The sequence below is a fragment of the Microcebus murinus genome, chromosome 11 (genome assembly GCF_040939455.1).
Source record: "Microcebus murinus isolate Inina chromosome 11, M.murinus_Inina_mat1.0, whole genome shotgun sequence".
Classification (NCBI taxonomy): Eukaryota; Metazoa; Chordata; class Mammalia; order Primates; family Cheirogaleidae; genus Microcebus; species Microcebus murinus.
This window is the reverse complement of record NC_134114.1, coordinates 18,537,899-18,826,256: the sequence shown is the minus strand read 5'-3', so window position 1 is coordinate 18,826,256 and position 288,358 is coordinate 18,537,899. Positions and strand designations below refer to the sequence as shown.

The 288,358-nt window shown below is 33.0% G+C and overlaps 1 protein-coding gene and 1 non-coding gene across 2 annotated transcripts; one reads left to right on the top strand and one right to left on the bottom strand.

Annotated features, from left to right (window-relative positions):
- The first annotated feature begins 91,821 nt into the window (after positions 1 to 91,821).
- CDH10 (cadherin 10) lies at positions 91,822 to 250,310 on the top strand. The gene is made up of 12 exons (XM_012765179.3): positions 91,822 to 92,184; positions 146,480 to 146,834; positions 201,355 to 201,649; positions 203,186 to 203,305; positions 203,740 to 203,907; positions 226,260 to 226,447; positions 227,950 to 228,203; positions 231,588 to 231,724; positions 237,436 to 237,557; positions 242,914 to 243,022; positions 243,979 to 244,230; positions 248,035 to 250,310. Exons 2-12 carry the CDS (start codon positions 146,604 to 146,606, stop codon positions 248,523 to 248,525), a joined length of 2,367 nt encoding a protein of 788 aa, XP_012620633.1. The 5' UTR covers positions 91,822 to 92,184; positions 146,480 to 146,603; the 3' UTR covers positions 248,526 to 250,310.
- Positions 250,311 to 275,143: 24,833 nt separating this feature from the next.
- LOC142874223 (small nucleolar RNA U13) lies at positions 275,144 to 275,247 on the bottom strand. Its single transcript, XR_012922036.1, has one exon. It is a non-coding gene; the product is annotated as a small nucleolar RNA U13 (small nucleolar RNA).
- Between the last annotated feature and the right edge of the window lie 13,111 nt (positions 275,248 to 288,358).

The following is a 288,358-nucleotide window of genomic DNA, read 5'->3' as shown; positions in this document are numbered from 1 at the left end:
GAATGAAGGCATGCTAATTTAAAATATTTCTATGGAATATAAATGCAATTAAATGGATATCATATTTTAAAAATGATAATATCAATATGAACATGTTTAATAAGATTCCACCATGTCATCTAGTATATTGCTGGTTATTAAAAAATAGAATCATAAATGAAGTAGGTTATTATTTCCACTGTTCATTTATATTATATTATATATTATAGACAAGATCTGTCTCTGTTGCTCAGGCTTCAGTGCAGTGGTTGGAGTGATCATAGCTCACTGCAACCTCCAAATCCTGGGCTCAAGCAATCCTCTCACCTTAGCTTCTAGAGTAGCTAGAACTATAGATATGAGCCACCACACCTGGCCCATTAAGTACTTATTGTTTAAGGTATAATTTCCTTTATCTAATAGATATATCTTAATTTTATTATCTAGTTAATTTTTTTGGTTGGTGGATGTCTAAAAATTAAAAAGGTAAATAACCATCATTGCCATGGAATCAAGGCAGTAACATTTCCCTTTTACTACATACAACTTATGTTTCTGGTAGAATCCTGAACAAATAGTATTCTAAAGTGGATTGTGATCATATATTTCTTAGAGGAACTGGCTTAGCTAAAAACTCCTACAGAAGGCTAAGCTTTGCAGAGAAATCAGGTCAATTAACTGTTAGGAAACTATTGAACACCATAGCTTTCTGCAACAGTTGGAAGCTCAAAAAACATATTTAACAATTATATCATTGTTTTTCTATATATTAATGTGACAATGGTAAAACTTATATTAAATATTATCCATTTTATGCCCAATATTTCTCTTTCATACACCTTATTTAGCAGTGGTTATAGTAAAAAAGAATGCTGTTTCCCCATGGGCTAAAAATAATAGCACATAACTCCATATTTCAAAAAGCACACATGGCAATCATTTAACTATACTGATTTGTGTTTGGGTCATATTTTATTCCCCATGATGTCAGTATACTTTAAAATTCAGCAAATTTTTATACAAAATATACTTAAAATTACTTCACATTTCAGTGAAATTCACTCGGCTTTAGGCTAAATATAGAAACATAATAGTCTACTACACTCATGTCAAAGCTGGTTAAGGGGAGAAATAGAAAAGGTAATCCATCCAGTCCAAATCTCTGGGGAAATATAACATGCATGGAACAGTATATCCCTCCTGGCTCACTGATGTTATTATTTCATTTATTTATTTATTTTTTTACTGAAACTGTTTTATAAATTACCCTAGAAAAGAATAACAGTTTCAAATGACTTGAGCCTTATTTGTAAATTTATTAAATTTAGGATAGAGCTACAGAGAAGTTCAAGGTTTTCTGACTAACCCTAGAGTCTTTTCTATTGGAAATTATGTTTTTTATGTCTTTTCTGTTGAAAATTCTTAAATATTATATAAATATGTTTTTTATGTTGTGACATAATATAAATAATAGTTCAAGGTTATATATGTGTGTATGTATATATAGCTAGTGGTTGTAAAATAGGTGCTAGAGGGTAATTTCAGCTAAAATAATGTCTTGTTTAAAAGAAAAACACCCAAGGCATGATAAGGAAAATTTTACTGTTTTAAGAGCTGGAAAATAGTCCCTTTGGAGTGTGTTCCTTCCTATATTCTGAACACTATAATTCTGGCCCTCCTGACTCTATTTAACTTCCAGAAATTTTATCTAAAAATCTAATTTAGCTCTCATTTTTAAATTGTGAAATTACTCCGAAGTTTGAAGCATGACAAGCTGAATACAAATCTGTGCTCCTCATCTACTAATAGTGGGACATTGGTAAATTATTTTAGCCTCCTCTTCCTCATTTTTATTATGTGTATAATAGTAAATGCAGTTCACAGAATTATTTAAGAATTAGTAAGAGTATCTGAAAGCTCTTAGGATCACCTGGCTCAGACTGTACAGTAAGTAAAATGATGCTAACTGTACTTATTTCTGTTTCTTTTCAAAATTATAGTATGCGTTTTCAGCCATCTTTAAGATATCTTCATCTAGTTACCTCACTGGTAATGCACACTTAACAAGGACAAAATTAAATAAAAAATAAAACAAAATTCACCTCTCATCATAAACTATAATGTCACAAGCACACTCTCATTCACCCATGTTTGAAACAAAGTTATCTCTTTCTTTTCTCTTTCTATAGTATACATTATGAATTATATCCTCTGAATTTCCCTACCCCAGCATCCCTTTCAAAGATTCCTTAATGCTAGATGCCTCTCCTGGACTTCTGCCTCTGAGACTTACAGTCTTCAAACTATTCATGCTGGATCTGGTTATTTCTACTTCATAAGATTAAACTGACCTTCCTAAAGTATATACCTTGTCACATTATGCCTCTAGCCAGGAATTTTCAATGGTACTCCAAAGCAAAACAAACTCTAAATTTCCTATTCTATTACTCAATACCAACCCACACCAGATGCCAGTGCTATGTACGTCTTCTCATCCTCACTGTCATAGTCAGTTCAAGCTGCTATATCGTAATACCTTAGACTGGGTATCTAAAACAACAAATTTTTATTTCGTATATTCCTGATGGCTAGGAATCCAAACATCAAAGTGCCAGCAGATCTGTATTTTTTAAGCACAGTCTTCCTGATTTGTAGAAGGCTTTCTTCTCCTTGTATCTTCAAATGGCAGATAGAGTAAGCTTTAACTTCTTTCTCTTCTGGTAAGGGCACTAATCTCATAATGTGGGCTCTACCCTCATGACTTCATCTTAACCAAATTACCTCTCAAACACCCCATCTTTTAAAGCAATCTCACTGGGGTTGGAGGTAAACATAGGAGTTTTGAGAGGACACAAACACATAGTTTATAACCTTCACATCCTCAAGAACTACTTGCTATTTCCTATACTCTATCTTTTCCAATCTTATGCCATTTTTTGTAATTTTCCAATAATTTCCTTTGTATATAGCAGAATGTCAGCTATTTATATTGAATAAAGGAAAAGATTAAGATATATAAGAACAGGATGTCAAATAAAAGAAAATTCTGGGAAAAAAAGTTTAGAAAGAGTACTGGTTTCCTCAGGCTGCTATAACAAGTAAAACAAACTGGGTGGCTTAAAACAACAGAAATTTATTCTTGAGATTATATGCCCAAAATCAAGGTTCCAGTTGAGTTCTTCCTTCTATCCTAGTTTCTGGTGGTTATCAGACTTTGGTTATCAGACTTTATTAGCTTTCTTTGGCTTGTAGATGATGCATCATTCCATTCTCTTCATTCATTGTTGTCACTTGGCCATCTTCTCTATGTGAGTCTGGGTGTGCACGTGACATTCTCCTTTGTCTTTCTTTCCTTTTCTTATAAGGACATTAGTCATATTAGATTAAGGCCCACTTTACTCTCATATGACCCCATCACAACTTTATTAATTATATCTGCAACAACCTTATTTCCAAACTAGGTTACATTCTGAGGTCCTATGGCTTAGCACTTTAACATATCCTTTTAGAAAATATGATTCAACCCATACTAAAAATGTAATAAAAATATCATGGATGCCAGACTTTCTTAGTAGGTTTCTTACTTCGTGAGTTGGTTTCTTTCCATGTGGGTTGATTTCTAACTCCCACTATTTACAGAGCTCTGTGATGTTCAGCAATTACTCAATTTATTTGCACTGCAATTTCCTCATCTGTAATACAGAAATAATAATTGTTCTCATCGCAAGGAATTCTTTTTGAGGATTAAAGGGTCTTAACGTGCATAAACTATTTAAAACAGTAGCTGCCACATAGTCATCAATGCATGTGAATTTTTATTATTGCAGACAGCTCTGAGCTAATAGCCTCAAGTGTGGGAGTTGAGGAATGGACTTCTCCTTTTAATCCTCATAACCACGTACACCACTAATGTTATCTTACTTCTTTGACTTCTTCTTTTCTTGATCTTTTCTAGTTTTCAGTCTTTTTCTATTATGTAAAATAGCTGCAAAGATGTCTACGGGATATCTTAACTAAAGATATGATTAAGGCACCAAATCTTATCTGCCTGAGGCAAATAAAACCATCTTGGAGGAAATGATTTGCTGCTTTACTCCTCTTGATGAGAGTGCTCCAGAATGAACACCAGTGCCCCAGCTCTTCTCCATCAACATCCCTCACCTTCAAAATCACTTCCAGTTCTGTGTCTTTATACATTATCTATATCACAATTAACTCTATTTAAAAAGAAAAGAAAACTTCAAACTGGTACATAAAACTAGTTACCTCCAGGACTTCTTTACATAATTGTTTAATAGCTTATTAAAACTTAACAGTCAAATTCATAATAAGTGAAAAAAATTATGTTACAACAACTTTTATAACAATACAGAGAAAAAATGATTTTAATATTTTGCAGGTTCTTGTTGCCCATTCCTCCACTCTATCCAAATTTTAGCCACCAATGTTCTCTAATGCCTGATTTTTGGGAAAGATAGTTCAAAATTTGTAATTATAATTTTTTTAAAAATTTCTAAAATTTGTATCTGTGATAATTCTTGTGTATACATCCAGGACATTAAAAAAGAAAGGCTATTCTTAGAACAAACAGAATAATAATTCACAATGATGATCCTCCATAGACAAAGAAACCTTCTTTTAGTTCAAAATGAAAATCTTTTGCAAATTAAATTCCATAAATGTTCAATAAATTCTAAACATCTCTAATATATATTTATTCTAAGGAAAAACTTTGAGGGGAAAAGTCATATTCGATGGAGATTTGCATTAGTTAGCAATACATAGAATATTATACAATTTTTCATTACCAGATGGAAAATGCTAATGTAAAGGGCATATGTAAATCCCAGTAGTTTAGAACCTAAAAACATCTCTAAAAATCATCTATAATAATTCCATTTTTTACTGTAAAGTACTAGTTTAAATTTTACTTTTTATAATGTATTTAAATTTCCATGTTTTATCTTATAATTTATATGGTGGAATATTTCTGGTTTACATATAAAGCTCACTTTTCTATGACTGTCTTCATTATATCACATTAACATATTTGTAGGAAAACACCTTATTACATGGCAAAAGTGATACGATCTTGAAGTGAAACAACCATGATGACTTCTATTTGACTCCCGCATACTAAGGTGTTCTATAGTATTTGAACAATGCCTGTAGTATAGATAACCCTTCAGAAAGAAGCTTGTCTAACCTCTCCAGTGATCATGAGTCCTGACAAGAAAGTATGAAGATGTACGTGACCAGCTGCATATGTTTCATCCTAACAGCTTGCCACATAAAAAATACTTTCTGGAGGGTGCAGGCAGGGATCCACTGTCTTGGGCCTCCAAAGACATTGTTCCTGTTCATAAGTCCCTATTAAACATTTCCTTCTGAAAAACTGGATTTTTCAGCCTCTGTCTTCCAACTCTTAGCTTCCTCAACCTTTGGGTGTGTAGATGTACATATATATACCTGCTCACCATGGAATAATTTTCAATATTGATTTGAATGAAATATATTGTGACTTATGTAGTCATTTCATATATAAAATATTATTTTAATAGTTCAAAAATAAGACACTGGTAAGCAGTGCTTTTGAGATATATCTGATTGATCATCAAATTGATCCACAAAGACTTTATGATCATATATGCCTCTATTTATGGACACAATCTAAGTTATTGATAAGTCTTGATCAATATTTACATTTATTAAATTTACTTACACCAGTAACACTTCTACACTGGCCTAAGAGATTATCATAAAATTAATGCAAAATTAGTAATTAGGATGATGGCACTTCAGATGGGAGTTCCCATCCTTCTCATTAGACAGCAAATTTAATAAAACTCCTCTTTACTTCTCCTCAAAAAAATGTAAAATTAGGGGTGATATTTAAAAGGTTGTGTTGAACTATGAAACAAGTGTTTCTTTACGTTAAAACCTCAAATTGGCTTTAATTGAAATTGGTAGCATAATTTGTTTTACATTTTCTTGTTCCAGCTATATGTATTTACGAAAATAACATTAAGTATTTTCCAGGGAATATATGCAGTATCTTTAATGATTCAAAATGTGCCAGACAAAATATATTCTATTTATGTAAAATAATATGTACTAGCTGTGGTCACTGGTTCAAAAGAAGTAAAAACTGAAATAGGAAACCCAGTTCTTTGTTGTCGTTGTTGATAAATCTTAATGCCTATTCTGCAGAAATTTTTGAATAGGTTCTGATAGTATATAAAGTTGAAATAGACTCTACACTCTTAGGATATACTCTATAACTGCAGTTCTCAACCCCTAGGCCAAGGACCAGTACCTGTTCATAGCCTGATGTGGACCGGGCCACACAGCAAGAGGTGAGTGACAAGGGAGTGAGGCTTCATCTGTGTTTACAGCCCCTCCTCATTGCTTGTATCACCTCCTGAGCTACATCTCCTGTCAGATCAGCAGGAGCATTAGATTCTGCATTGTGGTGAATTGTATAGTTATTTCATTATATATATTGCAATGTGATAATAGTAGAAATAAAGTGCACAAAATGTAATGAGCTTAAATCATCCCAAAACCATCCTCCTTCCCCCCATCCAGTCCATAGAAATTTTGTCTTCCATGAAACCAGTCCCTGGTGCCAAAAGGTTGGAGATTGCTACTCTAGAAAATAAAATTAGGCTTAAATGTAAGTCATTATTTAACATAATATTAAATATAAGGTTAACAAGAAAGAACAAAAGTTATTATGTGGTTTTAGAAGATCTTCCAGCTGGGTAAATCAGTAAATATTTTGACCTTGGGCTTCCACAACATAAAATAGACAAGCGGAGTTACTCAAGTAGTGAATGGTGAACAGTTTAATTAGTTTTTAGTTGACAACAAAATAAAACAGAGATTATGTAGCAAGAAATAAGATTAGATAAGATTGGAAAAGTCAGCATGGGGACACATAATTCCGAGTTTCACATAAAAAATTAAAGTAATTTCATTTGATATGTAATGAAGCCGCCTTAAAAGATTTTATGCAAAAAGTAACATGATTTGGGTAGCTTTAAGAAAATTAATCTAGCACCATTGTGCCATCTGGATTGGAACAGGAAGTGAAAAGTCTATTGAAGTTTAATGCAATAGTCCGGGGAAGAGGCAATGAATTTACAGATAGCTGAAATGGAGCAATGGCTACAGGGGTGGAGAAAAAGAAAAGAACACAATGAGTATAAAATTATTGCTAAAAGACATAAGAAATAGAGAAAACAAGAATGATTAAGAGAGTAATGACTCCATTCTAGAAATGTTGTGAAGACATGCCATAAAAACACCCAGATCCAGCTGCTTAGCAGCTATCTGGAAATACTGAACTACAATCAAGTAAGTGTCTAACATCTATACCTTTTTGTTACAACTTTCCTTTTGTGAATTTCCAGATCAGAATTTTGCAAAGTGAAATTTTTGACCACCTACATCAGAGTTCTCTGAGATATTAATTAAAATGTAGATTTCAAAATCATTCTCTAAGCTACTTAATCAAAACATGAATTTAAATTCACTAACCTTATAACTTTATTGTATTTTTTTGTACCCTGCCTTATTATTGAATTATAAACATTAATTTGGGGCTAAAATACAATTCAAATAAGTATTAAATAATAATGAACAGTAAATAATAATAATAGAGGCATATTTTTGATCATTTTTGTTTAGCCTTGATGCTTCAAAAGTAGAACTTTACTTTAGGTTAATGAGTTACAGTAATCTATTGAGCCACATAATACTTAAATTAATTTTAAACAACAATGCAATACTATGGATTAATACATACAAGGATAGCATTTTTATCAGAAATTGCTTCCTTGTATTCAGTGCTATAAACAGCCACTTTTGTATTTTAAAGCATAAGTAATACAGATAATTCGCTTTTATTATTATCTGTTCAAATACTCATTTTGGCATATATTTTACACATTTTTATGAATTTATTCTCTGTTTTGATCAAATTATAAATTCACATTATTTTATATTTCTATTATACATGGTTTTAAATTATGTAGAGCCATCAAAATGGTTGTGAAACTTTTCAGCATATTAAACAAAATAGTTCTAATGAAATTTTCTTTTTTTGAATTGAGAAGCATTTATATATAAAAAAATACAGGCAAAAGTTCTTGCAGAGTTATATTTCTTCCCAGATTAATTTCTCAACAATTTACATGTAGTTTTAGATAAATAATGTAAGTAAAGGAATTTGGAGAAATTTAATTACCTGTATTTATGATCTAACATTTGTATCTTTACAGGCCTTAAAGAGCGGACAGTTTTCTAAAAGGCAATCAGTAATTTCTTTATCAAAATTAATATTAATCTTTTTACAGAAAGCTAGAATAGAAGACCAGGTTCCATGTAAACAGATACAGAAGACAAGGCTGAACCTATTGCAATTATAAATCATTTCTGGGTAGCTAGAGGCTTTTTTTTTTTTTTAATAGCATTCGGGAAGTGGTTGACTAAGGACAAGGTCATAGAGATCTAATAACATTACCAGAGGATGTTCAGATAAGTGTAGTTCAACAGAGCACACCACAAGGCCTAGAGACTTATTTTACTGAGAAGAATAGAGGATTGTGCTGAGTTTTAGTAATGATGGAATAAAGAGCAACTTGAAGGGATTTAAGAGCAACTTGTAGGGTTGTTTTTTTTTTTAAAGAGAAAATGAGCTATACCAGAGTGAATGTAGGCAGAATCAGAAAGATAATGAATCTGGAAAGATGTTTGCCATATGGAGATAAAAACATGACATTTACCTAAAAGTGGAATTTATATACCAATCTAGATCTAGATCTGGACTGGATTGAATCATACAAATTTAAATCTTTTTAAGAATAAAAAAAATGATTTGGACCTAATGTTTTCAAATTTAGCTAAGAAAAACCTCCTTAAAATATATCTTTAAAAGAAATAGAACATTGACGTCCTTATGACAAAAGTTATTTAGTTATTTTACATCAGAATAAAGAATCATCTATGAAGAAATAATTTGCTATTCATTTTAAAATATTCTTTTCTTATTAAATATATTTTAAACAGCTACCACTTTCAATGAAAATTTGCAAGTCTTTTCTGATGAAATTCCACTTTTTCTTAGTTAAAATTATGATGGGATACAAAACTAGATTACAGCTCAAGAAATTTAAGAAATTAACAATGTCAGGCAGTTAGAGGAATATGTACTAATGTTAAGGATGATGAAAAAGAATTAAGAAAAAATATACTCTGTGTCTTGAATATTGCTAATCATTCAACCAAAGCACACACCATGTGATAAAAGAGAAACTCACTCATGACTTAGAGCCCTGATATTAAAACTAATCAGAACAATGCTTGGTCATCTTTCTACTTGCAACAGTGTGTTTTTGCTTCTTCCAGGAAAAAGCCCTCTTTCTCTAGCAGGTGGACACCTCAGTGGTAAGTTTATACTGTGAGTTAAAAGCTATACATGGCAGTGCATGTTTGGAGTTGAGGTTTCATATGTATTTTACAGTATTACCAAATGTGATAGTGGAAGAGGAAAGAGTCACTTTAGGAGAGAAGACATGGTCTAAATGAATAACTCCTCTAAACTGAATTCTTGTCTATAAGTTTATCTGAATGCTTTCCAGCTATAGATCTTAACACATGAGTTGACTTTCATGCAAATTTATGTAAAACATAGTCAATGTCTATTCACACACACTTTCTAGTGACAAACATAGAGTGTGTTTAGATCTCATTTTGCTCAAGGATGAAAAATGAAAGAAACAAAAGCTATAAAATATGAAACTAAAAAAAACTGTAAAATAGTAAGTGAACATGATTTGGAACACTTAGAAAAATAATTGTTTAAAAGATCTTCAGTAACAGAGAAAAAAGATGGCAGGAAAGTATTTAATATCCTCAGGTGATTACGAGAAAATATGGCCTCACAATTCCCATCAAAATCTCATTGGCTTAATCTCTATCCAGGATAATATAAGAGATGCTAGATCACCATTATTGTTTGTTTGTTTTGTTTTGTGGCCCTGGCTTGTGTGAGGCAAATGGATTTCATGTAACCAAAATGTTTGTGCCCCATAATATCCTGAATTAAAATAAATAAATAAAATTTCAGTGGCATTTTTTTCAGGAACAGAAAAATTCATATGGGATTTCAAGGGATGCTGTTTAGCTAAAGCCATTTTGAAAAGAACAAAGGGACTCACACTTCCTCATTTCAAAACATGCTACAAACTTATAGTAACCAAAACAGACCAATGAAATAGAATAAAGAGCCCAGAAATAAAACCTAGCATATATGGTCAAAAGATCTTTCACAAGTATGCTACAATTCAACAGAACGGATACTCTCTTCAACAAATGGTGTTGAGAAAACAATATATCCAAATGCAAGAGAATGAATTTGGACTCCTACACCATACAAAAATGAACTCACAATGGATTAAACCCTTAAATGTAAAACCTGAAACTATAAAAACTCCTAAAGGAAAGCATAGAGAAAAAGTTTAATTACATTAGACTTGGAAGTGATTTCTTGGATATGACAACAAAAGCACAGAAAACAAAAGCAAAATAAACAAATGGAACTACATCAAACTTAAAATCTTTTGTGCATCAAAGGATATAATCAACAGAATGAAAAACAACTTAAGGAATGGGAGAAAATATTTGCAAATCATATAGGCGATAAGTTATTAATATCCATAATCTATGAAGAACTACTACAACTCAACAACAAAAAATCAAATAACCCAATTAAAAAAATGGTCAAAGGATTTAAAGGAATATTTCTCCAAAGATAATAAATATGCAATGGCCAAGCATATGAAAAAATGTTCAATGTAACTAATAATCAGAAAAATGCAAATGAAAACCACAATGGAATACCCCCTACATCCAACCTAAACACAGGAAATTAAAAGCGATAAACAAACACAGAAATAATTATTAGCTGGAATATAGATAAAACACAACCCTTGCACACTGTTACTTGGTTTGTAAAATGGTGCAATCAATATAGCAAACAGTATGAGAATTCCTTAAAAATTAAAAATAGAACTACTGTATTATTCAATAATCCCCACTTCTGAGTATATATCCAAAAGTGTTAGAAGCAGGATCTCAAAGAGATATTTGCAAAAGCATGTTCAAGGCAACACTGTTCACAATTGCCAAGAGGCAAAAGCAATCCAAAAGTCCATCAACTGATGTATAGAAAAATAAATGTGATTACACATATGATGGGCTATTATTCACTTTAAAAAGGAAGGAACTTCTGTCATATGCTACAACATGAAGGAACCTAGAGGAAATTATTCCAAGTGAAACAAGCCAATGGAAAAAAAAGACAAATACTGTATGAGTCCACTTATGTGAGGTCAGATTCTAAAGTAGTAAAATTCACAGAAACAGAAAGTAGAATGGTGGTTACCAGTGGCTTGGGAGAGGGAAAAAGAAAAAATTTTAATGCATATAGAGGTGGTTTAGATTTGCAAGATGAAAAACTTCTAGAGATATGTTTCAAAACGAATATACTTAATATTATGAATTGTGAATATACTTAATATTAAATGGGTAAAATGACAGTTTTTATGTTGTGTGTTTTTTAACACAATAAAAAGAAAGGGAAAGAAAACATGTCTTCACTGAAGAGGCAAAAGACCACAAGGAACCAACAGATAACAATCTGTGTAAAATAGCATTTGATTAAAGATAATTAGATGTAAGAAACATTAACAACACACCTAAAAATATAAAAATAAAAACAAATCCACATTAGAAGAAGTAAATGCAGGATTTGTGTCATTGAAAACAGTATCAAATTTAGAAAAAGAAAGAGGCCTTCTTAGAATACAGATTAAAAAAAAAGAGGGAGAGATTTTCAAGACTAAATATAAAATAAGAAAATAGAAGACAGCAGTTAAAGAGCTAGCCTTCAGAAAACCAGTATTAATTTAGAAAAAAATGGAAAGAGGGAAAAATAGAACCAAAGTATGAAGTTTTCAAGAAATGCTTTCCTGTGACAAAGACAGCACATGTAAATTGAAAGAGGGGAATTCATTCCAGAAAATAAGAGCAAGAGGGTCATAGCTTAGAAATAGCTAAAAATTATTCTGATAATAATAGAATTTTTAAACTCTTTAGGAAACATGAAAATAAATAAAAATGTGGGGTCTCAAACATATCCTTTCAGGCTGTACTGGGTATGTAGACTGAAAAGTATATTTCAAGAATTGTATGCCTGCCCAGGTTGCTCTCCTATGTAAATGTTATATAGAAGCCTTCACAAACATGCAATTGTTCAGTGAATGTTTCAGTCACATAGCTCTTCTTGCAAAATATATCTTGAGTGTTTGAAATAGCCCTTGAATTTTAGAATCTACCAAATTTTGAACTTCTTTCCATACATCATCCTGACCATAATTTAAATCTCGTTGCTTTCAGTACAGTGTAATTTGCAGAACTCTTAAAGATTTGTCAGCCATTTTTCCATAGGCTTCATATATTATCAAGTTCAAGGCCAGGAAATGGACAGATGCCTCTGTCCCTGCCTCTGAAGGAGGGACTGTCCAACCATCAAACAGTATTGACCCAAGGACTTGGCTTTGCTTACTTGGAAAAGAAGGGCACCAGAAAAAGGAGTTTGTCTCTGAGCTATAGTCAAGCCTTAGAAAGGCATATTATGAAACTATTTCCGAATAAGGCCTGCAGGGTGGGGATGGGAAAGTGGAAGGAAGGTTGTTCTGACATCTTTTCCGTCTTCCTCCAGAGTTATTCTATAGTAGCATTCTATCCCAATCTCTCATAAAAAGGCACAAAAGGTGGTGTCTTTTTCTTTTATGGAAGTATAAAAAATGCTAGTATGATTTTAACATAAAGGAGGATTATAAAAGGAGATTTGCAGTCATAGCATAGCCTTACTCTCATTACAGAACAGAGGCTTATATTTTGATAACAGCCCAGAGACCTTTTATATCTGGCTTAAGACAAATAGACACTGATTTAATCTGATTCTCTATTCTGCTTTCTGTGAGAAGGTGGTAAAAAATGATAATTATTTAGTGTTGTCAAGAAATCCCAACTCCAGTTTGGGATTTTTTTTTTCTCTTGAGGGGTTCTATCAATGAGAGAATCACATAAAATGAAAGAATAACTAATGAAAAAGGCATAGTATAAATAAAAAAGCAGTGAAGAGTGAAGTTATTTAACTAGAGAAGTCTAAATACTCAAGAGTTTTAAACAGGTTTATTAAGGCATCATCTATATACCATAAAAATCCATTTAACTGGGCCTGGTGAGGTGGCTCATGCATGTAATCCTAGCACTCTGGGAGGCCAAGGCGAGTGGATCAGGAGTTCGAGACCGGTCTGAACAAGAGCAAGACCCTGTCTCTACTAAAAATAGAAAGAAATTATCTGGAAAACTAAAAATACATATAGAAAAAAATTAACCAGGCGTGGTGGCACATGCCTGTATTCCCAGCTACTTGGGAAGTTGAAGCAGAAGGATCACTTGAGCCCAGGAGTTTGAGGTTACTGTGAGCTAGGCTGATACCACGGCACTCTAGCCTGGACAACAGAGTGAGAGTCTGTCTCAAAAAAGAAAAAGAAAAGAAAAAAATCCATTTAACTGTACTATCAATGAATTTTAGTAAATTTACAAAGTTGTGCAACTATTACCATACTCCAGGTGTAGAACAGTTGCCTCGCACTGAAAACATCCTTCATGCCCGTTTCAATCATTGCCTATTTCCACATCCAGCCCTGGGAAACCAAGAATTACTTCTCTTACTGTACATGTTTGCCTTTTTTGGAAAAAAAAAATCTATTCCAAAAATAAATGCAATTATTTTTAGATAAATATTGTAGACACATGCCAACTGAGCCTCATTACCCTGACTCTATCACCCAAAATTCCAAATACCTGAGCCTTCCTGACTAGCAGTCCTGCCTATGTTTCCAAGAAACAACACAATAACAAAACAGTTTACAAACATACTAACTTACCATTGCAAGAGCCTAGCCTCATCAGTTGTTGCTTAGAATATTCTTACTGCCAGCACTATGCTACAAAGAACTGAAATTTTTATGTCTCCAACATTCCTGTGATAATTATCAGATCTGTGAGTAGTACCACTAAAACCTCTGATAGGCACTTATTTTTCCTGCAAATGTTCATTATTCATTTAAGTCTGCTTTTTTGTCATTCATTAATTTTGGTCTTGCTCACAATCACAAGGCATCACCATAACAGAAATTCTGCATGGAGTGGAATCACACAATAAGGGGTTAAAATCTCGTTTCTTATGGACACATATTCTAAATGGCAAGTGCACACCTTCATAAGTGAATAGCCATTTATGGCCCACAGCAATAACTGTACACACTGGTTATAATTCTGACACCTCATTTTAGCCACCCCGATATCAGGCATTGTAATAAATCTTGTAAAAGTAATCTTCCTCCCCAAAGTCCTATCTTCTCTGGTGAGCGAGCATCTAGACCTACATTCACTGCTTCAGAACATGTTGGGAACTAGTGAGCAGGTCTCATGCCAGGTTCTAGTTTTTAATCCTGTCCTGTCTTCTCACATTGCCATAAAGTCAAATTTGTGTATTTTAATTCATACAATAAATGCCAAGGAATTTTATTTATACTTCCTTAGAAAGAGAGAGGCATATCATCTGTGTCCTGGCTTAAATGGACCCCATATTTATTAAATTTAAATAAATTAGTTGATGAAGAGGTTGTAGTGATTCAAAAGCCACCTACAAGAGCCCTGGTGAGTCAAACAAGAAATTGTTACATTTTTCATATATGAGAAAGAGTACCCCCCAAAAATGTTAATATTTTTCTGTTCTGTCAGAAGGTGATGAAATATACAAGCTGTTATTCTAGAAACTCAGTGTTACCTGAGAGTTCAGTGACAGAATGACACAGTTAGAAAGGGATCTATGTAGAACATTCTCTGCTTCTTTCTCTATCTTGTTTTTTCTTTTCTTTAGTTAAGTTGTAAGTCATCAGATTCTGAACTCTCATGAAATAAATATCAACTGGAAAGTCAAAATTGATGTTGAGAACATCTGGTACCAGCATGACTAGTTGTTTTGAGGCCATTGAGAGTTCAAACGAATTAAAATTTGAAATATTTTCTCCTTTATTCTGGATTCTAAACAAAAAAAAAAAAGAATTAAGCTAATGGGATTAGCAATAGTGGATTTTTTTTCTAATCATGCTTTTTAATATGTCATCCTGTAATAATTTCCCTCATTGCTGTAACATATAATTCTTCCTTAAGAGAAAAATCACAGTAGGAGAGAGGCAACAAGATTTAAGGAAAATATGTGGACTTTAGAATCAGATGTAGACTAGATTTCCAGTCCTGTGCTTGCTATACCTTTGAACTTTCAAATAAAAATTAACAAAAAAGAAATCCCAATAGCTGTTATTAAATATCTATCATATTTATTTATTTATTTATTTTTATTTCAGCATATTATGGGGGTACAAATGTTTAGGTTACATATATTGCCTTTGCCCCACCTGAGTCAGAGCTTCAAGCATGTTCGTCCCCCAGATAGTGCGCACCACACCCTTTAGGTGTGAATATACTCATCCCCTCTTCCCTTTCCCACCTGCCCGACACCCAGTGAATGTTACTACTATATGTGCACTTAAGTGTTGGTCAGTTAAGTCAGTTAATACCAACTTGATGGTTAGTATATGTGGTGCTTGTTTTTTCCATTCTTGTGATACTTCACTTGCTAGAACTGGCTCCAGCTTTACCCAGGATAATACAAGAGGTATTATCTTTGTGCTAGATCACCACTGTTTTTTGTGGTTGAGTAGAACTCCATGATATACATATACCACATTTTATTAGTCCACTCATGTATTGATGGGCGCTGAGGTTGTTTCCTCATCTTTTCAATTGTGAATTGTGCTGCTATAAACATTCTAGTGCAGATGTCTTTTTTATAGAATGACTTTTGTTCCTTTGGGTAGATGCCCAGTAATGGCATTGCTGGATCAAATGGTAGTTCTACTTGTAGTTCTTTGAGGTATCTCCATATTACATTCCACAGGGGTTGTACTAGTTTGCAGTACCACCAGAAGTGTTATGTAAATATCTACTTTATGCCATGAGGAGTTCATTCATTGGTCTTAATCTTTAAAATAATTTTATAATGTAGGTGGTCCATACTCATTTCCTCACCTGAAAACCAAAGTTACCTTAAATGCTAGAGATGCATTTGGACCTAAATCGATGTGACTCCAAAATGCATTTTACTTTCATTTTAGCATTATTTTGGTAAATTTAGATTTCAGTGAAGATTTGCATAACAAAGTGCACAAACCATAAATGTACAGTTCAATGAATTTTACATAGTGATCACATTTGTATGCTCAAAACTCAAAAATAATAAACAGAAAATTATTAGCATCCCATAAAATTCCCTTCCGGCCACTATCTTTACCAAAGGAATCAATACCCTAACTTTAAAAGCACAAACTAGTTTTCTCTGTTTTAATATGCGTCATACAAATGGAATCACACAGCATACAATTATTTGCCTTCTTTAGTGTAAGATTATGTTTGTGAGAGCCATCTCTCTTGCTAGATATAATTATAGTTTGATCATTGTCATTACTGTATAATATCTCATTATATGAACCTAAGCAGGTTTTGTGTGTATCCTGTAGTTATGTTCACTTTTGAATACTATAATTAAGACAATGAACATTTTGTGCATGAATTTTGGTGAATATTAGTACATATTTCTGTTAGAATATTTGGTGACTGTTAGAAGATATTTCTGTTAGAATAGAATAGTGGATTGAAAAGTATACAGATTTTCAACTTAAATGTTAATGCCAAAAAAAATGTTTCTAAAGTGTTGGTTTTTTTTTTTTTTTTTTGGCATGCATTTTAGTTTTGGCTTTTTATCTTACCATGTTCTAGTTTCCCCATGTTCCTTCTGCCAAGATATTTTACCTATCTGTATACTAATTTTCCCATCTAAAAGTGAGAATAGCCCTTTGAGCACGGGTGTGAGAAAACAATACTGTATCATATTGAGAATCATCCATATTTGGACAATTGGAAATATTTGCCCATGTGGATTTCTCCTTTGTTTTTCATAAAACATCAAATATTTCAAATGGTCTATCTGTTGCTATTAACTCTAATGCCTCAAAAGGTCATGCACTTAATATGTTTAGGTATTATTGCATTCTAAGAAAAAATTTTAAATGTAAAATGTGTATGAAAAATATCTTAGTTGTATCATATTAAGAACATGTCAGCATGATACTAAAATAGTAAATACACCATTTAAAATCTAGGGAACCACTTTTAAATAGCATTACATTATAGCTACTGGCTCAGAGTGTTAAACAAAACACAGTCTTTGCTTTTACTAAGCTTAGAGTCTGTCTTTACATTATAGGCTTGTTGATAATTACCAAATCATTTTTTCCTTGTCTTTTAATTTGCTCTGAGATAATGCTCTGTTCTAGAACTATCAGTAAATTAATTGAAATAAGTGTGTGTAACCCTTAGACTTAAAGATAATTATTTTAGTGTGGAGAATAAATATAAATACAATGGGTTTAGAAAGCTGATAATTTTACTTAACTCAATAAATATATTTTAATTGATCAACTAACTGAGAACTCAGATTGATTACACAAAATGTATTAAAACATGAGCCTCTCTCATTAAGAATTTCATATATTATCCCAGAATTAAAAAGCTGCATTGTGGGTATGCATGTCATTGAGATTCATACTTAACCAAAGTTATATTGTTTGTTTGTTTTATGATGGCTGGTCTAATGTTTTTAAGTGTAAATGAAAAAGTTACTGACCTTGTGATTTAATAGCATTTTAAAGCTCCTTAAACAATGAAACAAATCATAGAATGTTCCATTTTCAGAAGGTACTTCTTAATGTTAAGTACAAAAAACAATATTGTATGGTCTTTCTCTGCAAAATAAAAAAAAATGGTTATTGATAGAAAAGCTTTTAAATTGTTTTAGTCAAATTCAAAAGGATTTAAAAAGTAAAACATGAACTAAGAAGAATTTACCAGAATATTGAGCTCTCCTTGATATTCACAGAAATCAACACAGTGTCCATTAGTGCGGAATAAAAGACATAAAACAATTCAATGTAAAAAAAAAAAAAAAACACCCTGCATTAATGGAACATTAAAGTTATGATTTAAACCCACAAAAGTCAGGAAATTCAGAATTAGATCCCCCAAGGTAACCTTAACTGTGACCTCGTGTGCATGTACACTGTTTAGAAAATTGAGAATTTTGCCTTCCTGATCACATATCATTATGAAGAACAATTTTAAACCAGAAAAATAGGTACTACATTTTCTTATAACCATTGTATAAGTTTAAAATTTTATACCTACTATCAATCTTATATGACTTTCTGAGCTAATTATGGAATAAGAAGGAATTTCTAAAATATACTATAGAAAGCTGTAGAAGCTACAGCATAATGCATATATATCTGAAACATGTAAATTTGGTCTTTCTGTTAAATGTTGCCAAAAGTGCCTGCCATATACAAAAACAAATTTGTATTGCAAAATGGCAGTGAGGGACATTGTTAAAATTGAATAACATGCAAAAAAGACTGGTCATAGAAATAATTCAACTGAGAATCAAGAGTATCATGTTTCATGTTATGAATCTACAGCTTCCTAGAGATGATATTTTATCTCTACAACCATGACTTCTTCATTTGCAAAGTGAGGGTATTGAGGTAAGTGACATCTTAGTTTTTCTAACTTCAATAATAGTATAATTCTTGTGACTTCATAGAAATTTATATTCTAGAGCATAATCGTAAAACTGATATCATATTATGCCTTAAGTAACTTGTATCAGAGAAGTGTAGTGAGAAATGGATGGTCAGCCAAGACAGAAAGTGATATTTATAAGCCGGTGGGCTTTTCTTAGGTCTGATCAGCCTGACCTCTCTTTTGGAGCTTTCAGTCAAAAAATGTTAACTCACCCATCCAAAAATTAGCCCAATCTCTGTGACTGGGGTTAGGGTAGATGGCTTTTAGAAAATTGGAAAACAATCAATTTAGGGCCTCCTGAAATGTATTTCTCAGTACTGTGGATGTCAGAACAAGCAAGGCAGTGGAGAAAGGTATTAGTATAGGAAAGCAATATCAGTGTCACTGTGGTATACAACTCTTTCAAGCAAAGTCACTAAAACCAGTTTCAAGACTGGTTCAGTTTTAATTCACTTTATTATTAGAATTAGCCTGATGTCCAATCAGAAGCCCATTATTCAAACAATAAATGTCAAAAAGCAAGTAACAAAACTAAAAAAATCCATGACTTTAAGTTCTATTTAGATCAAAAGAAGCAATTGTGCTTTGTTTTTAATTGCATGTGTTTAAACCTTTTGTTGAGGGCAAAAATACAATAGTTTCAAATAATGTAGAATAACACAGAGCAACACAAGAATTCTGTCTCTGGGCAATTTGAGTCTAATAACTATCTGTAAAGTTGAAACTTTGTGCCCAAGAACTATTTTCATCCAAGAGTATAACGTAATCTTTGGGAAAACCACAGTGTCTCTGTATTTTATGTGGTAGATCAGGAATTGATCACTCAGAATCCTAGAGAAAGAGGCTTATATGGCTCATTTACATGAAGAAATCTGATTTATTTGACTCATGGATTAATATACTTTAAAGAAAATAAAATTTAAATGTTATCATAATGTTACTTTTGAAAATCCAAGAAACTTTTTTGTTACAGGTGTCACAGATTTAACTTTTCACAATTTTTTAGTAGTTTTTTGTATGCCATTGGATAAATTGGGAGAATAGCAACAATGCCTATGATATACCCTTTTATTATTAAAAACAATGAATTCAGAAAAAAAATCCTTTAGATAAAAAAGCATCCCTCAGCTATTTTCACATTTGTATTTTATATTGCAAATATTGTCAATAGGGACATGTATTTTGTGGTTGAAATAGTAATGACCAAATCATCCTATAGTCCACTTTTTAATGGAAGTTTAAATCACTGTATTTATATGTTGCAATTTTTTTTTCATGATTGTTTTAAAGGCAACTTAACCTGATACCAAGTTAATGCTCTATAATTTACTTAATTTCCTCATTGTAAGACACTTTAGCTATTACAGCATGTACCCCAGGGAAAAACCATGTGCATATTGCTTTTTTTCTTTTCTTGACAAATTTCCAACATGAAATATTTATAACTTAATACATAGAGTGACATTGTAACTAGTTGAAGGTGAAGAAAGGCGTGTTTAAAAATTAGACTGCAATCTTAACAGAAGTGACTGTCAATGATAAATTGTCTACTGAAGTACAGGGACAGAAATCCTGTCTCCTAATGGCATGCAGAACTTTAAAAGTAGACTCCTGTAGACATATGCATCTATTCAGCATCCCAAACCAGTTGTTGCTGAAAGAGTAATAGATTTTTTTTTAGATTTAAACATCCATTCAGAGTCACAAAATACTTTTAAGTACCTATTAAAGCATTTTTATCACCTTAACTTTCAAATTAAAATATTAGGGTACAAACTCTGCTATACTCACACTGAAACAAAAATCTGGATGCTACAAATTTTAGCAGGATAAGCACTGATATTTTTAGTGTGAGTACTCTGCTTTGTGTAGGTAACAGAATTATTTAGGGGATATTGTTTCATTATGCAAAACAAGAATTCTTACACTGAAATATCACTGCAATTGAGGCTAATACCATTTTAACGAATATCCTTCCACTAGCTTGAATGTTTGTAGTACTTTCCTTTTCTTTCATAACAGAAATACATTTCTCTATGGAGTAGTATATTGCTTCATTAACTTCTTTCCTCCCAATCACTTCTCGTCTCCTATGGTCTGGTTGCTGGCCCAAACACTTGACTGAAGCCTCTGTGACAATAACAATAACCTGTGTGTGATAAAATCAAATGAGCATTTTCCAGTCTCTATTTTATTTGACCTCCTGCCACATTTGATATTTTTGATCACTTGCTCCAGGATTTTTTTTTTCCTTTTTTTTCCATGTAAAAGTCTCTCTTCTGTGTCCCATAACTTTGCTGTCATACACACACACACACACACACACACACACACACAGATGTATCTCCAGGATCTCCCCCATATTCTCTTCTCATTGCACATTTTGCATGCTGAATGCTTATTCATTTTCATTACTTAAAAATTACTTCCTATACTTCAGGGGTCCTCAAACTATGGCCCGCAGGCCACATGAGGATGTTTTTGCCCGTTTGTTTTTTTACTTCAAAATAAGATATGTGCAGTGTGCATAGGAATTTGTTCATAGTTTTTTTTAAACTATAGTCCAGCCCTCCAATGGTCTGAGGAACAGTGTTTAAAAAGTTTGAGGACCCCTGCACATCAATTCCATAGTTTAGATGTACTGTCCAAACCTATGGAGAGTAACAGATATGTCACAAAACTTATTTTCTCTCTACATTAATAGTTTGATCTTTTTTACAACTAAACTTACTGTCTCATCCCAAGACTTGCTGGTTTTATTTCAGTATTTGTTTTGATGAAAGACACCATCATGTACTTAATCAGCCAGAATCATGTCATCTTTACCACCACCATCTTTCTCTCACTTTATACATCTGATTGTTTATTGTACACCAACTAAATATCTCTGTAATCCATTTAATTCATATCATGACCTCTGCTCTTCCTACATAACATCTTCTTTCCTAAACTATTAAAATATTCTCCTAATTCATATCATGATATTTGTCTTTTAATCTTATCTTCTATCAAGTTTCCTCCCCAGGTTCTATGAAGAGGATTTTATAAAACACATTGGATCAAGTTACTACACTGTTTAACCCATTGAACTTTAAGCTCCTGCAGAAACAGTCCATACTCAACAGCATTCATGCGTATTTCCATTCAGCTACCCCTTCATTCATACATCTATTCATTCAGCTCTGTCTCAGCAGTGAGGATATGGATCTCCTGGTCTCATGGAGTTTATAGGGAAAGAGAGAAGATTTAGGTTTCGGGAATAAGGACACACAGGAGGAACTCATAAACAGAGGACCCAGCAATGCTTCTGGGTTAGCCAAAGGCTTGGTGATCAACTGTAAAAAAGTTGCATATGAATTTCCAAGTTGAAATGAGGGAATGGAGGCAGTGAGTCATTCACAGCGTGAGGATTGTGCCAAAGAGTGGGAACAGCTTTCACAAGGCTCTGAGGCAAAAGAGAATATATACCTTTACAAAACCTGTTGTGAAAGAGGGAGAAAAATGTAGAGGGAAAATAGATATGGATAGAATTTAGGAGGAATATTGGGATAAGAGCTTTCTGGACTCTACTGTCACAGTAAAAAAAGTGACATGTCTGCATTTGCATGTTAAGAGATATAGGCAACAACCCAACAAATAAACAAAACATAAACTCTCTGGCTGCAGAATATAATTACAAGGAACTTCATGACTAAGCTCCTGCTTACAGGCCCCTCCTCACATCATCTTTTTCCTCTCACCCCAGTGGCTCTACTCCTTCACGTAGAAAACACCCACCAAAGTCGACTGCACTTTTATAACGTCTGTCTGTTCTTTTGTGCCTCCAGATCTATGCAGTTGCTTTTCCTAGTTCTTAACATGTGCTTCTCTTTTCTCAAACCCTCAAAAATCTTCATCCACTAAATCCAGTTCTAGAAGGTCCCCTGACCCTCTTTGACTGCACCCTCCTCTGTGCTTTTATGTGCCATATGAACACACCTATTTGAAAATATGCATACCTGCTTTTTGAGATCCTCTTCCTATACTTGAATTACATACTTGAAATCATGGCATGAATGTTTAACTCTTTATTAACTGTACCTAGCCCAGTGCCTGGCAATTGATGAAAGAAATGAAGGAAGACAGGGAGGGAAGAATGGAGAGAATGAGATAGAGATAGGAAGAAAGAGAGAGAGGGAGGGAGGGAGGAAAAGAAATTTATCTGATCAGTATATGTTATTTTTCTACTACTTCATTACAAGGGCAAAATGCTGAAATGGGAAAAAGACTTCCTATGAAATAAGCAATCTTCTCTACAAAAGCCCTGACAGATGGTCATGCAGACTTTGCTTGAACATTCAGTGACTTGTGGCTCATATTTTCTAAACTAAATCATGTTTAAAATGTTGAATTTTTAGAGCTGATGTTTGCCTTATAACTTTTATTCATTGAACCTAGTTGTTTTCCCTGAGGATATGTGAAATTAATGAAAGAAAGTGTCTCTAGGTATATTATGTTATGTTATTCAATGCACTTCTCTGGACAGTTACTATTTGATAATACCAGGCATAAAATATAATATCGATTAAACTACAGTGTGTATGAAACATAAGATGAAAGCCATATTTGAAACTTATGCTATCAGATCATTCTATTCAGTACCTGCTCTTATTGGAGTCATTTACGTTTGTGCTTACATGTTGAAGACTTTGACCTGAAATTTGCTAACATTCTTTTTAATATTACTCATTTCCTGAGCTTTGTTGATTTTAATATCCCCATAGATAATCTTTCTAGTACCCTAGACATTATATCCTCTACTTTAATGAAATGTCCCCTAAATGTCTCCATGTACACCATGCATGGTCATATCTGACACCTTGTTGTTATTGATAACTGACAGTCATCTACAATCTCAAACTCAGTAATTTCATTTTCAGAGTTACCTTCCCCTTTTATTTCTGTAGGACTCTGACTTCACAAATTTATATGATTCCAAAGGGACAAACAATCCATTGATCTTACCACTTTTTTTTTTTTTTTTTTTTTTTTGAGACAGAGTCTCGCTTTGTTGCCCAGGCTAGAGTGAGTGCCGTGGCGTCAGCCTAGCTCACAGCAACCTCAAACTCCTGGGCTCAAGTGATCCTTCTGTCTCAGCCTCCCAAGTAGCTGGGACTACAGGCATGAGCCACCATGCCCGGCTAATTTTTTCTATATATATTAGTTGGCCAATTAGTTTCTTTCTATTTATAGTAGAGACGGGGTCTTGCTCTTGCTCAGGCTGGTTTCGAACTCCTGACCTCGAGCAATCCGCCCGCCTCGGCCTCCCAGAGAGCTAGGATTACAGGCGTGAGCCACCGCGCCCGGCCTGATCTTACCACTTTTTACTGTCATTCACATGTATCATGTCCTCAAATTCACTCTGCCAAATTTTAAATATTATCATTTCCTAATATATTTGTCAACTTACTTCCTCACTTGGTTGTAGTCTGAGGAACAACGTCAATCATGGTGAAATGTCTTACGTTTTTCTATACAACTGTGCAGCTGGATGTTTAAATCCCTGGCCACTATCATTGGATCATCTTTTAATTTCATATTTTTCTTTCCTGTTATTTTGCAAATTGCTATTTGCAAATTCAACTCTTTCCTCAAATCCTACACCTATACCAAGAGCCCTCATTTTCACATGATACCTTCTTTCCAATTTAATTGAGAAAAAGAGAAGAAATCTAAACAGAACTTCTAGGTTCTCCCATTACCACATATCCAAGCCTACCTGCATCTTTGCTTATTTCAGTAAATGTCAAATCCAACTGTATTTTTTCCAGTAGCCTAAGACAAAATCTTGAAGTCAGCCAGGATTTCATTCTGTTTTAATACCTATATCCAATCCATTCATAAGCATTAGAAAATTAGAACAGATCTTAGCATTAGAACAGATCAAGAATCTATTAACTTCCAATTCTACAGCTACCACACTGGACTACACTATGGAAAAAAAAACAAAAAACAGACGCCAAAATGATTGTGATACTGGTCTCCTAACTGGTTTCTCTTTGTATATTCTTGTCTACCATTCTACATGGTATTTTCTCAGAAGCCAAAGTGATACTTTTAAAATATTTTTGATTATGTCATTTGTCTGCTTATCTTACTGAGTAAAAGCCAACTTGATTACAGTGCTTCTTGAACAATGAGGAAAGGGAACATTTAAAAGAAAATGTAAGTGTCCAATCTATGATGTACTAATATTTTATAAAATACACAAAAATAAATTACTAAAAATAAAATTTAAAGTATTTATGCAGGCCAATTATAAGTAAATTCTATATATATAACAATATTTATTTTACAAAACTTTATTAAAAATTCTAAATGCTTACTTTCAATATCTTTACTTATCTACAGTGGTGGCAATTTGAAGAGTAACATGAAACCCTACCTTGAATGGTCTACACAGCATTGTAGGGTGTAGTCCACAACTGGCTTACTCATCTTATCTCCTATCACTTTTCCCTTCAACATTTATTCACCAGCCACATCAGCCTCATGACTTTGCTTTAAATGAAACAAGCATACTCCTTTTAGGGCCTTTTGTATTTGTCCTCTGCCTAAACTATTTTTCCAGATTTCCACACTCAATATTTTCATAATATAATATTACACATAGAAACATTTATTGAGGCAGTATTTTCCCCCAAAATGGTGTTTCTGTTATTACCATGTTTCCTGTGCTTACATCACTCAATTTCTTTTCCAGTTTTGTTAAAATTTCACTCCTTACCTAGTCACATTTTTTCCCCCACAAGAAAGGAGGGATATTGATATGTTTATTTTCAACATATTTGTAAGCACTGCTGGGCCATGAACAATGAGAGAAGCATTGGCAAAGCTCAATTGGAGATCTTGGTCAAATGATAATAGTTTCACTCATCATTATATCACTCTTGTTTGCACACTAGTCTTGCAAATCCATAGTTCAGCAAAACAAAATAACTTCAAAGTCCAAATTTCATGGCTGCTGGCAAAGAATTCATAGATTTAACATATGTAATTTCAGTTTTTTTGCCAGGGGCCCTAATTAGAATATCAACTCTCATTCTATACGCTCCATAACTTTTAAGATTTTTGGGGGGTCACATTCTAAATATATTTTTAAAGATCATTCTTTTCAATGATAACCAACATATATTGTCAGTACACTGGTAGAATTTATAAGAGGATCATCAATTTTAAGATTCATTGTTCAAAATAATATGATTATCTGCAAATAAATCTGTAATTCATCAGGACTTTGGTTATTTATAATGATTCATAGATAGATAGGTTTTAATTGGTGATTAAAAAGATGGGAGCCATTACTAGAAGAACTGACTGATATATCTTTATTTTATAATGAAACATAAGATAGTACTGTTCTTCACATTGTATGAGGAGACGTTGAAAAAAATTTATGATGCTGTATAATAATTCATACGTTTTTCTTTTTCTTCAATATGTAACCATTTTATTTTTGTCAAACCTCTTAAAAGCTTGATTTCATCTCATCATACTTATTTCTTTATTTCTTTCTGTCCTGGCCTACTTCCTTAAAGATTTCCCGTATTCTATCTGGAAACTCTACTTCCTTTCTCTGAAACTGGAGCATATGGAGTTATTTATTTTAAGACTACTATTTCTTATCGATCTGTGTGATCATTCTCTTTTATTGCTCACAACATTTTTTTACAATATCAGGCAGGAAGGAAAGCAGAGATAGTGTTGATTGAAGGTCATTTTATTGGTTTCATCTGCATCTATACTTCCTGGGTCTTAAAATGAACAATCTCTCTTTGAGTCCTTATGAAAACAGCATTTGTAAATCACCACCCGAAATTATCTCTTTTATGTCTATTTGTCAAGAAATGTATATTAGAGAAGAATTCTTATAAGTACATTTTTACATTGGTATATTATCTGCTTTATTCAACAAAATAGTAAAATACATCTAGTTATCTATACCTAGCTAGCTAAAATTTTATTATTTTCTCTTATAAAAATGTGTTATCTTCTTTTTGTTTGTTTTTGGCTCTTTTAGATATCTCCAAATTACTTTCCACAGGTGTTGTATTAATTTGCAGTCCCACCAGCAGTGTAAAAGTGTTCCAATCTCTCCACATCCATGCCAGCATTTGTTGTTTTGGTACTTTTTGATAAAGGTCATTCTCACTGGAATTAGGTGATATCTCATTGTAGTTTTGATTTGCATTTCCCTAATGATTAGAGATGTTGAGCACTTTTTTATATGTTTCCTGGCCATTATTCTGTCTTCTGTTTCTGTTCATGTCCTTTGTCCATTTATTATTGGGGTTGTTTGAATTTTTCTTGTTAATTTTCTTAAGTTATATTTAGATTCTAGTTATTAGCCCTTTGTTGGATGTGTAACATGCAAGTATTTGCTCCCATTCTGTAGGATGTCTGTTCACTCTCATGGTAATTTCCTCGGCTGTGCAGAAGCTTTTTAATTTGATCAGATCTCATTTATTTATTTTTGTTCTTGCTATGATTGTTTTGAGGGTCTTCTTCATAAATTCTTTGCCTGGGCTGATGTCTATAAGAGTTTTCCCAACATTTTCTTCTACAAGTCTTAAGGTTTCATGCCTTAAGTTTAAGTCTGTTATCCATCACAAATTAATTTTTGTGAAAGGTGAGAGGTGGGGATCCAGTTTCCGTGCCATTTGATCCAGCAATCTCACTACTAGGCATCTACCCAAAGGAAAAAGAGACATTCTATAATAAAGACATATGCACTCGAATGTTTGTGGCAACACAATGCACAACTGCAAAGATGTGGATGTGGAAACAACCCAAGTGCCCATCAATACATGAGTGGATTAATAAAATGTGGCATATGTACACCATGGAATACTGCTCAACTACAAAAATTAATGGTGAACTAGCACCTCTTATATTATCCTGGCTAGAGCTGCAACCCATCCTTTGAAATGAGGTATTAAGAATGGAAAAACAAGCACCACATGTACTAACCATCAAATTGGTACTAATTGATCAACACTAAGGTGCTCACATGGTAGTAATAGTCACTGGGTGCCAGTCAGGTGGGAGGGGTGGTGGTGGGGGTTGGTAAACTCACAACTAATGGATGTGGAGCACACTGTATGGGGGAAGGGCACATTTGTAGCCCTGGCTAGGGTGAAGCAAAGGCATTATATGTAACCAAAATGTTTTTCCCCCATAATATTCTGAAATAAAAAAATAAAAAATACAAATACAAAAAATGAAAAAAAAAGTGTTATCTTCAAATAAAGATCAGTAATTCACCAATCTTTCTCTTAGTTATATGCATTAAGCAGCAATTCTCATGGATTCTCTGAATATTCTTGCTTCATGCTCTCTATAGCTAAAAGATAAGATGCACTAAGATATATAAGACATTTCATTATAAAAACTGACTTTTTTTCTTCCAATGAAGCTCCCTAGGATGTTAATAGTAGCTAATTTCTAAATATTTTATTAAACTGTTTCACTCAGTGTTTAAAGATTAGTTGCTTTCTGTTTTACCATTTATACTTTTGAAGATGTTTGAACACTATTGAAGATATTAAAATGTAAATTTTTAAAATATGTACCTTTAATTAACCAAGTTTATCTTCTGAATATATCCAACAAGACTTAAATAATATTATTTAATGATTCAATAGATTTTATTCAAAATTTATTGACTAAAATCAAAATTTATTGGCTAAATAGCCATTCCAAAGTGCTATCCTTGTCCTCAAATAGTCCTCAAATGCAATGAGTAAAGAAATATGATCAAACAAGCATTTAAAGCAGTGAAATACCACAAAGATAAAGTAATACAAGATAACTGTTCAATACAAGGAAAGAATGGAGCTTTAAGGAGCAGCAGCGTCAATGCTCAAATATGCCTATTATATGGAGTGTGAGTGGATTGGGAATACAAGAGTAATGAGAGATGAAGAAATAAAGAGACATTATTCCATTATAATTTCTAGTGTTATTCTAGGCTTTAGAATGTTATTTTACAAACAGTAGGTCATTACTGGATGTTTTCTAATGGGGACATGACATAATTTTATGCACATTTTAAAGAGTAATCACAAGTATAATGTGAAGAATATATTATAACAAACTAGCCTGGATGAAAAGGCAACTTCAGCAAAAAGAACATTGCAATGAAGAAAAAGCCATATTTAAAGACAATGTGAAGTATGGTGGTGCCAGTGTAAATGAAGAGAAAGATATTTATATGATACAAAGAGTATTAAGTTTTAAAAAATAATTTAATAATATATTTAATTAACTTTTATTATATGTAAAATATTACATACGTATTATGTTTACACTTTAAATTAGGAGAAATCTACTAATAATGCAAAGGGCTAGGAAACGTCTTTAGATATCTTAGAGCATTATCATATTTCAAGGGGAAAAATTAAAAATTTACACATAAACAAAATAAATTCATTTAACCTGAAGGATCATTTACTGTTGTGATTCTAACTTCCTTCACTAACATGTTATCAAATGCTCAAATTTGATATTAGCAAATGTATCTAGTGAAAACTCAAATTCCACTTCTAGCAATGACAGTATGATTGGTGCCAGCCAGGAAAGTGTTTTTTAGACAATGGACACAAGGAGTGTCACCCTTCACAGAAGAGAAAAAATCAAGCTGAAGTCCTTATGTTCTCCATATTTCTACAAGGGAGCACTTCCCAGAATAGGGCACAAAGAAGAAGAAACAAAGTAGAGCATAGTGTTTATACTGATGTGTAAAGGCAGAGTTTAGAGCTCAGAGAATTGAAATGGTAGAAATTTTCAAGGTAGAACCCCAGAGAGTAAAATGAGGAAGAATACACACAGATGTGGACACCAGATGTTTACATACACATAAGCTTTTGCCTAAAGCTGATATGTGATTTTATGGGATGAAACTTTATGGGGCTAACAGAGAGAGACTGCTTCTTGGGCTGCAAGCTCAATAGAGATATCAAAGATCATACTGTGCTGGGAGAATTTGGAATACTGGCCAGGGAGAAATTAATTTGTACCACAGTAAAGCCATGTATTAGAGTAAACACTATGCTCTAAACCAAAGGCCAGACTCTCAGAATAAGGGCAAAACAGAAATAGCATTTTAAGACAAATAATAAAATTAAGCTTGGCGAAAAAATAATTCACCAGTAATTTAACTCTTTGCCAGAACAAAACTTAAGATATACCACACGATCCAGATACCTTCCAAAATGACATCAATAATGTCTGGCATAAATTTGAAAAAAAATGTGTAAAACATATGAACAAGCAGTAAATAGTGATAATTAATATTAAAAACGGATCATGAGATGATCTAGATGTTAAAATGAACAGATAAAGCCTTTAAAAGGCTATTGTGAGTATGTTCTAGTACATTATATCAATAAAAAGATTTGATGATTAACGAAAAGGATTGTTTGGACAGAGCAATTGGACCAATAAAAATGAACCAAATAAATATTTCAGAATTGAAGATTAAAATGTAGAACATGAAAAATTGACTAGATGAGCACAAAAAGAAATTCAAGACTACAGAAGGAAAAAAAGGTAAGTAAACTTAAAGACAGATTCATAGAAATAATTTACTATGAAGAATAATCATAAAAACAACATGTATGTAAACAGTGAACAATTTCTCATTTTGGACTATATCAAACATTATAAGTATAATTGTATTCTCAGAAGTTGAATTGAGCAGAGAAAATTTTTTAAAATTATCTGGATATTTCACAATATTTTGAAAAATGTAAACCTACATGTCCAAAAGTTTGGCTAATGCTAAGAATAAAGAAATTTTTAAAAGTATACTTTGGTATGTAAAAGCATGTAGGAAACCAACTGCACAGACCGAAGAAAAGGCAACCAAGGAATAAGCCATATTAAATACAAGAGAATAATAAAATTGATAGTTGCTTCATTTTCATTAGAAATATTAATTTATTCTTTTCATTTTTCTCAAAAACAGAGTAGAAAAAGGGCAGACAGAAATGGAATAACATCTTTAAAGTAGAAAAAGCAAAAAAAAAAAAGTTAACAGCTTGGTCATTATTGGTATATAGAAATATTTTGTAACCTGAGACTTTACTGAATTCATTTATCAAACCTAGGAGCCTTTTAGAGGATTCTTCAGACTTTTCCAGGTAAAAGATTATATTATTAGAAAATAGAGATTTTCAATTCCCCTTTTCCAATTTGCAGTTCATTTCTTTCTTTTGCTTAATTGCTCTGGCTAGGGCTTCTAGTATTATGTTGAATAGAATTAGTGAAAGTGGGCATCTTTATCTTATTCCAGATCTTAGGGGGAATGCTATCAACCTTTCTGTTCAACATGATGTTGGTTGTAGGTTTTTCATATACAGCTTTTATTATTTTGTGATATGTTCTTATATGTTTAGTTTGTTGGGTTTTTTTTTTTCACCAAGAAAGGATGCTGGATTTTATGGAGTAATTTTTCTGCATTTGTTTAGATGATCATAACTTTTTAAAAAAAATTCTATTTATGTGGTGAATTGCCTTTATTGACTTTCATATGTTGAACCATCCTTGCATACCTGTCATAAAACCCACTTGGTAGTGTGGTGTATTATATTTTTGATGTGCTGTTGAATTTGTTTTACTAGTATGTTGTTGAGAATTTTTACATCTATGTTTAACAGGAATATTGGTCTGTAGTTTTTCTCTTTTGTTCTGTCCTTTCCTGGCTTCGGTATCATAGTGATGCCGGCTTCATAGAATGAGTTAGAGAGGATTTTCTTTCTCAATCTTTTGCAAAAGATACAGTAAGAGTTGCACCAGTTCTTTTTTGTACATCTGGTAGAATTCTGCTGAGAATCCCTCTGGTCCTGGGCTTTTTTGTGTTGAAAGATTTTTTATTCTTAATTCAGTTTTACTACTCATTATTGGTCTGTTCAGAATATCTATTTCTTCCTGATTCAAGCTTGGGAGGTTGCACAATTCCAGGAATTTATCCATTTTCTCTAGATTTTCTAGTTAGTGGGCATAGAGATGTTCATAGTAGGCTTAGATGATCTTTTGTATTTCTGTGTTATCAATTGTAATGTCTCCTAGATTTTATAACTAATTGAGATTATTTGAATCCCCTCTTTTCTTTTCTTGGTATCTGAATTTTGTATACTTTTTCAAAAAACTAACTTTTCATTATATTTGCTCTTTGTATTCTTAGACAGTTTTCTATTTTGTTTAGTTCTGCTTTGATCTTTGTTATTTCTTTTTTCTACCATCTTTGGGTTTGGTTTGCTCTTCTTTTTTCTTAACTATTAAAGTATAATATTAGTTGCTAATCAGTGATCTTTCTGTCTTTTTGATATAGATATTTAGTGCGATAAACATCCCTCATAGCACTGCTTTTTCTGTATCCCAGAGGTTTTGATAACTTGTGTTACTGTTTTAATTCATTTCACAAAATTTAATTTCCACTTGATTTCATTGTTGACTTAAGGATTATTCAGGAACATGTTGTTTAATCCCCATGTATATGTACAGTTTAGAGAGTTCCTCTTGGAACTGATTTCTACTTTCATTCTGCTGTGGTCTGTGAAGATACTTGATATGATTTCAATATTATAAAAATGTATTGATACTTGCTATGTGGCCTAGAATATGGTCTGTCTTGGAAAATATTACATGTGCAGATTTAAAAAAATGTATATTGTACAGTTTTGGGTATTTGTTTAGGTCCATTTGTTCTAGAGACCAGTTTAAGTCCAGTCTTTGTTGACTTTCTGCCTTTATGATCTGCCTAGCATTGTCAGTGGAATGCTGAAATCCCCCATATAATTATATCATTTTTTCTCTATTTTTAATATCTAATAGTATTTGTTTTATGAATCCAGGTGCTTCAGTGGTAGGTGCAAATATATTAGAGATTATTATATCTTTTTATTGAATTGATCCCTTAATAATTATATAATGGGCTCTTTTGTCACTTTTTACTGTTGCTGATTTAGAGTTTATTTTATCTAAGTATAGCCATTCCTGCTTGCTTTTGATTTCCATCTGTGTGAATATTTTTCCACCCTTTATCTTGAATCTATAAAAAAATCTTTACCAGCTAACTTAATCTCTTAAAGATAGCAGATATTTGGATCCTGATTCTTTTAAATCCATTCTAGCAATCTGTGTCATTTAAATGATGGGCATTTAGCCCATCGACATTCAAAGTTAATATTGATATGTGAGGTTCGATTCTTATAATCATCTTGTCATCTAATTACTTTGTATTCTCAATTTTGACATTGTTTTTAGAGGACCTGAGAGTCTTATACTTTCATGTGTTTTTATGATAGTGAGTATTGACCTTTTCTTTTCATGTTTAGAATTCCCTTGAGCATTTCTTATAGGTCCAGTGTAGTGGTGACAAATTCCCTTAGCATTCGCTTGTCTGGGAAAGAGTTTATTTCACCTTCCTTTAAGAAGCTAGGTTTTGTGGTATAAAAAAATCCATGGTTGACATTTCTTTCCTTTGAGAATATTGAAAATAGGACTGCAATCTCTCTCTCCTGGCTTGTAAGATGTATGCTAAGAAGTTTGCTGTTAGTCTTATGGGCTTTCATTTATTGGTTATTAGATGTTTTTGTTTCATTGCTTTTAATTTTTTTTCCTTCACTCTGAGTTTAGGTAGTCTAAAGAATATATGCCTGGACAAAGACCTTCTTGCAATATATCCCCTTGGTGTTCACTGACCCTCTTTTATCTTGATTTCTAAATCTTTCATAAGACCAGGGAAGTTGTCCCCAATTATTCCCTCAGATAGGTTTTCCACACATTTCACTTTTTCTTCTCCCTCAGTAATATCCATGAATCATAGGTTTGGATATTTTACATAATTCTATATTTCTCTAAGAATTTGTTTATTTTTATAATTTTTTTGTTTACTTTTTTCTTACTGGGTTAAGAAGACCTGTCTTTGAGTTGAAGTTCTTTCTTCTGTTTGGTCTATTATGTTATTTGAGCTTTCAACTGTATTTTGTAATTCCATCAATGTGCCTTTCATTCCCAGAAATTCCATTTGATCTTTTGGGTTTTTGTTTTTTAATATCTATCTTTTTTAGTGAACTTTTCATTCCTGTCCTGAATTTTTTTTTTTTTTTTTTGGTTACTTTGTGTTGGTTTTCAATTTTCTCTTGGATCTCCTTGAGCTTACTTATAGTCCATAGTTTTGAAGTCTTTATCTATCATTTCAGAATTTTCTTTTTTATTGGAATCCATTGCTAGAAAGCTAATGTGATCCTTTGGGGGTATCAATACAGTCTTTTTTTTTCATACTGCCAGAGTTCTTTCACTAGTTCCTTTTCATCGGGAGAAGCTATCACATCTCAAGACTTTTCTTGGATAAAACATTTTTGTGTGTGTTACTTTATTTTATTTTATTTTTCCCTATTTATGTTGAGATTATAGTGTATGTTGTGCTTTGTTTTTTGGCTTTGATCTGGGCTGCTTTCAGGGGGCCAAAGCTCTTTGTTTATAGATGGCCTTTATGCAGTGACTTTCTCAGATGTTGATTGTAGTAGGTATGTACTGGGTATATGAGTAGGCTTGCTATCTTCTGCAGGTCTGGAATTTTGGAAGTTTCAGAAAATTATTTCATTTCCTGGCAATATGCCCTTCTGACAGCAATATTAAATTAGGATTGTGCATTTTAACCTCCAGAGCCAGTTGGTGGCACTTACAAGTAAGAGAAGACTGTCACAGAAGCCATTGGGTATGTTTTTGAAATTTGTTTACTATGATGGCCTCCCTATTGTGTCAAGTAATGTACTAGTCTGTGGCAGGAAAGTGATACACTTCCTTATCACACACTCCTGTCCTGAGGCTCATGATTCTCAGTTCAGCCAAACACTTTCATCTATCTCCAGGCCACAGTGTTGCTGAGAGCCACAGAAACACCTGTCCCAAAACTCTCCACCTAAATGATTTCAAGGCAGAACCTCTTCCCTCAGCCCAAATCAGGTGGTTTACAGCTCACCTGTTTTTCTCTGGAGAAAATGCTACTGTAGCTCCATGTAGAGAGGGAATTTCTCCGCCATTCAGCTTGTGCAGGTGAGTACTAACTGTGGTGTTTCTGGCAGTTTGGGTCATTCAGACCACAGAGACCTGAGGGAGTATTCAGGTTCCAGTGGTAGTGGACTAGATTATGTAACTTCCAATCCTTAGGGCCCTGTATAGGATGCTTGAGAGCTGAGGAAACCAGACTGAGACTTTGCTGACAAACTTTTCCTCAGGTCCCTCTGGGTTCAGGAACTGGCTGGGAGAGGAAGGGAAGAGTTGATCCCCTGGTCACCATCAGAAAGCTCAAGCAGAGGAAGGGTCAGTGTAATGTGGGTCTGCCTCCAGGGAAAGCAGGCATTTCTCAGAAGGATTATCAAAGACAAGCAGCTGTGGGGCCCACAGAATGTAATTTGGGACACATAGGATGTAGACCTCTAGGTGCTGGGCTCCCGGAAGAGTGATGCTGAGCTGCAATTGGAATGCTCAGATGGGACTGCCACCAGGAAGGCCATTGCCCTCTCAGTGGAGGCAGGGAGCTGAGAGGCATATAAGCTGCTAGCACCCAAGACCCTCAGGTGCAGCAGCAGTCTCTGTCTTTGGGGTTCTCAAAGGTGCCCACCTTCCCCTCTGTCTTATCAGCCTGCTGGCAGTGGTAGTAGTTGTGATAGCAGCAGTGGCAGCTCAAACCTCTGGGGGCTGAGCTGCTAGAACTGCTGCATGCTGCAGCTGGAATGTTCAGGTGTCCAAGGTGGAGTTTTACCAGACTTGCCACCGGGAGAGCAGCTTACTCTTGATAGAGAAAGGCAACTGTGGAGTGCTGACTCCTCACTCCACTGTCCCTCAGTGATGACAGTGGTTTCAATCCTTAGGGTACACAAAAGTCCCCAGCCTCCCCACTGTCTCAGTGGTGCTGCAGCTGCAGCAGTGGTGGTTACAGTGGTGGCACCTGAGCAGGACAGAGATCTCTGGTGACTGGGCTCTCAGAATGGCTCAAGGCTTAAAAGGGACCTCATGCAAGTTTAAGAAATGCTTCTGAGCACTCTCCTGATAGCATCTTGCATCAGTTTGGGGGTCAGCAGAGATCTAAGGAGTCTTCCATACGTAGGATTTTAAATGTCCTTGCCTGGCAGGAGAGAGGAACCCCAGGGATCTCTTACTTGAACTTTGTCCATGTTGGAGAGCCTCTCCCATCTTTCCTCCAATTCTAGACAAGCAAAGTGTCTCACTTCCCTCTCCTCTGCTTTCCCAAATCCTGTCATTTCTCTGTTGAATTCCAGGATTCTCTCTTAGACTATCTATTCAATGCATGAATATCTCACTATTTTTGATTCTTTTACGTGGGAGATGCACACAGTAGATACATCAATTCTGTCATCTTGAACTAGAATCATGAAAATCTTAATGCCAATATATTTGTAACTTAGTAGTCAAGCATTCCTTGACTACATAAAATTGACACCGAGCAAGAGTAACTCAGAGTGGTCTCATATCAATTAAAAATTGAATTCATAATAAAATACTTTCCTTCAGAGGAGAGAATCTATAGTTTTCTACAGATCACTGTTGGTGAATTCTTTTAACATTTAGAGAAAAAGTTCTACGAAAATATTTTAAGATAATAAAGGAGGAAGGAATACTTTCAAACTAATCTTAGAAAGACAGTATTACTCTGATACCCAAGACCAAACAACATTAAAAGGAAAAAAAACTCAGATATATTTTGGGAAAAGATGCATTATATAGACAAATACAGTTGGCTATTATAGGAAAATAATTGAATTGAGGAGATGAAATAACGTAGATGTAGATAAAAGCAATTCAATAAAAGTTAAGAGTGACCTTGCACAGATTGTATGAAGAGAAGACATAGCTCTGATTAGAAGTCTAAAAAGATTTAGAAAAATGATAAAATTGAAATAGCTGATATAAATAAATGCCAAGGTGGAAAAGGAAAATGTGAAGAGAAGTCTGGGCAACAAGTACTCTCATCTTACAAAGTCTGAAGTCAAAAGAAATTATTTGATAGAAGAGAGTATAATGGTGGTTACCAGAGGATGGGGCTGGTTGGGGTGGCAGGGGTGAAGAGTTGGGTAGCAGTGTAGAGGTTGGATGGGGAAAGGGGAGATGTTGGTTCAAGGTATGAAGTTTCAATTAGAGAAGAAGAATAATTTCAAGTGACCTATTGCACAGCATTATCACTATAGTTAATAATTTTTTAAATATTTTAAAATTTATAAAGATAAGATTTTAAATGTTCTCACCACAAAGAAATGATAAATATGTGAGCTGATGGGTATGTTAATTGGCATGACAATCATTCCACAATATATACATGTATCATAAGATCACATCATACCTCATAAATATATGCAATTATTATTTTATTTTAAAATTAAATTAAATTTAAAAATAGAACCTTCAATTTTAAGGAGAACTGGGAATAATATTCTATTTGTTAATATATTGGATAAAAGAAAGTGCCAAATAAGAAGTAATGCCTAAAATTAAGTTGAGTGATTAAGACATCTATAAGAATTAAAGACAAACTGTTAGGCCAGGCATAGTGGCTCATGCCTGTAATCTTAGCACTCTGGGAGGCTGAAGCAGGAAGATTGCTTGAGGCCAGGAGTTTGAGATCAGCCTGGGCAACATAGTGAGACCCTGTGTCTATATGAAAATAGAAAAATTAGCTGGACATGGTAGTACACGCTTGTAGTCCCAGTTACTTGGGAGACTGAGGCAAGAGGATTTCTTGAGCCCAGGAGTTTGAGGGTACAGTGAGCTATGATGATGCTACTGCATTCTAGCCCAGGTGACAAAGCAAGACTCTATCTCGAAAAACAAAACAAAACAAAACAAAAAACCCCACAAACTGTTGAATATTTTTGCCCATAAGGAGTTTTGTGCATTGGAAGAAAAAGAACATTGAAATTATTTTTAAGCCATTTTAGTATAGGTGCCTTTTTAAATAAAAATATACACATATTATTTTAAAATTAAGGAAAATGGTGAAACAGGATTTTAGTAAAACTGAAAAAAATGCTAGATGATACTGAAACCAGGAGATATGCCTACTGATAAGCTAACCAATCAATCATTAAAGGAGCACCTGTCTATTATTTTCTAGGTTTTGTATAAAAAGTGAAAGAGCGTACAAAAATTATATACTGAATAATACTTATTGATGAAGCTTGCAACCTTCCACAGCAAGACCTATGTGTTCACACATATGCATATCTGCACAAACTATGTAAAATTTGAATGTATTTTCTGATCTCTAAGAGTATATTGCTTTGAATGCAATCTGATATGTTGTAATAGTTACATTGATTTTCTCGGTGTAGAAAAGAAAACTCCAAAAGCTTTCTGTTGAATAGCTGAGTATGTTTAAATTATGTATTCTAATATGAATGTACATTTAAAATATTTGAATGTAAACATTTAAATTATTAGTCTAAGTGATAGTTTGTAAATATCCTGAAAATATTCGTTTCATCGAGTCTCCAAATCCTCAAATAAAATGCATTTTGATTATGCTCCTCTTTTTTTCCAGTTTTGCTGAAGTGTATCAATACACAGAGTGGCTGTTCTATTTTGACAAGGATTTTTGTCCATTTTGGTCAGACCAATGTTTTTCATCATTTATTTTATTTTTCAAGGCAATTGTCTCAGTTATGACTCCAGCAGATGCTTTGCAAGTCTCATGGAACCTCCCACACCCAGCAACTACTTGCAAAAGAGATACATAAAAAAGTGAAAAAGCAATCAAACCTTAAACAAAGGCTAAAATGTTTTAAGCTACCCAAGATATAAATCAAATACAAAAATATAGGAGAGTATTTCTCTTTATTAAAAAAAATAAAGTGGCTCCATTTTATCTATTATGTTGTTTTTTAGATAATTTTCCTGGTTGTTATTGTTTTGGTTTAAATGAAAAGCATTTTAAGACAATAAGGATTATGTTTTTTCAACCCCTGTTTATCATGTGACTATCAGATCTGTACAGCATCAATACTTTCTGGAGAAACTCCAAGACTGATTTTTCATGCCAGTTCACATCATGAATCTATTTCCATTCAGAGCCATCCTATAGACTCAGGGTCATATTTTAATATGGCTCCATGATCTCTTCATGATCTTCTTATCTGTTTTTCATGCTCTTTCTTGCTTTAAACCTTTTGCATATGTTTTTCACTCTGTCCAAAAGAATCCCTACTCCTAACTCTAGCTTCTCAAGTGAGCTGGGCCAAACCCTAAAATTTGATCTGGGATAGAGATTAAGATGAATGTTGGTCAGCTTCAGCTGAAATTCTTTTATGTGTGTTTTATCAATTAAATAACCAACTAAATGTCCAACTGATACAGGGAACAAAGATACAAAATAGGAGAATAGCATCCTGGGCTCTTTCTTTCACTAAGGAAAGACCCAGGCATTTGGTGGTTAAGACAATTTAAGCAAACAAAAAGAGGATTTGGTTTTGATGAAAAGCCCAGATGACTTTTATATGATACGTTTAAACAAATCATTTGTTTGCTTCCACAGAGAGCTATGTTGAATGTCTTATCAGATCTAATTCAGTGTGCCTTGTAAAAATTAATTAACTGCCCACTTCCCTTGTTGTACTCCAAACTTAATGAACAGGGGTTGGGGGTGCCTACTTTGTTCTATATCACAGTGCTTAGCAGTGGCAGGCACTCAATAAATATTTGTTTATATGTCCTACATATTCCTCATGTATCTATTATGCATCAAGTTGTTATTGGGAAATGAGCAGAGAGTAAGGGAAGCACTGTCTTGTTGAAATATTTTCCTTCATAATTTAAAAGAAGAAAAAATAACATCAAGATGATAACAACTGATCACACAGGAACAAGAATTAAAACCCAAACCAACAAAACATTGGACTTCTCATCTACAATAATGGAAGACGGAAGACAATGGAAGAGCATCTATAGACTATTGAGAATTTAAGACTATAATCCAACCATCTCCAAGCAAAATGCCAACTGTGTCAGGGAAAAGAAAGGCATTTTGGGGGAACAACTAAAGTTAAAAGAATACAGCTTTTAGGTACCTATTGGAAGAAAACCTCAATTAAAAGCTCTTAATCATAATAAAGCATATTTGAGTTAAAAATTTGTATTTCAGAAGGAAATAAAAAAGAAAAAGGGAAGAAGTGGTGATCCATGAGTCTCAAAATCCATGTAGCTAACTGTAAATGTTAATAGACAAATGTATAATATAAGTGGAAGGCAAGATTATTATAACAGAACAAGCACACAGTAAAGAAAAACTAGTGATAATCTTGGAATTAAAATATAATAAATTATGCCAGCATAAGCCAAGAAGTTGAAGAATGGGCTCTAGGATGTGAATGGGATTGTTAAAGCTAAATCTCTCTAAAGAAATGATTTAATTTTGTGTCATTGCCGCCAGTCATTTTTGCTCCCATTATTCATGCATCTTTTTCATTGCCTAGTATGTGAACAGAGTATTCTTGACAGAGACAATAAGACTAAATAGTAGGCACAACCTTTGCTACTGAGAGTTTGTCAGGTAATTGTGGGAAAAACAAATTTTTAAACAGAGAATGGAAAAATACTCAGGAAGCTGTGAAATTTAGAAATGACTTTATGCATGCACAAGGGAGACTGGGAAGACAGATGTTTTTTGGAAAGGAATCAGTATAAATGGGGAAGGGACAGTAATGTGTTAATGGGATTGAGTTTATTGTTTTAGGTTAAGTCTTAGTTCTGCTGTTTGCTGGAAGCGTGGCCGTCAGAGAAGCACTACCAGCTGCCACCACAGACTCCTGAAGCAACTGTGGAATAGCAAATAGCTAGATTGTCCCTGCAAAAGTGCCAGTTTGCTTCTCTTTCCCCAAGCTCCCCAACATGCATGCATGTGCGCATTCACATGTGCACACACACAAACACAAACACACACATACACAGAGCATTACTACACTCTTTTAAGTTTGATGGATGTTAATGTTCCTTTTTCTTACTATATGTCAGTCAAATATATATGTGCATGAGAAAAAGATAATCCTCTCCTTAGACAGATAATATGAACCCATTTCTGTATCTGATAAAGAATTTAGATCTGAGAGCCCTGCTGCAAGCACAGCCCTTGGAATACAAGGATAATTAAGCAGTTTTCAAATCCAATAGGAAAGAGTGGGAGCAAATATACCCCAGCTGGCACGTGTAACTGGGAACTGGCATCTGTGGCTTATAATTCCAGCCCTCATAGTGTAGGGGAAATGCACATGCGTACTCTATTAGGTCTATTTTCAATTGATCATTGTCTCTTTTCAGTTGTTTCATTTAGAAACCTTGTAATTAACCTTCACCCAGAGGTTTCATTTGCTGAAATGGATGGTATATTTTTGGCTGTGTTGTTTGAAGAGTAGAATGAGATCAATATAGTCAATAAGATTAAAATAGAATGTATTCAAATTGTTCAATGCAATCGGACACATTTGACATATCTTAGCATATTAAAGATGAGTTTGAGGAAATAAGTTAATTTCAATTTATAATAATAATGAAAGAGCAAACAAAATGAAAAACAAGCTACACAAGGGAAAAAATCCTGCAGAGCTTTCTTTTTTCTCACTAAATTGAGGTGACAACTGTGCTGGGATTTCTAGTCCCCTTGTTATCACTACTATCACTATCATTGGGTCACCTTGTCATACATCACATTAGTTACACACATTTCTGTAGAAACTGCAATAATCAGTACACATCCAGATCGGTTTCAATGTCATCTCTCCAAAATGTCTATTGACAAAATGGAAGCAATTCAATGTATTAGCCAAGATTAGAATCTTCAGAGTTCTATCAGTAGGAGGGGAAAAAGACATACTCAATGCTTCTAAAGAAACAAATTTTATTTTTCCATTTTTAAGTGTGCTTTAGACTTAAGCAATAACAATAAAAGTGATTAATAATAACTAATATAATGCAACTGATACACATTAACCACATCTTCTGTCCACATACACAATGGAGCTAGAGTTGGAAGAAGCAGGTCAACAATTTTGCCTATGCATGAAACAAGATGCCAACTGATTCATTACACCTGTGGCCATTTTACCACTACAGACGCATGTTGGTAAGGTCAAAGTCACTTATCTGTTGCTCCTAGTCTCCCCTTTCTCTATTACTTGGGAAAAAGGTGGAGTCAGAAATAGCAAATGAATTTCATGAACCAATGTCTTGTCAATTCAGGAATTTTACAAAATATATTTTGTCATTTGGTAGCATCAGAGATGTTGCAAGGGAGAGAGAAAAAAGGTAACATAAACAAGAAAAAGAAAACAATGTATGAATAGAATAGTTCTGGATATGATTGCAGATAACCAGCTTCAAAGGAAGGAGAAATTTCCACACAAAGCATCTTATGTCTTTTAAAAAATTATATCATTTTTCCTAATTTATGAAATAACTCTACAGAAACATAAGAAAACAAAGAAAGAAAAAAATACTGAATTTACTCATATTTTTCCTGCTATTAGAATGAACTGGTTTTGTGTTATTAATAAACCCAAACAGCTTTTACTAGTATCACTCCCATGTCACAATGTGTTGACACATTATGTATTTTCTAACACATTTGGAATGTTAGGTTTCCCTAGTGAATCTCAGTATCTCAGAGGATGAAAACAAAATCTGAACACTGTCAGAAACATCCAACTGTGTTCTAATTTAGAGACTCAATGTACTACCCAATTGCCCTGAGATGTTCATTATATGATAAGAAATAAACTTTTTTTGTTATTACCTATTTAATTATTTAACTTTCCTGTTTGGCATACTGCTATTATGTGTGTCATTTCTGTTGTTCCCTAGGTCACATAACCAAAATAAATTAGTTGAGAACAAAAAACTTTTAAAAATAGAGAAATTACAAAGAAAAATATTAGATTATGTTGTAAAGTGTTATATTATTGCTATGTAATTTCCTCAAATATTGTCTCTGTGTGTATACCTATATATAGAAAATGAATAAATATATGTATATATAAAATCATTAAATATTCTTTGAAAACTTGATTGTCAATAGCTACATTCTAGGTAGTATTTGTATTTGACATTCCTTTGGTGTTCAGATATTTAAATCATTTCTATCTATTTGCATTCATGGTTGCTAAGTACATTTATGAACACAAAATTTTATCTCCATTTCTTATCATTTCCTTAGTAGAGTTTCCTACAAATGAAATAACATGATCTAAAAGACTGCTTATTTTAGTTATCTATATAGTAGCCCCTCAGTATCCATGGGGATTGGTTCCAGGACCCCTCACAAACACCAAAATCCATGTGTGCTCAAGTCCCTTATAGTAATATAAATAAAATGCCATGGTATTTGCATATAACCCAGACACATCCTCCTGTAACTTTAAATCATCTCTAGATTACATATAATACCTTTTACAATGTGATTCAATGTAAATAGTTATTACACTATATATTTTATTTGTATTTTTATTTATTTATTTATTTTCAAATATTTCTGATTAGTGGTTGGTTGAATCTATGGATACGGAACTCATGAATGTAGAACCCAGGGATACAGAGGGATTACTGTACTCTCATTTTGCTGTAGAGAAAGATGGAAAGACAATATGCCAAGGTGGAAAGAGCACAAGTGTGCAAGAATTTAGTATTTCATACCCAATTGTTTTATTAGCTGCTCTGTCAACTTTGGAATTTCACTTAAACTATATGAGCTTTGGTTTCCTTTGCATGAGCTGACTAAGATAATGGGTAAAGCTTAATATAAAATTTATATTACAAATAGTCAATTTAACAAGTACTACTTGTAAGTAGTTATCTTTCATTTATTTATGATGCTTTGTGGGTTACGTTCACCTATTTATTTCATTGCATTGTTTTCTGTTCTGATCCATTTGTTCTGCTATAATAAAATATCACAGACTGGGTAATTTATGAAGAACAGATATTTATAAACAGCAGTAATTTATTTACTCACAGTTCTACAGGTATCATTTAGAGATGTCTAAAATCAAGACACAGGCAGGTTTGATGTCTGGTAAGTACCTAGTCTCCATGTCCAAGAAAGTTTGAATGCTGTTCCTCACATGGCAGAACAGAAGGGAGAGAATTCCCTCCTGCAGACCCTTTTAATAGTGGCATGAATTCATTCATGAAAGTGGAGTATTCATGTCTCAAATACGATCCAAAAGGCCCCCCCTCCCAATGTGGTTGCATTGGGAATATTGGCAGTTAACTTTCCAACACATAAAATTTGAGGAACATGTACACATCATGGCCATTTCTTATAACATTTCAAAAGTGCCACCTTATTTCGATTCTATTACTTGTAGATTTTTATATTAAATAAGACAGCATTCACAAGTTATTCTTTTACAAAGCATTTCAGTTGCTACTCACACTCATTTCATTTTTCCCATAAGTATTTGGAAATTTATATGTAGATATGTATGAAAACATAGGTAATGTTTTAATTACGATGTCAGTAATTATATCTTTCCTTTTGAGATGGTGATATTTTTGTTACTTTTGATGATTTGGGGAAAAACATTTAAGATTTTTATTGGTAGAATTTATATATTTTTAAAATGCCCATAAATCTTCAAAATATAAATATAATATGACTTATACAGCAAACTCATAGACAGCATCATACCAAATGGAAAAAAGCTCAAAGCATTCTTCCTAAGAACTGGAACAAGACAAGGATGCCCACTTTTACCACTCATATTAATACAGTTCTGGGATCTTAGCCATAGCATACAGACGAGAAAGAAATAAAAGGCTTCCAAATTGAAAAAGGGAAAATACAATTATTTTTTTGTTGATGATATGATGTTATACCTAGAAAATCCTAAAGACTCCTCCAAAAGACTCACAGATTTGGTAAATTAATTTAATAAGCTTTCAGGATAAAAAACTAATCTACAAAAATCAGTAGCATTTCTGTACATAAATAGCAATCAGTCCAAGAACAAAAACAAGAAGTAAATCTCATTTAAAATAGCTACAAAAAACAAACAAACAAACAAAAAACCTAGGAATCTATTTAGCCAAAGAGGTGAAAGAGATCTCTAAAAGAAAAAAATATAAAATATTGATGAAAAAAAATTGTAAAAGACATAAATAAATGGAAATACATTCCATGTTCCTGGATCAGAAGAATCAATATCATTTAAATGACCATACTGTCCAAAGAATTCTGCAAATTCAATGCAACCCCTATCAAAATATCAAAGTCATTTTTCACAAAATTAGAGAAAAAATCCTAAAATTCATGTAAACCAAAAAAGATCCTGAATAGCCAAAGTAATATTAAGCAACAAAACAAACCTGGAAGTACCATGTTACCTGACTTCAAATTATGCAACAAGGCTACAGTAAGCAAAGCAGGCATAGGACTGCTATAAGAACAGACACATAGATCAAAGGAATAGAATAGAGAACACAGAAATGAAGCCACACACTTACAGCCAACTGATCTTTGCAAAGTCAACAAAAACATGCACTAGAGAAAGGACAACCTATTCAATAAATGGTGCTGGGAAAATTGAATTGGATAGACAGAAGGATGATACTGGACCCTTATCATTCACCATATACAAAATTAGCTACAGATGGATTAAAGATGTAAATGTAAGACCTGAAACTACAAAAATTCTAGAAGAAAACTTAGCAAAAACTCTTTTGGGCTGGTCTAGGAAAAGAATTCATGAATAAGACCTCAAAAGCAAATGCAACAAAACCAAAAATAGACAAATGGGACTTGATTAAACTAAAAAGCATCTGCACATCAAAAAAAAAAAAATAGTCAACAGAAGGAACCAACAATCTGCAGAAAGGGAGAAAATATTTGCAAACGATGCATCCGGCAAGGAACTAATACCCAAAATGTACGAGGAACTCAGCAACAACAACAAAATCTACCATTAAAACATAGAGAAAGGACATGAATAGAACTTTTTCAAAAGACGACATGCAAATGGTCAACAAGCATATGAAAAAATGCTCAACATCACCCAACACCAGGGAAATGCAAATTAAAACCACAGTGAGACATCATCCTATATCAGTCAGAATGGCTATTAAGTTTCAAAAAATAACAGATGTTGGCAAGGATGTGGAGAAAAAGGAATACTTATCAGTGTTGGTGGGAATGTAAATTAGTACAACCTCTATGGAAAACAGAATGTAGGTTTATCAAAGAGCTAAAAATAGATCTACCGTTCTATCTAGCAATCCCACTATGGATATCTACCCTGAGGAAAAGAAATCATTATATATAATGTGGATTCATGTTTATCACACCACTATTCACAGTAGCAAAGACATTGAATTAACCTAAATGTCCATTAAAGGACAATTAGATAAAGAAAATGTATGTATTAAACACACACACATACACACACACATCATGGAATACTACTCAGCCATAAAATGAGCAAAACCATGTCTTTTGATCAACAGAGTTGGGACAGGAGGCCATTATCTTAAGTTAAATCCCTCAGAAACAGTTACATATCAAATATTCTCACTTATAAGTGGGAGTTAAATAATGTGTATACATGAACATAAAATGTGGAGTAACAAACATTGGAGACTCATAAAGATAGGATGTTGAGAGAGTGATGAGAGAGGAGAAATTACTTAATGGGTACAAATTCAGGTGATGGTTATACTAAATGCTCAGACTTCACCACTATGCAATATATCCATGTATGAAAACTACACTTGCACCCCCTAAATTTATAAAAATTAATATAATATAATACAGCTAAACTTACTGATTACTGGTTATCTGATTATCATATAATTCTCAATTTGAAGAACATTTTTATAACTTATTGTAAAAATTAGATGCAGAGAAAAAAACGGAGTAATTTGTATCTTTCAACCTGTAATGTAGAAGAACCTATTGGATAATATTTGTAGCACACAAGAATGAATGCCCTAGATGTTTTCTATCCAACTAGGAAGATTAGTAACTCATTTAATTAGCTTAGGCAGAAATTGAAAAAGTAGGAATAAAAATTTAAATTTAGTTACTTCTGGATAAAGAGGCATGTACAAGTTTTGGGAAAATATCAAGGCAATTTTTCACAAAATTAGAGAAAAAAAATCCTAAAATTCATGTAAACCGAAAAAGATCCTGAATAGCCAAAGTAATTTTAAGCAAAAAAACAATCCTGGAAATATTATCTATTATTTGGCAAAGAAAAAACATTTTTTTTCTGAGCTTTCTTGATATCACTGAAAACAATTATTTTAGCAATCTCAAAATCTCTAAATAAATATTATTTATCAATTTTTTTAGGAAGAACTTAAGAGTTCTACCTTAGATATAGATGTTTTTAAGGTTTTTCTTGGATCATGTCACCTATGTGTTTAAAAACATAATCAATAGATAAGACTTGTGATTCAATTAGTGCTAATTTCTAGCTGAGTGCTAATTTCTAGCTGAGAAAATATAAAAAGCAATTATCTACGTAATGTCACCAGTTTAATATATGATAATATTTAATCAGAAGAGAGTATTTTACTCAACACTCAGGAAACATTTAATATTAATGAATGCATCTTCAAATATACTTAGTACTTTACATATTCAACTTCCTTATGTTATCTCAAATATATACTATATAACAAATAAAAACAGTGATCATGTCATTAACTATAAATGAAATAGGTTAAACAGGAGGTGAGGTAAATTTTTTTCTAGCAATATAATATACATATTGTTCTATTTATATAATAAAAATTTAACATTTTATTTATATATTTTCATGGTTTAGTAAAAACTTAAGCCTATTTAACCCTGTATATAACAATGTATTCTAGCAAATCAGTGATCACTCAACCAGAATAAATTAAATATGTTAGACGAACATAATTGAACATACTCCAAAGCTTTCTTTTCATTTTCATTTTCTTCTTTGCATTATGAATATGAATTTTTAGAGAAATATTCAGTTCCCTATATAATGATTTGCCAAATGGAATGATCATTCTCTATGAATCTTAATATTAAGAAACATTATAACAATAACCAAAATCATAGTTCACTGAATTTCTAGGATTACTGTTTGTAAAATCAATATATGAATAATGTTATTAGGTTGCTCAAGATAAGATTAATAGAAGAAAAAATGTACACTTTCTATAAAAATTCTACAGAATACAATGTTCTTCTTAGATATAAAGCTTAGTTCTTATGGATTTCAGAAGTAGCTTTATTCTTTTTTTTTCTTTAGGCTGGCCCTCCCTGCAGAAGAGAACTGGCCCCTTGCAGATGGAGGACCAGCCGGATTTCAGAACTAGCTTTATTCATACCTACAGTGAGTGGCAGAATTTGAACTATACAATAAATTTCACTGGATTATACAATCCACATGACTTTCAATCAAAATGATACTTTGTTTTCAGTACAATTCCCAAATGCAAACACATACACACACACATATCATAATTGCAATTTATAGCCTGAGATTTAAAAAAGAACTTGCTGTATTTATCTGTAAGGTAACCATTTCCATAATCTATAATCAAGACATAAGCGTATATCAGTGCATTGGTTTGAGGTTTCAAGCCTCCTGATCTCCTGCAGGCAGACAACAGAGATCAGATGAAAGGCTCCCTCTATAAAAAAAGTAAACAATTCCATTTAAAGGACAAAAACAAAACAGGGCCCCCTACTCTAAAACAGGCAGCCAGGGTGAGAACCACTTGCTGAGAAGAGAATGGAAAAGCTGCTGCAAGCTTATCACTCTCTGAGACTATGAATTATTTGGGGGAGTTGGGAAAGGTAGAGACTGAAACAAACCGTCAGGATGGCTTGATGACTAGATCTACAAATTTCTACTATCACCGAGTTACAAAGTCCTCACACTGCTTTTGCATTGATAGAAACTGTGGTTGGTTGAAATCTTTGCCAAAACTTCTAGACACATAGAGTAAAACAGAAAGAAATAGAGAGATGCAAAAGGGAAAATTAATTTATCTCCAAAATAAAACCCAACACATTTTTAAAAACATGGATGAGTATGCCATGATCAAAGTAGATACATTTTACTTTCAATTAAATTAAAATTAGAGAATAAAGAGGGATGGCACAAAATTTGAATAAAGAGGGATGGCACAAAATTAAACTATGATTTTAATTTTCAAAAATAAATGAATGAGGCCAGGCACGGTGGCTCACGCCTGTAATCCTAGCACTCTGGGAGGCCGAGGTGGGCAGATTGCTCGAGATCAAGAGTTCGAAACCAGCCTGAGCAAGAGTGAGCCCCCATCTCTACTATAAATAGAAAGAAATTAATTGGCCAACTAATATATATAGAAAAAATTAGCCAGGTATGGTGGTGCATGCCTGTAGTCCCAGCTACTCGGGAGGCTGAAACAGGATTGCTTGAGCCCAGGAGTTTGAGGTTGCTGTGAGTTGGCTGACGCCATGGCACTCACTCTAGCCTGGGCAACAAAGCAAGAATCTGTCTCAAAAAATAAAAAAATAAAAATAAATAATAAATAAATGTCAGGTAAATATACTATTGACAAAATAATATTATAAAACACAAGCATGTGGCCGGGAACAGTGGCTCATGCCTATAATCCTAGCACTCTGGGAAGCTGAGGCAGGAGGATCATTCAAGGTCAAGAGTTCAAAACTAGCCTGACCAAGAATGAGACCACGTCTCTACTAAAAATAGAAAAAAATTAATTGGCTAACTAAAACTATATAGAAAAAAATTAGCTGGGCATGGTGGCACATGCCTGTAGTCCCAGCTACTCAGGAGGCTGAGGCAGAAGGTTTGCTTGAGCCCAGGAGTTTGAGGTTGCTGTGAACTAAGCTGATGCCACAGCACTGTAGTCTAGGCAACAGAGTAAGACTCTGTCTCAAAAAAAAAAAAAAAAAAAAAACAAACAAAAAAACATGCATGAAGCTATTAAAGATATAAGTGCACATACAGTATATGCAGATGATCTCTGACTTATGATGGTTCAATTTAGGGTTTTTGACTTTACGATGGTGTAAAACCCACATGCATTCAGTAGAAACCATACTTCCAGTACCCATGTAATCATTTTATTCCATTTTTCCTTTTATTATTGTCAGTTTCCACATAATAATTACACATACTTATATTTCGATACATATATTTAGTGTGTACTGATCAAATCAAGGTAATTAAGCATATCCATCATCTCAAACATTTATCATTTCTTTATGTTGGGAATATTCAAAGTCTGCTCTTCTATGCAATAAATCACCCTACTATGCTATAGAACACTAGAATTTATTCCTCCTACCTATTGGTAATTTTATATTTCTTAATGAATCTCTTAACTATCCTTTCTCTCCTTTTCCCTTCCCAGTCTCCAGTAATCACTATTCTACTCTCTACTTCCATGGCATCAACTATTTTAGCTTGCATATATGAGTAAGAACGTGCATTTATTAATATATTTTTGTGCCTGGCTTATTTTACTTAATATAACATACTCAAAGTTTATCTATTTTGCTGCAAATGACAAGGCTTTCTTTTCATGGCTGAATAGCATTCCATTTTGTATATATACCACATTTTCATTATCCATTTATCTGTAGATGAACACAGGTTGATTTCATATCTTGGCTATTGTGAATAGTGTGGCAATAAACATGGAAGTGCAGATATCTCTTTAACACACTGATTTCTTTTCTTTTGGATATATATACTGTAGTGAAATTGCTGAATCATATGGTAGATCTACATTGTTTTGAGGAATCTCTAACTTCTCCATAGTAACTGTGTTAATTTACATTCTACCAACAATATATAAGAGTTTCCCTTTCTCCACATTTTTTTTTTGTCTTTTTAGATTATAGACATTCTAACTGGGGTGTGGTGATATCTCATTGTAGTTTTAATTTGCATCCCCCTGATGATTAGCTATGTTGAACATTTTTTCATGTACCTGTTGATCATTTGTATGTCTTCTTTTGAGAAATGTCTATTCAGCCTATATACCCACTTTTTAAAATCATATTTCAATCTTTCTTGTTGAATTTTTTAATTCCCTGTGTCATATTCTGGATATTAATTCTTTGTCAGATGAAGAGTTTGCAAAAAATTTCATCTGCCGGGTTGTCTCTTTACTCTTTCAACCATTCTGTTTTTCATTTTCAGTGTAATATTCAATAAATTACTTAAGACATTCAACACTTTATTATAAAATAGGCTTTTGTGTTAGTTGATTTTGCCCAGCTATAGACCATGTTAAGTGTTCTGATCTTGGTTGAGGTACACTATGCTAAGCTATAATGTTTGGTAGGTTAGGTATTTAGGCATATTCAATGTATTTTTTATTTATATTTTCAACTTACAAGGGGTTTATCAGGACATAACCCCAGTGTAAGTCCAGGAGCATCTGTATATGTATATGAAGTGAATTCAGAAACATGAAGATGTTATCTCTGTGTATGTGTGTGTGTTTAAAAGAAAATTGAGAGCTTTAAGATAAATATAATAAGAATTTAGAAGACTGAATAGTGAGAATAGCAATAATTTATCAAAAATGACTACAAAATTCTAGAATTAAGAAAATATGAGCCCTCAAATTGAAGGAACACTCTAAATCACTCTAATACATTCATCTTCTGAGAGCCCTAGTTTGAGTCAATGAGAAAAGCTTAATATTATTATTGCAGAAATATCAAAATAGTGAGAAGCAAACCTGTTCCAACTTTAAATCCTTTTCTGTAACACAGATGTAGATCATGTAAGATATTTTTAAAATCACAATCAGTACTACATTGCAACCTATTTTGCTATCTGCTTGAAGAAGGGAATTCCATCTCCCACATTCAGAACAAAGAGGTTCTGAATACATTAAACATTACAATTCAATTTGTCAGAGACCATTGCATCTGAATACAGTTATCCTTAGATAGTGAACCTGAGACTATTAGTGGCCCTGCCAGTTGAAATTTATCCTGTTCAAGGAAGAGGAAAATGTAGTTTGGGAAAAAGAAAATGTTAGATCTGAAAGAAAAGATATGCTCATTGTAATTTGTCAAGCCACACACTTCACGTATCTAAATTACTCTTTTTTAGACTTTAACAATTTAAGCATATTACAAAACTTCGATTACTATTTAGGGCCATTGGAGGGATATTTATAAAGACAGCAGTAACAAACTAAGAGTACATAATGCCCATGTGGCTGGAAGGAGTTAATATAACTTCCAGAGGAAATTAACTTCACAGAAGACTGTATTTAAGGATTTAAGAGCTTCTGATTTTCCTTTCTTTGTAAGGACCCAAATATCCAATTAATGTTGCCATTCCCCTAATAGCTACTTCAGACTATGTTGTTTTGGGCAAGGTAGGAAATAGGAAGGAAAATAGCAAATAAATAATGAAGTGACAGTCTTAAACATTTTGACTCAGACATTTATTATGCATCTTATTTCTCCCCCTTGTTTGCATGGATATATCCCCTTTCAGGATATATATTTTGGATGCTGAAATTAAATTGAAGAAAAATTTTAAAGTAGAAACAATTGTAAGATCATCTATTAGACTTGTAACCAGTTACATTCAAGTGTTGGCTGGGGAACTCAATGGGAAAAGAAAGGAAAATTTTTGAGAAACCCACAGCTATGTTCTTTCTGATGTTTAAATTGCTGACAGAACCAAAAATATACCTGGGAACATCACTTAGTACAGCTGGCAAAGGCAAGGGAACAGATATTTAAGTGGCAAACAGTAGAAGGTCACACACTAGTGATTATACACACATATGCTGGAAACCAACGGGATGTCAAGGGGAAAGATAAAGTTCAGCTAAGATAATACAACAAAGAATCTGTACACAAGCATATCCTTTAGTCTCAGATTATCAAGGCAACATATTTATCTGTCTCTGTCTTTAATTGGTCTGTCCTCACTGGCAGTGAAATAGAATGCCAAAAAGTGGCATTTCCCCTGATGTGATGCTATTTGCAACACACAAGGGTCACATTACACTTACACTGTATACTTTTAACTTCATCTCTGTCATAGAGGGAAATTTTCTGTATATGCATGCTATTTACATAATCATTATGCTATTTTAAATATGTAAGTTTTCAGCCTTTTTAGTTAAACTTTGGAGGGCAGTAACTCCATGTTCTTCCCTATAAGTTAATCAAATTCACAAATGAAAAGATACAGACAGTAAAGAGCAGAAGCAGGCAGAGTGAGAGCTGAGAAAAGAGTAGAAAGGTTATGCCGATGATTTCCAGTGTGGGGACACAGTGTAAATTCCGAAGAAAACGCGCTCAACAGTCAATATTGTGCTAGCAAGTGACATTTTGATAGACATGTCAAGAGCATGAGTTACTTGTTCTTTGCATAGAGAGTCTCATATGCTCAAATCTTTTTATACTTTGAATATTACATTCAGCATCTCATTATTTATGCAGCTTTGCAAAGCCATGACATAAAACGGAATTATTTTAAACTAACAGGACCATTATTGTCTTCTGGGATCAACAGTCTACATTTTATCACTGAGCAAAACCCTACTCATGTGAAGTCAATGGAAGGATCAGCAAGGCAGGAGCTCCTGAAGGATTCCTGGCCCCTTTTGCCCATGACACATAGGTTTCCACGACAGAACTAACTCTCGAAGTCAACCCGTTTCTCCAGTGAATGTTCTCTTTGCTGCTGTGGATCATTTATTGGATCAGCAGAGAAAGATCTAGGACAAGTCTCTGCTGAGACTGTTGCTATTGTTACTGTTCTACACGGAAACATAAGAGCTCCATTGACAATCTGGGAATAGCCCAGCTGGTAGCCCCTAAGTAAGCTCTATTTCTGAATTAAATGCATTATTAACTTTAGTACTTTTGAACATCAGCTGGATTACAAATTTTTAGTGAACCCACTTGAGCTTCTTAGTAAGTTCAGGATTAGGCTTCTCACTGAAGCTTTTATATTTTCTCATGCTTCTTGGATTTGGATTATGTTTCATCCTTTTTGTTGTCATTGTTTTTCTATGTCCTTATTTTCCAAAACCAAACTCCAACTCATTTTAAGCTATCAAAATGAGTTTTTACAATAAGTGAATTTTAGTGATATGCCAGGGATTACTGATGTGTTAGTGAAAAACAGTATCCTTTGTTATTCCTTTCCAACAGATAATAGGCGTACATTTTAAGCCTGTGCTGTTTAATGAACTGACATCATTTTAATGGCAAAGATATTGATTTAATTTATTTGTAGTAGGACATATTTCTGGATGCTAATCCACACAATACTAGTCTATCTTCCTCCCATCCCAGGCTAGATTATGTTGTATTCACTAATATATATTCAACTAACCACAAAAGATTACTGATTTCAATTATTTGCCAACTAAAATGTTGCAATTGTGCACAAACTATGTCTGAAACAAAGGCTGCAGACAAGCAGTTGAATATTTTTTAGAAACAAGCTTGTTGATCCCTTCAATTAGTTGTCTTATTCATTAATTCATTTAATTTTTTTAAATGCATCTTTTACATATGAGGTGGTAAGTGTATAAGTTAGTGAAAAAATCCAAATCTTTTACCTCCAGAGCCTTACAATCAATTGGAGGTAAGAGTAGGGTTAGAAAATAAAGGCAGAGCCAGAAATATCAAAAGGAAATTTCAATACAGTATGGCAATTTTAGTGTTCCTAACTCAATTCATATCTCATAATCCACATTCCACTAGTTCAAAATTGCCTTTTTATAGGAGTACACACAAAAACTTTTTGATAGCTACCCTATTAAGTGGGTCAGAAAGCTTAGAATGACCTTTTCTCTGTATTTTCTACAAATAATCAAATCATTAACTACAGTCAAGTCAGACTCCTAAATACCTCTTTAATCTAGGTTTCTTTTTCTCCAGCACTTTCACAATAGTTCAAGAGCCCTAAATCTAGGCACTAGTTGCCTAGCAGAAACAGTGCCTCCACATTCACCACTAAATGTCCACTATGAATAATTCTATGAATAAGGAAAGAGGTAATACCAACTATCTGCCTCTGAATTATCAAACCAGAGCAGGGATTAGTCATAAGAAGATGGTCTCAACTAATAGATTGTTTACTGACTCCTCTAGGACCAAAGATTCAGATAGACCAATCTCATTGATTTTTTTTTGTTGTTGTTGTTCCAAAGAGAATCAGAACAATATATTTAGGACTTGCAATATCATACTAATTGCAGGAGCTCAAGTTTCTGAAAGCCAGAGCAAAACAACCATCTCAGTGCTTATGCCTAAAAAGGTGATTATATCAGAAACCAGAACTCACTTCCACAAATTCCTTCTAAAACCTAACCATATAAATTTAAATTTAATTATGTAGGTGAAGTTGGTAAATCATAATGTTTTCCTATCCAATTCATGAAGAATAATATTGTGTTATCCCTGATTTATTTTACATTTTAAATTAAGATATTCTCAATACAAACATACCTTCCAGACCACAAAATAAAGTGAGCCAAATGAATTCTGTGGTTTCTCAGAACATATAAAAGTTATATTTACATTATACTGTACTTTATTAGTTTATGAGCACTATACTTCAATAGTATTGTGTCTAAAAAACAATGTGCATACCTTCATTTCAGAATGCTTTATTGCATAAAATGGTACCAATCATCTGAACCTTCAATGAGTTATAATCTTTTTGCTGGTAGAGGATCTTGCCTCAGTGTTGATGATTGCGTACTGATCAGGGTGGTGGTGGCTGAATGTTGGGGTAGCTGTGGCAATTTCTTAAAATACACCTAAAACTGAAGTTTGCCACATTGATTGATTCTTCCTTTCACAAAAGATTTTTCTGTGGTATGCAATACTGTTTGATAATGTTTTACCCACAGTAAAATTTTTTTCAGGTTTGGATGGTATCAATGCTCTTTAACTCTGCAGTTACTTTATCAACTAAGTTTATGTAATATTCTAAATATTCTGTTGTCATTCCAACAATGTTCACAGTGTCTTCACCAGGAATAGATTCCATCTTAAACAACTTTCTTTGCTCATGTATAAGAAGCTCTTGATTCATTCAAATTTTATGATGAGTTTGCAGGAATGCCTTCACATCTTCAGTCCCCACATCTAATTCTACTTCTCTTGCTATCGCTGCCACGTCTGCAGTTACTTCCTCCACTAAAGTCTCGAACTCTCCAAAGTCATCCATGAGGTCTGGAATCAACTTCTTCTGAGCTCTTGTTAATGTTGATATTTTGACGTCTTCCCATGCATTATGAATGTTATCAATAATATCTAGAATGGTTAATCCTTTCCAGATTGTTCTCAATTTACTTTTCCCAGATTCATCAAAGTCAAAATTACTTCTTGATTCAAGCTGCAAAATAACATGGTGTTGGTAGGCATGAAAACAACATTAATCTCTTTGTGCCTCTCTATCAGAGTCTTGTAGGACTAGGTGCATTGTCAATGGGCAGTAATATTTTGAAATGAATCTTTTTATTTCCTGAGCAGTAGGTATCAACAACGGGCTTATAATATGCAATAAACAGATGTGCTATTATCCAGGCTTAGTTGTTCTATTTATACAGCAAAAGCAGAGTAGATTTAGCATAATTTTTAAGTTCCCTAGGATTTTCAGAATAGTGAATGAACATTGGCTTCAATTTAAAGTCATCAGCTCCATTAGTCCCAACAAAGGAGTCAGCTTGTCAATTGAATCTTTGAAGTCAAGTATTTACTTCCCCTCTCCAGCCATGAAAGTTCTAGATGGCATCTTCTTCTAAGAGAAGGCTGTTTCATCTACATTGAAAATCTGTTGCATAATGTTGCTGCCTTCGTCATTTATCTAGCTAGAAATTCTGGATAACTTGCTGTCGCTTCTACATCTTCACTTATTACTTCATTTTACACTTTAAGATTATGGAGAAGGCTTTTTTTCCTTAAACCTTATGAACCAACTTCTGCTAGCTTCCAACTTTTCTTCTACGGCTTCCTCACCTATCTCATCCTTCCTGGAACCAAAGAGAGTTAGGGCCTTGTTCTATCAGCAATAAGACTGTTTTCCTTTCTTATCATTTGTGTGTTTACTGGAATAGCACTTTAAATTTTCTTTAATTTACAACTTGGCTAACTTCTTGGCTCAATAGACCTAGCTTTTTGACCTATCTCAGTTTTTGACATGCTTTTCACACTAAGCTGAATCATTTCTAGCTGTTGATTGAAAGAGAAATGTGCAACTCTTCCTTTCACTTCACCACTTAGAGGACATTGTAGGGTTATCAACTGGCCTAATTTCAATATTAGTGTGTATCAGGAAATAGGGAGGGCCAAGGAGAGAGAGAGAGAACCACCAGTCACTGGAGCAGCCAGAACACACACAGTGTTTATTAAGTTCACTGTCTTATATGGCTAAGAACTGTGGGCCCCCAGGCCTCAAAACTAGTACAATAATGACAACAATGTTTACTGATCAAAGATCACTATAACAGATAAAATAATAATGAAAAAGTTTGAAATACAGTAACAATTATCAAAATGAGACACAGAGACATGAAATGAGCATATGCTGTTACAAAAATGACACTGATAGACTAGTTTAGCAGAGTTGCCAAAAAACTTCAATTTGTAAGAAAACGCAGTATCAGAGAAGTGCAATAAAGCAAAGTGCAATAAAATGAAATATGCCTGTAATTAAGCTTAAGTTCATTAAAATAGAGCTTCTAGGAGGGCAGAGGATTTTTCGGTTTTATTTACTTTCACATGCTAGAAAAATATCAGGCACTAATAGGTACTCCATAAGTGTGTGTCAAGTGAACAAATACAGCTAGATATGTTTCTGTTTTTCTTTAGTGAGAGACAGATAATAGCATTCTAAAGAAAACTCTTTTGCATGGATCTCCACTTTTTAAAATTTTTCTCCCTTTGCCTCAAAATGAGAAAATTAAGAAGACTGCTTTAGGAAACATAGGGTAAAATTACCAACTCTCTGAATTTATAAAATCCAGAATGCTTAAGGACTCTTTTAGCTGTCAGTAACAGAAATCCAACCAAACATTTAATAAGAAACTAAATTATTGTTTCATAGAGCTGACAATACCCAATCATATATTCTTCAGTTATGGCTGAATAGATGTCCTGTTATATCCTCAGGGATCTCTCTCGGTTCTCTCTCTCTCTCTCTCTCTCTCTCTCTCTCTCTCTCTCTCTCTCTCTCTCTCTCTCTCTCTTACACAGTTTTATTTTTCTTTTCACTGACATTATTCTCAGGCAGATACCTGCATATGAAATCAAGATGCTCAGTGGCATCTCCAAACTTCATGCCATTTGTTGGGGGCTGATTCTGGTGTTATACCTTATACTAATCATTCACTATAGTCTGCAATGTACCTGTGCTGCCTGACGCAGCAGTAGTCAGCATTTTCTTCAGACACGGTTGCTGTCCTGTGACTTGATAAGAAGCCTGAGTTGTTGCACTTAAGCAAATGCTCCCAACTCCCACATGGAGGGCCCCCGTGGTGGGAGTCTGGAGGCCATGAGAACAAGAACAAGAAGAACTCTCCCAAGAACTGGCCCCCGATTGATGGTTGGTAGTCAATGACTGGTAAGACTCCCCATGGAGGGGGGCGACCTAAAACAGGCACAACCGTAGGGGCCAGAGATGAGCCACTGCCTGGGATTGAGACTAATCCCAGGTCTCACTTCAAAGTCTCACTTCAAGTGGCTGCATTGTTTTATGTTGCCTATCTCAGCCTTGGCTTTTGAGCTCTGTCCGGCATCTTAACTTTAGTAACCGCTTTGAGGTCTGAGACAATGGGAAATTGTTTCTCTTTTGAAACAACTCTGGAATTGGCTGATATTGCTGATATACTCAGATGCTCATGTACAAGGAACTAACCTTGGGTGTGGGGGGTATAAAAATAAAGTGACCAGTGCATTGGTCACTCGAGTCATTGTCATGTCCATGTGTGTCTGTGTCGTTATTTTATGCTCTGTGTCATCCCCCATCCTGTAATCTAGCCACGACACCATTACAGCTTGACTTTCCAAAACAAGAGAATGTATGTTTCCTGCTACATCATTCTGGCAAATGTTCGAAGGAGAAATAAGATAGTCTTTAATATCATTGAAGTGTACATCCCTGAACAAACCACTGTACTGCCAAGCCTGTGTTTCCTGCTGATCTTTGGGCTAAAGGCCAAAAGTTGGGGTAAGGTTAACTCCACCAATGAGCTGAGTGGACAAAAAACATTGTCAACAAACTATAGCCCACAAAACACTGCAAAATCTCATTCCTACTTTCTCCTCTGGTCACATTGCACATCAATCTCTTTCCAGTTCCTCATCTTCTATGTTCCAAACAGATTGGCTTTATTTTTTTCCTCAATGTATCAAAGCTCCTTCACTCCTGAAAGGTTTTGCACATGTTGTTCCTTCTATCTGTGTTCCTTTTTTCTCCCTCTTCATCTGGACTAGCTCATATTTCTTTAGAAGCCCTCAGATTAGTGATAACTTCTTCATGGAAGCCATCGGTGATTTCCTAGGTTCAAGAAAAATTCATTGAACATCAGAGAACAATTGTTTTCTGTTAGAAAATATATATGCCTCTTTTCAGAACTTATCATTATTATAATTACTTTCTAAATATTGTTGACTTTTAATGTATTTACCAGCAGGAGAACAGTGTTCTAGGCTGTTGTCTTCCTCAGCGTTGCTCCAACATGTGACACATTGTTGGCACAAAGTAGGCACTAAAAATATTCATTAATGAGTTTAATGAGAGAATGGATTTATTAAATATTTATTAATTGACTAGTCTACGACAGAATGACTTTTGCAGTAAAAGACCAGGTAGTAAATATTTTAGACTTTGCAGCAAAGTACAGTTTCTGTGGCATATTCTTCTTTGTATATTATTTATTTGTTTGTCTGTCTGTTTGCTTTTGTATGCTCATTAAGGTTACTGGCTAGATTTGGCCCGTGGGTCATAATTTGCTGACATATGCATTAGTGTCTCGGTAGTTATGATGATTTCTCTGCCTGCATAATTATAGTGAAACACTAACTCCAACTCTTCTACATTTTGCTTTGCTTTTGTTTCGGAGGACTTAACTCTACTTTATGTAAACTACTTCTGTTCTCAGCACTCAATTCGGGATGGTGTTGTTGTATTCCCTCTAAAACCTATTTGTTACTGAATTTTTCTCTCTATAAAATGCCTGTACATTTCCTCTAATCTCCTGCTGCCTGTGCCACACTGTGCCTTTTCCATTCTTTAGCCAAGTGCACCTGCTGCCCTGCCTTCTTATGACTGTTTCAAATTTTTATGCTGTATCATCATCCCTTCTGTTTTCTGCAGTGAATAGTGTAATATTTCAATAGAAGGAGAAATGTTTATTTTAAATAAACTGAGTAAAACAGACATTCTTAGGTTCTGACACCGGGAAAATAGCATGCCATCTGCCCTCCATAAGGCGCTCTTTGCCTGAGGGACATAACTGTATCACCCAGGTAAGCTCTTACTAATGTGGAAATTGCACTGCAACCTACAAATCGTGGTTGTCATTCCAGACCTTCTGTCCTTTGCTGCCCTCGGTTCTATAGTTCATTTTTAATCCATCTTTTTTCTATTGTATATACTCTGACATCTTTTCCCCTGGAATGCAACAACCAGCAGTCTTGTGAATGGAAAACTTAGAACATTTTATCTATTATTTTCTTGTTCTTTTAGTTTCTTAGTATAAATTATAGGATCTATTTTTTAAAGAAAAAACCTGCACATATCAAGTGCTGGTATTACATAATTAGAGGGTAATAAGGAAAACCTAAAATATATTCATATAAAGGTGTTTCAAATGCCATTGTTGTAAATGCATACAAATGTTACATCTTCAAAACTTAAAACTAAAAAGAAATCTGTCATCACTTCACTCAAAAAAGAATCAAGTAAACTGTGGCAAAAAATAAATTATATCTCAATATTTACCACAGATGTTTATAAATAACACATGGTTAATAGCCCTTCATCAAACGTGACAAATGTTATATTAAGATAAATTTTGCATACAATAAAACATAGGCATCTTAATTTGATGAGCTTCTCTGAATATAGACACCCATGTAAGGCTAACACAATTAAGATAAAATATATTTCTATTCCTCTAAAAAGTTCCCTAATGCCCTCTTCCAATCAGTCTCCATACCCTCATAAGTAAACTCTATTCTTATTTTTATTTCCACAGATTAGTTTTGCTTTTCCTGAATTTTTTATAAATAGAATCATAGACTATGCATTCTTTTGTTTCTGGCTTTTATTATTCAACATGTTTGACATTCATCTATGTTTTTCATTTTTTCAGAGATTCATTCCTTTTCATTGCAGAAGATTGTCCCATTGTGTAAATAATGGGTAAGAAATATATCCCAATTCATTCATTCATTGCCCTTGAGGGCAGAGTAACTACATAAATTATTTGAATGCTTTGTCCCTGGAGATTTGTCTCTTCTATCTCATTATTTGTTGATTCAATAATTTATTTTCATCACTATGGACCTATGGACATATATTTTATAATTTGGATTATAATATAACAATATTTTATTATATTTTATTGTTCTAAATATTCTAGCTGTGGCAATTGGGAATTCTTTCAGTTGGCTCCCATGTTCCTTTGACATACTCCCTCATTTATTTTGTGTTTGTGTCTGTGTGTTTATGACTTATTTATTTATTTATAAATGAATAGGTTTTATTTTTAGAGCAGTTTTAGCTTTGCAGAAAAATTGAGCAGAAAGTACAGAGAGTTCCCATATTTCTTTTATACCAGCCTACACAATCTCCCTATGATTATTATCTTGCATTAGTGTGATATATTTGTTACCATTGATAAACAAATATTGACACATTATTATTAATTAAAGCCTATAGTTTTCATTAGGATTCGCTCATTATGCTGTACAGTTCTATGGATTTTGACAAATGCATAATGTTATGTATCCACCATTACAATTTCATACAGAATAGATTCACTGCCCAAAACATCCTCTCTGTTCCACCTATTTATCCCTCCCTTACCCACCTGGAAACCCTGGAAACTACTGATCCATTCTCCCCTGAAGGATGTTTTGGTTGCTCGTTATTTGGGGAAATTATGGTTGCTGTATACACTTTCAATGATTGCCATATAAGATTTTTATGTGGGCTTTTGTGTGGATATAAATCTTGAACTGATCTTGGTAAATACCTAGAACAATGATTGCTGGATCATATGTTAAGCTTGTGTTTAGCTTTGTAAGAAACTAAATTTTCTTCCAAAGTGGCTGTGCCATTATGCATTCCAACTAGCAATGAATGAAAATTCCTGTTGTTCCACATCTTTGCCAGCATTTGATGTTGTATTTTGGACTTTAGCCATTCTAACAGATGCATAGTAGTATAATACTTTATTGTTGCTTTAATTTTCAGTTTCCTAGTGGCATACTATGCTGAGTGTGTATACATACACACATACACACATAGATAAATGATAGATAGATAGATAGATAGATAGATAGATAGATAGATAGATAGATAGTATATTAGCACTTCCTAACATTCTAGCACTACAGAATGCTCCAGGTTCATTTTATATGTTTTCTGCCTCAGTTCTAGGGTCAGCCATTTCTCTAATGATCCCTGGTGCCTTTTATTGGAGAATGATATTAGAAATCAAGATCTTGGTACTAGACATGCTTGTTATTACTGGGATGTCATTGCTTATAAGCCATCTCAGTTAACAGAGTCAATAAATTTATGTGTGCCTGCTAACCTTTGTAGAGAATCATATCTATAAATATTTCTATATGCAACATTCTATATTATGTTAGACATAAGTGCATACTGATGTCTTCAACTCTATTCCATTATGAAATGGGTCATTCTAAGCCCCTCCCTTTGTTTAAGTTAAACTTCCCATTTCAATGTGAAACTATATACAGTATATATGCAAATGTATACTGTATATTGTTTGTTCAATTACAGTATATATGCATAAGAGTATCAGAATTATTAACCCTTACCCCCATGGGAAATGACTTTATTAACTAGAGTAAAATGCTTATGTACAGTTCCTTTTGCCTTTAGTCTTACAAACTCTACTTATTTTCAAAGTTATAAGTCAGCACTTTTTTCCTTTCTTTTTAGTAAGGTTGTTTCACATATTTGCAACAAAATTAGATTTTTTGATAACATTTAAGATTTCATTCTCAAATCTCCTGAAATTCTAAAGGATTTTTAAAAAAATTTTCATACATAAATGTTTTACTCTTTGTGTCATAAAATTCTATGGGTTTTAATAAATGCATAGTGTCCTGTACCCAAAATTACAGTATTATAGAGAATAGTTTCATCACTCTAAAAAAATCCCCTGTGCTTCACCTTTTCCTCTGGACTTACTCCAAACTCTTAGCAACCATTGTTCTTTTTACTGTCTCTATAATCTTGCCTTTTCCAGAATGTCATATAATTGCAATCATAAAGGCTACAATGTAACTTTTGCAGACTGACTTCTTTCACTTATCATTAGACTTTCCAGATTTATCCAAGTCTTTTTGTGACTTGATAGCTCATTTCATATTGCTCTATAATTTTCCTTTTTATGGATGTATCAGAGTTTGTGAGAAGAACATGTATACTGCCATTGTGGGATGGAATATTCTATAAATGTCAATTAAATCCAGTTGTTTCAATGTGCTATTTAAGTTAACTATATCCTTACTGATATTACGTCTACTTGATTTCTCAGTTACTGATACAGGCTTGTTGAAGTTTCTGATTATGATAGTGAGTTTCTTTACTTCTACATCAGTCCAATAAATATTGGTTCCTGTATTTAAATGCCCTGCTCTTAACTGCATAAATGTTTAGGGTTGCTACATCATCTTAGAGAATTAAACCCTTTATAATTATGTAAATATCTCATGTTAGTATTGAAATCTTTTTTAGTCAGAAATCTGTTTTGTCTCGAATTAATGTAGCTACAGTAGCTTTTCCAAATTAGACTTAGCATGGTATATCTTTCTCTATTCTTTTGCATTAATTTGTCCTTGTATTTTAAATGATGTATATGTTAACAACAAATGGTTGAATCTTTTTATTTTTTGTTCACTTTGACAATCTGTGTGTTTTAATTAATGTTCCTAGACAATTGACATTTAAAACAATACTGACATAATTGCACTAACTACCATGTTGTAGCTGTATTATATTCATTATGATTGTTCTTTGTTTTCCCTCCTACTTTTATACCTTATTTGGTTTTACATGAACATTTTATATAAATCCATTTATCTCCTCTTTTTGCATTACAATTGTATTTTTTTTTTTTATGTTTCTAAAAATTTTTTTTCTTTTTTTTTTTTCTTCCTTTTTTTATTTTGGCATATTATGGGGGTACAGATTTTAAGGTTTCAATAAATGCCCATTCCCCCCCCCAAAAGTCTGAGTCTCCATCATGACTATCCCCCAGATGGTGCACATCTCACTCATTATGTATGTATATACCCGCCCCCCTCCCCCCTCCCACCTGCCCAATACCCTATTACTGTAGCACCTATGTGTCCACTTAGGTGCTACTCAGTTAATACCAGTTTGCTGGAGAATATATCTGGTGCTTGTTTTTCCATTCTTGGGATACTTCACTTAGTAGTATGGGTTCCAGCTCTAACCAGGAAAAACATATAGTGGTTGCTCTAAAGTTTCCAATATACATTTTTAATGAACCTAAGCCTACCTTCCAAAAGCACTGCACTACCTCACAGGTAGGTACCTTGAGCAAAGTATTCCCAAGATTCCAAAGATTAGTGAAAGCTCTTCAAGGAAAAAGAAAAATATATTAATCAGAAACTCAATATTCATAAAGAAAGAGCATCAGGGAATGAATAAATAAAGGTAAAATGAAATCTTTTATTTTTCCTATTTTTAATTCATTTGGAAGATAAATATTTATTAAAATAATAAAAGTCACAAAGTGTTAGGTGATTATAGCATATGCTTGCTTGTATAGTTTTTGATGAGAAGTCCAAGTCCTTCCTCCAATCCCTATGATATTGGCACCATTCATTTCGTCCTATAGATCCAAGTTTCTCTTTTGTGCAATTTCACCTATATTCTGAAGAATACCCATTAAAATTGTAGTGGAGGAATTTTCTAATATTCTTGACCTTTCTTTTACTTTAAATGCCTTACTTTGTCTACATATATCATGAATATATTCACTGGATATTTAATTCTTGGATGATTGTTTTCTTTTGTTCTATTGCATATCGATTATACTTATTTCTGATAAAAAGGCTGTGTTTCTTGTCATTTTCTCCTCTATGTAAATTGCCTTTCTCTTTAGCCAGTTTAAATTTATGTTTTTAGCTTTGGTTTTTAGCAGTTTATTCATAAGGGCCTTTTTCATTCTACATGAATTTTGCTGAGCTTCTTGAATTTCTAATATAACATTTTCACCAAATTTGCAAGATTTTCTGTAATTATTTTTCAATTTTTTTTTTCCTTTGTGTGTTCTTTCTCTACTTCGAAGCACTTGTTGGCTTTCTATCTCTTGGTCTGTGGCTATTTTCAGCTTTTAGAGACACTTCTTTGTTCCTGGAAGCCCTTCTTTGTTCCTGGAACTTCTTTGTTCCTGGAAGCCTCTAGTCCTTCCACATGGCTTCTCTATCTTGAAAGCCATCACTGGCACATCAAATCCTTGTGCTCCAAATCAGTCTGCTACCATCCAAGAAGGCTATCTACTTCTAAAGAGCTAATTTGCTTAGATTAGGCCCACCTAGATAATCTTACTTTGATTAACTCAAAATCAAATTATTAGTATATTAGTCAAGGTTATATATATAAAAAAAAAACAGAACTAGTAGGATGTTTATGCAGATAAAGAGATTTGTTATAAGGAACTAGCTTGTGTGATTACGGAGGCTAGCAAGTCCAACTTTGCAGTATGGGCCAGAAGGCTAGAAATCCAGTAGAGCTGGGAGCACATTTCCTATCTAAAGGCTAGGTGGACTAGAGACCCAGGAGAGCCTATGGTGTATTTTCAGCCTGCAGGCCAGCAGGCTGGGGACCCAGGAGAACTGATGTCCCCAATGAAGTCTGAAGGCTGTGTGATGAAGAATTCCCCCTTGCTTTGGGAGGCCTGTCATTTTATTCTATGCAAGCTTTCAACTGATTCGATGAGGCCTACCCACATTATGGTGGGAGATCTGCTTATTCAAAGTTAATCAATTTAAATATTAGTATCATCCAAAACACCTTGTAATATGACACATAAAATTAACCTCCACAGGTATAAACCTTAGTTATATCTGCTAAATCTCTTTTGCAATATTATATAACATAATCCTTGTAAGCTATCTCTTCACATTATAGTCCCCAGAATTAGCACAGTAAATATTGATGGGCCATTTTAGGATTCTGCCTACCACATGTTTTAAAGTTCTTGTCTATTAATTCTAACATCTATGTCATCTCAATTTCAATTTATAGTCATCTCAGTTTCAATTTATAGTGACTGCTTTTTCTCTTGTTTTCTTATAACATTTTTTGTTACTTCAGTCTACTTATGTTTTACTATAAACTGGATAGTATATATGGTACATTGTAGACTCTGAATTCTGTTACCCTCTTCATAAATGTTCATTGTTGTTCCCCTATGAAATTATGAATGTCAAATTTATGGAAGTATGGTGTTGTGCTTTTTTTTTCTTGCGACTCCTTTAATCCTGCAATGTAGTCATAATTTTGTATTTACCACATCTCTTCTAATGTTTTGGGAGTGAAACTTCATACTTTGTCTCTCCCACACTCATCTTTTAGCTTTCTTTTGATTGCTGTCTGATGGATTCTTTAAATGTCTTTTTGATGTGTGCAGGCAAGAGTTCACTCAAGGATTTAGGGGCTTGTAACAAGTTTGGGAATTATCTCCCATGGGCGGCTGTCTTCTTTATAGGATTTCCTTCTTTAATTTTCATCCACTCTGGTAGCCCAGAACTCTATCTTTTAAGATCCTAAATTAATAAGATGACATCTTTCTGCTTGAGTTCTAGCCAACATATGCTTCATGTACTGGGGATTTCAATCATGTTAAAACATAATAAGAATGCAGTTCACCTCTATGCTTCCCTTTTTTTTCAAGACTTGCATTTACTCAAATTTTTATCTGATTTTTTTTTATTCCAGTGCTTTCCTTCCAGTGATTTTCTAATTCCTTACTTCAAATAGTTGAGGTGAATTTATGTTTTTGTTGATTTAATTTTACTTGTTGACCAGAGCTTATAATTTCTCTGAGAGGATTTTTCTGATACCAGCTGATACCAAACTGTGTTGCTTTTACCAAAACAGAACCTCTTGTTGACATTTTATTTAAGATGCTAACAAATATTTAGATGATATAAGTAATAATAATTTTATTGTAGTTTTCCCCCAAATTTGAAGATTTAATTTAAATTTATTTAATTGTATACGCAAATTATGCTTACAAGTTTCATATGTTTACATATATGCATATGTATATATACATAACACATGCACCCCTACACATATATGCATTTTTAGTAGACACGGAATTTCTTATAACTATATCATAAGGAGGCATTTCATACCTTTTAAGTTGTACTATGCAAAATAAGTACAATTGGTCCTCACCCAAACATGTATCCTAAACTAACCAAATTGTTTATTCCTTTAAGATCTAATTCAATTTTGATCTTCCAAATAAAGAATTCTTCAATGACAGTTAACACTCCCTGATATTTAAAACATGGTTTAGCACTACTTTTCATACCGACTTGGCTTCTCACTTTTTGAGTCATATACATTACTCATGCCATCTCAAACTGAGAGCAAAATTCTTTAAGATAAGTATGAAGTTTAAGGCTGTTTTTTAAATACTTCATAGTGGAAATGAAAGAGCTTAAGACCTATATTCAAATAGATATAAGTTGCAGTTCTAACCTAATGCTTGGCTACATGACTCTGACACATTTTCTAAATTTTCTGGCCTCAGTTTTTCCCTCTGAAAAATGTAATTGAGCATGTTCTGTAGCTTGAAAGGTGGTCTATGTATGTTATTATTTTCTCTAGGATTATATCTTAATTTTGTAATCATACTGTGTTTTCAAAAATCTTTGCTAATTATGTATCCATACTAATTAAAAATGAAAAATTTAAAAAATGTTTGCTAATTGAGAAATAATTTTATTCTCTTATTTTTTGCAATGAGCTATCAGTATTAAAAGTGAATTAGACCTGCTTCTGTTTATTGCAACACCTTCAACAATGAAATTTTAACACTTATGTGTTGCTAATCCTAAATGATGCAAGTTGAATATTGCTACTCAAAACCTTGAAACCATAAGTGTTTCAAATTTTCATTTCTTTGGAATTTAGAATATTTGCATATATAATGAAATATCTTGAGGGTGGGACCCACGTCAAACATTACATTTATTTATGTTTCATATATACCTTATATACATGGCCTAAAGGTAATTTTACTTTTTCTTTGGGGATGCCATATTGTATACCTTTGTTTTGACTGTGATAAGTCATATTAGGTCAGGTGTGTAATTTTCCACATTCCACAATTATTATGTGGAAATTTTCCAATTTCCACAATTATCATGTCAGAGCTCAGAAAGTGTCTGACCTTGGAGCATTTTGGATTTCAGATATCCAGATAAGGGATGCACAATCTGTATAACACTGATACCAATAATGAAGATTACATAGATATTTTAAAGATATCAAATTGGATATAGCATGGTGGCTAAAGAATTTCAATGTGAAATGAGTAGTCTGGTGAGAAACATAATTTATAAAATTTTAAATTTGATTTGTAGTGATACTAAGCTTTATTAGTTGTGATTTGCCTCAACCATCTGAATGAAATGCCTGTCTTTTAATAAATAGAAGAATTAGCATTTGAGAATTTAGAAATTTTCCCTTAGGGAAAAATAAAAGCCAGATAAGTATTTTTTTTCCAAAAAAAATAATTATTATAAAAACTTTTAAAATTGTGAATTCTTAACTAACTGCAATAATTAGATTATGATGAAAGATAAATGGGCTGGTACTTTATTTAGCTTACTGTAATAAATAAGCTTATGTACCATACATTCTCTCTGTAGACACTGACTTTCCCAGCATCTGAAAAGTGTGAAATAATTTGTACAAACACCATATTAAATTCATCGTATGATTTAGATGAGAAGTTGAAAACATTTATTTGATTTAGATAAGTTGTCATCATATATATATCCTATATTTGACCATGGTTCTCTCTTTAGTGCAGCCATCTTCTCATTATTTAGGTGAAAACAAATCTGAGAAAATTCATTGGCCATATCTTAATGATATGGAAAGAAAAAAAATCAGGGATTTTTAATATACATCATTGTGATTATTTAAATGCGATGGTGATATTACATTTTTCAAATTAGTGTACATTTAATTCTATGGAATTGTTATCAAACAGGGATTTGTAAGAGTTCAGAATATAACTAAATGAAAACTTCATGTAGATACTCTCAGTTTTGATCAATGCATTTTTTTTTTCAGTTGAGACACAGAGCAGGTGACGCCAGTGCCACATGCGCATGCCATTGGCACTCACGGTTCTTTTTTTTTTTCTTTAAGCATATTATGGGGGTACAAATTTTAAGGTTTCAATAAATGCCCTTTCTCCCCTCCCCCCACAAATCTGAGTTTCCAGCAAGACCATCCCCCAGATGGTGCACATCTCACTCATTATGTATGTATATGCCCACCCCTGTCCCCCCTCTCCCCTCCCCAATACCCTATTACTGTAGTACCTATGTGACCACTTAGGTGCTACTCAGTTAATACCAGTTTGCTAGTGAGTACATGAGGTGCTTGTTTTTCCATTCTTGGGATACTTCACTTAGTAGTATGGGTTCCAGCTCTAACCAGGAAAATACAAGATGTGCTATATCACTGTTGTTTCTTAGAGCTGAATAGTACTCCATGGTATACATATACCACATTTTATTAATCCATTCTTGGATTAATGGGCACTTGGGCTGCTTCCACAGCCTTGCAATTATGAATTGTGCTGCTATAAACAATCAACGCATTTTTAATTGCTGTAAAACATGTTGAGATAATTGATGGAGTTAGACAGGTTTTAATTTGAAGTTGTTAAATAAAGAAACTTTTGCTTTATTTTCTTTTTAATTCCAAGGGGGAAAAATATGTTTTGTTACTGAGTATGAAAAATTGACTGTATTTTGTTCTTGTGGCCCTACTTTTTTTTCCCTTCTCTAAACTCATGTTTCCACTGATTTTCTAAGGAGATGATGATGAGAATGATAAACATATTTTCTTCACGTATTTGAGGAATGTCACATAATATTACGCTACAGGTGGGAAACTTAATGTAAATAAAATGTCATTTTCCCTTTTGTTGTTGTTGTATGGACAGAAGATTACTAAAGTTACATTTGAAAAAGAAGAGATTTTTTAAAAATATTGCTGATATTAACAGAAGAAAAGAAGGAATGTTATAATCATTTAAAACTCATTATCCATATGCTGAATTTTTAATCTCCAGGACTGTAATACAGGTCATTTTCATGTTTCATATATGGTGAAAATGGACTTACATACTTACCTTTCATTTCAAGTAATGACTTTGTTCTTGAGCATAAATTAAGGCATATAATTCTTAAAACATAGCCATGAAGCAGGAACTACTATTTTTATTTTTTTTTTTTAATCTATTTCACAGATGAGGAAAATGGGATGCAGGGAGCATAAGTGACTTTTCTAGCATTTCACAACTAGTTGATGGCAAAGCCTATATTAGGAGTCTGGAATTTTGGCTGCAGGTTCCATTCTTTTATCCACTTCACTATTCTTCTAATAATTAGTGGGCCTTTCATAGAAAAAACTCTAAAAATGTACAGGTTGCTAAACATGAACAGCCAAGAAGCTGAACTCTGAAATCGCCACAATGTGTGTGGTGTGTTGAAAAACATCCTATTTTCCTGCTCCATTAGGCTCTAAGAGACTCCTTAGCTGCTGAAGTGATCAAAGGAAAGTCAAGAGTTATTTGACTCTTTTTGAGGGTATATGTATGCCTAAAACTGCTAGTTTACATACATGTAGATATATACATGAATAAATTTTTTAAAAAACCTGGAAGTGGCCCAAGTTAAGATGAAAAACATACAAATATAGCTTATAAGGAAAAAGAAACGGAGAATATATTAGCAATAAACTCAGCTAAGGGATTAAAAAGATATTTTTGGGTGGAGGTGGGTTGAGGAAGTAATGAAGGCATATGAGGGTAGCTATAGAGAATTAGAGCAGTTCATGGAAAGGAAGAAAAAAAGCAAATTAAGGATAGAGTTGTTGATAAATTATTTTGGTTCCTATAAAAGCACTCTCATTTTGAACTGCTTGGGGACTACACACACACACCCAAACACACACACATTCACATGTTGAGAGCCAAATATGGTTGTGTTTGCTTGCAAAAATACTATATTTCTGCTTTAAGACAACACTTGAGCATACATCTTAGCATTTTGCTCAATAGAAATTCATTCTACATGACATTAAGGGCCAACAATGATTTGAGAGAACATGTTGTTTGGTATACTGCAGATGGAATTGTCAGAGCATTTCCCACCCAAAATCCCACTAGACATGTATTAATACTTCAGACCAGCTCAGCCTAGAGAGCCTTCCCCCAGAGAGGTTTAAATGGGCCTCTTTCCCCACTATTTTTTTTAGGCAGAGCAATTTAACTCATGTGCAACCTTTTTGGTCCTATGCCTTAGTTGAACCACTAGATTGGATGCTTCTTTGAGCTCTTTTATAACGACAATCATCAAATATAATTAGTTACCTCTCTGAAAGCAAGCACATTACAAACTTTTAAAAAATATTATGTGGTCATATTAATATGTAATTATAAATTTAATACATAAGTAAAGATATATAAATTAGTTTTCAAAGAAATGCATATGTATATAGTATTTAATTTTATATATTTAATTTAATTTTATATATTTTAAGGCTCTTCCCTTGAGAACTCTGAGAAATGTTTTTATGGTTATATATCCTTTGATTAAATCTTTGATTTTATTGAAATGAAATGCTTAACATTTCAAATAGATCTATATATTCATTGTAAAATGAAACCTAAAGCCTCCTTAAATACTAACAGTAACTCATTTTCAATAGATTAAAACTATATTTGATTTACTGATAGCTAATGTTCATATAGTCATTTTAAAATCAGAAATAAGATAATTATTTATGTATGTGAATATATGTTTTCAAATATAATAGTTTTTATTTTCAAGGCTTTTGAAATGAAAATATTTTAAAGTAAGCCAAAATAATAGAAAAGTTTTACCATATTTCATTGAACCAGCTGATTTTCAGGACCATTGGGTAATATTAGCAAATGCATTATGAGAGCAATACTATTTTGTAGTAATAAGGACAGTTACCTACGTCATTCCCAGAAAACTTTTAAAAATTTCAAATATGTTTTCACATTGCTGCAATTTAAAGTATTAAGACTGTCTATTGAAAGTAGTGCTAAAAGAGATGGCGTGATTTCCCTCTCCATTTTATAGATGAGAAAATGGAGGTAGAGAGAGTTTAAATCACTTGCACAATGTTACTCAGGCACTGAATGACAGCACAATAATGCTACTACAGGAATAAAGGTAAAATATCTCATCATATTTTACATTACAGAATGTATGCATTCACCACCATTATATTACTATCATTGTCACCAATATGAGGAAGAAAAAAAGGGATGAAAAATAACATACAGAATTCCATCATTTTAACTCAGTAAATATACTGAAATTAATATATTACATTTGAAACATTATATTTCAGTTCAGATATCATTTAAGCACCAAAGAGACATATACATATTTTATTTAGAATATACTTTTCTAAATGAAGCTATGACTATTTCTCTGGCTAGACCCAATCAGTGTCTACATGCATAACCCAGGACTAAAATCTAAATGGAATTTGTCCAAAAGCTGTCAAATATATTATTTAGCATTTAAAAAATGAATTGACTGCATTTTTAAAAAAATTTCAAGCAAGTTATTTTGTTGTTACAGCAACAAAAAGCAAACTTTCTATATTTTAAAGCAGCAAAACATGGCTTTATATTGCATAATATTTTATACAGACTGTGTTATTTTCTATAGTCTCTTCATTCTTCTAAAAATGTCATTGAATGAGTGAGTGATTATTTGGCAGTTTTACATTTAGAATTGACCAGTAATGAAAATGTAAATGTGAGGGAAAAATATAAGATATTGTCAGATGGTGATCAATTTATAGCAGAATTTTGCCATGTAGCGTTCTATAATTGAAACAATATTTAAAAGAAATTATCTTAGAAGAAATTCTTCCTGAAGGCATGCATATGGAGCATTATTCAAACTGCTGGTGTTTGAATTTTATTTAAAACAAGTTCTTTTAAAAATTTTATTAATATTAACCCTTAAAAACAATAAGCAATATTTTTGTTATGATAATAGCATTAAATAGACAAAACATCTGGTAATAACTGTAACTCAATATGGCTGTGGTATAAGAATATGTCACTGAAAAAGTGTTTCATGTAAGTCTCTTTAATTCTTTTTTTTTTTTTTTTTTTTTTTTGAGACAGAGTCTCACTTTGTTGTCCAGGCTAGAGTGAGTGCCGTGGCGTCAGCCTAGCTCACAGCAACCTCAAACTCCTGGGCTTGAGTGATCCTTCTGCCTCAGCCTCCCGAGTAGCTGGGACTACAGGCATGTGCCACTATGCCCGGCTAATTTTTTATATATATATATCAGTTGGCCAATTAATTTCTTTCTGTTTATAGTAGAGACGGGGTCTTGCTCTTGCTCAGGCTGGTTTTGAACTCCTGACCTTGAGCAATCCGCCCGCCTCGGCCTCCCAAGAGCTAGGATTACAGGCGTGAGCCACAGCGCCCGGCCAGTCTCTTTAATTCTTAACTCCATGTAGATCTTTAAAATGAAAACATAGGCAAAACAAACAAACAAAAACAAATTACCCCTAAGCCTCTAAAGCTTGAGCTAATAATCTCCCACAGGCATTCATTACAACTCCTGATCTTATTCAGTACCATACATTAGAAACTTCCAGAACTTAGATTTGCGGGAAAGGAAGGGAGGCCTGTCATGGTTTCTTAGGGAAGCCATGAAAGGAAAGGAACTAGAATAAAAAGCCCTCTGCTGCTTTCCAGTTTACAGATGAAAAATAAAAGCCACTGGCCTCCTAAATTTTCATTCTCTTTGTTGCTGTTTGTGTGTTTGCTTTTGGAAAAAATATATACATTTTACCTTAAGTTAAAACTCTGTATTATTTTAGCTTCTTTATGGACTTATTATTCTGTGCTCTACTGTGCTTTTTTTAGATAAGGAGATAAAAATTTCTTTGGGGAATTGAAACATATACTAGATGAAAAATAATCATATTTTAGAACTCTATTTCAGGGAAAAGCATTCATGATGAAAGTTTCTTTCTAATCTACATTGACCCATGAGCCTTAACCTTTGTCAAATAAGTTACAGCTTACAAGGTCTCAATAATTCTGCATTGCACATAGAAACTGGTTTCTCACTTGATGAGGTCACGGTAATTCAAGACAAAATAGCTGAGGTCATTGGTTTATTTTCCACTGTACCCTTAATTCCATCCATCAGCCATAGTTTCATACCCTAACTTTGGAAAGTGATTTCAAAAATGTAAATATTTGTTTTCTTAAATTTGGGAATGGGGTAAGAGAGTATAAATGAAAATGTGGAAATAGATCACCAATCCCTTATTAAAAAAAAAAAAAAAAAGATAAAGCTGCAACATCTACATAGAGAGCTGATGAGTATTAGCCCAGGGGCACTACATAAACATGCATTATATGCACGCCAAGGTGGTCTCAAAGATTGAATCCTCTACTTTAAACATGCAACTCCAGTTAGAAAGTACCTTAGATCCCAAAGGACATGGGATTCAGCGTGCTTCTAATGCTCTGACAGCATGTACAAGAATAAATTCCATTCTACCTGGGCCTCCAAAATGAGAGGCCCAGTAGTAATAATAGAAATAGTAAATGAGAAAATAATTTTAATAACAAGTAAAAATTATTTTGATTTTGATTATATATTTTTTGGATTATTAACAAGGTTTTATAAATTCTTAAAAAAATTAATATTCTTTCTTATCTGGGCATCTGAGCTTTCTGCAGGCTAATTTGTGTTCCCACAAGATACATTGTGTTAATACTGACCTTTGATGTTGAATAATGAAAGAATAAATGAATAATAAATGAATAAATGAATGTGTAAATAGCTAGCTTTTTGACAGATCCCAAATTTGCTAAATACTGGCATTTTGATATTGAGCAAAGAGTGCTGTTTTTCTAACTCAGTTACTCAACCTCAAATAATGATTTTGGAGAAATTTACTCCCAAATTTCCACCCAGATCTAAGATACGATATATAATGAGTTAGTTAACAATCCATATGTTACAAACATCACATAATCTATTCACAGACTAAAAGTTAAAGATTATCAGGCAAGATCAAAAAATATTGTTGAATACCATAATGAGTTCTTTCTCAAATGCTTTTTATAGGATATCAGAAAAAATTTGTTGAGTTAAAGTGATAGGCAAATACTAAGATACAAAAACAGGTGATTTAACTTGTATCTAAAATGCCTTATAACAAATGTATGGAAGTTAGGGCATGATAATGCATGCTTATAATCTTGGCACTTTGGGAGGCACAGGTAGAATAGAACACTGAGGCCAGGAGTTCAAGAACAGCTTGGAAACATAGCAAGACACTGCCTTGGGAAGCTGAGGCAAAAGGATCACTTGAGCCCAGGGGTTCAAAGCTGCAGTGAGCTATGATTGCACCATTGCACTACAGCCTACACCATAGAGTGAGATCCTATCTCTAAAAATAAAAAAAAAAGAAAACAACAAACATATGGAATAAACTAAAATTAGTAACTTTCTGATTTAGTTTGGTGAGAAAACAATAAGACCTGTATAGAACTAAATTATTATATTAAGTAAAACTTGGGAAGTAAAACTAAACATTTCTGTTTTGACATCTCTAAATTTTATGTACTAGGGAAAGAAAAAACAATCCTGTTGATTAATGATGATCTAACAAGGATAACATTGTGGTCTCCCTTGCATAGCTATCAGTCATCACACATTAATTTTTAAAAACAATGAGGTTAACAGAAACTATTCTCTATCAGTAAATTTTTAGGTGATGTCAGTAAATTAATAGAATAGCAATTTAATGCTGTTATTATCAAAATTTAAATTTTATAGAATATCCACTTTTTATTATGAAACAGAATGAGGTATATTTTTGGTTTAAATGACATTTTATGCTTAGACAATTAGCAAACACATTATATTATATTATTAATTCATTAACTAGGTCAAGACTCAGCTGGTACTAAGATTTATTATTAATCTATTTAATAGTGAATACAAAATTATTTTTTCCATTCATGTGGCACTCTATACACCATGTGCTTAGAAGAATTTACCTAGATATGTTTACCTATGTGACAGAATCAAAGGTCAGTATTAACACAATGAATCTTGTAGGAACACAAATTAGCCTGCAGAAAGCTCACATGCCCAATAAGAAAGAATATTAATTTTTAAGAATTTATAAATCCTCATTAATACTTTAGATATTTGTCAATAATCCAAAAAATTTATAATCAAAATAATTTTTTCTTGCTATTAAAATCATTTTCTCAGTAAATGATTTAATGAAAGTTTATACCGATCAATAAATGTTTAAAAATACTGCTTTTCTATAAAAAAATGTGAGAAATACACATTTAAGTTACATTAATTATTATTTTACACACAATTTCAAGGTTTACATCTATGTTTAGATACTTCATATGGGTTTGGAGATAGCTTATTATTCAGATTTACTTTTACTTTATTTTCACATTTACTTTTTACTGAAAAGTAAATTCAGATTTACTTCTGCATTTCAACAAGATTGGCAATTGATGTAAATGTTTTGATTAAACACAAATCACCTTGATTTTATTCTGATTAACTTAATTTTAATTTAATATAAAGTATACAAACTTAGGTCTCCTCAGTCTTAGTTCAGTGTTTTTCTAATGTATAAGGCTGATGTTTTCTAATTAATGAAAACAATAGTAGTTTATTTAATGTTTGAAAACTAGCACCTAACAGGCCAAAATTTCTCATTCCCACATAACATTACCTAGGAACCAAATGACATTGCTAAGAAAATCAAAGAGCAGCATTTTCCAATCTCAATGAATTTACATATACCTTAAAATATCATTCTTATTTAGATTTTCAAATTAGGTTTTAGCTAAAAAACATTGACTGAAACTACTCAACTGAAAAACCTATAGTTTGCAAGGTGGTTAGGAAGACAGCTACGCAGAAAGCACCGAAGATATGAACTTCTGAGTGAGCAGCACAGCAGTGATGATTCAAGCATGAAAATACAAATGGTCTCTTCTAAAATAGTATTGTGAAATGTTTGAATTAATGAAAACAATAATAGTCACATGTATTGTTGAAGTTAGAGTAAAAAACAGATAAGTTCACTGTATGAGAGGTATGCAAATGTAAGAAATGTTTTAAAAACACAAAACAAACATTTACAAATATTTCCCCCATATCTATTCCTTCCATAGTTCTCATCTCAGCGGGGCAACTTTATTGTGTAGTTGGGACCACCTTCTTCTGTTTTCCCTAACACTAATATCTAAACCATTAGCAAATCCTTTTACATGAAGCTTCAAAATATACCTAAATCTAACTTTTTTTCGTCTTTTCCAAACCTCCATGAGCTTCCTACCTCATTCAGAATAAAATGTCATGATGTATCAGGGCCCAGCATGTCTGGGTCTTTGATGGCAGTATTCACCTCATTGCCTCATTCTTTTTCCCTGATTTACTGATTTTCAGCCATTATGTTCTCCTTGCTATTATTCCTCACACAACTAAGCATGACTCAGGACATTTGCACTTTCTGCTCTCTCTGCCCAGAGAGGTCTTCCCAAGTTTTTCCGATGCAGAGGACTGTCCTTGTCACTTCATTCAATCTGCTCAGCCATCACCTCATCAAGGACTCTTTCCCTGACCATGTTATGTAAAAGGGCACATATTTATCAGTCTCTCTTGATCCCTTGTATTAGTTTTCTATTGCTGTTTTTTTTTTCTATTGCTATTTTTTTAAACAGAAATTTATGACCAGGGATAGTAGATTCATTTTTTAAATCAGGAAATATTATCCAAGTAATTTATGATTTTATTTGAACATAAGAGCAGAATTAAAACAGGTGTAGTAAAATCATGTATGTCATGTTTTCATTGCAGCAATCTGTCTGCAAACCACCATGTCTCCCACAAGGAAAGATAGGTTAAGTAAAGAAAAAAGAAAAAAAAATCTTGTAATGAAAGTTTGTAACCAGATGAAATTTATATTTTTTTATAAAAACAAAAAATTGCAATGGCACATTAGCTTAAATATGGATTTCCACCTCCCTCCCCCAAAAGTTTCCAAAGTGTGTATGGGAAAAGGGGCTGGAGAAAATAAATGAAATCTAAACATTTCATATTAAGAGTATCACACATCAATGTCTTCTATTGAGTAATTGAAAAGTGTTAACACTCATTAAGATAATTATCAATTAAATGCATTCCCTTCTGTGTGCTCACAAATATATACTGATTTTTATCATTTAACTTTTGTCTCAGTAAAATTTTTGAGGGATTGCACATAAGCAATGTCTAAGGGTTTTTGGTTTTTTTCCTACTGACTTGGTTTAAAAATAGGCACATGCAATCTTGCCTGTACTATAGACATTAAGCATAAAGGTGAATACAAAGAATAAAGGATGGTAATTATTATTATAAAGATTTGCAAAGCTCTATCAATTATTACCTGCCATTCACTTCCCTTTATATCATATAGCCATTTTTATGTGTGACTATATATTTTACTGAAGCTAAATATATCCACATACTACATATGATTCATATGGCTCTATCAATACTGTTGAAACAATAAAGATTTCAGTTGTCTGATCTGTATGTGGTTACATTACTAATTTCATTATTTTGCCAATGGTTTCTATTCATTTATAATTGTCTTCTTTAAGAAAAATTAGAAAAAGGAAAATTAATTAAATGATAGATTACACTTATTATAGACACAAAGACAGAAGAACTTAGTGTATGTGAGGCTTTTGGATCAATGGTGGGATAGTGAATCATAAATTCCTATTTAGTACAGTCTGCCTTATTCTCCATCCTGGTTTCATGGGGGGGAGCAGCCCGCTACAGTGGTAATAACTTCCTGTAGCAAGCAAGGACCAGAAGCCTCTGTTGACAGGGGCAGTCTTGGAGGTTTGGTGATTTTGGGCCTCCAGTTCAAACTCACTTGTGTCTCACTATTTTCTAGGCCCCTGAGGCTCCTCCCCAATTCAGCTCTTCTCTGTTTGCCTCTCTTTCCTTCCAACCCTAGTGCAAGATGTAAGGAGCCCAAAACATTCAAATTGATTAATGTTAGAATGAACATGAACTTACTAAAAATGGCTACATAATGTCAAGTATATCTGGAAAGCTTACAAAGGGAGACATAAGTAAGAGAGAAGAGCAGCTCAGGACAGAGATAAAGGAATTCTTTCTGTTAAATGAAAAAAATAATAGTAATAGCATTTAAGCACACTTTTAAAGCCATAACACTCTGAATATCATGTCTATACAAACACATTTAAAAGTTTGTGGCATATGTATACCATGGAGTACTATACAGCCACAAAAATGGTGAACTAATACCTCTTGTATTGACCTGGATGAAGCTGGAGACCATTCTTCTAAGTGAAGTATCACAAGAATGGAAAAAAAAAGACCACATGTACTCACCATTAAGTTGGAACTAATCAATCAATATTTATGTGCACATATGAAAGTAACAGTCATCAGAAATCAAGCAGGTGGGAGGGGAGAGAAGATGGGCAAATTCACACCTAATGGGTACAATGCACCCTATCTGGGGGATGGGCACAATTATAATTTTGACTTAAATGGTACAAAAGCAATTTATGTAACCAAAATGTTTGTACCCCCATAATATTCTGAAATAAAAAAAGAAATAAAAAAGGTTTACAATTATTGTTGCATTTGACATGAGCTAACATTGAAAGACACTGATAGTTTTGAATCTTAAATCTATCCTGCTGTTTGGAATCCTGTTTATCACTAGCCATTTTGTTAAATGATGTTCTTCTCTTGCTTTTATTAAATATTGTTTTTTTTAATTTAGAGAAATAAAATTATACTGCACTAGAATGATGATAAATAACAAAAAGCAACTGACAAAAAGAGCACAATTTAAAAAATTATCCTCTTAGAGCAGTATTTATGGAAGCTTTCACAAATGATCATCCTCATGCTTTGATTTACTTTACTTTTTAAATCTTAATTTAATATTTCAAACTAGGCAATAATTAAACTGTAAGTAGTTTTAACAAATCACTTAAATTTTTCTTTTGATTATGTATTTTTTCTAAAAACTTTTAATCCATTTGCTTTAATTGAGTTAGGATAAGAAATGGAATGTGTTAAGCAACTATACTTAGCTTGAGATCTTGTATCTACTTGAATAGTTACTGTATCAATTAAATGAAATCTATTAAAGATAGATCTTTATCTAAAAATAAAACACTTCTAAATCAGAGAGCATTTATTTTGGTTTTTAACTGTAGTATGAATCAGATTATGTTAAAAATATCTAAATACTTGATTAATCTTGGTGACGTTTCAGCCAAAAAGCATTATGGTACAGGGACTATGATATAAAAAAAGATAGGTCTCTACTAAAAATTAAGAAAAATGGCATAGTTTTATGTATAAATAAACTGTTCCAACACAGATTTTTTCCCCTATGATTTTCTAAAATATGGTCTGATATCAAAGAATTAACAAATTATTCAATAGTTGTTTTGCTTTTTTTTATAAATTTTATTTTGCTAGTGCTGAACAGTGGCTGAAAAGCTGGTAAATATTAAAATAGTTTCACGGGGGCTATATGGATATAACTTTAGGCACATTGTAATACTTGAAGTCTGTTTTGCTCCATCCCAATGACCTACAACATGAGTGAAATGTTTTTAGAGCAACTAAAAAGGTATGTATATGCATAATATTTCTGACAAATTGAGTATCTATCTATTGTGGTAGTAAAGATATTTGCTGTAATGGAACTTCTTGGCTATATAAGTGTTAGGAGGATAGGATTTAAGTGTAACCAGGCAACACACAAGTTATTTCTTCTAAAGTCACTGGGGTAAAGGGCATTATACCATGTTTCCAATTTTACCCTAAGCCCCTTTCCAGCCCCAACTTCTACTTTCCCTCCAGTTAGGTCAAGATCTTTGTAAGCTGCAAAAAAATCAAGTGCTCTTTTTCAGAGCACTTATCATCAGGCATAATAATATAATCATACATGTGATTAAATAATTATTATATTCTGCTAGTGTGTAAACTCCTCGAGGTTGAGAACTGAGTAAGTAAGCCTTTGAGTACCATTACATCCCCAGTGCTAAGCAAAAAATATCTAGCATATTGTAGCTGCTCAATAAATAAGTGGAGAATAAATAAATGAATAAATAAAACAATGAAATTTTACCCCCTACTGATTTCAAGGAGGCCTTATGATAATGCCTTGACACTAGAGATCAAATGATACAGAGAGCCAGGCCCAGCTATTAATATGAGGTAAGAACATTTAATTGTCTTGTTTACTAATAACAGATTTATCAGTGTTGTTTGTCTGTTAAATGTCAACATTGATTACTGTTCAAACACTCATCTGTGAAGGGCCTTTTTAGTCCATGGGGCCATGGTACTGCATCAGCATTCTCAGCCAGTGAACAAGCAGATCAGCTACAAAATTGTGTGTCCCAATGTCAAATGAAAAAGGGGAGCCCATTTTAAAAAAATTAAGAAACTCAAGAATGAAACATCAGTCCATTAAGTAAGAGGGGGCCCTTCTGAACAGGAGGCCCTGTGCAACTACATAGCATGCAAGAATGCACACCCACAGAGCCAACCCTGTCAATAAAGATGACATTTTTGGTTTCCTTTAGTTTTAGAATTTGATTTTATGAAACTCCTCCTCTCCTCCTGTTTCCTTGTTTCATTCCCACTTCCTCTTTCTCTTCCTAATGTAAGACTAAGGATTACACAGGGTAAGTATTGTCACAGGAGGCACTGGGGAAAGGGCAGACATTTGTATGCAAAGCAAGCTACCATCATCAATGGAGAATATAAGAAAGGAGTAAAGGGCCCCTCCTTCTGATCTGTTCTCTTGGCAACTCTGGTGGGACTTTGTATTATCAGCATGCTGCTGGGATGGAACATCTGGGCCCAGGAGTTTTCACTGCCATCTTTCCCCTAGGATGCTGAATGCTGTAATGAAAACCAAAGCTGACATTCATCAAAGTTGCAATACTCTATTTGGAAACCCTGGGAGTAACTACCTCTGCATTCATCACACACTTGGCAAAATTCCTGCCTTTCTTCCCCTTCATTTACTTTTGCCTCTCTCATTAGATGGTTAAATTCTTATTTAGCCAGGATCATGATTATAGCTCTCCCCCACAATCTCATAAATAGCATAATGTTTTGCAGTGATTCTCCATATGATATATATGTGTGAAAAATAATAAGTGATTGCATAAACAAATCTCTCCTTTATAAACAGTAAATTTTAATTTAGTGTTTCTTTCTTTCATAGATTGTCTTACATCAAATGTTGTAGGGAAATGTGAACTAAAAAAAAGTCCTAAACCCCCAACTGAATGAATGGACCTCCCCTCTTATCCATAGGGACTCTGGAAAAAGCCTAAAGCTGAATTGTCAGCCATGAGGAAAAGGGAGGTTAGAAACACCTAGTTATTTCCTGTCCCTTTTGGAGTTATTCTTTGTAACAATAAGATACAAAAACCATTAATGGGCCTAAGGCCATGTAAGACAAAGGTTAAACTATACCTGCAGGTAATCAATTTACCTAACAAATCACTTGAGTCTTAGTATATGTCTGCTGGCTCCTCTCTGATTAACAGACTTCCTTATCTTAACTTAAAATGTTTCACCCCTGTAGACAAAGCTTCATTTCTTTAACCAGTTATTTAATCAGTGAATAATAATAACCTGTAGTCCCCCGCTTCAACATGTCCCATCTTTTTAGGCTAGACTATATGTTTATTTATGTATTTATTTATGTATAATTCCTGTCTCCATAAAATGTGTAAAACCAAACTGTAACCCACCCAGGGTAAAAACATTTGCTCTAGGCTTCTTGGATGTGGCTCTTCCAGCCATGGTCACACATATTTGGCTCAGACTAAATCCCTTTAAATTATTTTAAAGAATTTGGGTTCTTTTCCATTGACAGCAAGGGTTCTCAAATTTTAGTTCTCAGAATCCCCTTGAGACTTTTGAAAACACAGAATGCTGACCACTCTTCTGGCTTCTGATTTAATAGGTCTGAGATAAAATATGAAAATTTTCATTTATAACAAGTTCCCAGGTGAGGCTAACACTGCTGGTTCCTGGAGTACATTGCAAGAACCATTTGTTCAGTTCATAAAATTAGTTCTACAAGTAGAATACAAGTCACCTTCAGAATTTTCCTAAGAAATGGGGTGCTGTAGTGGGTTATAGGTGAGTTTCCCAACAGATACATTGAGGTAAGATTAACAACTCACCACAAATGAGAAGGGTGGAGATTCACTGCCTAGAGCAGAAAATCTTGAGTGTCCTTTCACTAAGTTTGCATATGCTTAGTGGGATATTTCTGCCTGAGGTCTGGGTAAGAGTAAAGGAGCTATTACAGTCTTTTAGAGGGGAGAAAAAAACAGAGGAAAAGTTAGAAAGGGTGAAAAAGAGATTAGCATATGTATAGACCTTTGAAAAACAAAGTCTTATCTCAGCCTCTTCCTTACCATTTGAATAGTAAAATGAGAAGAACAGAGACTTAAGAAGCTTAAAGAGCAAAGATCTCTGAGTAGGGGAGAAGATCTTAATATTTGTGGCCGGGCGAGGTGGCTCACCGCTTGTAATCCTAGCACTCTGGGAGGCCGAGGCGGATTGCTTCAGGTCAGGAGTTTGAAACCAGCCTGAACAAGAGCGAGACCCCGACTCTACTATAAATAGAAATAAATTAATTGGCCAACTAATATATATAGAAAAAATTAGCCGGGCATGGTGGCGCATGCCTATAGTTCCAGCCACTCAGGAGGCTGAGACAGGAGGATTCCTTGAGCCCAGGAGTTTGAGGTTGCTGTGAGCTAGGCTGATGCCATGGCACTCACTCTAGCCTGGGCAACAAAGTGAGACTCTGTCTCAAAAAACAACAACAACAACAAAAAATCTTAATATTTGTAATTGGTTTTTAGTGGTGTAAAATTATGAAAAGAAATGAACTTGTTTGGTACCTTTCTGCCAAGTCAAAGTGAATTGAGAGTTATGATTGTATTGATTGTATTAGCTTGTTAAATATATTAGTAGGCATATTATATATTAATAAAATATAATATAATATGTAATAATATAATGTCAGCATATTATATTATATTTTATAAGTATATTAAGTATAAAAATATACTTTTTAGTATATTTAATATACTATGATATTATGATAAGCTGAATTAATAGATATGTTGCAAGTTTCTTGTCTAGTATTCTCACTGTTGGCCCTTTTGCCTTATGGAACCTACAGCCTCTCCAGCCACGCACTGCCATAGTGGTCACCAGGGTTGTGGAGCCTTGACAGAAGTGGTGGCTTTATCCTGATGTTCAGCCCATGTCGGGGGCAATTCCTGAGGGAAGGAAGGCTCAAATGTAAAACATTCATGATCTGGGTGTGTGAGATACAGTCATGAGAGGAGAGGGAGACACACCTGCTAGTAAGGCAGCTAGAACCTGCACTGTATAAAATGGGCTGGGGAGTGGGGTGGATTCCACCCAGCAATAACATTCATAGACCAATTCAACTACATGAATTATAGCTCCGCTAACATTTCTAAAACAAACATCATCTCTAGTCGGAGACTAATATGGCATATAATATGAATCATCACTGTATTAGCTTACTGCTTTACAATTGATCGAAGTTTATTTATATATTTTCCTTGGATCTATAAATATAATTTTGCAAGATAATTTTCTATATATCTCTCATGTTTCTGTATTAGATCCATTTTTTTCCAGAACTATCTTTTAAGGACATTGACATAAAACAGTCTCAGGTGACATAGTGTCCCCACCAGAGTTGAAAGAAGGTTTGCATATTATGTAATAAAATAAAGAAAAACTCTCTCTTTGGAACAAAGTTCAGGCAGTTTTGCTCACATTATTAAAAAAAAATAAAAAATAAATCCTAGTTCTCTAAACTTAGGCTCCTTCAGCTAAGATGCAAACCTACTTTATGTGCAATACTTACTTGAGCTCATCTCTGGGGTGTTGCCCTTATGGGCCAAGGGGGCACAAAGAAAGTTAAAACAAACAACATAATCACACCACTTCTTGTGCCCTTTGTCTGCTTCAGGAGTCTCCCATCTTGTGTCAGCATGATGAAACTAGCAAGCTAATTTGTTTGCTTATATGTAGGTCAGAATCTCACACAATTAACAGTTCTTGACAACTAATAAGAAAAGGAAAGGAGAAGGAAGAATAAAATGATATTTTAAGAGAGAAGTGAGAAAAGAAAAGAACGTTATCTGAGGAATATAAGTTCTTTTAATTATCAGGCCCACAGAGACATTAAAATGAGACCACAGTCACGTCCTACTTTCCCCTTGGAGCTATGTATTCATCTTTTGAAACTGCTTGCTATTGCTGCTTGTAACTATAAATTAACCTAGAAACACCACACTGGGACACTGTAACCCACACCCCTTAGTTTAACAATGCATAGCCAATCACTAATCAATGTTATTCCCATAAACCAATGAGAATTCCCCACAAACAACTTAGTATCAGCCCACATCCTGTTCTGCATTTTTGCCTTTAAAATTCCACCTGTAACTGCTGTTAATCAGAGTGAATATCCAGGTAACTCAAATCTATGCTGCCAGGTTGCCATCCTCAACCTTGGCCCAAATAGACTTATATTAATTTTGCCTTAGCTTCTTTCTTTTAGATCGACTTATTAAATAAAAATAATAGTTGTGGTTTGGTCTTTTATAATAGTTATTTAATTTACTTAAAAATATTGTATTTTATTAAGAAACTTTTAAGAATTCTTAAAGTGTCTTGTCAGAATGATGATATTGATTAAAACACTGCTTTAGCACTCAGACATAGTCTCTGCATTAAAATAAAATATAAAAATAAAAGATTATATTTATGTTCATTAAATGTAATCACAAACACATTAAAGTTATGATTTATTGTTCCTCACTACTTTTTATTTCAAAGATTTTTCTTTTATTCATTTTCTTAAGCATTAAGTTAAATCACAACCAGACAATGTAAAATTTATCCCTGATTATGAGCACTTCACCAATGTTTCAAAATTTAAACTAGACCACTAGTCTTATTTAGCTATGGATGGAAGCAGTTTAAGCAAAAATTTAGTTTTCAATCAACATGAGAATTATTCAATCTATTTTTATCTGTTTTGTTTTGAAAATAGAATTCAATTTACTTATAGATTTTTTTCATATATAACAATTTTTTTTTTTTTACATTAAAATAGTAGGGAAAAGATCAAGGATTTTGATTCAGGTTTGATCTAAGAAAGTGTAGGAGTAAAAAAAGTTTTTTGTTTCCCCTCTGAAAGTTTGAGTCAGCTGCAATGAACTGACAATAGACAAATCAACAGGAGAAAGGCATAAAAAGGAATTAACTTGTGTAAGCATGGGAGCCATATAAAATATGAGAGTCAAAGAAGTGCCAGATGGTTGAGGCTAAACTAGCTTAGAGAAGAGGGAGATAGGGGATGCAGGTAATTGTGAGGGGTAGTAAAGGATTTTCAGGGAAATTAAATGCACCCAAAGAACAGATAATGGTCTAGGACAAAGTTTTTCTGAGCTTTGAGGGAGGTGGTGGGAAAGCCAGGGGCAGAAATTCACCATGCACTAAGGTTGTCCTATTATGCAGATAAGTTCTTCCAGGGAACTTCCAGGGAAAGCACTTGGTGGTGGAGGTAGACACAAGAGAAAGCTAGGAAGTCGTTGGTTCTAAGGCAGTTTCTAAGGTCTTCCAATTTCCTTTAATTCAAAAGTCTTCATCATGCCAAAGCACCACACTTTGGGGTACTGTTCTCTGGAACCCCCAAAAGTCAAGAAAGTATGCATGCAAAGTACACACAGCATGGTGGCTTATAAAGAAAAGGGGTCAAAGGACAAAAATGAATTTAAGATCATGTTTTTTAATTCAATCTCGATTAATTTTAAAAATAATTAAATTTTAAAAACATCACTATTTGGCACTTTGTTTTTTCCTTGGTTCTATTCTCCTCTCCACTTCAACGTTACAGGACTTAACACACTGACTGCCACACTAGAAAAAAAATTTTTTTTGCCTTGGGGTCATGGTGTTTTGTTACAAAAACAGAATAAAAATTTCAAAAACAAAACAATCCTTTCTAATTTAATTATAAATTTAATGAAAAATGGAATTCATTGACTTCTGTTCATTTAATCCACGTTTTTAGAATTAATTTGCCAATATTAATTGGAACAAGAAGAACTTCAACAAGTAAGATTTTCATGAACCAACTGCAGGGTTTTTCCCAGGTTTTGCTTCATGAGGCTCAAAACTAGCCTGAGTTAAATACAACTCACATGGCGGTTAATGTGTTAAACATTGAGATACAGTTAAATAGTAAAGCATCAGTAACAGATTAGTTGTGGATAACAGAAACCACTCTATTTTAAGCAAATAATAATTTATAATAATTTTGAATTGTATGTAATTTACAACATAAATATAAAGAGAGGGACTAGGTGAGAAAAAGAGTACCTCCAGCCTTAAAAATCACACATCTATTGCTGTGATTCAAACAGCTGCCACAGTAATGGTGACTGCAAAACCATGCTTCCTCAGCTATTATCCAGTGTAGCCAAATCAGTGCCTTGCATCTTGCCTTTCTCCTTATTTAACTCTATTTCTAATTAAGCATGATCAGGCCATCTGAAAAACTGAATATGAATCACTCCCCACTCCCACCCTGAACATAAGCTGTAAGAGGAATGAAATTTTTAATTTTCCAAGCCCCTGCAGCCCTGTATAGCAGACTAGAAGTTTAGCAAAAAGATGGTCAAACAAACTATGATGAATTATTTTTCTGGCAACATATCTATGGAAGGTGAAGCAATGTAGACATTCTCTACTCTTATCTCATAAGCATAGAAAAAAAACTAGGTTTGATCAACTTCCTAATAAAAAGTAGAAATTGATATCTCTCATAATGTTCAAAGGAATCCAAGAAATGGTGGGTGAGAAGCTATTGTTTTAAAATAAGTACATAGCCCTTTAGCAGGTGATACCTTAAGCAGTTATTCTCATTGTTTAGCAATAGCATGACAACTTTGATTGATTTTAATCAAATTGGGTCTTTTACATCAAAAAGAGGTTAGCCTTTATAGGGACCCATTATAATAATAAAAATGATAGAATGCTATTCAATGTTCTTAGATTTTTATGATTGTAATGCAGCATTTTCTGTACAATTTCCCATTTAGTTTTATAAGTTGTACATAAAAATATACTTTAAAAAGTTTTCATCAATTTTTATTTGCTTATAATGGACATATGGTCTCCTCATATTTTTGGTGAGGTACTGACCCATTCATCCCATTCACAGACAGTTTATTGTCCATTTTACATTTCACTCATTCATTTCACATCTCATGCACTACCATTTCCTGATGTTGGTGACTGCAAGGAAGCTTCATCTAATTAACAGGACTAGTTCAGATAAGATTTGCAGGGAAAGCTCAAAAGAAATAGAATAACTTGCAGAATCCCAAGTTAACCCATTTATAGAGTGAAATAAAGAAGGAATTTAAAAATGATATTCTTTAATAAAACAAAACCCATTGTCAGAGGTTTAAATTTTTAGCCAATGTCCTGTTTATTCTTTATTTTAATTTTGATTACTAAGGCTTACATTCTATAGGATGGCATATGATCTCAGATATAGTCTCTTTTACAAGGTTGGCATTAAGGTAAATGTAATGAGTTTTGATACATTCATTGTTCAAATTCTGTTTCTCTCCCTCTTATATCTATATATGCATCTCCAGAACTTTGGAATAAATGGATGTTTTGGTTATCACTTATTAAATATATTGCCTGATCATGAAACAGAAAATGCAATAACTGGTAATACAATTGTTTTATATGCCAAAGTTTTAAGATATTAAAATTATGTTGTATGGTTATCATTCACTAACACTATGACAAAGTTTTTATTTAAAACAAGAATAAAATTTTACTTTTCACTAAAAAAATACACTATGTAAAATATACTACTATATGATACACGGATATAATAGGCACTGTTGCTATTTGTACCCAATTCTGTCACCTCCCTCTCTAATAGCACCAACGACTTTAGCGGAGCAAATAGTTGTTGGGAGTAAATATTATATCTCCTAGATATCCTAGCAACAATTTGGGACCAAGTGTCTCATTTTCAGCGACTGAGATTATAAAAGTGATGTGTACATCTTTGGGGTCACATCTTTCAGTGGAAGAGAGCAACTGTTTCTTATTTATTTTATTCCTATTTCTAGAAAGTAGATGTGGGGTGGTCTTTCTTGGATCATACAAGTGAATTCAACTTCTTAAAAATGTTGAGCATCAAGACAGCAGGAAGCTGAGTTTCTGATGACTACATGGGGCAGAGAAATAATGTAAGAGAAAAATAAACTTCTAGTTTGTTAAGAAATTTTTATTTTGGGAATACATCATTGCAACACGTATTCTAATTAATAAAATACCATTTTACCTCGTATCTCAGCCTTTCATTATTTTTTCAACTGGACCCATCTAAATATAATCCAAAAATTCCTCACATTATATAGCCATTTATTTTTAAATTAGCAACAAATACATAATACTAGTTAATCTAATAAGAGAACAACCTGTGTTTTGTGTTTCTGTGTGTATACTAAAGCTGCTGCATAATTGAATACTATGTATTTCTCTTGACAGCCAATTTTAATGTGTCAACAACAGTATTATATTGAATACTTACATATATACTGTGTTAACATAAATACACACATTACACACACAAAAAATGGAATATTTACTTTCACCTGACTCTGAAATTAAGGCACTTTGTTGGGAGGGAGAAAACAACAACAGCAACAACAAAAACCTCTGGGCAAATGATCTAGAGTTAACTCAGAATTATAGCTTTTTTATTACAAAACTTCAGAAAGGTCTTTAGATTTTCCAGATCTTAATGCCGTCATCTATAAAATTAAGAGTTTCCAAAGTCCCTTCTGCTCTAAATTTGGATGAGTGGAAATATTTGGTATCTTTAAATATAAAACTGGTTGGTAACATTGGCCATAATAGCCTTGTGGTACACTAAAACTTTTTGAAAATAATAAAATTTAGAATCTTCCTGCCCCCCCCCCATTGAATTCCTTTCTGTTTTATTATGCCAATTGTATAAGGGCTATAGTGATTGTTAGAATGATCAAACAGATACTGAGTAGGCAGTATTACATCCCAGAAACAATACTAAACTGGGAGTAGGAATCTAGCATTATAGTTTTAACCTGATCTCTAGTTAGCTCTGTGACCTTCAGTAAACCATTTAACACTCTGAGCATTGCTATCTTCAGGGCAAAAGAAAAAAAAATCACAGCTGGAGAAAATAATCTTCATAATTTCTTCTCTAGCTTTAAAATTAGTTTTATAATTAGTTTTAATAGTATTATATGTATACAAGTTATTTATGGATAGCACTTATAAAGAATCTACATACAGCCAGAAAAATGTAAAGATGTTAATTATTTTGTGGAGTTATACTGACATCCTTTGGTAAGGTTTGGTGGATTGCAATTTGATGTAGAGAGATAAGTAGGGAGATAGTTAGATGGTTGATAAGTAGCTAGAACCATCCAAATGTATTCAACATCTGTCCACACACTTATTTGGGCATAAAACTATATATATATATTTATAACAACAATAACAAAAAAGTTAAAAAGAAAAAAAAAGGAGATTGTGTCAAGTTCAAGGTCTAAATATTTTAATAATATTAATTATGTATTTCAATTATTAATAAAATATTTTATCTGTAAAGCATTAAAATGGAAAGCCTTCTAAATTAAGCAGACGAGACCGACTCCCGGACATTCCAAAATGATGAGCAAGGTATGTTCTCCCATGACAGTAAGCGACAAAACATGATATTTCGAGCATCGTGAAGAGAAAGTTCGCTGAAAGCAAAATATAAACATTTAAAACTGCAACAGAAATCACTCTGGTAACGTATCAGATCTGATTGCAATTTGACTTGGCACTCCGTGAACACTTGGATTTCGGTAGTCTGGTGTAAGGATGGTGCAGGAATACATATGTCAGAAGAAGTATCTGTTTAAAAAAAAATTGCAAGAAGCAGTCCTGTTTCTGAGATTGTATTACGGACTCAGGCGGATTAGATTGGGTTGATTACCTTAGCCTTGAAACAGAGAGTCTTTCTGCCCTGCGGGGGAGGGGACGCCTTTCATGCAAAGCCCTCCTCTCAGATGCGCCCTCCCCTCGCATTCACTTGCAAATCGCTGTGTGCTCGCAGAAGCCAGCACTTCCCCAGTCTCTAACCTTCCCATGGCGAGTGCTGCAGCTCTATCAGCAGAACCTTTCTCTCCGTGTGAGGAAGGGCTTTTTTCCCCCTTTGCTGTTTTTTTTTTTTTTCCTTCTTTTTTTTTTTTTTTCCTCCCCTTAATCAGAAGCACTGAATGAAAGCCAATCAGAGAGAGAGCTCGCCCCCGTTTTCTTCGGTTCCCTGCCGTCCAGAGTTAAAAGTGATGCTGAGGGAAAGCTTGAGTTAGATTGAACTAGAATCAGTGATAGAAAATAACAGCGGAAAACAAACAAAAAAGGGACATAGTGACAATTTCTCCTGGGTTATTTTGACTGGAACCAACTTCCATTATCCAGAAGCTGATAAAAAAAAAAGGTAGGAAGACTTCACCTCTCTTCTTTTAACTCCCTTAAGGTCTTGTATTTTTTTTTTCCCTCTGGGGGCAGAAATGTTTATTTTTAAGTTGTATGTAGCAATTATTTTAAAATAATTTTCTTTCATACATAGACAAATAAGCATACAACTCTATATGTTAGATTCTGGAAACAACTGCTTTGAATATCTAGGTATGTAATGTAAAGCTGGATAAATTATATATTTTGCTCAACAGTAGGTCATGATATTAGAGTTTGTGAATTCAATCACTATGAACAAATGATAAAAATATATTATGGAGTGTAATTGTTCATGTTCATACTTGTTCATCTTTATTTTGAAAATCGGTGAAGAGATAACATCGTTTCTGGGAACTCTAACATCATCTAACATTAGTTTGCATTCCATATGAATGGATTCACTCTGCACTTATTCTTAGTCGTAGTTCATTGTACCTTCAATATAAAGAGCAATGACAGCCAGAAGACAGAATGCTTGAAACTGTCAATGGTCACTAAGCATCTACATAAATACAATAGATTGACATTTATCAGGAATAGAATAGGCATCATTTCTGTTTTCACATCTTATATCTGAGTCAGAAGTATTAGGGGTGGGAGATAAAGAAGGGGAGATTAAATCCATGTAGTCAGCAGTTGCACCATTTATTGTCTCTGCTGCAATAAAATCCATATTTTATGTGGTGTTAAATTAATGCAGCATATTGCAAGTCTAAATGCGTGTCCCCAACAAGTAACTATTGATTGCACTGTAAGTATGGGCAAAAGCAGTAGTCTGAAAGTGGTTTTATGCTGCTACAATAAAAACCTGCTATCTCCTTATCATTAAAAAAGGGGAGTTTACAGGTACAAAGACAAATACCGTTTTAAAACTGATGTATCATCTTTTGCTTTCATTGTACAGATTTCTTTCCTATAACTGTGGTCCTTCATTCCAGTAAAAGCATCTATTATCCAAAACTGCACATCCATTACTTCTCAGCTCTTTGGAGATGTATTATTTTTTCTTCTCTCTCTTTTTTTTTTTTTCTTGAAGGATCTATATTATAATAAAAATAATCTGTCCCTCTGACGCCAACAACTGTTATACTTCAATGCATATGTTAGTAGACTTTCTTCCTCCACACCATCCCCCTCTCTATCTTTCTTTAAACCATAGCTACAAGAGCTTCTCTGTGGTGAATAACACTTGGCAAGAGTGTGCTCATTTTTTAGGTCTGGTATGGTGAGGATTTTTAATTAGTAGAACTTTCATGAAAACATTATGTCATTGACAGAGCTGTATGTTCATTTTTAGTTAAAGTGATGAAGGGGGGGAAAACGGAAGAGGTTATGTCCTACAGAAATAGGTAAATGATAAGTTGCATAGATAACGTGCTCCCCCAGTGTAGTAAATGTGGCACATATGTATTCAATGTGCAATGCATCAGGAAATGATGGTTTATTTGGGGAGGGAGGTGGTGAAGGGATTGGAGAGTTCACAAATATAAACAGCATGTGCCTGTGCCTTAGGGACACATCAAATACAAGCCCATTCTGGTGACAAAAGTATAAAGAAATGCTTCTTTCTTTTGCTTTCACTTTTTTTTTTTTTGGCTGTGTTTTTAAAGTGTGAGTCAATGTCTGCTTTCATTAAATCAGATACTTCTTTGGTTTCAAATACTTCTTTGGTTTCAAATACTTGCGGCTAACAAATTGACTTCCCTGGTGAATGCACATGCTTTCCTTGACTCCAATCAAAGAATAGAATTTCATACATTTAGATGTTTGGGGGAAAAATGGGAAGAGAGAATGTATACTATATGAGCAACCACTGACATATGCATATGTATGATGTCAATGGTTAAATTGCCTAGTACCTGATTTATGCTCCAGGTGATGTTCCTTGCTGTTTATAAAATCTAGCTGTTTATTGATAAGAACAGTTCTGTACAGGTAATCAATTTAATATTTCATTGTTAGATTTTTACCTACACTAGGGTTTTCTTTGGGGAAAAAATATAGAACAATGATTTTCTATCTAGAGAGATATAAATTTCGGGTACATTATTAATAAAGTTAGTGTAATATGAAAGAGGTATTTTTTTCCTTGTTGAAAAATATAGAATATTTGAAACTGAAAAGGTTAATTCCAAAATTTGGCAATCTCACCTTAAACATTCCGTGAATTTCTTGACCTTCCTTAATTTCCCATGTAAACAAATAACTGAAGCAAAGTATACATTATCTGGGGGATTTATGGGCATATGACTTATTTCCTATGTTTCTTAACCTAACCTACTTTGCAGCCAGTGATAACACCATGTCCTATAGGAATATGTCATTTTTATACCAAATCATTCCACTAGGCTGCAGCACAGGAACAGTTTTGACTCCGATGATGCTGATTCAGCAGCAAAGTGAACCATATTTCTGTTAAGTGTTTTTTTATCAGTAATATTGTTGCATAGTAAGCAATTATACAAATTAGGGATGTAAACCCAACTACCTCTAGTCTAACCCTTGGGCGTCAAAAGCATTAGTCAAAATATATTTTTACTTTTACTATTCAACTCATATTGTAATACTGTTGTCATTGTAAAAGTGCTTGTGAAATACTGAAAGTATAGAGAAATATAAAAATTGTTTATGCCAATCATAAGTAATTTTTTGCAGATATTTGATTTCTAAATTTCAGGTCTATGTTTGGAAGCTACTTTTGAATAACCAAAATATTATGTGATTAAAATAGGATTTCAGAAGAGTCACTTTACTAACCGTATTATGTTTAACAATCATGTCTGAACTAAGCTGAAGTTAAAAGCCAAGCAGCAAGAAAGATTCCCTTATTTCTATTAGACTTATATGGAGCAATGGTGAAATTGGTTAAGCATTGCACTAAGTATGGTGTATGATGCCTAGTATGAATATTTTGGGGAAACAAAACAGAGTCCAAGGCATGACATTATGAATACATATTTGAGAAATTGGAAGTTAACATAGACAAATCTATTTTTTTCTTTTCTTGACACTTATTCAGACCAATGAGTTCACCAAAAAAATTATTTTGTCATCATTACAATAAACTGAAACATATAGATAGAAAAAAATGTTTAAAAAATTTAAATCTACCTTTTGTTTTTTTAGTTAAAGCCTTTGGATCAGGTTCACAGAGCATTAATATAATTTTCTGCTTTTACCCCAATAAATTCACCACTAAAAATTATAGATTGTTTTTTCATGCATAGGAACAAGAGAAATTTTCAAACAACCAGCAATTTTTTTTCTTTTTTTTTAAGATTAACAGTATCAGCTCTGGGTCACCTCTGTCCTCTTTTTCTTTCCTGACTCTATAGCAGCCTCACTCACTTGACATTTTAGTATGAGCCCTTGAGCCCTTTTACAATCCAGTTGTGCTGTCTTTCTTAAATAGAAGAGTACCTTAAACATATTAAGGCCATGTATGCTTTGCCACACATTTGCTTGTCACCATTCAGTTGAACTAACTCAAGACACATGTTGCCAAAAAACCAGATCTATCACATTAAAGTTGTAGATTTCTGGGAATATATTATCCCTCATGAAATATTAACATTGATCAGTTAAAATAATCAATACGACGTTTGCTTAACTCTATCACCAATGCAACTTCTCACACAAAAAAGTGACATTTTTAAAGAATATAAGTGCTTTATTTTCACCAATTTCTTTACATTTTTATCTTATTTCTTTCCTGCAATGTGTATGATGCCCTATACACTGTAAGACCAGGAGATATTAGTTAAACATTTAACCATATTGGAGGTAGAATTAAAGAAACGGAAAGCTGCAAACTCATTAAGAATGGGTAAAATAAAATTATATTTTACATCATTTTAGGAAATAAAATGTAAGATGCCTGCCTATGGGAGGCTGAAGTACCTTCATATAACAATCCCTTACATTAAAGGGATCCATTTCTTTAGAGAGTTTATCAGTAACATTATAAAGCACTTTAGCAAAACATGTGATCTCAATTTTCAATCTATTTTTTTCCTTAAGAAAACAATCTTGATTCTACATACTCTATATGATGCAGTGATATAAATTAAAATTAAATGGCATGTCAAGCTTCAGGATAGAATTAAGCAATAGGCTATAAGATATAATACAACATTGCTTCACAACAGGAAATTCAGCATTAAATGACATGTCTAAACACCTCAGAGCCCTGCTGATCTTCATAAATTTAGCAGGGCATCTTTCTGTCTCCCTCTCTCTCTCTCTATCTTCCTCTCCCTCTCCCTTCCTCTCTCCCTCCTTTACTGTCCTCTCCTTTCTCATTTATAACAATTACCAAAGTCCTTGAATAAATTTCTCATGTGCTTTTTTTTATATTACCCCATTATAAAATATTTCTGTAAATCTTGCGATTTTTATGGCCAGTATTCTATCCTTTGCTACATTATACATTAAATTTATTATATATCCTTTGTATTATAGCAAAAAGTGTATGACAGTTCAGTTGGCTGCTAGTTGTTCTTCAAAATGAAAACAATTCTTATAAATATTATAACTCTGTGGTTTCTAAGGAGTCAGAATTGGTACCAGTGTAGTTTACTGCACCAGCAAGCAAAGTATGGGAATTCAGCATTTATTAATGAAATGACTTCTCCAAATTATCAGCATATAGAATGCATAGACATGAATTATTATACTCAGTGTATATGTTATCAATTAGGCATCTTTGTTGGTTTACTGTAAGAGAAGATATTTAAATAGTTGGACAGAGCCTTAATTTTAAAAATAAATTAAATGTAAATTACATGTTTCTAGAGAGCAGTGTGTCATTAGACATGATGATTCTTCTTTGCTGTGCTAAACACATATTACCAGTTTGTAATATAAAGTGAAACTGATACATACTGAGTAAATCTCTATTCTAGCCACTGTGGAGTAAAGAACTACCATATCCCTGTCTTGTTTCCAATTGAAAATTTGAGAAACATAAATTGTAACTATAATCAAGTTAAGCAGAATGTGTAGCAAAGTAAAATAATCAATAAACTGAATAAAGTAAATATTTTAACATGAGTTATTCTGGGAATTCTCTACAGTGTTAATGTAATATGTATAAATATAAGAATTGAAATTGAATTTGATACAGTTTTCCAAATAGATCAAATGCAATCAACATATTTGCCTCAGGAATTAGAAAAGGAGGGGTAAATTTTGTATATAACATTAATGTAAATTTTTAAAATGTAACTGAGTCTTCTTTTATATGTAGCTCCACTCCCAATAAAATCAAGTTAAATAGACTTCCTTTGAATCCATTGCAACTTTTGGGATTTTTTTAAAGTAATGCATATTTCCATAATTCTTGAATCAAACTTCGAATTTAAATTAAGGCCAATACTTCAAGATAATTTGACTTCTAAAGATAAACTTTAAAGTAATAGCCTCATATTTAGGTAGATTTGAAAATACTTGAACTATCTGAGGGATTTTAAGGATTTTTTGTTTACTGTGTGATCCTTCAACCTGTGAAGTATATTCAATTATGTTATTTAAAATATTTGCTTTTTTATCTCTTTTTATTATTTCAGAATATTAGGGGGGCACTGATGTTTAGGTTACATATATTGCGTTTGCCCCACCTGAGTCAGAGTTATAAGCATGCCCATCCTCTAGACAGTGCACACCACACCCAATTTGCTTTAAATAAAGTAAAGCATTAAAATTTTTCTACTTCTAACTCAAGTGGTCAGTAAAATAAAAAATATGAATTACATACTTTTAAAACCAATACTGTGGTATTTATTTGATTTAGCTATGACATAGAGAAAAGAAATAATTGGAGTAAAATAAAGTGTATGTCAACTTATTTCATCAAATAAGGAACTGAGAGTACATAATGATTAACCATTAGCCTAGTCATCTATAAAATTTTCAATTTTTTTTTACTTCTTCCTAAAGCATGATAAGTAGATGGTTATTCCTGCACTATAGTCTTGATTCATTATTTTGTCACTAGAGTAATTTTTCAATATGTAGTCTCCGGAGAGTGAAAGCCACAAACATGCAGATTTATTCTGTCTGCATTTGCCTCCCTACATTTGAATATTTCTCCATGAATAGGAACTTATGGAAAGTCTTTATTTATCTACCTCCTCAACCAAAGCTTCAGTTATTCTTTTGGAGATTAGTTAAAAATTGAATCCTAAGCGAAGGCATGTATTTAGAAGCACTGTTCTCTATTTTTTACTTTTTTCTTTCTAACTGCTGAGTGAAGAGTGGAGGTTTTCTATAGAATTTCAACACTAAACAAATGATTATCCCCCCTACTGACATAAAGCTTTTTGGATGAATGCAATAAAAAAAAAAAAGTGTTCCTATCTCTCATTCGTCAGGTATGGGGTAGGTGGGATTGGGGAGGAAGGGATGGGTATATACACACCTAATGAGTGCAGTGCACACTGTCTAGGGGATGGACAAACTTGAAGCTCTGACTTGGGTTGGGTAAAGTTAATATATGCAACCTAAACATTTGTACCCTGGAATATGCTGAAATAATTTTTTTTAAAGTGAAAACTACTTTTTTTTTCTGAGAATCTCTTCCAGCTACTATGCCTTTTAAAACATATATCCCAATTTTTCAACAGTTAATAACTAGATAGTTCTACATAGTTTTTTAATTAATTTGCAAAACTTCACTAACTTGGGAATAAACACAGCTATTTGTTGTAAGTACTAAAAAAATGGAAGGCATGAAATCACTAAAATCTAAGTTAAGAAAACTGATTTACTAAACATTTTTTTCTTGGAATTATATTATCCAGCATTATACAGCATGAAATATGAAATCCAGCCCAATGGAGATGTAAAGCTAGAGAAATGGCAACAGTAATTCTGACTTCAGAGCAAAGACATTAATTCACAATTCACCTCACTTTATAGGTAAAGGTTAAATCAAGCCTATTTCTGGGTAGGTCCAAAAAGGTAAAAGTGTGGTAAGAAAAGTCTCGTCCTGCATTGAAGTAAAATAATTCTTTGTGTATAAACCATTGTCCCCAAAAACATCCTTATGGACACTTTCAATTTTTAATAGTGCTAAGAGTCTCAGAATTATGACGATGTAACATCCACAATCCTTAAAGTAACTTTCTTTTGATTTGGGGCTGTCACGTATTGCTATTTATTCTTTTGAATGGGTTATACTTTTTCTTTTGTGTTTTCCAGTATAAGTTTAGATGGTTTCCTTGTTTCTATAAATAATTTGCTCAATTATTCGTTGGCTCCTAATTAATTTCACTCATTTTGGGGGAAGTTACTATGAGGCATTCCCTTGTGTCACATTTGGAGATATAAGCATGAATTTAATACACATTTTGTCCTTGAGGAGAGGCAGATTCTAATGTGAGATATTCACAATTAAATGTCACATGATTTATAATGTAACTTGCAATAGCTATGCTTTAAATGGTCCCACTTTTATGGACTAGTACTAAAATTAAATAGAATATTATTGGGCAGTCACTTATTCCTCCATCTAGCACAAAGTCTTGAGTTTTGATCTTCTATTATAAATACTACTGAAGAAACTTCTCAGTATCTTGCTTGATTCATTCATTCATTTCTACATTCTTTCATTTAACAAGTCTTATTTTAGTGCCTACCATAAGCCAGGCACTATGCAAACAACCAAAAATACAAACATAGGATTGGGGGAGAGGGAGATAGAGAAAGAGAGAGTGAGTGGGGGGTGTGGGGTGGGGGGAAGGAGAAACAGAAACCTCTGTTACAGTGATGCATTGTATGAGTAATCATACAACTTGTTATATTCCAGCTTTGAAAGATATAAGAAGGATAAGAACTAGGTGCTTTTACAGTGACCAATACAGGGACCTAACTTCACCTATATATTTAAAGCTGCATTAATGTATTTAAAGCCATATGACATCTTTTAAGAAAATATCAAAGTGAGTTAGCAGTTTGGTTCAAGATACATTTTTGTGTAGCTTAAGATTGATTCAGTAAAGCTTAAATTTTAAATTGTATCATGTAATAATTTTGTACTTGAGTTGAAGTGAGAAATTCTTGGTGTTTTAAGTCTGATTCTCTCATTAATTATACTGGCAACATAATGCATTCTTCATTCCAAATTTTGTTTTTGGGACGATGGAAGTTTAAACCATAAAATTTCCAAGGACACAAACGACTTATCTACAGTTATAATTGAAAAGGGTTTATAAGTCTATGTGAGAGTGAGAGTGGATTCTGAATTGGAGCTACAGTGAGGAGCAGCCTCTTGGTTAGTGATCTGGGCTGTACTTCAAATTTGCAATAGCCAGTTGCCATCGTGCAGATAGAGAGGACTGTATGGGATAAAGCAAGGGCTCAAAGTTGAGACTGATATACTCATCCTGGGCAAGAAGTCTACAGAAAAAGGATATATCTTAAGGCCAAGTGGACCCTAGAGTTCTATTGCTAAAAATTATTATGAACAGGGGCTTACACAGCCTCTAAGTAATGAAAATATGCACTCCATAGAAACCACTGAGTTTCAAACTCAGTCACTCTGTGAAAAAGACTATATAACATTCACTATATAACATTCTGTTTTGGGGAGGAAAACTGATGAAGGTCATGTTTAATAGAAAGACTATACAGTCATAAGTTTGCATCCCAGAGGTCCTGAGATTTCCTTTCTTAGTAAATGTACTGACCCTGACCTAAATGCTCTCACCAAAAACTTTGACGCATGAAAGCATGGACCATGGCACCAAGCTGTCCGGGTTGAAATTCTGGCTGTGCCTCTTTACATATACTTAATATTTAATATTGCTGGTGGATTTTTATCTGTAAAATGGGATTAGTAATTGTACTCACATAATAAGGCAACTGTCATGATTAAAAGAAGCAATTACTATAAAGTCTAACAAAAATACCTAATGCACAATGGATGTTCTAGTGTTACCTGTTATTGTTACTGGTGTTATTATTAGATGTAAATTCATGTGGCCTATGTTTTTTTTCATTAATATTGAGTGTGTCTTATTTTAACCATAGCGTATGATATGACTTAAGCTAAAACTTTAAAATTTAAAAATTTTAACTTGTGCCATGTAATTATTTTGTACTTGAAGTGAGAAATGCTTGGTGTTTTAAGGCTGATTCTGTCATTAATTTCAAAATAATGCATTCTTCATTCCAAATTTTGTTTTTGGGGAAATGGAGGTTTGAGCTGTAAAATTTCCAAGGACACAATTGACTTATCTACTATTATAATTGGAAAGGGTTCATAAGTCTATTATTATAATTGGAAAGGGTTCAATATATAACTATTATAAATATATTCTCTAATGATTGTTAAAATATCAGTTGCATAAAGAGTTTAATGTAACCTGAAAACTTCAGTTGCATTCTCAGATAGTCATTGCATGAACTAGGGAATTACTGGTTATGAATTTTGAAAATAATGTGAAGGTCCTGAAACAGGGACAGAGGAGGGAGAAAGCATTAGGAAGACTGAGACTAACTGTTGTGAGTTCCATAAGCCACATAAACTCACTCAGGTGAAACATGAGCCATTTCTGAATATACTACAGTAATGATTCCTTTCACAGATTCTCCTTCTTGAGGTCAGAGTAATGAGAATTAGAAAAAGAATGATGAACAGAGGCAGTGCATTACAGAAATTATCTCATTAAAGTTTTGATACCTATAAATCTCAAGAATAATTCTACAGTCTATATTAGAAGCTGAAAGGTCAGTGGACTACTGAGTTCCTAGACTAAGTCTCTGAAACTGTCTTATGAAGACATAGAACCTGCTGCAAAATGTGAAAAATTTAACAGGTTTTATTTAGAGAATTCATTCTATTCATTCTTCACATTCAAGGTGATATGAAGAGCAATTTAAAATCACTGTTTCTGTTTTTTTTTCTTCTCTTTTTTGTGCATCTATTTGTGTAGTAATTAAAAAAGCATCTGGAATGATCTCTATGGATTACATAAACAAGCCAAAACATTGAGGTTTTAAAATATATATATATATGTATGGGTCCATAAATACCTTTCTCTTTAAAACTTTAGTTTAAAAATTCAGAATTATATCATAGTTCTTACTTTTCAGTATTTATAGACCAGGACTGATTAATATATTATTTTAGAAATTCACATATTTAAGGGACATACTTAGCATTTCATCTGATCCACTAATCTGTAAAGGTGAGAAGAACCTTAATAGAGACCCCTAAACCTAGCTGACAGATATAATTTAGTGAACATAATAAAGATCATTCTCCTTTTTTTCATAGCTATGTATTTACACTTATTATTTATTTAGTCACATACTATCTGTTTAATCAAAGTCACAGTCTTTTACTTATCTTTTTTTATTAAATGTTGTGGCCATTTCATAGCATTCTTTTTCTTTGCCACCTTATTGTAATATTTGGCAAAATGATTTAACTATATGCCTGATTGATCAGGTTGCTTATTTTAAATATTCTATTATATATTTAAAAAATTTAATTTACTTGATAATTTAAAAGTATGCACTCTCAAGAATTAGGCCTTTAATAGGCTAAAAAATTAGACATAACTTTCTCTTCAATTTTAAAATCCTTTAATTGTACTACAGTTCATTAGTTTGCATTTTTTTTATATTTTCTTTTTATTTAGTTGGAAATAAAGTGATAATAAAATTGTGACTAATTAAAGGAGAAATTAATTTTACAAACCTAAGAAAAAAAGTGTTATTAATTAATTATGTAGACTATAACAGTAATTTCCTTTCAAATTCCTTCAAATTCTTTAAAGGCTTTCAACCATTTGATATGTTGTTTTGAATGTCTTCAGTTTAATACAATATCAAATAAACTTCAAAACTTGATAAGACGGTTGAGATAAATTTGTTTTTGAAGTATTGACCCATTTATAGGGTAAATTTGCTGCTAATATTTTTGGTAATATTCTATTCACTTAACCAGAGGGAAAATAACATATTTTGGTGTTTGGAGCCACCTTGTGGGCATGTCACAGTATATTAGAGAACGCTCTCTGGCTTCAGTTCTTTTCCAAGTGAACGTTTGCATTTGGAAGCATTGAAACAGATGTGAATTTACATTAAAGGTTATGAAATGGTATTGGAAATGAATCATATTTAGATAAATACCATCTAATTTTTACATATTGACATGAATTATAACAAATATTCTTTTACAAAAATCTAAATAAAATATGTAAACCACACTTTTGAGGCAACATATAAACTTTAAACAAAAATACATGGCTGTGTGGCTGCAAGTAAATTACCTCCAATAACTCCTTAAACATTTAACTTTCTCAAAGAGAATTTCCTTCCAGAATACTCTGGTGTGCAACACAAAGAAACCAAGGGCTGCATTATTGTTATTGTTGCATTTTGTAAAACTGAAATGTAAATATGCTGCCTTCAAGAAAAGCAAGGAACTGAGGCCAACAAACACTAGTCAGTGAATGTGCTTTTCAGTGAGTTCATTGGAAGTTCAGAATGACAAATTCGTTCACTTAATTTTCCTATAAATAATAAAATAATTTATATTTACTTAGTATAATGCACATATTCATCAAATATCAAGCCTCTTTTACTAGGTTTTTTTAGTATGTGTGGGAATGGGACCTATAATTTTACAGGGACATTCCTATGCTGATCTAGGTATTTAAAGTCTAGAACAATTATTGATTGCTTACATTACTCACTATTATTTACTTTATTATCTAAAGGTTAAGAATGAAGAAATTTGATCAAAATAAATTTTCTTTGTACATATCCCATAGCAATAAATGAACATAAAAATTTCTCCTATTTTATTACTATATCTGTCAATAGCTACAGCTATATCTGTAGTTTATCTATCTATCTGGACATATTTATCATCATTGTGTTATCATCATTGTCATGATCATTATCACCCATCACCATCAAGACCTGAATAAAACTTCAAGTCCAAGATTGGATATGAGAGAGCTTAGTCACAATTACAGGCTGCAATGTGAACAACTCCTGTATTGCCCTTTTGGGGATATGGGATAATTTACTTTAATTAACAGAGTAGAGTTCAATGGGAACTGAGGACAAATTTATAAAATTACGAAAAAAAACTTATGACGATTATAGCTATGTTATATATTAAAGCCATGAGTTGTCCATCAGTATAAGGCGGGTTATTTTCTCTCTCTCCTTTAAACATGCCAGACTGCCTTTTAATGTAGAACAAGTGGTTACAGCATGTCATTTCTCATGCACAGCCCAACATTCTGACTGAAAACAAAGATTACTTTGCTTCCCATTAAACCATGCTCCCTCTGTCAACAAAAGTGCTTCTACTTTGAGAGATATTACTATTGATTTGCTTTTACTCTCAAAAGACTGCTAGTTTTTTCTCTGCAATGCTGCACACCAGGTTTTATTTCAAATGAATATATAAAGCATTTATTTCAACTCCAAAAGGTAGACAGAAAAATTGAAATGGTATATTTAAGAGTTCAGAAATGTTTAAAATTTGAATGCAACCTTTGATGTTATTATATTCACATCTAGTGCTATTGCTTAGGGCAAAGTTTTTTGCAGAAGGAATAGTAAATGGATAAGAAACATGAGAACATCCCCCCAAGTGAATAAGAACCAAAACAACTCAAGATAATTTTAGCTACAAATTTCTAGTTACTTCTCATTATTTTTTAATTTTTGACCTTAGCATACCTGTTTATCCAAAAAAATTATCCTCAAGTGATAGAGTGATTTCCATAGTCAACCATCACCCTGAGACCATTTTTTAACTGTTTTCTATTTCTCACTGACCTTAGTCTACAGAGGCATTGTCTATTAATTTCAACTGTTTTTTTTTTTGTCTCAAATATAATTATTTGATAAATCATCTTATTTTGATCTCTATTAAAAATGATATTTTCCTTTTGATTCCAATTCCACACTACAGAAGATGTTCAAATTATATATTCCTTTACAAATCAAACAAAATTTAGAGTTCTTTATATATCATAAAGTTTGCTAGGAACTTGGAAAATGGATGTAAATGAGATATGACCTCTTTCTCAATGAGATGAAAATATAGTAGGAGAGTTAACATTTAAAGGTAAATACACTGTAAATTATTTAGTGTATTGCTTCTGGTATGAAAGGAGTTTTGGAGTTTTAGAAGAATGCAGAGAAGGGAACATGGTAATTTAATCATAGGGGAGCTGACAGAGGACTTGAAAGGTGAGTACTCATTCATTGGGTATTAAAAGAGGAAACTCATGAACCAGGAAGCCTTGGTGTCTGCAAATTCAAAGACCTGGCTGTTTTTCATGTCTGTTTCTCTTTCCCCTCTAATCCTTCCTAAATATATTTTTCTCATTTTATATTTCTAAAATTCATTTAATAATATGTATTTATTTTCTGTTATGAAGAAGCCAACATTTTATCCAATAAGATATGAAAAATCAGACAGATTCCAACCAACTGCCTGACCTTGAACGGTTTCTGGTGTTTTCCATGAGAAAACCAAAACAGGAATTGCAATATAGTCTGATAACTGCACAGAACAGGACAAGCACAGATACTGTGAGAGTTAAGATGAAAGCATATGTCAGTGTTAGGATCTAAGAAATGCTTCCTTGAGGGATAAGATTAAGCCAAGTCCTTAAGGCTATGACACTTTGTGCCACTCTGTAGCTCAAATTTTTCCCATACAACCACATTATGAGAGGTACTACCGTGTAGAGGTAAATTGCTCTCGCTCCAGAGTTGGACAAATTTACAAAGAGTTTTACCTCTGCCACCAAGCAAGAAGCTTAAAAATCTTGGCCCAGGTTTTTAATCTAGCTAAGCCTCACTTTCCTTGTACAGATGATGGCTCAAAAATATGGCTACCTCCTAACTCTGTTGAAAAGATTGAATGAAGCTATACTTGAAAAGCTCTTAGCAGAGTTTTTTTTTTTTTTGAATTATCAATGTCTATAAATATTATCAGCATTATTATTGCTTACTAGGTAAAGGTCAAATTTCTTAACCTAGTATGTTCTAATTTTTCCTTCTTTAGATCATTGTAGGCCCTCTGCCCCTCCTGTAATTTGCCTCAGAATACAGACAAATAGACCAGTTTTCAGGTTTAGGAGAATTCTCTTTATTTTATTATGATTATTATTATATTAATCCCTCCAGTTTTGTTTATATTGGTTGCCCTACCCCTAGGCTCTGCATGCTAAAACGCATACCTAATTCAAGTAGGCTTCAAATGTTAAGATATTCTTTGAGTTCTCCAGCTACAAGGGCTCTCTAGCTTTGGAAAATTCATAACTATTTATATGTCTCTTTTACTGTGGGTCATCATCGGCCCTGAGTTATTTTTTATACGTCTTATCCCTTTTATATATTTATACTTTCTTAAAACTAGGGTTATTCTTACTTTTATCTACAACCCAAACACTTTGCTCAGTAGTTTCCACATAGTAGTAAATAAGTAGAACACATATTATGACTTGCATTTTATGGATAAATATACTTCATTGAGTAATTGAAAGATTAAATGACTCATGAAAAACACAAAATGTATTTTTATTTCCACTGGACAATAGTCCCTATCTCTTTCTTTAACCAAAAACAATTTTCTTTTTGAGAAGGAGAAACTGTAAAGCATTTTATTTTTCACCTGATTATTTTGTTTTTAATCTATTTCTTTGTTATCTTGTTAATGTAATATACACAATTGGCCTTACCCTAGACCTACTGAATTCCAATTTTTGGAGTTGTGGTATGGGCACATATATTTTAAAATTCTTGTGCAGTGATTTGATTGTGCACGCCAGATGAGTAATTGTCAATAGAAAATACTGAGTTGTTTTTATGTTTGAGCCCATAAACTGATTCTAAAACCAGTTTTAAAAGTGAAACTTGCCCAAATACATTGAAAATGACAAGTATTAATTCTTTAGAGTAGGCTCATTGAAGGGGACTTTACTTATTTTAAGATATACAAATTATTTTTTTGTTAAATTGAGTCTTGTTTTATAGCCATTTATTGTTTTAAGCACACATTCGGTACAAAGCTTGTGTTACAAACTGAAATAAATATAATAGAAAAAGTAAGAGACATATATCTGAAAAATAAAATAGTACATGGAAGTATTAATACTTGGTGGCTTATAATTAGTGTCAAAGTGACTCTAATAAACCAGTGTGCACTAGGAATCATCAGTATAAGTCAGAAAACCGAAATAATGGGGAAGATGGAAATTTCATTTGACCTTGGCTTGGAGAGTGTGCAGACTGTGTGTGAGGGGCAAGTATTCCAGAATTTGTGTCACTGTGAGCAAAGGCAGGAATGAACATGGAAGTTTGGTTGGTTGCTGAGGAACCAAGCTGGGTTTATGCTGAGAAAATTATTTTTGGAGAAACTTGAATATAAGCTTAAGGGTTCAGACATGATGAGAAAGTTTATAAAAAGATATTATTTTAAAAGCTGATCTAAAAAACCCAAAGGGACAAATAAGTTTAAAAAAATAACACTATTCCTGGGATTTTATATGCATAAACTGGTGGTGGTTAATACATACCCAAATGCTTTCTGAGTCAACCCAAAGCTATTATTTCTCCAAGATAAGCCAACATGGGGGTGGCAATGAAACTATACTAATAAATATCATATGCCTGTGTGCCCATTCTCCATCCTGAGCAATTTTCTCATATGTGTGCTCCCAAATACCTATGTGTTCTGAGTCACCATTTGGTTTTTGCAGGTTTCCTCCATTGCATTCCTAGTTCCTCATGGCTTAATTACTGTGTAACATCTTCTCCCACTGATGAAAGTATAATTTTCTGTAGTCCATGTTTGCTGATGGTGTCCTGGTGCACCATATCCATTAAAATTACTGATGGTCACACTAATGAGTTAGCATATTTGATATGCCAGAGAGTTTTGCTTAAATCCTACTTCAGTATATAGGGTCATCTGTGTAACCAAGGCAGGGTTATTTATTTCAAACTCTGGTTTTGTTTTTTTAATGAGAAAATAATTTTCTCTTAATCCCATAGCTGAACTGACCATTAGCAAAAGACAAAGGAGAACTTATGCTTAAATTTCCATCTCTATGTTACTAACACCATGCTATAAGAATAGTCAAAGTTTTCCTCACTATAAAATAAAAACTTGGAGAATACAAATGTCATGAGTTTATTTTTTATGATTAACTGAGATGATACATAAAATATACTAGTGTGTGGTGTGCAATACATATTCTTCTTATAATTAAAGCTATCATTGCACTTTCACTAACATTGATTTTATGTAGAGGTTAGTTATATTATTACACAGTTTTAAAGAAAATAATTAAATATTGATAATACCCATAATAATGATAGCTATCATTTATTGAGCACTTTCTACATATTAGATGCTATACAGAGTGATTTGCCTCTACCAGTTTTTTTCATCATAATGTTAAAGGAGGCAAGTGATATTATTATCCCCACTTTTACAAATGAGGTAGGTAACTGAGGCACAGAAAGGTTTAGGTAACGTCAATAAATCACAAAGCTAGTACATGAGAAAGTCAGAAAGTCAGACCTCATCATATGGTCCTTGCCCTTCTATATTTAACCTCTACTCTGTATTTAAAGATTATTCTGAAAGGAGGAAATATGTGATTTATTTTTTCCACTCTGCATTTTCTCCTTTAAAAAATTTCTATTTATAACTGATTTATTGTTATTATTTCTTTTTAAATGAGAGGAAATTGCCCTGAAATAAAGCAAATTTAAGCATTTAAAAGTATACTAAATGTATCATGCTTTAAATACTTACTAATATGTAAAATTGAGTTGTCAAAATGTATTCCCAATAAAGCGAGAAATCTTGTATTATATGTAATAAAAATTCACTAAAATAACTAACTTAAGAAGTAGCCATAAATTCCTCATTAAACGTCATGCTGTTCTCTTAGCATTATATAGATTTTCTTAATATTCTCAACTGGGCAAATAAGGCATATAAAGCTATTTTTAAATATACATAGAGTATTTTTGAGTATACACAAGAAAAGAGTCATAATGGTCACCTCTGGGTAGAAGGGTAAAGGATTCATATCTCTACAGTTAAGGGATCATTTTTCATTGCACATACTTAATTTTTAAAGAAATTGTTATGAATATAGATTACATTAATTTTTCAATAAAAACTAGTAGATTTTTTAAAACTTATTAATCATCATGAAGCCTACTGTATAGGAGAGAAATCAAAGATTCCACACTTTAAATTCATCTTTATATCATAAGCTGACCCACTCATTGTCTCCGTGTAGCTCATGAACAAACACACACACACACACACACACACACACACACACACACACACACATACACTCCTTCACTGAATTTCAGCAAACTGAATAGCTATTACCAGGAAAGCATTCAATTCAATAATATTTTCTCCTCATGTGGTTTTTAATCATAAGAGAAATTTTATACTTTTATAAATGTTTACTATTAGAAAACCACAATGAAGTTATGATATAAACCAGTGTTGCTCAATCCTTAAAGCTATATAAATTTTGAAAACTAGACTTTCATGTGATAATATGAACATATTTAATGAAATTGTATATTTAGGTGAATGACTCGCTCATAACAAATTATAATCATTGTTTCAGCGCCCACTTTTCCACTATGATCACTATCCCTTTCATGCTTCCTTCAGGTTTCTGCAAAAGGAACAGAGGAGGACATCTGATATGCTTTACTGGTTTTTGCCAAATGAGCTTCAAATGATTTAATTATTAATTATAAGAATTATATCAAAGTTTTATAAATTATATAAAAGTGAATTAAGAATTATATGAACATTTTTGTAGATTATATAAAAGTGGATTAAGGGTTTACCTTACTTCATCATTATTAATCTCTAAACAATCTACATTAGCTCTTCATGCCATATTCACGTAATTATGAACCACTTTGTTTTTGTGAATCAGAATCTACTTTGTAAAATTAACATTAATTTGAATGGCTATTGGGTTTGTTGCTTTGGTTTACAGTTATTTTTACTTTTTGTGTTGACTTTATAAGTAGTAGCACGAATATTTATCATTAAAAATGGATATAGGCTTTTATGGTTAGTTTGTACACGTTCCAGTAACATTATTTATTCTACAAATAATTCATATCACTGTAACAGCAAGTATCATGATAAGAAAAACAACTCAACATAAAAGCCAAAGATAAATCTGAAATTCTCTCTCTAAATGTTTAGTAAAAATTTCACAAATCATAATTTCTTATTGAAAGTAATATATAATGAAGATATTGTATTCTGCAGCAAAGATTAACATTTTAAAATGTGATGAGCTTCATGATAAAAGAGAATTTTATAGATCCTTAACACCAAGAGCCTAAGATGCTTCAAAATAATGCTCCCCATTTACCAAAATCTAAAGTGCATATCTGGTAGGGAAATACCCTTTGGTATGTTTTAATATTTATGAATTTATGAATATATGTATATTTGTGGACCTACCTCAGTCAGGCAGATCTTGCATCTAAATCTAGAGATTTAATCCACACACTTTAGTTGGGTGCACCTTCAGAAATAGTTTGATATATCTAATCATATTTCTATAATGGTCATTTGGAAATTTTACCTTGGCTATAGAAAATTAACCCATTCAACAATAAATATTAGATACTTATGTGTAGAGTAATGTACCAAATCAATGCTTGCTGTTTAGTCCATGTTACTAAGACACCTGGTTTTTTAATATTAGTGTGATAAGGTTCAAACTGGGTCACTTCAAATATAACTGAAGAGCAAGGAAGGCTCTACACCTTGACAAAGATAAAAGTGGTATTAATGGTATATTGGGCCAATTCCCTTTAATAGTCTAGAATTGATTTATTGCATGTTTTTTATCTAAACCTTTTATGAACCTATTATATTTTCAGCCTGTGTTACTTCCATGAGCACTCTACCTAATAAATAAAGTAGTGTGGCACTTCCCATTATTTGTCCTAAATTTATCTCTTTTAAACTTCAAAGGGTACCCTTAGACCTTGTATAATTGAAGTTTGTGGATAGCTTAGCTTTCACACTACCCACCTTCTTCATGATTTAATAGATGTCAGAGTTTCCAGATTGAAGATTCTAATCTTTAAAGCCTTCCTATACAAAGCTACTTCTTTTCTTTAATGATAGTTTAGTTGTCTTCCTGTGAACACTTTCTAACTCCATTATATTTCTTTGAGGTAATGCAGTCAGCTTGTGTGAGAAGATGCAGGCACGTGGTTCATGAAAGTTAATCATAGAAATGATGAGCATTTCAGCATCTGGGTTCCAATCCTCTATTTTTTATCAATTAAGGGACCTTTAACATGTTCCTTAATATCTCTTGATTTTAATTTGCTTTCATAAAAAATAAGTCATTTAGGAGAATTGGCTTCTAATTTCCATTCCAAGTCTAGACTCTCAGAAATGAAATTATAAACTTATTATTTTTTAAAAAGAAAAAATACTTTGGGATGATTAATGAAACAAGGAATAAAATGAAATGATTTAGACTTTACCTCTGTGTTGTGATTAATATGGAAATAGCCATGTGATTTGATAGGCTGACATAAAAACCTTCTGAGACCTCACTGGTCACCAAGCCCAGTCTTGTCATGTCATCGTACCTTTCTTTAAATGTCTCAGCGAAAATTATGTTTCTCTATCTTTGTGTATGTCATTTATCCATAATTTGATTGTTAAATTTATACCAATATTTGGTAATTATTTTGTTGATTTATTTAAATATTGATTGAAACAGTGGAGAAAAATCCATAAATAAAATTGACTAAAACCAATGACTTCATAGATTTTATATTCTAGAGTGGGGATCAGACAGTAAAAATTTAAATAGCAAATACATTTAATATGGCTAATTACAATGAGTTTCTATGGAGTAAATAATGCAGAATAGATAGATATTATTGGTTTATAAGTTGTCCCTTCCTCATAACATGACACTGCTTCTTGGTGGTAGGGTCTTTTATCCTAGTACATCTCAGAGCACCTGCTGAGCTCTCAAAAAACAAAAACAAAAATAAAAACAGAGCAGTTGCTGTGTGGGTATCTGGCTATGTTCTGTTTTTTCCTTCAACCTGCTGTTATACTTTGATAGTATAGTAATGTTACAGAAATGTATTTCTTAGGGAAAAAAAAAGAAGTTTCATTTCTCACTAGATAAGGCACAGTTCAGAAAAAAAAATAGTTTTGAGTGATACATTTTTCATTTTCATCGCTGATATAGTTGACAGTTATGTGAAGAAAAGGACACATGCTGTGAGACAAATCCCTAAAAACACATATGCTGTTATTCAAAAGCACAGCTCACCCTGCAATTGCATTTGGAATTCAGCATTACCTTCTACTTGCTTTGTTTCTGGTAGCTTTCCTTTTTTTCAAGGTAACAGACACTTGGACCTGAGGGCTGTTTCAATTCATAAATATATTTGTTCACGTGATGCTTAAATGCCATTGAAAAATTCCTTACAGACCTGAATATCTATATTTGACGTTTTCTTATTTCTCTACTGCTAACTTTGCATCATTTTCCATTCACATATGTTTGAGGTGATTGAAAATAGAGAATTTCTCTGATTGTTTAAATTATTTATGATTTGAAAGAAATACTGCACTATAGGAAGGAATGCACATTATAATGACAGTTCTTCTTTTAAAGTTTGTTATGCAATTTACACTTTTGGCCTGGCACTGCACATTTGTTCTATTGCATATTGTTATTACTCTTTTTCCTCATCACATGTCATATTTTATATGCAATCGTCAGACACTTTCATGCTCAAGTGGTCGTTAGCTGTGTGCTCTCCAGCTGTTCAAGACTGTTAAATAAAACTAGTACCCCCACCAGGAGTGTGTCTGACTAGCTTCCCTGCATCTGCAGGACTGCTGGCTTGGAATTGGCTGCAAAATGAACACTGTGAGGCTGCTCTGATCCAGGAGCTGTATTTCCAAGTCCTATATCTTCTTCCTGTGTGATACAAAGGAAAGGTGAAATAACACTCATTTCTGGCAGAGGCATGCCATTTTTTTTTTTTTTTCATTTGCACGTACTTGGCATTATAAGCACGGCACCTTTTGAAGCTACCTCACAGTTTTATGTGTCCTAGAAGGTGCCAGAACTAAGGGCAGATATGCAAGGCACATAAACTTATTTGGTCTCGGAATCCTCTTTTAGAAATGAAAGGATTAAACTAGATAATTTCTAACATATTTCCCCTGAGTTTTACAAAATGAAATGATATTAAGTAAAGATTTTATTTTTGAAAAAACATGTAAGATGTAAATATAACAGGGTTGTTTTTTCTTCCTAACTGCCTATATTTTTATTTCTTTGTAATTAAAATACATGAAGCGATACGTGTTGTCATATGCATATGGAAAGCCTCCTCACTACCAGTGCCTCTGCCCTATAATTTTATTACATTCTGGGGACCTGAAGAGGAGTTAGATAGAGCCCCATATTATGCTGAAATAAAAAAAAAAGTTTATGCTAGCAGATTTAAAGTGCATTGTGATTATCACTAAAACTGGCAGGATTTTTGGTGGGGCTTCATTCTGTAATCAGAAACTAGAATGATCTGGCTAAAACACTTATCTGATCATGCAAATTCTCATCTATTCTAATGAATTCCAAATTCTGCAGCTCGCAAAAACTGATCCAACAGAGTTTGATACAGCTAGGTAGGAGAATCTCCCTTCTTCTTTTAGGCCCGCCCTTCTACCTCCTTGCAAATTCTCACAGCCCAATTGGGATTACATATATTCTTGATTCATCATGTGTACTCTTTCGTATAATATTCAGAAGCTGAAAAGTTTTGTCAACAATCATTCACTGCATCAAATTAACACGTTTTGTCTAAAGTCCACTAAGACTTGTGAGTTTGAGTTTCTGCTGACACTTTCTGGAGTCTTCAACCTAACTGAATTGAGTAGCCTTCCAACGGGTCACTTTGTTTCTGTGCTTGTCCCCCCTTAATACCTCTCAACCCAAATAATTGCCATTATGTTAGTCTTCTATGCAAATGTCTCACCTGATCTAAAAGCCAAAGACAGAGCAAGGGCTGGCAAGATGCCTGCGCAGTTGGGACTGCATTCCCTCTCTAACCTCATCTCTTTCTGCTCTCCCAGGGCTCACAGTGCTCCACTCATCCTGGTTTTTAGCTGGTTGTGTAACAATCTGCCATGTTTCTGCCTTGGATAGGGGCTTTAAATTTTGCTGTTTCTTATGCATGGAAAGATTTTCATATATGTGTATGTATATACACACATGTACATCATATATGTAATGCATCTAAATATATACATTATATACATATATGCATATGTGTATATATGTCTATTTCTTTCTTTCTCTGAGACAGATAGCTATCTATTAGGTTTACCCTCTTTTCCCTCAGTTCTTTAGTCAAAATGATCTCTTCGGAAAGGCTTCCTTTGACTTTCCTGTTTAAAATAGAAATCTTTCTGGCCGGGCAAGGTGGCTCACGCCTGTAATCCTAGCACTCTGGGAGGCCAAGGCGGGCGGATTGCTCGAGGTCAGGAGTTTGAAACCAGCCTGAGCAAGAGCGAGACCCCGTCTCTACTATAAATAGAAATAAATTAATTGGCCAACTAATATATAGAAAACATTAGCCGGGCATGGTGGCACATGCCTGTAGTCCCAGCTACTCAGGAGGCTGAGGCAGGAGGATTGCTTGAGCCCAGGAGTTTGAGGTTGCTGTGAGTTAGGCTGACGCCAGGGCACTCACTCTAGCCTGGACAACAAAGCAAGACTCTGTCTCTAAATAAATAAATAAATAAAATAGAAATCTTTCAACACTTCTTATGTCATTTTTCTGTTTTGGGGTTTTCTAAACACTTACCATGTGCAATGTACTATGTGTTTTACTTTTTCCACTTGTTTATTATTGACATCCTCCCAGTGAAATCAAGCTTCTTACTGACAGTGAATTCACTTGTTTTGTTTCTGCTGTGTAACTTATTTATTGTCTGAATCTTTCCTCTAAAGTATAAGCTTGGTTCTGGCTGAGAAGGCTGTTTGGTTTGTTTAGGTCAATGTCCACTCAATAGGTATGCATTGGTCAAATGGATGAATACATGAATGGGTATGGGGATTCTGTGGGGTTTCTACATAGTGCCCAATCCCAGAGATTTCAGGGAGACCAGATTTCTCCTGTGCTTGTTCTTCACAGTTATTAGTATTGTGGGTGAGAGGCAAGAGCTAGTGTGCTAAGAGACATTCTGTAAGGGCTCTCCTGACCTGGCAGTTCTGCCGTCCTTGAGGAGACAGCTGATGGAGGCTGCCTCCTGAATTAAACTGCATCAGGCCTACCAATATTTGCTGCATGCTGGCAGATATATTCCAGTTTCAATCTCAAAATATTAAGTCAAATGCTGATAGGTCCAAGTGTCTTGTATATTATGCTGGCAGTTAGACCTTGACGATAAGATGGAACTAAAAGGAGTTTTCCATAAACCTTCAAAAGTTGAAACAAGCTGTCCAGAGTTAGTCAGCTAAATTGATTGCTGCTTTATGGGATTTGTATATTTTGTTTGTGCCCCTTCTGTCAACATTCTTTATGTCTAATATGAATACAGACTGGTACAGGCACCACTTACAAAACTGTGGCAATGAGAAGAGGAGGAAAAAAACCCCACTCTGCCCTATAACTGTGGTAATATATAACTGGCATATTCAGAGTTAATTGTCTAGAGCAATTTTAAACAATATATAAAGGTTATAAAAGTATGACTTCAACAAGTATATGTCCTGTCCTTACTACATGCCTGGAAAAATAGTTAAACTTATATGTTTTTGTAATCAAATGCAGTGTTAATGTAAATTTTCATTTTGAGGGATCTTCCTTTATTCAATAACCAGATTTTGAGAAGGAAAAAAAGGTACAATCACATTTTCCATATGCAAGATCTTATCTTAAATTACTACTAATTTAGGCTGATTTGTGTTAGACAAAAATAAAGAACTTCACTTTTTAGTAAATTCTTTCTCAGCCCATTTGGAGACCTGATTCTCTTGAGAGAGATTATGTACCGCTTAAAAAGAAATGCAACCTTCTTTTAATGTATATGGTTTTGTCAAAACATAATAGATGTAAATAATTAAGTACTGAACTTTGAGCTGTCAGACAAAAGGATGTCAGGGAATAATCTAGTTCAGTTACATTAGAAAAAACTATTGCTATGTCTACTACAGATAAAAAAAATTAAGCCTATTAACATGTGAAAGAAGATAAGAGCTTTGTTATCTGAAGTTAACAACGTAGAATTTAAAAGGAAAGAATTAAGAGTAGATTTCTGGAGAAGTATCTATGCTGATACATGTAAGTATGTGTCATTCATTTTGCTGCTACACAGTATTCTGTTTGGGAACAAAACTCAATGGTGACTATTTTAGTCTGTTCTGGCTGCTATAACAAAACACCCTGAACTGGGTAGCTTATAAACATCAAAAATTTATTTCTCACAGTTCTGGAGGCTAAGGAATTTAAGATCAAGGTGTCTGCTGATTCAGTGTCTAGTGAGGACCCTTTTTCTGGTGCAGAGATGGCACCTGGGCTCTGTGTTTTCCCATGGTAGAAGGGGCTAGCTAGCTTTCTGGTGTCTCTTTTATGAGGACACTAACCCAAATCACAAGGGTGGGCACTAGTCTCAATCATGACCTCCTCATCTCTCAATGCCTCCACCTGGTAATACCATCATTTTAGAGTGTTAAGATACTAACAAATAAATTTTGTAGGGAAATAAATACTCAGATGATAGATTTATACCCCTAGATTTGCAAAGCCATGCCTTTCGTGTATGCCACATATATTTATTCCATGCCATTAACCTCAATAATCTTACTTTATTTAAGCACCAACTTTAAAATCTAAGTTTAAAGTCTCTTCTAAATAACCTTTAAATAAGATATAGGTGAGAGTCAAGTATGGATTTATTCTGAAGTGAACTGCCCTGTAAATGTGAATCTATGAAATTGAACATGTTATGTGCTTCCAAATCCAAATACAATTGTGGAACAGGTATAGGATAGACACTCACATTCAAAAAGGAGAAATAGGAAAGAAGAAAGAAATGACAGGTCCTGAACAAGTAAAAAACCTTTAGGCTCAACAGTAATCTTCTTAGCTTCATGCTCTGCCTTCCAACCCACTGGAAAGGAGATCCTGCCTTCAGGACACTTGGTTGGAGGCTCTGCCCCTAAAGCTTTTGGGGATAGCACCCAAGCAGAGGGTTGTACAGTAGCCCCACCTGTGAGATGGCTTTGTGCCTGATTCATGTGCCTCTGGCTTTCTCTGCCTGCAATTGGGCTCCAGTTGCTTTACTGGTCTAGGGTCATGATTAACCACCTTATAAGTAGTTAAGAATTCAAAAATTTACATCATTATTGTGTATAATTGATTTTCCAAATCACAAATAAGCTCAATTTTGGGAGCTATTTTAAAATCCACTATTTTAGTATATTATTCAACAATTCCCTAGAATACAGTAAAACAATAAAAATAACACTTATAAAAATTAAATATATGTTTGACACAGAGGTCTTTGGAGTTTGTAAATAATTCAAAATTAAACAATCCAGTATTTTATCAAATATATATTGAGGATGTTTAAAAAGATACAAAATTTATCACTGACAATACAAATTGCCTTTGGGTGCCTCTTAATGTGTCATTTTGATATCTCTTTTTAAATTTCAAAATGTTACAGGGGTGCAAACATTTTGGTTTCATGAATTGCTTTTATACAGTTTTAATCAAAGTTATAAGTGTGTACATCACCTATATAGTGTGCATTGTACCTGGTAGGTATGAATTTGCCCATCCTCTCCTCCCCCTCCCACTTGCTTGATTTCCATTGAATTTTACTACCATATGGAAATAAAGAGTATCCAAAAGGGGAAAGAAGAGGTCAAACTATGATTCTTTGTTGACAATATGATCTTATATCTAGAAAACCCCAATGACTCTACCAAGAGACTTCCAGACTTGATAAATAAATTCAGCAAAGCCTCGGGCTACAAAATAAATGTACAAAAATCAGTAGCATTCCTATACACCAACAACAGTCAAGCTGAGAATCAAATCAAAGACTCAATACATTTCATAATAGCAACAAAGAAAATAAAATACCTAGGAATATATTTAACCAAGGAGCTGAAAAACTTCTACAGAGAGAACTATGATGCATAGAGGAAAGAAACTGCAGAATATGTAAACAAATGGAAAAACGTATCACGCTCACGGATCGGCAGAATCAGCATTGTTAAAATGTCTTTACTACCCAAAATGATGTACAGATTTGATGCAATCCCCATTAAAGTACCCATGGCATCTTTTTGCAGAGCTAGAAAAAATAATTCTATGCTTCATATGGAACCCCCCCCTGAAAAGAACTCAAATAGCTAAAGCAACCTAAAGCAAAAAGAACAAATCAGGAGGCATCACTTTGCCATGCTTCAAGCTATACTACAAGGCTACAGTAACCAAAATAGCATGGTATTGGCACAAGAACAGAGATTTAGACCAATGGATCAGAAGAGAGAACCCAGATATAAAACCATAATCATATTACCATCTGATTTTTGATAAAGCAGATAAAAACATACATTGGGGAAAAGAACCCCTATTCAATAAATGATGCCAGGAAAATTGGATAGTCACATGTAGAAGACTGAAACAGGATGTACTTCTTACCACTCACAAAAATTAATATGTCATTTAATTTCCATGTAAAATAACATCTACAACGGAACAGGAAGTCAAATTAAACAAAAGGAAATGTTTCTGTAGCCAATTAGTTTTATAATCATGAATAAACATTTGATTAAACTATTAAAGACCGTTAAAGCATGATTTGATAATTAAAAAATACAACCTTGTTTTATTCCATGGTTCCAGCATGAATGGGCTACTTATTTGATCAGTTGGATGCTTATCAGTTAGATGGAATCAGTACTTGTTTGAAATCACTGTCAAATAAAATTGAGGAGAGAGAGGTTAGAAGAAATATTTAATACAAATTTAGACTTTAACAAAAATATGAGGTACAGAAAAGAAAAAGCATTCATGCTTGTCCACTTAATATTTGTGCAAAAATGTAGTATAACTATGTCATTTTTAGTAGTGATATTTAAATTATTAAGTAAATATCCTGTTAACTGAAAGGATTTCAAAAAACCAATGGTAATCAAGCACTTAGCAACTGCCTTACATAATTTACTCTTCAATAACCTTTCTCCTAAACTGGTTTCAATTTTTGCTTAATAACCAGTCAGCCCTCAGTCACATTCAAGTGAGTACAGTTTCCAAAGACTCATAAATTATTGCCATCACAGCCATGTTAAGTTATTTTAAATCAATTTTATCCATAGTTATGCTTACAATAATGGTCTATTTCTCTTAGTTGGATTTCTGAACAGATAGATGATGAACCACTTCATGTTTTACATATAATAGGGGAAAAACCGATAAACCAAAAAGAACCCCTAACCAAACAAACATTCAGAATGGACTCTGGTGAATACAATCTACCCTTTTATAATAGCAACTACACATGATACAGGTAAAATCATAAAACATTTGAGACACTATTAGGTAAAATAGAGGGTGGAGAATATACTGATTGCTAAGATTCCTTATAATTCTAAATGTGTATGACTTTGAAAAAAACAACCAACATCAGTGTTTTGTAGTTCTCCTTACAGAGATTTTTCATCTCCTTGGTTACATGTATTCTTGGGTATTTTATTTTTTGTAGCTATTTTAAATTCTATTGAGTTCCTGCTTTGATTCTCATTGACCATTATTGGTGTATAGAAATGCTACTGATTTTGTACATTGATTGTGTATCCCTGAAACTTTACTGAAATCATGTACCAAATCTAAGATTCTTTTGGAGGAGTCTGTAGGGTTTTCTAGGTATACGATTATATCAGCAGACAACAGACATAATTTGTCATTCTCTTTTCCAATTTGGATTCCTTTTATTTCTTTCTCTTGCCTGATGGCTCTGGCTAGGACTTTCAGTACTATGTTGAATAGAAGTGCTGACAGTAGGCATCCTTGTCTTGCTCCAGGTCTTAGAAGAATGCTTTCAACTTTTTCCCATTCAGTATGATGTTGGTTTTGTGTTTGTTTTATATGGCTTTTATTGTTTTGGGGTATGTTCCTTCGATGTGTAGTTTGATGAGAGTTTTTATCATGAAAGTATGCTGAATTTTATTGAATGCTCTTTCTGAACCTATAGCAATGATCATAGGTTTTTTTTTTTAATTCTGTTTGTATAGTGAATTACATTTATTAATTTGCCTGTGTGGACCCATCTTTGTATCCTTAGAATGAACCCACTTGATCACAGTATATTATCTTTTTGATGTGCTGTTGGATTTGATTTGCTATGTTCATTTATGAGGAATTTTGTATCTATATTAATTGGAAATATTGGCCTGTAGTTTTCTTTTCTTCTTTCTTTCTTTCTTTCTTTCTTTCTTTCTTTCTTTCTTTCTTTCTTTCTTTCTTTCTCTCTTTCTCTCTTTCTCTCTTTCTCTCTTTCTCTCTTTCTCTCTTTCTCTCTTTCTCTCTTTCTCTCTTTCTCTCTTTCTCTCTCTCTCTCTCTCTCTCTCTCTCTCTCTCTCTCTCTCTCTCTCTCTCTCTCTCTCTCTCTCTCTCTCTCTCTCTCATCTCTTTTTGTTGCTGTTCTTGTGTCTGTTGCTGGATTTTAAGCAAGGGAAAGAATAGTCTCATGGGATGTGGAGGAAGATCTTCTTTTGTTAACAAAGACTCAGAGACATACATTTGGGAGCTTGAGGCACATTAAGATATCAGGATCCAACCATGTTTCTCTACTCCAATTTCTAGATTATCACATTTTCTAAGTCAAATCACTAGGTTTCACACTGGGTGATGATAAGACTGTATGCAAATGACTTTAAAATTTACAATCAGCAGGTTAAAACTTTTTAGTTTACTGGTCTGCCTTTGGTCTACAGTTGCAAATGATACAAGATGAAATATCAGAGTTATAAAATTCTCGTAGTTTTGCCCGGTGCCTTGAGCCAAGATTTTCTTTGTGCTTGTTACTCTTTTCCTTCAAGATGTCAGTACACTCTGAAACAACCAAGTTACCTTCATCATATATTTTCTCCAAACAGCCACCTTAAACCTCAAAGCTTTGTGCTTAGTTGGCATTGTACTCTAGGTTTCCATAGGAAATAATTTAATTAGCTAGATTGCTACTATAAACCAAGGGATGATATCTCATTTTTCATTTCAGCTGCATTTTTTTTATCAAGCCAGCTATGCCAGGCTTGATAATGAAACCAACATTTTTTCTACTGTCCTGAGGTCCTATTGCCTGCAATCACATTTTCTACCAAATTATGTATCATTTACCATTTCAATGCATTAAATTTGTGAAGCCAAATTCACTTGTGGGTTTCCTAATTGCAAAGGAGACTAAGAAAGCTATTCTTTGGAATTCTTCTTTATGAGTAGGGAATTATAAGGCATTTCCTATGGTATCACTCAACATGGGAAAGATATCTGAAATAGACTTGACAGCAAAATAATGACAAATATATTTTACATAAATTCTTAATGTTCCTTTGGATATTAACTATTCAATACTCATTTTTTAAATTGTGGTCCTCATTGCTTTTTTTCTTGTTAAATTGTCTAAGTATTCTTTTTCTTAAGGATATTAAATACTTTATATGTTGCATGCATTTTTTCCAAATATACATATTCTCCCCCAAATAGGTAGATTTGTTATTATTGTAGCTTTCACATATACTACCTTATTATTTAAATATGTTAGATGTTTTAAAGACTTTTAAAATTGTTATGCCTATAATTATAGTATATATTTTTATAATTACCTTTTGGATCCTTTTGATTTAGATTCTATTAGGATCTTAAGTTTAATTTAGTTTTATTTTATCTTATTTTGTTGTATTTTTCCAAATATCTCACCAAAAGTTGTGAGGTTATTTTTTTTTCCACTCATAAGAAATTAATGTATATTTGGAAATATAGTCACTGATACTTATATTTGTCAGCTATTTCCTTAATGTTGTGGAATAAACAAAATAAAACAAAACAAAATTTTATTAGTTCTCTTGTGCCTGTGTTTGCCCATCAGCTGATCTCACAAGTCCCATGGCCGATAAGCAAATGGAAGGGGTAAGGATGTGAGTGTCATCTCCTCCATAAGGATGCTATGGCAGGGCACATGACAAAGAGTATATATAGATATGTATTACCAAAAGGAGCAGATGAAGTGTTAAGAACTGTTGTTTAATCATTTCTATGTTATATCTTCCGTTAATTCACGGTTAGACATTTCTCTATTCTTTTGTTCTGTTTCTATTCTAAGGTCTGAAAAAAACCAACATGTTCTTAGAGCGTTTATAAATATTTTCACTTTTACATTTACTCTTAAAGACATTTGGAATTTATATTGTCATGCGTGAGCAATGAGGAACCAATTCTATTTCAAACAAGTCAACTAATTTAATTAGTAAATTTCACTACCTGTACTGGCAAATTTTATCAGCAAATTATAGTGCAGAAATTATAATTTCCATGTTGTAAATAAGTAGAAACAATTTCTTTTTTAATTTGGGAAAGTATTGTAATACTGAAAAATATTATGCAACCAAAGATTGCTAAGATGTCAAAACTACTGAAAATGACATTTTATTGTCATTATCTGCCCCAAACCCCAAAATGGAGACAAGAACGTTGGATTAACTAATTCCACTGAAAATCAAGGTGAAAATTGAGATCTATTCTTATAAATAAGAATCTGTCTTATAATGACAGATTGAGCTTCTCTGAATCTAAGCATTCTTCCCTCTACCTATTTCCCACATACTTCAAGTGCCAATTTTCCAGCTAATTTCTTTGTCAATCATTGCAGAATAGATCTTACTAAGCCTTATCAATCAAGTACATACTTTAGTGTAAGAGATCTTTTAAGTACTTTCTTAAGTTTTAGTTCATTGTGGGAGAGAACCTATTTGTATAACTGAGAGTATACAGAACATTTTAGGGAATTTGATGTCAAACTGGAGTATAATATTTTGGGTTTTTGGATCAGCTATGCTAGTAAGATCTCTTGGGGAAATGGTTTACCTTATGAAGACTCATTTTTTGCATTTATACAGTTATTGATTTGGATTACACTAACTCTGAGGTCATTTTAAACTTTAAGCTCCTATGAAAATAGCTTAGAAGTGGGAAAACACCAGTATTCTATAGAAACTTGACTTGCATTCTAAGTTTGCTTATGAATTAATTAGCAAATATATGCTTAATACCTCCTTCTATTCAAGACTTTAGCCAGGTCCAAATTTCAGCCTTATTTTTTTCTTTAAACTTGGACATTGTGTTTAAAATTTGCTTTCAGTGCTTAAATTATTCATCTATACATAAATATTCTAGGAAATGTTACAATTTTGTGGTTCTCAGTTTGAGCAGACAATTTTCCTCCTTTTCTTCCAGGATACATTTGGCAATATCTGGAAATATTTTTGTTTGCCATGACCTAGGCAGGGGGAGAAAACAGGGCATTGCTACTGGTATTTGTTAGATAGAAGACAGGGATGCTTCTAAACAATTTACAATGCATGACAACAAAGAATTATCAAGTCCAAATTATCAAGAGTGTATCAAGAGTGCTTCTGTTGAGAAACTCAGAAATAAACCCATTTTATTTATTTATTTTTTTTTATTTTTATTTTTATTTTTTTTTGATTTAATTTGCACAGGTTCATAATAAACCCATTTTAAATACAACTTGATAAATTTCCAAGGGGCTGCATTTACCATTCCTTTTCTTAATAACTGATACAAAGATTTTTGACTAAAAGGATATGTGTTTTGAAAGGATGAGGCATTGAATTCAATAGAATTATAATAATGAGAGATTTGTGTTTTTCTAAAATCGCTATCTTGCTTAGATGCTCTTAAATAAAAAACAAAAAAGAGATGTTTATAAGATAGCTGTTAGAGAAGAAATAGTGTATGCACTCTGAGGACCAGTATAATTTATGGCCATGCCACAGAGTAAACTTAGCTGATATACAAATTGATAAACATAAGACTTTGGCTTTAGTCCAGTGGCCTAATAGAAATATGAATTTGATACTCCTGTTTATCTGAAATCAATGTAAGCATCTGAGTGCTTACCAAAACATTCAGGAGAATAAGTTTTATTTTGTTCCATATCAAAGCCCTCAGAACAAGAAAAATTGATTAAAGAATATCTTTTTAAAATATGGAAAGTATTAGTTATATCCATATTTTCTAAAGATAATTGCAATATAGTAATAGTCTCTACTTTGTATGAATTTCATTCACATTTATCAATGCTACCATTTGTCTGTCTATGTATCTTACACTTCACCTTACTTTTTGCCATTCAGTCTTAAAAAAATCTCGAGTATAATACCCATGTTGAGTATTCTTACCTAAAATGTAAAAAGTCTTAAAAATCATGTTAAGGACAATCCATATTTATTGATTGAATGACAAATCCCTGATTCTTGTAAGCCTTGGGAAACACAAAAATTATTTATTTAGTGACTTAAGTAGTAAACATTTAAATATTAATTGGTCTTTGTAACAGAAAAATGAGAAAACTGAAGTCTACTTTGCTTAGGAAACTAAAATACCTTCTCTTTAAACCGAATACACATAGATCTTCCTCTTTTTTTAAAACTTGTTGAGAGAACTAAATCTATGCAATTTAATGGAATATATAGTTTTTTGAAAGCATACAAATAAAATAATTACAATTAACATTGCATAAAATAGCATGGCTTTTGTTGGTATAATTTGAGGTAATTTAAGCACAAGGCATGCTAATACCTTGGCATTATGAAAGGATAAATGAAAAACATTATGGTTAAGCTCCTGGCCTCTAATTATCACGGGATTTGGGTAATGAATATCTACCAAGGATGAACACATTAAGGACCATCTCATGCCTCAAGGCATAATTTCATAATATAAAATATTTTAAAAATGTGAAATATAAGTAGAGGAACTTTCCATGCAGGAGAAACAGCAAGTGCAAAGATTCTGATGAAGAAACGGGTTTAGTATATTGGTGGAAATGAATGGAGGCTATTGTGCCAGAAGAGAATTGATCGAGAGAAATAGTCAGGGACAGGATTAGCATGCATTTTAAGTAACTTGGGCAAGCTAAGAAGAAAACATAGTTAAGATTGCATGCTACCGTGTAGGGCAGATGGACACATGCACTGGTGACACCAGAACCTGAGGATGCCCCAGGTGTTTGGTTTCTGCAGTTGAAGGTGGCCTGATGGGTACAGCCAGAGCCTGCACATCATCCCTGGCTACTGCTATAGGCAGCAGGAATGCATGTGGAGACCACACAAAAAATTAACCCTATCCTCTTAGATTTTCACAGAACAGTCAGATGGTAAAATGAAAACTGAAAGCCATGATAGACATGGGTCTTGTATTATGCCCCAGTTTTCACAGGTACCTAGGATTCACACCTAAATATCAAATTTTAATTTAGCTGGGAGAAGGAGTTATTGCAAATAAGAATAACCTAATAATTGTGACTGATTCTCTGTTTACTTGATATGGAAACCAAAACTAAATTCTAGCTTTGTCAGATGGTGGCCCCAACAATGAGAAGGTTATGGAAGGCAGGGGCAGAGAAAATAGGGTGAGATTCATCCCTAACCCATTTCAATGGCCTCTGCAGCATCATGCTTCTCATTTCCCCAAATACTTAATTTATCAGCCTGCTGTTGTTTGATGTGTACATCCTCAATTATATTGAGATATACAGATAATTTTAAAATTCTTATTTTTTCTATTTCCAGTTAATATTGTTCAAATGCTGTACCATATGATCAGCTAACATTGGAAGGGTATAACCTCTGGAATTAATTTCATGACAATAAGAGATCTGTTTTTATTTATGGTTTTAGGAGTAATTAAGAAATATATTGCATTCTTTGTACTGCCAAATTCCATTATTTCAAACATCAGTTTTATTTATACATGTTTGCATTTTCCTACTTCATAAACGTTCACTGCAAAGATATGGCCTATTCTCAGAACTCACAGAGTTTTTCTTAGGAATGCAGAGTTATTATTTTTTAGCACTTTTGGATCCACCCTGTTTGTATTAGAGATATATAGCACTGACCACACAACAGAAGCAGGAAGCACCCTTATCAAAATTATTATTGCGTTATGTTCTTTATCCGTCTGCTCTAACTTTAGTCATATTCTTCTGAAATACATATTTTTACCCATAAAATAAACTAATAGCTAATTCTGTAGATTCAAGGTTGAATTTGTCATTTTTCCATTCTTACACAAATGCTTTATTCAACATTTATTTATCAACTAGCATACAGGTGTTTTTAGTGGAGTGAAGAAGCAATAGACACCCAGTTCAAAAAAGGCTTTTCTGCTAAAAGTCTTTCTACCCCAAAATTAGTGAATACATTTCATCTGTGTTACAAATGTATATTCATGAGAGACTGACTCTTAAATGACCAATAAATCATGTGCCCTCAAAATTTATTTATTTAAACCTTGAGACAGTTGCAACAATGTCCTTTGTAGCATGATTGTCCCCATTTGTACTTACTGAGAATGTCTTCACCAGCTGCCCCAATACTTCTAAGGACATTCTTTCACTTTTATGATAAATGAAAGCTGTCATTTCCTTCCTTTTTTCCCAACAAAGGAGATTTTTGCAAGCCAAACAATAGAGTGAAGAATACATTGAAAACAATGAACAAAATTTTGAAAACTACTATACAGTAAAGAAAGAGAAGGCATAGAAAATAAAGATGATTTAATCTCCCTTTTTGTTAGGAAGGTTGTAAAATTGAATCACACTGCTGTGAAAATGAGTCTTCTCTAACCACCCATTTTTTTGTACTTGCTCATAGATACATTAAAAGCAGAGAGTACACATGCATTGTTTTTCCTGAGTTTTGTTTTGTTTTGTTTTTTGGACTTTTACTCATCACAGCTACAGTCAAACGAAGCGTGAAATAGTAATGGGTCAATGCTGATAACTAAGCTATTCTCCATGCATTGCCTACTGCTGATTTGCAGTTGAATTATCCATTTTGAGTTTTAAGAAACAGATACCTCCAGTAAGAGTGAAATGAAAATCATTACATTGCATTCTTCAACATTTTTTCTACATGAAAGTGCTCTAGACTGAGCCTAGATAATAACAATGACACCCTAAATCAGTTACTGGTAGTTTGTCTCAAAAACAGTAGATATCAGTTACATCTCTCAAAGGGCTTCCTCAGGCTTTGCGAATAGGAATAGAATACTGCACAAACTTGATAAGTCCAATCATCCTTAAAGATATCTGAAAATTTTCTCCCATTCTGTGGGCTGTCTATTTGCTCCCTTGACAGTTTATTTGGCTGTGCAGAAGCTTTTTAATTTGATCAGGTTCCATTTATTTATTTTTGTTGCTGCTGTGATTGCCTTTGGGGTCTTCTTCATAAATTCTTTGCCTTAGACCAATGTCTAGAAGAGTATTTCCAATGTTTTTCCTCTAGAATTCCAATAGTTTCATACCTAATGTTCAAGTCTGTTACCCAGCGTGAGTTAATTTTTGTGAGAGGAGAAAGGTGAAAGGTGTGGGTCCTGTTTCAGTCTTCTGCATGTGGCTATCCAGTTTTCCCAGCACCATTTATTGAATAAGGATTCTTTTCCTCAGTGTATGTTTTTGTTTGGTTTGTCGAAGATTAGTTGGCTGTATGAGGATGGTTTTATATCTGGGTTCTCGGTTCTGTTCCACTGGTCAATGTCCCTATTCTTGTGCCAGTGAAAAGATGTTTTAATTACTATAGCCTTGTAGTATAGTTTGAAATCTGGTAAATTGATACCTCCTGTTTTGTTTTTATTGCCTAGGATTGATTTTGCTATACAGGGTCTTTTCTGGTTCCATATGAAGCGTAAAATTATTTTTTCTATGTCTATGAAAAATGATGATGGTATTTTCATAGATTTTCCCAAGCTATACATCCAATAAAGGGCTGATAACTAGAATCTATTTAGAACTCAGGAAAATCAGCAAGAAAAAATCAAACAACCCTATCAAAAAGTGGGCAAAGGACATGAACAGAAATTTTTCAAAAGAAGACAGAATAAAGGACAACAAAAATATGAAAAAATGCTCAACATCTCTAATCATCAGGGAAATGCAAATCAAAACTGCATTGACATATCACTTATCTCCAGTAAGAATGGCCTTTATCAAAAAGTCCCCAAACAATAAATGTTGGCGTGGATGCGGAGAGATAGAAACACTCCTACACTGCTGGTGGGACTGCAAACTAGTTCAGCCTCTGTGGAAATCAATATGGAGATACCTTAAAGAGATACAAGTAGATCTACCATTTGATTCAGCAATTCCACTACTGGGCATCTACCCAAAAAACCAAATGACGCTTTACAAATGGGACATCTGCATCACAGTTCACAATCGCAAAGGTGTGGAAACAACCCAAGTATCCATCAATATATGAGTGGATTAATAAAACTTGGTATATATGTACCATGGAGTACTATTCAGCTTTAAGAAACAATGGTGATATAGCACCTCTTGTACATTCCTAGATAGAGCTGGAACCCATTCTACTAAGTGATATATCTCAAGAATGGAAAAGCAACACATGTACTCACCAGCAAATTGGTATTAACGGATCAACACTTAAGTGGACATATAAGAATAACATTTATCGAGTGTCAGGCGAGTGGGAGGGGAGGCATGGGCAATATATGTAACCTTAACATTTGTACCCCCATAATATGCTGAAATAAATAAATAAAAAGATATCTGAAAGTACAATAGTAGTATTTCATCAGGGGTTCTGATTACCACATACATTTTATGATGAATGTATAAACTGTGTTAACATTTCTAAAGTTCAATTTATGTCACATTAATTTTATTTTATTGATTAAGTAAGAGCCCACCTGTAAATTTCAACAAATGAACAAAATTTTTAGCTGCCATAAGAAATATTTGTATAAAACTAGGAGCTGTGTATTTTCTCAGTTCTCATTATCTAAAGGCCAGTGTGTTCATGGAATTTTTTGCCTAATAATAAAGAAATAAAAAAGCCTTAAATAATTTATAACATTAACATATTTATTAATTACTGTAGTTCCTCAGTTATATAAGCAATATAAGCACCATTATTTTGTGACACTAAGTAAGTAAATTGTTCTTAATTCAACTATACTATTAATTTGAAATATGTTTTCTACATTCTCAAATGGTAAAATATGCAAAAAAGTACTGCATTTATGAATTGATGCGAAAAAGTCATAAATAATGGAGTTTTGACCAAAAATATTTTAAAGCTTTTTAAAATTTCCTTTTTGGAATATCTTACTGCAATTGGGAACATAATAATGAATACATTTATTGTAGTTTTTGGAACTGTTCTTACTTCCAGAGGCCACTGGGACACTTTGTCCCTTTCCTACATGCATTTTATGATCACAAGCAACTGATACTTGTTACAAAAAGTATAATATATAATTCTTATTAAAATTAATTTGATTATTGATTAGGTGTATATTAATATGTAATATATTGATACAAAATCAAGCTGCTTAAAAACAGCATACATTTATTATCTCACAGTTTCTGTGGGCCAGGAATACAGGCATAGCCTAGCTGGATCCACTGCTTTAGGGTTTTGCACAGGTTGCAATCAAGGTGTCATCTGAAGGGGAGCTGAACAGATGGTTGTTGGCAAGATTCTATTTCTTTTAGGTTGTTGCATTGAGGTCCTCAGTTCCTTGATGTCTGTTGGCCTTTGGCTACAGTTAGTTCTTTGCCACATGGCAGCTTGTTCATTTGAGCATGCAAGCCGAGAAGGCAACAGAGAGCCTGCTGGCAAGATGGAAGCTGTGGTCCTTTGTAACTAAATTGTGGGAATAATATCCCTTCTCCTTTGCTGTATTCTATTTGTTAGAAGCAAGTCACTAAGTCAGCCCGCATTCAGAAGGATGAGATTACACAAGGTTGTGGATACCAAGAGAAAGGGATCACAGGGGACCCTCTTAGAAATCTGTGATTAATAAAAATCTACTCTGAAAAATAGAAGATGGGCATTCTTTAACAGCCTTTCTAGTGATCCTATTTTATTCTCTTCCTATAACTATGTTTTTTTTTTTTCTGTTTTGCAAGTGGATGGTCTATCGTTTGAACACAATATAATAAAAAAGAAAGACTTTCAAAACCCCAGTCTAGCCACTTACTAGCTGTATTGTATTAGCCACATTACTTATCCCTAAGCCTTGCTTGAATTATCAATTACATAGGGTTAATACTTAATATAACGTAGGCATGGGCATCCTGTGAAGAAAAAATAATAATATATTACTTTCCAGGAGTTTATTGAGCAACTATCTATACAGGGATCTATCTGTGCTAGATCAAGGGATCAAAGCTAAGTAAGAAGTAGTCCTTTCCTAGAGCAGTAAGAAGTCTAAAATGAGAAACGATATTTCAACTATATAGAAATATGCCTGGGTGGTAATAGCCACTCAGCAAATGATGGCCCTGAAGAGGGCTTTTGTTCTTTTTCCATTTTCTTTTACTAAATAATGATTGTTGAGCCTCACTGTGTATCATACTTTCTTTCAGTGACTGCAAAGGAACAATTGTTATAGTCTTAGGAGGACATCAATTAAAGGTACAGACAGCTTCCCTTCTTTTTCAAGCACTCTAACCTGTTAGTTTGCATTTTTCCAACTCCTTCACATCACCAAATTATCTTCCCTATCCCCCAAATGCACATAAGTACAAGGCACTTAAAAATCTTCTTGAGTGTTTGGACTGAGGGAAATAAAATACCAAGGATGAGAACAATGCCGGGAAATATTTATTGATGTTAGTATGAAGATTTCACCCGAAATAAATTAAATCAATATATAATCTCTATATTCAAGGATCATAATTCCATTTGGTAGAGCTGTTTAACATGCCATTCAGAGGCAACCTAATGTTTTATTCATGTGTTTTTTGAAATAGAGGCCAAACATTCATATTTATAATATGAAAAACCCACATTAATATTTAAATATCTATCTCTAAATTTAATCAAATACAATTAGTGTAATGGAAGCAAAAATACAGATGATCCTAGTCAATACAATTTTTAAATGTCCTCTAAAACTACTGTTTAGTGGAATTAAGATAAAAAAATTATATTTAAGAAGCTATTTGATATGATATTCTTTTCCATATTTCAGCACATGGATCTTTAGGATTCTTTGCCTTACTTTCCTCATTTATATAATTAAGAATCTGCTTCATACTATTTTAAGAATTAATTTAGCATTGACAAAAGTACACTGCTCGGTGGTTGGCATGTAGTAATTGGTCATATGTGAAAGTTTATTTTCCAGAACTGCCTTGGGATAAAATTAGACCCTCCAAACAAATATCAACTAGCTAAAAATCTCCAGTGTATGTGTAATAATCTGGAACATTCTTGGTCCAGGGCCTCTTTACAACATGTTGGGAAGTGACCCTTACTGAGTCTTCTTCTCTGTATCCTGCCTTGTATTGTAATGGCGACCAGATGTCATAGTCTGAGTTATGTGAATGGTAGGGATAGGGATTGGATGGACATCTCAACAGGCAGTGAACAGCGTGATCAGTAATTCTGGTGGGAGCTCCTGACCATGAAGGCAAGGCCAGTTGGCTGGGGAATTAGGAGATTGTCAGCAATTGTGCAGATGACTCAAGCCAGGCTGGGAAATGTGTATGAAGGAGGGATCTAATAAGGAAGAGCAGAAATCAAAACATTGCAGGGAAACTTACATAGACTTGCAGTGGTGGCACATGGTCTCTCGGATTCCTGTTGGTCTGTGTTGCATAGGAGCTAGTAGTCCCTTAATATACATATACTGTAATCATTTGACAGGTGATCATTTTGGTAGATACCCCTGGGGTTGTGCCGGCCTCTGATGTAATGCGGTTGCTTAATGTTTTCTAGCAGTGTCCTGTCATAATCTGCAGCTGAAATCTGTGGTCCCCACTTTATCTTTTCCTTTCTCCCTTATTATTTTTGTTCTGTTCCATGAGTTACATCTTAAGCATGTACTGGGCTGTATGGGGCTCTGTGTCCTCCAACTCATCCACCCACACACTTTCATCAACTATTTCTTATCCACCACACAGTCTGTGCTTCTAACATTTCCTCCCCACCCTTCAACCAAGCCTTAGGGATGATGACTGGAGGCACAGAAAGGAAAAAAAGAGCCTGACCCTCTTTGATCATCTGCATTCTATTTCTTTCCCTGAGAACTGTTCTTCAGAATCCATAATGATTTTCTGATCCCCAGTGGGGCTGGAATTCTCCATTTTCTCTTCAGTTTTCATCATACTGAGAGTTTTAGTAAAGCTTTACAAATTCAGCCATGATTAACTTTCAAGGTATTGATTCTACAAATACACTGAGGAAAATACAATTTGAAACTCAGGGCTATATGATCACACATTTATTCTATTTATACCTTTGGAGCCTCACACCCAAAGCATCCTGCTCAAAGAATAATGTCAAGCCAATTGGGGTATAGACACATATTAAAGTGTGTTACAGGAAATTTTCAAATACACAAATTTTAATAACAATGGTGCTTATTCATTTTACATTGCTAATTTATCTGTTTCTTCCTACTGAATTTTAAGATTATTTAAAACAGTGCTGTTGTGTCTTCATATCCTCATTATCAAGCTCAGAATCTGGTTCATATGAAGTATTAAATGATTGAACAAATTCAGTGATGGGATAATAAAATTTTTAAAAGTTTCTTTTCAGTGAAACATTGTGACAATGTAATTTTCATTACTGTGTTATAGTTTGAAATCTTTTGTTAAAAAATTCAGAATGTGAGTAAATCAAGGCACGGAGGAATAGCACATTTTGTGTTGACAGATAGAATAAGAAAAGTCTTAGAAGATTGCTCAGGTTGCCAATAACCTCATTACTGTTCCATATTTTTTCTTCTTACCACTGGTTTAAGATGGGATAATACTATTAGCTGTCTATTGCATTTCATAATATGGCTATACTGTTATTAAAAATACAAAATACTGTCTCACATGGACTGTTTAGCATCTTTTCTCCTAATAGTAACATTTCTAGTCAAGGATATTTCAGTAGCAAACAGTGAGGTTTCAAACATTGTCAGACACCTTGAAATACCCAGGTTCATGATATCAAATAAAAAAAAAATAGAGGACCTACTTTAAAATATAAAATTATCTATATAACAATACTGAGTTAATAACTTTTTAAAGCCAGATAATCTTTCAGATTTATATCAGGCTAGGAAATAATATGCTTAAAGTATTAATAAAACACTTATGAAATTTGTAAATATTTGCTTTTTCTTCAATATGAACAAAACTTACTTGTATGATCTCAAATGAAAAGTCCTTCCTAGCTCTGTAAATGATACATAATTCAACATTTTTTTGAGAAATCATTAATTTGACCTTTTCTTATATAATTTTAAAAGATATAAAAAGTTAATAGAAATCCTTAGACAATAAAGTATAAAATGAAATGTGTGGCATTCTAAGTCATATCACTTCAATTTCTATGGGATTTACAAGGGATTGTTAGAAAGTTAAGCATATGTCACAAAAATATTGTTCCTTATTTATAATTTATGTTAGAAATTTGAATGAATAAAGTAGGAACAATGGAAGCCAGATGATGACTTTTGTAACTTTCTTTCTTATAAATAATGCAACCCTGTCAAGTTCATTTCCCTCATTGGCTTCTCCTAAAGCGTGCCTTTCCCTATTTTTGTTCTGTTCCATAAGATACTTGTAAATCGAAATCCCTTTGAAAATAACTCTCCCACCCTTATGGCTGTCTCCAAGGAAAAATATAATCTTACTTCAGTCATCTAATTAGGAGTAGGAGTCTCTGGTCTCCGTGCTGCAGGCATCCACATCAACACAAGTCTGATGAGCCAGTGTGCTGACATCAATGAACACTTTATTAAATTACACACTCCCCTAAGCAGCACGGGTTTTCAGAGACCTAATATTTTATGCACTATTGCACCGGCTCTCTGTTTGCTGAAGCTGAGGGTGTCCAGGCCAAGCTGAGGAAATAAAGTCCTGATGAGGTTATGGAGATTTTTCTTTTTCTAAAGATATTTGGCATGCTGTTAGGTGTTAGCTTTAGTCTGTTGTTTTGACAACTGATAACTATTTAATAGCTAACATCAAAGAATAACAGGAAACAAAACAAGGCATATAATTTAGGGCATCATTTTCTTTGGAACACCATGTCTCAGAGTAGAAAAAAGAATCCATTCACCTAAATAAAAATTTTAAATGATAACTCTTTTCTGGATGGTATTTAGATATATAATTAGTATGCATAGGTTTTTTCCTGTATAATTTATAAAATTATATACTCTTAAAAGTTTTTCATTATTAAGATATTATTATTTGGTATTTGATGAAGAAAAATGCAATGAACATAAGTATTCTTTTTTAAAAAAAATATTGCATTTATTCATTTATATAGTAGTCATCCTAACAGATGTGAGACGATATCTCATTATAGTTTTAATTGCATTTTTCTGATGGTTAATGATGTTGAGCATCTTTCATATAACTTTTGGCCACTTGCATGGAAGTTATATTTATATACAGTAAAATCCATACTCTCTAGGATAAACTTCTACGAATTTTGACAAATGCTAACAGTGTTGTAACCACCACTTTAATTAAAATAGAGAACATTTCTATTTCCCCCTAAAATTCCCTTATGTCACTTTGTGGTGACTAGACATTGATAATTACCCATCTATCTCATATCCCTATACTTACACTTTTTCGAGAATGTCATATGAATAAAATCATACACTATATATGCTTTTGAGTCTGATTTCTTAATCTTAGCATAATATATGTCAGGTTCATCCATGTTGCATGTATCAATAGTTCATTCCATTTTATTGATAAGTAGTATATCATTTTATTGATGAATCATAGGTTGTTTATCCATTTACCCATTTGACATCTGGATTGTTTCCAGCTTTTGATGATATAAATAAAGCAAGTACAAATATTTGCATGAAGTTGTATGGGCACAAATGTTCTTATTTCTTTTATACAACTACCTAGGTTGGGAATGTTGTACCAAATGATTAGTACATGTATAACATTTTAAGAAACTGCAAATTTATTTTCTAAAGTAGCTATGATACTTTGTGTTCCCACCAGAATGGTATAAAGTTCTAATTGTTCCACATCCTTTCCAGCACTTGGTAAAGTCTTCTTAAAATTTTATTTTACCAATTTTAATTCAGTGCAGTGGTTTTAATTTTCAAATTTTCATTCCATAATGATGAATGCTGTTGAGCATCTTTTTGTTTGCATATTGGCCACCTGAATATATTCTTTGTTGAAATGTCTGTTCAAGTCTTTTGCCCATTTCATTTGGTTTATTTGTTTTTAATGATTGAGTTTTGACAATTCTTTATGTAGTGTGATTTAATCTTTTTAAGATATATGTTTTATAGTTATTTTCTCAAAGTTTATAACTCTTTTCATTTTATTAATGGTGCCTTTTGAAGGGATTTTGTTTTTAATTTTTATAGTCAAATTTTTCAACTTTTTTGTTTATGGATTGATTTAAGAAATTTTTGACAGTTAAAAACACAGAAGTTTCAGCATATAGATCTTGCATATATTCTGTTTTGTTTCTATCTAAATATTACATTTTTTGTACTTTAGTAAATGGTAATATTTTTATTTTTATTTCAATTACAATTTTTAATTCTTAGTATGTAAAAATTCAATTTGTTTGACCTTGTATTGTCAATTTGCTAAACTTTTTTATTAGATTAGTAGCTTTTAAGTAAATCCTCTGGGATTTCCTATGTTTAAGATAATGCCATTGGCAAAAAGAGGTAGTTTTATTTATTTTCAACATGCATGATTTTTGCTTTTTTCTTGTTTTACTACTTTGGATCGGACCAGCAGTTTAAAGTTGGATGTATATGGTGAAAGCAGATAGCTGTACCTTGTTCTTGATTATAAAGGGGGAAACGTTGTTTTCTCACCATTAAATATGCTAGCTCAAGAATTTTGTAGCTGCTTTGTATAAGATTAAGTTACATTTTGTTCCTAGCTTATTGAGAATCTTTATCATGACAAATGTCAAATTTTGTAAAATATTTGTTCTTCTTATGCTATAATGATCAGAGTTTTTTTTAAATCTGTTGATATCACAATTACAATGATTGATTTTCAAATGTAGAATCAACTTTATACTAAAATAAAGTATGATGTTCTACATGTTTTACATAGTGCTGTGTTTCACTTACCAATATTTTGCTGAGAATTTGTATATCTTCGAAAGGTTATTTTCATCAATTTTGTTTTGTTTCATTTTCTCCTTTTGTACTTATTCTTTATTATTTTGGTATCAGAGTAATGATATTATACCTTCAAAAAACATATTGGGAAGTGTTTTCTTACCTATTTTTCTGTATATATAGTGCCTGTTTGTTTTGTATTAGAATCCAGAGATAAAATGTGGAGGTTGCATTGAATGGTTTTCACAACTAAAGCTAAGGAAGGCAGAAACTGACACTTCCAGATGCATTTTCATATTGTATTTAATTCTCTTTTCCTCTTGATACAGCACAGATGTTTTATTTCTTCATTGGTGATTGCCCTACCCATCTCTTATGTGAAAATTTTAAATCTAAGTTTTAGAGATTCATTATCAGATGAAAATACTGTAATCTAAGATATGTTATGAGAATGATCAATGGGTTATACTGAAAAGGATGAATGAATATACATGTTTACAAAAGAAATCATGAGACATAGTGAATGAATTCAGCAAATTCCTGTTCTAGAAAATTAGTCCTTGAAACATATTCTTTCCTGTGACTCTTTATTTCTATTCCATAGATGATTTATGGCAGCAAGAGTGAAAAAAACTCAGTCTAAATAAACTCTTAACTTTTAAAAAAAAATATCTCCTTCCCTCGTGCCCACCCAGGGACGCCAAAAAAAAAAAAAAAAAAAAAAAAAAAAATCTCCTTCCTACCTCCCTACCTCAAGGTATCTACTACACATATCACTAGGTTCAGGGAGCAGTCAGGAGAATAAATGATAATGACCTCAAAAGGAAATTCTTCCCTTGATGAACTCAGTCCATTAAAGGTCATTAAAGGGACACACACACATACACATACATATAGACATGCAAAGCAATAAAGTTATACCTTTCCCCAAGCTGCAAAATGTCTATTTAAGGAAATAAGTCAAAAGTGAGGTTATAACACTGTGTAGTAAGTATTGCTGTGCAGAAATTCAGGAGGTATCACTAAAGCATGGGGCGGGAAATACAGAAAAGGTCTACCGCCTGTGCAAGGGAGATAGGAAATGCTGAGTACCATTCTGCTGGAAATAGTTATTTTGCAATTAACTGAATGATGGCACTTTATAGATTGTGGTTTAATGATCCAGAATTTAGATGTACTGCTTTGTTTCTGGCACTGATAATCTTAGCCCACCAAATTCTTATTGAAACGATGAATCTCTCTGGTTCCCACAGTAACTGTGACTGAATATAGACCAAGTATATAACTGTTGTGAGGGCCAATGCATAATCTTTTTTAATGTCTGAAAGCTTACAAATTTCACTGTCTTTACTAAGTGTGGATTTTGTTGTAGTGATTAGTTTAGTGTTCCATTGGGTTCAGGCACCAAATGATTCACTGAAGCAGACCTATAAATTCTAACACTTCTAATGGTTAGAAACAATGAAAAGTAATGATTTCTCCATTGGTGTTTACATCTACAAAAAAAAAATAGACATAAATACACAAGAACCAAAATTTGTTAAAGTGGGAAGTTATAAAATTTATCACATGAGAAACTACAAGCTTTATTTTAGTTGGAATTGCAAGAGTGAGAGCAGGGGATTGATAATGGTAAGGTCAGGATCAGGATGGAATGCTAGGGAGAAGACATCACTTAATTATCTATACTGTTAAAGAAAATTTTAAAAATCCCTTTTCATTAACTAATTTACAACCTTAACCCATTCAAACATTCCTTGCACTGGCACAATTCTTAAAAAGAAAACTTAACTATTGAATCTTTGTTCTCAAGGAGACATGAACAGCGAATGTGTACTTAAAATTTCAACATGTCAATAGATTTCAAATCAAAAGCAGTCTGTGGAATTTAGATGTCCAACAAGTTTTTTTGTTTGTTTGGGTTTTTTTTGTTGTTGTTTTGTTTTTTTATGTTTTGCGTAAATATCCTTTACCCAGAACCTAACTATGCATGTACAAATACTTTCATGAGTTCTTTAATTGGTACTCTTTCCACTCCCAGTGGATCTGTCTTAATTGTGCTCAGCAAACTAGAAGCTAGCTGGGATGTCTCCCCAATAAGAGCATTAAAGTGTAAGCTTTAATCATAATAACATCAATTCATTTTACTAAATTACACAACAGATTTCAGGACAGTGCAAGGGGAATCTGGTGACCCGAGTTATATTTCTGGTTATGACACTAACACTTTGAGACTGAACAAATCACATAACATTATTATTCTTAAAACTGTTTCCGTATCTGTCAGATTAACCCACAAGAGAAAAAATTGATTTCTGAAACTGGGTTTCAAAAGTCCACGACCACATGTTTGCTGCTAAGTTCGGGGTCGACTTCTCCATTAGGCACAGTAGGCCCAGAGCTGAGGGCCTACGATACTTTTAGGGGCCCATGAAAATGTTTTAATTTCTTTTAAAATTAGAGAAAAATATTAACTTTTTGGCTAAAGAAAATAGTTTAATACATAATATTAATATATGTGACTTTATCTAAACGAAGTTGTAAAATATATTTTCTAATTTTTTTTTTAATGGGGAAAAAAAAAGTCCATGAAGGCAAATTGCCTTAGGCTCATGAAAGTCATATCTCAGCGGTGGCTAAGATAGAGAAACTTGTGGCTGAAGTAGTAACTCATTTGGACTCTGCATTGTATCAGGCCTGAATCTAAATTTGAGTTTCAACTTAGTCGTTTTAGAATTGCCATGCAAAGTGAAATTATTTCATTTATTTAATATGTATGCTTCTTTTCTCGCCCTGAGCTTTGCACATTCTTTTCCCTATTCATGATCCATTGCATACTCATGACCCATTTTTCCAATTCATGGAACACATTTCTTCTCCATTGTGTTGCCACAATTCATTTTAACTCCTTACAAACACGATCACATGCATGCACTTACAGCACACACATGTACACACACACTGACACTCTTTCCTTTGGGTCAGCTAGGACATAATGGCCTCAAAAAATTATTTCATAGATCACCCATGTTTGGATTAGGTGCTCTTTTCAAGTATTCCCATTGTTAATTCTTAGATGATGAAAAACATTTCAGTTTTGTTTACATTTGGCAGCTTCCATCTAGCACAATTTGTGCCTGCATAGACATTGCTGAAAGAATGATTCTAAGCCTCAGTTACACCCTTTATAGTAAGAAAATTGTAAACACACTCCATTGAGATACAAAAATAAAACCAAATGCAATGATTTGTTCAATAACTGGTTCATCGAGGTGCTCACTATAGTGTAGCCTCAGTATTTGCGTAACTAATAACATGTTTTCAGAGAGACATTGATACCTTTAAGAATTAAAAAAGTGTTAAAAAATAATAAACCTTGCATTGTCTTTTTTGTTCAATTGAAAACTAGTAAAAGTATTTTATATATATATATATATATGTATATATATATATATATATAAAAAATTCAGGGGGCAATCCTTTTTTATGGAAAGGGCCTTCACATGAAAGATAAGACAGGCTGTCTACAAGTGGGCTTTTTAGTACTGTGAAAATATTGAAGCATTATTAGAGTTAAAAATTAGTGCTGATAATTTTTTTCTGCTTCTTTTACTTAAGCCTGCCCATCTCACAACTACATGCGACAAAGATCTCTCTTACGATTACTGTACTTATCGCCATGTAAATGACTCTATGCTTTTAACTTAAGTAGATTTTTAATGGCCAGTTGTATATCTCTTTATATTTGTGCCTTTGACTGATTTTCACAGATGAATGTCACGTAAGTGTTTGCACTTTACGTATAACAGCAAAAACACATTTTATAGTACAGTTTAATCCCAGTTTAATGCATATTCTACACATTCACATAATAGAACATATGAAAGTGTGGAGTGGTTTAGTTTATACATTAGTCATTTGTACACACACAGAGGGCATTCATAGAAGTAACTTAAAAGAAAAATGATCTTTAATGGATTCTTTCTTTCAGCTATGGCTATTTCTTTCTTGATATTCTAATAATAATGCATTAAGTGAAGAAAGGCAACCCATCTAGCATAGGAATTCCTAATAAACCTCCCAAACACTCTCTCCCGATCTTTTCACTCATTGTTTTACAGAAACAGCTCAAGTCCTGGATCAAAGAAAATTGGAGACCAGATGGCTTTTATCCGTACATCTTTAAGTTACCCTGAGAGCATTCTTGCTAGCAGTCTCCACATAATGAAATAAATCCTAGCTACAGTAAAATGAGACTTCCAGCAAGCAGCAGGTGTGAGGCCACAGCTGTATTAGCACTGCTAACTTGGTCACGGATCAGGTTACATCTGGGACTGTCACATTTGCTGCTGAGTTAAAAAGGTTGCTAAGAGAGTAGCAAGAACTCTTGGATGCTGTTCTTTAGCCTATTAGCAGGAATCTTCGAGATAACAGCCACATCAAGTTATGTGCCTCACTCACTAGTGCTCTTTACCCCTGCCATAAGGTTTACGCATTGCCATTAATTTATATGGGTTACATCTGGTTTTTGCAAATTATCATGTGCAGATGTTAGCGCATAATATAGCTGGAAAAGTGTTTTACCAGTTAGTGTGCAGGTCACATTCCTGAATAATAAAACTAATTTCAAACGGTTTTGCTTGAAGGGGAATTTTAATCTGAGAAGAATAGCAAGGACCAGAACTTCTTGGAATTCTTTCTGCATTGGTAACAATCCTAGCAATGTTTGATAGCTTATCTGAGACTAGCAAACCTTTGTGTTGCATATTTCATTCAACAGTGATATATTGATTGCCCGTTTGATTAATGTCTTAAGTGAGTTCCGTTATGTTAAATATGAATAGGATATGGGCATAAAATGGTCCTTGATATATTTTTAAGGAGAGAGACCAAGTTTCCTTTTCATTGAAATATTTTAGAAAGAATTATAATGGTCAATCCAATTGAAAAATATGTATTTAAAATTTTGTATGATTGCCTATGTTAGTAACTTTGCATGCAAGACAGAAGATCCTGCTTTAAACTTACTGCCTAAACAGAAATACATATGCAGAATACTTAAAATGAGTGATAAATATTGAATGAAGTATTATATATTCTCTATGACATTAGAGCACAGTAGGTAATGTGTAATGAACTCTTGGAAAATATGATCAAACATATGGACTTATATTATTTTAGTCCTTAGTGTAATGCTTTGATTCAATTATCTCACATAGTGCTTCATGCTAGATGCATAAAATGGTATCAGCTGAATAAAAAGGATGTATTTAGTATGCACTGACTCATTTTAATTGTATAAACACACCAGAAAAATGTTCCTTTATTTCTCAATGTTGAAATTTCATTAGAATGTACTGGTTGTATAAAACTCTAAAAGGATTAACATTTCTACCCGTAGAGGCTTGGGTTTGGTTTCAGTAATCTTTAGCATTTTCTATTACTGTTATAAATGGTAAAATGTTTTTTAAAAGCTAGTACATTAAGATCCTAATCAACACAAGCAATTGACTGAAGAATGACTAATTCCTTTGATTAGCCAAGGATGGATTGTAGCTTAATTGATCAGCTGTGATATGTTGAGACTTAATTAGTAATTGAGATGTGCCAAAAGACTTATTATATTATATTCTGTGGTCTTCTGTTCTTGGCTGCCTATATAATAAAAGTAAGGGTTATAGAGAAAATAATATTTGTGATGAGTATTTCAGAAGAATAATGAAAATCCTATGACTGTAAAAGTAAAATAAGTCCCAATGAGACAAATACACAAAAAACACATAGTTACAGCATGATCAGGAGAAAAATTATTATAGCCTGTGCTGACTTGAATCAAACACATTCTTCTGGTTAAAAAAATTTGGAAAGAGACTTAGAATGTTTAGAAATAATGTTCTGATCGCTCTGCTGTCACCTTGTATTTTATCTTCCCACAATTGTGGTAGGCTACATGTCTGAACTCTGAAGCAGGAAACAAGAAAAGGTCATAAACAAGTTCTGAAGATGGTTTTAGGTTTGAGGGAGGTCTACAGCTTTACTATTCAAAGCACGTGATCTAGCTTCACTGGCATGACAGGAGAGCTTGTTAGCAATGCAGAACCTTGAGCCCCACCTCAAACCTGCTGAATGAGAACATATATATTTAAAAAGTGATCAGGAGTTTTGAATGTGCATTAAAATTTAAGAAGCACTGGTCTAAAGGAAATATGAGAATGTAGAATTTTAAAGGATGGTTTAATAATTGTTAAACTTTATGTGATATTCATATTAAATTATTTTTGATATCAAAATAAGGAAATGGGGTTTTGAAAGTATTTCTTGAAAATGAAATTAACTGGAAATAGCATTATAAAATTTCATTAATTTTTAGCATTTTCATTCAGGGAGATAGTTTAATTGTGGTCTCAACCCACTTTATTCCTCTTAATTATACTTCTGCTAATAAGTACAACAGCTCCCTTATATAATATTTTCATGTTCTGAAATATATATTTTTCATCATAAATAGTCTAACATTTGAAAACATTCATAAACATATCAATTACTTAGTTAAAGAAATATTTGCTGATACACCTATATATACATAGCAATGTGCTATTCACTAGTGAGGGAAATTCAATAAAATGTAATCATTTGGAAATTATTCAGTATTATATATGAGTGGGTAAGTAGGTTTATACACATTAGAAGTTATATATCAGAGTTGAAATAAAGAATAACTGGAAATGTGAAATAAATGTTTACAAATTATCTGGTTCCAGATATTGAAATTAAATCTAAAGTTTCGATGTTATTTCCCCATGCTAAACATATTCAAAAATTTTAATTGATTTGAGCCTTGGAGAAGTGGGTTTTGGAAAATTAATTTAGCTAACACCCTGCAGGAGATATCTTAAATAAGAAAGATAAAGTTAAGAAAGCCTGTTAGGAGATAATGTATGATGTTTGCATGAAATGATGATCATTTAAAATTGCATGGTGGTATACTGAATGGGAGAAGACAAAAGTGAGCTGAGAGCCATGAAGAAAGAAACAAAAGCAATCGGGGTATATTGACTGACCGTGTAAGAGGTATGCTTGGTTAAATAGAAATGTCAAAGATGTTTGAGCCCATAATATCCTGGAATAAAATAAATAAATAAATAAAAATAGGTTACAGAAAGGGTGATTATTTGTGGTATTTATAATAAAAATGAAATGTTTTAAATATCTAATATACAGGCTCCTAGCTACATAGAACATACCTAAGAAGAATTAACTGTGGGTAAATTAAATGTTGAGTTAGTTTCACATAATTTTCTATTTTTATTTAATCGTGTCATTGTTTTTAATGTTAGTTGTCAAATACTATAGTTTTTATGTAAAGTATATTTTAATTATCTTATATCATTATTAAATAATGCATTTTACTGTGAATTCTTTGGGCAATTTATTATTAAATAATTGAAACTAGAATGAGAACAAGGAGAATGATCTCATGCATTATATGGAGCTCCAATTATTTACTGACAACATTTATAGATACATTCCCCACCTACTCCTTCCCCAAACATACATGTTTAGGCTCTTAACATTATAGGTAAGGTTGAAGATGATCACAGACAGAGTGATGATCAGTGCCTAGAGTTGCTGGCAATTTTTTTAATGAAAAAAGAGAAATAAAATGAGAACAATTGTTGCTTTAACAAGTTTCTTTTGTAAAAGAGAACAGAAACTCCGTTACATGAGTTCTCCCTTGTCCTTTAGGAAGAGTGTAAGTGGTTGGAAAATACCATCTAGCACATCCTAATATATTAAAAAACAAAACCCAAAACAAACTGTTTTAGTAAATGTTCCTATTACTTAGAATACAATCAATTTGCGTTTCTGTAAGTTTAGTCCTTTGTGATATAAGACCATTTTATTTATCAGATAATTTCTAAACTCCAAGTAGGGTATTACATTGCATATTTTTAGACAATTTATATCTGTTATGGTGTATGTCTTCATGAGCTGTGGAGGGCTCTACTCTCATTTGATACACTCAAGGGAGAAACTGCTTCACCATTAATTTCATTTCTGTGGCGTATTTATATTAACCTTTAAATCTTCTTAATAACAAAGCAAAAAAAGTAAACAGATAGCTAACAAATAATTGTGGTTGTAAATGCCTGGGTACTTAAAATGCATTGCCATATTACAGAAGTGGAACTCAATCCTTTTGGTCCTCAAACCATTTTGTATGCCAGATGTCTTATCATATCCTGAAATAAAATCCATACCTATTAGAAAACAAAGGACAATCTATACAAAAAATTTAAACAAAAAATACTAACAGTAATATAAGCAAATAATAAAATAAAACTATGATTTAAAAATATATTTTTTCATACATAAATGCTTGGGCTTAACAACATAAGAAGTAATAGTAGTCAAATATTTTTTATCAACTTATATTTCATTTATTCAAACTGTTGAGCATCTATTATCTGAAAGATTTTGTTTCAGGTACTGTGAATACAGTAGTAAAAAAAGGAAATATTTCCTTTGTACATGGGATTATTGTTATTATTATTAACAGAAAGACAGAATATATATGCGATAAATAAATAAAATAATATATGTAGAATATATTGAGATATATGAAATCTCAACGAATATTTCAAAGAAAGACCTGAAGGAAGAAGGGGACCTAGCTAGGTGACTACAGGAAAAGCATTCTAGGCAGAAGGATTAAGTAGAAAGGTCCTGGTTGAGGAAAGGAGCATGTGACAGTGGTGCAGGGTCAAGCAAGAAGGACCCTGTCGCTGGAGAGGAGTCAATTTTAGGGGATTTAATAGGGGGTTGAAGTGAAACAAGGTCAGAGAGGTAGCTGGTAGGCATGACATTGAGTGCAGTATTGTTTGACAGTGTTTGATTTTTACTTAAAATGGAATGATAAGCCATTGTCATGTTTTGTGCAGGGAAGTGACATGATCTGACATATTTTAATAGGATTCCCTTGGGGATTCTGTTGAGAAGATAGTGACAGGAGTGGGTAGAGAGCAGTCCATAGGATATTGGGGTGTCATGGAGTTCCAGACCAGGGTAGTGGCAGTAGAGGTAGTTAGAGGTGGACAGATTGTACAAGTGTGTCAGAGGTAGAGCTGACAATGTGGTTACCTCCTCCTACTCACTACTGTTTATTATATTACAAATTACTTCACTAGAGTAGTAATTTTGCTACTCTAGGAAATTCTGTGGGTTCCACAGTCCAACCTAAGGGGAAAGAGAGGAGAGGCCTTCAATACAAGGCACTCCTGGTTTTTATTTGTTTATTATGTTTTGTTTTTGCCTTTAGTTTTAACTCTGAGTAGGATTAAATTTGAAGAAACTGTGGCACTGTTTAAAAAACATTTAAATATCATTTCATTGTAAAAGAGAATGCATGATTCCTGAAGTTTATTTAAATCTCTATTTTGTTTTCATTTATATTAAATTACTCTGAAAAAATTGACATGCAGAATGAACTGCATCTCTACTCTGTATAGGAATTATGATTCCTAAAAACTGTTAAAGTGCCAAAACATAAAGAAGTGTAATGATGTCCCTTCTTTAGAATTTGTCTGAAAGAAATTATCTACAATTATCTATTCACAAATTGTAGACATGTTACTAGACAAGTAATGTTTCTCAAAACAAATAATAATTTCATAACTAATAGAGAAAATAAACATTTTGTTTGCTGTTATTAATAAATTATTACCACTTTAAATTTAAAGTGACAAATGTTACACATAATGTTGTCAACTGACATTTTTTATTTGTTTGTTTGTTTTAAGCTTTTGGAAACATGTACAAAACATTGATGAAATGTTGGAAACCAGTTGAAACACAGTAAAATCCAACCCTGCAAAATAGGACTGCTTTCTCCTCATCCACATTGGGATTTGTCAAGAGGGAACTATGACAATATATCAATTTTTGCTACTGTTTCTACTCTGGGTATGCCTGCCACATTTCTGCTCTCCAGAGATAATGTTTAGAAGGACTCCTGTGCCACAGCAAAGAATTTTAAATGCACGTGTACCAAGGAGTGATGGCAAAATTCTGCATCGTCAAAAACGTGGCTGGATGTGGAATCAATTCTTCTTACTGGAGGAATATACAGGATCTGATTATCAGTATGTAGGCAAGGTAAGTCTATATTGAAATGGAAAATACCTATATTCTTTTCCTATATGTCTTACTAAGAAAAATATGAAGGTTATCAATGTCATCATTCTTATAAATTTGATTCTCTAAATTTCCCTAAAGCATTATTGTTTATGAAATACAAATTCTAATTTGAAAATTCTATGGAATGAATGTAACATGGTGAATGTAGAAATTCATTTACTAAAATTAATTTTGCCCAGTAACTCATGGATTAAAGAGGTACTAAATGCTGCAATTTAAGAATTTTTAGTTAGAAAGCAGTGATTGTAAGAAAAATATATGTCAATATAGTCATTTGAATGACAATGTGTATATATATTTATGAGTGTGTGTGTGTGTGTGTATTTCACATTACTGTTGACTTCAGTGAGGAAGAAAAGACATGTTTAAAAGTTGCTGCTGAGCACAGTGGCTCACACCTGTAATCCCAGCACTTTCTGAGGCCAAGGTGGGAGGATCACTTGAGGCCAGGAGTTCCAGAACAGTCTGGGCAACATAGGGAGACTTCATCTCTAATTTTTTTTAAATTAACTGGGTGTGGTGGCATGTGCTTATAGTCCCAGCTACTTGGGAGGCTGAGACAGGAGGATTGCTTGAGCCCAGGAGTTTGAGGTTGCAGTGAGCTATGATGATGCCAGTGTACTGTAGCCTAGGCAATAGAGTGAGACTGTCTCAATACATACATAGATACATACATACATAAAAAGTTTAATCTTCTACAGGATGAGAAAGCAAATGTCATCAAAAATATGACCCAAAGGCAAAAAAATTGCTTAGTTATAAGATAACTTATTCCAGATATGAGTGTTATTTATTTTTCTTAAGTCGTATTATGGGTGCACTTGTATGAAGGGAAAGCAATTAGGAAGACTAGCAGGTAAAAAATAATTTATTTAAGTGCAGTGTAAGATAGAGAAGTGTTTTCATTCTATTCAATTATAAAGTTAGTGAGAATTAGTTGTGATTGGGAATGAAATGAGATGTGAATCATACAAGTAACAATGAATGCTTTTGTACACTATGTTTTATTAAATTCAAATTTTCTTTCTTGATACTATTTGAATCACACTGTAGTTGGATAATGACTTAGTTAACTTGAGAACTTAAGAGGAAATGCATTTTAATGGCGTTCTTTTTATGGACAGTTTGTGAGGATGTGTCAAAAAAAGGGAAATCAAACACACTAACAAAAAGAAAACAGAGTCCCATGTGAATTCATCACGTTAACACTATAAAATTATGACATATACATTATGTGTTGGTGACTTTTGCATTAACTTAAACTGTGATAGCTTCATTCACATAATTAAAATTGTACTGAAAGTTTTTGTCTTCTAAAACTATTTTTGAGAGAATACATTTTCATTGATATTAAAACATTTTGATATGTTTTGTCATATTGAAATCATTTTAGTCCTTTATAAACATCTGGTAAGATGGGGAAGTTAACATTAAAGGTTAAATATCATATTGACCAGAAGGAGAAGGAAAAAAAACCCAGCAACCTAAGCAATCTTACCAGAAAACACAAAATAGAAAACTTATCACAGGTCTCATTGATTGAATGCTTGGGAGCAAAAGGTGAAAGTAAATTTTATGGTTGCTCCAATAGGTGGCTTTTAGTTTATGAAACTAACCACATAAAATAGGATAACACAAATCAGGGCTATAGAAACTATAAAACAAATAGTTTTCTTTGGTTCTTCCTGGACATAGTAGTTAGTTGGGTTATTTGCAGCTATTTCCTTTCATCTAGTCCTTAATGAGGATTTAATAAATGTTGGCAAATTTAGATATCATTATATTATATACTTTAATGATAGTCAAGCCATTTCTTATTTATTTTTTGTTTTTCCCTCTTCTATAAAATATCAACACCTTGAATTCAAGAACTGTACTTCATGTCTCTCTTTGTCTATGTCTCTTAGACAAGAATTTAATAAATATTTAGCTGATTGAATTAATCTGAGTCACATTGAATTGAATTCCCTCAGCCATCTGGTGCCACTTGGCTCTCTGGCAGAGAAAACTAGTCCAGAATTTAAATCATTGTGGACAATTAAAGTTGGTAAAGTTAAGATATATGTATCTGGATATACAACTCAAATTTTCTTCTTCCTACTCTGCTCTATAAAAGCAAATTAGAAAACCTTTTAACCAGGATTGACATAGGAATTTATGGAATGTGTTTACCAGTTTCTTTCTATATAGTCTCTGCTGAACTCCTAGATCAACAAAAATTTATTATGTGCTGTAGCTCTCACACTACTTTGAGTCTACTGTTAATAGTCAGGGTCTATTTTTTAGCTTATATTTCAAGTCCATTTTGTAGTTTCTGTGGTTTATTCATGCCATGACCTGTGAAATAGACGTTTTAAGATTTTTTGTGCATAATATTGTATTGTATTAATGACTTTTAATTATTTATGTTGCATTAATTATTCATACAATTAAAAATCTTATTTTAAAATAAACATATAGATTTGTATATACCAAAAAGGTGATGCTCAACCTACAATATTTGAATGAACATACATTACAGTGAATATAAGTTGAGACCAAAATATATTTTCTTCATGAAGTATAAAACACTTAAAATCCCCTGCATAGTCTCTCCATCATTATTTATAATTAATTTATTACATTGTCATCCTTTCCTTCAGAAATGTCTCTTCCAGTTCTTACTTCCTTTACAGTAGGCATGTGATGTTAATTCTAAGAGTTGCAATACCTGTAGGTTGGTTTAGCTGTGGGAGTAATGTGTGTTTCTATTACTAGACATAGGGGGAGAAAGTGACAGACATCCCACTGTAGTGGGGAATGTTTTGGTAGCTCAGAATAGGGAGCAGTAGAGAGAATTACACTGGTGGGATGAGGAAACGACTAGAAGCCACATGTGTGGAGAGGGAGAAAAATAAAAGAATACCCCAAAACAATTAGGCAACCAGATCCTAGAAAGAATGGATTAATATAATTTCTCAGATAAAAATCCATTACTGCATATAGGGTCAAAGCAGTGGGAAGCTTAGGAATGCAAGCAATTAGCAATCAGAAGATCTAGGATGTGATGTTGTTTCTGCCACTATTTATCTCCCCATGGTTAACTAACTTCATTTTCTCATTTAAGAAAATAAAGAGCGTGATTATGTCAGAGAATATATATATATATTAATTTTTAATAGTATTACATTATAAATGTGATATGTATGTGTATGTTAAAGCCCATTTAGAATAAAGAAAGAAGAAATAAAGAGAGGGAGAAAGAGAGGAGGAAAGAGAGAAACAAAACTCAGTGACTAAATTATCACTGCTAAGACTCTTTTATTTTATTTTGAAACAGTCAACCATAATGAACTTAATACACTTTTTGTTCAACTCTCAATACCAAGCAGCATTTTTCTTTTTTTCTGAATCATTAAGTCAAATACATTCTAAACAAAAATATATCTGACATGAGATCTTGTTTTCTTTTCTGTGAGCTAATGATAACTCTGACATTTAAGAAATTTCTGTATATAGGGATTTATAGGAATTATAGAAATTTCTTATATATTTGCTCCCCTCCATCTTCCAAAACAAGGGTTTAGTCTATCTTCTTTTGAAAAGTTTCTGTTCATGTCCTTTGTCCACTGCCTGATAGGGTTGTTTGTTTTTTTTTCTTGCTGATTTTCCTGAATTTGATATAGATTCTAGTTATCAGCCCTTTACCGGATCTGTCATATGAATATTTTCTCCCATTCTGTAGGTTGTCTGTTTGATCTTGTGATAGTTTCCTTGGTTGTGCAAAAGCTTTTTAATTTGATCAGGTCCCATTTATTTATTTTTGTTGCTGCTGGGATTGCCTTTGGGGTCTTCTTCATAAATTTACTTTTAATTGTAACAAATATACAGTTCTAACCCAATTACTAATTTTCTTTACTGCACAAAGTTTGTATTTTATATAATAATTGGTCTCACATGGTTAAAAGCATGTTAAAAATAAATTTTAATCAAAATCAGAAATTGAGAAAAATCCCAAAACACCAAGTAAATGAATAACAAAGGGGAAACCATAAATCTAATTCTGAGTCAGTATAGTAAAACAATTCACTCCAGGAAGTAAAAACATAATAATGTGTATATATTTATAATAATCAGGGTACCTGTCTATATTTCCTTTATATAATGAAAACAAATACCAAAGACATTATATAAGAGATTTGGGGGCCCTCCAGGCCATTCAAAACTAATACCTCCTCGATATATTTCTCTATATGGCACATAAATTCTTAAATAGTTGTTGGTAAATCTTGTCAAGTTCTCAATTGTTTAGCATTTTTTAAGAAACAGGAACCATGTTCAATTATTTCTTAACCTTGTATTCCTTTTCCCTGAAGATGTCCTCAGAGTGTTAGAACAATAATGCTTATTTTCCATTTTATCAGATTAAGAATCCTGTTGGTATTTATAATTTTTTTCTTCTGACAATTCTTTGAGATTCCCTTCTAACCACGAGCCACAGTAAGCCACATCATTCCCCATAGTCTACTATGGTTTTGTCCTTCCATAATATATAACCCAGGATGAACACTCATTTTTCATGTCAAGTAGCCAATTAGAAACATTCTCTGTACTCCTAACAAGCTTCTTCAATTTGGAAACAGCTGCTTTTGTTTACACAAAGTCACTTGGCTTTTAAATATTTTAATTCGCACTTTCTGACTCTAAACTCTCCCATAATTGAAAATGATGGAATGAGTCATATATTTTGCCAATCTATCTCAACTCTATACCTTCAGTAGTTTCTTATTGACCTACGTCTCCCGAATGAGTATGATGAGCTTAGAGTGAGTAGCATAGATTAGTGGTTCTAAATGAGAGTAATTTTTGTTACTCAGGGGACATTCATTTGTGTCTGGAGGAATTTTTGGATTTTGCAACTTGGTATGTGTGTGAGCGGGTGCTATTGATATCTAGTCGGTACTGGCCAGAAATGCTGCTAAACATACTATAATGCACAGGACAGACCCCCATAGAATTTTTCAGTTGTCAGTTATCACTGATATTGAGAAACCCTGTCGTAGACCTTAATGATTTTGTTGTGATTTTTGTTTGTTTATTTGTTTATTTACTTCAAGAAAATATGAGAGCACAAACATTTTGGTTGCATTTTCTATATTTGCGTCTCCCTAGCAAGGGTTTTTAAGAGGGTCTTGCCTTTTCCTAAACAGCTCAGTCTTACTTTTGCTTCCTTCATGTCTTCTTACTTCTGAATCTGCTCTCAAGTATAATCATGTTTCTTCCCTTCAGGGTTACTATTAGTGTTTTGTTCTCACAGCTTGGACCTCTATCAAGACCTGCCCTTCTTATTCTGTCTTATCTTACTGAAGACATATATGTTTGGCTCCAGCCTCTAGGCTATCCTTCTTTGTAGATTTGTGGACTCTTCAAACACCCACTACGAATGAAGTATTTATTCATTATTACAATAAATATCTAGTGAACTTTCCAGGTTCTACTCTGGTATTATGCATGAAGAGGTGAAAATATAATTTCTCTACTCACAAAATGCCTGCCTTTAAGAGAAAGGATAAATAATAAATAAGAATAACTGGAAGTCATCAGGCTCTTTTTGTCTTAGATACAGCAAAGAACCCCAAACGAAGAACAAAACAATAGGTGCCAAATATCCTCATGTGTCATTTCTGCAGTACTTGTAAATGATGGAGATATAAGACAGTTCGGGGATTTGTATTATATGAAACAATATTATTGATGTTAAGATTGAAGATTCAAAAGCACGCTTTGATTATTTATTTGTTTATTTATTTGGAAGGTTTTTTTTGATTCTCAATATCTCATAAAGAAGTTATAATTAATAATTTCTAGAGGAAGGATTTCCTAGAAACCATAAAAGAGTGATCCATGGAAGACTAATTCAAATTTAAACCTCAACAGTGGCTGAAAATAGCAACTATGATCACTAGATTGAACAGTGTCCCTTTCCCCTTAATAATAGGGGCACAATAAAGTCACCCTGGTCACAGCTGAAGAAGGGGTAGATGGAAATAAGAGAGAAGGAGCTGTCTGGACACCCACTACTTCAAGCTTCCTAGGCTGAATAGATTTCAAGTGCACGGTGCTTTATATTATAAAATAATTCAATCACAGAACACATTTTAGTAAGTGATACGAGATTTTTCTTGAGACAAAATATTCTCAGTTAACTTTTTTTTATCCAAACATGAACAAAAGGACTGACATAAAATACATCTAGCTGTATTTTAGTGACCTGTTTTTAGTGATGGGATGGGGGTGTCAAGACACAGTTATTTTGTATTTAAACCCTGTCAATCATAGGCTTAAAATGGATGGAGCATGAATAAGATAAATGCATTAGGTAATTACAGTTAAAAAAAAAGTCCTGGAGGAAAATAAATCAGGGTGATGTGATAGACATCGGAAGATACTTTGTTTGGATTAATTTATAAATATCTTTCTGATAAGTTAGCCTTTGGAAATTTCCAAAATTTACATTATTTTCTTGATATGTAAATACCGTACAAAAAAAGTAAACCTGCCTTAGAGTCTGCAGGGACTTCATCATATAAGAGGTAAATAAAAGCATTTTTAAATAGAGGCATGCCCTGCAGAACCCTGATAATGTTTTCCAGGCAGACCACCTGTTTATTTTTAAGTCTCAAAATTTATGTATATGTCTATGTATATGTATATGTATATGTCTCTCAGTGCAGCAATACTTCGCCTGGCAGTTATGGAGAGAAAATATGCTTGCATCTTCAAATCTCACTATAATATTTTAACAAAGAAGTATTTAGGAAGATCTTAACTGCATAAAGTTTGGACTCAAATTTTCCATCATACATTTTGAAAAACTTTATCCATTATTTAAAAATATTCAAATTCAAATAAAAGATTTAAATCTACAATTTAACCAATCACTTTTAAAATATAGAACTTTTAAAAAGATAGTCATTTAAGAATTAAGATTATATGAAAATTGAGTCAATGCCTTTTAGCAAAAGCTCAAGAGAAATCTCTGTAAATGAAAATGTATTAAATCTCATATCATTTTTCTCTGCAAAAAGTATCTCAATAGAATTTATCAATAACAGGTACCTGTATAAGATAATAACAGTAAAGTATGAGTAATTATTATTATGGCATTATGAATGTCTACCAGAGTCCTCTCATTTACTTTTTTGGAGACAACATATAATTATATGTTCCGTTACATTTTGTCCCCATTGTACTAGAGAACAATGTTCTTCTAAATAAAGAAAATAAAAAAGAGGGAGGTATATTATTGTGTTTGTTCATTAATGTCTCATACTTGGTATATGTTCATGGATACAAATTCTCAGTTATTTCATATGAAAGCATAAATAGGAGAGAGCACTTTAATACATTTCCTAAAATGAATTCTTACACATTAATTTAAAATATTTAAATTTATACATCCATTTTATTAAAGAATGTTTTTTATTTTATTGTTTTCTTCTTATCATCATCATTATTATTATGTTGTCAATCTTGTAATCATGTTCCATGACTCCTGGTAATTTTAACTAAGAGTTAAAATAAAAGCATGTAAGTTTTCAGGTGGATAGAATAAAATTGAGAAGAGGGTACAGTAATTTTATTGTAATATAACATACAAAACTTTGGTTCTCTGCTTAGAGCCCTGATCCACAATAAGCAAAGGGTATTTTATGTAAATATCAGACTCCCCTTTTAGCATTTTTTTCAATAATTTCATGTTTCAAACTGTACTTTATGCATTTATAGATTACATGAAGCTATTAGATTTAGAACTTTAATTAAAATGTTAAATCCTAGCCCAGTATTAGAATTATATTATCAAGTAGGAAAATGAACTATATGAATGTATACTATTATATCAATTTTTCTAAAGGACTATTTCATATTTGGCTGCTGGTTAGCTTACTTAAATCACCATAATTCTCAGAAATCAGTGGTATCACTTCCAAATATATTCAAAAAAATCCCAAGACCACTGAGTTGTTTTTTTTTTTTTTCAATTTTCCTCAACACTCCTCTGTCGCTATTTACAAACCAGCATTGTAGGCTTTGCACCAAATCTAGTTTGTATGTGTTTGATTAACCTGAGTCCAGCAGGTTAATGAAACAGAGAGTTGGAGTTGTGAATTATGAGTGGACTGAGCTTCTGCACCCACAATAGTTGAGCTTTTGAAAGGACACGATAAAGAGAAACAGCAAAGATCAAGGACATGACCTTTGATTATGTTTACTCCTGGAGGTAGGGAATATCCAAGAAGAAATGTGTGTGTTTTGGGGCAGGATTGTGTGTGTGTGTGTGTGTGTGTGTGTGTGTGTTGTATAGGTGACTAGGACTCTTTTATACACCAAAGGAGAACAAAACTCCAAAGAATTGACTGCTAATCATGTTGAGTGATGCAAAGGCATTAAGGAGAGAGGTGTAGCAATTTAGAGATAAGTGCAGACCCAAAAGGGTGTTAGTCATTCTAATAATATGGGGCAAATGGGAGTCAGATGGCTTTGGTTTCTCCTGGAAGGAGATCATAATACCAATTTCTCGGAGGCACGTTATTAAGTAAAATAAGTGAAGATAAAGATATATTTGAAATGATGAAGAACTATAGATATGATATTGTAATATGGACAAAAAGGAAGAGGATATGAACATAAAATGAGATCACCTTTTTGTTAAAAAATCAGAACAAAAAATCAATTTTAAACTGATAGCCAGCATCATTCATAACCACTAAACAAAAAAGCATGCTCATTTAAATCATCAACAGGAATAAAACAATTTCTAAAAACACTTTTCTCACTATCCATATTTGACATTCTTCTGGAAGCAAAACAGTAGTGTAAATGCTACCACAAAGATTTTTTTGTGAGAATTGAATGAGATATAAAACATTCTGAAACCTCCTGACACATCCTAATAATGATATCTCTAAAATTTATATTATTATTTTACTTAATATTCCAACAACCTCATGAGTTAGTTTCAATCATTTTTCATTTACAAGTAAGAAAAAAAATATGTCCTTGTGTAAATAAGTTTTCTAGTGGTACAAATCTAGAAAATTTTAGGGATGGGATTCTAACCCTGAATGTATGGCTACAGAGTGTATACTAATTCAACATTGTACTTCATTGCACCATTAATAATAATAATATTCTTATTCTTATTAACATTATCTGAGGATTACCAAACCAAATCAATCAATTAAGCAGTGCAATGATAAATACATTAGCTGATTTTCTTTGCTGATTGAGTACAAAACTAACATTACAAAGGTAAAAGGAATATTTTTACTATTTTATAGAAAAATCCAATTATTTTTGTAGCCATCATGTTTAGTACTCAATTTATATTTGGAATTGATAATGCATGCACTTCATATAGAATTTAAAGAATTGACAGGTAAAACTAAGATTCCCATCATAAGTCTTGGGCATCCATAATTCTCTACCTAAAATAGTTCCCCACATTTTCTAATGTTTTTGTTTATACTCCAAGAGAAATTCTAGAGCTGTGTAAATACATGTGTATGATCTCGTTTTTAAAAACATAGCAGTGTACTTTATGAAACATTAATAAAACCTATTTTTTTTGAGGCAAGATCTTGCTCTGTGGCCCAGTTAGAGTGCAGCGGCAGCATCATAGCTCACTGCAACCTCACACTCTTGGGCTTAGGCAGTCCACCTACCTCAGCCTCCATAATAGCGCGGACTATAGGAATGCGCCAGGCTAATTTTTGTATTTTTTGTAGAGATGGGGACTCACTCTTGCTCAGGCTGGACTCAAAAATGTGGCTTCAAGTGATTCTCCTGCCTCTGTCTCCCAAAGTGCTAGGATTACAGGCATGAGCCACCCTGCTCAGCCTAACTTGCATATTTTACTTAAAAATGTAACCTGGGGACCCATCTCTTTTCAGTACATAAAGACATTTCCCCCCCTTTTTAAGAAACTGATTAGAATTCTTTCTAATTGCTTTACCATAATTTGTTTTACCATTTTTATCTCTGAAGGAAATTTAGTTTTTTTTAAAAAAACATTTGTTAATATAGCAATATAACAGGTGCTGTTTCACACAGTGTTTGTAAATCTTTAGGACATATGACTACAAGTGGAAATGCTGAAGCAGTGTCTTGAGAAATTTTAAACTTTGATAGGGATTGCTAAATTGGTCTCCAACAAGGTTGTTTCAGCTTATACCAATAACAATCTATGAAAGCAACAATTTCTCTATAACTATATCAGATCTTTATATTATCATAATCTTTTTTTAATTTTTAAATCTAAAAATGAAAACATTTATGAGTGATATTTTATTTCTCTTATAAGTGAGCATAAGCATCTCTTTATATGTTTAAATCATTTTGTATTTTTAAGTGTTTATTTCCTTTTCTACTATTTCTATTAACTAGGTAGTCTTTTTTCCTTTTGATCCACAAATTCTTCTTATTAATTGACCTTTAATTATTTTTAAATTCTTAAACATAATGCATACTGAAATTTGTGGAAAAAAATATATATATACTTTAATAAATAAATATAAATCAAGTGGAGTGACCTCTATTCAGTCCAGGAAATAGAAAATGGCTAGCCCTTAAGAATCCCTCTCTGTGGTGTATTAATAGCAACACTGTTTTTCCTTCCTAGAGGTGACAATAAGCTTCATTTTGTGATAATAATGCCTGCAAGTTTTTTATAGTTTATGCTTATATGTAGCCATTCCTAAATTAAATACTAGAATTTTGCCTGTTTCTGAAATTTATGAGTATAACCATAGTTCAGGTACTCTTTTTTATCTTTCTTCTTTTGACAAATGGTGTTGTGTAGAGTTTCTTTTTATATGACTATGTTTCAATTTAGTTATATACATTCTATCAATGGTAGATATATGACATTGCTCCTTCCCCTAGCTTTGGCTATTACTAATAATGCTTCAATTGACATTTCTGTGCTTACATCCTGATACTTATGTATATTAACTTTAAATTGCATAAAATTGGGGTAAAATCCGTAGTGTGTACCTAGCTTTAATTTTTCCACAAATTGCCATATTTTCCAGAGTTTTAACCAATAAATACTCCCATCAGCAGTTATATGAGTTTCTGTTATTCAATGTTAACAACCAAACTTCTTATTTTTAGAATTTTTTAAAAAAATCTGTTATTAATTTGCATTTTCTTAAATAACAATAATTTTTCATCTTAGTGAAGATGTTTTTCAAGTGTTTTACAAATTGTTTCTTTTTAAATTTTTTTTAATTTCAGCATATTATGGGGGTACAAATTTTTAGGTTTCAAATAATGCCTTTGCCTGCCCTCCCCCAACAAGTCTGAGCTTCTAGCCTGACCATCCCCCAGACAGTGCACGTCTCACACATTATGTATGTATATACCCACCCTCCTCCCCCCTCCCACCCACCCAATACCCAATTAATGTAGTTCCTGTGTGAACTGCTGCTCAGTTAATACCAGTTTTCTGGTGAGTATATGTGGTGCTTGTTTTTCCATTCTTGGGATACTTCACTTGGTAATATGGGTTCCAGCTCTATCCAGGATAATACAAGACTTTCTTATAGATTGCTTCATTTCAAAATCCATAACAGTTGTGGAGCACCAATTACTTTCCAGCCACTCTAGCTCACTAGGTCACATCACTGAATAGCTGGTAACCATCTGGTCCTCATGAAGCCCACACATTAGGTGGGAAATGCAGAAAATTAAAAGTACATGTAAGAAATATATTACTCATCAATGGTGTGTTAGAAGATGGTAAGTGCTATCAGAAAACAAGATAAAGCAAGGTAAGGAATAGTAGAGGGTGGGGCAGAGCACAGGATAATGGTGAGTTCTTCCTCACCACGTAGGTCATATTTGAGCAAGGATTTGAAGGAAGTGAAAAAGGTAACCAATTATCAATGGAATGCTATTTTTATGAAGAGAAAATTATTGCTTCAAATGCTCTAAATTGGGAGATTCTGGTGCATATTTGAGGAAAGATAGGAGATGGGTGTGTCTCGAGCAAACAGAGCAAGGGGCAAGTGGTAGAGGAAGAGAACAGGAAGGTGATGAGGCCCAGAAACTGGAGGGTGTGGTAGATAAAATAATGGCTCCCAAAGATGACCACATCCTATACCCAGGATTCTGAACATGTCACTTTAAATAGTAAAAGAGAATATCCAGATATGATTAAACTAAGGATCTTCATGTGGGGATACTATTGTGGATTACACAGATGATCGCAGTGTAAACACATGGATTTCCTACAAGAGTGAAGCAAGAGTGTCAATGTCAGAAAAAAAGAAATGTGACAATGGAACCAGGATTGGAATGATGTAGTTTGGAGATGGAGAAAGGGGACACAACCCAAGGAATGCAGATAGCTATAAAAGGCAAGGAAACAGAGTCTCCCAGGAAGCTCCCAGAAGGAATGGAACCCTACCAGCTCCTTGATTTTAGACTTCTGACCTTTAGAACTATAATAAAATAAATTTATGTTGTTTTAACTCACTAAGTGTGTGGTAATTTGTTACACTAGCCATAAGAAACTAACATATAGGGTCTTGCATGAATTTTGACTTTTACTCTAAGATAAATAGGAAGATATTATAGAATTTTTAGCAGAAGACTGACATTATACTAATTATGTTTTAAAATTTTCACCCTGGCTTCTGGTTTAAAGTTGATATAACAGAAATTTTTGGAGATTATACAAGGAGTGTTAGAGAGTGTTCTTATGGATGACTCTGAGGGTTTTGACCTGAGCAACTAGAAAAAAAAATAGATTTGCATTTGGAGAAAGAACCAGATTTCAACTTTGGGAGTAGTAAGATAAATGGAGTTTTGAGTTCTAACCTGGGACCTCTTAGGAGTCATTGGCATATAGATGGTATTTAATGTATTTAATTTAATGGAAGTAGATGGCATAAAAAAGGTGAGCATAGTGAGAGAGGAGGGATTAGCTTTGTTTTCCGGGGCAAACCCACATTAAGAGCTGTGTACAATGAAGAAGGATGTGGGGAGAAAGAAGAAAAAACAACTAATGAAACAGAATAGATATCCCTTGAGCTTCAGGGAAAACTACAAACTTGAGATGTTCTAGAAGACAAATGAAGAACATGCATGGAGAAGATAATTTGTCAACTTTGTCAAAAGATGGTACTAAGTCAACTATGATGAGAGTTTTTAATTGACTGTCAACTTTAGTTTCAGGGAGATAGTAGGTATACTTGATGTTTATAATTTCAGTGATATGATGTGTCTAGAATTCATATTGCAATGGATTTAAAAGGGAATACAGAGAGAAAAATTGGAGAAAGTACATGCAGGCAAAAGTTAAAGAATCTTGTTACAAAGGAGCAACTATATGCAGCAGTATCTAGCAGGGTACAGTGTTAGTGTTCAAGAAAAAGGAAATATTTTTTTGAGGTGGTCTTCCTGCATTCTAAAAAGACCCCAATATAATATTGAATAGAAGACATGATAGAATTCTTATTCTTGATTTCAAAGAAAATGTTTAACATTACTATTAACTATGATGTATCTTAAGGTTGTTTTTAAAGATATTTTTATCAGAATAAGAAATTGCTTTTTAATTCTAGTGTTTTATGTTTTTTACTTTTAAACCAATATGAAATATTTTAAAATTTATTTATACCTCTATCAAGCTGTTTATTTCCCCTTTAATAAATTAATCTGAATGATTAACTTTAATAAATTTATTTTAACTAAACTTGAAGGTTGGCAAAAGTCCACATTGTAAGGATATATTATTCTTCTTTATAATATTGTACTGTTTCCCAATGTTTTGTTTAAAATTCCCGATTTTATAAAATCACTTATTTTTATATAAAATATCACCTTGCAAAAATCTTTTATTTCATTGTTTTTGGTGGATTTAGGTATAGAACTTATACTACCCACACAAAATGAAATAGGTAGTATCATCATGTTTTTTATTTTCTTAAATAATTTGTGTGGGATAGATTCATTGTTTCATGAATGTTGGATGGAATTTATTAAAGATACCCTATGGTACCACAGTTTTATAGTAGGGAAATTGGAGCCATTGACTTGTTTTCTTTAATGATTATAAGGATACTTACTTTCTCTTTCCTTCTTGCCTTAGTTTTAGTAAAATTCATTTTTGACATTCATTAGATATTAGTTGTAACAAATGAAACATTAATGCAAGAAAAATAATCCCAAAGGGATTATAAACAGTACAAAGAAATGATAAATGTTTGATGTGATAGATATGCTGATTACCTTGATTTGATGGTTATACATTGTATATAAGTATCAAAATAACATTCTGTATCCCAAAAGTATATACAATTGTTATATGTCAACTAAGAATACAAAGGAAAAATAAAATAAAATCTAAAAAGGTTTTTAAATGAACTTTTATTTTACAATAGTTTTAGTTGTGTAGAAAAGTTGTGGGGTAGTAGAGATAGGTCTTGTATATCCTACACTCAGTTTCCCCTATTATTAATATTTTCAGTTACTTTAGTACATTTGTCATGAGTAATGAACCAACATGTATACATTACTATTACCTAAACTCCAGGCTTTATTGGGATTTCATTATATCTTCACTAATGCCCTGTTTTCTCTTCTAGAATCCCACTGGGAAACCACATTGTGTTTACCTGTCATGTGTCCTTAGGCTACTTTGGGCTAAAGAAGTTTCACAAATGTTGTTTGTTTGTGTGTTTGTTTTGATGACTTTGATCTTGTTGAAGTGTACTTATCAGGTATTTTGTAGAATATCTCTTAATTTGGGCTTTTCTGATATTTTTTCTTATGGATAGACAGTGGTTATGGGCTTTGGGGAGGAAAAACACAGAACTGAAGTGTATGGTCACATGTTTTCAGCATTCTTTATTACTGATCATGTTAACCTTGAAACACTGGATAAAGTCTTCACTGTAATGCTCCTTTCTGTACTGTACTCTTTGGAAACCAGTCACTAAACATACCCCACATTTAAGAAACTAATAGTTTTTCTCTAACTCCTTGAGGGGTAACATGTAAAAAATTATTTAAAATTCTTTTGTATGGGAGATTTGTCTCTCCTCTCATATTCATTTATTTATTTAATCATTTGATTTACATTCATGTGGACACATGGATATTTATTTTTTATTTTGGGTTATAATCTTACTTGGGGTTATAATTTAATAATGCTTGACTGACTTTCTTGCTCAAATCGATCCAGCTTTGACCATTATAAGCCATACTCATTCTTTTTTGTTTTGTTGTTTTGTTTTGTTTTTGAGCACTCCCTTATCTTCTTGCACACAAGATGTTCCAGTCTCATCGTGTATATTTCCTGGCCCAGTTGGAATAAGATATTTCACAAAGAAGACATTTTTCAAAGAGAAGGCTAGTGAGGAGGTTTAACCTTCCAGAATTTTTAAATTTGATTTTAGAATATTACAGGGGTACAAATACTTAGGTTACATATTGCCTTTGTACCACCAGAGTCAGAGCCACAAGTGTGCCAATCCACCTGAAAGCACTCACTGTACCTGTTAGGTGTGAATTTACCTACCCCTCCTCATCCCTCCCACCTCCAGGATACCCAATGGATGTTATTTGCATATGTGCACATAAGTGTTAGTGCCAATTTAATGGTGAGTTCATGTGATGTGGAAAAACTTTCCAGAATTTAAGTTAAATTATGTCATAATCCTGAAAAGCACATGGCTCTGAGTTGAAACAAAAAGAAAAAAATCCAATATAACAAAAGAAATTCTAAAAGAGTATACAATGTTAGGATATTTCAATTCAATAGACATCAGGAACAACTCAGTAATTGAAAACTAATCCTAACTTTAATTGCTAGTGGAACTACTAGATAGCAATCTAGAAAATTTTATTTCAGTTTATAGCCGATATAATTGAGGAGATGCAAGTGATAGATCATCACATAAGAAAATCAAATTGTCTCTTAATGTGAGAAAAATAAATATCCTAAAATAATTAAAGTTTCAAAGATAAATAAAAATGGTGATGGCAGGTCTGCAAGAAATATGCCCATGGTTGATAGCTCTGTGATTTGATTCAAATTATCAGGAGTCAATATTTCAAACAATAGGTGAACAAGAGTAAATTTTTTATCTTTGATCTGTTAATTCCATTTTGAACAATTTAGAAGTTGTTAACCCCAAAGAGAATAAAAATAATGTTTATAGAAATAACATTCATAAAATAATAAACTGGAAATATATCCAAACTCCCCCAAACAGGGAAATGCTAAACAATTAAGATATCTGAACACAAAATAAAATTTGCACAGGTATTAAAAATAAATATACCGATTATAAAAACACAACGTAATATTGGAAATGAATAGTTTCATTACTAAAAAGAATGCTATAAAATACAAAGCATGTATTTTTTACATTTAAATTAACATATGTTGTTGCTCATTCACATTCATTTATTCAGTCATCCAATAAATGTTTGTTTGTTTGAGCACCTACAATATGTTAGATGCTAAGAAAATAGTATGATCAGTCATATGTAGCTCTGGTCTTCAAAACCGTTAAATTTTTACAAAACTCCAAGACATTTTAAAGCAATATAAATAGAGACAAATGGTGATTAAGTTCATTTTTAGGTAAAGTATCTTAATCCATGAAAAGATAGAAGCAATTGACTTTTCTAAAATTTCAGACAGGATGTAGGAGACATTTTGAAGGTGAAGTTAGCATCCTTGTTTTTGATCAGTTCAATGATAATGAAAAATTACCTGAAAACTCTTTTACATAATGATGGTTGACGTCATTCTAAGTAATATATTGAGGTATTTGGACTATTTATATTTAACATATCATTAATATATTTAGTTTTAATTTATCATCTTACTATTTTATATTTATAACATCTGCTTTTGTTTCCTTTTTTCTCTTTTTTTTACCATTTTTTGAACTAATTGAATTTTTATTAATAATTCCATATTATTATTTTTTGTTTCTGCTTATTTCTAACTCTTCATTTCATTATCTTAGTACAGGAGTTAGTAAACTATGGTTAGTGTGCTAAATCTAGAAGGCAGCATCTTAGCCCTTGAACTAAGAATGATTTTTGAATTTTACAAAGCTATATTAAAAAAAAGAAAAGAAAAAGAAAATGATATTGAGATTTATGTGCCTCTCAGAGTCTAAAATATTTACTATCTGCCCCTTTACAAGAAAAAAAATGAAACCAATATTGATTGTGTATACCATAATTTAAAACATTAGAAACATTGAAAATCAAAGTTTTTCATTTATTTATAATAAAAAACTTGAGCATAGTTTAAACATCACTTGCTTTCTTCTCATCATAGAACATAATACAGAGTGAACATCTATTTTATGCCTTGGCAAATAGTCATGCTCCTTACCAAGTTTGTTGTAAAATATCCATGAGTATTCCTTCAATAGGATATTGTGTACTGGTGTCGTGTCACTTCCTCTGTGACATTTTATGCTTTTCTTTAGATGCACTTTCCTCAATATATCAATATTCTGTTCACTACTCCATTTGCTCCATATCTGTAGCCTCTGAAATAATGCAGTAAAGTGTCAATATTCCTAGGGTCATGATTTCTTCTACAGCTGTACTTTTGTTTGATGAAAATTTCATTTTTAAGAATGTCATGTTTTATTTGTTTGCTACACTTTCATTTCTGTTGACCAATATACTCTTCCAATTATCCATTTTTGTAAAATGTCTTGAGAGCCAAGAAGGCAACACAACCTTGCAATTGAGTGACTGTGCATGAACTGAATAACAGATACACGGGTATCAATCACCAACCGATTTTGAAAAATGTGACATAATTGGTCATTAATCATAATCACTGTTATTTATGTAGTGGTTTATGAACTGCAGAGCTAGCATGTAATTAATATACTATGGTAATGGAAATCTGAACCGTGTTGCTGAGTGAATGGTGTTATTGAACTAAAGTGTGATAACAAATCCATTCATAAAAGAACTGGGCTCCATATACACATCTTCAACTATTACAGTTTTTGTTATAAATTATCACTTCATTCATCATGTCAAAATCTGAAAATATTTCCATTTCTCTTCTTTGGGCAATAAAGGTAGTGGTCTCTAACACACAGAAACAAAGACGATTAAAAACAATGTTTTTCTCAGCATACTCTCTGAGACACAAGTGTATGGAAGAACCCAGGCAGGGCGGATGCTGATGGTAAGCTGTTGAGAGTGGGAAGACTCAAGTGGCTGGTGTTCACAGGACAAGGTGTCAGGGATGATTAAGCTACACAAGAAACAACTCCACAGATTTTCACAGCATTCACCTCAATTAGTCAGTATGTACGAAAATTACCTGAGGCTGGGGAAATAACTATCTAAAGGGATTAGAGGAAACAGTGCCTCAAGCTCATAAAGTACTGGGAATAGTGCTCATTCTATTCTAATATGTGCTATTCTAATAGTGCTCATTAGCCAAACAGGAAAACCTTGAGATTTATGGATGATTTTACCTGTCACTATACAATTTATCCATACAAACAAAATGCACTTGTATCTTTAAATCTATTGAAATGTAAATTTAAAAATGCAGATAGATAGAAGGAATTAGCTCTAGCATTTGATAAAACAGTAGGGGAACTATAGTTAATATTAATTAATTATATATTTCTAAATACCTAGAAGAGAAGATTTGGAATGTTCTCAAGACAAAGATATGATAAATGTTTGAGGTGATGGATATTCCAGTTATTCTGATTTGAAAGTTGCATACTTAATGTATATATCAAAATATTACAGTATCTATTGTTTAGCTGAAGACAATTTTGTCCTTAAGTTAAAAAGTGACTTTTTGTGGGTATAGAATCTAAGAATGCTATTTACTTCAGATAACCATTTTCTGTCTCCTAGATTATCAATAGATTATTGCTACTGATAATTTGTTTATTGCATTTCATTTACTTCTGCTCTGACTTTAGATATTTCTGTTCTTCTGCAGGCTTTGGGTTTGGTTTGCTCTTCCTTTTCTGATTCCTTGAGATGTGTCATTAGATTGTTGATTTGTTATCTTTTTGTCTTTTTGATGTAAGCATTTAAGACTATGAATTTTCCACATAGGACTGCTTTTTCTGAATTCCATACACTTTGAGAGCCATTTTTTTTAAATGTTCACAATTTTATTTTGATAAATGAAAAATTAGAAAAGTCATATCACGGCTGTCGGCTAACGTCGACACTCAGCTGTGTGCCTTCATATCATGGCTGTCTGATGAAGTCGATGTGCGCGTTCATCTGTGGCTATCGACTATAGTTGATGCTGACTGTGCACGTTCTTCTGTGGCTGTGGACTGCAGTCAACGCTGGTACTGAAGTGGTTAAGAAGCTCCCAGTTCACTGGCGGCAGCAGCTTTTGGGCTTGTGAGCATGGAAAGGCTCTCCAGCAGCTCAGAAGCCTGCTGACTGCAGAGATGTGAGGGATGGAGGAAGAAAACGCATCATCTACCCTTTTCACTAGACTCCAAAACTCTCAGGAGTTGATCTCTGCCAAAATCTTGCTCCTCTTTTTTTTGCTCTGCAGCTTCTTCCCACGGAATTTCGTATAGGTTCTGACATTTTCCCCTCATTTTACACTTGATCTATGATTGACTTTTTTTTTTCTTTTTCATCTAAAACTTTTCCTTCTTCATAAGATGAGCTGGCATCTGGTGTCTCTGGTCAGCCATCTCATCTCTCTCTCTACCTTGCTACTTTGGTTCCCAAACTGATGTGTTATGCTCCTACCATCAGCCCAAATAACCATTCCGTTTATTCTGAATCAGCTGGTGTTAATTTTTTTGGTCATATAATATCCATTATTTTGTGAAATTGAGCCCTGCCAGCTGTTTCTTAGATGCTCAGCTCCAAATGCCCTCTCCTGTTGCCTTTTCTTCTTGATATTTTGAAATTCTTAGTATGCATATGCCTTTAGTGTATCACTTTGTTTCTTCAAAGCAGGAGCTGGTATTTTTCCTTCTAAATATCTCAAACTCCTTTAGGTGTTTTAAAGAGAATAAAATGGGAAACTCTCTGGACATCATTATTTTGAAACCAGAAGTTGTAAGGAATGTTCAAAGATGCCATCCTATATGCCCAGAAGATGGTTGACCTCATTCCTCTAGCTCTACCTCTTGGATTTCCATAGTCCTTCTAAGCTCCAACTTAATTTTGATATCTTTCCAAGCTAGAGCTCCAAGACAATATTGACTTCAACGAAGACATTCAGACAACCACTTTCTTGTTGCTGTTGTTGTTTGTTTCTTAAAGATTGATTTCATTAAAATATGGATTTTTGAATGGGAAAAATGTTACGTAAACTGTAGTTTACCCTTCTATGAATTTCTGGTTTGTAATAGTGTCTTCATTTGTAAAATATACATAGCAGTGGTGTGGTGTGTGGAAGCATGGTGGTCATGCCTACTTGCAAAAGTGCAATGTTAATTTTTTAGGATTTTTACATGCTAGCTGATGCCATGGGGTAGGTTTAAATTGGGTGCGGTGCAGTATTCATTCATACCACAAAAAATGGCAAAAACTAGAAATCAAGGCTTTGATTTCTAGCCTTGAGCTAGAAATTTGATTTCTAGCCTTCTAGCCCACAGAGTCAGCTGTTAAAGATTTGACATCTTACCTCTGTATAAACATAAGTTTTCATTCATAGAACTATTGGTAGAATTGGGTGTAATCATTTATGGACTATTTTAAGTATGTTTCTGGCATACTATAAATGCTCAATAAATCTCTTCCCCTTCTTGCTTTCCTGCTGTTCTGTTCTAGTTAGTGTCTTAACTTCAGCTCTCACAGCCAATATAAAATTTCTTCTGAATTGTTTCATTGTTCTTATACTGACCTTGAATCAAAACTGGATAATAATGCTTTCTTGGCTTCTGACTTAAATTAATTTATTTTCCTGTCACATAACTCCTCAGTTATTTCTTTCACTGAGGCATTTTCTTGTTGCTGACCCCTGTGGCTTTTAGCATTAATCAATCCCTCCTTAGCTTAATTGAAGTTGTTCCTATTATTTCTTACATCCTGGGTTTTTTTTTTTTTTTTTTTTTTTAATTATTTTTTTTATTTTGGCATATTATGGGGGTACAGATTTTAAGGTTTCAATAAATGCCCATTTCCCCCCCTCCCCCCAAAAGTCTGAGTCTCCATCATGACCATCCCCCAGATGGTGCACATCTCACTCACTATGTATGTATATACCTGCCCCCCTCCCCCCTCCCACCTGCCCAATACCCTATTACTGTAGCACCTATGTGTCCACTTAGGTGCTACTCAGTTAATACCAGTTTGCTGGAGAATATATCTGGTGCTTGTTTTTCCATTCTTGGGATACTTCACTTAGTAGTATGGGTTCCAGCTCTAACCAGGAAAATATAAGGTGTGCTATATCACCATTGTTTCTTAGAGCTGAATAGTACTCCATGGTGTACATATACCACATTTTATTAATCCATTCTTTGATTGATGGGCATTTGGGCTGTTTCCAAAGCCTTGCAATTATGAATTGTGCTGCTATAAACATTCGAGTGCAGGTGTCTTTTTTGTAGAGTGTCACTGGATCATTTGGGTAGATGCCCAGCAATGGGATTGCTGGATCAAATGGTAGATTCATTTGTATCGCTTTAAGGTATCTCCATATTGCTTTCCACAGAGGTTGAACTAGTTTGCAGTCCCACCAGCAGTGTAGGAGTGTTCCTCTCTCTCCGCAACCACGCCAGCATTTATTGTTTGGAGATTTTTTGATAAAGGCCATTCTCACTGGGGTTAAGTGATATCTCATTGTGGTTTTGATTTGCATTTCCCTGATGATTAGAGATGTTGAGCATTTCTTCATATGTTTGTTGGCCATTCTTCTGTCTTCTTTAGAAAAATTTCTGTTCAAGTCCTTTGCCCACTTTTTAATGGGGTTATTTGATTTTTTCTTCCTAATTTTCGTGAGTTCTAAGTATATTCTAGTTATCAGTCCCTTATCGGATGCATAGGATGCAAAAATTTTCTCCCATTCTGTAGGTTGTCTGTTTACTTTCATGACTATTTCTTTGGCTGTGCAGAAGCTTTGTAGTTTGATCATGTCCCATTTATTTATTTTTGTTGCTGCTGTGATTGCCTTTGGGGACTTCTTCATAAACTCTTTGCCCAGGCCGATGTCTAGGAGAGTGTTTCCAACTTTTTCCTCTAGAGTTCTAATAGTTTCATATCTTAGGTTTAAGTCTGTTATCCAGCGTGAGTTGGTTTTTGTGAGAGGTGAAAGGTGTGGGTCCTGTTTTAGCCTTCTACAGGTGGCTATCCAGTTTTCCCAGCACCATTTATTGAAGAGGGATTCTTTTCCCCAGCGTATGTTTTTGTCTGCTTTGTCAAAGATGAGATGGCTATATGAGGATGGTTTTATATCAGGATTCTCACATCTGTTCCACTGGTCAATATTCCTGTTTTTGTGCCAATACCATATTGTTTTAATTACTACAGCTTTGTAGTATAGTTTGATATCTGGCATATTAATGCCTCCCATTTTGTTTTTGTTGCCTAGAATTGCTCTTGATATTCGGGGTCTTCTTTGGTTCCATACGAAGCGTAAAATTATTTTTTCTATATCTGTGAAGAATGCTGATGGGATTTTAATAGGTATTGCATTGAATCTGTAGATCAGTTTGGGTAGTATAGACATTTTGATGATATTGAGTCTGCCGATCCACGAGCATGGTATGGATTTCCATCTGTTTACATCCTCTGCTATTTCCTTCCTCAGTGTTTCATAGTTCTCCCTGTAGAGGTCTTTTACCTCTTTGGTTAAATATATTCCTAGGTACTTTAATTTCTTTGTTGCTATTGTGAAGGGAATTGAGTCTTTGATTTGGTTCTCAATTAGATTGTTGTCGGCGTATATGAATGCCTCTGATTTCTGTGTATTAATTTTGTATCCTGAGACTTTACTAAATTCATTGATCAGTTCCAGGAGTTTCTTGGTTGAATCCTTGGGGTTTTCTAGATACAATATCATATCATCAGCAAACAGTGAAAGTTTGATCTCTTCTGCCCCTATTTGGATACCTTTGATTCCATTTTCCTGTCTGATTGCTGTAGCCAAGACTTCCAGCACTATGTTGAACAGAAGTGGAGATAGTGGGCAGCCTTGTCTGGTTCCAGTTCTAAGTGGGAATGATTTCAATCTTTCCCCATTCAGTATGATGTTGGCTATGGGTCTGTCATATATGGCTTGTATCATTTTTAGGTATGTCCCTTCTATGCCTATTTTCTTAAGTGTTCGTATCATGAAAGGGTGTTGAATTTTGTCAAAAGCTTTTTCTGCATCTATTGAAAGAATCGTGTGGTCTTTGTTTTTGCTTCTGTTGATGTGGTGAATTGCATTTATAGATTTACGTATGTTGAACCATCCCTGCATCCCTGGGATGAAGCCCACTTGGTCGTGGTGGATTATTTTTTTGATAAGTGTCTGGATTCGGTTAGCTAAGATTTTGTTGAAAATTTTTGCATCTATATTCATTAGGGATATTGGTCTGTAGTTTTCTTTTTTTGTTGCATCCTTTCCTGGTTTTGGTATCAGAGTAATATTCGCTTCATAAAAGGTGTCGGGGAGGTTTCCGTTCTTCTCGATGTTGTGGAATAGTTTCTGCAAGATAGGTACTAGTTCTTCTTTATAGGTATGGTAAAATTCAGGTGTGAAGCCATCTGGACCGGGACTTTTCTTTTTAGGGAGATTTTTAATTGCTGTTTCTATTTCAGCTGTTGAGATTGGTCTGTTCAGGGAATCTATTTCTTCCTGGTTGAGCCTAGGGAGGCTGTGTGTTTCTAGAAATTTGTCCATTTCCTCCACATTTTCCAGTTTGTGTGCATAAAGATTTTTGTAGTATTCATAAATTGTATCTTGTATCTCTTTGGGATCAGTTGTGATATCTCCTTTTTTATTCCTGATGGAGCTTATTAGAGATTTCTCTTTTCTGCTTTTCGTTAGCTTAGCCAATGGTGTGTCAATCTTGTTTATTTTTTCAAAGAACCAACTTTTTGTTTTATTAATCTCCTGAATAGCTTTCCTGTTTTCAATTTCGTTTAGTTCTGATTTGATCTTGTTGATTTCACTTCTTCTGCTGGGTTTGGGGTTGGTCTGTTCTTCTTTTTCCAGCTCTTTGAGTCGTTTCATTAGATTGTCTATTTGTGATCTTCTTGCCTTTTGGTTATAGGCATTTATGGAGATAAACTTTCCTCTTAGAACTGCTTTAGCTGTGTCCCAGAGGAGTTGATAACTTGTCTCTCCATTGTCGTTTTCTTCATAGAAGTTTTTTATTTCCGTCTTGATTTCTTCATTTACGAAGTAATCATTTAGTAGGAGGTTGTTTAATTTCCACGTTTTTGTGTAGAAATGTGAGTTTCTGTTAGGGTTGATTTCTAGTTTTATTCCACTGTGATCTGAGAAGGTACATGGTATGATTTCTATTTTTTTAAATTTCTTGAGATTTTCCTTGTGTCCTAGGATATGGTCAATCTTAGAGAATGTCCCGTGAGCTGATGAGAAGAATGTATATTCAGTGGATTTTGGGTAGAATGTTCTGTAGATGTCTGTCAGACCCAATTGTTCTAGAGTTTTGTTTAAGTCCATTATTTCTTTATTAATTTTCTGTTTGGAGGATCTGTCTCGTGCCGTCAGTGGGGTGTTGAAATCCCCGGCTATTATGGAGTTGCTATTAATCCATTTGCTTAGCTCCAGTAAGGTTTGCTTTATGAATCTGGGTGCACCTAAGTTGGGTGCATATATATTTAAAATTGTTATCTCTTCTTGTTGGACTGTGCCCTTCACCATTATATAATGACCCTCTTTGTCTTTTACTACTTTTGTTGGTTTAAAAACTAAATCGTCTGAAATTAGAACTGCCACACCAGCCTTCTTTTGGCTTCTATTTGCTTGGAATATTGATCTCCACCCTTTTATTTTTAGTCTATGTGCATCCTTGCAGGTTAAATGTGTTTCCTGAAGACAGCATATATTTGGCCTGTATTTTCTTATCCATTCAGCCAGCCTATGTCTCTTGAGTGGAGAGTTTAAGCCATTCACATTTATTGAGAGAACTGATAGGTAAGGTAGATTACTGATCATTCTGTTGGGTTGGATGTTGTTGCTATGATTTCTGTTTTGAGCCATTGTAATATCTGGCCTTTAATATCTTTGGGTTTTGGTTGTTTTTATATTCGTGGGTTATTATTATGATGTTCCGTGCATAACGCTGTTTTAAGTACTTCTTGTAGGGCTGGTCTTGTCTTGGTGAATTCTCTGAGCCTTTGCTTGTCTGAGAATGTTTTTATTTCTCCTTCATATATGAAGCTTAGTTTTGCAGGGAATAATATTCTAGGCTGGGCATTGTTTTGTTTCAAAAGAGTGAGAATGGGGCCCCAGTCTCTCCTTGCTTGTAAAGTCTCATTAGAGAAGTCTGATGTTATTCGAATTGGCTTTCCCTTGTATGTCACTTGCTTCTTTTGTCTTACAGCTCTTAGAAGGGCCTCTTTAGTTGATACTTTGGTCAGTCTGATCACTGCATGACGTGACGTCTTCCTGTTTGCATTGAATCTCCCAGGGGTCCTCTGGGCTTCTTGAACTTGTATATCGAGATTTTGAGCAAGGCCTGGGAAATTTTCCTCTACTATATCTTCAAACAGCTTGTCCAACCCTTGAGTGTTGTCTTCTTCCCCTTCTTGTAACCCTATGACCCTCACATTAGGTTTCTTCACATAATCCCACAGCTCTTGTAGGCTTTGCTCTTTTCTCTTGTTTTTCTGCTCTATTTCTGTGACTGATTTATTTAATTGGAGGGAGTTATCTTCAAGCTCTGAGATTCTTTCTTCTGTTTCATCTACCCTGTTCTTGAGACTTTCCACTGTATTTTGTAGTTCCTTGAATTGATTCTTCATTTCCAGGAGTTCGGCTACACTTTTCTTCAATGTGTCTATTTCTTTTCTCATATCCTGGAGATTTTTTGTGGTTTCTTGGTGTTGGTTATTGAGTTGTTGTTGCAGCTGGGTGAGTGTTCTTATGTTCCACATACGAAATTCCTCTGCTGTCATATTGGTTGCCTGATTTTGGTCGGTGTCCGTTTCTAGGGGGCTGGTGCTCCTCTTTGGGGGTGTGTTTTCCGTTTGGTTCTTCATATTTCCTGAGTTCTTTCTCTGATTTCTTCCCATGTCGATCAGTTGTTGTTTCTTTCCTTAGGTTATTGTTTGGGTATTCACACACCTTGTTTAGTTTCTGAGGCGTTAGGTGGTGCCTGTGGGTGAAATTGGACCACTCCCTGTATATTGAGTCAGTGGGTGCCGTGGAAAGGCTGTGCAAGATGCCGTCCCTGTCAGTAGGTGGCGTTTGCTTGGAGGAACAGGCTATGGTGTTGATTTTGAGTCCTGTTATCAGCTCTTGTTCTGGGCGGAGCTGGGTTGGGTAAGCCTGCCCTCAGGCCGTTAGCAGGGGTCAAAGTTCTGTTCTCTGCTTCCAGGGAGAGCTGTCAGGGCGGGGCTGGAATGATCCTGCTCAGCCAGAAAGTCTGGGTGTGGGGGTGGGGCTGTCTGAGACCCGCAGTCTGCAGCAGGCCTCGCTTCTTTCCACCCTCCCCAACTCCGCAGCTACTCCTGGGCCTCTGCCAGCAGGCCAGACCACAAGCCACCAGGCCTCCCCGGACTGTGATGCCGGCGGGGAGATTCCCTGCACAGGAACGCCACCTGGGTTGGGCGCACGGCCTCCTCCTGGGAGGAGGGTTGCCCTCTAGGACCCGATCCGCCCCTGGAGGCACACAGACCTCAGTAGGCTGTTCACATATAACCCTTCTGTGCCCTGGGCAATGCTGGCCCTCGGTGCAGGGGATCTGGTCTGCAGGTCCGACCTCTGGGTCCCAGAGTTCAAACTGTATTCCCACCAGGGAGAGGATTTCTGGTCCTAATTCACCCACAGGGAGCCCAAGCTGGGTCTATGTCTCTCAGCCTCTGAGTCGGCACCGTTTTCCTGGGAACACGGTGCCAGCAGCACCTGGGAGGGCGGGCGGGGTCCCAAACGGGAAGGTCCCGTTCCCTGGAGGTGCCTCCGGCTGGTGGCTGTATTGTCTCTCTGGGCAGCCCGGGTAGGGTCGGCGGAGGGGAGGAGGAGGCAATATGGCGCCTGCCGCGCGGCTCGGGTCCGTGCACACGGAGGTGCCCGGAGGAAGTTGGGAACCTGGTGCCACGTCTGCTACAGGCTCACCGTTGGCAGGCGGCGGCAGTCTCTGGGCTGATGTCCGCAGGTCTCTCCACCCCCTGGGGAGCCCACCAGCAGTCCCGAATGCAGGGGAGGGGAAACAGCAAATCCACCTACACTTGCCGCTGGTCTCCGGGCTGCTCCGGTGGTCTCAGCCTCCAGTTCTCCTCCGCAGCCTCCCCATCCTGGGTTTTTAAAAATTTTTTTTTCTAACTTTTTAAAAAATCTTTCCCTTTATCTCTACAATCTTCAAGACTCTTCATGATTCTAACTATTAAAATTCACTGAAACATATCAACTGTTAATATATTTACCCTATACATACAGTCTAAAACTGACAACTGAGAGGTGATTATGATGGATTCCATAATAAAGTGAGAGAGGATTAGTTCTCCCTAAAACACTTAAATTGGGTCTTCACTGGTACAAAATTCCATTTTGTATAATACGAAACCTCAATGGCACTAATTAAATTTATAGCACTGTACAAACATCACCACTATCCACCTCTGGGGCATTTTAATCATCCCAAATAGAAACTCTGTATCCATTAAACAATAGCTCCCCTTCACTTTTCCCCTTCATTCCTAGTACTCTCTGTGCCATTTTCTGTCTCTATAAATTCATTTATTCTAGATACCTCACATAAGTGTCATATACAATATTTTTGTCCTTTTGTGTTGGCTCATTTCACTTAGCACACTATTTTCAAGGTTCATCCATGTTGTATTACATATCAATACTTCATTCCTTTTTAAGAGTAAATAATATTCCATTACATGCATATACATATTTTGTTTATTCACTCATCTGTCCATGTTTCCACATTTAGGCTATTGTGAATAATGCTACAAAACCATTGATATACAAAAAGCTGTTCATGTTCCTGCTTCCATTTCACTTCTGCATATACCCAGAAGACGAATTGCTGAATCATATGGTAATTCTATATCTAATTTTTGTGGTAGCATCGTATTACTTTCCACAGTAGTTGCACCTTTCTATATCCTACATTCCCACATGTGCATTCACAGAGATTCCTCTTTCTCCAAATTGTTGCCAATATTTGTTTTTTGTTTGTGTTGTTGTTGGTAATGACCATCCTAGTGGGTATGAAATGATGCCTCATTGTGGTTTGATTTGCATCTCCCTAATGACTAGGAATGCTTAGTATCTTTTCATGTGCTTATTGGCCATTTGTCTGTCTTCGCTGGACAAATAATTAATTGTTCCAGCATTTTGCTCATTTTCAAGTGGGCTATTGGTTTAAAATTATTTTATTTTGAATGATTTTATTATTTTATGTGAATTAAGAATACATTCTTCAAGGCCAATATTTCTTTACGGAGGTAATATATTCAGTATATTAATGTTTCCCATTTGGCTTCTATTCTATATTTCTTGTTTTCTTTTATGATAGACCTTTAAAAAAGTTTTAAAGTTGCTTAACTAAAGTTGCTTACTAAAAACTTAAAAATAAACAAAGCATTCTTGTAGATATTTTTCTGGAGAGTAGACTATGCGACTTCTGTTAAATTCCATGTTTTGCTACTAACTCTCTATTCAATTATAGGGAAATCATTTAATTTCCTGGGTTCCTGATTTGATCAGGATTAAAAATGGAATATCTGGATGAGGTTAAATTTGAGACATTGTTATAGTCTGTAATTCTATATCAACCCTGCTGACAAAATGAAAACAAAAGAAAGAAAAAAATACATAGTTATAGGAAGGTGACTTATTGTTGGCTTATTTAAATATTTTCTATAAGTCTCCCTATGAAAAGTACTTCAAATTTTTGAACCATAATTTACATGGATCAAAATACACTGGTTTTAGGTGTAGTTTGATGAGTTGTAACAAATGCATATACCTTTGCAATCACATGAAGATACAATTTCCATTGTCCTGAAACTTCTCTGTGCCTCTCCCCAGTTGATCCCCTAATCCAACAGGCCACCACTTTTCTAGTTTCTTTCAAAAGAAATTAGTATTCCTTTATTTAGAATTTTATATAAATGGGCTTAGAGCACACGTACTCTTTTGTACTCTTTTGTATGTGGCTTCTTTTACTCAGTATATTTTTTGAGGACTTGGTACACTATTACCTTAATCAGTGGTTCATTCCTGAGTGCTGTTCCACAATATGAATATACCACAATTTATTTATCCCATTTCCTGTTGGTGGACATTTTGAGCCCTTTGTGTAGATATATTTTTATTTTTTCCCCCAAATATGTCTGGGTCATGGGCTAAGAATATGGTTAACTCAATGAGAAAATTATAATTTTCTGAAGTGGATGTATGTAAAATTTTACACTGTCGCTGTTAATGTGGGAGAGCTCCTATTGCTCAATGTCCTGAATAACATTAGTGTTGTTAGTGTCTTTAAATTGAGTAATTTAAAAAGGCACATAATGGTATTGTAATGTACGATTTTTTGCATTTCCCTAATGACTTAGGATGTTGAGCATCCTCAATATGGCTTAATAAAATGGCTTCATGGATATTTGTATATATTCCTTTCTGCAATGTGTTTTTGAGGTTTGCCCAAATATTTTTCTGGGTTGTTAGGTTTTATAATTGAGTGATAGGACTTTATATATTCTGGACATAAGATATTTGTCAGATATATATAGTTCTTGTAAGTGATTTTACTCTCACTCTCTGGCTGGCCCATACATTTATTTTCCTTATGTTGAGAAGAATGTTTTCATATTGATAAAGTCTATTTTATAACTTCTTCTTTTAGGGTTAGTGCTTTTTGGGTCCTGTCTAATGAATCTTTGATTACCTTAAGATCACGAAGTTATTCTTCTTCTATATTTATGTCTAGAAAATATATCATTGTAGATTTTTCATTTAGACCTTGGATACATTCTTGTATATAGTATAACAATACATGAATATAAGTGTGTTTTTTTTTTTTTACTTGTTTGTTTTTTTACATATAGGGAACCAGTTGTTATAGCAAAATTTATGAAAAAAAAACCTCGTTGAAATGCTGTCATTCCTTGATCAAATGTTGATTGATCATATATATACTGGAGTCCAATTATTAATGATCTATTCTATTCCTTTGATCTATTTATATATTGTTAGACAATGTCACATTATATTGATTATTGTAGTTTCAAAGTAAGTTTTAAAATCATTATAGAAATTGTGTTTTTTCCCCAAATATTTTTGATAATTCTTTGCCCTTTTAATTTCCATATAAATTTACCTTTACCAAAAATATATTTAAAATAAACTAGGATATTATTTGAATTTTATTGGATCTATAAATCAAGTTGGAGAAAACTAACATCTTATAATAGTCTACTCAGGCTGCCATTAGAAAATATCATAGACTGAGTCACTTAAACAATAGAAATTTATTTTCTCATTTTTCTGGAGAATGACTAGTAGTTCCAGATCAAGGTGCACCAGGGTTGTTTCCTGTGAGTGCTTTCTTCCTGACTTGCAAATGGCTACCATCTTGCTATGTCCTTTCCTCCCTGTGTGTGTGTGGAGAGATAGAGAGACAGAGAGGCAGAGAGAGAGAGAGAGAGAGAGAGAGAGAGAGAGAGAAAGATTATGTTTCTTCTTATACGGATACTAATTCTGTAGTATCAGGGCTCCACTCTTATTACCTCAGTTAACCTTAAGTACTTCCTCAGAGGCTCCACCTACGAATATAGCCCTGTTGGGAGTTGGGGATTCAACATATGAATTTGGCAGGAGACATCAACATCCAGTCCATAACACAACTTATCATTGAGTTTTCTATTCTATGAACATAACATGAATGCTTACATCTATTTACATGTTTACATCTATTTAGAACCTCTTTAATTTCTCCCAATTTTTTAGAGTTTAATATAGAGATTTTACATATATCATATTATAGTTTTCCTCAGTGTCTTATGTTTTAATGCTATTGTAAAAGGCATGGAATTTTACAGTCCATTTTCCAAGTATGTGCTGCTGATATATAAAAATACAAATTATTTTATATTTTGAGACTGTGTACTGTGAACTCAATTAGCATCTCCAGAAGTTTTGTGTTTTTTTTTAATAGATTGCTTAGGGTTTTCTATATACATAATCATGTTGTCTTAAATATAATTTCATACACCTTTCATTCCTCTTCTCTTTTCCCTTCCTTCTTTTCCTGAACAATTCAGGTTTAAACCTACTGGGGCAGATTAAGCTATACATCCACTTTCAGGATTGAAAGAGCTTCCGTTGCACAGAACGAGGTTGCGGAACTAAACCAGAATAAGTAGGCATCCTTAGAGAGGGCAGCCTGATGTACAGTGTCAGAAACTGATTGCGATAAGGAGAATTAATGTACAGGGAGTTGGTCTAGGGTAGTCAGTCAGTCAGAAAAGCATGCAGTGGGTGTAGCTGTAATGGAATGGCCCAGTGTGAGGGTCAGATGAGAGCAGAATCAGGGAGGCTTCTATGTAAAGGTAATCTAGTATGAGCTGTCAGATCCTGGGCAGGTAGATGAGGTCTCCTGAGAGAGAGGTAGTGGATATGGGAGATTTGTTACATACAGGAGAACTGATCAAATAAAAAATTTTGAGCTTCACTGTAGCAAATATTCTTTCTCTCATAGAAGGAAGTTACAAATAAGGAAAGGAAAAAAGAAAACTGGCATCACTTCTGTGCTATTGAATGGCAATTAGGGATATTGGGTTGAAGTCATGTTTTTAATATATTTATACAGGTCAAAATAGAAAAATATCTATGTGTATATATAGTATGTATGTATTAATATTCCTTATTTGTATGAAATGACAGGTATGGGGAAAGCAATATCCCAGTAGCAGTTAGTATACTTAGTACCCGGATACTTGCCTCTCAATAACACTTTTGACTAAGTGGAACCGGAGACTTTGAAAGATGTTTGATTCCACAGCTGGATGAGGGTATGCACAAGATGTATCTGACCTGTCAACAAGTAGGACTCCAGGAATAAGAGGAACTTGGGTAAAATACTCAGAAGCAACTTGATAGCATTTGAACATCAAAATAAATAATACTAGAAATGGATCATAAGCCATTGAAGAAGATGGAAAACCATGAGTCCACAAAGATATAATTTATTAATTGATTGATTGATTATAAAATTTTATGAGGAATGAGATATTTACATACTTTTATTTTGTTTGAGACAGGGTCTCACTCTATTTTTCAGGCTATAATGTAGTAGCATTATCATAGCTCATTGCAACCTCAAATTTCCAGGCTCAAGTGATCCTCCTGCCTCAGCCTCTGGAGTAGCTGAGATTACAGGCATGCACCACTATGCCTGGCTAATTTTTCGATTTTTTGCAGAGATGCAGGGGGGTGTCTCACTATGTTGCTCAGGCTGGTCTCAAACTTCTGGCCTTAAGTGATAATCCTGCCTCAGACTCTGAACTGCTGGGATTACAGGAGTGAGCCATTGTGCCTGACCTACATAATTTTTTTTTTAAGCTTCTCATAAAGCGTGTATTAATTACAAAGGGAAAATGTAAAACTTTTTAGTGGAGAAGACTTAATTAGTTGATCAAAATTAATATCATCAGTAAAGGGATAAATTGAAACTTTGCATTTTTTGACAGGATGCAGAAAGAATATTGTAACACTTCTGTGATAATCCCACCCCAAATGCCTAACATAACATAAATCTAAACATGAGGAAACCTCAGACCTAATTCGAGGTACATAACTACAATACATCTGTAATTATTGCAGTTGCCTAAATCTTCAAGTTGAGGAAAAACTACCCTAGCCTCAAAGATGCCAAAAGACAAAACAACTAAATGCAGCACATAATTTGGGGTAGTTACTTTTACTACAAAGGATATTATCCAAACAACTGTTAAAATTTAAGTAGAGTCTAATAATTAGATTACAATAATATATCAATGTTACATTAGTAATTTTGATAAGTGGATTTGAGATTGTGTGAAATAGAATCCATTTGTTTGTAGGAAATACCAACTAAAGAACTCAGGAATGATGATAGATCAAGTTGATAAATTGCTGTCAAATGATTAACGAAAAAAAGTTATTTATAATTGGTCCCACATTTTTATACGTTTGTAAGTGATTCAAATATTTTTTTAAAGTCTTCTTTTTTTCCTTTCCAATTAGTACCCCTGTGATTGTATTTCTGTTTACTAATTGCAATGGTTAGGATCTTCATTATCATGTTAAATGGGTTTTGAGGAGAATGGACAATCTTGCCATTTGATCTTAGAGGAAAATCATTTTGTCTTTCTACATCATAAATACGGTAACTATAGGAATTTTTGTAGAATAAACAGAATATCAGGTTTTCAATTGTTTTGTGGTGAAACAATAAATAAAAATACATAGTTAAGGATGATAATCTTGTAGATTTTTTTTGTAGGTATATCACAGAGAATGTCAAATTCCATGTTCTTCAACTAATTATCAGTATGATTACAAGCAAATAACTTAATTCCTTGGATTTCTGATTTGATCATGACTAAAAATGGAGTAATTAAATGAAATTAAATTTGAGACACTATTACATTCTTTAATTCTATATCAGCATTGTTCATAAAATAAAACAAGGAAAAAAAATCTCCAGTTTTGAAAGGAAAGATAGGAAAGATAATATTTTTTAACTTACTTAAGAAAGTAAGGAAAGATAGAAAGGAAAGATAATATTTCTTAACTTACTTAAGAAAGTAAGTTAAGGAAAGATAGAAAGGAAAGATAATATTTCTTAACTTAAATTTTCTGTATAAATCTCTTAAAGAGAAGTGTTTTTAAATTATTGGAATATTATTTACATATAGCATTGAAATATAATTTACATATAGCATGGCCACATAAATATTATGAATATATTTTAAGTATAATTTTGTAAATTTACATGAGTGAGATTTTTTCTTTTCCTTATTTTTTCTATTTTTTCCTCATTTTTCTAATTTTTCTCATTTTTTGAAAGTATATATATTTTAAAGATTTATACTATAATAATTTTGACATCAATATTACTGCATCTAACTATGACACAGTAAAAACAAATTAAAAACAAAATTAAAAACAAAAAATTAAATAAAATTAAAAACAAACCAAAAAATAAACCATTTATTAGCCCTACCTAGAAAGATTCTGATTGAACTGTACTAGAGTCATGATCAGCTATATTTTTTTGTTCATTATTTTTGCTTTTGTTTTTTAAGATTCTTGTGCACCGTCCACAGTGGGAAGAGAAACATGAGACTGACCTCCCCTAATGGTCTGAATCTATAGTAGTGTCCCACGACTTCTTTATAAAATTATGATTTGTTATTCCAAGCTTGAGCTTCTTTAGGATGTCCTAGGGAAGAACTGATCTTGTTGTTAACTATTTTATGCTGTGGTTTTACTTTACTATAATTTCTCATCATTTCAAACAATCTGTGTTCAATCTTAATATGCGGGTACTTTTCAGACACCTTATAGCTTCTGTTCTAATACACTGAGTGGCTTTGTTCTTCAAAAACAGAGGTACATTGTTTCATTTTCATCTAATTGTGGGAGAGAAGAGGGGTGGACTACAAATTGGAATATGCCTCCTAGAATTACTACAGGGAGGGATAAGAGAACAGAAGAATGCAATAGGGTCACAAATGATGGGTCACTTTGAGCTAATCACCAGGCAAATTACCCTTAAATTAAGCTCAGAGTAAATTAACTGTGACTCTGCTAAAAATGCGTATAGCATTGTCTTTTGCTTCTTCCCACTGAAGTTTATCCTCACTATTCTCTCATAGAATTGTTTTTAAAATTCCATTTTTCTTGATTATGAAATAAATTCAAATTTATACTAAATATCTATTTCTGAAGTGGCTAATATAGAATATGAAATTTATGTTAATCCTTCAGAGATTTCTGCTTTTAAACAACATGCATATTCTGTTCCATTCATTCTTTAATGTCTATAACAATATTATTGACATGATATTAGTATTATGTTTTAAAAAATGAAATATATATAATATTTTGAATATAAAATTATTAAAATAATACTGGTTACCTCATTGAGAGCAAGTGTGTGCCAGTATTGCTGGGAACTTTGGATGCTGTATTTCTAATCTACTCAGCACTATTGCAAGACAAGAATTGTTGTTCCTAGTTAACAAAGAGGAAATTGAAGCTTAGAGAAGTTGGCTATAATATCTACCCATTTAGCTAATAAATTATACAGCTAGGCTCCAAATCTAGTACTATATAGCCAAGAAACTGAATCTCACTATAGTGTAGTAGCATTTAAATAAATATATGTAAAATAGCAGGAGTCACTACAACTTTATTTTTGTGGACAGGGTTCTGATTAAATACATCACTCTATCAACAATACATTTTACGGCTGATATTGCTTTAGTCTAAAAACATTTATACAGACAAACATTTATAGAGAAAAGAACCCTGGAGTTTATATTTCAGCATCGATTAGCAGCCAAGATTCCTTGTAAACGTGGCCTAATCTTCCAGAGTCTCATTTTCCACATATGTAAATGAAATAATACTATCTATTCCTGCAAGTTGTAATGTTAGAAATCAAAATTCGGTGATAAATATGCAAACTCTTTAAAAGCTATCAAGCCCCATCCAAATGCCCATCATTATTAAAACTTAGGGCACACTTCAATTAGAAAAAGCATATTTAAGTAAATGCATTTTAGTTATTTAAATGAAAAGAGGAATCTAAAAGAAATAGAAGTGGAAGCAGCAGCATAAGTAATAATCACATTTTGGCCATGTGCTATGTTGGTGATTGGGCTTCTTTCCCAGCATACTTTCCTACCAGTCTATTTAATATGCAGGAAATGTGAAAGCCAAAGGAAACGTGGAAAATGTTGAAATATACATTGGAAGTATTTCCGAAAGAAACATCATTATCTTATTTTTAATTTGATCCCCAAAATAAAAAGCAAATAATAATAATAATAATAATCTTGCTTAGAGTTGAGCAATTGACATCATGGATTAATAAAGTAAAATCATCCAAAATGTTAAATTAAAAAGTTAAAGGGAAGACACAAATAGTCTTATGTCCACAAATTTGGAGATAAAATAATGAAAATTGGTACATCATTTAAAAGAAGTGTTAGGAAAGTGGCGAAATAACATAAAGTCACACTTTAAACACTGAAAGTATGACCACATATTTTATTTGTTTTCTGGACAAAAGCCATATAACAGCTGAAATCTGGCCTATAAAATAAAGAAACTGATTGGTTTTTTTTTTTTTTTTTGCATTTTTATCAGTTCAATGATTCCAAATGAAATGTTCATTTCTCATTTTGGGGATAGTAATTTTAAACTAGACTGTATCATCTCTTTCTTATGAAATTTGTACTTTCCTTTCAAAGCATCATTTTGCAACCAGTCTTTTTCTTTAAAACCCATGAATTACTATTGTCACCTGTTTCATTGTCATGCAAAAATACATCCATTATTGGTAATATATAAACACAATTTTACTACATCAGAAGAGACCGTTTTTGTCTTTTTTGCCCATGATACATTTTCAGCTGCCAGAAACCTTTTGAGTTTTCTCTTCCAATACATACATTTCCCAAGATACAGAAAGTGCTGCAGTATGAATCAGTCCAATAGTAAAATGTCTGAAGGAAGTGTTGTTAATTGGTTATTGATCTAAGGTCAACATATGCATGTTTTAGGTAAGCATTCACATGGTAAAAAAAATAATTTATTGAGGATGTTCCTCTTATATGCCGAGACATACATTTGTTTACACAGATTTATAGCTAAATAATGTCAGAACCAAGTAATAAATTTCAACAGATGCCTATTCATTGCTAAAATTGGCTGTGTGATACAACTTGGCTAAAACAGTTTTATGGAATGTTTTGTTCAAAGAGTAAAATGTTAACAGCCTATTTTCTTTACCTGTTTATTTCTACTAAAGAACAACAACAAAATTCATCTAATACCTCTTTCCAACAGCATATTTATTTGTGTGCACTAATAAAACAAAATACAGGATGAAATCTGTGTTTTTATGGGAAGAATTATACTACCAAAGAGACTAGTTAAAATAAATAATTCAAACTAGGTAGGTTTCTCTATAACATCACCCCAAGCAAAATGTTTGCTTTTAAGGAATAAGATTTTAAAAATCACTAAAATAATTAAAAAATAAAACAAAGACACTGAATGAGATTGGACTGGCCTTATGAGATAATAATATGGATCTTAAAACATATTAGAATATTTTAATAACTAATAAATGTTAAACTTCATATTGTCATGTCACAACAAAGTAAAAATGGAGATCATAATTTAATATCCTGATTCTAACATAGTGTACATACTTTGTAATTGTTTGTTGAACCAAACTGATATAAATTGTAATGATCTGGTTTTATCTTTCTTCTTACAACATTTTTTGCTTTTTCTATGCCTCCTTTTCTCTTTTGATTTTTATGCTGGCTTCTCCATTTCTTGACTGACTATTTTCCTTGTTCAGTTTCATGTCCTTGAAATGGGTCATGAATTTTATTATCTCTTCAAGTATATACTTACACTCTTTTGGAATAGACCATTCCTTATAAAGTGTATAAATTATAGTTATCTAAAATATCTAAATAATTATTTTTTTTAACATTTCCATTCCAATAGATAGGATCGTTTTATTTAGTTTCTTGTAATTCTCTTGGTATAATGACAATGCTTGTTAAACACAAAATATAATTGGGGAAAATATTTGAAATTTTGAATGTTCTGGAAAATTCTGAATCCTGGTTATAATTTATAATAGTGAACTATTAAAAATGATATAATTTCTGTATAACAAAATATTCTGAAATGATAAAATATACTAACATGGAATTAAACAACCTCAGTTACAGACAGTTTGCCCCAAAACATAAATAATTTTCATCATTACTTACTGAAGATCCTACAGGTTTTCAATACTTAAAATGATCTTTGGTTTACATTGTACCTATTATTCTAAGTTTAAAAAAACCTAATTGGTCTTTTTTTCTTTTTCTTATGTTTATTTTGCTTAATATCACATAAAATTATAATAGACACAAAGCATTTTATTTTATACTTTGCCTCTTGTTTCAAAAATGTGAATTCTGGATGTGGTTTAAAGTTTTAGGCGAAATATAAAATTATTATCACAATTTCTCAAAGGGTTTAAAAACAATTAAATTTAATTCCTGCTTGAGAAAACTGGTATGCATCATTAGTTGTGTCTTCAATCCATTCCATTCATCTTATTTTGTTTAGTGACTACACCAGTTTTTAAGTAATTGTTAGATTCAGCAAGGGGGGTTTTATCGGAACATCATTAGTTGCTGCAGAAGCTGAAGTAGTTATTTGTTCTCATATTAGACAGAGATATTTATTGGTAACCTCAGGCTTTTTTTTTTTAACTAACTGGAAATAAGCACTGTGAATTCATCTCATTTTCTTTCCCCTTGACTAATGACTAAAGGATGCAAGCAAACAACTTAGCTGAAAAATGAAATTAAGCTATGGAATTTTAATGGTGTTATCTTTATTTTTATATTAAGGGAACTGGGAGTCACAAATGAGTTGAGCATGAAATTATATGGAAATATATTGAATCCTTTTTTTTTTTTAGCCAGCGATTGGTTCTGTTTTACAAAAAACCAAAATGGTTATAAATTGAAAATAACATAATTGAAAATAACAATTATTCTTTAAATTAAGGGTATTAAAACAGGGGGGGAAATCACACCTTTCTTAGTTGGCTATAAAAGTCAATTATAAGTAATGCAAACAAAGCAGAAAATTTCAGCTTAAAAATTGTCTAGAAGGTATCAGTGATAAATAGAAACCATCTAAGGTATAGTAAGCAAATGCAAATTAAAAAGGAATGGATTTTAATAATCTTATATTTATCTTTGTTTACCTTTGTAGAATATAATACTAATAACAAACAGCCATCCCCCACTACCCTAGTTTTCTAGAGTTGTTCACAAAAATGTATTTTTACATACATTTCCACTTATTTGAAATGATTTTAAGCTAAATGGATAAATTTTAATCTGAAAATTAAAATTAATTTTAAGATTAATTAAAATAAATTTAAATTATATGTAATAATTATCACAATGCTATGAAGAATAAATTATGCTCAATTAATTTCTTCTATTACCAAATGACAGGCATAAGAAACAGATGGGCTGAATTTTAATAAAGTTACATTATTTTATTGAATTAATGCTTTAATTTTATTACTTAAAATTTTGTAGTTGTTAAACTTTTAAAAATTATCCAATTAGCATTTAATGGTTAATTTAATCAAAATTTATAATTTATCAGTAGTAGAAGGACCTTTAAGATGGCCCTTATTAACAAGTCCCAAAAACAATAAATGTAGGCATGGATGTGGAGACATAGGAACATTCCTACATTGCTGGTGGGACTGCAAACTAGTTCAGCCTCTGTGAAAAGCAATATGAAGATACCTTAAAGCGATACAAGTCGATCTACCATTTGATCCAGCAATCCCATTACTGGGCATCTACCCAAAGGAACAAAAATCACTCTATGAAAAAGACACATGCACTCGAAAGTTTATAGCAGCACAATTCACAACTGCAAAGATGTGGAAACAACCCATCAATACATGAGTAGATTAATAAAATGTGGTATATGTATACCATGGAGTACTTACTATTCAGCTATAAGAACAACGGTTATATAGCACCTCTTGTATTTTTCCTGGCTAGCGCTAGAACCCATTCTATTAAGTGAAGTATCCCAAGAATGGAAAAACCAGCACCACATGTACTCACCAGCAAATTGGTGTTAACTGACCAACACCTAAGTAGATATATAGGAATAACATTTATCAGGTGTTGGGCAGGTTGGGGAGAGGGGATGGGCATATATATATATAATGAGTGTAATGTGCACTAAATGGGTGATGGACATGCTTGAGGCTCTGACTTGAGTGGAGCGGGGGAGGCAAGGGCAATATACATAACCTTAATATCTGCACCCCCACAATATGCTGGGGGGAAAAAGATTCTTTTAGTAAAGATGGAGCTTAAACTATAACTTTGATTTTAATTAAATCTTACAAAGAAGGTGTGGTGAGCTACTTATATAAAATAACTGTATTTTATAAGTGTTAAATATCCTTAAAATTTGGAGGTTCTTCAGCAAAATGTAAAAATTTACACAACTTTCACAGTTACATTTCATTTAATACTATAAATCAAACCATAATTATTTTTAAAACAGAGACTACAATTCAATCTGATTCAGCACAATTGCACTATATTTTTAACTTGCAGGTTTCCTTCTACATGGTATAGACTATTTACTCTTAATTATATCCTTTCCCACCTAATGAAAAAAACAAAAACAAAATGATAAGTGTGGATTAGATGCAAAAGGAACAATTTGATGATACATCAAATAAACAAACAATTATGAAGAACTTATTGGAAGCTAAAGAGGATTGGATCTCCATGATAGCTTCACCAACTACCAGAGCAGAAGTATATACTGATGAGTGTAGTATAGAAGAAAGCTGAAATGGAAGTGGGCATTATTTTCACCTTTAATTTGAACCCATTTTTTATTTATTTTTTTCCTTCCTGTTCAACAATCTGTTGTGCTGATTGGCTTCTCATTCCTACCTCCCCAACTCCCACCTCTGCTAATAGTATAAGTAAAACATCCAATAAGATATCTCCCCAGTGGTAATTATGGCTCCCAAATTGGCTGTTACTACTTAGTTTCAAGCGTGGTATTTGGGCAGGATAGCGGAGTGGCAGCTCATCATCCTCATGTTTCAGTTCTTCAAAGACCAACAGACATATGCTAACCTTGCTGGAAGACAATTTTTTTATAAATTTCTCATATTTCTTCATTTCTTGGTATTGACAGCCAATTCACTTAGGTTCATTTCACAATGATACAAATATAAAATAGTTCACTCTGAAGTGATATTTGAGGATAGAAGACTTCTTCTTCCCCATTCCCCACGAAGATTGGCTCACATTGCAGATAAATACAGGTAATGCTATTGCTGCAAGTTCCCTTGGAGGTTTCCCAGGCTAAGAGTCTCCCACCTGTGACACAGAACCACTATCTGACAGGTGGGTCTGTGATGGCTGCATCATCCCAGCGGGACTTCTGGGCAGTGGGAGCTGATACAAATATAAAACTTATGCTGCCTACTTTGTTGACAGAGTAATCAACTGCCTAAACCTATCTGGGCTCCTTATGTCTTTAGTGGCCAAATCTATGGAATGTGACAAACCAACCTAATGGAAGTGTGGCAAACCCACCTAACAGCTGCTACCATGCTACTGCTTGGGCACTGCTTGACGATTTGGATAGCTTGTAGTCCTTGTGTTAATTTAGTGTTCAGGCTTGTAATGGAATAGAAAAGTCATAGAAGCCTCTAATGGACCTTTTATAAAATTGCAAAAGAATAATGATATAATGTCACTGCTACTTAAGGAAATCCAGCAGCACATACACATACAATATAACCTCATTTAAGAAACTTGCTTTCTGGAGGACCAAGAAATAAGTCAGAGAAGAGTAAAGAATTTTAGAATAATTAAATCATATCTTCCAAGAGAGTTGAAAACATTCTTATAAAAAGAATCATTTGAAGCAAACAAGAAGTCTATTTCAAATAATAATTAAAGAAAAATTTAAAGGGAGTTCTGGACCAACAGGGATGAATTGAGGTTTAGTAAATCTCTAACAGAAAATATAACAAGAGCGAAATAGAAAAAGAAGAGATTAAAGACCTGAAAATACAAAGATAATCAAATATTAATTTACATACTATTTTTTTCCAGGACTGAGGAAAAAGACTAATGGTCAAACTTAAAGCACTTGATGATATGTTACCATATAAAAGAAAGAGCTTAATTTCTAGAATTATTATCATGAGATTTTAAAACCACAAGGACAGATCTTCACTCTTAAGTATTATCAGAAAAAAAATCTTTTTTATCATAATTAAATGGAAATCAAATTTTGACTAGACTAGTCAACAGCAATATTTGGCACTAGATGAAAATGGTACAATTTCTAAAATCTCCTGAAAAAATTAGAAAATAAGGTTATGTATCTAGTTAAATTATCAGCCAAGACATTTGAGGAAAGCCATTACTAAAACACAGAGAAAACAAAACAAATATGAAAAAAAGCAATTTGAAGGAGTTGGAGAATACGCAGAGAAAAGATAAAGTCAAAGAAAGCACCAATTTTCACAGGTATGCAGGATATCTTGCAATATTAGTTAATATATATTATACTCATAAAGTAAGAATACATGACACTTCTGGGTAGCTCTTGCTTTGTAACAGCACAAAATTTAATGATTTGGCACAATAATAATTTTGCCTGTCATGATTCCTGTGGTTCAGGATATTGGAAAGGATTTGGCTGGGGGTTTCTTGCTTAGAGTTATTCATGAAGTCTCGGTCAAATGGTACATGAGGAGCTGGAGTACCTGAGGGTTGGCTGGATCACCATCTCTCTTGTTCTCTCACTCTTGCTTTCATTTTCACTCTCTGTCTTTATGTGGTCCCTTGGTTTTTTTTTTTTTTTTTTTTTTTGAGACAGAGTCTCGCTTTCTTGCCTAGGCTAGTGTGAGTGCCGTGGCGTCAGCCTAGCTCACAGCAACCTCAAACTCCTGGGCTCAAGCAATCCTACTGCCTCAGCCTCCCGAGTTGCTGGGACTACAGGCACGAGCCACCATGCCCGGCTAATTTTTTTTTTTTATATATATATATTAGTTGGCCAATTGATTTCTTTCTATTTTTATAGTAGAGATGGGGTCTCGCTCAGGCTGGTTTTGAACTCCTGACCTTGAGCAATCTGCCCGCCTCGGCCTCCCAGAGTGCTAGGATTACAAGCGTGAGCCACCGCGCCCGGCCGGTCCCTTGGTTTTACCATGTGGTTGCTATGTGGCCTCATGTGGGTTCCTCACAGCCTGGGGGCAGCTGTACAATTGCACTGCTTACATGGCAACTCAGGGCATACTGCAAGTGTTCCAGCTCACAAGACAAAAGCTTCTTCACCTTGTCTCCCTCAGCTCCCAAAATAATGTAGCATCACCTTAGCTATCTACATTCTGTCCATTACAAGAGATTCAAGGGGAGAGGAATTGGATTCCATCTCCTGACGGGGATTCAATGGAAGGTGTATTGGATTATTCCTATTGATTAAGGAATGACAAGTTATTGAAAGAGGATATGGGGTAGGAGATGTTGTGGTCACCTGTGGAAAGCATTATCTACTACATAGATTAGAAAAATGTATTCACATAAAAGAAAAAACATCTTTGTAAAAATGATATGATATTGACAATAAAAATTTCCACAGACGGCTTGGTAACGTTAGGAACACATGACCTAGGATGTAAGGCAAGAAGACAAAGAGATGGAAAAATTAGAGCTAAGGGACAGTGAAATTAAAGGTAAAAACCATGAGGACCAATATCTGAATAAATCATAATTCTAAAAAGACTGAACAAGAAAAACGGAGGAGAGAAGACATCAATGAAAAATTTATAGAATGTCACAGAACAGAATGGCATGAATTGCAGACTGAAAGGGCCTGGCCAGCATCCTGTAATTTTGATAGGAATGTACACGCTCCAAGTAACAATGCCATATATTTTCAGAAATCTGAACAAACAAAAAATTCTACAAGCTTCCAGAAAGAAAGAGATTCATGGATCTTATCCAAAGATCAGAGATCAGGATGCATAGAGGTTTCTTAACAATACTAGAATGAAGTTAATTAAGTAGTGGGTTCCATATTCTCAAGACAAATACCATCCACCTTTGACTTATTTGGCCAAGAAAATAGTACATGTACATCCAGTATCTTGATGTCACATTAAAATCAAAAAATAAGCTGAGAAAAAAAGAGGAAAACATATGGAAATTGGAAAGGTAAACAATGCTTGTGAAGAACTATTACAAGATGACAGCGGTAACAAAATTTGCATCATAAATTGTTTCTTTTGGAGGATATCAGAAGGCTCTGGGAGATTTGTCTTCAGGAAGATGAAACTCATTTATCATCATCAGCTTGAGAGGAAATTTAGGCAGTCATAGAAGAATTTGTGACTGATTTTTTTAAAAAATAAAAAAGAGTAGAGAAAAATAAGAATTTAGACAGTTAGTAGCTGTAAGGATAGAAAGAAATATAGCAGTGTACAAAGATGAGTTGAAAATGAAAATTAATCATTGTGGGGATGGAGGAATAAAACTAAAATCAACTCGGTGCATGTAAGAGTCAATGTGTTATTACTTATATTTGCAAAGAAACCTGTATTCACAAATAAAGTTTGAAATCAATGAATGGACAATAATACGTCAATCAAACACTAACAAAAAAGAATGATTTGATAATATGATATGATAATAGACAAAAACCCTAGATATATATAGTGAGGCATTTCTACCACATTGTTGGAAAAATAAGAAAATTGCAAAAAGATTGTTTAATGAAAAACATGTCATATTGATTATAATTGATGATATTGATGTTGATATGCATACATAATGAATTTTCTTCCAATTATTAGAATACATAAGTTGTGTATATGAGAAACGACTATGCTAATAAAAAGTACATAAAAGATTCCACTCACAATAGCATAAAGTCTCTAGAGAGCTAAAAAAGAGTCTCACAAATTCAGATGATAAAAGTCAGTTGTGTATAAAAAAAAGTTAAATTATGGAGGCATGAGATGTCATGAAAAAAAGGAGAAATATATAGTATTTGAGAATACGAAGTGCTCATGTTTAAGATGATATTCTTCTCAATTTAATATGTAAATTTATTGTAATCCCAAATTTTTGCAGTAATTTTGTTTTTGTTTATTATTTTGCTTTGTTTTTTTTAATAGAACATTGCACTCTGATCTAAAAATCCATGTAGCAAATACCAAGAACCCCAAGACAATTTTTCTAAAAGTTGGAAAAGGAATAATGTTTATTTGAACAGATAATAATTGTTGTAAAGCTTCAGAAAGTAAGAGTACTATTAGCTCAATGATGTGTTGACAAATGGAACAAGAATAAAGGCTCTAAAACAGACCTGTTTCCTATGGCAGAATTGGAATTAAAAATCAATGACTTAATGAGTATCTGTTATAAAACCTTATAAGAAAAAAATAGATATGTTGCTCACATCACACGCTTGCACATGCGACCACACTTTTACCATTTAGATGGTAAAAGTGAGCTAAATGTCAAAAGGAAAGACTTAAAAATATTAAAAGTGAAGAGACTATATGAGACCACATATATTACATTTGCTTAGGAAAATATTTATTGAATAAGATACAAAGAAGGGTAACCATAAAAGCAATGATTGATAAATCTGACTATATTAAAATTAAACATCTTTCTTTTACAAATGTAAATATGATTAATTTTTTTTAAATCCAAGACTTGAATAAGGCATTTCTAATGATATAATCACCAAATGTTAAATCAGAATATATAAAGAATCTCTTACAAATTAAGAAGACTATGACAGAGCAAGAGGAACAAAGGGAAAAAAAGATATAAAGAAGAATACTGAATAGCCTATATAAATTAAGTGAGGGAATAAGTCTCACTTGAAGGAATAGCAAATGCAAAAGTAGAAATAAACTTATGCCAGTGTGGGTTTAAGTGGTTAAAGTAGAGTGGAAAGAGATGAGGTAAAAGTGACAGGCATGGGCTACATCATGACAGGAGTAGTAAATTAGCCTAAGGCGTTTAGATTTTTGTTCTAAATGTGATGGGAGCCAAGGGTGGGTTTTGAGCCGAGTAGTGACATGCAGCGTTTTGTATTAAATATTTCAACATGATTCCTCTGGCTGATGGGTAGAAAGTAGCTATAGAAGGACGGAAATAGAAGCAGATGGACTAGATGGGAGTGGAGGTAATGGACTAGGAAGATTTGTGAGATTCCTGTTGGAATGATAATAGAGAAGGAGGCTGTGAAAAACAATTGGAAGTATAACTTGAAGTCAAAAAATATTTGCTTACTGACTAAATGGGTAGAGTTGGAAGAAAAACCAGTGACTCCTAGGTTTTTATTTTGAGCAATTGGCTTGGTAATAGTGCTGCTTAGTAAAATGGGGAGAGCTGATTTGTGGGAAGGGTAGAAGTGATAAATTCTGTTTAGGATAAATACTCTTACCCAAATTGTAAAAATATGAAAGAAAAGATCCACATCGACTTCAGGACGGTGCTATGTGTAAGAATGTAAGGAGAGAAATGAAAGGACAGAGAAGGCTTTAACTGTGAATTAGAATTTTTTTTAATTTTATTTCTTAAAATAAAAAGATCTGATATAAATTTGGAAATATGTTGACACTTCTGGCATCCTGGCACTTGTTCTCTGTTTTATTATTCTATGTGTTTTCTTTATATTCCATTATGCTGGCATCAATTTTCTTGAAGGATTATAGCTAGACTTACAAGCCTGGAGTTGATGGTGGATGAAGTTGGTAGGGTCAGATGGGAGGTAGAAAGATATATTTCAGGAGGATTTAGTTTTGCTAAATCTAATTCAAGAAATATTTACTTAAATAAACTCTGTTAGTGAATACTTATCCCTAGCCCTCACCTTCTTTGAAAACTTCCTGCCACAATGACTTTCTTGGAGAAAAGGAAGAAAGATTCTCAGCTGTTTGTGTACCTCATAGAAAAGAAGTGATCTTTCTCCACTAATTCTTCTGTGATTTCTTTTTACCTTATTAATAAAAATGAGTCTCTTCCTTTTAAATATTTTTCATGTAAAAACTTTTTAAACGTCTATATACATATGGCCCTGTATTGTAAACCCAAGATGCTTAAGAAGACTTCTCCAAGTAGATGGGGAAAAGTAAGGTATAAAAATATAAAATGTCATTTTTAGGCAACAAGGTGATATTTTTCATAATTCAATGATTTTCAAAAATATAAGAAGATGCCAGGCTTTTAAAAGAATATTTTAGAACATTTTTCCAATAACTGTCTATACAAAGGATAAGTTAATACATTAGCAAAAATACATTTATTGTGTGTTTTTCAAAACACTTAAGGTTTTGTAAGGTTCCTTAAGTCTTGTACTTAAACTGTTGGACTTTGAATTATATATATATTTTAAATTGCTGGTCTTGAAAGCACATAATGCCTGTGAAAGTATGTCTACAAAAAAAATTAAGTCAATGTCTACAATGTACTCTTGGTAGTTTTCTAGTACTGGTAAATAATTATACCCTAGTTGAGAAATTTCAGGATTTGAGTTAGCAGGATTTCTAATAGGATATGCCTTCTATTAATAGAATTTTAAGACACAGTCTACTAAGAGGTCTAACCAGTAGTATGGTCTCAAGTAATTCATAATAATTTCACAAAAAGACCCTACAGTTCTAGGATCATCCGAGATTGAACTCTCCAGTGAAGGTGGCCCTGAGCACGAGGCCAACTTTGAATAGGATGCAGTCTTGGAAGACCAAGTGGGAAGAGGAATTCCTAGTTATTATATTTAATCCAGACCCCCCTGAAGTTTTTCCTCTAGAAGGAGATCTCTGAGGAACCCCATCAAATGTGAAAAACAAACCACTTAGCCACTTAATTTTTTGTCAGGCACTAACCTATGTAGACATGAGTGTCCATCCATCATTTAAATCCTTTATACTTTCCTCTGGTCCCAGAAATAAATTGTTAAGAAAAATACTTATGAATCTAAATCATATACATGGGGTTTTTTTTTAACTATTGTATTTGTTTTTACAATCCATTTCATTAATAAGTATTTTTCCTCCCCATTTCCTTTATTGAAGAAAGAATTGTTTCTTTGGGATTCATAAAATTGTGTATATTTTTATATCATTAATATTAAAACAGTGCCCTGGAGGGAGCCAACTACACTCAAACTACACTGGAGAAATATTTTGCTAATCTTACTCTGTAAACTTCCCATGCTCTAATTTTCAAGGTTTGCCACCTTTCTCCCTTCCCCCCCCCCACACAACAAAATAAGTAACTACTTATTTATTTCTGAGCAGATGGTGTTTGCCAGATTTAACATATTTTCAGCTGCTTTTTGATGCTGGGTCATCTTAACTGGTATTTTTTATTGGATGCAAATTTAAAGTTATTTGATTCAATTCTTTAGTTTCCATTGGAAATTATGTTTCTCACTGGAGCAAATAGAGCATTATGCTAATGTTGATGCCATCAGAATAGCATAATGTATTTGCCAGATTCTAGATTTTTTTTCAACAAATAAAAATACCTTCTCCATTTGAAAGTAAAATCAGACATAAAATTGTCATTGTACATTGGAAGAATCAATTCAACATCTTTTGACAATTTAGGTTAATGTATTATAAAGTAGAAATTGTTAAGCCCAGGTAGTGAATGTTATTGTCTTTGTGATTCATTCATCAAAATTTACTTTTCAAGAAACTAGTCTAACCATTACAAATATAATTCTAATATCATTCTACAAATATAATTCTGATTTTTTTTGGTTTTTCTAGTTTTTGGGAGGGAACCAAATACCAATTGTCAGTGTCTAAAATGGTTATCAATATTACAAAAGAGAAATAATATGCCAATATAAGCAATATAAGTTTCTATTGATAGATATGCTTTTTCTTTTTTTAAAATTGGTGTTTAATTTTTTTTCTAGCCAAAGATGAAAATATAAGGTAAAGCTTTTCATCTGTTATCCTTTTAGTAATAAATTACCTAAACTCCCTGTACTTTTTTTTTTTTTTTGAGACAGAGTCTCGCTTTGTTGCCCAGGCTAGAGTGAGTGCCATGGCGTCAGCCTAGCTCATAGCAACCTCAAACTCCTGGCTCAAGCAATCCTCCTGCCTCAGCCTCCCGAGTAGCTGGGACTACAGGCATTCGCCACCATGCCCGGCTAATTTTTTGTATATATATTAGTTGGCCAATTAATTTCTTTCTATTTTATAGTAGAGACGGGGTCTCGCTCTTGCTCAGGCTGGTTTCGAACTCCTGACCTCGAGCAATCCGCCCGCCTCGGCCTCCCAGAGAGCTAGGATTACAGGCGTGAGCCACCGCGCCCGGCCCCTGTACTTTTTAAATAGAAATTTGATTGTCTTTTATAATATTTACTCCAACATGAATTAATATTGCTGTGGTTTGAATGTTTGTGCCTCTCTCCTCAAATTCATATGTTGAAACCTTACCTTAAGGTGTTGGAAGGTGGAGCCTTTAAAAGGTGATTAGGTATAATGGTGCAGCCTCCATGAATGGGATTGGTGATCTTACAAAAGATGCCTGAGAGACCCCTTGTCCCTTTCTCCATGTGAGGACACAGCTAGAAGGTATCATCTATGAACCAGAAAGGAGCCCTCACTAGATACTGAATTTTCTGGCACCTTTATCTTGTATTAATATTTCCCAGCCTCCAAAAAATTATTTTTGCTGTATATAAGCCACCCAGTCTATGGTACAGTCATGTATCACTTAACAATAGGGATACATTATGAGAAATGTGTTGTAGGCAATTTTGCAATTGTGCAAACATCTCAGAGGATACTCATACAGTAAGTAAGATGGCATAGCCTATTACACACACAGGCTCCTGGGTTATAAACCTGTACTGCATGCTACCACACTTAATGCTGTAGGCAATTGTAACACAATGGTAAGTATCTATATATCTAAACATAGAAAAGGCACAGTAAAAAATATAGTATTATAATCTTTATGAGACCCTTGTTGGTATGTGTGGTCTGTCACTGACTGCAATGTCATTATGCAGTGCATGACTGAAGTTTGTTATTGCAGCCTGAGCAGACTAAAACAAGGTTCTACAAACACAGTCCCTATCCTGAAGTATAATCTTTATTCAATTTCTCAGTGATAAACAATTGGTTGGATCTCCTTTTCCTCCTCTTAAAAAATGTTTTAAACTAGACAGGCCACAAGACCCCTTTTAACTTACAATCTTCATTTTATACAAATATCTTAAAATGAGTGTTTTTACAAGAGATGTTATAAAATTATCAGAAACCTACTACATTTCAAATTACAACCATTAATTAAATAATTTGTGTTTAAAATATTTCTTTAAATTCAATGGATTGTTTAAGATATTAAAATTACTCAATATAAGCAAATACAATGATGAGTTATAAGTAAGCATATCTGAGGAAAAAAGATAAATAATAGGAAAATGACTTTTAAATGTGCAGTGCGGTACCAGTTGTTCTATTTTCATTAGTTGTCATGTATCTTGCCATGTCCTTTATCTGCTTGTGAATTTACAAGGAACACAGCAGGCTGTGAATTTTTAATAGGCTTTTCTCAAGGAAAGAAAAGGTCAGTATTAACATAAAATTCTTCTTAAAAATTTGTGACACAAATGTTTCACACCGGAGAACAGGTGTTACTGAGGAAACTAAAGCCACAATAATCTAATATTTTTGTCTATGTTTAAAGAAAACTTAATGTCTCACAAAATAGCACAAGACAAATCAATATAAAAGTTATTTCTTCCAAGGTAGTTGCTGTGAGTTTTTTGGCACATGACCCATTTATGCTAACTTCTCGACATAAACAATGATTTTGTTCGATCAAATGTTTATTAAATTTATATATTGATACACAGTATCCAAATAAAAATGGGAAGAATAACGAGAAAGCTACAGTTATGAGACTTAACCCTTGTCTGATTATTACTTAGTAAATGAGTTGGAAAAGCGAAATAAAATTGTATCTCACATACACAAACAACAAGGAAGGAGATATTACCAAGGCAACTGCAGAGAAAGTATACAAAGTAAGAGATAATTAAAATATTAAGGAGAAACTAAAAGAGAAAACAGGAAGTTTAGACAGGAGAGTGAAATTTAAGAACTTTGTCCATTGGTCTGTTTCTGTAACTGTTAGGAAATCAATAGCATCAACACACCTGTTGATACTTAGTTCTTGTTATATAATCCACCAGTATAATCTATGGGAGGAAGCAATTCCCTGACTCTCAGAAGATCTGGAAATTCATCTCTCTGCCTCTCTTATTATAGTAAATAGCTGCTGTAATTGATTAATTGTCCATTAATCAAATATGTTTTTAAAGAAAATCTTTCATTAGATTTAGGTTAATGTCTGATCCCCAAATATGGGCCTTTTTATCCTTTATTCTAATGTTCTTGTTTAGTTATTTTCCTTTGTAAGAAAGGAAAGGACTTTTTAAAATGTAAATTATCATTAACGCAAGCTCCAGTGGTACAAGAAAAACTTATTATAAGTCTGGCTTCTTAGGATCAAATCCTATAAATTCGCAGGTGTAATTTGCTTCTCTTAATTATATTCCCATTGGAAAGATAGAAATCCTTTCATTTTCTGATTCTCAAAACCACAGTCTACTTGCAACCCTCATTTCTTTGATTCCCTACTACCATGTTCAATTTTCTAATCCGACAGCAACTCCCGCAGTATGTGGTCCAATTATAAGATTTAATTTTCACTCTCTGTAGTATAAGTGAATGTAAAAATCCTGCCGTGATTTATATTCTAAAACTGAGCTTTATAAAAATTAAAATCTTACCATCTGAGCAGGATCTTTTTGCATGTTAACTGATTAGGAGAATGGGTATTAATGATCTCCATCTTGGCTTGTATCCTTCTTAACCCCAAATCTATGTTCTATTAATGTATTCATCCAGTGTTCTTTCTAAGATATAAAGTAAATTTTGTAAAATGTAAAAATTTCCTAGGTTCAAACTCCTACTAATTCTTTGGTAGTTTGCGTGTCATATGAAATTCTCACTCATTCCTGGTGGCTAGTTTATGGGCTGTCCTGTGAATTTTCATTATAAATAATGTTTGACTCTTCCATAAAGTGAAAATAGAGTTGTTGAATTGCTTGTAGATGTGTACCTGGCTCATATGAGAATAAACAAATATTTATCAATTAAAATTATTTAATACATAGACAATAAGCATCATAACTGTCTACTGTGAACCACAGTATCTGATCAAATGATTGATAGTATCAGTAAATTTTTCTTCCATTATTTTGATCCTTAGAACAAGAAATACGCACTGCTCACATATGTCATTTGGATAATTGCCACTGTGTTGCACATGTATATAATTGAAAAGTGTCCCAGCAACTATATGCATTTTCAGTTACTAAAAAGCATCAATCTTATGGCTTTTTGAGAGTAGTTCCCTATACAACACAGTCACATATTATTTCTTAGGATCTTTTAGTTAAAAGGAGATATTTCCTAAGTTTCTCAGCTTTATTGTTTATGAATAGCTAAAAATGTAGTAAAAAATATTTGTTTTACGACTTCTTTATCCTTTTCACCAAAGTACATATCAAATTGGGGGTTTTCTTTATCCATTATATCTACAATAATAAGTGGTTTATCCAGAAATCAGAAAAATGGAGTTTCATACAGAGTTGATGGCTAAATGCTAATTACTACAAAACATGAACCAAACAGTAGACTGCTTTTGTAGACCCAACAATAACTAGTAATACAAAATATTAGATATATATGGAAAGTATTTATTTACTTTAAATACTTTACATGTTCATATGAAAATATTTTCACAGTAAATTTCACTGACTTAAGTTCTCATAAAGAAAACGAACAAAATTTTTACTTTAAAATAGGAAGCAGTTTAATATTGCTACATTTAATTACATGAAAGTGTATGTTGATGTAAGTAGTCTGAAGAACAAGAATCATATCTATTTAGATAAATGTCTAACATAAAATTTCTACATTTTATGTGACTATTAAAAGATAAAACATGTCCATTATGATGCCTATTATAACTAATGCTTTGTAAAGATTAAGAACATCTACAGTTTTTTTGTTTCTTATAAAATAAATAACAAAATTTAAAAATTTAAAAGTATAATCTCTTACTGCAAATGATAAAACTGTGATCCTAACGTATAAAAATATGTTAGTGATTGGTGGTACAACTAAAGAAAAACTTATAATTCTTGTGTTTTTCAAAGACACACTGTGTTCTTCCTGTGTCCAAGGTTTTTCCTTTAGAGTAAGAATTTCATATAGGACGGGGGAAATATTCATCTGAAATCTTCATGTCCATTCCAGAACATCTTCAGGGTAGCCAAGACTAATTATTCTCTGTCCAAATATCCCTGAGCTTCCTTGTATGTCCTAGGAGAGTCTTTTCCCAGGTTATTCACCCAAAGGGTATAGAAACTTTCTGGTACATGCACCCCTAAGCCTGAGGGCTAGCTTTATAGACATATGTTGAAAAACAATATATATGAAATTTGCCCATGACACCTGGGCTCTTGGGCTAGCTAGCATTTGCACTGTGAATGTACGTGCATTGGACTGAGATGTCCTCGCAATAGCATGCAAAGCTTTTTGATGTGATGAATTGATTCTGGAAGTTCCAGTGTTGTGTCATAGGCACAGGCAAGAGGGCAAGAAACAGGCACTGCATTGCCTTGTTCCTGCACAGAACTTGTCCTTTGAGGTTTTTAAGAAGATAGATTTGACAAGGTAGGAGGCTGAAACAAATTTTATTTTAGAGCTTATTAATTTGATTTATAACTTTAAAATATATAGACATGTATTATGTGGACATCTATCTGTACCTTTGTTCTGAGTCTCACAAGTATTTGTGAGATAGTTATTGTCTATTGTATGAACCAAAAAATGAGGTATGGTTCCTAAAGTAGGAGCTATGTCTCAAACAGCTTTGCATGTCCTACAGTTCTCAACATATCACTAATTCTTCAATGGAAATACAATAGCTATTAATAAGTTTATAGGAGATGAATTTCCTGTATAGTATGAGAGTAAAATAATCTTTTATTCACAAAAAGATATGAAAGAGCAGTGTTTATACTAATCTATCAAAACTGATGTCTTATATCTTTATCAGGATTTACTTGCCCGTAAAAAATGGTGTAAATTACCAAGCAAAGCAAAGAGAGGAGCTTGGTTTATTTTTGCAACTTTTTTTCCATTTAGAATAAAAATCATACTGATATATACAATGCTATTCCTATTGTTTAAAGTATATAAATGAGTGTGATCAAACTTATTCAACTGTCATTTCAAGAACTGAGATAACTGACCCAATTGCTCAGTGATCAGATTTGAAGGACGTTCTTTGAATTCTTTCAGCATTATGTACCTTTAGACATTATCATGAATATACTCATTTTTATTTTCCGTAGCTTCATTCAGACCAAGATAAAGGAGATGGATCACTCAAATATATTTTATCTGGAGATGGAGCTGGTACCCTTTTTATTATTGATGAAAAAACAGGTGATATTCATGCCACAAGAAGAATTGATAGAGAGGAAAAGGCCTTTTATACTCTACGTGCACAAGCTATTAATAGAAGAACTCTGAGGCCAGTAGAACCAGAGTCTGAGTTTGTGATCAAAATCCATGATATCAATGACAATGAACCAACGTTCCCAGAAGAAATTTATACAGCTAGTGTTCCCGAAATGTCTGTTGTAGGTAAGTTCATTTATAACATTTATGATGGTATTCTATTAAAAAAGTATTTTTTAAAAATCAAGAAATCCTTATAATAATATGATCAATTAATTGAAACATTTGATTTTTATCAAAAGTATATAGTTATTTTTTTTCTTTTAGGAAACAATGAGTCAGGGAAAAAAAGATCAATGCATTTTACTCTATGGATTTGTATATTTTTATAATACATATATGTAGATACTTTCCTCAAAACTCAAGAAAATATCATTGAACTTCAGTAGAAAACTATAAAGATGTAATTTTTTGTCACATAGATTAGGATAAAAGTTGTGTAAAATCTTCACCATAAACATATTGTAAGTATGTTTAGAATCCCATCAATGTAATATAGTCTTTATATTCATACTCTAATCATAACTTACCTGAAGACTTTATCTGGATTATCTACATATTTCAAATTATGGAATTGATTAGATTATATAATTATTTCTTAACTATCAAGAAAAATCCTTTTATTATATTGTATATAAAACTCAGCTGACATAAATCTCATATTCAAAAAAACCAGTTGAATCCCCACATTCAATACCATACTAATACAGAATTGCAAAGTTAAATTGTAGAACTTGTAAGACAGAAGGAATGAAAAAAGTAAAACTATAGCATTCAAGAAAATATAATTCCCATTTTTAGTGTATATAAATGGAAGATGTATTTGTAGGCAAAGAAAGTTAGACCGCTTTAATATTTTTTTTTGTTAAATATAGAATGACAGGCAATTAAAACCATCAGGAAGCACTGATAACATTTAGAGAGACATATTTTTGAATTTAGTAGAATAATGGACACTTCTCAAATGTGTGCGAAGTTGTTTAAACTGATTAAACAATTTGGATACTTTTTAAACTTGTAACAGTTATAATAACAAATTTTTAAATCTGCATTTCTCAAAAGCATTGTTCTGGGATTGTTATTTAATATTTACATTGTTAACTCCCAAGAACTTTTGGCAGTCATCTTACTATAATATAAAGCCCTTTTAAATATCTTGAACTTTATTAAATAGATTTTACTGGTTCATGGAACTTGGGAACATCTTGGATTGTTTCTAAAATTAAAATTTAATCTATTCATAAAATTGTATTCTAGAGCAGATGTTAATTATTTTTAGAGTTAATTAGTGGAGAGGAGGAAAGAAGAATATACTTACTCCTTTGTGATTAGATATGTCCTTTACACGAAACAAATCTATTATGTGAAAATGAGTTTAAATATCAAACCTGAGCACTTGCAACGTGACTGCATTTATTATATTCCGAAAGAATGTAGCATTATTAAATACATATCATGTGGTTGCACTCGGAGTTTACCTGTATTAACACTATGTGTGTGTGTGTGTGTGTGTGTGTGTGTGTGTGTATTTATCCAAATTATATATCAAAGTTTAAGAGGTCATTATTACAGTCCAAAATCATTCAAGTCTTCAATGAAAACCAGTGCTTTTGCTCCTCCTTCTGGTACTGTGCAGAACTAAGCTGAATTTGGATACTTCAGGTACTTCTGTGGTGCAAGTCACAGCTACAGATGCCGATGACCCTTCATATGGGAACAGCGCCAGAGTCATTTACAGCATACTTCAAGGGCAGCCCTATTTCTCTGTGGAGCCTGAAACAGGTCAGGAATAATGAATTGCTGTTTGTTAATTTAATCATCTCTATGACCTTTATCAGTAGAAAGAGGATGGGAGAACAAGAGCAAAACCTTAACATGAATACTCACAGATGAATGATGATGCAACACTTACTGGTAAAGATTTAAAAACTCAAAGTTAAATGATTGATTGAGCTAATGGAAACATGGCTGTTTTGGTATTTTTACATATGGGTCTACATCACATGTGTTAGGTATTGCTAGGAATTAGAAAAACAACACAAATTATAAAAGATTTACACATAATTATTTTTATAATTTCTAGACAATAAAAATTAATAACAAAGACATATTTTGTCTTTCAAAAAGTCATTAGTTTATGAATACTATTTGTGGGCTTAGTCAAATAATAACTGAAAACTCAATGAGGATAACAAAAGCTTTTGTCTTTTCTCAAGGTATCATCAGAACTGCTTTACCAAACATGAACAGAGAAAACAGAGAACAGTACCAAGTGGTCATCCAGGCGAAAGACATGGGTGGCCAGATGGGAGGCTTATCGGGGACCACCACAGTGAACATCACGCTGACAGATGTCAATGACAATCCACCTCGCTTTCCCCAGAGTAAGTGCCTTTTCATGATCATTTTGCAGGGCAAAAAATTTAGAGAAAAAATAGAAAAAGAAGAAAAGCATTTATCAATCATTTGAGTTGAAAACACATTGAAAATGTGCTACAAAAATGAAGAAAGGGTATTATATGCTCATGAATCAGAGTTATTAAAAGATAAAATTCAATATTTCAGGCATATTTTATTCAGATACATGAAGACCTATGATCCCAAAATCTCTCTATAATGAGAACTTTGCATCTCTGATTGTAATTTAAGACTTAATTTCTTTCAGTTAACAAAAACAAATAATGTTTTATTGGAAAACAAACTAAATCATAGTTTTACAATAAATGTTTGTTTTACTTAGAATTTAATAAAGATGACTCTAACTTGAGGATAAAATGTTCAATAAAAATCTAAATTGATATATTATAAGGAATCTTCCAGAAAGGAGAGTATAGGAAAAACTTTAGAAACTAATCAGACTTGCATTTAATTTCACTGTATGAGGAATGGCAACCATACTCAAACACTTTGTATTCCTGATCTATGTATAGACCTATTTTGAATTCACCTGTCAAATTCTTAAAATAGGTTATGAGTAGGTTAAGAACCGTTAGCTTCTAACCATACAATGCATGCATTTACTCTCCTTTCTTGTACAAATTCAGTAGACTACATGTCTACTTGTGGACAGGATGATATCAGGCCTTAACAGACACTCGCAGTTTCCTGGTATTCTGAAAGATCCTGTACTTTAAGATAGAATTTAGTGTCATTAGAAATGTGATACAAAAAGCAGATTCTAGTATGGTCTATGACCTTAATTTTTAGCATTTGCTGAATATTAACCTCTAAATTAATCCTCTGATTTTAGTTTGTTTATTTTATTACTTTGGTTAAATACCTTTGTGATAAAGTATTAAAATTTAAAAGGTGGTAGCTTTTTTCTGATGTTCATATCTTTATACTAAAGACCATTGCTGAGAAGGAATTATGGCTATGAAATCCCTGTTTTGACTCTTTAAAGGCATTTTACCTCTTTCTTTTGCTATTTTTATTTATCTTTGATCATTACTAGTATATGATTTGAATTAAATTGTTTCAAATAATGTATGTGAAAATATTATAAATTCAGGTAGAATTTCTTGAGCAGTCTAATCATATGCCCATGTATTTGTGGTGGTTGTTCTGTTAGATATTTAAAGTACATGGCCATCAGGTCTGCTGGTATAGCTTCAGGCCCCAGAACACATAGGGAAGGACATTGCTTATGTTCTTTGCAAATAATCGTGTTTCAGCAAGGCAAAGAAACCCCATAATAATCCTTTATAGTTCTTTCAAACATGTTTAAAGTCATGTGCACAATTTAAATTTAAATTTTACATTTTATATGTATTTTTGACCACCTCTTTGCATGAGCATTTTATCAAGAAATTGACAGTGCAAATCTAAGAGAGTAAACCATAACTAATGGATTGCATAATTCACAATGAGCAAAGCTATTCCTGAAAAAAAATGTATTTTATCAGTTATAAATGCCCATTACGAGGAATACTATATTTTAAATTCTCAGGAACATATTTACATGTGTATCTAATATACAGTCCATTTACAAATGGCACATTAAACAAGCAAATTAATATATTCTAATGAAATAAGAAAACATTTTAAAGTAAATAATATCCAATGAAAATTCATCTTCATTATTTACTTTTTTATTTATTTTGACTTCTTTATTCATTCAACAAATATTTTCCTTTCTTTTATTTACTGGGAATTTATGATTGTCATCTGTTAGACACATTACATGAATCTGGACATAATATAGTGGTAGTAATAATAATAGTGATAATCAAAAGAAGCAGCATAACTTTAATTTTCTGAGTGGAATTTTTACTGGACACGGTACTAGGTTATTTGTTGACCTATCTTATTTAATCATAACAGCTCAGTCAGCTGGGTATTATAATCTCCATTCTATTAACGCAAATGAAAAAGCAAAGATTAAACATGTTAAGGCCAAATTGTTACTAATGGCAGAGGTGGGTTGAAATCCATGTCCAACTTCAAATGCATAGTGCGATACATGTAGAGAAATTTTAAATCATGCTGTATCTCATCTCATTCTTTTTAAAATTATAGAAGGAAACATAATTTATGGATTTTTATTTTCTAAATTATCTTCTTTTGTTCTGAATATTTGCAACCTTATCTGACTATTGTGAACACTTAATCATGGCAATTAGAATGTTACTTGATTAACTAAATCAACTAATATCCAGAAAACTAGTCTTTCCTATCTAATACCACTTAATTAAAAGCCAAGGGTCAGATAGAATTCTACAGTTTATGAAAACTTTCATATATGTAATATATCACTGAAACCTCACGCCGGCCCCTATAAACCATTATTATTAATATTACACCCAGTGTACAGGAGAAGAAAAAGAGGCTCAGGGTGGAAATGATGAAGAAGGCAAACCAACACTGTCCGATAGAATATGATGCCAACCAAAACTGTATGCCATATGTGCAATATTAAATTTTCTATCAACCATATTTAAATGCTAAAATAAGGAGGAGACATTTATTTCAAATATATATTTTTCTTTAACCCAATATTACCCTTTAAATATGCCATCCATATAAAATTTAGTTGAATATTTTATATTCTTTTTTCCCCTGTAAGTGCTATACTTATATCAAGTATTTTCTGTTTACATCAAATCTCAGTTCAAACTAGCTACATTTCTAGTCCCTAGCCACATAAGAGTGCTTACCTAGTGGCTGCCATATTGAACAGCTCAGCAGGTGACCCTGGAGTTGTCTTACATGAGTCCCAATGATCTTCACATGAGAGCTTTTCTGTTTTGGTCAAACTGACTGCTCTGTTTTTCAGGGTCACCAGTGACACTGGATAGCAATGTATACTTCATAGAATGATGTAAGACTAGTTTAAAGCCTATGAAGAATTGATTCAGTGGCTGGCACTAATATACTAAGTATATCATGTGTTCAAAAATGTTGATTTGTGCCAGTGCTGCTCTATAATAATTATTATCATTCAATATTATAAAAGTAGGGTCAGAACGTAATTTCATTCAGTTAGGCTGATCCAAATTTAATATTTCCCAATATGCTACATCAAAATCTCAGTTATTTGGAGGGGCCAGGGAACGAAATGAAAACTCAAATGCCCTGCCTTATTCTTTCATTTATCTTATTGTGTGTAATTTAACAATAGTTCTCAACCAGGCACAAGCTTGCCCTCCAGAGGACATTTGGCAATGTCTTGAGAAATTTTTGCTCTGTCAATTGTTAAGTACTACTGGTATCTAGTATGTGGAAGCTAGCGATACTTCTAAACATCCTGGCAATTCAAATGACAAAGAATCATCTGGATCAATATGCCAATAGAGTTTAGCTGAGAAATTTTGATATATGAGGAACAATTGCTATATGATTTCAGTGAAATCATAAATTCAGTTCATTTTTTTAAAAATATTTATTGAGATCAGTCTTGTACCAAATGCTATTTTAGAAACTAGCTATAAGTATATGATGTTTGTCAAAAAAGCCCTAGTTTGTGTCCTTATCACCTTTCATGAAAGCAAGGAAGGAAGATGATATACATGTAAACTTACATTGTATACTCACAAGGTATTGGTTTAATCCTGGATGAAAAGAGTAACATGTGAGCAATTACAGGGCAGGAAGGGTTTGTGCTTGAGGGAAGGGGAAGACTAACGGAAGGTCTCATTCAAATAGTGAAATTTCATCAGAACACTGTGATATGGAATAGACTTAGCCATCCAAAGAGGAAAAAAAAATCCTCCAGGCAGAAAGAACAGCATGTGAAAATCCCTGAGATTGAAAATTGAATGGGGTCTCCCAACAACTGAAGGCCCATGTGGCTGGAACTCAACAAACAGTATGCACATTCATGAGATACGATTTCAGAGAGCTCTACATGCAGAAGAAAGAACATTGAAAACTGTAATTTTTTTATTGGCATTAACAAAATCACAATGATGTTCCTGATCTAAGTTACCATTATGATCTCATGGTTTCAAATGTGTATAAATAGGTAAAAGTTCATATACCATATGCATATTAGTATGATTCTAAAAAGGAGTCAATAGATTAGGTGGTTAAGGGTGCACCTTAAAACTATTATCCAAAAGTATTTCCTGCTCTTTTGCTCTAGATATTAAATTATATTTTTCTTTATCAAAACTACATTTATGTGGCAATTATTTCAGAAATCTGTGTTATTTTAAGTGATTTACTTTTTAAAACAATAATTGAAGAAGAAATCTATAGCTTACCTTCTAGTTACAGGCACTGTGTTTGCAATAAAGAAAGGGAAATTAATACATCTTGATTACTTATTATAAGTGGCTTATCATCTATTAGGAGAAGGAATATTTCAATACAATACAAGTGCCATGAAGGAACTACGTACACATTGAAATGGGTGTATAGAAGAACAGCACTCATCTATATCTGGGGTGATTGGCAAAATGAATATACTCCTTACAGTGGAAGCTTTTTCAGAGAATTCATCTCTTTACCTAATTCCTTTTTTAAAACACTGTAAGCCATAAGCACAGAATGAGGAGAGTTCATGAAGTTGGGCATTAGCAGAGTTACCAACTTAAGAAAGAGCATACTCTGTGCAGGAAAAATGAAAAAGGACATATTTCAAAGTGATGGTGAGGCTTATTCTAGATGTTGATTGAAATACTAGTTGCTTTTAATATTTGTTTATATTGGTATTTTTTATATATTTTTGTAATTTGGAAAGTACTAAGGAAAACAAAATAACAAGAGATGAAAAAGATGAAAAGTGATAGCTGTTTCTAAGAAGTCTAATAAGATGAAGCCTGGACAGCAGTTAGTGGAATTTGGATAATGAGAATTATTGTGCACCATCTTTCCCAATTGAAATAGAAAACTAAAAGAGAAACTGGCGGGTAATACATTAACGAATCAAAGCAGGAAAAACATCCAAGAAATAATGCCTACAATTTAAGAATTTGGGATAGACAAGAAGATAAAGTAGAAAAGAAATATTTTATAGTAGTTAAAGAAAAGTCTTGGTTTAAGGATGGGTCACCAGATAAGTTTTGAAATCCTACTATATGCCAGGCTTTAACCAGGATTTAGGGTTCAGTGACCAACAAGGGACCTGAGCTTCTGTTTGAAGATGTGGACAATAATGTGATAAACAAATAAATATATATGTGTGATATATTCTGTAAAGAAACACAAAGCAGGATAAGGGGCTGGAGAAGGACAGGAATGCTATTTTAGGAAGGATAAATAGGGAAGGCTTTTCTGAGGAGACATAAACAATTTAACAAATTGAAAATGCATAAAATTAGGCAATTTAGCTTCTCTGGACCTTGATTCCCACATGCATAATACTTACCTCTCATAGTGCTACAATTAAGAAATAAAGTCACATAAATAAAATGTCTTCAGTAGTAACGGTAACATATAATAGGTTCTCAATAGATATGGATTTCTTCCCTTCTCCTCCTCAAAGACTGTGTCTCATGTTTCTAATTTAAGTGTTTTCCTTGCTCTGATGCCATGTCACCATTCTTTTATGGCCAACCAAAGATGAAATAAAAGCACCTTAAACCTGGAGAGATCTGACCATGAGGGCCACAACAAAATGAATGCGTTTACCTCCGATGTACCAATTAACACTTCCATTCACAAGGACTCCAGCGTGTATTTTCCTTCTCTCCAGCCAAAGATTCAATAAATCTTAACTTTTGCTAAGTTTCATTGTGTTAATGTTGAGAAAACACACTTCCATACCTTAAATCTATCAGCCTGGTATTTCCACTTGAATATTTTGGTCCTATTTACCCCATTTCTTTCTTTATTTCTCTAAAATCATCAAAACATGGAAAATTATAAAATCATAAAAATATAGACCATGTAAAAGGTCTCTGAAGGGTCTAAATTAACTGGAATGTGATCATTGCAGGGCTAGGGAAAACCAAGTGGGACAACGAGATTTGTTTCAAAATGGCCTTTAGAAAAACATTCCTGGGGAAAGGATATAATATTGGTCTTTATTCAGTCCAGAGTCAATGATTAACGGATATTCAACCTACTGAGAACAGTCTAGTCAAGCATCTTTGCCTTAATTCTACAGAGAATGTCTGTATAAGACTCTCAAATCCGTTCAAAGAAAAAAAAAGCAATTAGCAGGCAGTCAGGTTCCCAACAAATTGGTTGGTGCCTAGGATGTGGCTCTAGTTCTTGAAGGAAATAGATGGTCAATATAGCCGTAGGACTCAAGAAGGAAGGGAGCTAAGCAACTGAGTCCAAAGCAAAAAATTCCAACCCACAAATGAGCTGCAAAACCCTAGCAACGTAGTTCAAAAAGACCACAGCTTATTATTTACATGGAGGTGGGTGCTTTCCCATACATTCTATTACAGAGACAAAAGGCAGAGAGAGCAGATTGTTTTCACATTCTGCTTAACAATGGAAATGGGCTCCTTAGAAACCTAGCTCTTGTAAAAACATGCTTCTGTACATTCACTGACTCACAGACATTTTTGCACACAGCTTAGGGTGACAAGTGGGAGTCAAACGAATAACATATAAATTTATATAATGTCAGTTTAGCTGAACCTTTATGAAGGGAAAAAATTCTCATAAACTGCAAGCAAAAGGTCATTCTGTGATTGAGCAACTCTCTTATTTGTATGCAGGATATTATGTGTATAGATAATCAATATCAAATTAATGAGAAGTTGATATGGTATTTACTATATAAGCATCCAAATCTATCCTAAGTGCCCTCAAAAGAGTGAATTTATTGCTTCCTGCTGTGTTTTCCCCATGGATTATTGAGAGTAGTAACAAAGAACAGTTGTCCTTTACCATTTGGTTAATGTTAGCTCTGAAAATTAATATAAAATTCCTCACTTATAGGAAAATATTTATTATGGTAAATTATAGGTGATAGAAGACATTTCAGCATACAAATAAACTTAAGAGGGTCTTTATTTCTTTACTATTTGAATATCAACTCTTTATATTTCCTACCAAATTATCTCTAAAAATCACATATAAGTATAACCAAGGCAATTCAGAAGCAATTGTAGACAATTCAAGAATCACCTGGAGCCTGAAATAGATTTCATATCTATGCATGCTTGTTTGGCTACTGATTTTAGCCCATTATATTACTTAAATATGGATTATCTTGTTTGCCCAAAATAAATAAACCAGAGCAGCAGTATAAAAAAATACTATTAGGCATTGGAATAGCAAGTATCAAATACTATAAAATATAACACATATTAACTCATGTAATCTTCACAGCATCTGCATGTGGTAGATAATATAATTATCTATCCCTTTTTATTTGTTAAAAATCTGAATCATATAAACTTAAGTCACTTGTGCATGATTCTATAGCTAGGAAATAAATAAGAAGAAAGTTGGGGATCTAGGGATTTGGCTTTAAAATCTTTGCTGCTAAGCACTAGATCAAGAAAGAAATTGGTACATCAAAAATTCTCTTTATCTTATTTGGTGTATCCCACTTTTAGTTAATTCTGTGATTCACTACTTGTATATAGATTACAGGACCAAATGCAAGATGAATTCTTGTCTGTGCCTTTTGATATAAAGACAAGGAAATCATATTTTGCTTTTGTGATACCTGTGGACCAAACACCACTGACCCCTTTTCTGGGATCCTTATACTGCTTGGGCAGATAAACAAGTTTGCATGAGACAAGGTCTTTCAAGGAAATGTCAATATGATATACATAGGGATTTAAGACACGTACACTCAGTGAGCTGTGAGACTACCATAATCCCTGCCTGGTACGAGAGAGATTTGATTTAATAAGTGCTGATTTTCGCTTTGTAAATAGAGTCAACCTCTTCTCTACTGAGGATCCCAAGGTAATGTAGGCCCCAGGCTGATTTGCATATTTTAAAATTATCAAGCACTTTTCAACTAGAGCAACTGTCAGGTATACCCCCAAGGAAGATGCTTCAGCATGAAGAAAGAAGGGAATAAAATTAAAAATGTCTCTTTTCCCCTGTTTTATTATATGGAAAAAATGAACATGCTTACATTTGAAAGGTCTGTTCTAATATTTATATTGGCTAGATACAGTGTGATTTCTACTGCGACCACCAAAATACCCTCAAATATCTGTAGGATTTTTCTTCATGGGTCCAATGCCTATAGTTTGAAAGAATTACAAAGAAATCATATTATTAAAGCATTCATCGATTTATTAACCATTGACTGAAATCCTACTATATGCTAGAACTATGCTAGGAATAATAATCAATTATAATAAACTGTAATATTCTTAAAGTAAGAAATAAGATACAGGATATATTCACAATAATTTCAATTTTGATAGAGTATATAAACACAATCCCTCTCTCTGTCTCTCTCTCTGTCTCTCTTTCACACACACACCCACACACAAACACACACAGTTTCATACAGTGTAGTTTTCATTATATTCATTGTCTCATTTCTTTTTTTGCTAGCTTTTATATATAGACAGTCACGTACCCCATAACAATGTTTCAGTCAATGATAGATCACATATACTACATTGGTCCTGTAGGTTAAAATACCCTACTTTTACTGTAGTTTTCCTATGTTTAGATATGTTTAGATACACAAATACTTACCATTGCATTATAGTTGCCTACAGTATTCACTATAGTAATGTGCTGTGCAGGTTTATATTCTAGGAGCAATAGGCTATACAATATAGCCTAGGTATGTAGTAGGCTATATCATCCAGTTTTGTGTAAGTACACCCTGTGAGGTTTGTATAACAATGAAATAACCTAAGGACACATTTTTCAGAACATTTCCCTGTTATTAAGTGACATATAACTGTACATATATAGATTTTATGAATATATGTATAAATGTGAATGCACATATGTACATATGTATACATAAACATGTATGCACACATATAATTGGAGAATAATGCAACAAGATTAGTGCTATAATTATCTAAATCATAAAATGATAAACTCTTTTAGGTATAAGGGGATCAGGAAACATAAAATTATTTAAAACCATTTTTTAAATAAATAAGAGTTTTCCAGGTAGAAAAAAACAAGCAGGAATTGAAAGGAGGAATGATTTTTGTTAGGGAGAACAGAATGAATAAAGGTGGCCTACAGTGGAATGAGTATAATTTGTTTCAAAGCAGGGATTATTAGAGATAAGATCATGAGAGATGAGGCAGTGTTAGCATCATGAAGAGGGTTGGCTACAAAGACATAATGCTACATATATTATCTAAAAATCATTGTTTTGAAGAGCATCAGGCACAGTTCCTTATTTTGACTAATTATTTTGGTAGCAATGAAGCACACAATTTGGATAGTAAGAGCAAGTGTTGACAAGAGTCTGAACTAGTGTTGAGCAAAGGAGAGATTTGAGATATATTTCAGACAGGATTTAGTAACCAGGTCAATAAAAGGTTTGAGGGATAAAAGGAAAGAGTATCAATAAAAAGGTACTTCCAGTTTTCTACCAGAAGCATTTGTTTGAAGAGAGAGAGCAGGATTTCAATTAGAATTGAACATCTTGAGTTGAGATGCCTGCAGAAAGATGGTATAACTATCCAGTAGCTAGTGAAGTGCACTATGTCAATATGAGGTGGATAGATGACATGCTAGTGAAAATAGACATGTACAATCTCAGTGAGACTAAATGCTTAGTGACAGAACCTGAGAAAATAAGTAATTTTCCATGTGTGATGAAATCTATAATTCTCTAAGAGAAATCATGTACATGGAAATTATTCAAAAACCCACTTGAAACGTTCCAGGTATTCCAGTGGAAAGTTGCCTTGGAGTAAACTATTAGGCATTTTGCATAATGGGTTTGATTCAGATTCTCTCCATATTATAGTATCCTCTAGAAGTGTGGTTCCCAACTGCTGGGCTGTGGACCAGTACCTGTCTGTGGCCTGTTAGGAACCAGGCCACCCAGCAGGAGGTAAGTGATGTGAGCAAGCGAAGGTTCATCTGTAGCTGCTCCCCATCTCCTGCACGAGGGCATATGGTCCACCTCCTGTCAGAGCAGCAGCAGCATTAGATTCTCAAAGGAGAGCGAACCCTACTGTAAACTGTGCATGCAAGGGATCTGGTTTGGGTGCTCCTTATGAGAATCTAATGCCTGATGATCTGAGGTGGAGCTGAGGCGGTGCTGGGGAGCAGCTGCAAATACAAATTATCATTAGCAGAGAGGTTTGACTGCACGATAAATGTAATGAGATTGAATCGTTCTGAAACCATCCTCTCCCTCCTCACCCCCTCCCCCAGTCTGTGGAAAAACTGTCTTCCATGAAACGAGTCCCTGGTGCCTAAAACGTTGGGGACCACTGCTCTAGAACAACTTGGACAATACTCCTGAGTAGGTATAGAGATAGAAATACAGATGTAAAACTACCTATGCTAATAAATTAGGCTGTTGTTACAGAATTTTAGTACATCTATAATTTCAGGCTAGACACATTGTAAAGAGACTGAGTACTTGGTACAAAGTAATGCATTTTTAAATGACTAATTGAAGGTTTATTTTATTCTCCCCCAATCTTATATGCTTTTTTATGTTTATACATACTGCAATTGTGTGTATCTAGTGGTGCCAATTAACATGGAGACAGTTTCAAAGAAATGTATCAAGATGGATTCCCTGGACTCTGGGGATCAATGGCAGCTTCCCTAAAAGCTCTGTCATGTTGCTTTCTTCAGCAGCACAAACAGGAAACCAAGATAGCGTGCAGTATCTCGTTTTGCTCTAATTTAACTTAAACGCCCAGAGCTAAGTTGGTGATCATGTCTCCAGTGCTCACAAATTTGGGTTGCTGTCTTTCCTCTGGTAAGAGTCTTCAATTCCAAACCCTCAGTAGTTGTTCAGTCTCTGGTGTGACTTTCAACTCTCCTCTGCTTTCTCCTAAATGCCCATTTAGCATTGCATAATTTCCTTAACTACTCTGCCGTTCCCTCCAAGGAGCTTTATCTTGTTTTTAATTTCTTCCTGTTAAGCTCATTAAAAAACATCTTTTAAACATTATACAATGGAATGGTTTATAAACGTGCATAATTGTGTCATTTTTTCTTAAAGCAAGTATTGTTCAAGATTATTATGCAGCATAGAGATGTTACAATATGATTATACACAAAGCAAACAAAAAAATTAAGCTAATGTTAAATTCTTTCATTGATTCATATATGTGGGTACCTTTTTTTTATCTCAATTCTGAAAAAGTGAGTGGAGAGTTCTTATGTAAATGTGAATAGCAACAAGGATGGAGAACAAAGCATAAAAACAAATTATATCTCTTTGAACCTTATTGTCTTTTCCCAACAAAATAAAACAGCAGCTATTTGTTGCTAAGCTCAAAACCTGGAGGTAAGTAATTTGCCTTCGTCACCCTCCCAGTTGATTTCTGACATTTCCTTTGTTCTAATTAAAGAAGTCACTTTGTCACATCTGTTACTTCATCTATCTTATATCTTTCTTCTAAAGTCTCTTTCTCACATCGAGCCATCAATTATTCCTAATGCTAGTACACAAATGAGCAGTGTTCTTAATATTTAAGTGTATGGTCCTATTGGTCAAATTTTTGATAGAACATGTGACCAGGAATATCAGTCTTGAACACTGAAAAACTGGAAATACATCAAAAAATGGTTTGAAATCTTTAATAATGACAATACAGTTATTGTATGAGGCTGTTAATAGCAATTTGAGCATGCACTTATTTCTGTATCCATATGTATTTTGCTCAATCCTTAGGATGTCTTTGCAATATTACCTTCTAGATTTGTACCTGCTCAATATAACTTTCTGTATGTGATAAGTAATGGTAGTTACCTCTCTCCTTCTCACATTTACGCCTTTCTGGTTAAGCGAATAACCAATCTAAGAACATACTCACCAGGAAGAAATATTTATCTACCCTAAAACATTAAAGAAGAAACAGATGATTCAATCTGACACCTGGAAATGAATTTAAAACAACTATAAATTAGAATTGATAGAAAAGCATACCACATAATTAAAGCTCCATCAACTGTAAGATAAAAAATAAGGAGCATGCAAATAGGTGCCTTTAAGGGCAAATGAAACTTAACCTGGGTGACAGGCAGTCCTTTGCTTTTGTCAGTGTATTGGTAACAATCTATGCCTCTTTAGAGTCCCCTGGCTACTGTTCCTCCTATGTGGCAAACACCGTTGGAGGGAAAACTTGCTGGCTCTCAACTAAAGTCATTTCAGTTTGCTTGACAAACTAAGGTACTTGTATTCACAGACTAGTCTTGGAAATAAATTAAAAAGTGTGAATAAATCACTCTTTCATACATTTAAAATATAGAAATACACTTTTCAATTTTGAAATAGACCCACCCAATAAATCTTGCCCTGAAAAAGACTTCTGAGCATAAACATAATTCCGGACAAAGCAGTATCGAATTATATAGGTAGGGTACTGAATAAAAATTGTTGGGAAAAAAAGAAATTTGTTGAATAAATTAATTACTGAAGTTGCCATGTAATCAATTTTTGTTTTAGGGAAAATAAACATATGCATGTGCATGTATGCTTTAGGAAAAAGAAATATATGCACGCGCACACACACACCACTCACCTATATTCTTTCTGACAAATTACTGTGGAAGAGGACTGATAGATAATCAATGTAATTATATTGTATCGTCAATAAAATTACAAAATTTAGGCTCATTATATTGTCAACCAATGGAGCATGATTGCTTTTCCGTTTAATTCTTGAAGGTACTAAAAATTAGATGAATAACAATAATCCTAATGAAAATGAAATACACCTTGTAATGAACATTGTCTCTGTATCAATCATAAAATTAAATGAAATAATAAATAATTTGGGATACTTTATAGAACCACAATGGCAAGTTCAAAGCAGACAGATTTTCAGAATCTAAGTATGTGCCTAAGACTACAAATTAAGCAATCTCAAAGTCCAAGCTAAAAGTTAAAAAAAAGGGAGAAAAAATTCCCAGAGACAATATCACAAGACTCACAGTGAAATCTATGTGACAGCAAAATTCATGGGACAAAGAAACATTTTTTTCTTTTGTTTTCTTTCTCGTTCTTTCCCTCCTCTTTCTCTCTCTCTTTTTCTGTCTCTTTATCTCTCTGTTAAGAGAAGATCATGGAGACTTTTTATCATAACCTGATCACGTATAATATCAGGATACTTTTTATTAATAATTTTTTAGAAATAATTTTTACTAAAGTATTAATTGTGTGTGTGTGTGTTTGTGTGTGTAAAAACAGGCACCCTTCCCATTCTAATCCTCACAGAAAATAACTTTAAACAGTTACTCTTTTTAGTTCATCTAGGATTAAGCTACAACTCTCAATGATATCTCCTTGCTCTTTATTGAGATGTTTTTATGCATTACCTACTGGCTTCCTTTCATGATTAAGGAAAATGGAGTTTATACACCTCATTCTATTCTTCCCAAATATAATTATGTCAACTTTTTTCTAGTTTTCTCCGTTGACTATCCTTGAAAATTTAAATTCTATGCCATATGAAAGTTTTGTTTTGTTTTGTTTTGTGTTTTCTTAAATATTCAACATTGTCAGTCTCCCCCTCTGGCTTTCTGTCTCAAGAGCACTCTCACTGTAGCACTAAGTATATCTAAGATTTTTTATTATCTAATAAAAACTTGATTTTTTAAAGTGTGATTTTCAAAATGCTTAGCCATTAATTATATAAAAATTAGATCTTGTGGGCCAAAATTTATAATAAAGCATACCTACCCCAGCTTGCAAAGCTCAAAGAGAAAAAAACAGATATTTTATTTCCCATGTAATTATTTTAAACTGTTGAATATTATAGATCTTCTTTAGAAATTATATTTTCAAAATATTATAGGCTTGTGCTTTTTATGTGGTGTGTGTACAGCTGCTCGAAATTTATTAGTAGGCAGTTTTATAGCTTTCAGCTTCAACTTGACAGACCCAAAGATGCAGTCCTAGAGCCCTGAGTATTCTTGTTCCAACATGGGCTTGCTAATGTCTTGTGTCAAGAAAACCTGCCATCCCGACATTGCTTTTCTTTTTTTCCTTCACTTTGGATACCCAGCTTTCTGGATCTCATGTATTCCTACATCTTAATGTAGCCTTTTATTTTCCTGGCATATATTATTCGCTAGCTTCCTTAAAAAGGTCCAAAGGCACTTTGCTGAATCTAAAACTACGTTCATTCAGTTATCAAACTTAATTAATATGGTGACTGGAGTGAGCATTCAAAATTCAAAATAATTTTGTCATCAAAGTTTGATGACATTGCTCAATAATGCCCAGTACCTCAGAATGTGACCTTCTTTGGAAATAGGGTCTTTACAGAGAAAATTAAGTTAAAATGAATGTATTAGAATCATGGCCTTAATACAATATGAATGGTGTCCTTATAGCAAGGAGCAATTAAGACATAGAGACCGCCATACTGAAAAGGAAGGTGATGTGAACACACTGGGAGAAGATGACTATTTAACTGAAGTTATGAATCTATAAGCCAAGGAACGCCAAGGAGTGCCAGCAAACTCCAGAAGCAGGAAGAGGCAAGGAAGGAGGGTTTCCTAGACTAATCAAGGAGAGCACTGCCTTTTCAGACTTCTAGCCTGTAAAACTGTGAGACAATAAATTTCTGTGGTTATAGACCACATAGTTTTTAGTACTTTGTTACAGCAGCCCTAGAAAAATAATACATTTCTGACAGTCATTGGGCCAAATTCAACAGCTGTCAGCTCTGCATAGTAGTTTCTCTTATACCACTTACTTTTAACACTTGGTTTTATCAGACTTCATTTTTTGTTAATGTAATAGCCAATAATGGCATTAATTTTCATTTGCCCTGTTAAGATCCAGTAAGCTTGTGTCTGTTTATTTATCTTCTTTATTTCCTCCACTGTAAATTAATTGTTTCCTATTCACATCCTTGACTAATTTTTCTACTAGATTATCTGTCTTTTCATGTGGATCTTTAGACTACTACATTTGTTAATATGTGTCCTGAAAATACCTTCTCTTTATCTGTAATATTTCACTTTTTCTACATTGTCTTTTATTTATAGAAGGTTTTGAGCATAGATTGATTTTCTTGTTTTAGAAATCCTTTTCTAAATAAAGATAATTAATATATTGACTTAAATTTTCTTTTAAATCAATTTAAATGTTTGGAAACAATTCTTTATGAGTTTAGGATTACTGTGGAAAACCAAAAAGACACAAACTGAGAATTTTTAACTAAAATTTTATGTGTGAGAAAAAATAAAAGGAATTCCTTGAAGGATGAAGCTGGAAATTTCCACATCTCAGTGTAATCCTCTCTCATGTAGGTTAAAGCTGCCTTTGGCAAGAAGATAATTTTATTAATATGCAGATATGACTCAGTATTTTGCAGTTAATGTATTATTTTGAGACATGCGAAGAAAAGGGGAAAAACTTATAATAGTCATTGGAAAGGGAGAACTTGTGATCTTTGAGGCAGAGAAAACTGCAACACTCTGGCAGAGCTCAATTTGTCTTCCTTGGGAAATTTCAAAGCTTATTTATAAGAGCATGGTTAAAATATTGCATTAAAATATTACAGATCTGCTAGTTTTCTAAAACTATCATCTATCCACATATGTACATATCCACATATGTATTTATATATATATATGTAATTGATATACATATGTATGTGTGCGTATGTATATGTCTCTCTTTCCAACAAGCATTTGGAATATTATTCTGTATCTTAAGGTAGCTGGCTCCATCATTTCACTTATTTTGCAGCTTTAAGAGCTAAGTATTTACAAATATATTTTCATTGGACTATGATATACTTTTCCAGAGCTTTTAATGCCCCTCACTTTTGTAAAAGGCACAAGTGAGGGAGAAAGGAATGAGGAGAGGCAGCCAAGAACCCTCCCAGGTAGAATAAACTGGGTGATTTTATTGCTGGTATGTAGATTCTCCCTCAAGTCATTTTGACCCATCACTCCATTTGTTGTGAATGCTATAGTGTCGTTCCTCTCTCCTAGCAGTGAAAGTTGCATATGTCTGCAAAAATCTAAATTATCTGAGCCCAGTCTCTGAATCTAAAATACTGTCTAGGGTGGCTTTCATCCAGATCCCCCTTACACCTAGTGCAAAGCTCCTTAGTTTTAGTTAACTGTGGAGTCTATTTGCTGCTTGAGTAACCACTTTGTGGATAACCTGAACTTTGGTCTCTGTCCTCCTTGTCTCAAGAGGCCATAAAAACAAAGATCACTTTTGTGAAAATGGCAAATATCATCAGGCCAAAGGGGACTGTAGTTTTCCATTTACTTCTCTAGGTTCTCATTTCCCTTCAATTGGGGGCTTGTGTTTCTCCCTTCATAAGTCTATGTCTGCCCTACCTATAATCCAAAAGTATTGTTTTCCAAATAAAATGTTGAACTAAATTATCTAGTTAGCATATCCAGAAAACAAACCTGTTTTAGATTAATTAAATTATTATTCTCTTATTGATGATCAAATTTTCTAAATGTTGGCCAGCAGAAGCAAGTTGTTTGGTTTCTTTGTACTTTTCCATGATCCTGCTAATCTTTGATGCCTCACTTAATTTCAGTATCAAAAAGAAAACTGATCTCATATTTCCTTCAATTTCTCAGACTTAGAAAAAACAAATGTCCAAGACAATATAGTTTATATTAGAGTAAAAACACTGGTGCTGGTGACCAGTGTTTGGGTACTAAGGTTTTCATTCATCCCAACGGAATGGAACTCTAGGCCTTTTTCAGCAATAATGCTTAAAATAAAAATGTACAACTTCTTTACAAATATGAATTTATAAATCAAGGTATGTGTAATCAGTTCTAATAGTATAATGTTCCTATTTAAATACTTTTATTCTATTCCTGTAGAAAATTTTCTCTTATGCTGAACAGTCTTAAATGCTAATATTATAAATCATAGCACTCAAAATTTCTTTCACAGGATACAGATATTTGATTTCTAAGCAAAGATCAATTAAAATGTTAAAAGACAATAACTTACTGTTATTTAAATTTGTATGTTAAACACATAATTAGATTAAAAAATAAAAATAGTTGTCTTCCTTTTGGATTTTTCACATAGTTATACATTGTAAAGCAAGAGTTATATTTTTTTTGATTTTTGTATTTTGTACTATATTAAAAAATTATAGTTCTTTCACCAGTAAAAGAAACCAGGACTGCATGGAAACATAGTTGATTTTAGAGCTTGAGCAGAAAAAGTAGACGATGACAGTAGAACATTTTGTGATATCAGAAATTAAGGAAGTGTGCTTAAGAAAATAATGGAAGCATGTTGAAAAGGCACCCAAGCCACCCTGAAAAATTCACCCCATAGCTGAATCTGGAAGAATTCACAGAAAACAATAAACAACCATACTAATGGATTCAAATACACAGAATAAAATAAATGTCCTTGAGCCTATACTGATGTAAGTAAATAATGAATAAAAATAAATGGGAGATAAAGGGTAGTTTTTTCCTTGCAGAAGAATTCCAAATAATGTGGAACTGAATGAAGAAAATTGAAAATCACCATTTGTAAACCAGAGTATTAATTATTGTAGGCAAGATTACCAATTGATGCTAAAATTAGTGGGCAGATTTTTTTCTTTTTCTTATTTTTTTTTTTTTTTTGAGATAGGTTCTTACTCTGTCATTCAGGCTAGGGTGCAGTGGTGAGATCATAGGTCATTGCAGTCTCAAACTCCTGTGCTCACGTGATCCTCCTGCCTCAGCCACCCAAAGTGAGCCACCACATCCAGCCTAGGCAAATTTTTAAGCAGGATATTTGCATAAACTTCAAGTATTTCCCTCAAGATATGTATTAATTGTGAAGAAAAAATTAGTAACCTAACAATGGAGAAAACTGGCAGAAACACTTTAACCATATGAGCAAGGTTAATATCATTAGTCACATGACATATCAGTATCACGTACTCCCTTTTGTGATATGATACACTGAGAAGAGACCACTTCTGTGATATACTTGACAAAGATGTGTAACCTTAAGTAATCATGAGAAAGCATCAGACAGACTCCAATTGAAAAACATTCTACAAAATAACTTGACCAGAATTCTTCAAAAGAGGCAAGGTCATGGAAGACAAAAAAGAAAAAGACGAAAGAGCTCTCACTGATTGGAGGAGAGTAAAGAGACATGACAATCAAATGCAAAGTGACATCTCTGGAAAAAAATGACTTTCATGGAAAAGCTGGTGAACTTTGAATAACATCAAGAATTTAGTTAATAGTAAAGTGATTAGAATGGTGTTTGTCATGCACTAAACTTTATAAGTGTGATTGTGAATTAAAAATAAAACACAAATTTACTGAAAGTTACACATTTACATATGATAGATCCTGAATTTTGACCAACACTATATGACCACTGAACTCTTCTTGTCTGTTTTTTGTATCTGGGTCATACTAATCTCAAAAAATGAACTAGGAAACAGTTCCACCTTTTCTTCTTTTCCAGAAGACTTTGCAGAAGATTAAAATTTTCTGCTCCATGAACATTCCTTGAAAACTATTCCAGCTACTGGATTGTATTTGGAAGGGGAGAATAGAACATTTTAAATCATGCTTTATTTCCTCTTTAGTAGGTTTTGGTATATTTTTAATTATTTTTAGGAATTTGTCACTACAGCTAAATATTCAATTTATTGGTATATTCAATTTTATTGGTATATATGTTAATAATATTCTCTAACCTTCACAATCTTGATATTCTCTCCTTTTTTTGTTAAATTCATTATACTACTCTTGCCTTTTCTCTCCTTTCCATAACAGTCTTGCCAGATATATGCTCATATTGTGAGCTCTTAGGGAAAAAAAAGAAAACCTTTTGGCATTTTTATTTTCTTTTTGGTGTATTTGTTTTCAACTTCATTAATTTCTGTCATTTTTATTATCTCCTATTCTTTGTCTGTGGCATTATAATGTCTTTCTTTTCTAGTTTCCTATGTTTAATTCTTAGCTCATTGATTTTAGCATCTCTTTCTTTATATACAAGCACGTCACATTATAAACTATCTTCTCGACTCAGTATCATTTTCTCTGTACCACGTTTTAATTTCTCTTCATTACTTTTTCAGTTGTAGGTGTTTTGTGGCTTTTATTGTCTTCACGTCTGTTACCTTTTAAAATATAGTTATTTTTAATTTTCTTCTTTTTAAATGTTTGAAAATATAAGGATTGAGTCTATCTTTTGCATATTAAACTCTAACTTAATTTTAGTATGGTCAAAAGATTTAGTAGATAGTGGTTTATTAAAATTAACTCAAACTTGCCTCATAACTTAGTACTTGATCAAGTTGAGTTAAATGTTTCACAGCTGCTTTAAAAGAATTTATATTCTCTAGATGGTACATTCAAGTTTTATATACATATTATCATATATTCACATATGTATACAATTATATATATTACTCAAATCATTCACATTCCTTGTCTTGTTACATATTCTATACATTTATAATTTTTTGTCTGGTTAACTGATCATTAATTTAAAAAGCATCAGTATGGCTGCTTTTCATATATGCTCTAGATTTGAGAATAGATAATAATTGTACTGAAGATTTTATCAGAAACCAGATTTTACATGACTTTATAAACAAAATGAAATCAAGCACTTAACATTAACAATAAGTACTTTCAGTGGAGCAGAGATATCATTTTTCGCTAAGAAGTAACAAATCAACTTACTGAGGTTCTGTTTCTATAAAATTTAGCTTGTTTTTTAGAGACAGAGCTCTATTGCCCAGGCTCAAATGAAGTGGCACTATCATAGCTCACTGTGGCCTGGGACTACAGGAACTTGCTACACTGCCTGTTTTTCTCTTGTGTTTGTTTGTCTGTTTTTGTAAACATAGGGTCTCACTATATTGCTCAGGCTGATCTTGAACCCTTGGGCTCAAGAGATCCTCTCACTTTGGCCTGCCAAAGTGCTGGGATTACAGGCATGAACCACTGCACCTGACCTAAAATTTAATTTTTTAAAGAAAGTTCTTGCAGTAAGCAGACTAGAATTTATGCTGTTCTATGGTAGAATCATAGGACTATATCAAAAAGAAGAGTATTCAGTTGCCAGGCAGACTTGTGTGAAAAATCTTTCATAAGGAGAGAAAACTTATTTGAAGTAAGAAAAGCATGTTGGAAAAATACAAAAGACCAATGCTAGCAGAATGACTGACAGGATGGAGGGGCTAAATTATGAAGGGCCAGTTTATGGATGTTTTATTTTATCTAGTATGTAATGGAAGTAATCAAAGACTTTTGAAGCACTGAGTAATTATTGATAAAATTAATGTTTTCAACAGGGTAATATGCCTACAGTGTGGGCTTAGAGTATCTAAGAATTGATTGGATTTGACCAAGCACAGAAATTAGTAGATCACTTAGGAAGCTTCTAACTGAGATACAATATACAAATAACTTATCCAATATACAAATTCTTATGTAGTGGATACTGCACTCAAAGAAACCCAATGGGAACATACTGGTAAAAAAAAAATAATCTATTGTCTATTTTCTATTACACTCTTGTGGTACATACAAATAAGTAAGTAGATAATATCATGTCTAGCAATGGAAAGTGACAGGAAGTGTGATTGGGAATGCTTTTTCATTAAGGTCATTTTCAGTTAGGTTATTAGTGAAAGGTTCTGAGAAGGTCCCAGTTGAGCAGACACCTGAAGGTAGCAAGAACGGGAACTATCGGAATATCCAGGGGACAGGTGCTCCAAGAAGAAGACTCAGCAAAGGCAAAGAGAGCCAGCAATACAGTAGCAAAGGAATGATTGAGAGTTGCTTTCACTAGTGTGTTACCAGAGATAGATGGAGCAAACGACAAAGAAAAATACAGGCTAAGAGACCAACTGTAGTATGATGGAAACTGAGTTCTCGTGATGTCTCTTAGAAAATGGCTTCCAAAACTGAGTGGATACGCATGCCTACCTGCATTTGTTTGTTAGGGCTGCCACAACAAAGTCCCACAGACTTGGTGGCTTAAACAACAGGCATTTATTTTCTCACAGGTCTAAGGAGCTAAACTTGTGAGAACAAGGTATCAACAGGCTCATTTCTTCTGAAGCCCCTCTCCTTGGCCCCTAAAAACACCCAGCCCTTTAGCAAACAGTGCCATTTTCTCAGATTTGGTAAACTGAATTATAATTATATGAGGGTAATGAGGAAGGAATTTTATGGGAGAGAAATAACATGAGAAAACATATAAAGTGATATAAGAAATCAAGTTTTGACCAGAAAACTCTGAAAGGTCCAGTTGGGTGCAAATCTTTCATGGAAGTGACTAAAAGCAAAATACAATAGGAAAAATATACTCAGACAAGATCATGACTAGCTAAGAGGTTTAGACTTTATTATGTGTACTAAGGAGAATTACTTAAGGTTTATGAGCAAGAAGGTGCTATAATCAGGAGTGTGCTTCAGGTCGATTAATCCGTCAGAGATATGTAGTTTATGATCAGGTGCTAAGACATAAATCTCATTAGCACTTCTAGGTACACCAAGGGCTTAGATAAATTCTTGTTTTGTTCTGTAATGAAGGGGAATTTGTCAGAATTTAGTGTTTTTGCTCTGACACTGTGAAGGACATCTTTTATCTCTCCCATACACTACCCTTTGTTTCTGCTGTCACAAACTGAAATAGGATTCCTATCCATTATGGCTGATTTCGTGGGCTTTTGTAATGTTCTGCTCTACAGCCAAAATAAATAACTAAATGTAGCATAGTAAAAACAATTAAATAGAAACATTTAAGGTATATACTGTGGTTTGTTGTGATTGTATAATCACACATAGGTCCACAAAATACGATTAGGAGTTGATTTTCATTATTCATAATATACACAGACCAAAGCTCCCAAAGTTACACTTTTCCTGGTCCTAGACCTTACTATAATGTTATCACATTATATGTATTCAACCCTTGAACTAGTCAACATTGAGAGTTGCTTTCACTAGTGTGTTACCAGAGATAGATGGAGCAAACAACAAAGAAAAATACAGGCTAAGAGACCAACTGTAGTATGATGGAAACTGAGTTCTCGTGATGTCTCTTAGGAAATGGCTTCCAAAACTGAGTGGATATGCATGCCTGTAGAGTTTAAGATTTATAATATTCTCTCATATACATTTTTACTTTTGAAATTCTATTGAGAAATCTGTCTATACCTATCTCTCTCTCTCTCTCTGTCTCTATTCTTTTCTTTATACTTTACAGATACTATCCATCTTCGGGTTCTCGAATCTTCCCCAGTTGGCACAGCCATTGGAAGTGTAAAAGCAACTGATGCTGACACTGGGAAAAATGCTGAAGTAGAATACCGAATTATTGATGGTGATGGAACTGATATGTTTGACATCATAACTGAGAAGGACACACAGGAAGGCATCATAACTGTGAAAAAGGTGCACAGCATCAGTACAAATAAGCATCTGTGTGTTTTAAGAGTAGAGATATCATTGTGTACTATTCACTCATGTATTATCCATTAAGAAATATCACTGGTATGTTCAAAAATATAACTTATATTGTGCACAAATAAGAGGAACATAAAGCCAAAGAGCTCCTTAAACATTTTGACCACTGTTTTTGTTGGCTGAAACATGAAATCTGAGATTTTACAAAATTTAAAAGGAAAGTTAATGTATGTGTTATTATATTACAGAGTTATGTTAATAAAAAGCCAACCATAATAACATTGTTTAGTTAAAAAAAATAGTTAATAGCTAATAATGGCAATGTAGATCATCATAGTACATAGAAAGTAGCAAGCCATCTATCCAGATGTATGACTCAACAATTAGAGTTACTAATAAAAGGGATGGCATAGAGTGGAACATAATTGTTCACATTTTCCCATCTGCTATATAAATTAAAATTTTCTGCTAGCATATGCTCAGTGATACAATTTAAAGGTAACTAGTTGTTTACTGTAGAGTCAGTTCAGTTACTATCATTATAAGATAAAAATAAGGCACAGTAAAATTTAGATTCCAATGAAATGTCACACACAAAGTAGTCACTGAGCCACTGATCAATAATAAAACTATCCTGAGATTCTCTTACAAGGCACAAGGGACACAACCAACTGTTATTACATGGACAATGACTAGTAAATGGCAAAGCAGCTGTCTTGTTTTTCATGACCAGGTAGCAACAGTAATGCAAATAAAATCTGGTGCTTCTCAGAATAAAAAGGAAGATTGAGGGAATTTGAGCCAACAATGTCTTTTATCTGTTAGCAAAACATATTTTTTAAAGTGGGTGAGATATGAGGTACCAGATTTTATACTTGTGAAAGTTAAGCTATATTAATATTTAAGGTCCTGTTTTTGTTTCATAATGTAACCTAATTACCATACTACTATCAAAGTTTTTCTCTTTTCTAATTATATGAGGTTTTCCTTATCTTGAATGTTTTATGTAACTGTTGAAAGTTTTATATTAGTCTTCAAAATTTCATAGTTTACATAACACTATAAGCCTATTACATTGACTGGAAATACCACCATATAAATTTAAAAAGATAATTGAATTTTTGCATAGAAAAATTTAGCAGTAGCCAACACTTCAGTACATGCACATTTACACACACACACACAATCCACCAGCTTATTTTTCATAAAGAGTCACCACCTTATGAATATCCATACTAACTTTTCCAAGATTTAAAATCTCATCTGCCTATGTTCCGGGGCATTAACTATTGAATACATAAAAAGTAAAAGTTGAATCCAAAATGATATGTAAAAATTATATTATTATTTGCATTACTCTTTTGAACTTATAACTAATAAACAACTTGACAGAAGTCAACTATGACTTAAAAATCATAGTGTAACTTTGAGGCAGCATGTCACCTAACTCCCCTCACTCTAACTTTATGACTTATTATCTCTTTCTGCAGCCACTTGACTATGAGAGCCGAAGACTTTATACTCTTAAGGTTGAAGCAGAAAATACCCATGTGGATCCACGTTTTTATTACTTGGGACCATTTAAAGATACTACAATAGTGAAAATCTCTATAGAAGATGTGGATGAACCTCCTGTTTTTAGCAGAGCCTCGTATCTGTTTGAGGTTCATGAAGATATTGAAGTGGGCACAATTATTGGTACCGTTATGGCAAGGGATCCAGATTCGATTTCCAGCCCCATTAGGTAATTATGCCTGAGTTGAAAATGAAAAGGAAAAGGAAAGGAGTTGAAATACTTATAGAGATCATGAAATTACATTTAAAACATTTAATGCAATTAAAGATACCAGAGTCTCCCCATAAGTTGTACATACATTTGGTGAGCACAGTGTTTCAAGTAAATTATTTCTAAATGTTTTTGTGTATGGCTTGCATAAGCCTCATAGTTTGCTTATTCTTATCATGCCCATTAGGCCGAATCATCATCTGATTGTCTTCTTAAGGTGTCTGTTGTTCTGACCCCTGGTAAAGATCGAAGGCACTACGTCAGCTCTGTGTTTATAGTGGAACCAAATTACTATATTTGTGCTTCCAAGTTATTAAATAATATGTGAGGTTGACTGAGAGAAGTTTTTACAGTTAAAAAGAAGGTAATAACAATGCTGCACTGTGGTCACATTATTATTTTAGACACTCTTATACTCCATTCATCAAAGTGGGAAGTTTTGTTTTGTTTTGATTTTCATGGTTTTGTGCCTGTTTCAAAAATATTATAACATCCCAGAAATATTAGTCATTTCAATATTTTTTTTGCTTTTCTTTTTTATAGCATAGTAAAAACATATGAGATGTGACAAATCCATTAAAATGTGAAAGACTTAAAGTTTTCATTGTTGTTTGTTCTATCACTTTAAAGAAATACAGATATCTACATACAATGTTCAACATCAAAATGAATGCTTTAATCTGTTAGTCTATCATGTGTTTAGGATTTCATCTGTTTCCCTGACTTTGCCCATTTTTCCACATGATCCAGTCATGTATGAGTTCAGATGATTATTGTGTAATCTCTGAGCACACTCTCCTCTGACTCTTACTTATGCAGCTACATAAAGTAGGGAACCTCTGATTTCATGTTCTATGGGACTCTAGCTAGACTTAAGTTAAAAATTCTATAGGGTATGACATTTCTTCAGTAAAGTCATATATATATATGATATATATATATTGCTCTTTTATTTATGTAATTTATGTATTTATGCTCTTTTATTTATGTAATTTTACAAAAATATGTTTTCTTATATTCACACCCAGCATTACAAGCTACACATTGGCAGAAGAAACCTGAACATGGTAATCATGTAGAGTTTCCATATGCCAGAATGACTTTCCCATAAATGCCTCTTCCCTAATTCATTTTATCTTTATCTAAATTGCTGCATTTCTTGGATTTTTTTCCTCAGATGCTTTCATAGAACCAATATATGCAATCAATTTTTCCCATTAAATAATTATCAAGCTTTTCCTTTGCAGAGATCCTAACTGACTTTAGCAGGCTATGATCTGTGTTCTTGATTTTAAAATGAACTTTTTAAAAAATAAAATAGGATATTTTTGATGAGTTAAATTAATGCCAACTGGCATTATTAAATTGCAGTATCAAGATATTTCTCCATACAATGATTTAAATTTTGCTTCTGCCTATAGACTGATGGTTATTATATATCAACATATATCTGTGGATATCTAAAATAAAATAAAATAAAACGTTTAATGAGGATTCAGGCCTAAGAACCAGGAGGAAAGAATAAATTTATATATATGATATGCAACAGAATTAATGACTGCATTGCTTATTAAGGGCAGACCGTACACCATGACGGTTGTTATATATGTTAACTTTATATTAACTTGTAGAAAATGCAAATGAATATTCTTGGATGTTATTCTTTTGTTAATATATGTGCATACACACACACACATATATTTAAAGAAATAAAATAGCTTTACTAGTGCAATGTATTTATGGGATGGATCATACTGGACATGTTACAAACTATGCCATGTGTTGTGAAGAGTATTAATGCAATAATCAAAGGGATTTACTTAAAATGTGTGCTCTGGAAATGATTTTTAAAGGGAAAATGAAAGTTAACACATATAATTTGACAATAGAGAATTGCAAAATATAATTATACTTTCAATTGTATTTGAAAAAGAAGAGCTGTGATCTCTCTGTATCTTCAAGGTAATGTCACATAATATTCTAAATTCTATCATTATTTCTTTGAACTACAAGAAATAATTAGGAAAGAACACACATAAAATGAATTCTGCAATGTCAGTGATGCATGATTGATTCGTATTTCGCAACTTTATGTCATATTCCCACAGAAATAAGGAACCTTACTATTTGCTAAATGCCAAAGAATGCAGTCATTCTTTCTTTCATTTAACAAATATTTGTTAACCATATCAGATATTAACTTGTTTCTCAAGGAGTTCTAAATGTATTAGGGAAGAAGATTCAGTATGAGAATCAAATAATATTTGTTGAGTGCCTACTAGAGTATAGTGCTTGGAATTTTCGTGTTTTATTCTCTGTTTGAAATGTTAGATGAAATAAATTCCCAATACAATGTGGTAAATGGAAAAGATGAGTGGTACAAGATGCTTTATGATGGAAGGGAACAAATAGCTTCTACTTTAGATAATCATGAAGGAGTAAAAGGAGGAGGTGAAATTTATGTTGGTTTTTTCAATAGGAAAATAATTTTGTCAACTTGGGATGAAATTTGAAAATCATTCTACATGTCGGAATACAATTATTTGCTTTTTTTGTGAATGGCAAAACATGCAGTTTGATAAATATAATGGGATTTATTCCAACTATATCAACAAGATTGACAAACCTAGTGTTAACTTTAGATGACATCCAACACCATTCATGTTATCAGTTTGCAGCATAGTTTCTATTTTTAAAATATATATAGACTTTATTTGATACAAATATATGAAACTCATATCCCAAGCTTTTTATTTTTAAAATATCATGAATTAAAAGTTATACATTTTATAATGATACATGTGATTAAGGAACAGATGCTACATGGGTATCATACCATGAAGCCACTAAACACCATAATGAGATGATGACCTTGATGACTTTGATGAAACTAAAGTTGATGACTTTGATGAAACTAATGTTGTCTCCAATTTTCTCACTAACAAAAAAAAACTCAGCTTCTGGGAATGATCTTTTGCAATAGATCCTTGTAGTTATTTTTCAATAGAACTCTTAATAACCAAATAAAATCAGTTGGTAATGTAAACACCAATAATACCAACTATTGTTGCCAAATGCATTAAAGTGAGTTGAATGTATATGTCATTAGATAATTATTTAAATAATACAAACATTCTGAAGACTAGCATTCGAATGCACAACAAAATGTCAGTGTATGTCTTGGGGAGAGAGTATGTGTGATGCTGATAAATCAATGAAATCGTCTACATTCTAGATCACTACTGTGTTCTTTCAATGATATGTGCGTCTGTGCATTTTGACATTTTCTCCTGCAAACCATTGGTAATACTTGCATTGTTTTTCTCTGCCCTCTATATTCAGATTTTCCTTGGATCGCCATACTGACCTTGATAGGATCTTTAACATACATTCTGGAAATGGATCCCTTTATACATCAAAACCTCTTGACCGTGAACTATCTCAATGGCACAATCTTACTGTTATAGCTGCTGAAATCAGTAAGATGAATTTTATGTATATAATATATATTTATATATTTATATTATATACTTTATTTTATGCATTTCAAGATATATTAATAGTCCTTAATTTATGTTAAAATAATTTATTCTCATTGAACACACAAATGTTAATTTTAATCTAAGTTTTTAAAAGACTTCTCAGCACTTATAATTTTTTTCAATATTTCCTGTGTCTATACACAGAGGCATATCTATAGGTATTGTAGAAGAAACAAAGTTTTATCTGTTTTTTTTTAAGGATTTTGGCTGTGTCTAATAATTAAATTGGCAGAAAACAGATTAAAGGGAGAAAAACATATCCATTTATTTAATATAAATTTTACATGACACAGGAGCCCAAATGAGGAAATAAAGACCCCAAATAAATGGCAAAACGGAAATGTTTTTATACTGGATAAATAAAGAGAAGCAATTGTAGACACAAGTAATTCAATGTATATGGGGAGGGTAAATAGAGAAAATAATTTTTTTAACAAGATCTGTTTGTATAGAATTTTCTTGGCTTCAACTTCCCATTTTTGATGATAAAAATATTTCCTCCTCTGTGTTATTTTTCATTTGTATAGGAAGCACATCTTCCATATGAAGATTTTACCTCTTGCATTCAGTAAGAAAAAGAGTTAGAGCACCCTTCATGTTCCTGTTGCTTTTAAAAAAAAAAAAATTAGTTTGCTCAAAATAATCCTTATGCCAAACTGACATATTTTGGGATGACATATTTTGCCACTCTTCAGTATCTATAAATATACATTTAATATTAAATAATAAAAATGAGCTAATAGTATGAACTAAAGCTACTATTATTTGGGGAAAATGAAAAGTATTAAATTTGTTGCACACTATGAATTAGGGTCTTTGCTAAATGCTGGGTATGTATTATATCATTTCATCATAACAAACATATAAGTAGATATTATTACTTCTCTTTTACACATGTGGAAGCCAAAGGATATATTAGTAATCATAGTTAATATTAATCATATGTGCCAGGTATCATTTTAAAAATTTTAAATTTATTTTTCTTTTTCTAATATTATTGTTAACCTTATTTAACAGAGAAGGTACTAAAGCTTGAGGATATTATAACTCTCACAAAGTTATAATGCTGGGAATAGCAAATCTGGGATTTGAAACCATTCCAGTTCTAGATCCAATACTTGATTCCATACTAAATTTATATAATTTCATCCAACTAGAAATTGGCAGAACCAGGATTCCAAATGATATCTGTGCCTAATTGTGAAAGCTCTTGCCTATACATAGGACTAGCTGTATAATTTATGGAACTCATTGTAAAATAAAAATGTCAGGCTGCTTGTTAAAAATAAAAACAACAAGAAGAAATTTAAGACAGTAATAGCAGAGCACTAAAACAGGTGTGGGGCCCTGCTAAGAGTGACGCTCTGTGCAACTGCCCAGTTAACATGCCCATGACATCAGTCCGGCCTGCACATGCATGTACAAACCTGTTCACATTTTGATTTCCATATTGTGATGCAGGGATCCTCAAACTTTTTAAACAGGGGGCCAGTTCACTATCCATCAGAACTTTGGAGGGCCAGACTATAGTTTTAAAAGAACCATGAACAAATTCCTATGCACACTGCACATATCTTATCTTGAAGTAAAAAACAAACGGGCAAAAACACCCACATGTGGCCCATGGGCCGTAGTTTGAGGACACCTGTGTGATGTATATGGAATAGAGCAATTCTTGAACTGTTTTAAAAAGTAGCATTAATTTGGGACTGAATCATGGTGGAAAACTAAGCCCATAAATTCCATATCTGAAATACTAAGCTGAATCCACACTTACCAAGGTCACGTTATTTGAAGTAATCATTACAAGTTTTGGAAGGCAAAACATTGAGGCTGAATCACCAAGTTGTCTCAGAAGGATGGAACTAAGCTAGACAGATCATCAACAATAAATTAAAAGCCTTGAGATAAAATAATAGATTTAGTTTTTTTTTCCTGAAATCTGCATCTGAAATACAGATTAGCCCCAAATAATCCATTTTTTTTTTCATGGGGAGATATAAATGGCTATGCCTTTTAAGGCCAACTAGAGATTTTTGAGTTTTTCTTTTAAGGAAAGCTTTTATTTCTATATCTGTATCCATATCCCCATAGTTAGACGCACCCAACATGATCCAATCTGGTCATTTCAGAATCATGATTGTTTGTGCTCTCTGCTTGATTCAAGCCCAGTGAGCTAGGAATTGCATTTTCCATTTCAGATGCTTTGAGAAATTTAACTTCTAAAGCTAGTTGAAGTAATTACGATTCTGTAAAAAGCTAAGCCAATTACTTCTTTTTAAGAGCTGAACCTATTTTTGGCCTGTAAATGAAATCAGTCTATGGAGCAACTACTGAAAATGCCTACCTGCCAACCTACAAGCCGTCAGGGTCCCATTATGCTGTTCTGGGTATTAAATGCAATGAGGATGAGAGGGAAGCAGCAAAGAGGGAACTGTTTCTACTAGACTTAAAATACCGGCCTTATGGAGTATCATGCACCAAGCCCAGAGCACAGCAAAATCATGTATAAATGTACTTCTTACCAACATGTGTCCAGGCCCTGCCTCTGACTAATTATACATTCCACAGCAATATATCATACCATATAGCAAGTACTACTGCAGGTAATTATTTAGTGTATTATACCATGGAATAACTTCTCTTTTTCTTCTTTAAAAAATATTTTCCAATACCATGTGATGAATAGAAACACCTAAAATTAAGATCACAATCAATGACTTAATAATATAGTTGGGATTTTAGAACACATTTGTTATAGGAACCAAATAATTCCTCTAATCACATCTGAAAATTTAACTATAATCATTGCAATACATTCTGAGGACAATAAAGCAAAGTTATAACTAAAGGACTCCATTATTTATACCTTATTCCTTATTAGTGGAAATTCTTACCCTAAGCAGGTAGAAAAGTCGAATCCTTTTAGAGCCAAGTTTTTCTAGATAATGATTTAAATTTTCTCTATTTGGTGGTATGAAAAGCCTGTGGATGCAAATACATGGCTTCACCTTAGGACATACATTTTAAGATCCTTTATTACTGATACATTCTTGCCACAGTAGTTTCCCTGAAGGACATTGATGGAGACCTAGGTGGTAAATATATGCTAGCTAATATTCAGTATGATTCTTCCTTGGGATGCTTTATATTAATACTTTTATTTATACATAAGCTGCAGCATCTGCCAGCAAAAAGATTAGTGCAAGCACCATTTTTTTTTTTTTTTTAAATAGGTGACTCCAGGCCTGATGCTTTACAAAAACACATTCATCCCTGTGGATTTTGCTTTTGATTTGAAGAGCCTTGAGTTATTTGTGAAGGGGCTGGAGGATCTCCATACTGTGTTATGAAAGGCGATGACAATGCAATTTTTAGATATGAAACTTTTCTCTCTCTTGGCTTCTGTGGCATAGTTAGAAAGTGAATTACTACTAACAAGAGTTATTTTTATGTCAAGACTTTATACTGAAAGAAAATATTTTGTTAATGTCCACTCACTATATAAGTGAGTTAAAGAGCACATTCTAAAATATATGGAAGAAGCATAGCTTTCCACTCTTCTCCATAGCAACAAGTAACTAGGGACTAGAGGGTCCATTTGTAGGTGAGCATTCTGCCTCTGGGTATTAGCAAATGTTCCATGAATAGAGGATGTAGAAAAATAATGGGATAGCATTTTTCTCCTTTTTTTTTCTGTCCTCCTCACTTCCCAAATGCGCCCCTCTTCAGACTCATATGAACGATATAGGAAAGCAACTCAACACATTTTTATTGTGTGAATGCTTTGTGTGGAGAAAGATAGCATAAGCTCTTAAGTAACATAAGGAAATGAAGAAGATATGCTAGTGATAAGAAAGATGATTGTAATGATAGTAGTTCACAATTATTGCTGATCATCAAACTGAAACTTTGATAAGAACTTTCATGCATTAACTCCTAATCTTCCAAATAACTCCATGACATTGGAGGATCTACTTTTACTTTTATTGCATAAACTAAGGCATTGGAGAGGTGGAGTGAATTGGCTGAAGTATCACAGTAAATGAGTGGTGGACTTGGGAACCAAGGCACCTCAGTTTGACTCCAGGGGCTGAACTCTTAACCATGTGAACAATATGCAACAATATATGAGCCAATGTGATGTTAGAACATGACGACTGAAAAAATATATGTGGGTTAAGAAGACTGCAGTAAGATTTAAAGGGAGTGTTAAAGAAGGGGAGGAATTTTAAATTTTCTCTTGGGAAAAGGAAGGAAAGGTAAACATACTTCAAATGGTTTTAGAATTCTGTCTTCCTTTAAACTACTTCAGCCTTGTAAATATATCCCTGCTGAGTAATCAGTTCTTACATATTATTTTTAAAAATACTGATTTCATTATTTTAGTAACAGTGCAATTAGGTAGAGAGAACTAGAGGGGGATTAATTCTTTTGAGAATTTGTATTTGTATGTGACAATGTATTTTACCTTTCTGTCTGAAAATTATTTAGAGGAAATTAAAAGTCCAGATAAACTTTACAAGGTTAAATGGTATTACCCATAACCCATATTGATAGATACTATTTAATAAAATTGCTACTGTCCCTCAGCTCTTCTGCTGTTGTTTTGTTTTCAGTTAATTATCTCCTTTCTCATTTTATATTGCTCTTCAGCTACACTTTGATGAAGTTCACACAGAAGTTTAGCTTTGTCCAAAGACTGAGATATTGATGTCATGAAGGCTGATGGATATAAACTGAATTTAAGATGTAAATATGCTCTCAGATATCAGTAGAAATGCCTAGAAAAATCCATAATGGAAATAGTGCAATTATGACTAATACAATGTTGTTATTCAAAGCTAAGTTAAATAAAGAGATATTTATGTTTTTAAATGCCATTTACAAATCAAAACAATTTGAAAACACATCTTTTTATGTGAAAACTTTGATGCTCTAATTTTAGCATTTGTAGCCAAAAATATGATTAATGTATTCTTTGTTATTATTGAGCTAATTTGGAAACAAAATTTTTATAAATCAGACTGGATTTGAAATGGTACCAGTAATGACATTATGAAATAAATAATTTGAACCTTTATATTTCATTGTAAATTTTCCACCCAATTGTAAAACAAGTAGCCATATTTTTAAATGATCAAAAAGAACCTAGAAAGTAGCTATTAGAATACAGTTTAGTGCTAAAAGTGGTCAGGGGGTAGTTTTTACTATAACAATTACCACTTAGGATCTAGTGACTTTGGGAAAGTTACTAATTTATTTAAAACTACTTCTTCATGCAAAAAAATAGGTAAAGATTAAATGATATAATGATGCATAATAAGAATTCAATAAATATTTGTTCATATTTGTATATATGAACAGTAAGGACATAAATATAATATGGATTCAATGATATGGGCTTGTGTTTTTAACATGATTCTCCAAAATAATAATAGTACCCTTGCGTCCAGTAATAAGTGAATTCATGACTACTTAATTAGGCTCTGCAGTAATTTTCTTTATTGCATTTGCTCATTATGTTAGCAGAATGACTGCAATGTTTATTTGTATGTGAGCACTTAATATTCACAAGATGCCTATGTAAATTAAATCTGATGCACAAATGTGTCTTCCTAAACAAAATTTTCCTTCTCCTTTTCTAGATAATCCCAAAGAGACTACTCGTGTGGCTGTTTTTGTGAGAATTTTGGATGTTAATGACAATGCACCACAATTTGCTGTGTTCTATGACACTTTTGTATGTGAAAATGCCAGACCTGGACAGGTGAGCACCTATAGGATTGAAACTATGAAAAGATTTTAATTGCATGTTAAATGTTTTCTTTTTGTAATCTTGAGAGGAATGAATAAACAGATACACTCATATATACTCTCACTAATTCAAATTTTAAAACCTATTTTGGGAATGATAGTAAGAAGAGTTAAAAAAATAAAATAAATAAGAACCTGTGGCTTATATTTTTAAAAGTGAAAATATTTTAAATAGCAGTATGCCAGATTTCATATTTCCTTTGTAAAGTTCTAATGTGAAGATATTTTATCATCGCCACAAAAATGATAAGGTATAATAAGAAATAAATTTTAAAACTTTCAAAAATATAAATAAACCTCTAAAACCATTACTGTGCCATTAAATAAATATTGATAACTGCTAGAGAGATGGGAAATGAAATTTGGGGAGGACCCAGAGACAAATGTACAGAAGCAGCAGAACATTTAATCAATATTCCGATGTATATAAATATGATTTTGAGGTAAGGCAGCAGAATTCGCTTCTTAGCCTTATACATTGCATTTCACCATTACGGCAATACATAAAGTGCTTAATGACTTGGTTTTAGTCCTTTAAAACATTTTTCCTTCATCAGCTTTGTTTCTAATTCTTTAAGTTTTTTCCTCAGTGGACTCATTTTGTTGATTGAAAAGCTCCAGTGTATATGGCTGAAAGAAATGCTCATAATTGGTTTGAGTGCTATCTTCACAGAAGGAAGCTGCATGTTATAAATAATAATTGGAATCAAATGTGTTTTATTAAAGAAAGAGGAGCCATCAGAAAGTTGTATTGTATTTTGACATAATTTGATGCTCTTTATAAACATCAATGTCATTGTTACATTTTTATGCAAATTATATTGTAGAATAACTCAAATTCATTCTTTTGAAGATTCTAACAGGAATTCAATACCCTCTCTATTGTTTGAAAATGGTAAAATTGTTGCAGTTGGATTCATTTTTTTTTTTTTACTTAAAAATGTTATGGAAATGTTTACTTTGGAATATTTAAATGACTTAGCTTCTTCCCACTTACTTCTTAATGAAACAGTGCACATCCAAAAAATACCATTCCAAATAGTCCTCTGCTTGGCAGGCTCAGCATGATATAAGCTGAAGTCTTTTCTCTAAGAGATAAATTACCCACTTTGCTACTGCTGCATACACTGCTTTCTCTATGGTGGTTATTCTATTTGATTTTCAAAAGATATCTTTTCAAAGCATTTGAATCATTATAAATACTGATTTACAAATGTATTCAAAATATACAAAATAAGGGATTGTGCTTGTTTATTTTCCTTTTGCTTATTTTCTTTTTAACCGTGGCTGGCTCAGTAACTTCTCTACACTTTTTAGACATTTCAATAGTAGTTGGAATACTGAAGAAAATAATCAAATAAAAGATGATTTTAATAAAAAATGAGTTAGCCTTTCTTGACCAATTTGATAGGAAGAATATGATAAATAATTTTTGTTGAATTGGCTGCATGTGCAGTAGCCTCTCATACTAGTTATTTTTAATGAGACCAGTTTGTTAGATCTCACTTTGGTCACAGAGGCTGAAAATAATTTCTTGTTGAAATGAAACTGTTATATATTAACTGTTGGAATTCTAGGTTATGATATCCTAGCAGTCAAAGTCAAAGTGGTTATTTGATATAGTTGTTCTTCAATAAGCCTTTCTTGAAATTCATTTGTTAGCTTGGTCTTTCCTTCTAGGAAGGTAGGAACGTGTTTAGATGTCTGGGTGTGCTTTAGTTATTCATAGAGTATTTTAATCCACCCAATATTCTTTTGAACTAAGTGTTCTTTAAGAGTTGCACTTAGAATGACACGAGAGATGATTTCATTCATTTGGTGTGTGGACAAAATGAGAAAACAGAAATAAAACTAATTGCCATCCCTTCTCCTTTCTGTTCCCTGCTCTGGCCTATTCCCTGATCCAAGGGTAGAAGATTTTCTTTGTTGGAAAGAATGTAACTGCAGCTGATGAAATAGTAATAGTCCCTTCTTGTACTTAAATTAGGCTACTTGACTACTCACATTTTCCATCTCAGAGAGTGTTAGGGGACCTCAAAAGGAGGGATGAGAGAGGGCTAGATTTTTTTCTTCCACTTTCCCTCATTCATGCCTACTCCTTTAATTAATAAAACAAATTGTGATAATTTTTAATATCTGTGGGAAGAAAATAACATTTTTATCTCAAAGATTTCCCAAGAAGGCTCCCCAAGGAAAGATGCTGCTTATATTTACTCATCAACAGTATTTATCTAAGCAACTTATCAAACCAAATATCAACTAATAGCAACATCAAACCAAATAACTAAGCCTTTATCAAAGCAAAAATATCCCATTACATATTTTCCATAGAACAATGTTTATTTCCCTAACTGAAAAGTGTTCATTTTATTAGGACAAAGGCAATATTTCATCAACAAAATCTCCTAGGCTACCTACAGAAAAAACTAAAATATATTAAAATTAATAACTATATATTCTATATTATATCTAACATCTACAAAAAATATACTAACTTTAAATATCTTAAAATTCATTCATTATTCTATACCCTATTATAGTACAATTACTGAAACATCCTTCAAGTTCATTTAAGATTATTTTAGAATATCCAAGTAGAAATAAAAATTAATTATATTATTGCTTAGGGAGTAAAATATAAATCATGTATCTGTGTCTTTTCTTCATATGTTTAAAATGAATACTAGATATCACTAGTTTTTGTTTGTTTCCTAATTGTGGCAAACCCTTTTATTGGAATTGGATCAAAAATGAGTTTGTTTCCAAGAGAAACAAAATAGTGAAAAAAGCAAAAACAAAAATCAAAAACCAAAAAGGCTTACAGAGAGCCAGGAAACAATAGTTTTATCTCCTTTTTGCCAACTTCTGATTTCTATTACGACTCTTTATGGCACATTTACCAAAATAAGAGCACTGGGGTTTTTGAATGCAAAGTTGGAAATGGAAGGAAAGACTAGATTTGTAGGTAAATTCTGATATGAAGAAGTTGGACCACTACAAGTCAAGTTATGTCTTAGAGGGGAAAAAAGCTATATTGTAAAGGGAGTAAGTGACTCTATCTGCAATAGAGAAGTCTTAGGTGATAAAAATATAATATGATCTAGATTCTGCAACATGTGATTCTACTTCGTATCATCAATATGTTTGAATTATGTCTTTTATAAAATTTAATGAAAATATATAAATTGATCACTGATCTTTAAATGAACAGTGCTACAATCTATGATTAAAATAATAGTTTGATTGTTGATATTTTTGTAAATCTTTGTAATTTCTTATAGATACATGTGAAGTTGTGGTCATTTGTTTTCAGAAATGTATAATTCAGGTTCATAAAAATGAACTGAAATTGTAGTTGGTAAATTAATTTTGAGACAAAATATACAGGTACAAATGTATATTTTAGATATGATAGTTTTTATTTTAAAAGACTCTTAGCTCTATTTCTACATTTCATTCCTTTTTTGTATCTATGTGTGAATATTAACATATTAATCTTAATGACTAAGACTTTCCATTAGTATACTATCCTTTTTGGTATATATCCTATTTATGCCATTTATCCTCTTCAATATATTTTTAACAAATAATTATTTAAAAATGAAATCCTTTAGAGTGTACTTGACAGAAAAGAAATCAGCTAAGAAATGTTTTTGTCATTGAAGTGAAACCTCTTAAATAGTATTAGCTAACATTATTTTGACATTTGTATAATTCATTCATATGTTTATATTCTCTTATGGATATTTCTAATTCTTGTTTATATTTAATCTTAAATTACAGTTAAAATTCAAGTAGTTATTCTGCTATATTTTAACCAATTACTTTAAAATTATTCATAGTTTTAAATGATTTGTTCTTGCTGCTTGTTTCTAGACATTAAACACACATCTTTGGTTCAATTATATTCTTGTATCATTTTGAAATAAATGGTTAGCTCTGTAATTAAATAGGCTAGTGCCTCAAATTTATCACATTTTTATTGCTATGAGATACTTTAAAAAACTGTAGTTCACAACCCTTGGCCATTGACTGGTTGATACCAGTACTGGTTTATGGCCCATTAGGATTCGGGCCACACACAGGAGGTGAACAGCAAGTGAGCCAGTGAGGCTTCACCTGTGTTTACAGCCACTCCCAGTTGCCTGAGCTCTGCTTCACCCCATCCCCTATCCGTGGAAAAATTGTCTTCCATGAAACTGGTCCCTGGTGCCAAAAAGTTTGGGGACCACTGCTTTAAAAGAAATCTAATATAGATTAGTTATAATAATTTCTTTACTTTTTCTAATTATTTTGCATAATGCTTTGAACTTTAAATCTCTTGTTAAACCAATAAAGCAACAGCAACAAATATTCTCAACCAATATCCACACAATATTAAAGTGAGTTAATGCAGTAAAAAGTATATTCCTTTTAGTTAAGCATAATGGGTATCAATATACATATTTAACAACTACTGAAGCTCTCTTAAAAGTTAAAATATTAAAAAACATAAAAACTTATTATACATATACATTAAAGAATAAAAAAGGAATATATATGTAAAAAGTATATATCTGTTACATTTATATCATTATATATATGTTTTTTATAATATTAATTAATCATATAATATGCCCAAAGCAGTGACCTGAGTATGTATAAGATATTAAAGTGTTTACTTTATTACCAGATAGCATCTTATATTACCTCTTATCTTAAAATCAAATAAAGTTGACCCTTATAAAATACCCACTTCAGCATAGTATGCATACGTTAAATTTAAAAATATAATTGTGATGCAAATGCGACTGAATTGAACTATTACTGCTAAAGCAGATAATAATGTAAGACTTTCTTTTAAAAAGTGACATACAATATAAACTATAAAATCTCTACATTTCTTTAATATTTTTCACTTTACTTTTGGGGAACAGCAAAGCCCTAGTCACAATAATTTCCTAAAGTTTTCTGGCATTAGACAAACTCTACTAGATCAATGTTTAAATGCATATGAAATAACCTACTCATTTCAAATGCTACATCTAAATCAATAAAAATTTCAAATAATACAATATTTTCATTATCATTTTGAAGGAATGGGTAATATATAAAAGACAGAGATTAGAGAGAGAGAGACAGAGAGAGAGAGAAATATCATTGAAATCAAAGTAATAATAAAAAATGAATTAACTCAAAGATACATGTACAGGAACAAAAACAATTATCTAGAAAAAACTTAGACAAATTAAGATGTTAAAAATTACATACTATAAAGCAGACTATACTCATGGATATTTGATGATACATATTTTTTCTCTTTTCTACAGCTAATACAGACTATAAGTGCAGTCGACAAAGATGACCCTTTAGGTGGGCAGAAATTTTTCTTCAGTTTAGCTGCTGTCAATCCAAACTTCACAGTGCAAGATAATGAAGGTAAATTTTAAAACTCGTTCATTATGATTTAAGATGACATTAATGGGAAATTTCCTCTAAAATAACTATTACAATATACATTCTGTATCAATTTATTGATCAGAGTTATAAAATTTTGTGTTAATCAGATATATAATGATATTATGGTCAGGTCTTCTTTGACAATGTTTACTCTCTTCTATTTTAAAATGAAACATGTAAAAGAAATCTCTTTATGAGTGCTGCAAAAAGACTGAGTCTTAAAAAGATTAAAAAGGCTGGAAATAATCAGTTCCTACAACAAAAAAGGCCTTATGGCATAAGAATGAAGGAGTCAGTGAGACTCTTACACAAACTTTGATGAGATTTAGCAGCAGCAGATTCACCAAAGCCACATAGGCATAGAGCCTAAGAAGAATGAGAAGTAACCTTTTAGAGGAATCAATACAAAGACATTGTTGCAAAGGCATTGTTGCAATGGCAAGATTTATGACTCTTAAAGGGTTTTACTTCATTATTGATTTAAACAAATACAACAACCCTTAAAATTTACCCAGTCTTATTTTTCTTCATGAATATTGGATTAATGTTCTGTGAGTGTGTCAGCATACACATAGACATGTGTAAATGAAAAATCACTTATGGTTTTTTTGGGGGGATATCAAAACAGGTTGTCTGAAAACTGAAAAACAGCACGTTATCATCTATGAAGTCTTGGTAAATGATTCACTCTAAAAATTCGCTATTTTGAAAACATTGAGGAATTATGTGAAAAATTAATAAATAACAATCCATAATATTCGATTTTTCAAATTAATTTATCTTATCTACATAGTAATTGCATTGTACATATTTTATTTAAAAATTTCAATTTAATATTTTACAAAATCATTTTTATTTATTTGTCAAACAAGGGCTATCAGGTTGAGGCATTTACTATCCCAAACCATTTTTAATATTTTAAATTATTATTTTAGATAATACTGCCAGAATTTTAACCAGAAAAAATGGATTCAACAGACACGAAATCAGTACTTATCTCTTACCTGTGGTGATATCAGACAATGATTACCCAATTCAGAGCAGCACCGGCACGCTGACCATCCGAGTGTGCGCTTGCGACAGCCAAGGCAACATGCAGTCCTGCAGTGCCGAAGCCCTGCTCCTCCCTGCTGGCCTCAGCACTGGAGCCTTGATCGCCATCCTTCTCTGCATCATCATTCTGCTGGGTAAGAAAGAAACTTTAAAGAAAATGGGATCTAACGTTGTCTAGATTTCCTACTAAATTATGTTTTTAAATAAGAAAGCTTGCTATTAATACTTCCCCAAAACTAACCCCAAGTTTGACGATAGACATAAATTATGGAATATTGTTTATATTAAAATATTTTATTAGCTCAGAATATAGAAGAATATATAAAGAATTTTTTTATAGCAATGGGACTTTTTAATGTGGGGCCTAGAAGTCATTCAGATGTGAATTCAAATATACAAAAACAACTATCTACCTTTCACTACAATATATTAAACAAAGGGAAAGGCAAGAAGAATGAAAGTAGAATGGCTTTTGTAGGAAATTGGAAAGTTGAGATGGGCAGTAGCATTTCTTGATGGCTAGGCCGAATGTTGTAATAGAATTATGTGTTCTCAGAAGCTTAGATCCAGTGAACAAATGAAGGAAGAGGCATCAATTTCAGTACCACAGCTATTTTATTGCTGGCCCATTACTGCTCTCCTGGGTGCTGTAGTAACAGCATCTATGGCATTGTTTCTTTCTGGATCATCTGCCAAACTCCTGTAGGGGAGTAGAGCAGAGGCTGGAGGAATTGAAGGTGAATAGTGGGGTCTCAACACTCAACTCTGGAAGTTGGATATTAGCAAATCTCAATAAGACTAAACAAACAAAGACAAGGGTAAAGTCGATAACTTTTGTCAAAATGGAAATTAACCACTTCAATATGGCACTCACCTTCTGCAAAACCTTGCCCACAGCCGGCACTCACAGTCCACACAGTAGTTTGTGCTGTGCATTGATGACGAATCTATTTTGCTCTTGTGTTATGAGGAAAGCTTTAAAGCACTGAAAGCTTGTTTTACTTTACAGGCAGCTTTAGGAAAATAACTATAATAACTCCTACTAAGGACTTGTTAAAAGGTCACAGATTCGTAGTAACTTATTAGCTGAACGTACACACTGCAACTACAGAGATAAAAGCTGTAAAAGTAAAAGCTTTTGGCTGTCGACTAAAGTCGACACTAGGCGATGCGCCTTTCATATCATGGTTGTTGGCTAAAGTTAACGCTGAGCTGTGCCTGTTCATCTGTGGCTATCGATTATAGTCGAGGCTCATACCGAAGTGGTTTTAAAGACTTGACTTGTACAGAATCACTTCCCACAAGCATACCTGTACTCAATTATTGCTAATGTTTCATACTTATAAAGTTAAATAAAATAATTTGTCTTTCATTTCAAATTTTTAAATAATGCTGACAATAATAATCATAGCAATTTGTTATGATTATGAAAAGAGAGCAAGTTTTTATATGATATTAGGACATGCAACAAAATGTGATGAAAAACTTAATCATTATATATATAATTTAGTTATTTCTACTTCATTCTATAGAAGGTTCCATTTTTCTACTTTATCATAGCATATACACACTGTAGCTCTGTGTTTAAATAACTGAAAGGTAAATTAGTTGTAACAGATAAATCATTAAATGGATGACATGAACAATTATAGATTACATATTTATGTAGTACAGGAAGTAAGAACATGCACTTTTAAAAATACATGTTATATAACCTGTTACTATGGAATATGAGACAGAACAAGACTTTTCCAAGTACCACAAAGAGAAATAAACTTGATTTTATTTACTAGAATATGTAAGAATTGGTAAAATTATATTTTTATAATCTGATTGGCCATTAATACAGTAAACAAATTAAGGAAAACTAATAAATATGCATTCTAGCAGTTGAATCCATAATTGCAAATATGAACAATATGAATATTTGGGGAGTTAATGTATTAAATTATGTAGGCAAACTCATTCTATTAAAATACTTACTAGAAATGAAAGTCTCCAGTAAGAATAATATTAGTAGTAGCAAGTTTTTATTCTGTTTACTATGTGTCAGACTCTAACTGGCACTTTACTACAAAAACATTTTTTTAATTTCACAAAAAGTATGGAGTATTTATGGTTATTATCATCATTTTACACATAATGAAACTGAAAGTTAGAACTATTCAAAACATTATCCAAGGTCACACAATTTCTGAATGGCTTAGAGAAGTTATCTTGCTCACCGTACATACAGATTTCCAGTGGATTCTAATGCTTAGTTCCACCTTTTTTCTTATTATGGCTTGACGAAGGGCTCACTATCTTACATCTTCATGAAATAATACTTAAAAAGCCTTTTACTTGCTTTATGTTTCCCCTGCATGATGATCCTTGATTTTATAACCTAGGACAAATTGCTTTTAACTGCTTTTGCATTAAAAAATCAGATTAAATTTACTCTCTAGATGCATTAGTTTAAAATTATTTTTGTGAGTATTCCTGTGACCCTAATCAAAAAACATTTTATCTGACGTTTGAAGAAGCAGGGAAATGAACTTGGACTTAGAGCCAATCTTAGTAAATTTTCATAATCCTCACTATTAAAAGATTTGTACTAGGTACAATTTTTTGGTTGACAATAAACAATCTAAGGTTTCAAATCTTTACATCATAAATTTTAATGTGTGCATAAATACATGAATTTATGCAAAATAAAATATCATATTTTCTTAAAAACTTGAAGAATAAACATTCTTTTCAGACTCTGCCTATTTAGCTTTTAATCACTTTAAGGCCAAGAACACTTTATCAATGGATTAGAACTTTCTTTTTTGTAGCATTAAAATAGTCCTTTGTTTTCTCTTTCACATAAGTTGAAGCCAAACTAGTCTAAGCTTTTGATGTGTATATATCACATAAAATTTTTCCCTTCTTTATCTCATCTAATTGAATTCACATCTGTTTCTTAAAAATGATTTTAAAGGATGAGGAAAAAATATTTGGAGATAATGAATAATGATGAGAAACTCTAATGCAATTAGAGGAATTTGATATTAACTGTTTACTATCATTTATTCTATTATCATTATGATTATTAACATTATTATATTGTTACTGTTGTTATTGTTTCATGGAAATGGGGAAATGTACTTTCTGAGCAACACACATTTCTATTTGTGAGTCTCTACTTGTTTAAGATGCATCTAGCCAAGATTCATAAATATTTTTTGGAGTTAATTAAATGCAGTAATTTGAATTTACTCTTAGCCATCACCTGCTCTGACAATTTTGGGGCGAAAAGGTTTCATGCAAGATAGATATTTCCACGGAAAGATCTTATAAATTTCTAAACCCATCTAACTAACCAGTCTAGCTAACTGGTCTTTTTCCAATAATTACAGCCTTCTTTTAACAAGGCAAGAAAAAAAAATCTATGCAAATCCATCACCAATGCTCTTTAACATAAGTAAAACTCAATGCCTTCAGAAAGACATTGCCTTTAATATTGTACAGGATGTGAAAAAAGCATATTTTTGTCCTTTTCAATTGTCTTATTTGCTTTCAAATTCCATTTGTGTGTTTTTTATATCACATCTTATGTTCCCATTTAATGCAAAAGATAAATTTTGTTTGTATAATTGAGAACCACCTTTAGACAGTTCTTAGATAAATGGATAAAGTATAAATCACTGTGTTTGAAGATTATTCTATATTGCTTTAAAAATAAATTAGAAACACTGATCTTAAGCACCAACCACCGGGGCTAAAGCCTTCAACATCTCTTTCCCTAACTCCTCCCCCCCAAAAAAAAAAAAATTTGTCAGAAGTACAAAATTAATCTTAAATTCTAACCTATTATAAAAAGCCTAAGTAACTTAAACTCCTTCATGTACTTCCACTCATTACTTAGAGCGTTTTAAATGAATCTCTAATGTGTCTTCTTGTCTTTTTTCAAGTTATAGTAGTACTGTTTGCAGCTCTGAAAAGACAGCGAAAGAAAGAGCCTCTGATCTTGTCTAAAGAGGACATCAGAGACAACATCGTGAGCTACAACGACGAAGGTGGCGGCGAGGAGGACACACAGGCCTTTGATATCGGCACCCTGAGGAATCCTGCAGCTATTGAGGAAAAAAAGCTCCGGCGAGATATTATTCCAGAAACGTTATTTATCCCACGAAGGACTCCCACAGCTCCGGATAACACGGACGTCCGGGATTTCATTAATGAAAGGCTTAAAGAGCACGACCTCGACCCCACCGCACCTCCATACGACTCGCTTGCAACCTACGCCTATGAAGGAAACGATTCCATTGCCGAATCTCTGAGTTCATTAGAATCAGGTACTACCGAAGGAGACCAAAACTATGATTACCTCCGAGAATGGGGCCCTCGGTTTAATAAGCTAGCAGAAATGTATGGTGGCGGGGAAAGTGACAAAGACTCTTAACCTAGGATATATGTTCTGTTCAAACAAGAGGAAGTAACTTTATCAACGCTGTCTCCACAATATTTGATATTCAGGAGAATTTTCCTGCCACTCAGCACAATTTTTTCCCACTTACTTCTTAATTTGTTCATTAATTACATTAATTCTTTCCTGTAGGATGTCTCATGGAATATATATGACATTTTATTTAATCACTTCCAAGAGCCAAAGCTATGGAAATTCAGTGTTGTCCATCTTAGTAAATAAAAGATAATTTCAGAAACATGAACAGGATAGTTCTCCCTTAAGCAACCTCACCAATAAACCGCTTCTGTTAGGTACACATCCTGCCCTTGCAAATGAAGCTTTTAAAAAGGTGAAGAAAAATTTTAAAATATATCCTGTTCTGTACATTAAATTAAAAAAAAATGTACATGTGGTGTTAGTAGGTGTGATATGCAACCTGGTATACAAACGTTTGTGCAATTTCATTTCATCAAATTCTATCTGCTAATGTTTTATATTTATATTTTTGTATTTATTTTTAAAAAAAATAAACCAGTTTTTACAACTACCTTGTCTCCAGTTTGATTTTTCCTTAGGATGAACAGCTTTCTCCATGAACTAAGTATCTTGACCCAGAATTACATTACATGCAGGTAAGAACACAACGCCATTATAATTAGTATTGAAAGCTCTAGCCAAATTAATATGATTTAAGTAAGAATCATTTTTTACAATGAGTCTTTTTATGCTATGATATGTAGCAAACTCTTCATATTAAAAGTGATAGTCATTTATAGAACACATAAAAATTTTCATTTAAACAAATTTAAAATATGGACATCCTATATCCCAAGACATTAGCAATACAGTAATTTCCTTTTGTTCATACTTGCCAAAATAATACCTGAAAGAATAAAACATTTTCTCATTTTTGCATGGCATCCATGCTATTGAGGATTATAGGCAATAATAGTTCAGACAGATTTCAGACTGAAATAACCCTTTAATGAAAAATATCTTACCTCCCATGGTGACTTTGAAAATGCCTAGTAATGACAGTAATAACACTGAATATTCCATTAAGACACAGCATTGCAATTATGTCAAGTTTTCAAAGATTCATTATACATTTATTTGTAACAAAATCTGCTTTTCTGTCAATGAATGATTCCATAGAAAGCAAAAAATAAATAAATAAATTAAAATACTGGCAGTTAATTATCGAGAGTTGCTAAAATCATGGAGGTTAGCTGGCACTAACTGATTCCTTATTTCTCAGGCTCCACAACATGTTTTATTTATAAATGGAGCACTTTTTTGGGCCTAGACTAAGAAGTCACATTCCTGCTGAGTATATTGTAAATACCAGAGATTCCTGTGCTAATTAGTGAAAATGCTATGCTTTTGGACTGATTCAGCATGCAATACTGACATGTCCTTAATACAGAATCAATTATTTCAATCTTCTTAAATGGTAATTTTTCCCCCAACTTTGAGGTTGAAAGGGCCCACATCACTCTGATCACAGATATTTTAGTTTGCATAGTAGTCTAATTATAAAAGAAAAACAACTATTGGTCTACTTAAAAATATAGTCACATTACCAGGCTATGTGACACGTCGGATTATACTAAAGACCTAATATGGCAGTAATCTTATATTCTAAGTACCCATTCAGCTGGCTATCAGAAGGACAAAGTTTAAGGAAAAAAAAAGTTTGATCATATATGTTGAACTGAAAAGAAGGAAAATCCTCAATATCCTAGAAGGGCTATTCATTAAAAATAAAATGAATAAATAATGGAAAAATAAAAGAAGGTATATCTTTTGAATATTTCATATTAGTTATAATTAAAAATATACATTTAGTTTATAATTAGCTTTAACATTTACAGCATTAGTTATTTTAATTAACATTAAATGTCAATAATTGGAATTCTTGTTTGAAGATTTTTAAGTTTTCCTCCTTCACATAATTTCAAAATGACATTAACTTTCTAGGTCATTTATTTTGTCATCTATTTTTTTTTTTTAATTAAAGGATTGATCTCTAACATCATCCCAACCAGGTCTCCAAAGGAAATTGATTAGCAGGCTTCTTTGTCAATATAAGGCCTATATTTTGGAGATATTATTCAATAACAAATATCCTATTTGTTGATAATGAAGGTGGCATGCTAAAGAATTAATTTTTTCAAATTAATTTGAATCTTAAACTTTATACCTATAATTACCTATTTAAACTCACTCAGTTATCTCCCTGGTATTGTGTTCTCCCAAAGGAATGTCCAATATACAGATTATTGTATGTCCAAAATTTCTTTTACATGAGGAATATGGCAACCTTGTCTCGATATCATATCATTAATTTTATTGAACAAATGTGGGTCTTTAATTTATTCATCCACTTATACCTTCATTCATAAAATATTTACTGAGCATCTATTATAAAATCAAGGGATATTCTATACCCTAGAGATATAATAAATCATATATACTTCTTTTATATTAGTGTATAATTCTTCTTTTAATGAAAATAAAAAAGACAAAACAGTTATCAGAAAAGCTTTGAATTTATAACAAAATATCTTATTTCTACTTTATAAATTTTTCTAAACACAAAATAAATAAATCATTCTGTCCTCTGTTTTCATGATTTAAATATTCAGATAAGTAATAAAATGATTTATAAGTCTTTTTGTTCATTAGAAATGTAATTAAGATGATCAATTCTGGTCCTACTTTCAACAAACTATCAAAGAAATTTTGTGCAATGATAAATGCATGCTCTTAGTTTCTATTTATATATCAAGTAGATACTGTTACACAACTGCAAGAATTGCAGACATTTTTTGGTAGACTTATACATGTAAGCAGTGAGTAGTTAGATGTCTAGGATCTTCTAAAAAAGAAAAAAAAATTCCTAAGATTCATTATTAACAATACTACATATCTGAGTTTATTTATCAATAGATCTACCTAAATGTCTATATATAATATCTACATTATATACACACACATATATATATAAAAGCTATGATTATGATAGACTAATACCAAAAATATTCAAAGAAATCATTCATATGTTTTCTGGTTTATGAATACACATAAACTCACTTATACTCACATATCTTCATTAAATAATTTCAGCCAAACACATTCACTTAACAAGAAAACAGAGCCAGTTTTCAAAATCCCTTGCTCATTACAAGTGCTTGTGTTCAAGTAGGAAGACAAAGGGATGAAAGGATAGAGTGATCCCTGCATTCATTTACAACTTGCTTATTAATCATGATCAATATTTACCTCAGAGGTGTTTTTGAAGGATAAAATGAGATCAAGTTCATAAATCTGCAAGCCTTTTTGATAGAACTAAGGGTACAAAGAGATAACTGAATTATGGACCCTGTCCCTAGGCAATTATTGTATAACAAATGTTACATATATGCTCAAAAATAACAAAATGGCATACAAGATGGAAAGAAAATGAAATTAATAAAGATCTGTGGGTTCCTTTAATTCAAGGATGGAGTCTTTCTTTCCTCCCACTATTCCCTCAATGCACAATACCTGGCACATGGTAATCATAGTACTAAATTTTTCCAAAGCAAAGAACAATTGTCTTATTGTTCTATTTGTCAAAGAGTTTGCTGAAGTCCACTTGCCTAGAGGTTCATTTCTCAATTTCTATTAAATTAAGGAATGATACTTTCTCCCCATCCCAGTAATTTAAACCTCAGCTCATGGTTTTTTGTTTTATTTTTCTCATTGCTATGTGGATTTTAATAATGCTTTTAAAGTTTGTGACCAGCTAATTTATTATTTAAGTCTTACCTTCTCTTGAAATTCCAAAGATAACTACTTCTTAATAGGAATATCTTATACTTGACATATTAGGAAGAGTGCCACAGATTTTCCCACCAAACACAAGCCAAGCCTGCTTCACCTGCTATCTGTTTCATCTCTGATTGGCAATGCTTTCCTTCATCAACTGCTCAAGTCCCATGACCTTGAAGTTATCCTAGAAACTACTTTTTTCTTGCAAATCCCACCTCCAAACAATTCCATTTGTTTCATTTTAAAAATACACAGAATCCTACTTCTCACCACTTCTATTCCCTAATCCAAGCCACCAACACGCCTATTCCCTCAATTGTTAAGAGCAATTAACTTCCTAATTCATCTATTTTCATCTTGCCGGACTTATACACTGTTAACATTGAGGTCAGAAGAATCTTTTCAAAATGAATTTCCTATGTGGTCATTCTCTTCTTCTAGACTATTTAATCATTCCTCATGTTACTCAGAGTAAAAGACAAACTCCTTATAATGTCCAAAAAGCCTCTTCATACCTGTTTGACCTTTCTTCTACTCTTCTCATGTCTGCTTATGTTATTCCAGCCTCTCGTTAGTGTTTCTGACTTCAGGTATTTACACTGATCATGTCCTCTTTCTCCAGCTGTCTCTTCACCTTGTTCAAGTTCTTGATCAATAGCTATTTTTCAATTGAAGTCTACTCCACCTACTCCACTAATAACTGTAATATTTCCCCAGATTCTCTTTTCTACTTACTGCATTTGTTTTCTCCCTAACACTAACACCTTTTGAATATATTATATGACTTACTTGTTGACTCTGATTATAGTCTGTCTCCCTCAAAGAGAATGTAAATTTTAGGAGAGTATAGATTTAGTCAGTTTTGTTCATTATGATGACCTCAAACATAGAATTGTGTCTATCTGTCTAGGTGCTCAATGAAGATTTATTGAAAGAATTAACAAATATTTTACTATTGTATCTATCATATATTATACTGATTTTTAAGTATGCACATATATATATTATATGCATGTAATATTTCTACCTTCTCTTTAGATAGTGACCTGCTCAAAGTTATAAGAGGTGTCTTAGTGATTTCTTTGTTTATTTTCTGACAACCTTTTTTCTTCCAGATACTATCACAGTGCTAGGCCATCACTTTAATAATAAATGATAGTCAATAATTATTTCAGTTAATTGCTTTAGAAATAAATCTAAATAGTACACCAATCTGGGAAAAGCAAAACAATGCTTTAAATGAAATTTTATTGCAAATGTGTTTGGGACATTTGTGAAATGCCAGTGATTATGACACTGGGAATTAGCATAAAATAAATGCTAGCAACAGAGAGTGGTTATATCTTTGCAGGTTCTGTTCTGATGTAAATGGAGTCTGGGTCACAATTTTTAGGAACTTAGTAGCCCAATACTGAGAAAAAGTAGAATAAAAGGACTGTATCTCAGGAAACTTTTGAAATAGATCATGATGAAAAGGAATGTTGAAATGAAACAGACAACCATAGTCCTAAGAACTCCTGCTGCCCACCCAAAAGGTTCAACGTTTGAGTTTACTTGCTGTCTATTTTTTGTTTTTTTTTCTTTTTCTCAAGCTATAATTACTAGGAAATGAGCCTAGAGAATTGACAACCTTTTGGAGCAAAGATGATTGAAACCAAAGGTACATTGTTGATTTAAAAAAAAAAGAAATTTAAAAGAATATATTTTAAATCTCAGCTCCTTTTAAATCAACAAAACTATATATAAACTATATATATATACACACAAACCAACAAAACTCTATATGTATATTATTTCAATCCATTCAAACATTTATTATGCATTTCACAACTTGTACCTGTTTTTTTTTTATAATCTCATAAATTCTTTAAGGTTACAAATATAGTATTAATATTTACATTTATGTGAAACTATCTATAGTACTTCACTTTCAGATTTGGCAACTAATTAAGCAAAAGAATAAGGAAAAAAAAGACACTTTTCACAAATCTAATTAGAACAAACAAGCAAACAAACAAAAAAAAAAGCAAATAAAGATAATCTGTTCAATCTTAGAATTTTCTATTCTTATTATAAATGGGCTATTTTAGCTTATAAATATCACAACAGATATTGTTTATTAAATTAAATAACTTGTATTGGGAAAGGATTAAAGATTAACAAAAGCATAATATAATAGAAAATTGGTAGACCAGGCTATAATTTTTTTTCCAGCTGTGGAATTATCCTGAGTTTGGAACATGACATTTACAGCTCCACAGGAAGGATAGCACAGCAACTTTATTCCCAAATTTATCTGAAGAGCCTCCCACACAATGTAAAATATTTTAAATCATGCCTAAGACTTTTCACATGATCTTTGCCTCTCTTTTTTTATAATCAAAATTATTTTTAAATTTTGATTTATCCCAATTTGTAAATTTCATGCCACTGCATTGAAGTTCACCTTTATTTCCATTATTCTCACTACTAATATAGCTGAAATAAATCTTTCTTAAGTGATTTTGTTAACATCAATGCATTTTTGTATAAAGCAGTCAAATCCAGTCATTGATTGTACTCCTGGCAAGTTCTTTTATTCCTCTTTTGGAAGGTTAGGATTTTAGCTTTGTAAAGTTATTTGCTTGTAATTATTCTTTAACATCTCAACTACATAATTTTCTTATTTCTGTTTATTCAAAAAGTTAAACTCTATTACAGTCAGAATTTGAATGCATTTATAATAACTGTGAGTATGGAAAATATTCATCCAAAGGGTATAGGTACATTAGTAGTTTCAATGTATGAATGTTACATTCTCTTGGCAGGTCTATATCATTTAATCTAAATGATTTTTCTAATTGATTTTTAGGTTACATGTGGTTAAACACTTAAACCTGATAAAATGCTAGTTTCATCAATGCATTGGGCACCTTAGTAGGTATCACATAAATACTTGTTGGGTGATTGATTAATCTTGGCATTCTAATACTTTGTTTTCTAATTTTGGCAGTGTGGAAAATGTCAGGTTCCATGCCTTTCCCACCCTCAACCAAAATGGCAACATGTTTCATTCATATTGAAAAAACATATTCTAGAAATGTCACAGTAACCTTTTAAGATGACAGTCTCTGCCTAGGAATTCTTGACAGCAGCTATGCACAATTATGCCAGCTATATATTGAAACTTCCTTACATCATCTTCCCAAAAGTGATAGCCTTAGCAGACAGCCTATAGATGACTGGATGGAGGGAATCACAAACTAGATGGACTCCTTATAAACTTTATTTTTAAAGGAATAAAAAAAGGAAAATCTAATTTTTTTATCAACAATGTGAATAAGTAATATTATATAATATTATTATGCCTTAACTCCCCTATCTATAAAATCCAAATCCCTGAATAATAATTATAAATAATAATAATTATGATTACTACTAATATAGAATATTGAACACAATTATTTACCTTGATATATTCATTAGCATACATTTTTTAAATTTGTTGTAAAAGCAAGAAAAATAAAGACAAACACAAAAGTTCTTCTCCAAGTCACTTAAACTATAATGATGCATCTTTTAAGTGGTGCACATAAATACATAAAATGCCAATTATAAGCAATAGCATTAATCTGTGAGCTTGGAAAACTTCTGCATAGAATAATAAGCTTGTGTCTAATTTATGACAATAGCAATGAATAAGAAGATAGAGATGGTGATGATGATGATGATGGTGACAGTAACTAAAAGTTATTTGACTATTATGTGCCAGAATGATTCAGTGTCTTATATATACTAATTTATACAACATATATACAACTATATATACAACATTTCATTCTTGCAATGACTCTATAGGTAAGTACTATTAGTATCTCTATTTTACATATGAGAAAAATCCAGGAACAGTGAGGTTAAATACAATTTCCTAAATTTCTACTCCTATTACGCAGTGGAGCTTGGCAACAAAAGTGTCTCAGTTCTAAGGCTAATGTTCTTAGAACCACGCCTACTATTGGTAGGAATAAAATAATTAATCTTGATATTTCAGGGTTGTAATGACAGTGAGAAGATTTCTGTCAAGAGTGTTGTTATGGAGAATGAGCTTTTTAATGAAAAAAAAGGTAGTATTTCAACCACACACACAGCCAATGTTCTTATAATATGGAAATTGCAGCTGACTTTCTAAGAATCCTAACAGAAGCGTATTATATTTTCACTAAGAATGAATATCAATCCACATAAACTAATAAATATAGTTCAAATAAATGGGAATTTTCTAGTATTTTTAGATTGTCTTACATTAGGGAAAGTTAAAATCATAATAAATATGGACACATTTATAATTTTATATTGGTTGATGAAGTAGAAATAATTATGTACTAGTAAGAAAAAAATACTGACAATAAAAAATGATTTTATTTCCTCTATTTCAATTAAGCAGTTTACTCCTCCCTTCCAAATTAAGCATCCACTTACCAGAGTGCACCTCAGAACTTGAATAGTCATAATAGTGCCAAGGTAGTGAATTTGATTCTTAGGCCAGACAACTTCTCATTTCAGTGAGACAACTTCTCATTTATTTTATTTATTTAAATAATATATGAACTGCTCCTGGATAATATTTTGTCAAGATGGCAATGGATTTTATTTCCATACTTACTAGTGTTGCTTGCTAGTCAGATTTTGCCTATAATGTTGCACTATAAATAGCCCCCAAATCTCAGTAGCTTATAATAAATCCAATAGTTACTCTCTCTTTTGAACCCGTGGGTCTGTTTCAAATGAAGTTTGATTTTACTTCTCATTCTGATATCAATAGCAACCCAGCAACCCAGCTATCAGATGTTCTTCTCATGGCAAACAGGGTATCCACCTGATATCAACCAATAATATCAATATCTAAAGCCTTTGAGAATCTGTTTTTGTAGTTTCCCCTGGTTCTTGGTCAAAATACTATTATTTGAGACTTATCTTTATTGCCTTTGAAAAGAATATTTGTAGGAATAATTTGAGGTTTACAGTGAAGATGCATTTTCTCAATTCATTTCTTTCATGGATTAGCTTTGTAAAACAAAACATAACAAAACAAAACCCAAACCCAAGATCTTGGAACTTAATTCAGGACTCAAGACTTTGCACTGCCCAGGTGATGTGACTCAGGTGTAAATTCATGTTAGTGTGGGCTCATGCTATTGCTTCTCAAACATGATTGTTTATTCCCCTGTTATTTGCCCTTTGCAGAGTCAAGAAAATTCTTCCTGTAGCATTTTTGTAGGTAGGGAGTAGCAGGCTTAATTTAAGTTGACTTTTACCCTGGTGGTAAAATCCTTTGGGTTTCCAGTTTTGTTTACAAATATTATGTAGGTCCTAGATTTTGATCTGTCTCCATTGCCAGCTGAGCTCATCAAAATAAAAGCTTACTTCATCAAAATTTGTAAATATCCTTGAACAGAAACAGTAAGAGCTCAGCTTTTCTTGCTAAATATACTTCTCTTTGCTGTCTTGTGAGATTTTCAAAGTTCTTCTTTTAATATATATTAAATATATATAATATATATTTTATATATAAATATAATATATAATATATAAATAAATATATATTTTATATAAAAATATGTATAAATATATATATATTTAGTTTTCAGTAGAAGATATATAGAAATAGCTTCCCAACACCAGATATGAGAAACAAGAGAAAAAAAGACAATACTATTAATGTTTAATTTACATACAAGGAAGCTGAAATGTAAAGAGTTTAAGTAACTTTCTCAAGATTACAAGTCACCTGTCTCTAGAGTAGTCTTTTAAATCAATCCTATATTGTTCTTGAAAATTAAATCCCTAATGTAAGAGGCTTAGGAAGATGGTCATTGTTGAGCAGACCCTATGTCAACGGCAGATTGCTGAAATGGATGGTGGAAGGAGGGTAAAGAGATCGCTAAAAACTGCCAAGACCTACTTTTTTTTGTAGAGTGAAACTATATGGGAACTGACACAATCTTAGCCTTATTCTATTTAAGATTAAAAAAATTTGTAGTGTAACTTAGTAATAGTGAGATTACAATTTTTCAGACATGATTAGAATCATATAAATGCAGAAGCAAAATAGAGGAAACATGGGAGTAGCCTAGGTTGGATTTTGGGCAGGGAGTATGGTCAATTTTTGCCATTTTAAAAATATACTTTGTGTCCATTGGACCAATATATAGTACTGTTTTTCTTTTTACTTGTTAGGAGTTGCTCAATTCCTCAGAATTTATGGATGGATTGGGAGAAATTTAGATTTTATTTTTCCCTCTAACTTAGACTTACTACTCCAATATGAAACTTTGAAAATTCAATTTTACTTGTCTGTTTGAGAATTTAGTTACAGACAGGGAATAGAATAATTTTATTCAAGAATGCTGACCACACATTTATACCTACCTCTCATCTGGGTTTTATATACTGACAATATTAGAGATGGGGAGAAAAAACACGATGCAAGGAAGCTTTCTTTTTTAAGAGGAGAATGTGACTTGGTAGCTGTCTGAACTTGGGGAAATCAAATTTGAAGAATGGATAGGGAAATAAAACAAATATTTCTTCAGCAGATATGTATAGATTTGAGGGAGCATCATCAAATATCTGAAAAAAAGATGCAGATATAGTTTCTTCTTACCCTCCCATCTATCTCAAACATTTCTCAGCTTTATGAATTTGAAATCATTTATTTCTCTACTAAGACTTAAGTTTGTCATTCCCTTTATCCTTTATTATAGAGCAAAATTATTCTAATAAAATTGACTTAGGCTACACTAAGTGAATATTCAGAAGTATAAATATATACATATTTAAATTAGAAAAGTAGATGAATAATATTTTTGATACATTGCAACAAATTTTGTAACTTTTAACTTCTAACTACTTCATATTTAGAGTAAATTAGAACACTATTTATTCCTGTATACCCTTCATGATTAGGCATGCACTTTTAAGATTTTCTCAAATTTTATTTATTCATCCATTTATATATTTATTGGTCATCTACATTCTTATTTTTATTTCACTTGAACTATCTTGTAATTAAGTGTGAAATATTAAAGTCTCCTATCATTAACACATTTCCATTTTTCCTTGCATCTCCTGTACTTTCTGCATTATATAACTGTATATACTCTGTTGTTTGGGATAGATATACATAATTGTTATATCTTATTGTAAATCCTTTCAGTATTACAAACATTTTTCCTTTGTTTTATTTAGTGTTTATTTTTGAGAAAAATTTACCTAGCCGATATCACTCAAGATAGCAACTTCTGCTTTCTTATCATTTCTGTTTGTATGGTTATTTTTTTCTTATCCCTATGTTGTTAGCCTTTAATTTACTTGATTTAGTATGCCTTTGATATACAGAATTGAATATTATGGGTTAAGATTAGCTGGTGTAGTATACTTATCCCCAGAGCTAATGACTCATGGCCAATGCATGAAATTTGTTAACTAAAAATAGATAATATTCTTGTAACCATGGTTGGGAAGTTGTTGTAGAGTAGGATATATCAGTCTGTCAGCATTATTTAAGAAAAATAATTGGATTCATGGTTAGTACCTGTGTGTTTAGGAAAGAATTTAACAGTCAATGCTATCCACATAATTAGAATGTGCCTATGTGATTAGCTCAGTATAGAGACCTCCATCAGGAGAAATTGGGCTTCCAATTATTGCTAAGATGTTTCAAATTCATGCCAGTGAGACATGAACACAATGAACTTCCCAAAGATGGGAGAGCAAATAAGCTTACACCTGAGATATATGTTGTTATTGTACTGTACTGTCCTTTTTCTACAATAAAACTGTTATGTGACTATAAACTCTTTGAGTCTTATCATTCCAAAGTGGATGAGGGTTCCACAATAGAAACTCTAAGTGATTTGCAATTTTGATGCATTTGGTATGTAGCCATAGATTAGTATGGTTGAGTACAGAAAGACACCAGCAATATCCACACACAATTCTCTACCCTAAAACATATTTTTTTCTCCATAACTCAGCTCTCCACGCTGTTCTTAGTAACCATCCCATACTGTGACTTTTTTTGAAACTGAGTTTACCCTTGGGAGAACACTTGTCTTTCTTTCCTAGATTGGCCTCATTTATAGCCTACTTTAGATATGTTTAAAAATTTTGTAAGTCTTTTAGTGGCATGTGTAAGAAAGTACATAACTTTACTTGGAAATATGAGTGAGGGTTTCATAGATAAAATAACTGAGCTCCAACTGAATAGTGTACCAAAGTCTCCCAGCAATCAAAACTGGTACAGTTTTATGGGAATGCAAAATAGTACAGTCACTTTGGAAGACAGTTTGGCAGATTCTTACAAAACAAAACATCTTTTACTGTATGATCTAGCAATACTGCTCCTTGGTATTTATTCAAATGAGTTGAAAACATATATCCGAACAAAAGCTTTCACACAAATGTTTGTAAAACTATTATTAATAACTGCTGAAACTTGGAAGATTGGGAACTGAAACTTGGAAACTTCAGTAGGTGAATGGATTAAAAAAAAATAAAAAAAATAGACAATGGAGTAGTATGCAGTACTTAGAAAAAATAAGCTATCAAGTCATGAAACAACACTGAGGAAACTTAAATACATATTATTAAGTGAAAAAAGCCACTCCGAAAAAGCTACTCTGAAAAAGCTACATCCTATATTATTTCAATGACATGGCATTCTCAAAAAGATAAGAGTAGAGAGATAGTAAAAGAAAAAAAAATCATAGTTTCGAGGGGTTACAGAGGAGGGTGAGATGAGTAGGTAGAGCACAAAAGATGTTTAGGCCAGTGAAGCTATTCTCCATGATATTACAATGGTGAATATATGTCATTATACATTTCACAAAATCCATAAAATATACTACCCAGAGTGAAATCTAATAGAAATTATAGACTTTGGGTAATAATGATGTGTCAATGTAGGTTCATCAATGATAACAAATGCACCAGTCTGGTGCAGATGTTGAGAGTGGGAGACACTATTAAGTTGAGGACAGAAGATATGTGAAAATCCTCTCTATTTTTTGCTCAATTTAGCTATTAACTTAAAACAGCTCTAAAAAATAAATTCTATTTTTAAAATGTGGTAAACTCATTTCACTCAGAGAAAATATCTGAATCAAATACACATTAAGGCATGGACCAGCATGTGAGGTGTCTCATATACCAGATTATGGGTAGTACCACATCATCACTGAAAATGTAACCAGGTAGAGAAAATTATTTTTCCCAGCTATTTTGTAGAATTTAACACTCTGCATATTATGTTAAAACACATGAAATTCCCCAAATATGACTTTTTTAGCCAAGAAAATGTTGTTATTTTTAATGAGTTAACCTAATATTGGAAAGTGAATGCTTATTTGTGGTTTCCACAAAAGGGTGAAGAACCAATGTAATTTATCTAAGTTAGTGGTTAATAAAATGATTCAAAGTTGCACAAAAATGTAATTTCTCTAGGTTGGTGGTTAATAAAATGATTTCAATGAGTCCAGTGTAATATTTGTTACTGTGCAGATTGTGGAAAATAGGGCCACAAGTGAAATGCATGGAAAATAAAAGAGGGGGAGAGATTAGACAATGGTACCAGAAATTTACCTTCTCAGTGTTTAGTTTCTGTTATAATTATGTATTTAATAAGTATTTGGAGAATATTTTTGGGAAGAGGCATCCATTTATACACTGGGATGACATATGCCTCAATTGAGACCTATTCACAGTCAAAAATGCTAAAAAGAGCATGAGACACCAGAGAGAAGAACTCTAAATTCAGAGGATTCCAGAAATAAGAGTGATATAAGCTGAAATCATGAAGGATCTTGTATACCATCTAGGAAGATAGGTCATTCTCCAGAGACTTTAAGGTTTCATGGCTAAAAGAGATCTGATTTACATATTGTAAATATTTTCATCTGCTGTGTAATAAATTTATTAGGTGGCATATTAAAGAGGACAATGACAATTAAGGTGATTTCAATATGCCAGCCCCAAAATGATGGATGTCAAGCCAAATAGTGGTAGTAGGAATCAATAACTAAAATAAATTTGAGGAATTTTAGTATAAAGGATTGAAATAAAAAAAAAAACAGTTAAAAAAAAAAACAGTTTAAACAAACTTCAGCAGATAATTTAAATATAAAGAGTAGGGGAAGACCAAACAAAGAAGACTATGCAGTTTAGCATAGAGGTATTGGGGGAATGTCGTTGCAAAACAACAAAAACTCAAGGAAAGAAGCACATTTTCAAATTAATATCATTTCATACATTAAATCAACAAACTGTGCAATATCTAAATATAAGGTACAGAGTGTTCAAAGATTAATGTGAGCAACGACATGGACAGTAGAACGGAAATGATTGTTAAAGCATTGGAATAAAATAATAAAGTGAGAAATATGTACACATTCTCTCTCATTTAGCATCCCATGAATGGAACACAATGTTACTTTGAAATTAAGAATAAATGCATAGGTGTCTAACAAAACAATAAAAAAGTGATGTCACTGGACAGAAATATTGAGAAGAACCCTAAAATTTAGTGAGCAGATATGCTCAAATCTCAAGTCAGAAGAAACCAGTTCAGAGAACATATAGAGAAGATAATTGCTACAAAATCAGGAATAGTATCAGAGAGTGCCAAGCTGAGTCAACAGATGCAAGATGCAGCAATGAAGTTGGAAACATTTGTTGTCAAGGTGACTATGGGGAAAATAGATTTAAAAGAGTTAGGCAATTTCAGTTCATCTCATTCCTGCTCAGAACCATCAGAACCATCAGTGGTGGCACTTGATCTTAGGCTGGAGCAATGAATGTCAATTTTGGGAATGAAAACACAATGTTCTTGAAAGTTAATTATTTCAAGGAGGGAGGGAACATCTTATACCCAGAATATATGATGCCGGTGGCACAGACCTGTCAGCAGTACATACTGTCCATTTTATACAACATCCAGGAACAGACCACGATGGGAAAAATGGAACTGAGAATATCCAGATAATAATAAAAGGAATAAGAATCACCAAATATTAGAGAAAACTTTCATAGTGATTAAACCAACAGAATTAAACGCAATAAAAATAGCAAATAGAAGACTTTAGAATGAATATAATCAAAATCTTCACAGAGTTGTTTTTGGATATTGTATATGTAATAAAATCAATGAGTAAACTTTGTAATTAAATTTTATTTTCAAAATAATGTAAGATTTTATGTAAAGAATATTTTATCAATTGAAAATAGTTATCTTTTTTAATGTATAAAATTTATAAATTCCTTTATAAAATGGCTATCTTTACTTCATAGCTTATTCAAGGTGACTTTTTGTTTCAATAAAGAGCATACCTAAATAAGTATTTCTAAAATAGTGTTGATGGTATAAAAGAAACAAATGGACCTTCTCTTGAATACATTATCAAGAGACAACAAAATTTTATTGACTTTGAATTTCTATTTGGTTTTAAGACTATATGTGCATAATTAAAATAAGCAAAACCTTGTAGTTCATGCAATTGATATTTTATGTGAAAATTGCCCATATATTTAACAAAGGAATATTGTTTTATATTGACACCTAAATTTCGCCTTTGTTGATTGTTGATTGTATGTAGAGTTCACATTTCAACTTGCATTTTTAAACATGATTATCATATTAATTCCTCTCCTAAGTGTAAGCTCCTTAAGGATATGCACCATTTTTCATTTGCATTTTGTTCACAGAAATTGTGCATAGAACTTACAATACTCACTCAATGTTATGAATTAATGATTATTTACAATCTTGTTTAAAATATTTTCCCATGTCAGTAATGTAGCATCTTCTAAAGAAAGAAAGATAAAGAAATGAATCTTTAAGAGAGGAATTACCTTGCTTTGCTAATTTTTTACTTGAGTTATAATCAGATTAGCCAGTCATGAAATTAGCTCCAATTGGAAAGTTTGCAGGATACAGGCTACTTCAACATTTTTTAAAGATTATAAAATAAAATGACCTATTTTTTTCACGCAATGTTCTTTGTTGTCCAGTTTCTTCCACATATGTTAAGATTTTCAAAAAGATTGTTGTTTTGGAATTATTAGGAGATTGTCTGACACCTAGTGGGCACTCACTAAATACTTGTTGAATTATGTTATGAAAATACAGGACAGAAGGAAAGGAGGGCAACAACAGAAGAGTTTATGAAGCATCTTACAATGCCCCAAACTATAGCTCAGGTAGGAAGAAGGGTTGGCGTACAAGCTTCCCACCAGCACTGAGTGAGATTGTTTTCCTAGAAGCTAATACTAGTCTCCTTAATTTTAAAACTAAGAGGAGATTCACAATAAGATATAATAATCCAAATATACACATTTATTTAAGAATAGGATTATTTAACCAAAATATATATACTTAGGATTAAGTAGGAAATATTGAATTATAATTTGTAATATAGCCAGGTTATTTAATGACAATATCAAAGAGAAATTTTGAAGTTTTGATCTGAATAGAATACATTTGGTATTTCAAAGACCATTAATTATTGAGTTAGCAATTTTTTTGTTTATTTAGAGGCTTAACATCAAGAATTCCCACACTACACAAGCAATCAGTAAAATAATAGATGAATAAAGATATAAACATTTCACCTGGAACAGATTAGCTCAGGTGTAATTAGAGAAAAAAGAGTTTAATATTAGAATATGCTGCATACTGTTTTGAATTAAAAACACCTTTATATCTAAGAAAATATTTTCTATGCTCCTTTAAAAGTGATAGTTATAAGTCAACACATCTGTACATTCTTATTATTGCTAATGGTGTTTTTATGAAAGTTAGTCGATATTCCATTTCTCTTTCTTGAATTTTACATGCCAACATTATTCAAACTAAAGTCCTTTTTAAAAGATAATCCTATGTAGATACTCAATGCATCTTCATTCCTAAAACTTATTGCTCATCCATTTTTAGCCAGAAACCATGTACAGGCACAAACATGTCTAAGAAGGTGGCTCTGAGAAGGGAGACTTTGTGTTCAGCTTTTTGTGTGTGTGCTGGGTGTGCATGTTGCCAAGCACAATTTTACTGGATACGTAGGTACTCCAGAAAGAATCTGACCTAGTTATGTTGTGGCTCAGACACACAAAGGCAGATGGAATTCCTTGGCCTTAAAATCAATCATATAAATCAATCATCATGTGCGATCAACCTCTCTTCAAAATAATACAGAAATTCTTGTAAGTCACTTTGAATAGACTATGTACTTCTAAATTTGTCGTTATTAACCAAATTTTAGTAATTATAATTGATATAAATTTTTGGTTATTTAATTTTAAATGGTAGCACAATGTTTATAACTATCTCAAAATGATATAGGAGAGTCACATGATTTTCCTGGATTAAAGAAATAAAATGAAGAAACACATGGGTTAGATGCCAAGAAAGGGAAAATTAAGAAGGCTAATTTGCTTGACTATTTCAATATAAGAAGGAAAATGAAACTTTTTTTGCAAGATGAATTTATTTTGTAATATAATCAATATTGATTCTTTTTCCTTCCTTTTGTTGTTTATTTTTAAACTTCAAGTTACTGCATAAAAAGCAACAACATGTATTGATGTCATCTTTTTTGCACATATAATCACATTAATAGATAAGCATAAGCATGTCATATAATTTAGAGTTAAAGTAGAGACCAACCAAACAGAAAAGGATATGAATGAGTCCAGGTATGACAACATTTTCCAAAGGGAACTGTACTTTAAAGGACAAAAACTGAAAGAAGCCCACCTCATTATTTCATCTTTAATGTAGTTATTGAAAAGGACTTATAAATAGGTTATAATATTTTGTACTTCTGTCCAATCATTTGTGTATTTATATTAATAAAATGAGGTGACTAATCTTTATTTACAGCAATTACTTGTTGTTTGATGCTGGGTACTAGGCATTTTGTTGGCTGCAAAGTGCCCAAGCCTGGGTGAGACAGAGTTCTCCATCTCGAGGGGTTTACTCTGGAGTGTGACAGCATTAACAGAGTTGTGTCTTATAGAAGGAAAAATTAACCAAGTGATTCTGGAACCTCACAGAAGTTTTCACAAAAAAGGCACTAGTGTCTAAAACTTGAAGTAGGTGTTGGGTGTTGTGACTGGATGAATGAGGAGAGAGATTTCAGCAACAGGAATGACACTGGAAAAGGGAGGAAGCAAAGAACAGTGATTTTGTTTTTCGTCAAAGATTTTTACTTGGGGAAGTAATGTGCACCTAATGTGGTGCAGAGCTAAAGTTAAACGGACTCAGAATAGGACCATTTCTTCATCCTCCACCATTTCTTTTCAGAATTTCTCTACCAGTCACTTCAAAATAAAGAACAACAAACAACTTTATGCTCTTCCTTCTTTCTCATTTTTTGTGTATAGGCATAGCTCTCACATGAGTTCTCTTTTCTCCACATCTGCTTCTAGTAGAAGGTGGCACAGAACACCAGTGACACATCCTCAATATGGAGTCAGAGATCCAGGTTGTTGGATGCCAGCTCTACCTCCCACTGCCTCTTGGGCATTTCATACATAATCAATTAATTATACCAAATCTTGCTTTCATCAGCTCTATTGAGATGGTTAATTTTATGTATCAATTTGGCTAGGCTATTGTGCCCAGTTGTTTAGTCAAAAAATAGCTGTTGCCATGAAGGTATTTTTTTTTTATATATATATGATTGAGATTCACAGTCAGTAGACTTTGCGTCAAGCAGATTAACCTCCATAAGGAGATCAGTCAGGTAAAGACCTTTGGAACAAAAACTGAAGCTTCCTAAAAGAGAAGGAATTCTGCTTCAGGACTGTAACATAGAAGTCCTGCCTGAAATTCCAGCCTGCTGGCCTGCCTTAAAGATACTGAAATCTTTAAAGTTGCCAGCTCCATAATCATGTGAGCCAATAAATTCCTTAATAAATCTTTCTCTTTCTCTCTCCATGAATACACCCACACACACACACACACGCACGTACAGTTCACCTTTAAACAACGCAATTTTGAACTGCATATGTCCATTTACACGCAAATTTTCTTTGGCCTTTGCCACTCCTGGGACAGTGAGACCTAACCCTCCTCTTCCTGCTCCTCCTCAGCCTACTGAACGTGAAGATGAGAATAAAGATTTTTGTGATTATCCACTTTCACTTAAATGATGGTAGATGCACATTATTCTTCCTTATACTGTTCCTTATAAGATTTTCTGTTTGTTAGCTTACTTTATTGTATGAATACAGTATACAATATATAACATAAAAAATATGTGTTGACTGTTTATGTTACTGGTAAGGTTTCCAATCAACAGTAGGCATTTAGTAGTTACATTTTTGGGAAGTCAACAGTTATATGTGGATTTTTGACTGTGCAGAATAATGGAACTTTTACCCTTGTGTTGTTTGGGGTCAACTTGTGTATATAAAGAGATTTATTTTATACATAAAATAACATATATTTATATTTACCTTACATATTCTATATATGGAATATATAGAATAAATAGAATATTTGTTCTGTTTCTCTGGATAACCCCGACTGATACACAAAATCTACGTTATTGGGCTGTTTTGAGTAATAAATAAGAACAATTTTTGTAAAGCTCTTACCATGATACAAGGCAATAAATCTCAAATAAACTTGAGATAATGTCCTTGTTTTTATTATGAATGTTATTATTCTGTTTCCTATGTTCTGTAGACTAAATGGCTGTGATACCCTATGAACAAATTTCCTGGACTGCAGTGTCTTTCCCTCCCAATAAGCCCTCCAGACAGCTCCTAGAATAACTTCCTCCTATACAAGGAAGCCCTAATAATGTAACAGCAGTGATTCCTAAATTTGAGTAGAATTAGGCAGTCTTCTCATCACATAAATTTTACTTATTTTATTTCAACCTGAAAACTACCTACAAGGCATACTGTACATATGTATTTATCCCAATATTTCAAATATGAAATCCACAGCCTATAGCTATCATGTAATTTGTCTAAGTTCAAACAGTTATTACAGGGTAGAAGCAGGATTCAAACCAAATTCTACCTTACTCTGTTGCCCACAATTTGACTGTACTTCAATGCCACTTTCAAATTTAACATTTATAACTGTTCTCCAGCTAGGTTATCTTGCACATACCTTTCAGCTTCCTTTTCCCCAAATAATATTTTCTCACGTTGTTTGAATAATCCACACCTTTTCAGGTTGCTATGTTTTATTCCTCATCTTTCTTCCCATGAAATTCTCTCTCCTTCCTGGTGCATCTAGCAAACTGTTTCCAACCCTGCTGTTTAAAAGTGAAATTCTCCAGGAAGATATCTTCTAAGAATCCATGAATACACCTGAAGATGAAGAACATCATCTTCCTCTACCATATACATTATAGCAATTATTATAGTCCACTTTAGCTATTTTTGCCTCCTCTTTTAGAATCTGTATTAAATGAAGTCAAAACAAGGACATGCCTTATTTATATCTCATTCAATTATCCTGCTGAATATCTGACACATAAAATGAATATTTGATTGATGAATGCATGAATGATGTGTTTGAAAACAAATGGTGTAAAATTTAAAACAGAGAGAGTTTTACTTAAAATGCCAGCACTACAGTGATTAAATTAAAATTTTATTTTTATTATTTTATTATATAAGCTAAGAAAGTTGATAATAAGAACTAGGTTAAGCAAAGTGACATAACACATATAGATTGGATTAATTATAGCCCTGAAGGCTTTTATGTTTTCTTGAACTTACAGGTTTCGAAAAGAAAAAGAAATTATGACTTAATTTGAGAAATATTTTAGAAACTTTGAAATCCACCTAGATAATTATATGTATTTCTACTTAGTTTTATATCTCTGACCCAAGAATCAGAAAGAAGAAATATGAAAATTTCTAACTTCAGGCTAAAATATGCATCCCACTAATTACCATGACTCAATTATATTATATAAGCATGAAATTCTGATACTAATGAACTACTTTATGTATTCATAATTATTCAAAGAAATGGAAATGGATTTGTGCAGAAATAAGAACTCTATTCAGTTATAAAAGAATATATGAGATATAAGTTATTACCAAGCAAAATTTCAGCATGTAAAGTCTGACAAATTTGGTTATTTATTTTTGTTATACAAATTAAATCCCTTTTACATGTAAAAAACATGGGAATTTTTGAGCATGAATGTGCACGCTGATTTAAGATTTTCAGAAAAATAAATTTCTAATTTTCTTTATAAATGTGCATGAAACAACTAATAATAAAGGAAAGCTCTATGGAGTACTGAAAACTTTTTTCTAACATGTGAATAAAATTTGTGGATCAGCTTCTAACTTTCTTTAGTATTTCTGGGATTAAGGACCTATTTATGCTCTCTGTCTTTCTGCTTTCTAACCTGCAAAATTAAGATCAGAATATGTTTTTTCACACTTAACAGACTGATGTGAATGTCAAATATATTAGTCTTTATAAAAGTGCTTTGCAAATGGTACAATACTGCATTGATATTGCTAACGGTATAACAGTGTTATTTACTTGATATTTTTACAAAAATTGGATGTTATCACAGAGTACAAAGTGAAGTATTAAGGGTGAAAAATCACAAAGACAGAGCACTTGTTGAATATGCCAGAAAATGTGTCTTTTAACTTGGTCTTTGGGAGCGTATAATATGCTAGCTCTTTAGAACAATATCATGAAGAGTACACTTGGGAAGGAACTTTTTGGTTTTTTTTTTTTTTTTTTTTTGGAAGGAGAACAAGTTGTAAATTCCACAGACTGGTTGACTTAATGCAAGCATCACTAAATGACTCCGAAGAAGGCTGAGGCTGAAGCAGTAAATTTTAAAGGATGCCTGAAACGATAAGACTCAAAGAGAGAGTGCAAGCTGTTAAATTCCACTGGAGAAGAGCAAGGTCTGAGTCTTTTTGCTAACTCCAGAGGCAAGTGATGGGATTGAGTTTGATGTTTCAGATGATTCTTGACCACAACTGAAAAACAGCGACACAGAGAAACAGCTTTTCCTAATCTTTTCATTTGAGCTCTTAAACCAGAGACCTGTTTCTTAAAGTGGGGGGGGGGGGGGGGGCGGGGAGTAATGCTTTCATGTAATCTGCTCATTTTCCAGAACTTGTTCTTTAGGCAAGTGATTTTTCAAAACATTCCAATCATTTTTCTTGGGGTGCATGTGGCTTGTGATGTATAGATCTTACATCCTTTAAGAATTCCTGTAGTACATAAATGTTGGCAGTGGCTCCTTCTGTATCACAGTGTAACTGTTATTGTGCAACCCTCCATAGGCATCCACTAAGAGTAACAGTTGGTTTTTAACTGGATAATTTGAATAGCTGGACATCTACTGAAGTAGTACTAGACAAGATATAGGTTTCAGAATCTTTAGAGTCTGTTTTGTTGTATTTTAATATTTTATTGTGAAAACATTTAAAAATACACGGAAGTTAGGAGAATAGTATAAAAACCATCATGTATTTATTATCCAGTTTCAACAATTATCAATATTTTGTGATTCTTGTCTCATCCATTTCCCTGCCAGCAACCACCACTATATTCATTTTCCTTTCTTCCTTCTTCCCTCTGTTTTCTTCCCCTCTCTTTCTTTCTCTCTCTTTACTCCATCCTTCTTTCCTCCTCTTTCCTTTTCTTGTTCTTCCCTTCCCTGCTTTCCTTCCCTTCTTCTTTATTTGGAGTATTTTAAAGCAAACATAGACATCACATCATTTCATTTCCTATTTCTGACATCGTCAGTGGTATCTTTTCCTCAAGGTTATTGTATAAGCACCAGTAGTATTACTTTAAATGAGCTTATTTAACTACAATTCTAACTTGTCAGAAACAAGATTCTTCATATCAGTATTAATACTTGACTAAGTAAAGCCAAAGTTAGCAAAAGGAGAATAGAAGTAGAATGTTTAAAATGGGATCTTTGGCTGTAGCACTAAGTCTTTTACTGTTTCATTCAGCAATTTTGGGAATATGTCATAACAATATGAAGGAAAGGTTATGTCAAAAATATATTCATTGTGGGAATATTTTTACAGCAATTAATTAGAAATAGCAATAATATTTGAAGACAGAAAGTGTATTCACTAAGTTTATAGAAAATCTGTCAAGTAGAACATCATGCAGCTATTAAATAATGTTATAGAAAAAATGCATGAATAGAGGTGCATGCAAAATTATATATATATAATTTATGTTTATATAATATAATAATATATACTACACACACAGAGTCAGCCCTCTGTACTGGTGGGTTCCATATCTGTGGATTCAACCAACTTGAAGTATTTTCTTTATAAAAAGCACCTGTACTGGCCCACCACGGTGACTCATGCCAGCATCTTAACACTCTGGGAGGCCAAGGTGGGAAGATCTCTGGAGCTCAGGAATTCCAGCCTGAGAAAGAGCGAGATCCCATCTCTACTTGAAAAAAAAAAAAAAAAGAAAAAATTGGCTGGGCATGGTGGTGTGCACCAGTAATCCCAGCTACTCGGGAGGCTGAGGCAGGAGGAATGCTTGAGCCCGGGAGTTTGAGGTTGCAGTGAGCTAGGCTGATGCCACTTTACTCTAGCCCAGGCAACAGAGCAAGATTCAAGAGTCTGTCTAAAAAAAAAAAGCATCTGTACTGAACATTCCCAGATTTTCTCCTTGTCATTATTCCCTAAACAATATAGTATAATGATATTTACATAACATTTAAATTGTATTAGGTATTAGAAGAAATCTAGAAATGATGTAAAGTATATGGAAGATGTGTGTATGTTATATAAAAATACTATGCCATTTTATGTCAGGGACTTGAGCATCCAGATTTTGGTATCCTTGGGGAGTCCTGAAACCAATCCCCTACTGATATGAAGGACGGCTGTATACATACACAGAGACACGTATATGTATTATAAACTACATGCAACTACAAAATATATAACTATGGTCTATATAGTTATATCTGGAAGGATAATTTTATGATTATGCTTTGTCAAAGTTTCTTTGGTTTCAAAATCTTTACAATGAATTCTAGTAATTCTATAAGAAGAAAAAGTCATCCTGAAAAATAGTTATTTGAAGAAAGGTGTTACACGAGTATGACATTTATCAAAAGAAAATCCAGTTTTCACTTGATGTTTATGGTAAAGAATTCCTGTAGCAGATAATGTTGGAACACGATATGTTGCTTGTGTTTTCAGTAACATTCAATTAGGGTAAATGAAATTAATTGTTCACAGTAACTTCTTCAACAAATACTAGTACAGAAAAAATATTTCTAATACTAATCCTAATTTAAGAATTGCATAATTTTTCTTTCCTAAAAGTCTCCAGTTTAGTGGTTATAAAATGACAGATGAATAAATATATTTAAATACAATTTAAAATTATTCAAAACTCTTGAGTGCATCATAGAGACCCAAATGTGCACATTATGTTGATTATAATGAATAGTAAAATGAGAGGATTATGTGATGGTAATGAGGAAAGAGGGTATGGGGGTAGAGGTGAACTCTTCAGTCTGCAGGATTGAACTTACATCTACCTCCCCTAATCTTTTAAAACTTATTCATGTTACAATAGAGCCAAGAGCATATATTTCACTGTGTTGTATTTGATTATTCTATTGTGTGTTTTCTCCACTGTTGTGTAAGCTGAAGGAAGGAAAAGATCTTGTCTCTATTGGCCAGGTTGTATACTCACTATTTTGCACATAGTCTGACACATTGGAATTATTCAGTCAATATTTTAAAATTAATCATTGAGGAAAAATAAACAATGAAGCAGAAATGGATTAGTGGGAAGAAGAGAGAAAGAAAAAATCTTGACTGTTTTTAAATAGAATTACTAAACTAATGGGTTGGGCTCAGTTTTGTTTTCTATTTCATTTTTTTTTTTTTTTTTTTTTTTTTTTTTGAGACAGAGTCTCACTTTGTTGCCTAGGCTAGAGTGAGTGCCGTGGCGTCAGCCTAGCTCACAGCAACCTCAGACTCCTGGGCTCAAGCGATCCTTCTGTCTCAGCCTCCCAAGTAGCTGGGACTACAGGCATGCGCCACCATGCCCGGCTAATTTTTTTCTATATATATTAATTGGCCAATTAGTTTCTTTCTATTTTTATAGTAGAGACGGGGTCTCGCTCTTGCTCAGGCTGTTTTTGAACTCCCGACCTCGAGCAATCCGCCCGCCTCGGCCTCCCAGAGAGCTAGGATTACAGGCGTGAGCCACCGCGCCCGGCCCTCTATTTCATTTTTGACTTACCTAAAGCATTATTTGTGTTCTGTGTAGATGTAGGCATTCAAAGATATCTAAAAGTTCTCAAGGATTATTAATAAAGTCTCTCAAATTCAGATTGAAGCAGTAGAAAACAAAGGATATTATAATATCTTATAAATTCATACCATGTAGATGGTATAATGATTTTACTGATCAAGAAGTTATTCAATCTAAAATTAATAGCATCAATATTTTCAGAACAAACTTTTCTTGAAACACAAAATACTTTATCTGTATTTATCCTGATCAGAATCAAGAGAGAAAAGTACAAGATAACATAACAATAAATTTACTACTAATATAAAAACACACACACACACACTTAGAGTAACAATAGTGGTAAACAGAATTTTTAGAATGTGGCAGATTGCTATTTGAGGGCAAAAAGTACTTGTGCCAAAGGTTATATTAAATAAAATACCATACAATCTCCATCAGAATCTATTAAGGAATACAAAACAAACATATTACTTCTTTTCCAATTGCAGAGTCAGGTAAAAACTAAAAATGAAGGAGAATATTGTCACAAAATGCTGGCCATGGAAAGAAGAGACATGAAATGAAGCAAGAGAAACTTTCAATTAGTCATGAGCTGCCTCAGAGTCCTGCTTGATTGAGACAATGAGTTTCTTTCACTGTAGATCTATACTTTTAGGTGATGAGAATTACTGTTTGAGATATTGTACACTGTGCCAATTCCAATATACCAAGATCAGAGTGGCTGTAAATTGTAAGAAATCTATTCTGGGGAACCATGGGGAAAAGCTACAATAAGGATGACAAAGGTGAAACAGATCATATATTTTGGTTGAGGCTACAAATCTATATCAGACTCAAGCCAGTAGAAACAGGTAATGTCTCCTATTAAAAAGAAAAACAAAAGAGCCTGCTTTGGATTATTGTAAAAGGTGAAATCTTTTTGAAATGATAAAGCCTGTGACTTAATGAAGACTTATTTTCTGTTGGATGTATTATAACTGACATCCATTTTATTCTGTGTATATTCTTTAATGTTTATTTGCAACTGTGTCCTATTTCTTTAAGGAAAATAAAAGCCCTTTAAAAACCAATTAACCTTAGTATTTCCTTGGTTTCCAACATCTGCACCATTAACTTGCATGTAGTATTCATAAAATGTTTCAATGATGATAAATGGTATTTGTGGATAAATATGATTAATGAATTAAATAAAAGGTCAACAGTGCAGAAGAAACCTCCCTAGATATTCTGCTGATGAAGAAGCAAGAGCACTTTTAAGAAAAAGCCATGTAATAGGAAGAAACCTGTTATGGAAAAGGTATTAATTACCATAAGTGTTTATTGGTGCATACAATGCTAAAGATGGATTAGCTTTTCTATTCTGTTTGATTTGATATTGTTATTTAGGATGTCACCTCTACTTTTGATTCCTCTGTCTTAGTCGATTCTCAAATATGTTGTTATATGTTTGTTTCTGGAAGGCAATTCTTCATTTTTTAAAACTTTTTTTTCATGTCAGATGAGTAATGTGCTCACGTCGTAGCAAGGATTGAGGGAGGCATATCTCACGCATGCACATGAAAACCCAATCATCATGCTTATGTACTATAAGAGGATCGATTCTTCATGATATTAATATTTTTATGTTTTAGGATAGCTTTTGTATAGCAAGGAGTCTTAGAAGATGGAAATAGTGTATATCTTTGGGCAGAAGGAGTAAGATAAAGATAACTCATTCCTGATGAGTATGATAAAGATAATGTCTTACTATGGGGAAAAGTTTAGTGGGTTTTCTAGCAACTCCCTAACAAGATGTGGGTTTTCCTAAGTGTAGAGCTCCTCAGCTGTTACACAAAATAACTGTATGTGTAATATTCACCTGGGTTTACTTCCCTGGTGCCCCGTTGTGTGTTGGGGGACAAGCAGAAGCCAATGTTAATATAAAATCATGCTGCCTACTGTTCTGTGACTAATAAAGTCCTTTATCTGTGGCCCAGGAGTCTCATGTCCTCTCCCACAATCTGTGAAAGTGTAGTAGACTAATTTCACAGTTCTGTACATTTGTAATGGTAAATTCTTGTGATTATTCATTTTGAGGAGTAGCAAAAAAAAGGGGGGGGGGGAGAGTATATTTATGACCTGCAAATCCACTGATAAAAAGCAAAAGTAATCACCTTTTCAATGTGACTAGAAAAATATGTTTATTTAAAATATTTCAAAACTTTCCTTTACAAGAAAAGCCCTTTCTTGTAATAAGTAGTTATTTTGGATAAATACAGTAACAAGAATTAAGTACCTACATTTTATGGGACAGCATTTTTAAAATGCCAAAGGTAAATAGACCTCTACATTTGTAATAGGTTAGGGGGTGTCCTTTACTATAAGAAACCTAAGATAAGAGCAAGCTGTGGTCATTTTCAGGCATTGCTACAGAAATTGCTGTTTCAGTTAACATTAAGTTAACATGCTTATTAAAATTAAAGCTCTCTCTTTATTTCTCATTTGAGCAAACAACTTGAGAAACACTCTCAGTGATGGTCAAAACTACTGCTGAGTATCAGTTATTGTCTCCTCTGTACCCAGTGACATTCATCATGAAAGTAAATGTCCAGATCATGAACACATATTCTGCCCCACAGAAGACGTGACCATTTGGTGGATGTTAGCTATAATTCGTTATTTAAGCACTACACACAATAAAAACAAACAAAACAAAACAAAAAACACTCCATCTCTTCTATTTTTTTTCCAAATGTGGTATTGAGTGATCATTATTATTGGCATGTTTTGGGGGTTAGGGAAAATTCCCCAAGCACCAAATTATGCAAGATTTATCAGTGGCTACTTACATCATATTTCTCACTATTTCTTTTGTCTCATTGCCCTGCTTTGTTCTGATTAGCTTATGAAATGATACTGGGGACATTTTATAGGGAGAGAATCACGTGTATAATTTAAAGGAAATAAATCCCCTTGAAAGTCTAAATTTACAGTGGCTTATGATGAGCAGAGCTTATATTTTGCTGTACATTATAGTCAGTAAAACTGAATTTTTTAATGCATCACATTGTTTTGTCTACTCTGTGTATCTAATGTAGTGTGACTCATACTGAATAGATCTTGTTTTACTGCAAGAATATCTCTTTATTATCTTTATCCTCTTTCTTGATTGTCTTTTATAATTCAAATAAATAATCAAATCACTGCCCCATAAGTTATCCGCACACGGTAATCTTACTTCAGTCCATGATCAAGGGAATCTTCTATTTATCTAAGCACAAATATATGAGGCCATCATCAACTCATTTTTCTGCAGTGAATCTAAGTAAGAATTCTGTGACAGTATTTTTAAATCTTTTAAAACTCATCTTGAGTACTTAAATTTGTTTCTCAATCTTAAATATATTTCTTCCTCTCTCCAACAAAAATAAAGTAAATGTCAGAGTTTGGATTTGATTTAAATTCAAGCCAAGCTCTTTCATCTCAAATACACACATCTCATCTGTGACTGCTTATCATTGAGATGACTGAAAGCAATTGCTTTAAGTGCCTAACTCAATATATCTACATTCATTGGTAGAACTTCAGCACCACACTCATATATATCAACATGTTCTATGCTTCTGTGATCACTCTATGGAGAATGTAAGTCTCATAAGACATGCGCTTGGCATTTGTCTTGAATCACTGGGTCAACCTAATGCACTGCCTTTCCCTCATATGATTGGATGAAGAAAATATAGTCATGTCTCAAAAATTGAAGACTTTGGAAGAAAAGGGTAATGAGATGTTGACTATTTGTTACATAAGTGAAATCTAATCTGCACTTGTGAAGAAAAGGTGTTTGAGCAGAGTTTATTCCTTCAAGTATTAAAATGTTTTCCTTTGTCCACAGATGATCCAATATGTAATAATTTGTACATTTGGTTTTTATCTATGACTATATAAGAAGAGGAGAATGAACAAACTAAATGATAACTAAAATTCTTTTAGGATAACAAATCAATTTCAATATGTGAAATTTAAATATCAATATCAAAACTAGTGTTCATCTTAACGTTATGAATTAATATTGCCACAGCAGTGGCAGCGTTTCCATCTAAGGTGACTATATGAAACTTAAACTTTTCAAATTCTTCCCTACACATGAAACCTTACTGGTCTATAATACAATTACAAATTCTTATTCAAACTAGACATAAGGAAATCAAGCTATTTTTAAAATTTGTTTGTTTTCCTCAGTAAATTTTAGGACTCCGATATGAAAAGATTGCTATATGTCTAAAAACCTATATGAAATATTTCTTTGCCTATATAATATCACTATTATCTGTCATGTTAGAGATGGGTTGGCTTCATATCTATCACAGAACTCCAAACACAAATTAGTTTCAAGTTTGAATAGTTTACTCTCACAAGTTTCACATCATAAAATTATTTCTATATGACAGAACTAAGTGTAAACATATCACTAAACTGTCCTGTAAATTATCTGCAAATGAAGTGGCATTTACTGTTATGTTACATGTTGAACTATTTTCAAACATGATCTATTATCAAGCTATTTTCAAACCATATGTTTGTTAACCATTTGTTAACACAAATATGTTAGTTAAAAATATAAAGATTTATTTATTAAGTAATGTTTTAATTGCTATGGGACACAGTAGTACCTTGTATAATATAAAGTTTATATTATTGCTCCCTAGGATTTTGATGGACATTTTGTATACAATCAGTTATGGAAGTTATCAATTATCATTTAGACTTAAAACATATGCCATTGAATGAGTTAGTGCTTTGATTACTTGTTTATTGATGACATATTGAAAGTTTATTTGGTTTTCTGTTTTTTTTAAAAAAAAACCTTATATATAGCATAACGAGTGGATTTTTTGCTTTAATTTTAATATCATATATTGCAATGATGATACACTAGATCTAAAATTAAATTTCTATAATTAAATCTTCTACGTTTTATGAAAAATACATACTATCTTTCATAAATCACATTTAAAATTACTGTTTTCCTTTTGTCTGAATAAAATAGGCCTTCATCCCCCACCCCAGTGATAAATAGTTCAATTCAACAGATGTATTGACCTTAAATCTATAGGTACCTGGTAACAATATGTCAAAATATATAAACCATTAATTGACATAACTTGGTGGAAAATAATCTAACCTATAATAGCATGAGGCATTAATTCTTATTAACTGATAGATCAAATAAACAAAAATACAAGCGATAATATGTAATATTTCCATAAAACAATAATTTTGAACTACACTTCAGATAAGAAAGTGTCTACCATTGATGTAATGTGCATTATTTTCATGCTAAAATGAAGTGTGTAACAAAATTGACCATATCATAGGTTATTATATATTATAATTGGAGATTTAATATATTTTAAAGTTGTAAAATCACTTAGAGAGTGTTCTCTAATCACTGTGAATTTAATCATTACTAGATTTTCCTGTTTGAAAATAAAGTGATACAATTCAAAATAATTGTTAGGTCAAAGAAGAAATCACAAAAAATTAAAAAATTATTTGAACTAAATAATTATAAAGATATGGCATATTAAAACTTGGGGATGCAGGTAAAGTGGCACTTAACAGGCAGTTTATAGCTGTAAATGTATGTATTAAGAAAGAAGAGAGACTAAAAATCAATAAGCAAATATTCTCTCATGGAAGTAGAACAATAATTGTAAATCTAATCCAAAAACTATATGAAAAAATAATTAAAGATAAGAATATAAATCAAATAAACAAAACAGCTGTACAGTAGAGAAACATCAAAAGCATAAATTCATTCTTTGAAAAGATTAATAAGTTTGATAAATTCCATATACTGCTGTGGGTAGTATCTACTAGAGCTGAACCTATCAATTCAGAATTTCCAATTCCAGGCTTAGAACTCCTTCCTCCCAAGGTAAAAATACATTCACCAATAGACTTCCACCTAAATATTTGTAGTAGCCTATTCCTTATAGCTCCAAACTGGAAATTAACAAATGTCCATTCACTCTAGAATGGAAAAATGAATATATTATATTCATATCATTGAAAACCTTCCAGAGATGAGAACAAATTTGGTACAAATATACACAACTACTTGAATAAATCTCACATATATCATGTTGTGCAAATAAGCCAACAATAAGGCACACATAACGCTTTATTTCATTTATCTAAAGTTCAAAAGCCATGCAAATCTAATCTATAATTGTTTAAGGCAGAATAGCCATATATCTTGATGGAGAAGAGAGTGACTATGAGATGAGACAAGGAGAGCCCCTGGGAGACTACTGATGTTGCTTCTTGGTCTGAGTTCTGGTTACAGTGGTGGGTTCATTTTGCAAAAGCTGTAAAACTATGACATGCACTTTTCTGTATGTATTTTATAATTCAACAAATTTACTAAATAATAAATCATAGTCACATTTATTCTAGTCTAATTTAACAAAACCCATTTTATATGTATTCCACTGTGGATCACATAAGAATATTCATACTCAATTGAAATCCAAAATATTAAAATTTATGAACATGTTGAGGCTCAGAAAACAATACCTCAAAGTAAGGTCCTCAGAAGCAGCTTCAGAAGTGAAGTTTCTCTGATCTTCTGCTCTTCTGTCTCTGCCTCATTCTACACCCAAAGCAAGCCATATAGAAACTAGAAACCTTCTTCCCCAAGGTAGTTCATAGAAACCTAGACCCTTTCCCCCCCCCAAAGCCAGCCATAAAACTTAAAAATATTAGTCTGTTTCCAACACTTTTCTTTGTAAAAACTGGCCATTAAGAAATTCTCTGACCTACTTTGTTTGTTTGTAGGTCATGAGACTCTCATTTCAGAAGGTTCTGACAGGCTTTGTGGGGTTTACTTCAGTCTACTACTATTAGATCATACCCTTTGTGTCCAATCACATTTTTACAGGGCTTTCACAGCTTCATAGAACTTAAACATCAAATCAGATAGCTTCTCCTGTATCTTTTGGTCTTCAATCTGAAGCCTCCAGTACCATGTAAAACTATGATCAAATAAACTTGTTTTGCTCTTCTCTTGTTAATCTGTGTTTTGGTTTAGGGGTATGTCCTATGACTATTACCTTGGGAATGAAAGGGATCACCCCCTTTCTGCCTCTACACTGTGTTACCTTTTTAAGTTGAAAGTGTTGCCTTTAAAATTAAAACAAACACAATGTTTAATGGTGAAAAAAATACAAAGATCTGATCCTGATTCCATATGGTAGGTTACAGTTTTTCATTAGATAAACATCAGTAAAGACACCTGTGTGCAATAATAAAATGTGATAGCTAATTTGGTTTAGATAAAATACTGAGCAAAACCTGAAAAGCTAATACTTTAAAAACAGTTTGTTTCAAAGAGGCAACACTTTCATATTTGTAATCTTTATTCATCTCACAGTGCTGATATGGCATATACCCTCAAATAAATGTTTTACTAATTTTTCAGCACTGCTTAATTTAACATGCTAAAATATTAATGTAGTAAAATCTTTGTCTGATGGTTTATGTTCATACCAGCAGTGTGAGATGAACAAAAACTCCAAAAATGAAACTGATACCTTTAAAACAAGAGAGAACAACACTGAGTCCTTGACATGGTATTATTACAAGTCCAACCAGCCACTTGCTGACAAATTGACTACACTGGACTCCTTCTGACCTGGACAAGCCAAGGGCTTGAGTTTTACACATCCTTCGTGCAGAGCCTAAAATAGCACCACCGTCTGGGGACTTAGGAAATGCCTGTTCCACACTCATGTTATCCTATACAGCATCACCCTAATTTGAGGAACCACTTTTCAGCAAAGGAGCTAAGGAGTGGCTTCCACTGGTCAATGCAGATACAGCACCATCCAAAGGCAGCCTGTCTCACAAAACACCAGAACAATCTTATAAAGGCACAGCTGAAGTCCCACACCATGTAAAGATGTGGTGCCATCCTTTACAATGTAGTGGAATCATTACAGTGGATATCTTAATGTGCCACTGTGCCACAATAAGAAGAATGCATGGGTCCTAGAAACAATGTGTGGAAACAGGAGTGGTCCCATTTACCATCTAAATGATTCACGGGGGTAGTTTGTTTTCTATAACTGCAATTGTGGTTTCTACAGGGTTGGAAATCCTGGTCCCTAAAGGGGGAATAATGTTAGCAAGGGACACAGCAAGGGTCCCGTTATACTGTAAGGCAATGACTGCTGCCAGTGCAGTTTGGACTCTTTGCGTACAGGGACCAGCAGGTGAAAATAGGACTCTTTATAATGGCAGCAGTAACTATGATCAGCAGAAAAGGTAAGGCTACAATTATACAATAGGGGAAGGAAGCAATATGTGCAGAACACAGATGATCTGCCAGATGCCTCCTGGACCTTTTTGGCCCCATTGTAATAGTGAATGAACAGGTGTAGCAAACCTAATCTGAAAAGGGTTCAAACACCTTAGATGACACCACCAGGTAATCATCAAGACCAGGGGAGTTATCACGAGAATAGAAAAACAAGCACCATATGTACTCACCATCAAATTGGTCTTATCTGACTTAACTGACCAACACTGAAATGCACATATAGTAATAACAGTCATCCTGTGTTGGGCAGCTGGGAGATGGGGGAAAGGAATAGTTATATTTACCCTTAATGGATGCAGTACGCGCTGTCTGGGGGATGAACACGCTTGAATCTCTGAAGCCAGGCAAAGGCAACATATGTAACCTAAACATTTGTACCCCTGGAATATGCTGAAATAAAATGAAATAATAACAAGAGAAAGAGCAGGGGAGTGATAGTTGCAGGTGATAGGAATTGGAAAGAATTGTGGAGGAAGGTAAGGATGAGTACCAGAGTCTTGGAGACAACTGCAGAAAGGGAGTGATGGGGAGCAGTGTTGTTCCTTTCCTCTTCTAAATTTCCCTTCCAGAAGGAAAGCTCACAAGACCCAGGGTGGAGCTGTTCCCTAAACCTGCATAGACAAGTAAAGAGTATGGAGGCTATGAAATACACTGCTCAACTCTCCTGCTGCAGGATCCTTAATGACTGCTAGCTTTCCTCTGTTTTCACAACTATGTTTGCGTCATGGCCACACTTCCTGTAGGCTGCCCAGGACTGACAACAGCAAGGGTACTAGGCGGGCCCATTTCAGAGAGAGGCAGGACTCCTCCTAAGGACAGCCTTGGTGGGTAAGGGGAGGAGGAATTATAGGACACCTGTGCTTGCTAATTAACCTTATCCAAAGGAAAAGTAAAAATTTCCTCTATTTTCATGACCAGAGGTAGTTTTGCAACTTGGAAAAGGAAAGCTTCTAGGGAAATTAGATCTCTAATCTCTACATGCACGAGGAGATAGGCTGCTCTGTTTATATTCATGTTTACATTTCAATGGAAGGACCCCCAGGTCCTTGAGAAAGATAGTCCTCAGTTGTAAAGTCAGTGAAAGGCTGTTAAAAAGATTTACATCTCAAAGAGGCAGAGAAAGAAATTACAATTGTATCTTTTTAAAAAGTAAATGCTCTAAGAAAAGAGAGAGAAGGGACCTCCGTGGTTAGGCCATCTGGATTTGGTAAGGGCTAGAGGCCAGGGGACTGGAGATAGGAAGAAGTCCATACAAAATTTGGTCAAGCTGGGGGAAACTTTAAGCTGCTTTAAGCTGAATTGGCTAACTTCCTACAGCAACACTGCCCTTTTCTTGCACCCTGCCACTAACAAATTTTTGTGTTTCACATCCCTCTTGGAGTCTTCTCAGTAGACTCAAACTGACATAACACATTTCACATATCTATCTCATGAAATCAAGTAGCTCACTTAAAATATTGTCTGGCATGTAATAAATGAGCGTATCAGAGAGCTTACTGGCACATAAATGCCTTGTTTGATTACAGACTTGCTCCAGAGTGCCACAGTAACCTAAGATTGGCTTGGTGAACACAGGGAACTGGGTTTCAGTTCTCATTTACTGCCTTATCCGAAAGCCATTGGTTACAACACAAACCAGTAGTTCTGGCTGCAAGCACTTTTTTCATTACCTCTGTTCCATGCTACCATCCTATCTTGTCAATTGTAGTGGTCTTCTTATCTTCAAACTGCACTTTTTATCATCTTTTGAATGGAAACATGTATACACACACATGTAGGAGAGGGTTGTAGAGAGAAACTCCAGCCAATTTATCTGCAGTACTTGAAGAATTCCAAGTTAACATAAAAACTCAAAAACATCCTCTTTTAACAGAGTCATAGTATGAATGCCTTTATAGTTTCTGTAGGATTTAAATAAAGGTGATCCTAAATATAAATATTGTATTTACCATAAAAAGCAGATGTGATACAAAGCTAGGTATATACTTTGCTGATTACATATTATCATGTGAGTAATATAGGCATGAATATCTTCTCTCAATATTTGTATCATTTCTCAGATTTTATTTTTAGAGACTTCATTTAACCTGTGATGATATTAGTGATGACTTATAATAACTACTAAAACCTTTAGTCAATCATTGGTATGCTTTCAATTATTTGAATATATTGGACATGAATAATTAATGTTTTCAGCTCTCATTTTAATATTTTTCATTATTCAGCTTACAGAGCTTCCCCTGTCTCCTGCCCATACAGGAGGAGCAGAGCCATTTCTATTATGTGTTCTTTACTCTGTCACTGTATTACAGGGAAATCATATCATTTGAGATCTATAATATGCCAGTAACGAGACTATTAATCTCACATACGTCATCTCATTAACCCCTCAACACACTGTGTGCTTCGCATCACCATTCACATTTGTAAAAAGAAGAAAACAAAATCCAAGCGGGGAGCAATAACTCACTCAGTTTCTCAGTTAGAAAATCGTAGAGCCAGGAATTAAGTGCAGACCTGCCCGACACCAAAGGCCATGCCTTTTCACTCTATGACTTATCTTCTTTTCCATTATACTATTAAAGTCATCAACCAATGAATACACATGAACTTAGCAATATATATTACTGTGACATGTTTATATATTTTATTAGCATTAAAGCAAGCTAATGGTTATTGCCATATTACTCAGATATATGTTGCATAGTCTTAATGGTTACTGCAATATTAATAAGATATGCAGAGAATTTTTGTAGTGGTGATTGCCATTTTAAGATGTATGAAGAAGTTTATAGGCTACAAAAATAATAAATATGCTAAAGGAAAACACTGTCATGAAGCATATTCTAAGAGTAGCACTGCTTGAATGGTTATGGATTCCAAAAGTAATCTTACTGGAAAGTTTAATATCTGTTAAATTTGAAGTTAAAATGATACAGAGAGGATATGCTTAAATGGTCTTCCTATCCTTTAGGCTCTCCCTGCTTCAGTCCATCTACTTGAATACTCTTCTTCCTAAAATACAGCTTTGATTGTATTAAATCAGTTTTCCAAGTTCCATTAATTCAGCATTGACAGGAGAATAAAGTCCATTTCTGTGAGCTGATATAACAAGCCATTCATGACCTGACTCTCATATAAATTGGTACTTTCTATCCCTACATTATTTCTTTTCTGTAAAGAAATTTGATTTAGTCACTGTGCATGAACCCTGGATATATTATATATGATTTCTTCTCCTGAGTTGGCAGTATCTGGCTATACTCATGCAAATGTATACATAACAAATGTCCAACTAGCTGTCTTTACCCTTTTCAAATCATATAACTTGTTAACACCCTCTTCCTATCTCATGCCATCAACAAACTTATGTTAGATATAGGTATAAGTACTGTTTTAAAACCCTTTGCATTCGCTTGCTTTTTTCTCGATTCCTTTATTCTACTCGGGATTTAATTTTTAAAATACCCCAGATTTTACAAAATGCGGCAGTAAAATAAAAAACTGGAGTTTCTTTTCATACAAACTTATTTATTTGGATTTTTTAATATTTCAAATTATTGTTACATTCAAAGAGTAATTTTGATCTCTATAATTTTTGCTAATCATGTCCAGTCACACTCGACATGAGTGCAAAGGGTTAAGTGGTATTTTTTTCACTACACGATTCAATTATGTTTTGCTGTTATAAAGGAACACAGTGGTTTTCTTAGATACAGAAGCCCTTGGTTATATTCTATAAGTTTGCAGATTGTATCCAATATGTTAATAACAGTCTTTGAAGAAGTCAGCTATAGTTAGGGTTAGTTTTTTCTAGTTCTTAGGAATTTTATTTGGGGATATGTGTAGGAGGTGTTGACACAGAACAGGGGGTATTTGATGGCATTGTCAGGATATCTGATACTGTGGAGTGGAGAAGAAATCAGAGACAGCAACTGCCTATTGCTAATAATTCTCCTAAAAAGGGGACATTTTACAAGTGTTCACCATTAACTCTGCCTGTACTAAGGTTTGGTAGATTCCCTTTATTAAAGTAATGAATTACCCTTCTATTTCCAGTTAATAAGAAATTTCAATATATTAATAAGTCACCATTTGAATATTTTTAATGGCTTCTCTAGATTTATGGAGATAATCATAAGTTAATTTTTATAGTGCTTTTTAATGTGGTAATTCACATTACTAAATTTTTTAGTGTTAAATTGTTCTTGCATGTCTTGAGATAAACACAACTACATTGTGTTTTGTTTTAATTATTGCTAACACTTAAAATCTTTGTATCAATATTCATAAGTGACTTCAAATTATCATTTTTCTTTCTCATCACTGCTCTTGTCTGGCTCATCAATAGAGAAGTAACACTCTTTTATGCCTGATAATGCTTTTAGCTATAATGTCTTTTTGTGTAATGATTTTGTAACAATGACAATTTTTGTTTACTTAGAATTTGCCTGATATAATACTATATTTAAAATATTTTGCATTGTTTGGGGCAATTTAGACCATTTTATTAATGGTAATTTTCAATATATTAGGATCCATTTCTACAATAATAATTTGCATATTTTCTGATTTAGTCATTTTATGCTTTTTTAATTACTAATATCATTTAGACTTTGGAGAGCTCTTTATTTTTCCACCCATCTACACATTAGTTTAAAATTTATGCATCTTATTAATTTCTTTAAAAGGCTACCTTTGAAATTTTATGATGTTTCTTAAGTTAACAAATTTTAACGATAATATATATAATTAAAAAAATCTGTTACTGGGTAATACAGATTTAGATATTATATAATTGGTGACCAATTTCTTTCCTCAGCAATTCCTAAGATATTTTATTAATGTTTCAATAACATACTCCACATACCAATATGCCAGTATCTAATTCCTTTTAAAAATGTTATTTTTATATTTAGTTACCTGCATTTTTACTAAGAGATACCCACCTGCAGATTTATCCTATTTAAAACTTGTACTGTTTGAATCTGAGAAATAATTTATTTCATCAAATTATTCCTTTGCCTTCTCTCCATTACTTCTCCTTGCTTCTTTGGTAATTCCAATTAAACATGCTAGACTATCTCCTGCTTCATTATACTCCCTTTTATGTATTTTTGTCTGTTCCTATTGTAATGTGTATCACAGCTTCAGGTCTCTTTGTCAGCTGTATTGAATCTACTGATGAAATTTCTAAGTTTTAAATTTAGTACACTCTTAGAGATATCATCTAAAGAATTTTAAAGTGATCTTGTCTTTCTTAGATTCTAATATATTTGGATATCTATGTGTTAAATTCATTTATTTATGTTTTATTTCTTTCTATTTATTTACTTATTATTTATTTACAGAATATTACAGGGGTACAAGCACTTTGGTCACATAAATTGCCTTTTTACCACACAAATCAAAGTTACAAGTGTGCCCATTCCCCAAACAGCATGCACCACACACACTAGGTGTGAATTTACCCATCCCCTCCTCACTCCCAACTGCCTGATCCCCATTGAATGTTACTTCCATATGTGTCGGAAGTGCTGATCAATTAATACCAATTTAATGGTGAATACATGTAGTGTTTGTTTTTCCATTCTTGTGATACTTCACTTAGGAGAATAGGCTCCAGTTCCATCCAGGATAATATAAGAGATATTAGGTCACAAATTTTTATGGCTAAGTAGTACTCCATGATATACATTATACCACATTTTATTAAACCACTCTTGTATTGATGGACACTTGGATTGTTTCCACATCTTTACAATTGTGAATTGTGTTGCTATAAACATTTGAGTGCAGATGTCTTTTTTATAGAATGACTTTTGTTCTTTTGGGTAGATGCCCAGTAATGGCATTGCTGGATCAAATGGCAGATCTACTGGTGGCTCTTTGAGGTATCTATCTCCATATTACTCTCCACAGAGGTTGCACTAGTTTGCAGTCCCACCAGCAGTGCAGGAGTGTTCTTATCTCTCCACATCACACACCAACATTTATTGTTTTGGGACTTTTTAAAATTAATTAATTTATTTTTTAATAACAATTTTATTCATGAAAAATCATATTCAATAAAATGCATTAATTTTAAAGGTACAGTTGCTTGAGTCTTCACAAATATATACATTTGTGTAACAATTATAACAATCCAGATGCAGAACAGTTCAATTAAAAAAAAAAGAAATAAGAATGTTTTGGGACTTTTTGATAAAGGCCATTCTCACTTGAGATTAGTGATATCTCATTGTGGTTTTGATTTGCATTTCCCCAATGATTAGAGGTATTGAGCATTTTTTCATATGTTTCTTGGCTATTAGTCTATCTTCTTTTAAAATGTTTCTGTTC

Bases quoted from the DNA above. Each gene is read 5' to 3' on its own strand.
- CDH10 (XM_012765179.3), top strand. From the start codon at position 146,604: ATGACAATATATCAATTTTTGCTACTGTTTCTACTCTGGGTATGCCTG. The intron at 201,650-203,185 runs GTAAGTTCATTT...TGGATACTTCAG, and splicing joins TCCCGAAATGTCTGTTGTAG to GTACTTCTGTGGTGCAAGTC. The intron at 228,204-231,587 runs GTAATTATGCCT...CTCTATATTCAG, and splicing joins TCGATTTCCAGCCCCATTAG to ATTTTCCTTGGATCGCCATA.